This window comes from Camelus dromedarius, chromosome 31 (genome assembly GCF_036321535.1).
Source record: "Camelus dromedarius isolate mCamDro1 chromosome 31, mCamDro1.pat, whole genome shotgun sequence".
Classification (NCBI taxonomy): domain Eukaryota; kingdom Metazoa; phylum Chordata; class Mammalia; order Artiodactyla; family Camelidae; genus Camelus; species Camelus dromedarius.
In genome coordinates, this window is record NC_087466.1 from 8,538,977 (window position 1) to 8,824,706 (window position 285,730).

At 51.0% G+C, this 285,730-nt stretch overlaps 5 protein-coding genes and 1 non-coding gene across 9 annotated transcripts; 1 reads left to right on the top strand and 5 right to left on the bottom strand.

Annotated features, from left to right (window-relative positions):
• Window positions 1–2,573: 2,573 nt before the first annotated feature.
• CRYBB2 (crystallin beta B2) lies at window positions 2,574–15,850 on the bottom strand. The gene is made up of 7 exons (XM_010992331.3): window positions 15,731–15,850; window positions 11,809–12,171; window positions 10,259–10,338; window positions 7,331–7,449; window positions 5,873–6,005; window positions 4,616–4,758; window positions 2,574–2,838 (listed from the first exon to the last, which is right to left on the bottom strand). Exons 3-7 carry the CDS (start codon window positions 10,310–10,312, stop codon window positions 2,670–2,672), a joined length of 618 nt encoding a protein of 205 aa, XP_010990633.3. The 5' UTR covers window positions 10,313–10,338; window positions 11,809–12,171; window positions 15,731–15,850; the 3' UTR covers window positions 2,574–2,669.
• A 4,536-nt stretch (window positions 15,851–20,386) lies between these two features.
• On the bottom strand, window positions 20,387–26,330 carry CRYBB3 (crystallin beta B3). Its single transcript, XM_031442937.2, has 5 exons — window positions 25,358–26,330; window positions 23,873–23,991; window positions 22,771–22,903; window positions 21,849–21,991; window positions 20,387–20,697 (listed from the first exon to the last, which is right to left on the bottom strand). The coding sequence occupies exons 1-5, from the start codon at window positions 25,430–25,432 to the stop codon at window positions 20,532–20,534; spliced, it is 636 nt and encodes a 211-aa protein (XP_031298797.1). The 5' UTR covers window positions 25,433–26,330; the 3' UTR covers window positions 20,387–20,531.
• Window positions 26,331–27,949: 1,619 nt separating this feature from the next.
• Window positions 27,950–143,342, bottom strand: KIAA1671 (KIAA1671 ortholog). 3 transcript variants are annotated; one of them, XM_010992334.3, is made up of 12 exons: window positions 143,073–143,342; window positions 139,664–141,283; window positions 137,715–137,802; window positions 131,480–134,242; window positions 124,976–125,110; window positions 47,391–47,509; window positions 44,019–44,274; window positions 41,161–41,335; window positions 39,327–39,451; window positions 37,280–37,422; window positions 35,421–35,503; window positions 27,950–34,203 (listed from the first exon to the last, which is right to left on the bottom strand). In XM_010992334.3, the coding sequence occupies exons 2-11, from the start codon at window positions 141,226–141,228 to the stop codon at window positions 35,425–35,427; spliced, it is 5,448 nt and encodes a 1,815-aa protein (XP_010990636.3). In that variant the 5' UTR covers window positions 141,229–141,283; window positions 143,073–143,342; the 3' UTR covers window positions 27,950–34,203; window positions 35,421–35,424. The 3 variants fall into 3 exon arrangements, with proteins under 3 accessions (XP_010990636.3, XP_064337191.1, XP_064337190.1); XM_064481121.1 differs by lacking the exons at window positions 124,976–125,110; window positions 131,480–134,242; window positions 137,715–137,802; window positions 139,664–141,283; window positions 143,073–143,342 and adding an exon at window positions 120,766–121,350 and having other exon boundaries at window positions 29,104–34,203; XM_064481120.1 differs by lacking the exons at window positions 124,976–125,110; window positions 131,480–134,242; window positions 137,715–137,802; window positions 139,664–141,283; window positions 143,073–143,342 and adding an exon at window positions 90,005–91,431 and having other exon boundaries at window positions 29,104–34,203.
• Window positions 37,038–37,111, bottom strand: TRNAG-ACC (transfer RNA glycine (anticodon ACC)). Its single transcript has one exon. It is a non-coding gene; the product is annotated as a tRNA-Gly (tRNA).
• A 50,268-nt stretch (window positions 143,343–193,610) lies between the features above and the next one.
• Window positions 193,611–201,358, top strand: LHFPL7 (LHFPL tetraspan subfamily member 7). Its single transcript, XM_010992336.3, has 4 exons — window positions 193,611–193,690; window positions 197,196–197,413; window positions 198,196–198,334; window positions 200,798–201,358. The coding sequence occupies exons 2-4, from the start codon at window positions 197,213–197,215 to the stop codon at window positions 201,049–201,051; spliced, it is 594 nt and encodes a 197-aa protein (XP_010990638.2). The 5' UTR covers window positions 193,611–193,690; window positions 197,196–197,212; the 3' UTR covers window positions 201,052–201,358.
• A 4,990-nt stretch (window positions 201,359–206,348) lies between these two features.
• On the bottom strand, window positions 206,349–279,461 carry SGSM1 (small G protein signaling modulator 1). 2 transcript variants are annotated; one of them, XM_031442934.2, is made up of 26 exons: window positions 279,389–279,461; window positions 279,247–279,290; window positions 257,557–257,632; window positions 254,683–254,845; window positions 251,896–252,048; window positions 248,992–249,059; window positions 248,567–248,712; window positions 248,304–248,435; window positions 245,740–245,864; window positions 242,172–242,239; window positions 240,769–240,932; window positions 240,456–240,588; window positions 236,886–237,050; window positions 234,881–235,019; window positions 232,307–232,371; window positions 231,257–231,402; window positions 226,998–227,126; window positions 223,948–224,130; window positions 222,586–222,654; window positions 220,423–221,013; window positions 218,023–218,147; window positions 215,533–215,615; window positions 213,160–213,269; window positions 211,784–211,880; window positions 210,606–210,773; window positions 206,349–208,496 (listed from the first exon to the last, which is right to left on the bottom strand). In XM_031442934.2, the coding sequence occupies exons 1-26, from the start codon at window positions 279,405–279,407 to the stop codon at window positions 208,408–208,410; spliced, it is 3,450 nt and encodes a 1,149-aa protein (XP_031298794.2). In that variant the 5' UTR covers window positions 279,408–279,461; the 3' UTR covers window positions 206,349–208,407. The 2 variants fall into 2 exon arrangements, with proteins under 2 accessions (XP_031298794.2, XP_031298795.2); XM_031442935.2 differs by lacking the exon at window positions 236,886–237,050.
• Between the last annotated feature and the right edge of the window lie 6,269 nt (window positions 279,462–285,730).

A 285,730-nucleotide genomic window follows, 5' to 3' on the forward strand; every position in this document is an offset into this window, starting at 1 on the left:
GTGCCTGCAACACTGGACCATGCCATGCTCTTTCTTGCCTCTCTAACTTTGTAAACTCTGTTCCCTTTGCCAAGACTGTTCTCCCCAAGATTCATCTGGAAAATGCCAGCTCCTCTTTAAACACCTGCACTTTTGGGGTCTACCCTCATGCCCCAGGCAGTAACTCCTGCCTCCCCTTGGTATCTCCGGCCCCCTCCTCTCACCATCTCTGTATTAGTGTCCCAGGGCTGCGGGAACAAGTACCACAAACAGAATGGCGTAGACAGTGGACATTTATTCTCTCACGGTTCTGTACGCTAGCAGCCCGAGGTCAAGGTGTCAGGATTGGCTCCTCCTAGGGGCGTGGGGGGAGAATCTGTTCCATGACTGCTGGCTTCTGGTGGTTTCCCGACAATCTTTCGTGTTTCAGGACTTCTGCTGCATCTTACAGGGCGTTCTCCATGTGTCTGTCTGTCTGTCTCCAAATTTCCCTTTTTCATAAGGACACTGGTCATGGTGAATTAAGGGCCCACCCTACTCCAGTTTGACCTCAACTAAATTTAACTAATCGCATCAGCAACGACCTTAATTCCAAAGCAGTTCACATCCTGAGACATCGGGGGAGAGGACTTCACCGCATGAATTTTGAAGGGGATACAATTCAACTCATAATAATCACCATGGTTCTATTCTCAAGAGACTGGTACCACCTCCCGGAGTGAAAGCTACCTGGGTGCTTACTTCCCTAGCATCCCCCACTCTGCCCACTCCAGGAACAGAACAGGCACTCTGCAAACGCTGGCAGAAGGATGACCATTCAGAAGCTGGCTCTGCTGATTAAGCGCTGATTAAAATGATGACCATGGAGGTGGGGACTAATCCTTTTAGCTCATTCAACAAGGTTTCCCATTTTCTAGATCTGAGAAACTGATTTTACATGGAGGTATAAAGGGACTAGCCGATTTAAAATGTCCCTGAAAAACAGGAATGATTTAAGGCACTTTCAGATTTATTACACAGCAGTGGTTATTAACACAGAGTGGCAAGAGTAGAGACACACAAAGGAACAGGGAAAAAAAGCCCAGAAACGGACCCTACACGTGTCAATTTATATGCGACACAGAGAACACTGCACCACGGTGGGGGAAATGGGCTTCTCAGTAAATTATTCCAGGTCAATGGTGGTCCAAAGTATTAAAAGAGAGAGAGAGAGAGGAAGGGAGGAAGGAAGGAAGGGAGAAAGGAAGGAAGGAAGGAAGGGAGAAAGGGAGGAAGAAAGAAAGAGAGGAAGAGAGAGAGAAAGAAAGAGAGAGAGAGAGAAAGAAAGAAAGGAAAAGAAAAGAAAAAAGAAAAATCAAAAAAGGAATTAGGTCCCTGCTACACAATAGACACAAAAAAATCAACTCTAATAAAACATTATCACCCTTCAAAAATGAATTTGAACCATGGACTCAGAAAGGCTTTTTTGAGATCATCTATTCAATTTATAGATGAGAAACCACATTTTCCAGGGGAGACTTGGGTAGTGTTGTACTTTCTTGGTCTGGAAGCATGAAATAAATCTGTTGTGGCCAAGCACATTTCAAAAAAAACCCAAACAAAAAACCAACTCCGGGAGGACTGAGACCTTAAATGGGAGAAGCACAATTTCCGAACTTTTAAGGGAAAAAAAGGGGGGGGGGTTGTATTCGTGAGAAATGGAGTGAGAAAGAATTTCTTCAAGAAGACCTGATAGACAGAAATGTTAAAAAAAAAATGAAGACACGATAGACAGAAACCGTAAAGGAACAGATGGATGTTAGAGCACATCACAATTTAAAACTACTATATCAAAAGATACTAAAGACAAAGCAAAAAGAAGGCACTCTCTGGGAGTGGAGATCTGCACAGCAGAAACCCAACCAGCGATTAACACGTACATGGAGAACGCCGGGGTACCTCATCTCGCCCTTGCTGTAACCCTCTTAGGGAGGTATTATATTTTTCCCCTATTTTTCCAAATGGAAGCATTGAGGCTCTGAGTCTCCATCACTGGCCCGGGCTCTGGAACAACTATTTGAACCCAGCCCTCAGCTGCTACGCTAAGTGACCACCGCAACCAGCCACCAACCAAGGGACCAAGGGCCACACAAAGCCACTTGCAGTCCTAGTGACCTCCCTCCAGGGTGGGGTGCGAACTGCAGGGCTATTGGCTGCTCTGGGCAGGTCCAAGAAAACCCCCAGGTTCAAGGTGATAAGGCAGTCCTGTGGGGTTGGCAGGCAGGGGGTTCATTTTTAAGGGCTGGGGCATCCATCACCTGCCCTTGAATGACTGTGCTCAGCAACCACACAAAAGGGAGTTCTGCGGTCGGCCCAGGCAGCCACTCATGGGGCAAAGGGGGTTGTCAGTCAGGAGAAAAAGCAAAGGCTCAGAAAGGTTGGACGATGGGCCCAAGGTCACACAGCTACACAGCTGTGGAGCTGTAAGTCTCGGTGAGGACGTCCTGCCCCTCAACCGGACACCTGGTTCTCTGGTCCTTCTCCGTCTCTGACACGAGCACTCACACACGGCGGCACCCGGGCTCCCACTGGGGAGAAAAGACACTGCCACCACCAACTTGCAAGTCACACTTTATTCACTCGCCAGGATGTCTGGGGTGGGGGGTCCTGGGAAGCAGACCAGGCCCCTGGGAAGGAGGAGATGAGGAGCATTAGCTGGAGGGGTGGAAGGCGCCCCGCTGGTGCCACTGCATGTCACGGATGCGGCGCACAGACTGCACCTGGGGCTGGGGCGCCCCGAAGTCACCGCTGTCCTTGTAATCGCCCTTCTCCAGCAGGTACTGCAGCCCGCGGTAGCCAGGGTACTGGTAGCCGACCCACCTGTGGGGCCGCGGGGGACGGGAGCAGCAGATGGAGAGACAGAGAGGGAACCGTTCAGCCACTGAGAAGGGTGGAGTCCCCCAGACATTCCACACTTCCCAGGTCTTGAGCAGGAACACCACCACCCTTCCCGGGTCCAGCCTCTTCCTTCCTCCTTTTGATGGGGAACTCACTACCTCCAGAAGCAACTTTGGTTTTTATTTTTTTTGTTCTTTCCCCTGCCCTTAATGGAGGCCCTGGGAATTGAACCCAGGACCTTGTGCGTGCCCAGCATGTGCTCTGCCGCTGAGCTCTACCCCACCCCACCCCCAGAAGCAAATTTTAACTAAAGGCCTGACACTGGGTTCAGAGGAAAGGGTGATCTAAAGCTCACTTAAGCTTCGAATCAGACAGGCCTCTTAGCCCAACCGTCAGCCCCACTGCAAGGCCAGGGGCGGTGGCCGAGGCCCCAGGAGCCCTGTCATCCCTCTCCCCTCTGAAGCCAGCACCACTCAGTGGGTCACTCTGTGCTGAGTACCTGATGAACATCAGTCTTCTCCCCAGAACACGTCGCACAGCCCTGGCCCCCACGGACCTGCCCGACCAGCCCCTGTGGGCACCTCCAGCTCTGCTTCTCAGCCTCGTGCCCCTATACCTCTGCAGCCCAGCCACTCTGTCCTTCATAGAGTCCTTCAGACTCCCCAGGCTCTTCCCACCACAGGACCTTTGTACGTGCCGTTCTCAGCATCTGGGATGTCCTTCCTTCTCTTCCTTACCCCCTGCAATTCCTACTCAGCTCAAGAGTCCCTTCCCTCAGGGAATGAGGCTGGATGTGTGTGGATTCCTAAATTATTAGGAGTTGCCCTCAAGCAGACTGTAGTGACACAATGCAGAGACCAGGTCTCTTCAAGCTACCTAGGCTTACTGACCACCTAACACAGTGCCTGGCCCATGACGTCTCTCAACAAGTTGAATCAATTAATGATTAAGTCAGTACATTACAAAGAACGTGAGTACAGAAATTTGCATGCTATTTTAAGAGTCTGACAAGCTCCAGAAAGCCAGTATGTGCTGGTAAACTAGCTCCCTTAAGGGGAAAAAGTCTTGATTTTCCAATTTCTGTGGTGTAGATACTTCTGCGACTGATTATTTCAAGCTACGAACGATTAAGCCACCAGCTCACAAAAATTCTAAGACGTTTTAACAGTCAGCTTTTGCAAGCTGGTACAAGCCGGCCCAGCACACAGCTGCCCGAAGCCCGTCTTCAGACTCCCTGTGGAACCCGAACTTTTCACCATGAGAAATTCCCCGATGCTGACGGCTGAGGTGTACGTGCCAAAGTTTAATTCAGTGGAGGAGGACGCCTCCTATTGCCAATCTCAGGAACTCATGCAGTAAAAGGCGAGCACGGGCTGGACTTCCGGCCTCGCCCAGCTCTGTCAGGGCCACTCAGCTCATTCCCACCCCCACCCCCGGGCCTCTGCCTTACCCCCGCCCCACCATTTACTGTCCTCCCCCTCCTCCCCCCGCCGCCACCACACCATTTACTGTCCTGCTCTCTGGGGCTGAGGTTAGGGCAAGGGTCCAGGGTTTCTCTCCCCCAAAGGTCAGGTATTGCCCACAAGACAAGTCAGGGTGGAACTGCGGGACTGAAAGCCACAAGAAGGCTGAAGATTTGCACGCCCATTTTCCAACAAGAAGACTGAGGTCAGGAGCATCCAAGATGACCAGCAGAGTTCAGGGCAGAAGAGGACTTAGAAGCCCGGGCTCCGGGCTCCCGGGGCGGGGGTGCACTCACGTGCCGCTCTGCACCCGCACAGAGGACACCTTCTCCTGGTAGCCGTGCGCGTGGAAGCTGGGCACGTCATCGTCTATGACCTCCATCTTCTTCCCCGTGAAGTTGGGGTTCTCGTACAGGATGATCTTGTGCTCCTGGCTGTCCTGTGGACAGGAGGCGGGGGGAAGTGGGTGTGAGCGAGGGGACCCACCCTCGTGCCCCGCACGCTCCACCTGCAGCCATGAGCGTGTCTACGACAACTGCATCCAACAGTGGCCATCCGTGAAGACCCCCCTGGGCTATCTTCACGTGACAGACACTCCGGATTCTGCACTTTGAGGAATATCTGATTGTGAAATGTCATTTCCCCTCCCACAGCCTCAACTCTCCTTTTAAAAATAAATGGCAGCCGGATACACACATACACACACAGGCTTATTGTGCCTCTAAGTAGACACTTGAAATATTTTGGCTTTCCTTCATCTCTACGTATCTTCTTATCCTCCCGTTCTGTGACATTTTTGTTAATCATCTCCTTTAATCCTTTAAACTACTCTTATGCTACTTGGCAGATGAGAAAACTAAGGCTCAGAGAGGTAAGGTGACTTGGCCAAGGCCATCCAGCTGGGAGTGCCAGAGCCAGCAGAGGAATCCACATCTCAGGAATGCCAAGTCCAGTGTTCTCCAATCTTCCATCAAGCTCTGGAGAGAACTAGACTGGGCTGGGGGGGCGGGGCTTGGGGTGTACCTGAGCATCTCTGGGCCCTTTGCCCTCCCAGAACACTCACACGCTGGTAAGCATCAGGATCAGAGAAGCACTGAGAGGTCTTCCTGGTATGAATTATGAACAAGAGCTAAACTGCCTTCCCACCACCCCAAACCCAGAATCTCTTTGAGTATTTATGGGGGGAATCGTATACTGAGCACTTGCTCTGTGACTGGAGGCACAAAGCCCTGGAGAGCACTGTCCACACAGACTACAATGTGCACAGTGACCCCTGGAGGATTTTGAATGGATCCCTTGAAGTTGTGCGATCTGGTGCCTCTTGGGCCAAGCAGGCTGGAATCTCAGGACAGTAGGCACTAATATCCCCATTTTACAGATGAGGAAAACTGAGGCTCAGGGAGGTGAAGTGACTTAGGTGAGGTCACATGGCCAGGAAGTCCCCCACCAGTCAGAAGGGGCATGATGCCAGAGGTGAAGGCTCCTTCCTGGTCCCTAGACCTCTGGCTCCAAGGGGGCCGAGAAAGGAAGAAGAGGAGGATCGGGGGGCTCACCACTTTGATGGGCCTCAGGGAGCTGAGGGAGTCCGTCCTTCGACTGCTGGTCCATGAGTCCCAGCGGGGGTACTCGCCCTTCTCAAACACAAACTGCTCTCCTTTGCAGTTGGCTTGTTCGTAGCCCACCCAGCTGCAGTGGAGAGAAAGAGACAGAGAGCGAGCAAGTCAGGCCCACTCCAGGCTCCCTCTGGTGGGACCCTGGCCACGCGCTTGGGCCCCAGAGCTCACAGCTGCTCTGCTCATCAAAACGAGCAGCAGCCTCCCCTAACTCCAAGCACAGCGAAGCCAAGAGTGGTGAGATTAGAGTTGTCTGGTTTTTTTGCACCAAACCATTTCTTCTTCATTTTAAATAATAAACAATAATTAATAAAAACATCAAAGTTAGATTTTTTAAAAGCAAGCAGAGGAACATAAAGTCTGTTTGAGAAACTCTTCCATCTAAACACTAACAAAAGACAACTGAAAAGCAGATGTGGCACTTCAGCGGTCAGAACTTCAGTCGTCCGGGGTGGGTACTAGCTCAGCCACCGGCACGAGGTCCCGGGTTTAAGCCCCAGTCCCTCCATTAAAACAAAGGAAAAGGCAACAACATTTCAGCCGGCCAGGAAGGTGAGCTCTCAGGCACACTGACGCCCCACGTGCATCAGGCAAGCGGGCCGTAGCAGGACCGCCGCCTTGGCTGTATTCTCCAGGTCAGCGTCACCACAGACAATTCTGCAGAGTGCGATGGCCCTGCTTGAATAAGGGTCACTCAGGACCCACATGAGACTCACTGACCTGCTGGCTGGGGGTCACCGGGGGCCACCTCTGATTCTGGAGGCTCCTGCAAAGAGGGAACCACACGGAAAGGCCTACAGGCTGTGCTCATCTACGTGACATGGTCCCAGGAGAGCCAATCCAACCAGCCCCTCCCCTTCTCTCTTGGGTCAGGGTTACCAAGCCTGCTGGCCCCCAAATGTATCAGTGAATCTGCTAGATTAAGTATCACCAGGATCTGGGAAGGGAGGGATGGATGCAGAGCTGGGATGTCCAGCTTTAAACCTCCCGGGAGAGTGAGGACAATTCGCAGAGCCAGAGACTGGCAGCTCTAAAAAAGTCCCTGAGAGTCCCTGTGTCCGTCTCCCTGCCTCAGGGAAGCAGCTGCCCTCGGTGTCAGGCTTTTCACATGAACTCTCTCCCTTCATCCCCAAGAGAACATGGTTATCCTCATCCTACAGAGGAGGAAACCGAGGCTCAGAGAGGGCAGTTTCTGGTCCAGCATCACACAGCCCAGAAGTGGTGGAACCAGGATTTGAATCAGCTGTGATGTCATAGCACAAGCTCTGCCAAGACCCCAAATCCTGGTCCCCTGATCGCACAGCCTAGGAGCTCAGTGAGAGCGGATCCCTCCAGCTCCACAGCCTGACTGCCTCACCTTGGCAGCCCCCGACCAAGCAACACCCCCCAGGTACATACGGTCCAGCCTGAACCAGGACGGAGGCGGCCTTCTCCACGCCAGTCTCCTTCAGGTTGGGGCAGGGGCCGTTGAGCTCGTGCGAGTGGCCCTGGAAGTTCTCCTGCTCAAAGATGATGATCTGCAGGAGGAGAGAGTCGGAACCCATCATGATGGGGAGGAGGGTGAGTGGGGCAGTGGGTGTGGAGAGGGGACTCGGAGAGCCTCAAAGGATGCTGAAGGCTTCCACGCTTGGGAATCATGAACCAAACATAAAGTCAGACAGTCCTGGCTCCAGTTACCAGCTGTGAGAACTTGGGCCAGTATTTCACCTCTCTGAGCCTCAGTTTCCACAGCTGTAAAATGGAAATGAAGGCAGAACCTACTTCATGGTGTTGCTGGGAAGATTCAGAGGAGCATAACTGTTAACACACCATGTCTGCTCTGGTGTGGGGGGCATAATTCAAGGACATGCTACGGATCCCAAGGGGGTAAGTGGCAAAGCTGAAATTGGAGCCCAAGCTTGTCTGATGCTGTTTCCAGTAGAGCAGCAGCACTTTGCCAACTCTAACACGCACACAAGGTACCTGGCATCCTGATAAACATGGTTTCCAAGGCAGCAGGTCTGGGGTGCCTCCCCTGGTTCTGCATTTCTAATGCGCTCCCAGGTGAGGTTGGTACCACTGGCCTGTGGACCACGGCAGGAGTAGCAAGATGCCAGACCATGCTGCTTAAGCTTCTTCTGCCCCCATTAGAGCTGGACCAGTACCACTGTATCCACCCCACACCCACAAATCACCCATAAAACTACACATACCTGTGCCCTTTTCTTGAGCCCCATGGGTTTTGCAGGCTTTCCTCCCCCTCGGGATACTTAAGAGGACTTCATCCCCTTGCCTGACCTGGTCCTCTCATCAGCCCAGGGAGGGGTTGGCAGGGTTCCCATCCGGGTAACTGAAGCTCAGGAAAATGAAGGGGCTCATGGCCAAGTGCAAACAGGGGGCCAACTGCCTGCTTCCATGAGTCCAGAGAGAATCTGGAGGCAAGCGTTTTCCAGCCACACATGCCCCAGGGAGCTGCCCCTGGATGAAGAGGCTCTCAGGAGGGGCAGCTGCACAATTCACATGGTCAGCACTGGCTAGGTAAACATGCCCCTCTCTCCCAGGCTGGGGATTAGCCAGACAAAGCCAGGGGAGGGAGGCACAGCAGGGCTCAGAGTCACATTCCAGGGGCTCAATTCAGCCTTCATGGTCACTGACTCGACCACAAATGGGTCAGGAGACCTGGGCTTTAACATCACTTCTGCTGCATCCAGCTGTGCAACCCCAGGAAGCCACGTGATTGCTCTGAGCCTCAGCTGCCCCATCTGCAAAATGGAGGACCATGTCTATTTTGTAGGGTTACAAGACTCAACAGCATGGAAGTCAGGGGCTAGTATGTTATGACCCTGGCCTGGGAGACCAGGGCTTGTAGGGGTGAAGAGTGAGGAAAGTCAGCCTCTCCATGCATTTGAAAGGCCTCAGAGAGCCCAGGAGTTCAGTATTATTATTTATCAACAAGTGGATGGTAAAAATTTACACATCACCCAATCCTTTGACCTGCACAGTCCAATATGGCAACCAATAAGCTACACATGTCTACTGAACACATGCTACTAATCTGAACTAGGATGTGCTGTATCAAATACACATCAGATGCTGCAGATTCAGTCTGAAAAAGAGAAGGTAAAATAGTTCCCTAATAATTTCTTTAATGACTATACATTGGGATATACTGGATTTAATAATATGACAATTTCTGCTATTTCTTTTTACTTTGTCAAAGGGACTCTTAGGAAACATTAGACTCCACATGTGACTTGTTTGAAATCTATTGGAGGGCACTGCTCCAAACCACTTCAGACTGGCCGCCTTGCTGCTCAAACTCTCCCAGCTCATTCTGACCTCTGGGCCTTTGCACTTGCTGTGCCCTGTGCCTGGAATTCTCCCCTACCCCTACTCCCTGACTTCCACATGGCTACTTCCTCACTTGTCTCCAGACTCCACTCCAATGTCACCTCCTCCAAGAAGTCCACCCTGGCTACTTTAGCTTACCTGTTCCCCATCCACCCCAACTGTTGGGAAGCCTACTCGTTTAGTTTCTTCCTAGCACTTCTCACTCCTCGAAGTCACATTTATTAGTTTATTGTCTGTATTTCTAGAAAGCCCCTTAAGGGACAGAATGGGGTGACTGGGTAAGGGGCTGTATCAGCTCAAGATTTCCAAGCTAGGGGGCAATCAGACAAAAGGGCAGATCCAGGATGGAATTCATGTCCGGGGCCCCTGAAGCAGAGGGAAACAGGAAGGCAGCCTGGTGGACGGCTGCTGGTAGAAGTCTGGGGGCAGATTCGGTGTGACAAGCCCCTGACTTTGGGATAAGGTCGCATCACCTTAGGAGAGAAGACAAAGGCGGCACCATTAGCTGGCATTAGGTGGACAATCACTGGCTCAGCCTGATTTCTTTGCTTCTTCGCAATTACCTTTTGCTGTGAAACCAATTCTCCCCATTTTACGAAGGAAGGAACTGAGGCCCAGAGAGGTCAAGTGACTGGCCTAGGTCACACAGCAGGTATGGAGTCAGGAATCTCAGCCCACTTCCCATTCACAAGCCCCCTTTCAGACTGGACTGAGGGTCCGCCCCAGCTTTGGGCACCCCCCCAGGCAATGGGGTGCAGGGCAAAGAAACTTGAATATCTGAAGCCAGAAGCATGCCAGTAATGGGCTGGGGAGGGACATTCTGAATCAGTGCCCCCCGCAATCCCAGTGTTCAAGTAGGGAAGACTGAGGCCCAGAGAGGGGCAGAGAGGGGAACCCCGGGAAGGAAGATGTCAACCCCACTTTACAAAAGAGAAACCAAGTCTGGGAGAGGCATGGTGCCTGCCACCCATCTTCCCCACCCTGCATGGTACCCACCTTGGGGTTGAGGGGCTGTGGCTTGCCCGCTTGGGTCTGGAGGTCTGAGGCCATGGTGGGCTGTCTCGTGCAGGACTGACCTGGAAGACACGGGGAAGCAGCAGTGAGGTCTCTCTGGGCCCTCGTCCCTCTCACTGGGGGTCCTCGGGACCCCGAATCCCATTTTGTCTCCCTGGTTTCAGAAGATCCTGGAGCGGTGGGGTCTGCAAAGCAGCTGCCCGAACGTCCATCCTTAGCTTCCCTTCTTTGGGTCCAGGCCAGCTCCGAGGGGGTAGGGGAGAGGAGAGAGATGAGGTCTACTGAACAATAAAGTGGCAGACTAGTGCTTGAGTGGGGCCCCAGGTGGGTCCTCATCACCTAGAACCAGACAACTGATGCTACATAGAATGCAGCCCCGTTGATTTTATGCAGAAATTTCTTGATTAAAAGAAAACAGTGTGGCCTGACAAAATCCATGCTTGATCAGTCTGTAGCTCCCAATCTGCCATCTCATAAAGTCCCCTGTACCCCCTGCCCCTCGTCCCCGACTTCCTCCTTGACTCCCCACCCCACACCCAGTACCCAGAACGCTCCTCTCCACCACTCGTCTTATCCCCTCCCCCATCAGCGCACACATCTGTTATGGAACTCATTCCACACCAGAGCAAAGACCTGAGTCTAAGGTAGAAGTTCAGACACCATGACAGGCAGAAAGGGGGAGAAATTCTTAGCGTCTGAGAACATCAGGAAAGGTGGCAAAAGTGTCGGTTTCTTCTTCCTTCCTGCAGGAGCGGGAGAGAACCCAGTCTATGTTCCCAGGGAAGAGGGGAAGCCTGTCTCCTTCTCCAGAGATTAACATCCAGCTTCCAGAAGCTCCTTCTATTCCAGAGACCAGGCCAGGACGTTCCCCAGAAAGAGGACATTCAACTAAGCAGTCTGGGAGCCAGCCCTCTGGGCTGGTCACTGTGCCCGAGACCCCACCATTACCGTCCCCTATCGGCATCCTCAGATCAAAGATTAAGCTCAGTTGGTTCAACTCACGGGCTGCCTCCGCCGCTTACCAGCATCGAGGCTCTGGGAAGGGCATCGTCTTGGCGCCTCAATTTCCTGCTCTGTAAAATGGGGACAGTGTGGCGGGACAGAGTGGGCGCCCAGGAACGTTTCTAGATATGGAGAGTGGACTCACCGCCCTTGAACGAAGCTGAACCTTCAGTGCTTTTATTCTTTCCACTCGCAAACCCTCAGCTATATTCTCTTCCTCTGGCAAAATGAGGATGCTGATGGACTGTTCAGTATCAACACAAAGCATCTTCAAAGTACACATTCTGGGCCAGGCGCTGCGCTGGACCACTCACCTACGTCATCTCTGAGCCCCACAGCCAACGAGGTTTTATGACCCCCTCTCTCCATTTAACAGAAAAGAAAACCAAGGCTCAGAGCCTTGACATCTTCGCCCAAAGTCACCCTGTCAGAAAGTGGTAGCATCTGGATTCAAACCCAGGTCTCCTACGCTCTCCATCAGGGATGAGGATGAGAGAAAAAGGCAAGACAAGCGAGAGAGGCATTCTTACCAGTGACACCAGCCCCTGAGAGTGCCCGTGAAGCTGGCTGGCGGGAGGTGGCATTTATACCTTCCCCAGGAGTGCTGGTGCCAAGACGGGTGACCACTGCGTCCCTGCGGAAAGCAGGGTGAGAATGCTGAATTAAGCCCACACCAAAGCCCGGGTCAGCAAATGCCCACAGACATTGTGTCTCTGCACAATAATGTCATTAGCTTTCAGATTCGGCCGCGCCAGGGTGGTCAGGTGGCCAGGCAAGGAGATGCCCGCTTTGCATGCATCAGCCTTCCCGCTGCCAGGACTCGGGCACGCTGGGTTCACTGGTGTGGTCAGTTGAGCCCTGGGGGAGGCAGACAGAGGCAAATCTCAGTGGCCCTGGGGGAGAAAAAAAAAACAAGCACAGGAAGTTGGTTTGGCAGGGTCCAGAATCCATCCATCCATCCATCCAAGTATTTATCACTTATGTACCTGATGCCAAGCTTGGCTCTAGTGGGTATGTCAGGGAGGGGATGTACCCCAGCCTGGAGCACCCAGGAAAGCTCCTGGGGAGGGACAAAATCCTCAAGGATGTGGAGAAATTAGTCTGGGAAGCCAGGATGGGAGAAGAGTTCCAAGCAGAAGGGGATCAGATAGAACACGCTGCCAGGGTATTTCAAGAAGACTTACAAGCAGGTTAATGCAGCTACAGGGTGGCCCGTGGTGGGGCAGGACCTGATCGCGCAGGGCCGAGGAGAGGGATGGTCATCCTGAAGGGCCCTGACAGTCCCAGCACCTACTGTTCCCAAGTGGGGCGCCCTAAGGACCCTCGGGCCCCGTGATTTGGAGAAACCTCTCCGGTCCCTACTGCCGGCCCCATCGCTGCCCCTGGGCTCTTGGCCTTTCCTGGCGCTCCTCCGGTTTGCATGGCTTCCCTGCAGCCTGCAGTGTGTCTTGACCGAATCCAAGGTCAGGCAGGAGAGAGGGGACGGCACTGGGGTTTGGAAACTGGGTTCGAGTGAGGAGACTTGCTCGTCCCACCTTCTGTGCCCGTGATACACACACAGCCACGCTGCTTCTCTGTAGCACTTCTCACCACCTGACACTGTTAGTCATAATTTGCTGTCCTTCCAATGGGAAGAAACGCATCATGATTGGGCGGAGGGGAGATAGCTCAAGTGGTAAAGTGCATGCTTAGCATGTGCAAAGTCCTGAGTTCAATCCCTGGTACCTCTTCTAAAAAAAATAAATAAATAAATAAACCTAATTACACCCCACCCACCAGAAAAAAAGCGCCTCATGAGGGAAGCGCCGTCTGGTTTACCATCTGAGGGGCTGCACCCCTCAGTCCCGCAGTGGATCTTACACAAAGGTTCCTGGAGCAACATGCCACGGTGGGCAGGGATGTGGCAGGAATTTTCACTACCCAAGTGGCCATTGCCATTTACAGGGTTAATCAGGTGGGTTCATCAGTTACCAGGGACTAATGAAGCACGATAATCATGAGGATTGGGTGATCGTGGGGGTGAAGCAGGGACTGGTTGCGCGGGGAATGCAGGCAAGCAAGAGAACAGCCATCTGGCGTGGCCTGACCCTACACCCCACCCCTACACACCCTGCAGTACAGACACCAGCGGCTAAAGAGAATCATGAGTTCAGGAGGGGGGCAAACATTGGAGCCAGGCGCTTATTACGTCAACTTTCATGGAATTCCGAGAGGCGGATGACAACGGCCTCTCGCAGCCGACCCAGCAGTCAGAATCGTCTCGGAGGAAGGTCATGCTTGTCACTCAGTCTGCAGGTTCCCTCTGCTCAGACTCAGGAGGAAATGTAAGATGTTTAACAGGCACAAGGCAGAGAAGATCAAGGCCGTTAAGCACGAAACAAGCAGAAGCAGTGCTCGGAGCTCCCATCACCCCCGCCTGTGGCTCTGTCCTGGCCTGGAGAACCCACCGCCAGCCTGCCCCAGTCCGCACGGCCGGTGCCCAATACTGGAGAGGCGGTGTAACGACGGACCACAGGGTACTACAGTGGTGACTTTCTCCAGCAGGGGCCTGGCCTAACTACCGCAGCAGTCCTAGGTAGATGGAAGACAAGTGAGATCTGTAAATCCATTTCTGATTTTATTCCCCACAAGGCAGCAAACCCAAACAGCAGGGGACTTACCTGCCGGTCTCAGGGCCATTTTATAACGTGTTCCCCTGGGGGTAGATCCCGTGTCAAGGGCAAAAGCAAGTCAACAATCCTTTGATGGTCAACAGTTGAGCTCGGATGGTGTTGACTGGTTGCCTCTGGGCTAATGTGGCGGGGGCACTGGGGCCACTGCTCCTGGGATGGCCAGTTACAGTGCCGGGGGCTTGAGTTAGCCTCCCAGCCCACGTGCTGAGAGCCGGTTTCGTGTCAGTTGTGTTTAAGTCCCTTCCTAGCCCGGCAGCAGTGGGGTTGTAAGGAAAAGCCAGTGGACGCAGTGGACGGCATTACTGTCGGCCCATTCCTGGACTTCATGGCCACTGGTCACTATGGATGCCCACGGGGGTCCCGAAGGTCACGCACAGCTGTTCTAGACCCGATAGTGGTTTATGGCTGGATGACTTGTTGGCCCTTTGTGGGTCTCCCACCTGTTGCACCGCGTTGTAGGCGGCGTGTAGCTGCGGTCCCATCACTGTGTCGTTGCTCCGCCCTCCCATCGCTGGGACTCGGAGCCCAAGGGCGCTCTGGTTATCCCGCCGTCGCCGCAGGCCCCAACCAAACCCCTCCGGGTTAACAGGCCATGTCCAAGTCACAAGCCTGTCCCCGAGGTAACAGCCCTAAAGCCTGTGTCTGCAGCTGTTTAGGGGTGGTGGGCGGGGGGCAGGCTTGTCTCACCGACCAGGCAGCCGCCAAGCACGGAACAGACACGCCCGGCCCCTGCGCTCGGCCCGCGGCCACCAGCCAGGCCCGGGCGTCAGCGGGGCCACGAGCCCGGGCTGCTGCCTTTAACCTGGAAGCACACGCTGAGTTAACAGGACGCCCTCGACATCATGGAAGAGAACGACGCCTCTGGTGGCGCTCCGCTGCCTCAGGGCCCCACGCGCGGGTGGACGCCGCCTGGGGACCCCACACCCCCAACTTCCGTTCCCGCCCTGCCTCCCCGAAGTCTCGGCTCTCGCGGGAGTTTCCTCGCCTCCTGACTGGCTGCCGGATGGCTGGGCCGCGCCCGGCAGGACCGCGAGCCTTGAGCCCGGAGACAGTGACAGGGACATCAGCGGTTATCAGACAGGGGGCCTTACACGCCCCAAACAAGGGGTCCTGGAGCGACTCCCCACCGTGTACGGCCGCCAGCAGGCAGGACTCGACGGCACTCTGCCCCACTCGGGGAGGAGGCGGCCACAGAGGGGGGACGACGTCAGGTGGGCTCATCCGTTACCGGGGGAACCAGGGCTGGGCACGTCCCTCACAGCCCCTCAGGTCAACGAGCTTCCCGAGGGTAGATGCTTCCCTGTGATAAACTAGCAGGTGGGGACGTTCTGGCCTAGCGATTAGAAGCATCAATGGCAGTGGCAGGGGGCAGGCACGTCCGCCTGAGTAGGTTGTAGGTGGAGCAGGGGTCGAGCAAGGGATGGACAGAGAGCAAGACAGCGGCCATCTGGAATGGCCTGACTCTACACCATCATGTCCCCACAGCCCAGCGCCTGACACATGGTAGGTACTTGTTTTGTTTTCTAGGACTGCCGTAACAAAGGGCCCAAAACTAGTGGCTTAAAACAACAGAATCTGGGGATATAAAATGGTGCAGCTTCTGTAGAAAACAGGATGGTGGTTCCTCAAAAAATTAAGCATAGAATTCCCGTGTGATCCAGCCTTCTGGGCTTATACTCATGAGAATTAAAGCAGGGACTGCAGCAGATATGGGTACACCCGTGATCATAGCAGCATTATGCCCCAGTCGCCAAGAAGTGGAAACAACCCAAATACTCACTGAGAGACGAATGGATGAACAAAGTGTGGTCTGTCCTGACAATGGAATATCATTCAGCCTTAAAAAGGAAGGACATTCTGACACAGGCTACAACCTGAATGAACCTTGAGGACATTATGCTCAGTGACATAAGCCAGATCCAAGAGGACAAATACTGTGTGCCTCCACTTCTATGAGATTCTCAGTGCAGTTAAATTTAGAGACAGAAAGTAGAATAGTGGTTGGTAGGGTCTGGAGGGAGTGGGGAACTGGGAACTACTGTTTAATGAGTACAGAGTTTCAGTTTTGCAAGATGAATAACACTTCTGAAGACGGATGGCGGTGATGGCTGCACAATGGTGCGAATGTGTTTCATGCCACCAAACCGTCCACTTAAAAATGGTTAAAATGGCCAATTTTATGTTATGAATATTTTACTACAATAAAAATGTCAAAAAAACACGTCTGGAAATAACATTGTCTTATTGTGAAAGCCCAAAGTCTGAAATCACCTTCTTGATACTACAATGGGGACAGTCCTTTGTGTCCCCAAATACGAAGTTTTTTGATTCTTAGATACGTTGGAGCCAGAACTAAAAGGAGCCTTAGAGACCATCAAGCTGAGAATCTGTCCCTTTTATCAGCACCAACACTCCTGTCTCATGACAAGCATTTTGTGACAGCCCCTTCACTTTCTTGAAACAAAATTGAAACAGTAAATCACCTACATACATCCTTTCAGAATATATGAATAATAAAATGTCCTAACTATAATATAAAAGGATAACAAAATGCAATGTAGTGTAATATATTTCAATACCTAAAGGCTTGAACACAGCTATACCAGAATGATGCACACAAGGACCTGGATATTTGTGCTACTTACAATGGACAATTTTGGATAAGAAGGTAATATCGAAATGAACGTTTGACATTTTCATATGCCTGTGGAGAATCATGTTGAACATAATACAGCCAGACATGCAGGTTGACCCGGAGGTGATTTATTGGTGATGCAAACATGGCAGGCAACATTGTCACGAACTCCATGATTTTCCAAAATGGGGATGCATGGTTGGTCAAGTTCCCAGCTGAGGGTAGGGAGCTGAGGGTATTTATATGCTGATTCCCGGTAGCCATTGGAAAAAGGCTGCTCCTGGTAGGTGTTAATTTCCCAGAATTCCGGCTTCCCCCCGGGACATGCAGATGCTGGTTGCCAGAAGTGATGCTCACACACCACCGCTGTAAGTTCTAAGGGATATGGGGGAGCACCCCTACCATCCAGGGGCAGATAAAAGACGTACAGGATAACCACTGGAGAGAGGGGGCAGCTGGCAGCAGGGAGTGGCAAGAGGACCCTAAGAGAGCCAGGCATGGGGGATGCGCTCACTGAGACTTGCCAATGGTGGACCCCAAGGAGAATGCCCACAGAGCCTGCCGCCCAGCTCCCAAGAGTCTTTGAGCTGCAGTCCTGTCTCCATGAGTCCTCCTCACCCTCGGGCCCTAATCTCCCCACGAAGCCTCATCACAGCTTGGATTCCCCGAGCCTGCTGCGGAGCCTGGTCTCCATCTCTCCTTGCTTGCACTGGCGTCCTTAGGATGAAGCCACATTATTGAGTAGCTGGAAACTCTCTCTGCTCCACACAACCTTGGAGCTCATCTCTGGGGTCATCGCTTTTAATGATGATGATGAGCCCACACTTTTTCATCTGTTGTTCTCATCCCTTTCTGCGCAGTAAACTTAGGTTAATACTCAACCAAAGAGATAGGCAGTGTTATTAATTCACATTACAGACGAGGAGACTGAGGCACAGAGAGCTTAAGTGACTTCCCCAGAGACACACAGTAAGTGATGGAGCCAGGAAGGAACCCAGGTGATGTGGATCAAAGGCCCCTCTCAGTCACACTGCCTCTAATCCCGCTAATCAATTCACTTGGACTGCCTCTAACCATTAGTCTACACTGCCTCTCAATTAGGGAAAGTGATTTCCTGGCCCTGAACGTTGCCCTTTTGTCGCTGAGGGATGTTTTTGTTTCACTGTCCTGCTCAGGCTCTGCCCCTGCCTTAGCCGGAATTTGAGTCTAGGCTGGAGTTCAGAGCAGCCTTTTGGAATCAAGCAGGCCTGGGGTCAGATCCCCGCTCTGCCGCTCGCTGGCTGTGTGACTTCTGCAGTCGGCTCCCCCTCTCTGTGCTTCCATGGGCTTGAGGAGGACTGAATCGGTAACGCTTGGGAGTCCTTGCAGAGAGCAAGCGAACCTTGACACAGCCGGTTATTATGGGTTTGGGCTTTAGGCAGAGTCACTGGGACATCAGCGACCTCCTGGGTCTGCCCTGGATGTGGGGGCCCAGCTGAACCCCACCTTTAGAATCAGCCCAGCTCCAGAGCCTGAACGAGTCTGGCAATTTATTTCAGCACCCTGGGCCTCATTTTCCCTCTCTGCAAATGGGGGTCATTATCACCCCCCCCTTGATTAGAGAGAATACAGGAAAGCAGCCGTGGGCTCGGTGAAGTGGGGGGGGGGGTAGTGTGGCCACTGTTACTACTGCTCTGATAGTTGCTGCTGTTTCCTTTCCCGTGATGGCTCCCTGCCCCTGACAGATACGTCAGAGTGGGAGGGGAAAGGGGGCCGGGGCTCAGGAACGGATGGTCTAGCGCCTCGTGCAAACAGCTCTACCGCTCCCTGCCTGTGCCGCCCTGGGGAGGTGGTACGGCCTCTCTGAACCTCAGTTCCCTCATCTGTTAAACAGGCTTGATAACGTGCCCGCCTTCCAAGGGCGTCGTTACCATTCAACGCGGTGATGTAGAAAAGGCCCCCTCGCTGGGTCTGGCATTCAGTAAGCCCTGGTTTATGAAGTTTAATAAGGCCTCTCTGTGAGCGGGAGGAAGGAGTGGGTCGTGGGGGAGGAAGGGGCGAGGAGGGGTGGGTGTTGCCGTCCCCCCCCCCGCCCCCGTCGGGGGAGTCAGCTCCTGCCTTTCACCTGCCTCCTTGCTGGGCATCCCTCACCCACCCAAGCCTGAGGCCCCACCCCGGCGCTCCCCTACACACCAAAGTAAAAGTAATTCAAGGTGATTTCTTGGCTGGGCCTAGTTTTTTAAACACGTGGGCTGAAATGACTGTATTATTTTTTAACGGGGCCCCCACAGGCCTCCCACACACCAGCTGCGTCAGCGTGGGGAGGCTGTAGGTGGCTGGGACAGGCTCCGGGTACGACAGGGAAACAAAGTCAGGGTTCGCTCGTGGAGGTGGGAGGGGCGGGGGCTGGTCTCTGGGCCTGCGGGAAGCCAGCTGTCACCTGACTGCCAGAGGGGAGACTCCCCACCTCTTCCCACTGGGGGCACGGGGACTCACACGTATACCTGGCACTGCCGTGGTGCCCCCCCTTAGGCCAGATGAAGCCACTGAGGCTCAGGGCAGGGATGCTCGGAGGTGGGAGGGGATGGGGCTCAGCCCCGAAGCTGAGGCTGCAGAAGACCTCTGGGCAGGCAGACATTTACTGATGCAAGGAAGAGAAACAGTCCGGGGCACAACAGCACCCTGGCTCACCTGAATCTCTGCAGGTGCCCCCGGCAAGTCTCCCCACGTCCCCTTTGGCCCCGCGGTCACTGCTCTGAGCCACGGCCAGAGTCATCGTATTAAACCCAAAGGCGGATCATGTCTTATTTCGTTCAAACTCTCCATGGCTCCCACCTCCCAGAGAAGAGTCAGAGTTTCCCAGAATCTGTAGAGCCCTAAATACTGACCCCACACCTTCTCTGACCCCCCTCCCCATCTCTCACTTAGCTCTTTCCAGACCTGGGGCCTCCTTGCTTGTCTCCATCACTCAGCCATACTCCTGCCTACGATACTTCCCATCTGTTCTTCCTCTGCCTGGAACGTCCTCATGACTCCTTCATGCCTGAGCTCAAACGTCACCTCCTCAGAGCAGAGTTCTCAAACCATCACCCCTCATCCTTATACCCTGCTTTCTTGTCCTTAGCCCTCTCCATCTCCTGATGTCCTATTCAATATTTACTTGTTCATTTATGTTCTGTCCTTCTCATAGAACGTGGGCACCGTGAGGGCGGGACTTTGTTTTGTTCACTTGCGTGAACTTGAACAGGGCCTGTCATTTGCTGAGTAGGTTGATGAAAATCGAGGCTGGCAGAGAGACGGAGTGGGGAATGATGGATAGATGGATGGGAGAGAGGAAGGATGGATGGAAGGATGGGTGAATTAATAGGTGAAAGGAAGGGTATGGAGGGATGGAGGATGGATGGATGGACAGGGGGAGGAATGGATGGAGGGATGGAAGGAAGATATGGGGGGAGGGAGGGAGGGAAGGATGGTGGATGAACGGACCTGTACGGAGGGATGGAAGAATGAATAGAAAAATGTGCGGGTAGAAGGAGGGATGGATAAATCAATGAGAAAAAACAGAAATATGGAAGGAAGACTAGAAGGATGGACGGATGGACTGGCAGATGGAGACACACACAGGCCGACAAACACAAGATCAGGGCAGGATGTGCATGTGGACTGATAAGGACTGGAGGCTGGAGCAGGAGAGCGGCTCACAGCCCTCCCGTGGGGCTCTCAGAGCCCTCAAGCCCTGGCCCCCCCCCCCCCCGGTATTCTGCCCCTCCCGCGGGCTCTACCCGGGCCTGGCCCCGTCAAGAAGTGATGCGGAGGAACATGGCAGGTCGGGGACCGGCCCCAGGCTTTATTGAGCAGATTCTGGGGAAGGGTGGCCAGGCAGGCCCTCACCCCGGCCCTGGAGCCTCCTCTTCTTGCCCTCGCTGCCCCCCAGGGCGGGCCTGGGCCACTGGGGCCTGGGCGCCCTTCAGCTGCTGAGGAAGCAGCCCCGTTTGTGCCACTTCTGGTCGCGGATGCGGCGCACGGACTGCAGCTGCGGCTGGTTGGCGTCCCACTCGTTCCAGTGGCGGTACTCGCCCCGCTCAAACACGTACTGGCGCCCGCGGTAGCCGGGGAACTCGTAGCCAACCCACCTGCGGGGACACCGAGGCTGGGGTCAGCACGGCCAGCCACCAGTGTCTTGCCTCCAGCCAGACCGAGTCTTTTAAAGCCAGCACCTGACCATGCTCTCTCTCCACCTGCCTAAGTCCCTCCTTGGACCCCCAGTGCCCTTGGGATGAATTCAAACTCAGCCCTGCTCACAGGATCCCTCACTAAACGCCTCTAGCCTCACCTCTCATTCCTTCTTTACACCCCACACTCCAGCCTGCCTTATTCTTCTCTCCCTGAACCTGCATGTCTCTGAGCCTTTACACATGCTGTTCCTCCTGCCTGGAATGCTTTTCCTTGCCTCATCCTTATTTCATCCCCTCTTTCATTACCATCCTTTACATCTCAGTTAGGTTATCTCCTCCTCCAGAAAGCCCTCCCTGATTCCCCCAGGCTGAATCAAGTGCCTCATCAGGACTCCCAGAACATCCCCCTTTACAATCCTGATCACAGTGAATTGTGAATACATATTTCCCTCTCTCCCTATCAGACCGTGAAATCCCTGAGGGAGGAGTTGTGTGGTTCTTGTTGCCTCCGTGCCCTGCACATCACAGATGTTCAGGAAACAGTTGCTGAATAAATTATTATCAGGAAGAGGTGGCACATTTCAAGGCTCCACCCCTAGATCACAAGCCCCCAAGTGAGATGTAGTCACTGACAAAGGGAAGATGATCCTATGGTTGCATTAACAGAGATATCAAGCCTAGAAGGAGGGAGGTGATGAGCCTGCTCTCCTATGTACTACTCAGGGCACACCTACATATATGCTGGGCCCCCTGGTAAGAAGGACAAGGACTATGAAAAGGAAAGATAATAAGAGTTCAAAGGCCTAGGGATGTTCAGAAAAGGAGTGAAGGCTTTGATGGAGACAGGTAGGTGGAACATATTTCACTTAAGTCAAGGCTTCCTGGGAATCCAGTGGTTCAAAAGTGCAAGCAGTTGAACACCTGGGGCTCTTGAACGGGGCTTTGAGCAAGGATGATGCAGGAGCACTGACTTGAATGAAGGGCCTGCAGACCCAGAGGAGCAGAAATGTCAACTGTGTAGGAAACTGTGAACAGAGATTCCGTTTGGAGCCAGAGGCGAGACTAACTGGAGGACAGGGCAGGGGCAAGAGTGGGGCTGGGTCCCTTACGTCCCGTTGATGGCCCGGACGCTCGCCACACGGTCCTGGAAGCCATGAGCCCAGAGGCTGGGCACATCATCGTCCACGATCTCCATCTTGCGGCCACTGAAAGCTGGGTTCTCAAACAGATGCAGCTTGTGATCCGGGCCATCCTGGGGGCAAGACCATGGGGTGAACCGGTTGCTCCCATGCCCGGAACAGGGTCCAGGGAGGCTCCAGATGCAGGGGAGTCAAGTCACCACAAAATAACCCCCAGAGCTGGCCTCCTTAGGAATCTCAGAGCCAGAGAGCCACCAAAACAAGGAAGGGGGGTGGGTGCGGAAACTTTCAGGTCCTGTTAAACGCCATCATTTAGCAGATGGGGAAACTGAGGCACAGAGAGGGTGGCAGGAGACCAGAATTATTATTAATGTAGGAACATTCCCTCTTTATGAAACCAGATTCTGAGTTGGTGTGCCCAGCTGTCCGCCCCCGATCCCTCCCAAGGAGCATCTGCTCTGTGACAAGGAGGAAGGGCCGGAGCAGTGGCTGAGTGTGGGTGCAGTAGTGGGGACAGAAGAGCGACATTGTAAAGTGTCACCGTGGACCGAGCCTCTTTCAGGTGTTTGAGAAACACAAGTAAAGGACCGGAGCTGGTTTTGCAGTTATTTCTGAAGCTCTTTTCCAGGCCGTGTGTCTTTGACTGGACCACGTGGCTCATAACTTTACTAGGGTTACAGAGGGATGTGCCAGTGTCCTGCTGGCTAATTCAAGATGAAAATCCTGGTCTCCTGACCCCCCAGCCCAGTGCCCATTCAATAGCCAACTTCCTGTCCCACACCACCATTTAGGTCAGAAAGAATGAGGGCTTTTCCCAGGCCACGTCCACACCAGCTAAGCCCCTGGGCTGAGCTTGTGACAGGAGCATCTTGCTGCCAGGAGCTGTACTCACAATGTGCAGAGGCCGGAGGGACAGGAGGCTGTCACTATGGTGGCTGTTGGACCAGGCGTCCCAGCGAGGGTAATCCCCCTTCTCCAGGACGAACTGCTCCCCGCGGAAGGCCCTGCACTCAAACGCCAGCCACCTGCAGGAGGAGAGCGGCCTGGGTGACCTCTGCTGCCCTGAGGGAGGACCCAAGTCTAGTGAAGGGGGGGGTGGCGAAGAGCTGCCGACCTTTGACCCCACACACTCCCTCCAGACCTACTATGGACCCCTGGTCCTGATATCGAGGGAGCTACTAGGCCATACTGGGAGCTGAGACTCTGAGCCAGAAAATCATCCTGGGAAATAATATTGAAAATTTATTTCATGTGCAGCCTCTGTGTAGGCTGCTCAGAAACGTTTTGAATGCAATGCCTGGTACACGTAGGTATTACGCAGCCAACTCCTCCTCCTCCTCTTCTTCCTTCTCCTTCTTGTTATTATTATTACTATTATGTTGTTATTATTTATGTGCATCCTTCCATTCATTTTCACAGAAACTCTTTCTGAAGGTAACCCTTGTTGTCCCCAGTTGACAGACGAGAAAACAGAGGCCCAGAGGGTGAAGCACCCCACCAGGTTCACCCAGGTGGTTAGTGCCAGAGCCTGGACTTCCCACCTGAAGACGAGAATTCAGGGTCCAGCTGGGATTCCTGCTTGTCACGTGCACACGAACGGGACACTCAACTACTCCAGCCTCAGTTTCCTCATCTGTCAAGTGGGGCAGTTGTGGGGATTCAGTGACATAAGGCACGTTCCATTTGAGGTGGTATCATTACTATTAAAATTATAACCATTAAATGCCAGTAGTCTGGCACTGAGCTAGGTGCTGGGGTGTCTTCCTCTGTCCTCTCTCCCCGGCGCCCCTGCTACAGATCCCAGTGATGGAGAGATAGAAGAATTCTAAGAGAATCACAATTCAATGCTGTCATTTTACAGGTGGGAGAAGTGAGGCCAGAGATGGGGAGGGAGTTGCCTAAGGCCCCACAGCAGATCTAGAGCTGGGTCCTGGACCTCCTGACCCCCAGAGAGCTCAGGGCTGTGAGGAGGGGCCGGGGGCCCAGGTACTCACGGTCCCGACTCCACTTGGATGGAGCCCACTTTCTCCAGCAGGCTTTCCGTCAGGTTGGGGCACTCGGCCGAGAGCTCGCACCGCTTGCCCTGGAAGTTCTCCATTTCGTACACGATCACCTGGAAGGGCAGCCTCCTGAGTGTCCCACCTTGGCGGGGGGTCCCAGCCTCAGCCCCTGTTCTGCCCAGTCCTTAGGGTGTTCTAGGGAGGTACCACCATCCACTCCATCAGCTCTGCTCTTTACAGGCCTGAAGCCAGCACGGCTGCAGGCCTGCCCTGCCCTCTGGTGGCCACGGAGGGGAACACCTCCAGGAACCTCAATTAAACTAGGGATTGCAACTCGGCTATCTGGCTGGAGTCAGTGCAGAATCCAGTAAAGCGGAATGACCGAAATGACCATTGGGAAGACTGTAGGGAAATAAAGCCGCTGTGGTCAGGAGGGATTGTGGGCCCTGTTCTAAATTTTTTCAAGAGAAGCCAGAAATCTGTACTATTTCCTTAGGATGAAATTTCTCCCTTTAAAAAGCCCCTTGCAGGACAATTGAAACCCCAGTTTGCAACAGTTGACTTCTGCCTGTCCCTAAACCTCAGTGGAAGGAGTTGCAAAGGCTGAGGAAGGTTTTGCCTCCTTCACCTGCCTAGAAGCACAAGCTGTCTCTGTAGAAGGTCCCTGGGGAACATCGGCTCTGGTCATTTTATAAGAAGGGTCAAGGGAGGCTCAGAAAGGGTCCTGGGCTGCACAGCAAACTAAGTGGAGGCACCGGATTCAATAAGTCAGCCGGCTCTTTTCTCCCGAGCACATATGTCAAAAGGAGCCAGGAAGGTCCGGCAGTGATACCCAGTTCCCAGTGGGCAGCTGCCTCTGGGCATTTGCCAAGGCCCACCGGGGTCACTAGACCAACCCTGCGCTCTCCCAGGAGGGAAACAGAGGATCAGGCAGGAATCAAGCCCAGTGCCAGGCAGGCTCTTCCCTCTCGGTATCCCCCACTCTGGTTAAAGCCCCTAGTTTTACCTCCTTTGTCAACTCAGCCTCAGACCCCAGGATAGTTTGGAAAGGACAGCGCCAACAAACCCCAGCTCTCGGATTCTCCATTAGCTGGCCATGGTATTTAGCTCTCACACCAGCTCCGGGGACTAAGTCTGGATACTGTTCCCATTTTAAAGTCGGGGCTGTTGAGGCCCAGAGCGGGCCAGGAACTGAGGCAGGAAGGAGAGTCAGCGCTGGGTCTCCTGAAACCTCTGTGCCCCACTGGAACCGACAGGGTGTGGGTGATGGGTTCCATTTTGCAGACGAGGACACAGAAGAGGAAGGATGCAGCAGAGCCAGGACGTGAGTTTACAGCAGAAAGCTGAGGACTCCTCCTGGTCCCGGCTGGCTGGAAGGGCTGCTGCTCCTTTCTGGAGAGAGGTGGCCTGGCCAACTTGGCCCCGAGGACCAAGAGCAGCCCTGGGCCCAGAGCCGTCAGAACCCCTCCCTCCTGGTACCTTGTAGCTGCCTCCGAGGCCTCCATGACTCTTGCCAGCGGCAGCCTGCTCCGGGGCACTGTGCTGCTCCGCCATCCTGCCGGGAACACCTGTGGCTTCAATCAAAGGAGAACGGGCGAAACCAGGTGTCGATGTGATTGGCGTCGAGGCTGAGCTACAGAACCTGGCTGCCTCTGAGATGAGGTCATTACTCACAACCTACAGTCGGTCGTTCAGTCACTCAGCAAACATCCACGGAGCTCATACTAGGGACCCCAGGGACGGGGACAGGGGGATCAGGGCCCCCATTTTACAGAGGGGAATCCCAAGTCCCAGGGAGGTGAGGCTGGGATTGGGCCCTTCCTTGCACCCGGAGCTCTGTGCGGACACGGCACCTCCAGACCCCTCCACTGGGCTTCCTCCACTGGGACATCTCCCACTTCCGCACCCCAAGCAGTAGTCTTTTGTTCTCTGATTACTTCATTTGCCAAAGGTTTCGTGAGAACCTAGTTGGTGCCTGGCCCTGTGCTGGCTGACAGGGATGAACAGAACAGAGTGGTGGCAGATGGACAGACAGATGGACATCTAGAGAAGGCATGGGACACCCCCTCCAGCCCCGTTTCTCTGCATTCAGTTATTCACTCCCTATGTGTTTCTGGAGGACTGACTGTGTCCCAGTCACTTAAAGAGACACAGTCACAAACGGAGCCCGGCAGACAGACCCTCATCCCTAGGCGCTGTGCCACACAACACCCAGCCTGCAGCGGTCACGTGCAAGGATTCTCATGATGCTGCACACGCAGACACACGGGGCAGTTTTCCTGTTTGGCAGCATACACACGGGCACACACACACTCACACAGGCTCCCACGGTCATTGGACACGGTCACTTCCCACCTGCTGCACAAACACAGCCTACCCCTCCACTCCCCCGCACACATGCATGCCCACTGCAGACGTCCACAGTGTCCCTAGGGAACCACAGCTACACCCCACCCCTGCTGCCCAGCCACGCCTCCTGCACCCCCCACTCCTGGGAGTAGCTACTCTGGACACGGGCCCAGTGATGCACGGCCCACGGGTTGTCTGCCTGCCCGTGTCCAGCCTCAGCAGGAGGCCTCTCAGGAGATGTGGCAGCCCTCCAGTTTGCCCGCTCCCCTTCCCCAGCTCTGCTCAGTCTTTGCAGCCCTCCTGCTGGAGCTCCAGCCCAAGGGCTCGACCCTGGCCTTGGTGGCTGTCCTGGGCCCTCGCTCTCAGCTCCAGCCCTCAAGTTTGCGCAGGGGGCCAGCCGAGCATGCCCCTCTGGGGGCCACCTGCCCCTCAGTCCCCGAATCCCAGAGTGAACCTGTTGCAGTCGCCTTGGGAAGAACCGAGGGGTCGCGCCGTCTGCAGACTCAGCCTGCTGCCGCAAGGTGCGCCCTATTTAAGGGCGCTTTCTGACAGCCCAGCACATCCTGGCTTGCTGAGGCTGCGCCCTGTCTGCCCGATTCCGCTCGGGCCATTTCATCCCAATAGCAGGGCCAGGGAGGCCCCCGTGCCTGTGTGTCCTCAGCCGTGGCCTCTGGTTACTTCCTGGGGGGCAGACAGACCACATCAGCTCTGTGGGCAGCCCGACAGCACCGGGAGGGGGGCTTCAGGGCGGAAAGCTCCCCAGGGCCCCCCAACTCCCTTTCCTTGTCTTCCTGTTGGGTGCGTGGCATCCTTGCCATGGCGCCAGTGCCTGAAGCCAGGGGCCCTGGAATCTCTCCATCTTCCCATGTGCCATGTGGCCTAAATGTTAAGTCCAATGACCCCAAAATACCCTCCACATTGGGTGTTAGTCCTTCCAGCCATTCCCACGGGAAGTTGTAACAGACCCAGCAAAGACGCATCTTCTTAGACATACACACATACACACAGACAGTCAGACAAGGACGTTTTTCACAGAGCTGTTTCAAGTATGAAAGTATTGGAAATCAAGTAGAAATCCAACAATAAATGTTGGTAAAATAAATTATGTTGATAATAAAAAAAATAACAATTATCAAACATTTGCTATGCCAGGCACTATGAGACTCACTCGTCTGTTTTGCAATCTTCAAAAATGTCTAAAGCATGTGCTTAACATTACCCCTATATTGTGAATATTTCCAGCAGTCAACTGAGTTGCATTGGTGATTAAAAAAAAGATTCAGTTTCTTTATACAGAAAGCATATATGACAACAGTATAGCACAGGAAATTATATTTAGTAACTTGTAATAACCTATAATAGAAAAGAATATGAAAAAGAATGCATTGCTTTTTGCTATGAATCAACTATACTTCAATTAAAAAAGAAAAAATATATAAAAAGAAGGCATATACAAATAACAGTGACCATTTATTGAAGACCTACTATGTGCACTGCACTCTGCTAGCTTCACAAGCATTGTGTTCAGTCCTCATGCTGCCTTCTCTAGGGGAGGAATTCAGATCCCCACTTTATAGAGGGGGAAACTTGAGTTCAGAGAGGTGAAGTCACTTACCCAGGGTCACACAGGAGAGAGAAGGAGGGGCTGGCCTGCTCCAGGACCCAGGTCTTAGCCTCAACAGAAATAAAGATGATCATGACAGTCGTCTTATTTATGACAAAAAAAAAAAAAAAATCCAGGCATTGTGTGTGTGTGTGTGTGTGTCTAACAAAGTAAAACTTCACCCGTGATAGCTACAGAATTCTCCTGCTTTTAGGCCATTTTGCTTTTATGGAAGACCTATGTTAATTAGTACTTGTTTTCTCTAACCGAAAGGAATCTGGAGAGATTTTTTTTGCTTTTATGAAAAAAGGCAAAAGGTGAAAATCACGTTCAGCGTTCATTTTACAGCGAGCCCGGTCAGAGGCAGGACCCAAGACCCCTGTACCCCTGGACATGTGAGTGACAGCTGGACTCTGGAAACAGGTGGAGCTGGGTGACCTTGGATGACTTACTGAAAGTCAGAGCTACAGCCTCCTCACCTGTGAATGGAGATGCTTACTCCAACCATTGAGAGATGAGGAAAGCAAAGCACTCATTTTTGTTACTTTATTACTTCTACTCACTGAAGATCCCTCCTACTAATGACCATTTCAGACAAGGGGCTACTTCCTGCTGGTGCTCATGGAAAACACAGCTGGTTTCAACCCTTTAACCTGGGATTCAGTGGCCACTTGCGGGGACTCTAAGGGGAAAGTCAGTGGTGGGGACAGCCTATCAGGTGTGACTCCCCCCACTATCAGTTCCTTAGATCCTGAAGACCTACTATGTGCCCAGATTCTCAACTAGTCGGCACTATTGCCATTTGGGGCTGGATCATTCTTTGTGATGATGGATTGGGGAAGGCTGTCCTGTGCAGTGTGGGATTTTACCAGCATCCTTTGCCTCTTCCCACTAGTTGCCCTTGGCAATGCCCTACCCCACTGTGATAACCAAAAATGTCTCCTGTCATTGCCAGTTGATGTCCACAGGGGCAAAATCCACCCACCTGAGAACCGCTGCCTTAACCTTTTGTCCACTAATGTCGCCGTCACCACCCCTATTTTGGAGAATGGTGGGGGTTCAGAAACACCTCGGAGTCAGAATGAGGATTCAACCCCACGTTGTATGGACATCCTGCTTTGTGTCCACGGGGCCCCTCTCCCAGGACCCCCGCTACGCCCTCCCGCTGCCTGGCCCCCAGCTCAGCACAGAGGAGAGACTGACTCAGCTGGTGACAGGCATGCGTGCGTGGGGCCGCCCATTCATCCACACACCGACACGCCCACTTCTCCAGTGCAGCTCGCGTCAAAGCTTTATTTGCTGTTTTCGTAGTCTGAATGCAACATCTTTGTACATGCAGAGGTCAGTTTGTTTCAGGGCAGTCGACCAGACTCCCAACTGCTCTTCTGTGCGCAGGAAACCTCTTTGCAGTTACAAAATATAAAAGCACTTGTAGACATCCAGCACTCTGTGAGGTCCGGGAAGCCCCCGTTTGTTTTAATGTTAAAAATATAGGTTTCTCTAGATGAATTCTCAGTCACACGGTTAGAGACCCTTTCTGGGATTGGATAAAGTGCCTGCCCCTCGACTGCCTTCCGTTCAGAACTCTGAGAGCCTGTGAGTTCATAAGGCAACTACAAGGAGCCCAGCTGGCAGGAGGCACCAACTGTCCTGCACCCAGGACTCGCGTTCCCATCATGACTCAGATATCCGAGGAAGGGACCCCGAAGAAAGGTTAGGAAAACAGAGTGTCGTACGTATGTATATTTCCAGCTTCCCCATCTTACAAAGCATTTTGAGGACTGTAATTATCTGGGAAGTGCATGACTTGTGGGCTATGATTTAGGAAACACCATGGTACAAAATATCTTCCATACATGATGGATGACTTTTGCGAGCCCCCTATTTACAGGATCTATAAGGCTGCGTGGGAGATCATTAAAAAGCTCAAATTCTTCTGCAGACAATGGCATCACTTTTCTTTAAGCAGATGTGACGCCACTGGAGATTGTCATAAAAGCGCCAGGGCTGATGCCTTAGATGATGTGGCACCAGGTGTGAGGGTAACAATTTAAGGAGATTCTGGGAGGACAAGGGAGGGGACTGCGAGGTTCACCTTGCCAGAAATCTCAGGCTGACTTTCCAGAACTAACCTGGCTTTCTGGCCCCCTCCCTGCACGTATCAACACAGACAAAAGAAAGAAATCTCTGGAGAGGTGGTGGGGCCAAGGGAGACACAGATCGGCTAAGACCCGGCACATCCAAGCCCACTTGCTTTCTGTGTGGCTCTACATTTCCAGACCCTGGGCTTGCCCAGAAGTCCAGCAGGGTGACTCCTAGCAGCTTCTCAGCACAGGGCTCGGATCCACCCCTCTGTAAGGGGATGGAGTGCAAGGTGGATCTCCTATCAGACGTGGAGTGGGTCCTGCCTCCTTTAAGTGGCTCCCCCCACCTTAATACTGTCCCTTCTACCCCATGGAATCAGATGCCATGGGCTTTTTTTGGGGGGGTTCCTGTTTTAGCACTTTTTGGAGGAGGAAAGACCCAGAGGCTAAGAAGTCTTTGTTACTGTAGTGACTCTCAATGGCTTAAATTGGGGGGATGGGGTGCAATTCCCAGTGGATAATGCTTTTTCTCCCACCTCCCCGCAGACCTCGCCCTGAAATGCCACTTTACATCGAGGCAACAGTCATCTCACTTCTTATACGAAGGGACAGGGCTGTGTGGGAGGGGCCTCAGGGGTTGAGGAGGAGAAGCAGAAACTGCGGAGGGAGAGGTTGCCTTGAGAGCCCTCTCCATGGGGGGGGGGGGGCTCCGTCTTCCATGCAGGCCCGAGTCACCTGTAAGAGTTCTGGAGGTGCTCCGACCGCACGCCTGTGGGTGTCTCGCTTTGTAATTATGCCTAGCTCCTGGGGCAATCCGGGGGCATCGCGATGAAAAATTGCGTAAATGGACGAGGCAGCTGTCAGCACCAGGTGGGAGCAGCTGAGGTCTTCTTCCGGGAAGTCATGCCTAAAGTTTTTCCAAATCCCCTGGCAGCCTCTAAGGTATAGGACCTCAGGCTTAGGCTTATTTCTACTCTTGCTCCGTGGAGATACCTACACTTGGCCTCACTTCCAAAGGAAAACACATTTGCTTGAAAGTACATGACTCAGCTTGTCCCCTGCAAAACCTCCCCCATCTGATTGTCCTTTCCCCGAATCCTCGATGACACGAGGCTGTCAGGTCAGTGTCACTCAGAACCTCCAACGTTCTAAACACCGCGAGGCTTCTGTTCCACTGGAATTTCTCTGGTGGCACTGAGGGAGTCTCCACAACACTGATTTTGGAGGCCACGCCATGGAATTTTACAGGCCAAAGGCTTCTGTTACATTAGGCAAGGGACTATGAAGAAGGGGGTCTACTGGAGGGAAAAAGATACAGACTTATCAAAAGACCAGCCATCAAAATGCTGATGTGCAAAAGGGGTGTGGGGAGGCGGGGCAAGGAAAGGAGGGAGAGAGAGAGAGATTATACTTTAAAAAATCACCCATCTTAGTTTTGATGCATTCTGTATAAAACTCTCATTTAAAGAAAGCCAAAGGCCCAGGGGAGGAGGGCTGGATGAGGGCAGGTGACTTAATTGCATACAAATAATTAAGGCATAGTAAGTTACTTTGAAAGGAGACAGATTTCCAAAGGTGGCTCCAAGCAAACTCAAGAAACTAGCACGCAACCCCTTGCTTAGCCCCCCAAGAGCTCACCCAGTTTAGACAGAGGAGAAATAAATAACCCACTTGCCCAGCTATCTGCAGAGGCTCCGAGCATCAGCTGCAGCTAACTTCATTGCATGGGTCATCGTCACGGGAGGCAGAGGTCACAGGAGCCAGAGCTCACGGGAGCCTGCATTAAGTGGGCCACTCCTGACCCACTGTGATTGTCTGCAGTGGAGGGACGAGGCTACTGTGGTCAGTTCCGAGGGGGGTGGACTTTGTACGTCCTCATCACCAAGGAATTAAATGGATTTTGAGTTCCAAGCCAGGTGTGGGAGGTTAGGTAGAAGATCTGCAGTTCAATCTCGTTTTCAAGTGTTTTTCTTTCCTGTTGGGTGTATCTAGGCTGAAACATGACTCATTCAAAACTGAGCGTTTTGCACGGTGAGTGTCAACGTACTAACCAAACAGAGCAGGTCACTTCCTACTGCCTAAGGTGGTACCGAGGGGCCCTCTGCACCTTGAGAAAGACAAAGAAAGATGGCAGTCAAGAAAAGAAGTTGGGTCTTTTAAAGGGAACCTGCTGACCCAGAAAGCCACTACATCAAAACTGAAATAAAATGTGAACTGGATCTTTAAAAAATAAGAAAGAAAAATCAACTGATTAAATCCCTCAATGGCCAGAGAGAACGGACTGGCCACTAACTCAGGGAATGAAGAGAAGACAAACCATGATCAAGCAGGGCCAAACCTGCAGACACAGAAGCATGAGGCTTCCAGATGCACAAGGCTGGGCAGGTGAAAGGCTCCAAAAATTGCCCATCCAGTGGCCAAAGCTCAGTAGACAGGATTCGGGGAGGTGGGGGGTGGGGTGGGGGTCGGGGGGGGGGGGGGCTGCAGTCGCTGTCCGTGGTGCTGGACCACAACTCCCCACGGCCCAGGCGTTTGCCTTAACCTGGAGAGACAGGATTGGTCTCCATCCTGTCACCCCCAAGAGACAGAAGAGGTGGTGAGGGAGATAAGGGAGGAAGAGGAACTGGGGAGACAGATGGAGACTCTAGGAGAGGTGGCCAGGGAGAAGGGATGCAGGTTTTGACACCATTTGCAAAGAGCGGATTTATCAAAAGAGATTTTTCACCTCTGGGGAAGTCTAGTGCCGGGCACAGATCCATTAGGAAACTCAGCCCCAGCACCCCTCAGCAGTCAGAGGCTGCCCTGCGAACTGTCCAAGCATCTTTCTCACAGATGGGTGTCTCCTGGGCAAGGTTGGCACAAAGTTTATGGCAATTCCAGGCATGGCGGGTGGGCCAGCCATCTCTGAGATGTTTGCTGGAGCCTTGGGCTTAAGAGGTGGGGGAGGCTGGTGTGGAGGATTTCCAAAAAAAAAAGGGACAGAGTAGATAGTGGCTGGAGACCCCAGAGGTCTTGGAGATTCCTGGGAATGAGCTTAGAGTTGGCAAGAAAAGAAGAGGCGAGGCAAGCCTACACTTGGTCACCTGGCATCCAGCATGTCTGTCCAGAGTCCCTGGCCTGGGGACTAGGAGGCTCCCCTCCAGAAAAGGACTTTAAGCAAGACTCTCCTTTCCTGCATTTTGGACCTAGAAAAAGCACCTGGTCAGGTAGAACTCGGGGGAGGGTGGGTAGAAAGAAGAGGTGAGAAGAAACAAAAAGTACCCCTCATTCACATGTTTGCTCTGAGACCAACTGGGGGTAGTTCTTCCATACCAGCAGCTCAGGTCGCATTCAGAGAAGGACTTTGGAGAAAGTCTCGGGGTGTGTCTGATGTTTGAGAGAAAAAGGCACTGCCATCTGGGCTGCAGTTTTTGAACCCTTGAGGCCAAGGGACAAAGGTCACCCCATAGACATCAGAGCTCAAATGAAAAGGAACCAGAAAAATGTACACAAGGGTGACAATGAGAATTTTTTAAAAGCTTAGGTAGGGATAAGAGAACCTGAGATGATTGGATACTTCAAGCAAACTATTCACACACCTCTGCTCCTGCTCTTTAACAGAAAAACATGTATACATCTCCAATTTCAAAGAAAGTTGGCTAGATTATTGCTTTATCACCTTCTAAAGCAAACGAAACATGACGTACGATGGAACAGGCCAGCTACACACACAGCCCCACTGGAAGGAGGAATACACTTGAAAGACCGAGGGTGGGTGTGTTGAAAGAATCTTCGAGAGGGAGAAGGATCTTGCCAAAAAAGCAATCAAACCCCCTAGCCTGGTGGTACTGCCTTGGGCCATGGTCACAGCAGGAAATGAACGGTTGCGTTTTCCTTGGGAACATCCTTTCCAAAAAGAGCGGCCCTGGGGGCGGGGGGGAAGAGGCCCAGGGAGACGGTCCAGCCTTACATCTGTGTTCCTGGAGCTGCTGCAGGGGTCTAAAACGGGCAGAAGTGCACATTTTTACGTTAAAAAAAAAAAAAAAAACAACCCACAAAACCGCCAGCATGGACATTTGTGGGCCGCCTGGCTTCTTTCCCAGCCGGAAGCGCCGTCCGGGGAGACAGTGCAAGTGCTCGTGGAGGGAGAGCCTGCCTGCCCCGATCCATCCGGGAGAGCCTGCCGAGGGGCGGGGGCCCTGGGCCGCGTTCTCCACCAGGCGTGCACAGGCGGGGACCGCAGCAGCGTGACCTTGTCTTCGGGTTCTGACAGTTAAGGCTTGTTCATCAGACGTGGCAGCGTCCCCTGTCTGGAGAGGAAGGGACAGTCCTGGAGTCCTGGCCCTCCACCACTGAGCCTTTTCTGGTAATCCCCAATTCGCCCCCTCCTCCAAGCCACAGGCCAGGAAAGATGACTGTTTTTGCTTTTGAGGGGTGGGATGAGGAAGATGGTGGGCAGCTGGATACAGCAGAATGAAGGTAAGGTTTAGAATGAAGTCAGGGTTCCAGCCTCAGTGTCCTCAAATGGATTGCCGGAGGCTTAACTGAGATATCACGTGCACAGCACCGGATACCCACAGATGAACACCGGCTCTGATCCCTTCCCCAAAACGCTTGAGCAGAGATTTACTGGGGAATTTAGAAAATTTTTTGAATTTATTATATACATATATATAGAGAGATATATATGCTTACATACATATATGTAAATATTATGTAACATATAATAGATACATATATATTAGGCAACACTGCCATAATTAAGCATTTACAATAGGCCTGTAGCATAATGTATGGATATTCACATAAAGCCTAAATAGCATTGTAACAATGCAGGTCAGGTTTTGTCACTAAGTGAGGGATGGAAATGCTTTGTTTTCGAGCCTTCTGGATTTCAGGTTTGTGGACAAGGGGTGGCGGGTCTTCTGGGCTGCTCGGAGCAGAGCTGACTTTTGCGGCGCTCCTCCCCTGGGAACTTACAGGCATCACTCCCGGTGCGTTCTCAGGGAGCTCTGGGGACAACTCGGGGACATGGGTGCACTACCCCATTTTACAGATGGGAAAACTGAAGTTCAAGACACTCAGTTGTTTGGGATCTACACCAGGGCATGTGTAATTGTTTGATTTTTTTTTTTAATTTATTTTTTTCAGAGTAATTTTCAATGATACAAGTTGTAAAGGAATGTGGAAATCGGGGACCTTTCAGATTAAGCTGATCTTTGATGTTCTGCCTGTTCATTTTATGAAGGGGGACTGAGAAGCAGTGAGAAAGGGCGGGCCAAGGGCATGAGAGCAGAGCCCACGCCCTGTGCACCCACCCCGGGCCGTCCAGCTGTGTTTATTCCCCTGCAAGGAAGCAGATGATCACCACCCTCTTTACAGGAACCCAGAATCCCCTCACTCAAGTTTCCCCTTCTCTGTCGTAGGCTACAGCATCCTAAGGCTCTGAGCCTTTGCCTCCCGGCCCCAGTTCCCTGCTCCTCGGACTGCAGGCTCTGTCTGGGTCTCCCCTCAGAGCCCCTCATACCTGCTCAAGCCTGATTCTCATACAGGCTTTGCCTCTTCTTGGATTTCAGCTCCTTTAGCCACTGGGGAGAGGGCTCTTCTGATCTGAAACCACAAAGGCAATGGGAGTCACGTGTAAGCCTGACCACCTGTGCAGAAGTGGGGGCTGAGCTGCACCCCCCCTGGAGGGCTCAGGGACATTGCTGACTGGCTGAGGTTGGGGTGGGGGTCTGTGAAGAAGGAAAGGTCCTCTGGGCAGATAGGGGTCTGGCCACCCCAAGCAAGCCTTGCCTGACGGTGGAGGCTCAAGAGCAGACCTCCTGTTCTGGGGGGGGGGGGCTCCAGCCCTGGAGAAACGCTGGAGCCCTCCGTGGACTCCAGAGCAACTCCAGCATTCCCAGAGCAATAGAGGCACCATCTCAGCCACTGCCCTGTCTCTCTCTCTCAACTTCCTGCCCTTCTGCTTCCCACAGCCCACTCTGTGCTCCGATAATACGCCCTGACTGCAGTGCCGGGTTGCACCAGGCCTCCGGGCCTTTGCACGTGCTGTGACTGTGGCTACCTCTTTGTCTGTCATGACCCAGCTCGGGCATCCCCTTCTCTTCGAAGCCTTTTCCACACCTTTCCTCTTCAAATCTAGGTTATGAACCCTTCTTCTGAATTTCTCTATCACAGGGAGTCAGAGAGTCAGACAGTAAGCATTTTCAACTTTGAGGGTGTCTGTGTCAACTAGTCAAGCCCGTGTTTGTATCAGGGAAGCGGTGGCAGACAATCCTTAAATGATGGCTGTGTGCCAATAAAACTTTATTGACAAACACGGACAGTGGGCTGAATCTGGCTTGCGGGCTATGGTTGGCCAACCCCTGCTCTACCGCAGCACTTATATCACAATGGCGGTACCGTGAACGACCCCTAACTTCTACATGTTCACAGTACTCACAATACGAACTTCACTATCCTTGACTGAGCGCATCCACAAGCCAGCGCCAGTGCAGAGGGCTTTACACATGCTTCCTCGTTTCATCCTCATGACCACCCCGGAAGGCGAGGATTAGCCAACCCACTTTGCAGATGAGGAAACTGAGGCTCAGAGAATGGCTCTGAAAGCCGCACAGCTGGGATGAAGCCCTGGCTGTGTGATGTTAGAGCTGCGCTCTTTAACCTTCACCGCCAGCTGCTGCCCTGTTCTGGGCTGGGCTCATCTCTGCGGGGAGCAGACCTAGTCTGGGAACGGGGCAGCTGCTTCCCCAAGGGCGGCTGAATTAAGTTTATCCCGTTCACCCGGCTGTGCCCTTTGGTCCCTCTTCCCAGGTATCCTCACTCCTCCTGAGACAGAGGCCCTTCCCTGCGGGGTAAGAGTGGGAAGAATGCCTCAGTTTCCCCATCGGTCTGGAGAGGGCTGGACTGGAGCAGTAGTTTTCCAACAACGGAGCCCTGGACATCCGTGCAGGGTGTGAAGGAAAGGGGGAAGGACTGGGGCCCGCTGGCCTGGTTCCTGGCCCCCTGCCCCAGGCTTGTATGTGTGTGTATGTGTGTGTTTTAACATTCAATTTCTACATATTTAATTTTATTAAAAAAAATTTTTTTTGGCTTGTGTTTTTGGGGGGGTGGTAATTACGTTTATTTATTTAGTTTTTTTTGGAGGTGCTGGGGATTGGAACCCAGAGCCTCGTGCACGGTAAGCACACACTCTACCACTGAGCTACACCCTCCCGCCCCAGCTTTGTGTGTCTGTAAGATGTCAGAGGGCCCAGAACTTATGTGAACAAAGTTCTACAATGAGAGAAAACACAGAGGTGAAACTCGTTCCGCCCAGCGCCAGAACCCAGGCAAGCCCCTCCCCAGAAGTGCAGCCTGAGTCTCAGCCCCAGGACCCCTCACCTCTCATCCTTGTCCACGCTGGAGGGGAGCACACGACTGCCCAGCCCCCCGGGCTGGAAGGGGGACTTGGGGGTCTTGGGCTGGGGGGCCCAGCCAGGGGTCTCGCTGGGACTGTCCGCCTCTGGCTTCTTGTGCAGCTGGGCCTGGAGAGAGAAGACAGTGGAGTTTGTAAACCACCTTTGGTCTGGGGAAGGGTATCATCCTATGGTACTGTCACTGCATGGGGACGATGGGGCTCCTGGCATCTGAGTGGACCCAAGCAGCAGACACAGGGGCAGGGGGAGGACACTGCCTGACCTTGGACGCCATAAAAAAAACGGAGGTCAGGCTTGTGGTCCAAGTGACCATCTTTGACCACTGGGATCAACCATCAAAAATCTGCACAATCACAGTATCTTTGGCTGAAAAGCCACCATTAACCCGTCTGCTTTAGTTCCCTGAGCACCCAAAGTGGAGACAGCAGCCGCATCTTACAGGCAGGGCCCAGCTCTATTAAGCTCCTGGCTCCGTGAATACAAGTAAAGTGAGGTTTCTGACCATCAGATTCCCACGGGGAAAAGGCAGGGTGGATTCCACCATTTCTGGAGGGCACGTCGGGAATGGAATGACTCAGAATGGTGTGCATGGATTCCTTTGGGAGCCCAGGGGTGTGGCGGTGGCAGGTGGCACCTGTCTCCGTGGAAATGCTGGCCCAGCCCCCGGCAGTAGTGGCCATCGCCACCGTCCACCCGAATGCTTCTGTGCACTGGGCCCCTGTCGTCTGGACTCCACCAGGCGTGAGTTATAGGACACGTGGCTTTCTCCATTTTTTTTTGATAGAGGAGTAGCTGAAAGGTCAGAGGTCGAGCAGTTTGCCCAAAGTCACACTGTTTTCAAAAACTGGGATTCTGCCCAACTTCAACCCCAGGGCTCTTCCCAGGACGAGACCGGCAGCCTCCGCCCCGTCCCGTGAGCAGGGCCTTCCTCTGCCTGCCGTGTTAGGCTGCCCTGGAAGACAGCCTTTGTTCTGATGCTTAACAAAATAAGCCAGAAAACCTCTGGGCCGGGCCAGTGGCTGCAAGATGTCCACGTTTCAAAGGCCTGTAAAGCCAGTGACAGGGACAAGCGTGCATTCGCTGCTTACTGATGGTTCATTCTTGCTGGAAATGACCTGAAAAGCAAAGCCGTGGCAAGTTCGTGGCCCCCGACGGGAGGCTTCCTGATCAGCACAGTGTCAAGCTGAGAAATTCCACAAACAACCAGCTTCTTTGTCTCTTCTTCAATAAAATGGGAGTAAAGGGCTGCCTTTCTTCGGGCTGCTGGGGCCCAGAAGAGGGGGTAAAAGAGGCTCCCCCCAACTCAGTACCCCCTGCATCCCCAGGCTATGTGAGATGCTTGGGGGAGCTGAGGGTGGGGAGAGGGGAGACAGCCCAGCCCTGGCTCAGGAGCCCACAGTCCAGTCGGGACTGCGGTGTCATTCGAGAGAATGTGATGTGGTTCTAGTGCTGGACTCCCCCGTCCTTTGGAATCGAAATGATCATTTTCCCTGTCTACCCCCTACCCCCGCCCCCAGCACCCCGGATTCCTCAAGGACAGAAGGCTGGGTTGGTTCACTCCTGCTTCCCCAACATCCGGCACTGGGCGTGATGCCTCAGGCGGAGCTCAGCCCCCTGCACAGATGCGGACATCGAGGCTGACCTAGGAGACCGAACTGAGCCGCAGGTCTGGGGGCTGAAGGAAGGCAGAAGGTGGAGATTCAGAAACAGGGGGTCACTAGAGAAACGCACATAAAGTCAGTACTACTGTTCACAGCACCGGGCCAAGGTCAATGTCCTGGCCTGGTAACGTGCCATGGTCACGGGGGGCACTAGCACTGGGGGAAGCGGGCTGAGCAGGGCTACACAGGTACTCTCTCGCTCTATTTTTGCAATTCCTCGGGACTCTTTGACTATTTCAAAAATGAGGCAGGGAGGAAGGGAGGGAGGAAGGAGGGAGGAGGGTGAGAAATCCGGGGCCTGTGTGTTTTGCAGCCACCGATGAGCGCAGCTCTGGGCATGAGGTCTGGTACCTTCAGTGCTGCCGGGTCCACTCCTGGAAACACAGGCATCCTCTGGGGTCGGCTGACGGGTGTCCTCTCAGCCCGGGGTGGCTTCTCCTCCTCATCTGACTCTTCTTTCCTGGGGGATTTCTCTTCTGTTGCAAAGAAAAGGGCACTGAAGTCACTGGGAGCCACCATTCTGGGGCCTCTGTGCCAGATCCTTTGCACAGACAATCCCTCATGCAATCCACACAACGGGCATCATCGGCCCATTTTACAGATGAGGACAAACTCAGGTGCCTTATGGTTGACAGTAAGGCAGGATGGGTCTGCTCCTGGGAGAGGCCCAGACAGACCCAGCTCCTGGGCTCCTGGCTCATTCCAGGTCAGGGAAACAGAAGGAAATCTCTGACAGAAGTAGGGAAGGAGACGGAAACGCTTTCAGCCAACAACACATGGGGGTCATGGTCTTAGAAGAGGATGGGGAGGGCTTCGTGTGTCTTGCGGACCGGCTGCCCAGAGTTGGACCAGGAAAGCACTTTTCATCACTGGGACTTGACCCCATCACTGGGCTCCAGGTGAGACTTCTGGGCGATAGACTGCCTGGCCCCCCTCTTCCACGAGTAAAGGGAGAGGGGAGCCAACCTCCTGGAGACCCAGCTGAGGGCTTAGGCACAGTGAGAGGAGGGAGAAGGGGGCGGAGATGACCAAGGCTGGGTCCTCTGGAGCCCCCAGGCCAAGTAAGGACTTCGGCCATGTTCACAAGGTGTATCCCCCGGCTTTCCCCAGCCCTTGGCCAGTTACTCAAGGATGCTGGGAACCAGAAGGCTGCTGTTACACTCCAGTTGGGAGTAATTATGTGCTTTTGCCCTCACTCTGGTCTTTCCTTGCTCCAGGCAGCTCTGTGGAATTTGGCTCGGAAAACCAAGAACGTGTGCAGGGAGAAGTCTCAACCTAGATACTTAAACCTTTCCTTTAATAACAGACATGAGATGGGAGTGTTTTATCTGGTCAGAAGCTACACTCTTCACCCAGCCCAGAGCCTGGCCTGATGCCCTGCTATTTGCCACGAGCAAATCCCAAATGAACAAAAGCCCCTACAATGTAAACTAAAGACTGCTTATGCATAGAGCAGAGAGGTCACCGGCTATGGCTGCCATTCTTCTTAAACCCCTTCCCTGGCTCTCCACCTTCAGATCAAGTCTAACTCCTTAGCCAGGAATCACAACTCTCCATGAACTGGCCCAGCCTTTCTAGCATGACTCCTGCTATCCTTGGCTTAGGCAACCCTGCACTGCTTAGACAGACCCCCCTCCCTGCCACACCTGCAGAATGTTCTTTCCACACCTCTGCCCCTTTGATCCTGTTGATATTTCCATCTGGCTTACCCTCCTCTGGCTAATTCCTACCTAGTCTTTAAGATGTGGCTCAGGTTTTGACATGGGGTGCAGCCAAAGAAGTCCTTAGAGGAAAATGTATAGCCTGATATAATTTATTAGAAACCCCAAAAGACTGATAATAAATGAACTGATCTTCCAACTCAAGAATCCAGAGAAAGACTGGCAAACAAATCCAAAGAGAGGATAAGAGTGAATTTAACAAGGGTAAAAGCAAAAACAGTGAAATCCTGTGAAATTGTGTCTCAGTCACTTACAACCAACCTGCAGAGCCCCAGTGAATAGATCACCCTCAAAATTTTTCTTCCCTAGTTTCCAATAAGCTCCTGTGCGATGAGAAAGCACAGTTCCCTATGTTGTTGTGTTCTAATATCCTGCAGCCTTCAAAGTCAGGCAGCTCTCCCCAGGGTTTAGCCTAAAGCCCCCCTGCCACTCAGCGTGCTCTCTGTGGAGGAGACGGGGCATACCTGTGGAGTCCTTGAACATCCATGTGCTGTCGGCCTCCTCCTCCAGAGGAGACCTGCTCTCCGACTTGCTGACCCGGCTGCGCCGGAGGGAGTGGGAGATGGGAGCCCGGCGGCGGCTCCTCTTGCTGAGCTGCACCCGGGTCTTGAGGGCACTTGAGTCGAGGACTGAGGTTTGCTGTGGGAGCAGCAGGGAGGAGGAGGGGGAAAAGCACGGGAAACATTAAATGGAGGCAGCAGCCAAGGGAGGTGTGCGTAGCTGCGACACACAAGACGCTATTTAGGTGGTATGTGGGCTGGCATTTCTGCATTTTAACAGAAACCTAACGCCCCGCGCCTGAATTTCTCTGTGAAACATACCACGTGTGCTGATTCCAGGGAGCAAATGAACTTGAGGGCCCACCTGGTGCCTAAAGTATAGAGGGCACACAGTGGAGATGCTTTTCCCTTCCTGATGACACCATATGGGCATGTGAGCTATGTAACATCATGTGAGCATGTACGTAACAAACATTTGTTTGTTGAATGAATAACTGAACACGTCATCTGGCTAAATCCTTACAACAACCTATTCCACACAGGGTCCACGAGCTGAGCGCTTCTCAGTGTGCTCCTTCTTCTACCCACAATGCCTCAGGGTGCAGTTGGGGGGTGGGTAGAGCAACCTGCTAAGTACTAGGCATTGGTTTTTAAGCATCACACTCTGAACAGAAGCAGGTGGAGAGTCAGTGACGGTTTCCAAGGTCACCACCTTTCACACTGAAAGGGCTGGGGGCAGACCACCCAGGTGGGCCCAGCAAGGAGGTGGGGCAGCCACTGGCTCAGGGACCTCCCAGGAGATGGAGCTGAAGGGCTTAGAGCTCTGGGTTCAAACCCTGCTCCGTTCAAATCCTAGCTGTGTGCCCTCAAGCAGGGGACTTGCCCTCTCTGAACTTGGGTCTCCCCGTTTGTAAAAGTGGACAATAATAGTACACCCCTCCTGGGGTGGCTGAGAGAAACCAGTGAGCCCAGGGGTGGCAAGTCCTGGGTCCCAGCAGTGCCCGACCGAGGCTCACGGCGGGAGCTGTCCCCACAGGGCGCTTCTCTCTTCCTGGCCGGCTCAGGTCCTGGCAGGAAATGTCGGATTCTTCCTCTCACATCCACTTTGGAGAAATTCTGCCGCCTGGGGCTTTTTCAGTTTGCGATGATGAGCCAATTTCAGTGAATCATTTCGTGGAGTTGGTAAGTGACAGACACCCCACTGGGGGTGGGAGGAGGGAGCTGATATTTGTACAGCTGTTTCCCGAACTGGCCACGATGGTGTCCAGTGCGGGGACCTGTGTGGGGCTGGTGGGAGCGGGGGAGGGATGGAAGTCACAAAGGGTGCACCGCCCCCAAGAGGACAGCACACATCTCCAGTTGTCACCAAATAGAGCTGGTGACTCAGATGCGGAGTAAGTGAGAGGGAACCACAGCAATGCAGGGGCTGGCCTGCAGGGGCTTGGCTCTGTTTTCCCAGGGCCGCCCTTGCAGCTTCAGGCTGGATCCCTTAGTGCCTTGCCCCACCTTTCAGCCTCCAAACGGCGCCCACGGGAGACCTGGGTATCACACAATCAGCTGGACCTGTGCTTAGGGCCACTAGCATTTTGATCACTCAGTGGCCACATCTGTTCCCTGATCTGCAAGAATGGGACAGAGGGATTTTGCCTCTTGGGCTCAGCATCCTAGAAGGTAAGTCTAGAGAATTATGCTATGGCTCAGGATGACATCATACAAACATGTAAGCTAGAGCAATGCCTGGGACATAGCTGGAGTGCAATAAATGTTTGTTGAATGAATAACTGAACACATCACCTCAATAACTCCTTACACGCCACACTCTGCCCACATTTATATAGTGGGATGCCCCAAAGGAGACTGGACTTGTGTCTTTCCCCATCTCTGTCCTTGTCTAGAGAGGCCAGCAAGAGACCCTGAATGTATTTAGGAAGGGGAATCCCCTTTGAGGCCCTACAGGAAGCCCCTTGACCCAAAACAGTGGTGTCCCTTCTCTGGGGGGCATCTGTGTAGCCATTGCTAAGAGTGTGGACATGAGGCTTTACTTCGGAGAGAGGATCCGTTTTAGATTTTGCATCATTTAGATGCTGCACCCTCAAGAGGGTGGGCAGATAGCCCTACTGTCAGGGAAGAAGCAAAATGCCCCCCCCCAATGTCTCAAGGACTGGAAAGGAAAACCTGCCTGACTCCTGCAGGGCGCCGCTACTGGTCTGGAAAAGGCAGGGGCAGGAGGCGGCTGGACCTGGGGGGATGGCATCCTGGGGGGTGGCTTTGCATGGGAGACCTGGGAGAGCTGAATTCTGGGGGCTGCTCATGCCTGACGGGGCCCTTACAGAGACTTGGATCCCCTAGCTCCAGGGACATGGTCCCACTTGGCAAGACCTTGGCGAGAAGCCCCAGCGGAATTGGTGTGAGCCAAGTCCAGACTGCACGCCCAGCACTGCAGACCTCAGGCGGGCTCCCCGCCCCTAAGGGTGAGAAGCCACACTGCCTGCTTTCCTAACTGGTGAGGGCTCAGCTCAGTTTTAATCTGAACACATGTGACTGTACTCAAGGCCTTTGAGCCCACCATTCTTTTACGAGTAGACGAGGAAGCCGAGGCTCAGAGACGTGAAGACACTTGCCCCAAGACACACAGCTGGTATGTGGCAGGTCCAGGCCACATGCAGCCATCAGGCCCATGTCGGACTGTGCCGTCTGCTCCCACCAGAGGGGGCCCTGGCACAGATTCTACCCCTGAAAGGGGCGATTCACTGGGAGATGCTAGAATGTCTCTTTAAAAAGAAATGACTGTTCCCAGCATGTGGTCCCAGTTACCGACTTACATCGATAAAGGAGAAGTCATCCACTGTCTTCACAGGGCAGGTGTCCAGAGGGGGCAGCCCCTCCATCCCATCCGTGGACTCCAGGTCGGTGCTCGATCGGTCCACGCTGGTGCTCCGCTGGTCCCTGGAGCAGTCGTGCTGGTCCCCGGCTGAGGTGACCTCCGTTTGGGAGGACAGGGAGGACAAACGGCTGCTGGGCGGCTGCTTCCGAGCCGATGTGGCACTGCTGTCGGGGGACGGGGACTCGGGGGCCAAGCTGCGAGAAAGGAAGGAAGGGAGACACGGTCAGGCAGGTTGTTTCAGAGAGCTGAATTTCAAGGGAAGGAAGCAGCAGAAAGAAGGGTGTAGGGTGTGCTTTATACGCCAGGAAACGAGACAGACAGAACATCCTGGGAGGAGAACCACTCCGGACACAGGTGGGTGCTGTGCATGCAGAACACCTGGACAGGTGCAGAGTGGGAGGAGTCAGTCCCGTCCCACTCAAGACTCTCTAACCCAGCACTGTCCCGTACAGGAGCTGCTGGTCACATGTAGCCACTGGGCCCTTGCAATGTGGTGAGCGACAGCTGAGATGTGCCGTGGGTTCAAAATACACACGGGATTCCCAAAACCTTGAGTGAAAAAAAGAATAAAATATTTCATTCATAACCTGATATTGATTACATGTTAAAATGATAGTTTTTCAGGTCTATTAGGTTCAACAGAATATACTGTTTTTTTTTTTTAAACCGAAGTATAGTCAGTTACAATGTGTCAATTTCTGGGGTCCAGCCTAGTGCAGCATATACTGTGAAAATGAATTTCACTTGTTTCTTTTTATTGTTCTGATGTGGCTACTGGAACGTTAAAACTGCATGTATGTCTTGAGTTTGCAGCTTGCGTTGTATTTCTGTTGGACAGCGCTGATGTTGATCAAATAATTACTACCTGTCACCAGCAGAAGGGCAGGAGACGGGGAAGCTTCTGCCTTGCTTCCTTCCTTCCCTCATCCATTCACTCCCTCACTGAAGACTTACAGAGCACTTACTACGTGCCGGGCCCTCTCCTAAGAACTGTCTCCACAATCTGATCTCCACAACCCTACGAGGTAGGATTAACTTCATGAAATGAAATATTAACCTCGCTGAAGATGAGGAAACCGAGGCACAGAGATGTGAAGCGGCTTCCCCAGGGGGGCGGACCAGACTCCAGAACCCACGTCCATGACCCTCTCCTCCTTTCGGAATTTGTTCCCATGATAATGTATTCCCAGCGCCACTTGGATAATTGGAACCACACAAGATAGAAAATTTATAAACAAAGCAAGCCATTAAATTAAAAAGGCTCCCTGCTCCTCCCATTAAAAAGATTCCAAAGTCAAGAGTACAGGGAAGCCTTACCCTGAGGACGGGGAGACAGGCACACCTGACACCACCTCCCCGATCGGCCCGGAAAGATCCCTGAACTGCACCCTGGGGCAGAACCTTCAAGCCCAGTGTACCGATATTTCACTGCAGGAACACAGCTATGCTTTTTGTCAGCTCTGGGAGGATTTTACTACTTGGAATAGGCGAGATGTTGGGGTGTGGGATGGGATTGAGGCAAATCCACAAAAAATGGGGGAAATGCCACTGAGGAGGCAGCAGGTGGCGCTGCTGCACAGGGCTGGGAGCACAGTGGCTCCTGGGCCTTTCCCAGGAGGAGGAGCCGCAGTACCTCTGGGAGACAGGAGGGGGCGATGCCAGGACAGGGGGGGTGATGCCACATCCCAGTGGCCACCTAAGATCTCACCTAGCTCCCTATCAGAGCTGGGAGGATGCAGCCCCAGAGGGAGAAGGGGAGTCCCAGAATCACACAGGGACAGCAAACCCAGGGCCCAGGCTTCCAGACTCGCAGTCCAGAGCTCCCGCAGGAACAGTCTAGTGAGATTCAAGTAAGCTTATCAACTAAACACAAATCATGGAGCTGCAAAGAAAACAAAAAGCCTCCAAAACAAAAAGGTACTGTAAGAAACCTGTACTTCCCTTTCTCTTTTTCTTACCCATTTCCAATTCCATCAGCCTCCACCCAACTTTAGTATCAATGGCTGCTATGGGTCATAACCCAGCAGAGGGATGTGACTGCTTCTGACTAGGGCGGGTCGGGGGGGAGAGGGAAGAGGAGGGGAGACATGCGTTTGAGTCCAGCTCAGCCACGGACACACCGTATCCACGGGCATGACACCCACAGATGAGAAAACTGAGTAACACAGTGACACAACTGCTGATTGGCCATGCTGTGCCAACCCGGGAACTTCTGACTTCAAAAGACCGTGTGATCCTGCAGCCCGTGGCGGGGGAAGGCGTGAGCTGAGAACACGACAGGTCCACCCTGGGGGCCCACGACGCTGCTACTGTGTTCAATCCCACCCAAGGGCGAGAAGAAAATTGTATTAAAAAAATGAACAGGTACAATGTATCAGGCTCCCCCTGTGTGCCTGGAAATATGCCAATGGCTGCACAGGTTACCTTCCTGACAGCCCCATGAGTCTCAGTCTTTGCCTCTGCAAAATGGGGTGATGGGGTTAAATGTTATGTCTCAGTGCTTACAACAGTGCTTGGCCTGTCCACTCAATAAATCCTGGCTGTTTTTACAAGCATCATTCCCTGTCTATGGAGGAGGAGTGTGGAATCTGGAAAACATAACTAATTTACCCAGGACCCCATGGCCAGTTAGGGTGGGGCTGGAATTCAGACCTGCCTGTCTCCTGATCCAGGTGACTCTCAGTAATCTTCAGGTACCGAGTCATAATTTCCCTCCCAGTCAGGGGCTGGGACCTGAGGGGCCCCACAAGCTACTAATTGGGGTGATATTAAATCAGACATGGCTTATAAAGCAACATGTATCGTATGCTCCTGTATCTGTAAACACACACTATATACAGAAGTCAGTCTAGAAAAACTTACAACAAAAAACATTAATGAAAGTTGTATCTGTGTGCTGGGGTTAGAGGTGGTTTTTTTTTTCTTTATAATTTTGTTTCATGACAGTAAAGTACATGTAACGTGAATCTGACTGGCACCCTCCCAGAGCCGGGCAGCCATCACCACCCTGTGGTCTAGAACATCTCCATCACCCGAAAAGGAAACCTGGTACCTGTTGAGCAGTAAATCCCCATTCCTCCAGCCCCTGGCAACCATGAATATGCTTTCTCTCTGGATTTGCCTATTCTGGGCATTTCATATATCATTTTTTAAACATTTTTTGGTACTTTGTAAAAATTTCTGTTTTTAAAAAAAGAACGGTTTACTCTTCCAGGTACAGACAAAACAGGTTCACCTCAGTCACACAGAAATCAGGAGGGGGGTGGGCCACACTGACTCCCGCCCGGAGGCCCCGCCCCACACACCCTACCTCTCCCCGCTTTGGTGCTGGTCTGTCCACGTCCCATACTGGCTGTCGGCTTCCTGCACGAGCGTGTCAGTGTCCTTGGCCTCAGGGGTCCGCCTGGAGAAACACTGTTTCAGCTGGTCCTGCAAGGACAAACCAGAGGCTTCCATCAAGGGAAAATGCTCGGAACGTGGTCCCAGCTGACATAAATCACATTGCATCGCCCCCAGCTCAAGCCCACCCCAGCTCTCTACTGCTCTCAGAAGTGGCCCCAAATGTCTGGGCTGGGGGCCTGGGTGACCAGTAATCTGGATTTTCCCAAGACATGCAGGATGAAGGACTGTCAGTAACAAAGCTGGGAATGAATACTGGCATGAAGGGGTCACCCACCCAGCACGCAGCATCCTTCGTGGGTGCCACCCTACCCAGGTGCTGCCCCTGCCAGGCCAGACTTCTCTCTGTCTTCAGCGCTCCCAGGACTTATCAGTCTGGTTGGGGTACTCCCCAACCCGTCCCCTGTCCCCGGCTTCCCCCGTCAGCATCACCCAGCACAGTTTCCACGGGGCACTGAACTTGTGCCCGGGGTCGACCAAGCTGTTTGTGTATTGCCTCGCTGAGCTGCGGTGCCATGGCAATCCCATGAGGTGGGGCTCATTACAATCCCCATTTTACAGATGAGAACGTTGAGGCTTAGAGAGGTGAAGTGACATGCCCTAAATCAAACAGCCAGTAAATGGGGAGGTGGAACTTAAACCCGGGCAGGGGGCTTGGACTGCAAGCCTGGGTCCCTGGTTCTGTCACCACCTGTCAGTTACTGGTCTCTGGGCTCTAGGAGAGGGTCCTGGTATCCATGGCACTGGCCGCAGGGCCCATCCTGGTGCCTGGCAGCAGCAGATCTCCATCAAATGACCAAACCGCTGGCTTCCCCAATTTGTTCACTTGGAAACTAAAAGCCCGTTCCTGGTGACTGACTACTGAACCGGCCACTGCTTGGGCCCCTGCGTTATTGACTGGGGAGCAGCTGGAGTGCTCAAGGCAGAACCCAAACTCCCACCCTTTGGGTGGCCATTGGCACAAGAGCAATTAAATGGCTTTCACTTCTGAGCTTTGAAGGATGTTCCCAGCCACCATCTCTTGAAGACTTGGGGCCAGTGGATAAGGAATGTGGAGGGAATGGGGGGGATGGGGGCGGGGGTGAGAGCAACTTTGCCCCAATTCCAGAAAAACCAATAGGATTATCCACTTGAGTATCCGTTTGAGGTCAGGAGGATATTCTGCTGGAATATGCTTCAAGTGTGCATCTCCTGCTCAAAAACCTTCGATGGCTCCCTATGGTCCTCCTGCTAAGATCCAACACCCCTACAATTGAGCCCCAAATTTCCTGTCCAGTCCCATCTCCCACCCCTGCCCCCAATGGGTCCTCCATCCCACCCGCCCCAAACTACCAACCACATCCCAAGCAGTCCTCACAATTTCAGCCTCTGGCTTTGCTTGTGCTGTCCCCCCTTCCTCTCTATCCTTCCCCACCGAAGCCACAGCAACAGCCCACAGACAGTGGTCTCGCCTTCCCCTCGACTCCTCCTGCCCACTCTGGACTCGTTGTTCCAGGTAAAGTTGATGAATACGTTATTTACACAACAGACATTTACTGAGCACCGACTATGTGCCAGGCACTGGGGAACCGGGGGTGCAGGTCACAACAAAGACAAAGCCCCTGAGATTCTGTGACTCGGTGGAGGCACCCTTTAAGACCGGCCGCTCCATCATCTTTGCTCTTCAGCCAGAGCCTGCCTGGCACCCAGCAGGTGCTTAGTGGAGGCGGGCTGACTGTCCCTTCCTCCCAGGTAGTGGGGGCGCCCCCCTTCGCAGCTTCAATGGAATCATCCTTAATGGAGCAAGCGTATGTGGTCCCGTGGAATGCACGCACCTCGGGGAGAAAGCTTTGCTGTGTGACCTCAGGGCTTTTGTCTCCCTCTCTGAGGCACGTGGCAAGGATTCAGTGAGGAAATGATAGTACCCCAAGGGCATGTTTGCAGTGAGAGGACCCATGTGACAGCTCCCAGGGCCTGGCATTCAGAAAACACCCAATAAATGCTCACCCCCTTCCCCATTCTCTTTCTCTCATCTTTTGGGGACAGTTGCATACCCCATGAGGTCCAGGAGGATGCTGTGGGTGAGGTGTGTGCAAGGACCTCCAAGTATCAGAATAAACCCCTCAGTCACCTTGGGTAAACGGCCACACTCACACGCCCTAATTTCACTGTCTGTAGATTTCTTTTCTTGTTCTCGTTACCTTAATCACACATGCACATTGTAAAATGTTTAGAAATTACAGAAAAACACAAATAACATTTTCAAATCACCCATCATCCAGTGACCATATTCTGGCATAATCCTGCCCAGAATTTCCTCTGGGTCAAGTCATCCAGACCATCATTGTTAATGGTTGAAGACTATTCCACTGCCTGGACGCAGCACTGTTCGTTTAACCAGTCCCAAGTGTCGGGGCATTTAGGCTGCTGATGATTATTCACCGTTTAAAAAAAAATTTTTTTTCCTTTTATTTTGAAGGGGGGGAGGTATTAATTAATTAATTAATTCATTCATTTATTTAACGGAGGTACCGGGGATTGAACCCAGGACCTCATGCATGCTAAGCATGTGCTCTACCACTGAGCTATCCCCTCCCTCCTTTGCTCACTGCTACAATCAACAATATGATGAGCATCCTTGGGGCTAGAGTGACACATCTCTGCTTGTTCCCCACAAGAGAGCTCCCTTGGCAGAGAATCACATGGTTGAGGGGTAGCGTGTGTTAAAGGCTTTGGCTCCCGATGAGGGAGTGAGCCTTGGGACAGTCGCGTAAACTGCAAGCACACGGTAGTACGTGGGGCTGGCTGTTGGCATACTTTAGAGATGAAGTCAGTCCCCAGCTGGGGAACCTTGGATGTTCTCACCTTGAAAGGTCGCCTAACATGCTCAGATGCCCGCCACCCTTAAGAGAATCGCCCCCTGAGACCCAGGAATGGAAGTGGTCCTCTGAGCTTGCTCCCAGCTGCTTACTGTTTTCAAAGATGTCACAGAATCAGTCACTCCCTAACTCAGTCCCCCACTTGGGTCAGAGCTGAGGGCCAGAGGTCAGGGCCTGGGGGTTGCTTCCAGTGGCCTTGACGTCCTTGTCCCCAGCCGCGAGCTGGGTGCTGAGCCTGTGGCCTGGGTGCTGAGCTCAGCAGGAGGCAGAGGGGTGACTGCTCAGGGACAGCTTACAGCCCAGGGTGTGGAGGCGGAGGGTTGCTGTCTCTGCCCTGCCCCAGCTGGGTGGCCTGGCCAAGGGACCCCACCCACTCAGGTCTCAGTTTCCTCAATGGAAAAAACAAGGCTTGTTTTGAGGCTTCAAGGAGACAATCCCTCGAAAGCATTCAGCTTGGAGCCTCGCACGTCACAGGTGCTCAGGAGACAGGAGCCGATGTGATCAGAGCCACGTGCACGGCCCTCCCCAGAATCGGGCAGGAGAAGGACCCCAGGCAAAGTGTGATTCTTCTTGGGTACTCAGAACCCTCAAGAGACAGGGCTCTCTCAGGGCTGAGTGATGGAGGAAGGGATCTGCAGGTGGGGCCTCTGGAAATCAGAACGGCAAGTTCTGTAGGATGCTGAGTGCAGAATCAGGGCGGGAGGCGGGGGAAGGCTTCCTGACCTCCTTTGGACGGCTCTGGGTGGCAGGGGGTGGGTAGACAGACGGTGCTCGGCAAAAACACACTGGCTTCCATGCATTCCCAGTCGTGGGCCCTCCTGCAGAGGTTTAAAGATTCATGCTCAGGGATCTGGAATCCCTGGTGGCTTCTCCATCCACCGCCTACAGCCAGACTCGGGGTGTGGAGGGCAGCATTCTTCTAAAGACTTTCTGAAAGTCAGGTTTTTAAATTATCTATAAGGCAAGGTGTTCTTCCAATTTAGTGTCGCCTGGCAGGCTGCTATAAAAGCCCTCGCTGTCTGCAGGCCAGTAGGTGTCTGCAAGGTAGTCTGAAAACACACGAAGGACTAAAGAGAAGAGCTGTCTGAGGAACACTCGTCCAAGTTAGTCCCCCATCGGGTCACACGCTGGTTCTTGACATGCACCCTCGATGGAGATCAACCACCCACAGTCCAAATTTCAGTTGTCAGTTGTCTCATGAAGTCATCACATCTTAAACATGTAGCTCTCCAAGGACCCTTGAGTCCATTCAGTTGAACTTTTAAAGATGATAAACTTTTTCAGATGATAAGCTGTGGCTCAGGGACAGGGACTGCTCACAGTGAGTGAGAGGCAGAGCTGGGGGGGCTGGAGCCCAGCTTTCTGGGCCCCTACCTCAGGGCTCCTTCAGCTTCCCCCCACATTTTCCAGGATGCTTCAAGAGACTCAGATGAGGAGTGGGGAAGGTATAGTTCAAGTGGTAGAGCACATGCTTAGCACACACAAGGTCCTGGGTTCAATCCCCAGTACCTCTGTTAAAAAAATAATTAAATAAATAAACCTAATTGCACCCCCTCAAAAATTTTTTTTAAGAAATTAAAAAAAAGAGACTCAGATGACGAAATGCATATTAAAATGCTCTTTAAAAGCCTCGAGATCTTGGCAGGTTTAAAAACCGCTTGCTGGGACTAGCTCACCAAGCCCCAAGCTTGTGATGGGTGGAAATTCCAGGCTGTCGTCTTGCAGGTAAACACGACTGCCTCACGCCAGGACCTACGATGGACAGCTCTGTGACACCCAGGCTGGGGAGACCAGGCTAACAGATGCCTCCGAGGGATGTGCTTAAACAAGCTGCAACACATGGTCCTGAAATTTAAAATGTGCATAACCTTAACTCAGCAATTTCAGTTCCAGAAATTTATCTCAAGAAAATCCTTGGACACGCTCACCAAGATCTGCAAACATGCACACTTCCCCTCCAGGAGAGCAAATACTGCAAAATATTAGAAATATCATTGCAAAATAATAGAAATGACCAATAAGACAGGGACTGGTGAAACACAAGATGGTCTATCCACACGATGGAAAATAAACACAGCCCAGGAAAATGATGTTCGGAAGGATCATTCACTGTCGCAGAAAGATGTCTGCCCTATATGAGCAAACATTAAAAAAGAAAAAGAAAAAAAAAACAACGTAACAGCATGTGTGCTAACAATGCCAGCTTTGTAAAAGCAAATACGTAAGCGCACGTTGAGAATAAGCAAAGGAAATCTCCGGACGCTTCCACAGCAGAACGGTTACCAGCGGCAATGGCCTGTGATGAGCAAACAGGCTGTCTTTCTATTACTGATGACGATTTTTACTTAGTTTCCAACACTTGCGATTTTCTATCCCCATATCATCCGATGATACAATTAAATAAGAGTAATTAAATCATACCCCCAACACTGTCGTGCGGTCCACATCGTGAACTAAAGAACAGATCAGAAGGGGACCCTTTGTTTGCTTCGTGGGCCATGGGGTCTCTGTCCCAACTATCCAGCCTTTGCCACTGTCACCACGGGAGCAGCGCAGACAATGCTGTGTCCCAGTAAACGCATGACTGTGTTCCAATAAAACTTTATTGACAAAACAGGTGGCGGGCTGGACTTGGCCCATGAGGGGTTGGCGGATCCCTTTAGACGGTCAGCGGCATGAAAATGGGGACTATTTTACCCACGGCTGCCCCCCATGCCAGGCTTATAGTACTTGTTGAATACATATTTTTTTGGAGGAATATGTTTCTGAAAATAACTTTTTCTGCAGTCAGTAGGTGTGAGCTCCTTAACCAGAAAAGGCCATGTTGTCGGGGGGGGGGCGGGGAAAAGAGAAAAGCTTAACGCCTGCGAGTATTCTGGGGTGTCTGACACATCCGCCCAGGAAGGAGGCCTGAGTCAGGACGGCGCTGGGTGGCCCACAGCTGACGGGGCAATTCCGAGCAATCCAAGCCATGCGCCCCCTCCCCCCTGCAACTGGACACCCTCAGCTGTGCAGGGAGCTCCGTGGACACTTGCTGTGTCCCAGTGCCCCTGGGGCCTGGTGGCACCTCCCCGCCTGTGCCCGGGTCAGACTTACACCGCAGCTGAGCAACAACATCGGGGCTACCATGATTGTAAGCGCTGATGATCATTATGACCGTTCACTCTGCCATCTTAATGCTCTCAGTGACTTAGCGGTCAGGGATGGCAGGTCTCAGTGGCCCTCCGCTGCTTGACTGCTCACTCTGCCTGCTGGCTAGTGTCTGGAGTTCTCCACGCCGGCCAGTGTGAGCCGCCTGCTGTTTCCTGGGGAGGAGGGTTTGGTTCGTTCCCCGTTAAACGAGTGCCCATTTGGAGTGTTCACACCCCTGCTGGGTTCGCCCACCTGACAGATGATGAAATGAGGCTGTTCAAGTCTTGAATAAAATCCATTTTCATAAACACTCCATGGAGAAGCTAGCAGTGCCGAGGGATTCTCAACATAAAGCACAAGTTTTTAGGTTGCAGATGGGAAATTAATCTACCCCGAGGCTCTGACAAGTTGGAGGTGGGACTGGCTCTGAGATGGGGCAGACCAGCTCTGCCTTTTGCTAGCTGGGAGTGAATCTCTCCAAAACCTCACTTTTCCCATCTGTAAAATGGGGGTGAGGAGGGTGCTTGGGGCATTGGGGGGATTGATTCTGTAAGATGTCTGGTGAGAGCTGCACACACCTGGCACGTGGTAAGTGTGGAATAGATTCCATTTGACCTGATGGCAATGATGTCTGCTGGCTTAGTTCCCAGAACACATTATTTAAACAAACACTCTAACAATGTGCTACCGGGCCCTTAGGAGGCCTGACAGCCCTATCATTCAGCTGAGAGCAAAGGGGCTTCCTTAACCAGACCCCTTGGGACCTCCCTCAACCAGGACATGAGCTGGCTGCTCCCCCTCGACCACCGAGTGGCCTGCCTGGCAGACCTGCCACCCTCGAGGGCCAAACCAGGCATAATGATAGCTCTGGCTGAGACGTGCCATCCCCAAGGGGCAAGTGTGTCACCCAAAGTGACGGGAACACACGCGGGCAGCTGGTCCTCAGGAGGCCTGTCTGGTTCTGGGCGGGAGTGCCCCGCAGGGCTCCGGGAAGGGCCGCCGCCTCTGAGTCTATAAACAGAAAGGACAGCTGGGCAGGGGGCTCAGGCTCCAGAAGCCCAGCGGCCACCCTGGGGCCTGCGCTCTGGATGTCAGAGGTGGGCAAGGAGGCAGTAAGAATGGTGACAACTGGGAACATGTGAGGAGCACCAACCGTGCATCTGGCATCACATCAAACTCCTTACGTGCACTGTCAAGGTTAATTCCTAGAGGAGTTGCTTTTAATACGCCCATTTCACAGATGAATAGGAACAACAATAAGAGACACGGATGCGGCCCTACTGCTTGCCAAGCTGCCGCGATTAGCCCTATCCCACAGCCTAAGAGGCAGGTGCTGTTATTAGCCCCACTTTTCAGATGAGAAGACCAAAGCACAGAGAAGTGAAGCAAGCTGCCCGAGGCCTCAGGATTGACTGAAGGAGCCCAAGTCAAACGCAGGCAGCTCCGAGTCTACGGCCAGTTACGCCCCAGTCCACCAGCCCCTGCTGTCCTCCCAACCCAGGAGATGCCCCTCGGGGAGACCCTGGTACAGTTGGTCAGCCGCTGGCCAGTGCTGGCCCCAGGCCTGTTTGGAATGTGTCCTTAAAACGCAGCTCAGAAATGCAAATCCAGACTACAATGAGGTATCACCTCACACTGGTCGGAATGGCCATCATTGAAAAGCCATAATCGGTAAATGCTGGAGAGGGCATGGAGAAAAGGGAACCCTCCTGCCCTGTTGGTGGGAATGCAATTTGGTGCAGCGACTATGAAGAACAATATGGAGATTCCTCCAAAAACTAAAAATAGAGTTACCATGTGATCCAGCAATCCCACTCCAGGGCATCTACCCGGAGAAAACTCTAATTCGAAAAGACACATGCACCCCAATGTTCACAGTGGCACTATTTACAATAGCCAAGACATGGAAGCAACCTAAATGTTCATCAACAGATGACTGGATAAAGAAGTTGTGGTATATTTATACAACGGAATACTACTCAGACATAAAAAAGAACAAAACAATGCCATTTGCAGCCATGTGGATGGACCTGGAGATTGCCATACTAAGTGAAGTAAGTCAGACAAAGACAAATATCGTATGATATCAGTTATATATGGAATCTAAAAAAATGACAGAAATGAACCTATTTACAAACAGATTCATAGATACAGAAAACAAACTTATGGTTACCAAAGGGGGAGGGGGAGGAGGGATAAATTAGGCGTTTGGAATTAGCAAATACAAACTACTATATATAAAATAGAGGAACAACAAGGTTCTACTTTACAGCACAGGAAACTATATTCAATAGCTTGTAATAACCTATAATGAAAAAGAATATGTATATGTTTGTATAACTGAATCACTATGCTGTACATCAGAAACTAACACAACACTTTAAATCAATTATATTTCAATAAAACACACACACATACAGCTCAGGCATTGGTTCCTCCAAGAAGCCTCCCCAGGTGGCCTCCACCTGCAGCGGGCCTGGGTCTCTCCTTGGGGCCCCTGAGAGCCCCCTGTGCTCAGCCTACCCTACAACTTGTCCTGGGCTGTGCTGACTGTCTGCTGGACGGTCTCCTCCAGACTGTGAGCTCCCCGAGGGCAGGCCCGGGGGTCTGCTCACCCTCAAACCCCAGCGCCAAGGTAAGAGACGGCCACAGTGGTCAGGGGAGCCACTGCTCATGGACAGATATATGAATGAAGGAATCGGTGAATGAATGACCCGCAGAGGATCCCGGCCCCCTCTCTCGTGCTGATGAACCATATAACTCTCTACTCAAAGTCTCTCGATATATCCCAGGACTGTCTATGTTCCTATGTGCCCTTAAATTTTAATTTTCGTTACTTTTTAAAAACAGATCTTTTTTCTGCAACACCATGTTTGGAGTGCTGACAAACCAGGAAAGTGGACTGGTGACTGTGATTTTTTTTTTTTTTAAGGTGCAAGATAGGAGAGAGTACTCAAGGAAGGGAAGACAATCCCCTTAAATAACCAGGAAACTTTGTGTGTGTGTTGGGAGGAGGGGCATAGAACTTTCTAGAAGTCCTGAGGTCCTGTCACATGGGAACAGACAATTTCAATTTTCCTTTTCAGTCTGAAGTTCTATTGAGACAAGGCCTACAGTTCCAAAGGTGAGATGAGCCAAGGGGAAAGGGAATTTGGGGTTTTTAAATGTATTTTTATATTTTAAAATTAGGGAACAACTGTGACACGGAATACTGTTTAATTATTGAAAGGAAGGAGGCAATTGTACACGTACTGATACGCAATGACTTTTAAGACACATTGTCAAGTGAATAAGGAAAGGCTGAAAAAAAACAGGAGCGGGCTGCCATTGTGGGAGGAGAAAACGCACACGTAAATATTTGAAAATGCACAGAATGTGTGAGAAGGACACAGGAAAGCTGTAATAACACTTGTGTCTGGGAGGGGAACTGAGTGACAGGTAAGGGTGGGGAAAAGGGGGACATGTTTTTTCAATTCTACCTCTTTTTGTATTCTGTAACATTCGCGGTTAGTAATTTTTTAAAAATACACGTTGAAAATGTACAATCTATATAAATACACCCCTCTTTGATGTCTCCTAGCATCTCCTCTTCATAGACTCTGCTCCCACCCACCCTGACTTGGCTCCTCTTGGAGGGATTCTTAAAACATTCTCAGCCAAATTGGACTATTTAAAAAAAAATTTTTTTTTGAAACATCACACGTCAAAGCATCTCTCCCATGTTTATTTCAGGCGAGGGCTCAACTTGTCAGGCGGCAGAATTGCAGTCCTGACGAGTAAGTGTGAACCCAGTGAGAAGGCAGGGAACCGGTGTGTGTCTCCACGGTCTTCGGACCCCAGATCCTCCAGCATCCCTCCTGACACTTCCTCAGGACCCCAGAGGGGCCGGGATCTCCCCCTGGCAGGGTACAGCCACCGTTGCCACCATGGTCGGTGGCAGTGAGCCCACTGCTATGTCCTAACACTGCTCCACCCCACCTGCTTCGGGCGATTCACCCGGCAGAGACACGCACGCATGCGCGCACACACACACATGCGCGCACACATATGCAAATACATCCACAAGCAGATGTACACCCAAAACACACAAATACACACGCACATACACAGACAAATAAACACATACATGATATATACTCAAATACACAGCCACAAAAGACACATATACACTCAAATGCAAACAAAGACACAAATCACATACAGACACATATACGCAAATGCACACACACACACACATATACACAAAACACAGACAATACACATTATACAATAAATACTGATAACATAAAAACACACACAAATAACACACACACACACACCCCCAGGATGTTCACAGCAGTAGCACCAGTTTTGGTTGAGAGCGAACACAACCCAGCTGCCTTCCCATGAAGGCGTCTGTACACAGGTTTATCCCTGCAAGGGAATCTCGCATTGCCAGTAACAACCATGAAGTCGAGGGGTGGGTGGTACAGCTCAGGGGGAGAGCGGGTGCTCAGCATGCGCAAGGTCCTGGGTTCAATCCCCAATACCTCTATTAAAAAAAAAAAAATCTCCATTAAAAAAAGTAGAATTTTAAGTGTTGATATGGAAAGATGTCCAAGTGTTTTAGGTAAGTTTACTAAGAGCAAGGGGTGGACAACGCCTTGGTCCTTGCGGGCCCCTTGATTAACAGTTTCCTATCCCTGGTCTGGTACCCAAATCCCTCCGGGGCCCCAGACAGAGGGAGAGGAGAGTGGGCACAGAGGATCGGGGTGACAGAGGGCTTCGTGGAGGACATGTGACATGGCCCAGGCCTTGAAAAGTTTGTCAGATTGGACAGGTCGAGGGGAACAGAGAAGGCAATGCAGGTGTGGGGAAAGGTGGAGGCTGCTATGTGGTGGACCAGACGGCCCCCGTCCCATCCACCTGGGGAGCAGCCCTGCAAGGGAGGCAGAGGACCCACCATGAGGATGAGGGGCTGGTGTGCAGAGATGGCACCGGGCATGAATGGGGCGCCTCCTCCCCTGGAGTGGGGTCTGGGTGGGGGCGGGGCCGAGCCTGGGACCTCTCTGCCACCCATGGGCATGGAGGCTCCCTTGTTGATGGGCACACAGCCCCAGCACAGGAGGAAAACCAGTTGGACCGACATTCCATCGCCCGGGACAGAGTCCAGGGCTCTGTTCCCTCTGATGCCCAGCCCAGCCTGTGGTTTTGTTCAAAGACCCTGCCCAGGGTCCAGGGCGTGCCTGTTCTAACTCACAGCTACATCCACCCCGCCTCCCAGTCCAGCCCCCGCGAAGCCAGAGACCGTGGAAAATGCCCGGGGGGACGGTGTGTGTCTCTGTGGCCAACTCTTAGCAGCCCCTGAGTCGGGCGGGACTGCCTGAGGTAGTGTCCCGTCCGCGCATCACATGACTCACTGGGTCACAGGTTGAGGACGACCCTCGGAAGCCTGCGGAGTGAGCCAGGCCCCACGCCAGGCTCCAAGCCAGCTGACCGGCTGGCTGCAAAGAATGGTGCGCTGGCCGAGCCCAGAAGACGTGTTCAGACAGACACCGCACCTTGGTCAAAGCCCACGAACAAAATTACAGGCCCATTTGGAAGGAGCTGGCACCCATGTAAGCCTTCCAGCAAGCTTTCCTGGCCCTTGGCATCCTTGGGGCCAGGCCTCACTTAGTGGGACTTGGAAGGCAAACCTAGGGATTTTGAAAGACTCCCAAACGTGTATTTCTCAACGTGGAGACAGCATGGAGGAACGGGACCCGGGGTGCCTGGCACCTGGGCACTCTGGATCATCCTGGGTGAGTGAGGCCAGGGGCTGAGAAACACACTTTACTGTGTCACCCCCCCAGAGGGTCTTCCCACCGACCTGTGAAGTGGGCTTTCGTGTCACAGCTCCATTGGCCCTGACTTCTAACTCCGGGGCCGATGCATTCCAAACTCATGACAGTTCAGATTTTAGGAAGGCAACAAGTGGGCACACTGCATTTGGGAGGAACCCCCTGTGGGGTCAGAGCACACTAGCTTGACACGCTTCGGGGGGCAGGGCTGTCCTGCGCGCTGGAGGGACGTTTAGCAGCATTCCTATTCTGCACCCACCGATGTCAGCAGCAACCTCCTCCCCACAGCTGTGACAACCCAAACTATCTCCAGACACTGCCAAATGTCCCTGGTGGGGCAAAGTTACCCCGGGTTGAGAATTACTGGTCTAGGTCATACATTCTCTATAGGCGTGATTCTGTCCCCAAGGTAGTGAAAACTGGTTCTTGCAGGGGGAGGGAACTTATTTTTGATATAAAGCACAGGTGTGCATACAGTACACGTACAGAGACACAATACTATGATATTATTAAACTTTCATGGAAAGGCAATTAAGGAAAATATGTTTTAAAAAGCCCTTTGGGGAATGATAATGAAAAAAATACCCCAAAAGGTGAATACACACTGGCGTAGGGCAACACCCCACAAGCAAACGTATTAATATTTCTGCAGCAGAACGTGTGAGCAGTCCCACCATGCGTAAATACTATTAATAACCTGACGTCAGCCCATTGGTACAGACAGTTCTGCTGCAGATGACAGCTTTGCGGATTTCAGGACGGTGGATAAGGGACCGCAAACCTGGTGCTCCATTTTATACAGGAGAGAACGGGGACTCGGGAGAACGAAACAACTTGCATGTGCCTGTGTGTGTGCACGCGCTCAGGCCGAGGTCTAGATGACACCAGACGGATATGATCACTGGTCTGCACCAGCTCTGTGCATCTTCCAAAAGTGATTCTGATTATGCAGGTGTGTAAAGATGAGTGTCCAGCGATGTTTACTGCAGCATTATTTAAAAGACAATGCCAAGAGATGGGAAACAACCCAGGGGTCCAAAAATCAGGCTGGGCCTGACTAGATAAAGTGAGCGTGACCCGAGACATGGGATAGAGTGTAACTACTGAAAAGGAGGCTGCAGGTGCACATTCACGCCATGAGAAGTTAGTCGTAGAAGAGAAAAGTGAAAGAAAGGTGGGCACAGAAGCATTCCTGTAGCAGAATTCCATTTTATTGATCTATCTGCAAAAATAGGCGTGTATATGTATTGCACAGATTTTTTGCATGTATATATCAAATATATGCAAATATATGCAAAATAAATTATTTTATATATGCATATATTATTATACACATATATTTTGCTACACATGTCTATATATATTTTAGATATATGGCACATGAATATATTTATATATGCATGTGTGTGTACTATACATTCATACATATATATTTTGCATATATATGCAAAAAAACTTGTGGGATATAGACATGGAATAAGGAATATAACTAGGGGTGGTATGTTGAGTACTTTCTTTTCTCCTCTCTTGTCTATGACCTTATTTCTCTATAGTGAGCATGTTTTGTTTGTGTAGTTTTTTTTAAAATAGGAGAAGGACCCAGAACACACCCAGGCAGGCCAGCAGTGGGGGCGTCTGGCCCAGGGGTGGGGGGCAGGATGCTGTTCAGCCCCTTTTCACGTGCTCCCCTTGCAGTGAGAGCTGGGGCTGGGGCTCTCACGGACACAGACTTGCCCCAGCCCAGGTGTTTAACTGCAGCCGGGCAGGGTCTTGCTCCCCAGCCTTGGCGACACATACGAGGAAGCCGAGGACAGAGGAGCAGGCGGATTAGGCCCTAGAGAAGGGGGTGGGGGGACAGCCCAGGCCTCCCTGAGAACGTCCACCATCCAGTCCTGCTGGGCCTGCCCTGGATCCCTACCTGCCTCCTCCACTCAGTGCAGCGAAGGGACCAGCGCTCAGTCAGACCTCGGGTCCCTGGCCATGCCTCTTATGAGCTGTGTGACCTCATGAGTCACTTTCTTAGGGCCTCAGTTTCCCCCTCTGTCAAATAGGGGTCATCACTGGGGTTGCATCACTGCGTCAGGGGCTCTGCTGCTGGAACAGAGTAGCTCCCCTCTTGGGTCCGTTGGTGTTGCTCCCATCCGGCCCCTCCTCTACAACGCCACCACCCAGTGAGGGGGGAGGTGGAAGAAAAACCACGCCCATCACACGAGCCACTGGAAAGGGGGCTGGGGTTGCCTAGAGCTTGCCTAGGACAACAGCACTTACCCAGCACCTACTGTATGCCAGCTCTCTGCTAAGAATGCCTAGATGCCTCACACATCTGCCCAGGGGCAACTTAAAATCAAGTCAGGGAAGTGGATGTGTAAGTGGATCATTTCAACAGGGAGCAGGAAGGGCAATGGACTGGACTGGATGCAGCCAGAGGAAGGGCACAGGGAAGATCAGGAAGGCTTCCTGGAGGCAGTGACTCTTGTGTTGAATCTTTCATGAGGAGTTGGGAGTTAGCCAGGGGAAGGAGAGCAGCGGTTAAGGCAAAGGAATAGGGGTGTGAAGTGACAAGGAGACTTCAAGGAGCCCAGTATTTATTTCTCAGGTATTAAGTCAGAAGTGAGCGGTGCGAGGCAAGGGTGGGGCCAGGCAGGGCCTTGAGTATTTGACTAAGGAATTTTTATCCTGAGAGTGCCATGGAAAGTTGCTGGAGGGCTTTAATTTGGGGAGGGACAATTTACAATACCAAGGGGAAGAGGACACCCCGGCTGCTGTGTGCAGGATGGACTGGAGGGGGCAAGAGAGGAACCTGGGGGACCAATGGGGAAGATGCTGGTTACCACTGCCCAGGCGTTATAACTTGCTTCCTCCCTGATACCTCTCTGCACCTCCAGGGGATTCCAGAAGGAGTGAAGAAGTGAAGGGTTGGCGCCTCGCCCCTGAGGGGCTGGGGTGTTAGCTACAGACCATGCAGGTCACATGGATTCAGGGAAGAGAGATGTCAGGTAGACAGGTCCCTTGGGGCAGACGGACCGAGGCTCCAGTCCTGGTTCTCAGGCTCTTAGAAGCTGCGTGGCCCTGGGTAAGTTGCTTCGCCTCTCTGAGCTTCAGTGACAGCAAAGATGCCCTCCAATGTCCAGCAGTGATGCCAGCACTGCATAGGCTAATGTTCCACAGGAAGTGCTGAGCGCTGCGCCTGACATGTGGTAGGTACCCAGGAAATGACCGTAATTGCTATGACGCTTTAAGTCAGAATCACCTCTGGCTCTGAAACCAGCAGGAGACACAGAGCCAAAGACAATGACACAAGAAGCTTTTAGGAATTAGGTGTTATCGGAATTGTTGGTTTAGATCAGTGTGGGGCCACCACCCCATCAACACTCCCTTAGAGGAGCTGGCGGAATTTACAGGAAGTGTAAGAATTCTTGCAGCAACGACTATCCTCGGTTTCCGGGAAATACGGCCTTAGCTATAACTGTTATTCTCTGGAGGGTACAGCGGAGCAATTACGGGAGTGAAATGCAACTGAGATGCAGGACAATATAGAGAATCCCGGGCAGGGAAGAAACTTCAGCTATGCCCACCCACCATTCCTACCTTCTGGAAGCTCCTGGGCTGACATCCTTCCCGGCTGGATAAAATCCAAGCTCCTTGGCTGGGCACCTGCAGCCCCCAGGACACCTCCCAGGCGCGTCACTGGCCTCTCATCCTTGCCGGGATCCTGCTTCAGGGAGACTGGACTGTATGTGGTTCTGCCACAAGCAATGCTGTTCTGCCTGGAACTCCCGTCCCTGCCTGGTTTGCTGGAAAACTCCTACTCTACCATCAGAACCCAATTCGCCACAGCACAGGGGAGCAAGCAGTCCTAACTCATAAATCTAGAGCATTTAGGATGCTGGTTGGCAGGGGTCTGTGTCAGCTCTGACTATCCTACCACGAGACTAGTGCCTCTGAGGGCCAGGGCCATATTGGGTTTACCTCCCTCTTTCCAGGGCCAAACTCAGGGGACCCAGCCCAATACAGGTGCTCAGTGAATGTCTGAGGAAGTAGGGAGGGATGGAGGGAAGGAAGAAAGAGACAAGTGGGAGCGAGAGAAGGCGAGGAGGAGGGAAGGCCCAAGTCCCAGACTGTGGATAACATGAAGAAGGTAGCGAGGTACTAAATTACTAGAAACCAAGTTCCAATGTCCGCATCTATAAAAATGGGGACAATAGAACCCACCTCTCCTGGCAGTTAAAGATTACACACAGCAGTAAGTGCAGAGGCCGGGCACACGGGAAGCCCTTCCTCCCTCCGCTCATTCACACGAGCACCTACTATGCACAGACACCGAACAGCAGGTGAGCCCCCGCCCCGAGGAAGCCGACATTCTAGTGGGGGAAACAGACAGAACACAGAGCGGAGTGGATTACAGACTAGGCTGCGAAGTGATCAGTGTTGTGGAGGAAAAGAAAGCAGGGCAGGGGCTGAGGAGCACGGAAGGGACGTGGTGGGGGAGCTGCAGCATTAAACAGGCCATCAGGGGAGGTGTCTCTTTTGAGACGTTTGAGCAAAGACCTGGAGGAGGTGAGGGCGGCAGCCAGGTGGACATCCAGGAGGAGGCACGGTCCAGTGCAAAGGGCCGGAGGCAGGCTGTTGTTATAAACGCTGTTGTCACTGCAGACAGTGTTTTCTGGTACCTGGTGTGCTGATTCAGGAGTCTAGGCTGAAGCGCCCCCAACCCTCCCTCCCCGGTTTCCCCAGACCTTATTCTAAGTCCAGCATTCCCTGTGCCCACTCTTAACCCTGGAGCTTCCCAAATAAGAACACAAGTTAAGCACGACAAGCGTTAGGTGCTTCCCTCATCCCCGGGGGGCAGCAGAGTAGATGACAGTCCACTGCCAGGTCTGGCAGGGCTGCGGTCTGCCTGGCATATCCCAATCCTTGGTTCCCAAACAGACCCCACTGCATTTTATTCTCTTTTATTTTCAAACACTGAGTGGGCACCGACTGTCTACATGGAGACCCATGATTGGGTGCATTCATAAATGTGATCCAAATACAATTCCAATGAAAACCAAACTGGGGAGCTTCCAATATTCTGGGAAGCATGTTATCCATGGTCAGGATCCCATTTTTCAGATGAGGAACCAAGGTCAAAGGGAAGTGACCTTCCCTGGGGACCCACAGGAGTGAAACCTGGGCCGCCTAGCGTCTCCTCGTCCTCCGACATTACCTTCCTCGCTTCCACTTATTCTGAACAGCGTTACAGCCGCCAACGGCGCAAGCGTGGCCCTGGGAACTGCTATTGTTCCCAGATGTTTTCATTATAAGTAACATGTCAGCGATCTGCCGGTGAGCTGGGAGCAAGGCTGGGAAAGGCAGACTGATCCCTTCCCCCGCCCCCCGCCAGAAAGAAGTGCAGGCAAAGGATTTGTTTGAACAACACGTCTCGGAAAGGCTACGTGATGTGGGAGTCCAAGTGTCACAGTGGATCTGAGGTCAGAGGGATCTGGGCTCTGGTCCTGGCTGTGTCACCCACCAGCTGTGTGACCTTGGGCAGCTTGCTTCACCTCTCTGAGCCGATACTTCGTTATGACTACTAGAACTTTCTATCACTATTATCTATACTGTATACTGAATTAGGGTCTACCAAACACTGCTGAGATGGTCCTGCCCAGAAAGGACTTTCTGACCAGTGTAAGGTTGACTTTCGGCACGGATAACCTTCCCAGCGTGTCACTGTTTTTTTTTTGTTTTTTTTTTGTTTTTAAATACACAGTTTATCAAGAGAATCGCACACACACCCTCTCACGCACACCACTGGCAAAAGAGGACCCTGCTCTCCTGCCTGGCTTTTCCACTGAGTGCATCCGAGCTGGCGGGAACCTCATTTAGGGTCCAGGAACTCGAGGCCCGGAGAGGGGAGGTGGCCTGGGCAGGTGGCACGGCTAGTGGAGGCAGTGCTCAAAAGAGATGCTTGGAGGCTGTCTGGAGGAAGCACAGGTCAGGGGGTCGCCAGGACCAGTCCCTCCCAATCCTGCCGGAACAAGTCTGCGGGGTCACGGTCAGGCTGGGCCCCTCTGTGGCCTCGGGGAAATCACAGTCACTGTCACTGCCCCAGGGCAGGTCACTGGAGGACTCTCAACTTTAAAATCCAGTTCTGCAACCTGTGCTGCCAGAGGAAGTGAAAAGAGAGGAGGGTGTGGCCGGGCCCAGGGCCACCTCTAAGTTTCAGCCTCGGTGGCCGCCCTCCACCCCCTCAGGCTTTCAAACACTGCGATGCCCCCTGGCGATCTGATGGGTTTTTAACTCAACCCACCCACACTGGGGAAAAGAGCCAGTGGCATTTTTTCAATTCTTCCTCCAGCTCCCTATTTATAGCGTGTTGACAGGGGAGGGATGGTTTCCAGCAATAATTAGGGAACCCACACTGGGACCCTGGCCTCGGGTGGGCCCTGAGGCTGTCAGGTGGCTCTGGGGACCACTGGGATGCACTCACTGTCCCTAAAGGGGAGGGATTCCCAGCCTCACCTGGACCAAGGTGCTCATGGCCGAGGGAGATGAAAAGCAGGTTAGTTAAGCACTGTGAGAGCACCAGGGCCACAGACCTCCGTTCTCCCTTCTCGTGCAGAAACGTCATCACGTACTATTAGCCACGCAGGAACCCTGGCAAGGTCCGGGCTAACTAACAGTGAACACGGCTTGTACAAGGCTTCCAGGGAAAGGAGGAAGTTCACAGTGGGAACCCTGGGTGTAGACAGGCCTGGATTCCAAGCCCCGCTCTGCCCCTGCCTGGCGGTGGGGCCCTGGATGGGTAAGCCCCTTAGTCTCACTGGGCCTCAGTTTCCTCATCTGTACGATGGGGACAATTATCATACTGCACTCAGCTGCTGTTGACGACCGTACAAATATTTGTTTTCGGTTTGGCAAGAGAGAGCCTCCTCACACGGGTGGCCATGTGACTCAGAAAAGTGTCCCAGCCCAAAGCCCGCGCTCTGTTTTGCCAAACCCTAGAGCTGCTCTGAGTTTGTCCAGTGGCCTGCAGGGCTGTGTAGGGGGAATGTCGTTTGTTGAACTGGGCCCAGTGGAGAGCCGGGGGCCAGGAGTCAGTATCACATTTACCAGAGAGGACACAGCCAGATGTGTGTGCAGACCGCGAGAACGTAACTGGCCCGCTGTGAGTGGGGACTGATCGTCAGGTGGGAGTCAAAGCGGGGAAGGCCAGCTGGGGCAGCCTGGGCTTCGCCCGCCGGGCTTAGAGGGAGCCCAGGTGGACTGAGGGTGACAGACTACCCCGCTGGCCTTGCCCCCAGACACCAGTTCAAAGCCGGACCCACAGACCAAGATGGTAGCGGGGGCCAATTCAGGGGAACACAGCTGTGCATACACAGGGCTGACATGCTCCCCGCGGGGAAGGAACCAGTTTCGAGACTCCGAGCCTTGCTTTTGGCTTAAGAAGGCCCTGGGAAGGGGGTTGGATTCTGCAACTTGTGGACAGGTTTGCACACACAGCTGACTTTTTCCTTCTTGGGTAACTGGATACTGGCGCCATTGCTGCGTGTGAAATGTTCTGACAAATTAGAATATCGACCGAGATGGGTTTCCCGTCGCTAGGCAACCAGACTGTGGTTATGGTGCACATCCTGCCTCCCCCGGCCCCCCCGCCCCCCGGGACTTGAGTGTGGAATTACGGGGTACTGCGAATGTTAAAGGTCTGCCCGCAGAAATGCTTGATGGAGAAATTTGCAGCTCATTAATTCTTAATCTTGAAAAAATAACCACAGTTTTTGTGGTGTTTCCCAGCTTAGGTGGCACAGCCGTGTGACTCACTCCATTGCATTTTCCCCTTCATCTGCCCCTGAGGAGGCAAGGACTATCCATGGCCCCATTTAAAGCTGGGGTTGGGGGTGCTGAGGCTTGGAGAGAGAAAGGGGCTTGCCCAAGGTCACACAGCTAGTACATAATGGAGCCAGGGTTCAAATTCCCGTCTCCTGAACTCCAGACCTGGGACGTTGCCAGGCAGACCCATGAACTCATGGTCTAAATCAGAACTGGAACTCCGCTGCAGGAAGATGGAAAATGAAAATCCACTTTAGATAAAACAAATGTGGGCAGACATGCAGATTGGGCCCCTCCTCGCGGAGCAAGGCTGGCGGCTGCAGCCCGCCAGGTCCCCGTCCTCCTGCGGCCATCCCAGGTGAGCCACAGCAAGGGCGCCTCGGCTCCCACTTCTTACTATGTAACTGCCTCTCTGAGCACCGCAGGCGATGAGCATTCCTTTTATAAATATCTTTGGAGCAGCATCCCCAGAATTCCCAGCTGAGAAGAGAAGAATGCAAATGCTCAGGAGACCCCTTAAGACTGTGCCTAGACCCCAGATTAATCCTTCCTCCACTGCTGCTCAGCTTGGGGCTGGTGGGGGGATGGCGTGTAACTGGCTGGGGCTTCTTTCTGCTTAAGCACTGAAGCTGTCTGTCCCTTTCCCTCAAAATGAAGAATGGGCAGGGGTGGAACTCCCAAGCCCCCAGAGAAAGGCCATCTCCCTGAGCTCCCTGGAACCCTCCTGGGGCAGCCTGTAACCAGAGACCACTCTGATCCAGGCATGGAGGCGTCTGGTGCACAGCAGGCACTCGGTAAATGCTGCCCACATGGAGGAACCCAGAACTTAAAGTCCGCTTGGCAATACTTTCGTGGGCTGGAGGGACACAGGCCAGGATAAAGGATTCTGCATTCCCTTGAAGGACTATGGTATTTGAAGGTTATTTTCCACTATGCCAGTTGGCAGTCCACCTCCAGGGTGAACCAAACAGATGAATAAATAAACCGAAATGTCGGAATCAGAAATTGTGCGGTACCAGAGAATGGGTATGTGTTCGACTCGGGGCTCCTTGATAAATCCAAGAAACAAGGACAGAGTTAATCCAAAAGGGTGGCTCAGGTTATAGGGATGGGAAAAAATGAGCCTGTGTAAACTCATTTCTACACATGAACCCATGCAAGACATGGCAACAACCCAAATGTCCATCAGTAGATGACTGGATAAATAAGATGTGGTATGTACAATGCAATACTGCTCAGTCATAAAAAAAGAATGAAATAATTCCATTTGCAGCAACATGGATGGACCTAGAGATTATCTTACTAACTGAAGTCAGACAGAGAAAGACAAATATATAACATCACTTACATGAGGAATCTAAAACAATGAGACAAATGAACTTACTTACAAACAGAAACAGACTCACAGACACAGAAAAGAAACTTACAGTTATCAAAGGGGAAAGGTGGGTGGAGGGAGAGATGAATTACGAGTTTGCGGTTGGTAGATAAAACTATTATATATGAAACAGATAAACAACAAGGTCCTACTGTATAGCATAGGGAACTATATTGAATAACTTGTAATAACCTATAATGAAAAATAATATAAAAAGAATACACATATGTATAACTGAATCACTATGCTGTACACTGGAAATGAACACATTATAAATCAATAAAAAATAAAAATAAAGTGTAAGTTAAAAAAAGAAAGAAACCTATTTTCCTGTTTTGGGCCACCGAAGTGTTGGGGGTTATTTATTGCTGCAGCATAACCTAGCCTATCCTGACAGATACAGAGGCAAACCCCTTTTGAGAAGAGGACAGGAAAAATGACCCACTGTGTACTGAACGGCCACTGCAGGACTGCCATTCATCTGACATATGTAAAAGCAGGAGCTCTTGAGGCAGACAGGCCCGGCCCTGCTGCTTTTTTGGCTGTGTGGCCTTAGTCATTAGTGGCTTAACCTCTCTGGGTCTCCATCTCCTCCACTGTAAATTGTTTACTGGCAGGAAACCTCCCCAACTCTACGCAGATCCTGGCAGGAGGACAAACTCTCCCAGGAAGGGATGAGAAACTTTCATTTTGCTTTGGAAGGAAATCACTTGGTGAGGACACAATGGCTAATAACAGTAATTGAGCAGAAAGAGAAAAAGAGACTAAACAGGGAAAGAGACTATGGCCATCTTGATCCCCCAGCACCTGTCCAATTCACTGATTAATTGGTAATAAGCTTTGAAAATTAGGCAGGTACACAATGGTGCCCTCTCAAGTACCAGAAGAGACTGATCTCAAATGTTCTTGTTTAGCATCTGCTTCTATTAACCTCAATTACTGGCTATTGCCAAATTCCCCCAGACTGAGGGAAGCCAAGATGAACAGTGACCATTCCAGGATTCCACGACACTTTCCTAAAGCCTCTGACCCTTCCAGACAGACCCCACAGGCCTGCCAATGTAGGACACAGAACTCTGGATGCAGGGTGGACTGCTAACGACCATGCCCCCTGCCCCTAGATTAAAAAATTAAAAAAAGTAATAATTCCAAGTTGGAAATGCAAAGCATGACTATAGAAAGGGGCAGAGAGGAGAAAGTCCATAACAACACTCCCTTGCTTGCCCATGGCAGACATCAATAATCAATTACAGAACTGAGCCCCGTCGAGCCCTGAGAATCTCCAACACAGCACTCAGGCAACCACTGCCAATTGTTTAGAATTGGCAGGTAGGCATAGGCAGAGACCTATTCAGTACCCTGCTCTAGGCTCACCAGCTGGTTATCTTTTATCAGAGTTATGGGATTACAGAGCTGAAAGTTGTCTGAGAGATCATGCTAGCTCTGCCTCACGTCTAGGGCACCCAGCCTCTGCTTGCTTTCCTCCAGAGACAGGAGGCTCACTATTTCACATGCTCTAATGTCTGCAGTGGCTGGGTAACCCCGAATATCTATAGCTTTGGAAGTGCATCCCAGTGATGGGATCCGTCTACTCCAGTGCTGGGGGAATGTTTCTCTTTTGTTGTTAAGTAAACACCTTGAGGCCCGAGCAGAACAGAGGGCTTCCTCCATTCTCCCACCGCAGGGCACTCTTTCAAAGGTCTGCCCCAGGCTTTGTCTTGTCCAGGATACACATCCAGGTACCTTTTGCTATAAGCAGAATACGCATGGAATGCTGGCACGTGAAGGAGGCCCAGAAACCAGTGGGACCAACCCCTGGCGATATAAACAGGATAATGGGGGAAACAAGCAGAGGCAGGGGGCGGGCCACGGCAGGGTCCTGCCAGAACCAGGACTCGGCTCCTGGCTTCCTGACTCCTGGTCTTGGGCTGTTTGTACGATGCCAGGCTCCAGATTCACATTATCCCTGCTCTGCTTTGGGGACAGGATCAGAAACGTCACAATCTGACTCAGTGCGGACAAAGGTATGGGCTCAGAATCACCCAGACCTGGGTTTGAAGTTTGGTGTTTACTGGCTGTGAGATCTGGGTAAGTCCCATGAGGTCTCTGAGGCTTGACTTCATGGAAAAAGCAGGGACCATAATGTTAATTGTGTGTGTGTGTGTGTGTAAAAGAGAGACAGACAGACAGACAGACAGGGAAAAGAGAGAAGAGGGAGTATATTAAAAAAGAATGAAATGGCAGATCTATGTGCAAGGCTTGTACCAGCTGACACACGAAGTCCAGAGCAGCTACATATGGAATGTCAGCTCCCCCCGCCCCATCCTCTGAACAGGGCCAGGGCAGTTTTTAACCCAGAGTTCAAGTTGAACTGCAGACTTCATAGCTCTGGGTCAGCATCGTGGTTATGCTCGAGGGCTCAAGTCCGGTGTTGATTCTGTACCCTCCCTGCCATGTGACCCTGAGCAGGCCTTTTCACCTCCCTGGGCCTCAGTTCTCCAAACTGGAAGTGGGACACGGCCGCCCTCCTCGAGGATGTCTGTGAGGATTAAGAGCGTCAAGCACGCGAAGCGCCTGGACCAGTGCCCCGCACAAAGTCAGCACTTGGGGCATGTCACCTGCCCTCAGCGTGGCCGCCGTGCAGCCCTCCCAGTGAGCTGAGAGGCCGGCGCAGGGCCCACGGCGACGGCTGAGAAGCACTGTCACTGCCCGCTTCCGGACCTGCCACCCTCCAGACGGCCACGCGACGGCAGAATCACCTTCTCTGGGTGGCTGCCATTTTAATGACATCTGAAAGGTCACACTTCCCCACTAAGAGGCGTTCATTAGTCACACGTCTGGCTCGGAGTCTCTAGGATTCAAGAGTGGGAAGGAAATTTCAAAAGTGTGAAGGCAGAGGGAGAAACAGCACGCAGAGTCCACGCAACGCAAAACCAGCCCCGAGTGCCCAGGACCCCTCAGATCTTTGAGTCTAAGGGGCGGGGCGGGGCCCGCGGGGACTGTCACAAGCACATCTAATCCCGAGGTGAGGCAACCCTTTGGCAAGGCGATGGACCTCCCCAGGACTGGGCAGTCACGCTCTGAAATGGGATGGCTACGATGATACAACAATTGCTCACATTTACAGCGTTTGCCGTGAGACATTCCGCTAAGTGCTCTGCCTGCATTAGCTCATTTAATCTTCACATTAAATCTGTGTCTCTCTGTGCGTGTGATAAAAAGAATTATTATTATCCCCATCTTACCTAGGAAGATACTGGGATTCAGAGACATTGAAGAGTGTGCCCCAGGACACAGCTGGCAAGGGGCAGACCTGGGATGTAAACTCAGGGCTGTGGGACTCCGAGCGCTGTAACTGCTCTGCAGGAGGTCCTGGCTGGCAGGGCTGCGAAGCACTAGGTGTGGCTCTGCCGGGACCCCCAGCACCCATCCCTGTCTGCGCTCAGGACCCCAGGGTCAACCCGGCTTTACCGGTCACCACCAGACCCCGTCTGGTTTAACGTGCTGGACGGCAGAACCGACAGCATGGCTTCTACTTAGCTCACCTCCTTCCATTCCCAGGGTCTCTGAGGGACGGTTTCATTTCAATAGACTGATAAAGAGCACTAGAAACAAAATGCCAGTGCTTCTGGAAACAACAGAGAAAAGCTCCGGCTGTCAGAGGGCTGTAAAAGGGATCAGATTTCAGGTTCTCTCTCTCCCTCTCCATCAGGAGGGCAGGGGTGGGAGGGGAGACGGGTCCCACCCTCCTCCTTGCAGTAGGAGCTGTGTGCCAGCCAAGCCCGTGGTAAACACAAGAATCCAGCTGCCAAGCCCTCTGGCACATTCATTAATTAAACTCTATGGATTTGCTCTGTTCCCGGAAACCTCCACTCAATTCAATAATAATTGGAGACCAACCAGGCTCAGGCTGCAAAAACAGCATAGCATGCGGAGTACTCAGCTTCGGGGCGGAGCGAGGCACAGCAAGAAACCCAGGTCTCGGCGGCGGTGCTGGATTGACCTTGGCCGAGTCATTTCTGCCTCTGGGCCTCAGCCCCCTTCTCGGAACAAAGGGACCTGAGCAGACGGAGCTCCTCTTCTGGAATCTCGGGGCCGCCTAGGCCTGCCCCACGGATGCCCAGGCGGGAGTGAGCGACACATCCGTGCATGTACCTTCCTCTCTGCCCAATAAAAACAGGGGAGGGAATGGATCCATGTTGACTTTACAAAGGTAGTTTGGAGAGCAGAGTCTTTTCATGGAAGCCAATGTATGTAATTCTAGAGGGGAAGAAGAAGAAGAAAAAAAAAGACTGGGCGCGTTTCCCTAAGTGTGTTATGTAAGATACCAACCTAACGAAACGCTCTGTGTGTTCCGTTCTCAAGGCGTGCTATCAATTTCCTCCACTTGGAGGCACATTTTCCCACCCCAAGATGTAGCATTTCTGAGAGCGGACGTTGTATATTTGCATAATCAAAGGCTCTGAAAAGTCCTGCATCGGAAACATTCCTTAACCAAGTGATTCTTAAATGAATTGTCTCTAGTAATCTTTATGCATGGAACACGTATCAACAAGTCAAGCATAGCAAAAAAGAATTTTGGAAAACTCCCAGACCAGAAAAGTGAAGGAGGGAAACCAGCAACAGGGGTTCCCAGGGTTGACGAGGTAGGGGTGGCTAGCTGGAAAAGGGTCCCTGCCCCGCCCTGATACAGGGAACACAGCTGTGAAATGTCTGTCCTTTGACTTAACCTCGTAAGAGGTATCATTCGCATCCACTCCTGTCCTTCCCAGCAGCCTCTAGAAACATTTTACAAATAAGGAAACTGAGGCTCCGAGAGGTGCAGGAAGCCGCCCACGGTTCTAGCTAAGGGGCAGGTCTGGGGTTTGATCCTGGGCCTTTCTTACTGTGCCCCTTCTGTTACACTGCCCGACCCAATGGTTCTCAGCCCTGGCGGCACCTTGGAATCACCTGGGGCACTTTGAAAACTCCAGCGTCCTGGCCGGCGTCCCAGACCAATTATGTCAGACTCTTGAGAAGCGGGGCCTAGGCCTCTGCATTTGTTCCCTAACAATGGTTTGCAAATTGGGAGGCTGAGAGCTTTGTCAGGGTGAAGGAAGGTTTTGGAAACAGCCCAAGTCCTGCTTACAGACTGTTTGTGTCTTGTTAAATTGCATTGATTTAAAACAAGTGAGGGTTCAAGAGGGAGCAAGTGTATCTGGTCCTGTTTTGTTTTAGTTTTGTATTTTTTTTAAAGCTTGACTCAAATCATTTCTGGGAATAATGCAAACAACGTTGGTGACTGTGTCCCACACAATGGGAACAGCAGCCATCACCACCGCCACCGTAACAGTGGCTCACAGGCGGTCCTGGGGACAGACACTGCGCTGAGCAGACACACACATCACCTGGCCATCCTCAGAACAACCCCGGGAGGCGAGGCCCCATCACCCCCTTTCAGGGAGGAAGAAGAGGGCAAAGCAACCTGCCCATGGCCACCCAGCCAAGAAGTGGCAGAGTTGAGACTGGAACTCGAAACCAGTCCTTCCCACAACCTGGGGTGCCTCTAGGAGAAAACGGATGGCGTCATGGGCCCTCCCTGAGCCGGGCCACATAACAAACAAAACAGGACACAGGCGACAGGCGGGCGGGCGGCCAGGGCTGGAGGCGGCCCCCGGCGCTGAATGGCCTCCCGGGATGACGTCAGCTTGAGCAGGTGCCAATGGCCCCTTCACCTGACCAGCCACGCGGCCCAGGGCCCTGGAGGTGACTTCATCGCCACCTCTCCCTGGAGGGAGTGGCCAGCCCTGCGCCGCCTGCCTGGCCCTGGAGGGAGAAAAGCTGAACCAAAGGCCCGAACCGCAACAGACCCCCGCAGGAGCAGGCCTGGAGACCTGTCACCATGTGCGGGCTGACCAGGGACCAGGCACGTGCTGGGCATCAGTGCATCCAGGATCCCGAAAATGGGTGTCAAGGGGGCTGCAGGCAGGCCCCCTGGACCCAGCTCTCCAGGGCTGCACGACACCCGGCCGGGGCCACGGGAAAGACTCAGCACTCGGAGTCAGGAGCCAGACTCGGGACGGCTGGTGCCACTGCGTCGCTGTGCATCACTGGCTGGGCCCTAGTCCTGATCGAACGTCCCCTCCCCTCTGATCGAGGGCAGTGGGTGGCACCACAGCTCCGGTTTTCCACTTTCCTTTGTTAGCTTGAGAAAAATCTCTTTCAGCAAAATCACAGAAGCCCAGTATATTACAAAGATTGAGGCGCAACCACGTTTGGGGTGTGGTGGGTAACGGGTGGGGGCTGGGGGCCTGGAATCCACCTCTCTCCTTCTGGTCCCCCCATCCCCATGGAAACCACCAGCAGCATGTAATCCGGGAGCTCCTCCACCTCCCCTCGTCACAGGTCTGGGATGCTAAGCTTGTTTCCTCCGGAGGGGCAGGTTGGGAGAGCACTGGAGAGGAGGGGGCTCTTAGCCGGAGGGATGGGTCCCGGGTGCTGCAGGCGCCTGAGCTCGGAATGGAAACCCCGACCCTGGGGCATCCTGGGACGGAGAACCCACCTCGATCTGGATTTCTCGTCCCCAATCTGTCACAGGCTCCCCCGCCCCTACGGGACAGTCATTCTTTTTTAGCAGTTTGCCGTTATGCAATGTTTTCAATGTATCTAAGTTTTCATAGTATGACAACCCTCTTTCCTTCTGCACGCCTATTTCTACGTTTACGTAAGAGCTAACCAAGTTACGCAGCTATGGCTGCAAGCACCACTGGGAAAAAGGTTTGGGATCAAACCCAATGGATCTCCATTCATTCGTTCGTTCGTTCATTCATTCATTCAAGAAGTGTCTATTAAGTCCCGGGTAAGGAGGACAGATTGGAAGGGGCATGAGGGAATTTTGGGGGAGGATGGAAATGCTCTAGATCTTGATGGAGCTGTGGGTTACGTGGGTGTGGGTATTTGTCAGAACTCATCAAGCTGTATGCTTAAGATACATGCATTTTGCCATATGTAAATCATACCTGAAAAATATTTGTTTATGATATTCTTATAGTGGGGAATGTAACAATGTTAACACCCACACTAAGAACTTTGTAGAGCCAACTACGTGCCAGGCACTGTCCCAGGTGCTTTATGTATGTCATCTGATGCATTCTTCACAATAACCCTATGAAGTACTGTTATTAACCCATTTTAGAGATGATGAAACTGAGACCTGCACAAGTTAGTAGGTTGCAAGCATTGGACCCCAACAGACCTGTCTGGCTCCAGGGTCTGATTTTCGTCACCAGCTAGCTTTTTCTGACTCTGGACAAAACTGAGAGAGGTCCCTGTCCTCACGGCACTGCTGTTCTTGGGAAAGGGACATTATAAAGCACCTTTGCAACTCGGATCTCAGGAGTAAAAGTGCATGAAGGAACCGGGGAAGAAGCCCCAGCCTTGGCGTGCAAGAGCGCAGGCCACTCAGCGGGATCCTCCCTTCTGGCACAAACCCTTGGGTGATCACGAGGGTGCGGTCAAGTCAGGCACATGAATGCACCCAGCACCCGGCCTGGAGCACCGCGGGTCCTTAGTACAGGTGGCCTGAATGCATGAGCAGAGGATGGATCCCCGTTAGCTAATGAGAAGGCTCGCGGAGCCTCCCTCCCGACACATTGCACCAGATCAGAAAGGGTTCCAAACTAGCCCTCCGGAAGGCTGCCTGCCTCCAACAACGACCTGTGAGCGGAGCGCAGCTGTGAGAATGTGGGGTCCCGAGAGGCAGCGCGGAGATGGAGCAGGGACAGGGCACCCCCCAGGAAACCCAAGTGGCCTGGACGGTACACCAAGTAGGGGAGGGAGAACAAAGCTGGACTTTCTCTGGCTGGTCAAGACAAGGACTGACCCTCAGGTTCTTGAGACTTGACCGAAACAGCCTCTGGGTCTTCTGGGTCTTCCATGGCCCTCGGGGACACTTTAAACATGGAACTCCGATTTACAATCTAGAGCCTTGCCAAAGCATGTTCCGAACAAGAAAGCAAAGTTCACTGAGCCCTGGTCATCCACTTGACTAATCTGGCTGTGGCCACCCAGGAGCTTAGAGTCCATTCACGCATGAGTCTATGCATTCATTCATTCATTCATTCATCCATCCATCACATATTTATTGAGTGTCACGGATGTGCCAGGTGCATTGCTGACCTCTGAGGATGGGAAAGGGCAGAGGCTTCTCAGTGTCGCTTTGTGGTCTAGCAAGGATGGCTAGAAAGAATTTGGAAGATGCTGCAGAGACACACCTAGGATCAGAACAATACTAACAAGTCAGGCAGCCTTTCATTTGTTCATTCATTCATTCACTGTTCAGCCATTCATTCATTAATTCAACCAACCACAAGCTGTTCTTTGTGCAAATTCTCAGCATGCCCTTTGGGAAGGACGTACTGTCCTGGAGGTCTGGGACCATCTCTGTCTTGTTCCCTGATGGATTTCTAGGGCCTCCGACCGGATCTGGCACACACTAGGTGCTCGATAAATATTTGCAGACAGAAGGGACTGTTTTAAAGAACTGTTTCTCCAAGGGTGGTGCCCACGTGACCGTCCTCACCTGGGGCTCTTGAAACACAGGCAGATTCTGGGGCCCACCTCCGACCGAGAAGATCTCCACCCGAGACTACTTACTGAACCAGTATCCAAGGCGCTCGCCAAAGTCCGAGCTCAGTCCTCACGGTTTCAGCCCACTTTTGCACTCAAGGACACCACAGCTCGAAGAAGTCAAGACCCGTGGCCAAGGTCCCACATACAGGAAGTGGCCGCACCAGGATTCGGACCCAGACCCACCTGGGGTGACCACCCATGTTGCTTCCCCCACTCCCCTGCCGTGGGAGACAGAAGTCACCTAGGCAAAGCAGAAACCTGGAAGGAAGGATGACGTTTCCACCGAGACGGCACTGAGTTGTTGAATATTCACAGGGCTCCACATCACATGACAAGACTAGGAAACTTGTTAAGCAGAACTCTGATGGGCTCTGTCCATTTTTTCATCCCCGCAAAGGGCTTGTATTTATGCATCAGAAAAGGAAAAAAAAATCCAGCATGAGATATAAAACGGTCCAACTGTCCTGCCCCCAGCCATGTCACAGAGTGGCCCTTGTCTAACTCCGGGTGGTCGCTGCCTTCCTGGTTACTGTTAATGACCCCCCGACACGCCGTCATCACCAAGTAGCAACTCAGGCACGGAGGCAGGGAGGGCTCCGAGGGGTGTGTCCTGGGACAGGGGTGGGGATGCCAAGTGGAAGGAAAGGCGTCTGGGAGGGTGACGGGGGAGCCGCTGGCTCGGTCACTGCAGGCCGGACCCGAGTGCTCTACTTCGTCCCTCTCCTGACGACCAAGACACCTACATGGGGATGATCTTTCTGGAGAGGAAATAGCGCAGTTTTAAGGAAGGGCTTAACTTTCTCCAGCCTCCAACAGAAAGCAGGGCCCTGTTCCGCCCTTGCAGGCAGAGGGAGTGGCTGATGCACCGGCAGGGAGGAGGGTAGTTCCTCCCAGAGCTGGGAGCAGCCCCACGTGGTTGGAAAGGGAGGCCAGGCAGAGCAAAGCCATCACGATGGGGAAACGGAGGCCTCCTCAAAGTCTGGCTGAAAGTCACACTCTGGCAGACAGAGGAGCAGGGATTTGAATCCAGGCTGATTCTATGGAGAGGCCTGAGAAGATCACACCAGAGACCTTTTCCACGGACAGAGAGGGAAACTGAGGCCCACCACCAGGCCTGTAGAGGAGGGGCTGGTTCAAGGCTGGGTACCTGGGATCTGAATCTTCATCACTTTTCTGAAAACTTCTCTGAGGTGGGAACTGCATCTCATTATCTTCAGGGCCTCCCACAGCTAGCTGCAGAGTTTTGCAAACAGTAGGAGCTCAATACATGTCTGCTGCTCCACTCTGAAGGAGAGCAGGGTTGGGAACTGCACGACCTCTGAATGCCCCAACTTTGAATTCAGAAACCCAAGCTCCGGTCCTGGGTCTGTCCCTGACTTGCTGTGTGACCTTGTGATGGTCTCTTTCCATCTCTGGGCCTTGGCTTCCCCAGCTGTAACATGAAAGGGGTGGACTGGAATAACCTAGACGCGAGAGGTCCTCTGAGGAGGGACCTCCACATTCACGCCCTGCCCCTCAGTGGCCGGCTTACACTTGTTCCCAGGGCCTGTATAAAAACTTTTCTGGATAAGGAACCTGTTTCCCATCATCCACCAGGGTGGCTACCGTGGTACATTCTTCAAATCCAGCGCCAGAGGTTCCAGGACCTTCCTGCCAAGAAGTCTGCAGTGGGTGCGGGTGGCAGCTGCCTCAACACGACCCCCGCATCCACCCCTCACCCTTCCCACAGCAAAAGGCAACTGCTGAGGAAAAAGGAACGGACTTCTAATTACTAACTGAGGGATTACGGATGTTAAATTATAGGTGTGCCCAGGGAAGGGCTGTTTCTAGAAATCGTGCCGGTGAGTGACAGGAGTGTGGGCTGCTGGATAATTCCTGGCTTTGGCAGAAGGCAAATATTTGGATGTAGAGCCTGAAGACACAGGGCTGGGAATTCAACAGACCGTGAAAGGCATCCTGGATTGCTACGGAATATGCACCTGCCCCCGCCCCGCCCCGCCCACGTGACAGGTCATACTAGGAGCATAAAGCGCTGACTACGTGCTGAGTGCCCAGCAGGGGCACCTGATGAGCATCTCCTGTCACTCTCCTGACAACTCTATTCGCGGACGACACCATCTGCTCCATTTGGTGGCTGAAGAAAAATGCTTTACAGGTGTGGAAAGACTTGCCCAGAACGACCCCAGGAATCAAAGGTTACTTCGCCCGAAAGTGAGGAAATTCTGAAGCCCTACTACTACTGTTTTCCCTTCGCTCAGAGTCTGTTGGTTGAGGCCACGTGGTCACCCAGGGCCTGGCAGGGACCTCAACTCACATCTCGTGACTCTTACCATCCACGCCAGTGGTTCTCAATCGCGGACGACTTTGCCCCCAAGGGCCAAATGGCAAATTTGGAAATACTAGGTAGAGGCCACGATGCTGCCTGACAACCTACGAGGCACAGGACAGCCCCCCGCTCCACCCCCCCAGCAAAGAACAGCCCACCCCCAAAGGGTCAGGGTCACTGTGGTGTGAAGCCCTGGTCTTCACCATGGGGTCTCTCAGCAAAGCACACCGGTCCCAGGGTCCATTGATGGACAAGAAGAGAGGTGTCGGCAGACCTGGGCTGGAATCCAGGCTGCGAGCGAGGTGACTTGGAGCAAGTCACGTCCTCCCTGGGACCTTGGTTTTCTCCTTTGTGAATCAGGGATACCAAAAATAATACCGACCCCTTGGGGTTTCTGCAAGGATGTGATCCAACGGTCTGCTTTGCTCAGAGGCCGGCCCGTGGTGAGTACTGGTCACGTGTCACCCTTAACGCCTTCATCCTGCCCCCACCACCCCCACCCAGTGAAGTGGGACAACGTAGCCTCTGCCTTGGTGTGACTCTCAAGCTTTTTCCCTCTGACGCCGTTACGCAGAAGTCGCGTTTTCCCAGATTTAAACAGCCTGGAGACACAGCAGTTGTACAGAGTCGTTGGGCCCGCAGCTGACTTTTGTGTGAAGCAAGAAATAAACATTTTGGGGGTGGAAGTTCGGGGTCTGGGACGGATGGAGGGGGTGAAAAAGGTACCAACGTCCAGTTATAAGATAAATAAGTCCTGGGGCAGGGTGCAAGGTTCAGCACGGTGACTATGGTTAATGACACTGTGTTGTGTATTTGAAAGTTGCTCAGAGAGTAGATCTTAAAAGTTCTCATCACAAAGGAAAAAAAAAATGGGCAACTCTGTGCGGTGACGGATGTAAACTGAACTGATCGTGGTGATCATTTTGCAGTTTATATGGGTGTCAAATCACTACGTTGTACACTTGAAACTATTATAAATGTGATATATAATTACTTATCAGTAAAACTGGGGAAAAATACTTCCAAAAAGTCCAGATTAAAAAAAAAAAAAAAGAACACTTATATGATGCACTTTCTGGGTTCCGGGCACTGTGCTAAGTACTTCAGAGGGAAATTGACTCTAATGGGATGAAAATCTCCTGTCCAAGGTCCCATAGCTAGTTAGTGGCAAGGCTGGGATTCAAACTCAAATCTGCCTAAAGGGAGAAGCAAGCTCTTCACTGGTGTGACCTAACATACCTGCAGCCCTCCCAACCCCATTTTTCCCCCTCAATCAAGAAAGGACAGCCAAGGATGACACCAAGCCTATGTCGAAAAAAACAAAAGTGAAATTGCTCACAAACGTCGCAGTTTTTTAACTCTTGGTGATCATTCCTGTTTTAGGATCTGCCTTTCAATGGAGCAGGGCAGTGGGAGAGGGATCCTCTGGCCTTGAACTTGATGTAGGAGAAAGGCCGCTCTTGGATGCTGGGCTCTCAGATCCGTGTGGAGAGTTTGCTGCTGTTAATGGCCCAACATTTACAATGAATGTTTGATGAGGTAAACGGAGTGATGAGCATTTAGGATCCAGGAATTGGATTCCCTCCCACGGTGGGGGCTTCATGCCAACTCCTGAAAAGGGTGCGTTGCTCAAAAGCCCCCAGGACCCTGAACCCAGGCTGGCCGAGCAGCCTCCCTTACAAGCAGGAACCCCCAAGATGAGAAAAGCATCTGTGAGGAACACCAAGGGCTACCACGCCACGGATCTCGAGAGGGTCCCTTGAGTTCTTCCCACCTTGATTTACTCCCCTGTGAGATGAGGGATGAAGTAATACTCCCTGGCCACCCTCGGACTGTCTGTTTGAATGAGAAGAAATGTGTATTGGTTATCAGGGCTGTGTAATGAATAGGCCCAAACCCTAGTGTCCTGAAACAAAAAGCATCGGTCGTCACTCCTGGTTTCTGGGAGTCATGGAACCAGCAGGGGCTTTGCTGAGTGGTTCAGGCTCATTGTGTCTTGTGGGGTGGAAATCAAGCTCTCGGCTGGAGGTGACATCTCCTCTGCAGGTTGGAGGGCGCACTGCCAAGCTCACTTTCATGATTGGTGGTGGGTTTCAGCTCCTTGCCGTGTGGGCTTCTCTACAGGGCTGCTCGAGTGTCCTCAAGACCCTGTGGTGGCTTCCCCCAGAGTGAATGCTGGAGAGAGCGAATGGGTGACCAGGAGGGGGGCCAGGGTATCTTCTGTAACCTGATCTCAGCTGTGACACCATCACTCCGGCTGCATCCTACTGGTCCCAAAGCCCAGCCTGGTATGGGGTGGGAGGGGGCTGTGTGTGAACACTGAAGGGGGAGACTCACTGGGGGCCAAACTGGCTGTCTGAATGTGCCTTGCCAACTATTTAAACACTAAACAAATAACCATGATGATGATGAGGAGGAGGAGGACGGAAAACATTCACTGAGACCCCACCACGGGCACACGCTGTGCTAGGTGTTCCCTAGGCATGACCTCCAAATACTATCCTCCGGAGCTGGGGACTGAGCTAGCATTATGGGCCCCCCTTTACAGGGGGGGAAACAGAGGCACAAAGAGACCAAGCAGCCTACCCAGAGTCCTACGGCAAGGGAGAGGCAGAACCGGATTCCAACCCACAGCTCTGGGGCTCCACAACTCACTCCCTTCAACAACAGTGGCGTAGACACAACTGCGAAACTTTCAGGAGTCAGTTCTGAGCCGGTTGCTAAACACAGCCATTACTAAAAATTAAATGATACACACGATGAAATGGATTCTATTAAAAGCAAAGGTAGGGAAGGGCTGAACCTTACCACTTCCTAATGACTACATTTTACTAGTACCTATGGTCTTGAGGTCATTTATGTCTATTGAATCTCGCAGCGAAAACACTAAGCCCCAGTCTGCCCCCCTTATCTGCAGGTTCGCTTTCCCTGGTTTCAGTTACCCGCGGTCAACCTCGGTCCAAAAATATTAAATGGAAAGTTCCAGAAATAAACAGTCCGCCTTTCTGAGTGGCGTGATGAAATCTCACACCGTCCCTCCTGGATTCCCAACCGTTGACATCATCTGCCTTCGACATCCAACCATCGACCCGGTCACAGCTCCAGGGTCCAGGACCACCCAGAGCTCAAGTGGGCCTCCCCCTGGCCTGTCATCATCAGAAGGTCCCTGATAGCCTAACGCTGTGTCACGACGCCTACGCCACCCTCCTCGCTTCATCTCATCACGCGGGCATTTTGTCACCTTGCGTCATCCGAGGATGAGGAGGGGGGAGTGCTGTGTGACAATGACGTGCTGCACATCTTTCCCCGGCTCTGTGTGCACCAGCAGCTAGTTAGTAGCTTGCAGTCGGCCCTGGTGGGAGTATTTACGCCACAGGAATAGACAAATCTACATACAAATAGGGGTTTCTCTCCCAAAGCCTCGGTTAATGTTAAACATTTACCAGTGGGCCACTGTAACTAACCCCACACAGCGTTCCCTCTGGTAAGGTAATGACCTCGGTGACTCGTTGCCAGGGACCCCATTCTTTGCGAAATCCAAAAATACAACGTTCCCTGTGATATGCACCGATCCAGATTTCCTTCCTGAAATTTCTGACTTCCTGACAAGGAAAGCAAGAGGCATTTTGTCAGAGCGAAATAGCTGAGATTTGAAAACGATGAAAAGAGGGAGGGAAAGTGAGAGTCATTGGGGGGTCCTCGGGTCACAGAGACGAAAAGGAGCTTGTTTAAACCCCAGGGACCACTCAGGAATCCAGACAAGGAAGTGCACGCCCAGCGCCGCCCGGGCAGAGTCCTTCCCGATCACCCCAAATGGGGAGCACCCCGAAAGGCCAGGCAGAGGCGAGTAACGAGGGAGCACACGTGTGCACGACCGATGGTCACGTGGGCATTAACAATGGTCTTTACTAACGACAGACAAAACCCGCACGTCTTTTAAAGAACAGAAAAAGACGGAAGCTGAGAGATTTTGCTTTTGATGGAGGAAAAAAGACAGGAAGGAAATGTACTCAAATGCTAAGAGTGGTTTTCTTGGATGTTAGAATCACAGGTGGATTTTTTTGTTGCTGTTCAGGTTCTCTGCACTCCCCACACATGAAGCGAGGGCACCCCACTGTTTTAGTTGGAGGGCAGGGAGGGGTGGGAAGCTCAACATAATTTCACACCAGCGGAGCCCAGTGGAGCAGCCAAGCCTTTGTCCCGCCCTGCACGCCACTCCAGGTCCCTCCCAGAGGCACCAACTCTGGGCCTAGCCTTTGGTCCCGGCTGGACCCATGAATGAGCCATTGTTCTGTGCGTGACATCATTCTGCTGCCTGCAGGATGAAGGGGAGACCTGGAATGGGGTGTGGCCAGCCCAAAATAAGGTGGCCCATCCTGCCTGCCTGTCCCCACCGTAGCAGAGGTGCAGTCACTGCACACTGGACTCTGGGGCTGCAATGAAGACCAGCGCCCCAGCTCCACACCCAAGGGGCGGCCTGAGGCCAGGGTACCTGGCAGGGCTCTGGACGAGCAGTGGCGGGCAGCATCGGCACAGATGGCTGGGGTCACTGCAGCTGGACCCAATCCCCTGAAGCCTAGGTCTCCAGGGGAAACATGACAATCTGTGCCTGGCACATAGTGGGTGCTCAAGAACTGGTAGTGGTGGTTGTTATTCTGCTCTTGATATCCTTCCCCTGCTCAAAACCCTATGGTACTAAAATCTGACATCCTTACCAGAGCTCCCAGGCCCTACACAAGCTGGCCCCTGCCCACTCAACTTCTGTCCTCTCCCACCTACTAGCTTTGCAACAGCCACCCTGGTCTCCCTGCTGTTCCTCAAACACACCAGGCACAGTCCTGCCTCAGGGCCTTTGCACGTACTTTCTCCCACTGCCAAGATGGTCTTCCCTCAAACCTTCTTAAGGCCCATTCCTTTCATTCAGGTCTCTCCTAAAATGTCACCTCCTAAGAAGACTTCCCAGACCTCTCTTCCCACCAAGTCCCCATACCCTGTGACATATGTCTTCAGAGCCCTTACAAATATCTGTTCATTCATTAGTTGACTTATCTGTTTACTGTGTCTCCCTGTTCCTGTGAGCCCTGAGAGGGCGGAGACCCCATCTGTCTCATCCTCCACCTGGCACAGAAGAGGTGTTAGATAAAAAATTCCTAACAAATCAATCAATAGTTTTTTATCACCATTATATCTCAGATTTTTCCATCAGACTCGCTATAAGGAAAGAATTCCCCGACTGCCCTGGGCTAGAATCTTGGTGTCAAGTCCTAGAAGGTGTGTACCAGGACCAAATCACTGATGCTCTCTGGGCCTTGGTGGACCCGTCTATGATATGGAGATGGTGCCACAAGGTGGACACAGACAGAGGAGAGTGGGTTTCAGGAAGGTGGGCAGGATGGCACGAGCTGGCAGGTGTGGTGGACGCTCCTCGAGGTCCTGGCGATACTGAGGTGACCAGTCGACCAGAACCGTGGCCCTTGCAGACCTTACATTCTAGCAGAGGAGACAGAATAAACAAGTGAATTGAAGCCAAGTGCAGACTGGGATAAGTAGCAGGAGGACATTAACAGGGTGGAGAGAAACACGGCACGGCAGGGATTGGTCCCAGCCCTGGCTGTCGAGAACCCTCTCTGTGGACGTGAAGGGAGAGGGAACAGCATTCCAGGCAGAGGGAACTGTGAGGGCCAAGTCTCTGGGTCTGGAAGGAGCGTGTGGTGACTGAAGAAGAGCAGGAGGTCAGAGTGGCAGGAGTGAGATGAGCACGGAGGACGGCAGTAAGAGTCAGGGCAAGAGGGAGGCAGGGCGAGGTCCCACAGGGCCTTGCAGGCCACAGGAAGAAGCTGGGGCTTCCTAGGTCTGAGTGAGGCAGGGGGACAACTTCCCCCTAGGGGGCTGGGGGAAGGATGCCCTGGAGGGGAAGAGGCCAGAGTAGAAGCAGTGAGGAGGGCATAGTGCGCTGAATGGTGGCCTCCAAAGAGATACGTCCACAACCTAACCGCTGGCACCTGTGAATGTGACTTTACTTGGGAAGAAGGTCTTTGCAGACGTTAACTAATTCAGTTATGGTTCTCCAGATGAGACCATGCTGAATGATCTGGAGGGCCCTAAATCCAATGACAAGTGTCCTCATAAGAGACAGAGGAGAAGCCATGTGAGGCCAGTGGTAGGGACTGCACGTATGAGGCCACGAGCCCAGGAACGCAGGAGCCCTCGGCGGCTGGAAGAGGCAGGAAGGACCCGCCCTGAGAACCCCAGAAGGGGACGTGACCTGACAATACCTTAATTTGGGACGTTTGGTCTCCACACTTCGGTTGTCCTCAGCCACCATGCGTGTGGTCGTTTATTATGGCAGTCTAAAGAAACGGACACGGAGGAGCCATTGACTGAAATCGGGGCTTCTGAAAATGAGAGTCACAAATATCTCTTTCCCTTCAAATTCTCTCCCACTTGCTAAAAAAGGAGGGAGGGAGAGTGTGTACATTTGTGGAGGGGGGAGATGCTGAGCCCTCCTGAATATTTTAAGCATCCATTTCACTCCATAATTGACACAGAACCAAACACTCCCACTGAGGATCAAAGCATGGACTCCGATGCTTCGACAATGAGTCCCCAGCACCGGGTGCCGCCGTGGGCCCAGCAGGGCCGACACACTAGAGTGTTGGAGTCTCAGCCTCACCGATCCCAGCTGTGTGGCCCCAGGCCTGTGACTTGACCTCTCTGTGCTTCTGATTTCTCATCTATGAAATATGGGGGTCCACCCCACGTCTCTCACGGGCAGGCAAATGTGTGGATTTGATGAGACCAACTCCTGGTAAGCTTGAGGGATGTCGGGTCCCTGCCTGCCTCTCTTCCCCAACTCAGGTCCTTGGAAGAGTACCCTGGTTATGATTATAGACCCCAAACTGATTTACCTACAGCAGGGGTTCTCAGCTGGGGAGGGGGTGGATGTTCTGCCCTCTTCTCCCGGAGACACTTGGCAAATGTCTGGAGACATTTTTGGTTGTCATGACTTGAGGGTGCTACTGGCATCTAGTGGGGAAAGGCCAGGGATGGTCCTATGCAGGACTGCTCTCCAGCCCCTAAAGAACGACCAGGCCCAAGATTGCCATGGGGGTGTCCGATAAACTCTGACATATGGCACGAGTTTGGTGTTACAGACAAGCCCTTGATCTTTTAAGACAGCTCCCTCGTTTTCAGAACATACATGACATACTTATGTGCTGACGTGGGGTTTTATTATTTACTCTCTTAAAGGCAACTCTATAGAGGCTGGAGTTGTGTCTGGTTTACTCACAGCTCTTTCCCCAGCGCCAGCCCCTAGTGGGTGCTTGATAAATACTGGTGGAATGAAAATGTGGGTGGATGAATGAAGATACACAAAGAAGGGACACCTCACACCTAACGCTTAGGGCCTGGCACACAGTAAACGCCCACGAAAGGTCAGGTAGCTTCTTACCTCCTTTGCGAGTGGCACCAGTGTGGCCACCTGCAGGTGGGACTCATATCCACAGCACCTGCATCCAGTCCCCCCTTGAAAGTGGCAAGAAACGCACACTCTCTGAGCCCTTCCTGGATGCTGGGTGCGTAACAGGTGCCAGGGCCGGGCTGGTTTCTTACTCATTCTGTCCCACTGGACCCCCCACCAGACAAGTCCCAGAAGAACCCCCACTTCACAGATGAGGACACTGAGGCTGAGAGAGGTGATTTAACTTGCCCAAGGTCACCGGGCCAGCATACGGGGGAGCTGAGACTTGACCCCAAGTCTGTCCAGTTCCAAAGCCCTCTTTGTGGAACAGAACACTGTTGGCCCTGGAGGACACCCTCCCTTCCCACTTTTACTCCAGCCCTCGGCCTCTGTGGCACTGCCACCGTGCCTGGCTTCTGGAATTTTCTGCCTGGCCTCTGCTTGCAGCCCACCTCATCTGCTGGCTTCGTTCTCAGGCTCGCGCTGGGCTGTGGCACAGACGTGCTTCTTCCTGCCTTTGTCCTCAGAGACAATGCGATTGTTTCCCCTCTCCCCACCTCTATCCCGCAGACGCCGCCAAGGCAGGCCATTAGCAAATTAGTTCAAGGCTGGCTTTAGAAAAACGTTTCGGGGCACGCCTCTGAGGGTGACTTTCTGCCTGCCATAGATTCTTCCACTCTGCTCAGAGTAAATAGGAGCCTGAGGCAGGATTTGGAACAGAAGGCTTATTTAGATAAATCACGTACAAGTTTAAGTCCTAAAGACTGAAATCCTGTCCCCCTCCCAGCCCCACCCAGAGATCTCGCAGGTGTCCTGAACTCTAGTCTGTGGCTTTAAAAAACTTTCTCCCATAAAACAAATATTTAAGCAAAGTCCCCAAGTAAAAGGGGCGTGTGTGGACTTCCCAGTTCACTGGGAATCTTTGAAGGACTCGTTTGAAAGAAAAGGTTTGGTTGTCACAACAGCTAACTTTTAAGGCACACATACCATGGGCTAAGCACGGCCCCAGGCATCACATGTCTAAGGGCATGTCACTGCCCTTAAGTGAGATGGTAAACGTACATAGGGCATGAGGATAATCCCCATTTCGCAGATGAGGAAACTGAGGCACACAGAGGGGGAACAGTCCACCAAAGGTCACACATCTGAGAAGTAGCAGAACCAGGAGTCAAACCCAGGTCCTTTGCAACAGAGCAGGTGTCCCCATCCCAACTCTGCCCCCATTCTGCTCAGTCAAAACATCATGGTACCCAACAGACAGAAAGCATCTGTGAGCACACACCTACATTGTGCCAGGCATCGGGTGGGTGCCCGTTTCAGTCACCTGATGAGTTCTCCCCATTTGACAGAAGAGGAAACTGAGGCTTGAGAATGGGTCAAGGTCCCTCTGCCAGGGCATGGCCAAGTCTGATTCAAGCTTTCAACTCCAATGCCAACTGGTAGAGGACAAATACTAAATGGGAAGGGAACAGATTTATTTAGCCCAGATTTATCTAGCAAGTAGTAACATTGTTGGAGGCACTGCATGGCAACAGTGAACAGAGGAGACAAAGGCCCTGCGCCACCTAACTTCATCCATCCATCCATTCATTCATTCAGCAAGCAGGAGGGCAGGGCAATGAGGCCTGGGGACTCAGGCCAACGCCCAGGGTCACACGGCGGCAGAACTGAACATTACCAACCTCACACCCTTAACTGAACTGCCAGGGAGGGAACAAGAGTGAAGGAGGAGAGAGACAGATGGACACACCCATAGAGGGACAGAAAGAATGAATGAGAGGCTTTCCCCCCCTGGGCTAAGTCACCCCCCCAGAGGTTGGGCTGGGGAACTGTCTCATATATTCAGGCCCTGATGATTTGTCCAGAGCCACAAAGCAGCACAGACCCAGAAGGGAAAGAGATGTCACATTAATGAGACATGTGTGTGCACCTGAGTGCTCTGGTTGCTCTGTGACCCTGGGACCACCGCACCTCTCGGCTAGCTGGGGGGGGGGGGGGCCGGGTCTCTGCACCCTGAGGGCTGGTGTAGGCTTTCAGGGACCATGTGGGTGCAGGAGGCTGCCTCAGAGCCTGGTGCACCCCGCAGCTCCATCCCTAAATGCTGGGTCCTGTAATGACCATCGGGACTCATCACAAGGCTGAATCCAGGGAAGGAGATGGCTGAGCCCTTCACCCATCTTCAGTGTCCTACGAACTGGGTCACATAGTCAGCTGGCAGATGTCTCTTTCGTGATAATACCAGGCCCTGTCTGAGTTCATCCTGGTCAGTGGTGTGGGCTTCCCTGAAGTTATCAGGAAGGTCTGGAGCTTGGCCAGAAATAACCCTGAGTGGGGATCAGAGCTGGGGGTTCTGGCCCTGGCTTTGCCGCTTATTTGCTGTGCTTCCCTAGGCAGGTGTCTTTCCCTCTCTGGGCTCAGCGCCACTGCTCTAAATCATCAGTAAGGTCCTTGAGGAAAAAAACCTTTTTGCAGATTGGGTTTTTAATTATTAGATGTCTTTCCACCCTGGCCTCCCAAGCCCCATCAAGCTTGCCGGAGTGAGAGATGGTGGAGTCCCAGGACCCAGACTGGGCACCTCCATCCTGGCCCACTCACACCAAGCCCCAGGCTCATGGGTCAGCGGGCAAACCTGCCCACCACCTCGGGTGATCAGATGAGACCTCGCGATTTGGCTCAGCAACAGGCCATGAGAGCCACAACCACACGTGTACATGACGTGGACCCTGGGTCATCCCAGAGGGTTGTGAGGGATGAAGCAGGTGCCAGCTAAGCCTCCCTAAAAATAGGGCGGACAGGCATTTGTGTCGGGGCTGGAGTGCCGGCACTTACAGATAAACCCACGGGCAGAGCCAGCCCCGCTTGTGTGCCTGCCCCGTCTGGACAGACACTGAATCCGGTATAAATCTCCCGACCGCTTCGGGGGAGCGAGCAAGTCCACCGTCAGGGGAATCACCACCACACGCCTCTCCCAGGCACGGGAGCAGGAAGCGGCTGGGCTCGACTGACAATGATTCTGGAAGAGGCCACTTCCCCGGCTGGATCTATGGGACCCCCTCCTCCTCCTCCCTGGGGCGGGGAGGAGTTTTCACACTTGTTTTAATATTTTTAAAAAAACATAATAAGCTTACAAGATCCGGTGGCTCCGAGTCCGGCTGCCTTTTCCTCAGGGAAGAAAATCTCTGCTGGCTGCGGGCCGAGAAGCGGCGGAAAGATTCCCGGCTCCGGGAAGCGAGGTGTCGGAAGGATGAGGTGCGCTTGAAGGGGGTCCGGCTGGCGGGCTCTCCGCTCGCCCGCTCGTGGCCCACCGTGGTGGTCACTAAGTTGAGGGCCTCCTGGAAGGACCGCCGGACGGTCCCCATCCACTGGGTCATGTGGCTTTGGGCCACCGTGAGTTTGTCTCCCAGGTAATCCATGGGGCCGGGAGGAGAGGGAGGAAGGAGGTGAGATGTCAGGGCCCTCTCCCCTCTTCCTACTGTCCACTCATGGAAGTTCTGGGCTCACTGGAGAGAAAAGCCAGCAGCCCTCTTCAGCTGGACCGAGAGTAAATAGACATTGCTGAGCCAGCAGCTGGCGGCATCCTCGGGTCTCGCTTAGAACCGGAGGCGGTTCAGGGTCAGGCTGCGAGTCCACCCCCCGGAGCTGTGAGTAAACACGCTGGGAGCTCCAAGATCCAGTTCCCAGCACCCGCAGGCTGGCTGGCTGGCTGGCTCGGGTGACGAGGAGCTTTGAGGAACTGGGTTGCCTCGCTGGCTCCAGGGCGTGACGGTCCCCAGAGGTGGGGGAAGGAAGAGGCAGTGGCCCCCGGGCACCCTCGTCCTCACTTTCTCCCAGGTAGGCGGCCCCCCGCAGGCACCCGCTGGAAGGACTGGGTGTCCCCCACTGTCTCTGCCCCGTGCCTGGTTGCCCGTGGCGGCGGGGACCCCGCTCACCTGACCTGTGCAGGTTTCCAGTCCTCCGGCCGGGGGGTTCCAAACCTGTGGGCTGGCAGGCAGCTAGCTCATTTCCAGAGGCAGCCACCGGGGCCCCAGGTCCCCTGGCTCGGCAGCCCAGGATGACATCAGCCCCCGTTCTCAGCGAGGGGCTTCGCTGCCCAGGAATGCAGGAGGGGCCTCAGGGAGGTGGCCGCCCAGGGAGCTGACGTCCGCCTCTATTTGTTCTTCCCCCCAAGTCCCAACTCGCTCACCATCCCGCGGGGCTGATGGTGGCTGCACGTGCCCAACAGCCTACCCGCCCTGTGCCCTGACCGCGGGCGCACGGGGAGATGCGGCGGCACGTGTGTGCGTGTGGGCGCATGTGTGCATGTATGTCGGAGATCTGGCAGCCCGGGGAAGGCTGGAACAGTTGGGAAACTGCCTCTAGGGTGACAGGCAGCAAGCGTCTTGGGACCTCTGGCCGGTTGTCAGTCTGTCTCCCTCTGGCGGTCCGTTTCTCTGTCAGGTTCCCAGCCTCTCCTTCCTTCCCCTGTCTCCATTTCCACTTGTTCCTCCCTAAGCGTGCCTCCCTCTCTCTCCCTCCCTCTCTCCCTCTGTTCCAGCCTTCTCTCCCTCCCTCCCTGAAAGGCAACACCCAGCCAGGTGAAACAGCCCCCAAGGCCCCCAAGGAAGGAACGGGCCGGGCTGCATTTCAGTACAGGCGGGGTTGCCATGGCAACCCCGGGGCACAGCACCTGCCCCATCCTGGGCGCGCAGGCTCAGCACAGGGAGCAAGGGGAATGATTCATGGTTTACACTGGGTCACATGAGCGCCTGGGTTTTTAACTCTTGTGGAGCTGGAGTGGTTGGAATTTCCCGGGGTGGGGGCGACACAAGACAGCAGCATCTGAGACTGGAGGGGGTGCCTGTGGGGAGGGGTCAGCAGAGGCTGAATCCTGAAGGGAGGCACACTTGTTGAAGCAGCATTCTCCTTCTGGCAGGGATCCACCCTCTGCGTTACAGACGAGGAAATGCAGACTCAGAGACACAGATTCACTTGCCCAAGGTCACACAGCAAGGGTACCACCAGAGCATGGACGGAGGCTGTTTCCTCCCTTCCTGCCCCACTCCGGGTCTGACGTGGCGAATGGTCCAGAGCTGTGGCTCAGTAAATATTCATTGCTCAAACGCCGAGTCCGAGAGTGAAACTTTGATCAGTCTGATTGCATCCTGGGCACTTTTCCCCACCCACATCGCCCCAGTTTTGAACAAATATTTGCTCCCTAGACACCGATCAGAGGGCCTCACTTGAGAAAGTTTTTCATGGAGACGTCTCACAATGCAGCCAACGCGGGTCTCCTTCTCTGGATGCCTGGTCCTTGGGCTGTATGATCATTCATTCATTCTCCCGCTCATTCACATAAACAGAGACTGCGCACTCTGGGATGGGCCCCGGAGACAGAGACTGAGAACCATCCCTGTCTTCAAGGCTCACAGTCCGGCGGGACACTATCCTGGTGACTAACATTTACTGAGAGTGTAACTGAGACTCTGGTGCCATTCTAAGCGTTCATAGGCATTAACTCATGAATCCTCACACAAACCCATTTGACAGAGGAGGAGACTGAGGCCCAGAGAGGTGACGTCATCTGCGAAGGTCTTCCAAGGCGGTAGTCAGCCCCCTCAAACGGATCCCTGCCCCCTGTGGTTCACACCCTGGTGTGGTCCCCTCCCACAATGAGTCAGTGGTTTGTGTTCCCAAGAGATAAGGCAGAAGTAACTTCCAAAGTGAGACCATAAAAGGCATCACAGCTTCCACCTTGTGCTGGAGGAAGCCGACCGACTGCCAGGTTGTGAGGGCGCTCGGGCAGCCCTGCGGAGAGACCCACGTGGTGGAGTCTGAGGCCCCCAGCCCACAGCCAGCACTGACTCCCAGCCACGGGAGCGAGCCACTCTGGAAGCAGATCCCATGTCGCCCATCAAACCCTTGGAGGACCACTGCCCTGGGTGGCAATCCCACGAGAGGCCCCGAGCCAGAGCCACCCCGCCCCGAATTCCTGCTCCTCCCAACTTCCTGACCCAGAGAAATCACAGGAGATTCAAACGCCCAGCAGCAGGATGGCGCCTGACCCATCAGGAAACCAAGGGACAGCAGAGTGAGGGGAGAGAGAAGGGGGACAAGGGGCTCTTGCAGGACCTGTAGGAAGCATCACCCCATTATACAGGTAAGGGAGAGGGCACAGGGGCCCAGATCCTACCTCCACACATGTGTCTGGCCCAACCCACCACGCAGTACAGCCTCCAGGCTCCCAGAGCTTCTGGCCTCCGGGGTTTGTCCACTTTCCTCCCACGGAGCGTCTACAGCCAGCAGCCCTGCTCCCTCGCCCAGCGGACCGGGACTTCCAGTGGGCAGCCGCGACGAGAAAGAGCTGGGTGCTCCCCATCTAACCCCAGAAGAGCGTCACCAGAAATGCCCGAGGAGCTGGAAAGGGACGCAACTTTTTCACAGGCCACCTGGGCACAGACGCGAGGAAGATTTACTGAGAACCTTCAGGAGGAAAAAAGGTCAACCAAAGCAGCACCTAGGACACCTTTAAAATGATAACACCCAGTGTTGGCCAGGCTGCGGCAAGAGAGAGAACATTTATCCACAGATGGAAGTGGAAATTGGTATGTATTTCCTGAAGGGAATTTAGCATTTAAGATCCAAAGTCTTAAAAACGATGGTCTGCCAGTTAAGGACATACATGCTGAAGTGGACTGATGTCTATAACTTACTTTGAAATGCAGCAAAAAAAGTTACGTGTGTATACACACACACACACACACACACACACACACACACACACACACACAGAGGAATGGAAGGATGGCTACATCTTCATAAAGCAAATAAAGCAAACCCTGAGCAACTGCAGAATCCACCTGGTTAGACTACGGGTGTCCTCTGTACAATTCTTCCATATGTTTGAGATGTTTCATAATAAAAGGTTGGGGTGGGAGGGTGTGCCTGCCTTTTGACCCTGCGTTTCATGACCCAGTTCCACATCCAGCAACCTGTCTGGAAATGAGAAGGATCTATACAAACCTTTTGCTTCAGGGGTGTTTATCACAGTCATACACAATAGTCATCTTTGTGAAAAGTCAGTAAAATCCTTATCGTCCAACAAAGAGAGACTCGGCCAGGGCTGGGCCGAGCCATATTGACCTCAGAGGCAAAAGGAAAAAAATATCGGTAATACCGATCCTGCCTGTACGTATAATGTTGACAGTTTGCTCATCATGGATTTTTGAATTAATTTTGATTTAAAAAAAAATACTGCATTAAGATATTTATCTTGATGACACTTTTTTTTGGTGCTTCCTTCAGTTTTGTGCCCTGGGCGTGTGCTTTAGCTACCTCACCCTGGTCCCAGCCTTGGATATGCTAAACCCATAGAGTATCATAGTTAAGGGTTTGTAGACTTTAAGTGCCTCTAGCACTTGTTCACTGTGTGGCCCTGAGTAAGTTACTGAACCTCTCTGATTTTCAGAGATGAAATCATCAAAGTCATCACTGTCACTGACGCAGATGGTACTGTTTACTGTGTGCCCGGCATTGTATTACACTGTCTGCTCCTCCCACCAATGAAATGAGGTTTGTATTAGAGTTATTACCCCCACTTTACAGATGAAAAGTGAGGCAGGGGGATTCAGTGACCAGCCTAAGGCCACACAGCTATTAAGTGGTAGCGTGTGCGAGCCCCAGCTTTGCACCTTGGACAAGGCAGAGGAGGACTTGGTCCTTGCCACATCAGTCTGGGTGGAAGAGGAGTGTCAGGAAAGGCAGAGGAGACCAGGCAGCAGGCAGGACCGCACAGTCCCGCCTCCTTCCACAACGGGGGAGAGGGGTACAGAAGGGAACTGGGAAGCCAGATTGCGTGCCTGCTCCCCACTCCTGGCTCCCTTTAGGTACAATGTGGTCTGAAAGTGTAACTATAAAAAGCGTCACTCTCTGAAAACTGGGGCAGCCCGAGCACTATCCCCGCCAGAGGACTTTTTCTGCAAATTCTTCTGTTCTCTCCAGGAAACTCTTGGGATGTTGCTGGGCATCTAAAAGGAAAGAAAACCATCTCCTTACATAATTAATCCAAAAAGTGTTGGAGGAGCTACTGAGATCCAGGAAATAGATGGGGATTTTATCCACAGTGGGATGGAGAGCCTAGAGGTCACCATTTCTGGGTGAGCGTGTGCAGTTCCAGAAATCAGAATGTCATTCATTCATTCATTCATTCATTCAACAAGCGTTCCCTGTGCTGTTACTCTGTGTGAGCTCTGTGCTGGCCCTGAGGGGACCTATAGTCCCTGAAGAGCCCAGGGTAGCTTTCTGGTTTCTGCCATTAAGGGGGAAGGGAGTCCCAATGGACCACCTCAAACCTGAGGCTATATCATTTTCTCCCCTAAGTCTGATACAAACAAGCACATTCTAGAGAATCCCTTGGGTGGAAGAAAAAAACAGAAAAAAACCCGAACATTTGCAACACAAGTACCAAGGCTCAGAGGGACTAGTGAATAACATACTATAATGGAAACTTAAGAGGCATAGATGAAACCCAACCAAGAAAGTAGGAAGTTAAGGAATGAAGAGCAAAGGGAAGATGATCATTTACTGAGGATCTGCAATTGGAAGAATGAAATGTGGGTAGGGTTTTGAAGGGTGAATAGGAGTTCTCCAAGAAGGCTGAAAGAGAATGGCATATGCAAAGGCCAATGGGCATGGCCATATTCAGTCTTGCCTCTGGGCTTCTGCACAGGCTGTACCCCTGCCTGGAGCTGCCTTCTGCTATTCTCCATCTCTGTTAGACTTCTCCCTACCCCAAGACCACCTTCAGCAAATCTCCCCCAGGAGATCTCGATTAATTGCACGACCCTCTGCACATTCTGCTTCCCCAAATACTGGACACTCCAGGAGTATACATCCTGGGCCTGGAACTCTACTAATGTTATGTTGTGAGGAAGGTGATGCAATGGAAAAAATGATAACCATTAAGTGAGGATTTACCGTGTGCCGGGAGCTTGTTACCCCGTACACTTCACCTCACGTAACGCTTGCAACAACCCTATAGGGTGAGTCCTGTTTTTAATTATCCCCATTTTGCAGAGAAGGGCAGTGAGGTTTAAACAGCTGAAGGAATTTGCTCAAGGTCACTGAGCTGGAAAGTGGGGTTCTGGGACTTGAACCCAGATCTGTCTGATTCCAAAGCCCTCCCCCTTCTAGGGTCAAAGCCAGACTCTATCCACATGTCTAAAACCCCTTAAAATGGTCAGTTCTGCCCTAAGCCCCATGCATGAGGGCAGTGACTATTCCACACACTCCTCTGGCTTCCTCAGACTACCTTGGGTCAGGAAATGCCTGCAGAAGGACTTGTCTGCTTGTAAATCAAATAGTTTCCTTTCTTGACAGGTGGTCTGGATACTAATTCCTGGGACCATGTGTGAGAAGGGCTGACTTGTGAATCCAGCTTAAACCTGTTTTCTCTCCCCATGGGATGGAGCAAAGTTTTCGGAGGGCCAGTCAAAGGTCAAACTTCTCATTTCATTGAAGAATCAGGCCCAGGTAGGCAGCTGTCCCAGACCTCATAGTAAATCTGTGATAGGTGCCCTGATTTTCCATAGGAGTCGCTCACAATCTGGACTTTGACAGTCTCTGGGATGTGCCATGCTGTCTCTTGTTCAGTCCTTTGCACATGCTGTTCCCTCTGGCTAGGACACCATTCCACCTGTTCCTCGCCTAGTCAGAATCTCTTGTCCTTCAAACCTCAGTTTACTCCTTCCTCCAAGAAGCCTCCCTCAAAATCTTCATGCCCATGGAGGCCACCTCTCGGCTCCCACCTCGCCGTATTACCCCCACTGCATCATTAAAAGCTGGGCTGTGACTCAATTTACGCATCAGTCTCCCCACTGGACTCTGAGCCCACGGGCAGCAGGTGCGTGTCCCAGTCACCCTTGATTCTTAGCATCCAGCAATCAGCAGGGCCCTTGACATGCCTACCGTGTGGAATGAAGGACTCACTGAGGCTTGAACCCAAGTCCTACAACTCCCAGCATCCCTCTCCCTAGGCTGGTTTCCAAGGCAACAGGGAAAAGAATTCTGATATGGGAAACAACAACAACAACCACCCAGAAATGACTTGATCTGACAAGTCCACCCCAGATTATTTATAAACCAAGTCCAAGACTCTTTCCTTGTGTTCGTTTATTACATCCTTATTCAAATAGTCATTTTAATGACCTAAGATGCCTTTAATTAATCTTGGGAGGGGAGAAAAAAGTCATCTGGAAAGGAGATCTTTCTAGAAACAGCCAGGAACGCATCTCCCTGCTTTATCAGGCCCCACCCCGAGCTCAAGTAGAAAGTAGCGTTTTTCACACTGGGGAGAGCCCGCTGTGTGGCTCCGCCTGGCGTGGCGAGGCCAGTCTGTAATCACAGCCCCTCTTTGAAGAGCTGGGCGTCTAATAAAGCTGCACGCCCTGGCCTCCCCTAAAATGGAAACGGGGCGGCCCAGGACCCCGCCTAGTTCCTCCTGCTGGGCTGCCCAGTGGCCCTGGGGGCTGGGGGGCCACCCTCTCCTCAGGCCTCCTGGTAAGGCGAGGGGGACCCCCCTGGAGTCTTCATCTGGTTGCCTTGCCTGGGGTTAGAGGACACGTCTTTTTCCACCAGAGCAGCTGGAATTTCGCATTTTTGGATCAGTAAGCGAAAGAAAGCAAGATGTTCTTGGGGAACAACAGATCCAAACTGGGACGAGGGAGTCACAGCGTCCCCTAGGGAATTCATCCCTGAGCAGCGAGCCTGCTATCCTGCCCTAAGCACCCCGCAAGCAGCACCCCAAGATTTGAAGGCTCTCCCTGAGGATAACAAAAGGCTGGAAGAATGAGTAGACACCGTCCTTCCCTGCTCCCTCCCCCCTCCCTTCTGACTTCAATACACACCTGCATGAGGACCTACTATATATGCCAGGTGCTGGCGCCCCAATCCCTGGCCCCCGGAGCGGTTTTACTCTGGTTTTGAAGTAAAGATAATAACGAACTGCACTAGTTCTGAGCTGCCGAGGGCCTGCTGTGTGCCCGGTCACCTCTCCGACCTGCCCAAGCCAGGAGCATGCAATCCCCACTGCATAGACGCCAAATGAGGAAGACCCCGGCTCAAGTCACACAGCTGCCGCGCGCAGAGCCATGGCTGGAACCCAGGTCTGGCTGAGCGCACAGCCGGGGCCCTAACCACCAGGCTGCCCTGCCCCTGTGAGCGCCCCGGTTCATGCCAGAATGGGGCTGGATGGCGGCGTGCAGAAGAGGTGGTCATGGGAGCAGGGACCTTATCCCCATTCCTCTTTCTTCCTCTTCACTTCCCTTCCTCAGACTCAGGTCAGCCGTGAAGCCCAAGTGAAGCCTGACTGTGACGAGCATTGGGTTTCCCGAGATGGCCTCGGGGTCCCCCTCCCAGCCTCGGCCACCACAGCAGCTCCAGGGATCTGCAGGCCTGGGGGCCTCGGAGGGTCCCCTGTGCCCCACCTGTCCCAGCTGAACAGAGAGGAGAGGGCAAGCCAGGGCCCACTGACCAGGGTTTCAGGGCTGCCGGGCTCTGCCCCAACTACTGGGGGTCCCCAGGCAGTACCCCTCTCCTCTCCGGGCCTTGAACCCCCACAGAGGCTGCACCAGAAGTCCAGCTCAAAACCCCAGCTGCCTCCGCTCAAAGGCCACCCTGCCCAGCCTCGAGAGTGCAGCAGAGCTGGGTGCAAACACCACGTGGCCTCGTGCAAACACCCACGTGGTCTCTCCCTGCCTAGGGGGCCACAAATGGAGATTGTGACACCTGCCTCCTGGGTCAAGGGGCACAATGCAGGCCCTGGGCACAGGCAGGCGGGATGGAGTCAGATTCTGACGGGGATGTCTGCGGCTAGAGCACTCACATTGTGAGAACAGACTTAGAAGAAACGTGGCCTCCCAAATGCCTCGTCAACATCTATTCAAGTGCTTCAAGGATGCGGTTAATATTTACTAAGCACCAAAGATGTGCCAGGCCCTAAATCATCTCATGTCACCCCCTACACACACACACACACACACACACACACACACACACACACAGGGTTAATGGCAGAGCTCCCAAGACTGACTCTGTGCTGTGTCACCCTGGGCAAGTGGCTTGCCTTCTCTGAGCCCCTCTTTCCTTGTCTTTAAAACGGGATAAATTTCAGGTGGTGCTGAAGGTTACGTGATGTGTGTCCTGACCATCTCGTGAGAGCAGAACAACTATCCTCATTACACGGATGAGGACACTGAGGTGACGAGAGCTAAGAGGCGAAGTCTGGCTCAGAGGCCAGGGCGGCAAACCACGCTCGGCAGCTGTGGCTCAGAGGGCAAGGGGACAATGGGCACTGAGGAGCCGGCACCCCTGGCCCCCCACGTCCACCCCCACCATTCTCATCGCCCAGCTCGCCGGCCCTCGGCCGCCCTCCTCTCGTCTCAGAGCGGCTGTGAACAACAGTCCCCACTTGCCAATGCCTTCACACAGGCTCGGCTTTCTCCCGACCTGCTAGAGTTTTATTATCTTGGGCCTTGCTTCCTGGCACATGGGGAGCCCCTCCTCTGCGCCACCCACGCTGTTCCAGGAGCCATGCTGCGCCCAGCAGGCGGGGAGGGCGGGGAGCAGGGCGGCCAGGCAGCCTCAACACTCTGACAAAAGTGTGTCACCCTTTGGGTCCCCACAATAGCACACCTGTAGGCACGAGGTATATTCTGGCAGCCTTGGAGTCCTGGACTTTGGGCTACCCTGGACTCAGGGCTGTCCAGAGCCGTGTCCCCTCACAGGGCAGTGAAGGTGAGACCCCGGGCTCCCTCCACTCAGCTGCTTCCTGCCTGGGAAGTTACCTCCCGGCAGCCCCAACCTGACTGCTGCCCCCACACCGTGATGGTTCTTATTTCTGAATCTCACCTCCTCGGAGAATCTTCCCCTGACCACCTAGCACAAAGGAGCTGCCAGACCCCCTCTATCTTAGCATCCTTTCCTGTGCACGTTAATACCATTATCTGGTATTTTCCTGACTAGTTAGTATGATCTAACAAAGGCTCGTGAGAGCAGAAAGCTTGTGTCTCATTCTCTGTTACTGCCCCCATGCCTAGAACATTGGATGCTCTGAGTGTTGAATGAATGCATAAATGAAAGAATGAAGTGAAGAAAGGGGCGGGGAGGAGAAGCGAGGAATGGGGGATGAGTGGGAGGGGAGGGGAGGGAAGAAGCACTATGTCATTTGTACTGCAGTCCCCTCCCCTCCCCTCCCCTCCCCTCCCCTCCCCTCCTCTTTCCCTGGCCAGTTCCTGCGCACCCTTGAAGACTTCACAATAATGTCCTCACCTCCAGGAAGCCTTCCCTGCTTCCCTCCCCACTTTAGTGCCTCCTCTGCGCTTCCCCTCACAGCACTCCCCTCGCTGTCACGACAAGGGCCAACACCCTCACCCCTGCCTGCCGGCTGTGGACACCGTGAAGGTCAGGCCTGTTTCCATTCCCTCGTGTATTTCCGGGGCCCATTCTGAGGCCTGGCGCACAGCAAACGCTTGTTAAGGCCTAACCCCATACCAGGCCCAGGCTGAGTGCTCTGAATCAGGTAATTCACCTTGTAAGGAGGGGGACCACCTCAATCCCATTTTACAGGCAAGGAAAGCAAGGCAGAAAGAAGAAGAGCTACTTGGCTAGTGTCACACGGCAAGGACCCGGGGCGACCATTACACTGCACTGTCCTCCAGCGCTGACTGTGTGCAACCCATGAGGCACTTTACATAAACCTCATTCAGTTCTCATCAGCGCTTAAAGGAGACATCACGCTCCCTGAATCCCAAATAAAGGAACCAAGGCCAGGGACACACAGGGTCCTCATACCCAGTTCAAACTCACTCAAGACAATTGGGCACCTGGAAACTAATCAAAGAACTGGCCCAGAAAAATACAGCCATGAACAGCATTCTTCCTTCCTGGCCAAGCCTTGAAAATGCTGACTATTCACTCCCCACCCTCTCTTGCAGCAAGAGCACAGACATGGGATCAAATCCTGGCCAATGGGATCTGGGGGGGAAGTCTGCTGGGTGGGCTCAGGGAGAAGTCTTCCTCCCAATGCACCCCTTCTTCCTTGGCTAGATGTTGTCAGGTCTCCCAGGAATGGCTGGAACTGTGGCAGCCATTTTGGGACCATGAGGGGACAAGATGCTGAAAGGAGCGTAGGAAGATGGAAAGAACCGAGTTGATCCACTAATCCAGGATGTGGTATACTTTTTAAAGGGGCAGATAATAAATACTTCAGGTATGGTCAGCCACATGTGGTCCCTGTCACATATTTTTTTGGTTTTGGATTTTTTTTTTTTAATATTCTTTTTAAAATGTAAAACTCATTCTTAGCTCACCGGCCATAGTTTGATGAACCCTGCACCACGTTCCCTCCTACCACCAGGTGAAGTATCTGAAATAATACATGTTCTTACAGTTTGACCCAACTTTATGGGGTCTTTTGTTACTTTCAGCATCTTCAAAAGCATCTTCACTGACAGAACGACAGAAGTGTACCAAGTACTGGTAAGGATGTTGGGGCAACCGAAACTCTCAGGGGATGAGACGCAAAATGGTCCAACCACACTGGAAAACAGTTCGGCAGGTTTTTTAAAAAAAGCTTAACACACGCCTACCGTGTGATCCAGCCACTCCACTTCTAGGTGTTTACCGGAGAGAAATGAAAACCTGCAGAGACTTGAACAACAATGCTCATGGCCCCATTATTCACAGGAGCCAAAAAGTGGAATCAACCCAAACGTCTGTCAACAGGTGGATGGAGACACAAACTGGTACCTCCACGCAAAGGAACAGTCCTGAGCAACAAAAAGGAATGAGCCATTGATACCTAACCACGCCACGGGTGGATCTCAGATAATTAGGCGGAGTGAAAGGAGCCAGACGAAGAAAGCACATGGTGTCCAGTTCCATTTATATAAAAGTCTAGAAAATGCAAACAGATCTACTGTGACAGAGAGCAGATCCTGGTTGCTCGGGGGCAGGGATGGAGGGATGGCTTGCAGAGGGGCACAAGGAAACTCATGGGGGTGAAGGATGGGTTTATTATTTTAATCACAGTGGTGGTTCCTTGGGAATACACACATGTCAAAACTCATTAAATTGTACACTTTAGTTGTGTACGCTGATTGTATGTCAACTATATCTCAACAAAGCTGTCATACGCACAAAATAACAGTGGTGGCTCTTATAATCAGCAGAGCCCTTAGGTTCTGGGTAAGGGACGGGAGATGGGTAAGTCTTGGTCAAGTGGGTCCAGAAGAAAAGTTGGGGAAGAAGGAAGGTGGGAGCCTGAGAGTCCAGAGGCTGAGCTGAGGACAAGTGAAACCCAGTCCCTGAAATGTTCCTAATTTGACAAAGAAGGCCCCAGTGGGAGCTCTTGAGGACAGCTCGTAGACGAGTGGCTTTAACTTGTCCAGCCTCAAGGACCCACGTGGGCTGTGTTGAGCACCCCCAATTCTTCCTGGAATTCCCAGGGGCCAGAGCACACCCAGGGCACACACACCAGACAGAATTCTCCAGAAGCCCTAGACTTCAAAAAAAAAATTTTTTTTTCCACTCATCCCAGAAAGAACAGGAAGAACTCCCAGCTCAGTTCTCCAGCTACCATCTGCAACAGGCCGAGAACAAGTCTGGCTCCGCAGCTTCTCATCTGATCCCAGGGACAGTCTGCTTGCCAGCAGGCCCGGCAGAAAACCAGCCGCCCTCCCTCCGGCACTGCCCCCTCAGCGGGGACTTCTGTCCTAACCGGAGAACAACGGGCCCCGAGACAAGGCAGAGGAAGCCGCAGGCCAGCCCGGGAGGGCAGGTCAGGCTACACCATCAAGGGAGGAGACAGACCAGGTGTGCAGTGATGAATCTGGGCAGACTCACAGGTCACCGGTGTCCCTGTGGCTTTTTACTTTCAGAGACACAAATAAATATTACAATTTTAAATTAAAAAAAAATTTTTTGCCCCTGGATGTGATTCTGTGCAGAGATTGGACCACATGGAGTCCATCTTTTATAAGAACCACACGTACCTGTTCCCCTGGAATCCCCCAAAACCACACGATGAGGTGGGCAGTCCCTGTGCCCTTGTGCAGAGGGGGAAACTGAGGCTCACAGGCATTCAGTGTCTGGTCCAAGGTCACTGAGCTAGGAAGCCACAGTGCTAGGCCTGGAACCTGGCTTTGTCTGGCTTGTGGGCAGACATGCTTTCATCCACGTGTTCCGGAGGGAGCCCTGATCAAAGCCCCCAGCAACCCTACGCTCACAGCTGTCTGTCTTGTTTATCAAGGTGTCCCCAGTCCTGAGACCCTTCACAAGCAGCTGCTGAGTGAACGAGGGCCTCCAGCAGAGGGCCAGGCACAGAGCTGGTGCTCGGTGAGGACCTGAAGGAGGATGGAGGGAGAGACCAGAAGGAAGCGCTGGATCCCCAGACCCACCCAGGATGCAGACTCTGGTCATTAAAACACTAAGTCATAACTAGAACCAGGACACGTCACTGGTCAAGGCATCTTAAGCGTCTGTTTTCAGTCACCTTGCTCAAGACACATGACATAATTTCTGTCAACACTGTCCTGAGCTTCGAGCCTACATGCTTGTCCTTCCAAGAGAGGGAAGGAGGCGTGGAGAGGCCGCTGGGGGAAGGTCAAGGGGGTCATGTCGCATCAGCCATCACTGAGACGCACGACTACCGGGGAGGTGTGTTCTGGTCATTCTCAACTCTCACTCCCCGCCGCTAACCTGCTGTGAGGCCTTGGCTGTGTCCAGGTGCTGCCAGGCCTCCGTCCTCCTAGCAGACAAGGAGGGGACGCCACTGACCACCCGCGAAAGCCCTCCACGTCTAAACCACTCATTCGTTCCACAAAACCATCCTGAGTGCCTGCAGGTGCCAGGCCCCTCCCGAAAGCTCAGGGCTCGGGACCAGATCACCTGCCCTGATGTCTCAACAGTGGGCATTTCTGCTCCCGCCTGACGAACTCGGGAACAGCATTAAATGTCCTAGCTGTTTTGATGACACAAATCCTTTCTCAAGAAGGTCTGAGTTAACGGTTTGCTTTCCTCAAAAACAGCACCGAGGTTACAACAACATATGCTCGGATACAAAAGCCGCCCCCCCCACCCCGCCACGGGGGCCCGACGTGAGAACTGCTGGGGGAGAGGCAGGGGTGGACAAGGTGCCTGCAAGCCAGCGTCTCTGCCCAAAGAGGAAGACGTGGGGACAGTGAGAGGGTGTGTGTTGGGGGCGGACAGAGTGGAAGGAGGAGGGTCAGGCCAGATCCCAGCGCCTCCCCATTCCTCCCAAACAAGTTATTTCAGATTTTAATAATAACTGTGGTAACTAACTTCCCTTCCCCCTGCCGAGTGCTCTCATTTCAAAATGGGCTTAATGAGATCCCTTGGCGGGAGAAATTCTCGAAGCAATTGGAAAAGCCACGCAGGCATGACATGCCAGCCGCGGGTGATACGTCCTGGACACCGAGTGAACAGAAACAGGTCCGGGGAGGGAGGCCATCACTCACACACCTACCCTGGGCTGAGCACATGGTGGGGCCCCCATATCTTTTATTTCACTGATGCTCTACCAACAACCTCATGAGGTCTTGTCTCCCCTTAAAAGATGAGAAATCTGGGTCTCTGATGTGGTTACAGCCTAGACCGCGTGGGCTCAAAGCCTGGCCCGTCCACCAGGGAGATGTGTGACTCTGGGCGAGCCTCTGCACCTCCCTGAGCCTCAGTTTCCTCACCTATCTGTAAACGTGGATAACAACAGTGACCTCTTCAGGGGGATTTTGTGAGGACTGAGACACTGCCTGGTGGGGGGAGTCATTTAGCATGTAGTCAGTGCACAGTGAATGTGCTCATCAACTTAGAGGCAGTTGAATGGCTGGATTTGAACTCAGGAAACTGCTTGCTTACAAAGCTTCATCAACTCCCTCTCTCCACCAATCTGCAAGTCCCCTTCCTTTCTGCCTATCGATACCCTGTAGGAAATCAAAGCTAATAGAGGCGAGTGCGCCCACCCTCTCCGGCCCCCCGCAGCTAGGAGCCAACGTGGTGGTGCTGCTTCCCCAAAGCTGGCAGCCAGGGCCAGCCCCTCCTCCTAAGCTCCTCTTACCAGCTCCATGGTCTCACCCCCCGCAGCTGGCCGTCCCCCTGTCCCCTGCAGCACCGGTGCCTCCCCCTCCGCTGGGCCGGCCCCATCAGGAAAGCGTCAACATCACTCATCTTAAAAAGCCAAACGGAAAGTCCTTCAGTCCCACCCCCGTCTCTGCTTGGAAGTCTAGCGGCGCCTCAGATGTAACACCCCAGGACCGAGCTCTCGGTCCCCAGCCCCAGATCTTCTTCCTTCACACTCTTCTCTGTTACAGCAAAAACTACCACCGCCCACCCCACGGTCCTGGCCAGAAACCTGGAAACCATCCTCAGTGCCTCTTCTCACCATCCCCCAACCCCTCCAAAAATCGTCAGCCTGAACCAGATCATTTCTGGTTCAGAAGCCCTGCCATCCCGCCTCAGCGCCAGATCCCAGCCCCCATCACCTCCGGCCTCCCCACTTTACCTCCCGCCTCTCTCGTCCACCCCATCCTGCATCCCATCATGTTAGTCTCCACCGAGAGCACTCCGTCCATTCTCCACTACAATCAGAGTAAACTCCAAATGCTCTGCCTGGCCCTTGAGCCCCCTACCTGCCTCCCCACAACCCCTCTTACTCAATACCAGGCCGGCCGCTTTGACCTTACTGTTGGCTTCAATCCTTCCACGCTGGTTCCAGCCTCAGGGCCTTTGCATGTGCTGTTCCCACTGCCTGAAACACTCTTCCCCCGGGGCCCCACAGGTGGGCTCCTTCTTTCAGATCTCTGCTCATATGCCAGGTCCTTCTAGAGGCCTTTCCAGCCACACCTCCTCCCAGCCTCTCTCTGCCACATCTCCCTGTTTTACTGTCTTCATGAATTTATCAGTATTTTCTGTTTGTATATCTTATCTGTCTCTCCCACTGGAAAACACGCTCTGCTGGGGCAGGGGCCTTGCTTTTCTCATCCAGCAATGATGCTCGGTGCCTAGACCAGTGTCTGACACAGAGCAGAGGCTCAAAAAGTACCCGTTGAGCGGATACACTGTTGAATAAGTGAATAGGTAAAGAGCGGATGAACACGCAGATACACCACACAAACTCTGTGGGGCTCCGCGTGCTCATCCCTAAAGCGGAGGTGTCAGTCCCAGCACCCACAGGATGCTGTGACGATGAACCCTGGCGGACAGGTGCCTGGGAGACGCTCAGAAAAATACCTGCTGGTTAAAGCACTTCGGCCGGCCGAGACCCAGCGGCAGGAATCTCCTCTCAAAGCCTCACTGCATAAAACACACTTAAAAGCCGAAATTCTGTAGCTGAGTTACAGCGGCTGAAGGTCTAGCGAGGACCATATGTATGAACATGATTCGCTGTGTTACCCGGTAGCCATGGCAACTGAAATCTTCAAGTACAGTTCCGTCTCGCTTTAACTTTTCAACGCAGAAATTTCTAAAAGGAAATGTTCAGAATCTTTTCCCCGGTGACATTCTACAGAACAGACATCCTCGTTTGGCTCCCAGAGGGGGAAAACACAAAATGTCAGACTCCTAGGAGATAAACTGGTTTGCAAAGAAAGAGGTTTCAATTTTTTTTTTAATGTGAGTCTATTTCTGAGAGTAGGAACCAGATCACCACCATCATCATCACCATAAATACTATTGTAAGCAAACAGAAGTGTTGCTTGTAATGGAATGGACCAGGACTTTAACCTTCACTCACGCACTTGGTCATTCAACACTCACTGAATGTCCACTGTGTGCCAGGCCCTATGCTGGACTCCAGTGGATACAGCAGAGGATGAGGCAGGTGAAGATGCCTGCCCTTGTGGAGCCTGTGGTCCACAGGGAGAGAAGTCCGTGGAACAGAGATCAGCACTCCATGATGGAATTCTCAAGAAATAGCAAGGAGCAACATGGTTGGTGGAGGAGAAAGGACTCACCTGTGGGATCAAGTAGATCCATCACTCATTGGCTGTGTGATCTTGGGCAAGTCACTGCACCTCTCTGAGCCCATGATAAAGGGGTGATTAAAAAAATACTGCTTAATGGAGGTGCTATGTGAACCCAATGAGATGACAGAAAAAGTGCCCTGGGTGGTGCCTGGTACACAGCTAGCACTCAGCGACCAGCGCCTTTTCCCTTACAGAGGAAGGAGCCAGCCTGGCTGTTTCTCCCAAAGGGGCTTCAGAAAAGCTCTCTGGATATGTGGTTTTCCCAAAGAAATGCAGTATTCTAGAGGACCAAAGGAGTCTAGGCAACATCTGAGATTTCAAGTTTCAAAACAAATGTGGGAAAAGACTGGGAGAAGAGGAGACATTAACCAACTCAGCCTCACAGCCAGCTGAGAGCCCCACCGCGGCTGGAGTCCTGCGAAGTTTCAGGTTGGGAGCCGGGCTGAACTGGCCCAAGATTGACAGCCTGGGGGATGCTAAGAGAAGCCAACACTGTGGCTTCTCTCCAAACTAGCTGTGTGTTTGGGGAGGCTGGGGCCTTAGATGCTAAAAAAAAAATCAAGATCTCTCAATGGAGACAGCGTTGGAGCTGCAGGCTCCAGAGGTCACCAAGCCCCGGGGCCCGAGAGCGGCAAGAGGCCACTGGGCCAAACCCCTTATAAGGAGCTGCCCGCACCCCTGGATTCTCAGAGCAGGAGGGAAACCGTGACTTGCGATGTTGCATTTGAACATCAGGCTGGAACCCAGACCTCAGCTGTGTTTGAGGCAGGCCACCTGCTCTCGGTTTCCAGCTCCGTCCAGACACCTCCTCTCCCCTCTCTCCTACCCCTGCCAGCCCCAGCCTATCTGGAAAACCATATTCAACCTTCAAACGGCCCAGGAAGTCCACGCGAGGCACTTCCCCTGCAGACGCGGCACACGAGGGCACCAGGACGTCTGCACAAGAATATTCACCACAGCGTTGTTTATGGCACACGAAACTGGAGATGATCTACGTGTCCATCGAGAGGTGACTGGCTCCATAAACAGAGTGGGAGGGAAAACAAAAAGCCATCAGGAAGGAGCCAGACGCCTTGTGCTGATAGGGAAAGGTCTCACTGCTGTGAGACAAAGAAAAATCAGGGCATAGAACACTATGTATGGTCTGATGGGTGTTAAATAATGTGTGTGTGTGTGTGTGTGTATCCAGAAAATACAGATATATGCACAGATAGTCTTACATATGCAGAGAATACTTCTGAAAGGAGACGCATGAATCTGTCACCAATTTCTAGGGAGGGAGAAGACTGCAGGTTGGAGGTGGCAGAGAGACTAATTTTTCTTTAGCGTGCTATGTTGGTTGCATGGTTAGAAACATTTACTACGTCCATGTGTGACTTTTTCAATTAAAAAAAAACACTATTTATTTATGTTTGGACATCACCTATGTTGAATTTCTTCCCGCTAAAAACGGGCCTCACCTCCCTCCAGTGTGTGGAGACACTCCCGGTATAGCACCATCACCCACGTATCCATTTACATGGCGTCACCCCTCCTCGGAGGCACGGATGTGCCCGGCACAGGGCACTCACTCAGTCCTGCTAGAGGAGTCAGCGGCACCATACATAACCCGTTTATCTACTTCCATCTTCACAAGGGCGCTTCACTTTTTACCAAGTTACTATTTATTGAGCACTGATGTCTCCAAGCCAGCCGATTTACACCCAGCACTTCACTGCACTGAGTCAGTAACTCTCGAGGCCGGCTGCCCACAGCGGATGCTGTCGGTGCCCTGCCAGACCCCCGGGACTGGCTGGGGTACCCACCCCCCAGGTTCTGGGGTGCTAGCTGCCACAGCTCACAGCCGCCTCTTCCCCAACAGTGGGCCCTGGCCTGTGGCGGAAGAGCTGCCCAGCTTTTCCAAGGTGGGGCTGACTTTGTGGTGCTGTTGGTCCCCAGAACTCCGCCAGGGATCAGGAGGACTCAAGCTCTTGGTCACTAAATTGCGGACACATGAATCCTCGTCTCTATTTCTGTTTCTAGGGGACCCGGCCTGAAACGCTGCCCCTCAGAATCAACCGGGGCAGACAGCTCTTTAAACACGGTTGCTGGGAATCTACCGAAATTGTAACTCCAGGAGCGGGCAGCCTGAACACAGGGAGCAACAGACTTGTGGTCAAGATAGAAAACCAGGATCCTGGATGTGTGTGGGGGTGGGGTGGGGGAGGGAGGCTTATAACACCCATTTCACAGATGAGAAAACTGAGGCTCAACTTAAAGTCACAGAGGTAGATTTGAACCCAGCTCTCCCAGACCCCAAAGCCTTGACTCTGCTCTGTTCCCACTGCTCAGCTGTGAGGGGGTTACAGACCTTGCCCAGCATCAGGACAAGGTGATTTTACGGGCTGGCTTCCGAGTGGAACAGTGTCCCCGGCTTCACTTGCCTCATGCAATAACTGCCTGGAAGCCTCTAAAATAGAACCGCTAACGTGGTCAGGAAGCAGGGTCCCTGGGGGGTACTGTCCCTTGGCCAGCCGGCGCTGGGGCCTGGTGTGGCGCCCGGGTCCCACCAAGGCCAGCCCAGGCTGAAGGAAATACGGGAAGCGGCTCTCAGGCAGGCCTCCGGGATTTCCTGTCCACCTGTGCAGACGGGAACAAGAGGAAGTCTGCTGCGGGGATGGGTGAGGGATGGAGGACGCTCCCACAAAGGTCAGGGCAGCACAGGAAGTATGTGCTGAGCACCTGCTGTATGCCTGGCCCTGTATTAGGACCAAAGAAAGGAAACGAACAAGATCCCAAAGTCTCATTTACGTACTCCTTTGCTCATTCGTTCATGAATCCAGTTCAACAGACATTTATTGAGCACCTACTGTGTGCCAGGCCCTATTCTAGGAACTGGAGAAACAAGTAAGACACGTCCCTACCCTCAAGAAGCTTCACTTTTCATTTATTCATTCACATATTCATTCATTCAGTTCAACACTGAATGAGCATCCACTACAAGACTCTGGGCCGGGCACTGGAAAGACAGAGATGAACAAGGCAAGGTCCCTGATGACGAGCAGTTTCACTGGGTCATTCTTTTCATTCGCTTTGTCTTTCATTCAGCTCCAGAGACAATACTGAGCACCCACTGTGTGCCCGGCTGTGGGTACAGATGTGAAATAAGATACCTGCCCTCCTGGTGGAGAGTTCATTGATGGAACGAAAGGCCATGAAGCACTGTGTTTACGTGACATGGATACAAACCAAGGCCCAGTCTCACTCCCTTTTCCTTCCCTCTTTCATTCGGTGCAGTGAACATTTATTGAGTGCCTACTGTGTGCCAGGAACCCAGAGGTGCACAGGAGAGAATCTCCGTCCTTAGGGAGACAGCCTTTCCCCTCTCCTTCACCAATTATGGGTTCAGTTCACCAGACATTCATCGGGCATCTACTGTACGTCAGACCCTGGGGAGGCAGAGGAATGAGCCCCAGGCCTGGCCCCGGAGGGACAGAAAAGCCGGTGCGCACGCAGGGCTGAGCCATGGCTTGGTTCCTCCGTCAGGACCAAGAGTTCCTCAAAAGCCCAGGGAGAGGCGGGTGGTGGGGGGCTTTGGACGAACCCTTCCCGGGAGCTTCAGAGGGAGAACAGGTGATGGTTTTGGGGGAACTCGGCGCACCTTGGGGAGAGAGAGAGACCACTTGAAATCAGCGCCAAGGGGAAGAACTGGGAGTGAGGAGGAGATGAATCAGACAGCTAAGTGAGAATTTTCAAGAACTCAAGGATTCTAAGTTTAGAGGAGGAAGGGAGAAAAAAAACCAAGTCAGCCCACAGCTTCCGACTGTGGCATGTTCAACACCAAACTGCCGGCAGCCCCGTTGACTCCCCGGGGTCCCCCGCGCTCTCAGGCTGCAAGCTGGTCGGGGAAACATCGGGCTGCGAATCCACCACCCCCTGGGGCCGTGGGGAGGCAAACAGGGGTTCCTCCCGGGAAGCCGTTGGCCCAGTGCCCGGCACGTAGTAAGTGCTCAGTAAAGGTTACCTAGCAACGTCTTCCCTTCCTTCTGGCTGTCGGGGCTTTGGAACAGGGCTGCACATTCTTTGACAATCCTATTGAGAGGTGGGGTCCATGCGCTGTCCCCTTGAATCTCGGGGGGCTGGTGACTGCTTCCACCAACAGAGAACAGCAGACGGGAGGCCATGTGACTTCTGAGGCTGCTCCATCGTCAGGGGGGCCTTAGCTCTGGGAGCCCTGAGCCATCATGCTGTGAGGAGGCCTGGGCTACAGCAGGTGCCTGGACCACGGTCCCAGAGAGCCCGGTCATTGTAGGCACCAGACAGGTGGGTGAAGAAGCTCCTGGCTGGTTCCAGCCCCCAGCAGCTCGGGGCTCCCCACTGACACCCCAAATCTCACAGACCCACCGAATATCATGAGCACAAAAAACAGTGGTTGGCTTACACTGCTCTGTTTTGAAGGGAGTCCTCGTGGTGACTAAAAGCTGCCTGCCCCATCTGGGAGGCTCTGCCGACCTGGGAAGTATGGAATAACTTTATAAACTGTAAGGTCTGGTGCACATCCCTCGCTCAGGATGCAGGAGGGCTCTGCCGCCTTCTGGATCCCACTAACTCTGCAGCCCCATAGCCAAGGCTGCCCCTGCCCCGGCTCAGCCTGGGCTCCTGGGGCTGACCTGAGCTCACGTGGCAGGTCGCTGCTTTGTCCCCGAGCTGGGACACAGGTCATCTCTCTGGGAGGAAAGGACTGGAGGACAAAGGCTGCTTTCATGGGGCCCAGGCTGCTCTCAGCAAACACAGGCGGTTGGGGGCGGGAGGGGCAGGTACGCCCCTCCTGGGCAGGTGGCCAGCAGGCCGACTAGGGCCCAGGCAAGCCGGGGCAGCCGTGGGGTCTGGTTAAGTGCCTTCCCTCCCCCTCTGGGGCCTCTCCAATCACACCGTAAACAAGGACAGGGCAGAGTACAGAGAGGCAGAGAGAAAATACTGGGTACGTTCAATAGAATGTGAGAGGTTAAAAAAAAAAAAAGCATCCTTAAGGAATCAAACCACATGATAAACAGAAGCTAACATAGTGTAGCTCCAAGGCCAGACAGGCAGCACGGATCAGATCCCAGACCCTCTGCCGAGCCGCGGTGCAATCTTCCCCAAGGGACTTAACTTCTCCCCGAGCCTCGGTTTCGCCATCTATAAAATGGGGGCGACAATACCGCCTCCCTCCCAGGGCTGCTGCAAGGATACAATGAAGTAACATAAAGTGCTCTGACTGTGGCCCGGTGGCCATGGGCCGCTGGGTTTCTCCACAACATGTACGTTGAAGCTCTAACCCCAGATCGCAGAAGAGGATTGCATTTGAAGACGGGGCCTTTCAAAGTTGACTGAGTGAAAATGAGGCTGTGGGGATGGGCCCTAATCCCACCTGACGGGTGTCCTTACAAGAAGAGGAAATCGGGACACAGAGAGATGAGGCCACGTGGGGACAGGCCAGGGGGGGCCCTCTGCCGCCAAGGGGAGAGGCCTCGGGAGACACCGAACCTGCCGACACCTTGATCTTGGACTTCCAGCCTCCAGAGCCGTGGGAAAACAAATTCCTGTTGTTTGAGGCGCCCTGTCTGTGGTGTTCTCCAGCAGCTGCACAAACACACACGCTGACACGCAGGAAGAGGTACACGAGGACATCTGGTTACTGTATCATCACGTTCCTACTGGAACTATGACATCATATGATGTGAACAGGAATGTGCCTGTAGTTTATGAATCTGAGCAGGTTTGATACAAAATATCGACATGACATTAAGCAGAATACACCTGCAAATAGTTGTCCCTCCCCACCTCAGAGCTGCTACATAAAACATCAAGTTTTCTTAAAAAGAAAGCAAAGAGTTTTCTTAAGCTAGTAACTGGGGCCAGATTCTTTGGTGGCTTTCTCTCCCAGGAACTACCTCACCCTTGAGGAAGTATTTACAGTGTTCTTCTGCCTCCAAACAAAGACACTGCAAATCTCCAGGCCTCCACACATGCTGGTCCTGATGCCTGACTGTCCCTCTGCACCCCTCCCCCTGACCTGCTCCTGCTCAGGCTTTAAGACCCAGCTCGTGGCCCAGCCCCGAGAAGGCACTCACTATACGTGCACAGCAGGCAACTTTGAGACAAGCCAACGACTGCATCTCACGTGTGAAGGCGCCGGGTTCGGGAAGGGCAGTGACCCACACAAGGTCACTGTGCCAGGACCAGACCCCAGCATCCTGGCTCCCAGTTCAGCGGTGCCCTCCCGCGCGTCCCGGCTGCCTCCCCACTCATCCCTTCTGTCTCAGACATGGACATCACGTGTTCCCCCAGTTTCAAACTCGCAAAGCCAAGCGCCCTCTAAGCTCTCGAAAATCCCTTTGCCCACCAGTGACAAAAGCAGGTAGCGGAACGGGCCCTGGCCTACACCAAGCCATTCATCCCTCCATTGCTAGTGGACTGAAGCCTGATTTGCTCCCCCTCACCCCCCAAATAGGTGCAGATTCTCTCCAAGGACCGACATCCTAGGATTTAGCGAAATTTAGCAAAGTTCATTTACACTCCATACCACACCCTGCAGTCCTGACGGATTTTCCAGCTGAAATACAGCCCACTGAGACCAATCTCAGAGGCGACGCAGTTTTCATGACTCCTTAGCCTTCTCTGGCCTTGGAACTCAGGCGGCAGGAGACCTGAGGCGCAGAGAGACCCCGGGCTCCAGTGTGAAAGCAACTCGGCCCCAGAAACCCAGTTCTGAGGCCTCCCTTCTGTGTGATTTTGGACGAGCTGGGTATCCCTCAGTGTCCCCATCTGTAAAATGGGGACAATCAGAGCACCTGCCTCTCTGGAGAGGGTTCCACGTGCCCAGGTGTGGAAAGTGGGTGGGTAGCTCTGCGTCTGCTTTAAAAAGGCAGAGGCTCATCAAGGGATTTGTTAGAACAGGAGCGCCCTCTAGTGTCTTGATCTGGAAATCACTCTGCCTGTGAGGCCCCCAGCCCACATCTCGTATCCAGTCATTTTTGATAATACCTTTGAGAAGTGAAAAAAGATTACTGCTCCCATTTATTTCGCGCTTATTATGTACCAGCTCTCCACAATGAGATGCTGACATAATCAAATTATGTATCCCCAGATGAGAAAACTAAAGCTCAGAGACAGAAAGCCACTTGCTCAAGGTGACACAGCAGGGAAGGCTGGATTCAAATCCAGGTCTGTCTGATTCCAAAGCTCCATTCCTTACTGGATCCCTAGAAATGGGAGACTGTGCACAGTAAAAATCCTTAAGGAGAATTCAGCCCAATACTTCATTATATCAATAGAGAAACTGAGGCCCAGAGAAGACAGGCAATTGCCTCAGGGTCACACAGCAATTACACTCCAGACTCGTGGCTCCCTGAAATGTTCTGCCCACATGCCCACCCTCCAGAGCTTCTACCCTGCATTTATCATTCCTTTTGGCAGTCACAGTATTGGCATGTCCCTTCTAGCGGCTCTAAGCTCTGGAATGTCTGAAACCCAGCCACGGCTCCTTTGGGATGGCAAGGACTGCTAGCCTGAGAGGCCTCCATCTGAGAGCAGGGTTCATTTCAGCCTGTCAGCGTGCAGCTCCCAGTGGCACGGGAGTGTGGCCGAGGCCCACTGAGGACCAGGGAGGGGCCTTTCCAGGCCTGGGGAGCCATCAGCATCTGAGAACAGAGTTCTCTTTTCATTTTACATCAAGGATCCTGCAAACTAACTAAGGGGTAGGGGCTGGGGGGCAGTGGTCCTGCCAGGAGGGATCGTAACAGGTGGAAAGAGTCAGAAATTGTCACAATGAGGGAGGCAGCAAGGGGAGCTAGCCTGGGTCCAGATGAATTCCCATAAACCCCACAGTGGAAGTTAGCAGGGCCTTGTGCTTAAAAAGCTATGAGTGCCTCTCCCTGGGGGTTCAGAAATGCCGGGAAACATCCAAGGAGCTAAAGAATCTCCTGACGTGGGCTTGGCATTTTAATCCTTATGGGGGGGTTCTTTCAAATTCCCACAGAAGCATCTCAACAACCTTCAGACACGGGCAGGGCAGGGATTACCTTCCATTGTACAGATGGGGAAAGCGAGGCTGGGGAAGGTTGGGGAACGTGTGATGGCACAGGGTGTCTACCACACATTTCAGGCGCCACAAGTCCGAAGCCAATCCCGAACCCCGATCTGCCCCCCAAGACCCTCTCCCGCTGCAGCTTTCCTAACAGACGTCAGCGGCAGCTGCATCCTTCCGACGGTCAGGCCCCAAATCCTCAGTGTCTCCATGGTTCTCCTCTTTCTCTCCCATCCACATCTAATCCTGTGGCCTGCCCTCCAGGACAGATCCAGAATCTGCCCACTTCTCACCACCTCCTCTGCAGCCCTTGGTCTGAGCCACTGTCACCTCCCACCTGGACAACCACGAGGCTCCTTGCTGGTCTCCCCGATTCTACCTTTGTTCAAAACCCAAGTCAGACTGTGTCCCTCTCTTTCCAAGTGACCCCCCTCCCCAGCTCCATCCCCTTCAGAGCACAAAGGCAAAGTTTTTGGAGCGACTGCTGGGCTCTGCGTGACCTCAACAACTCCCCTCCCTGCACTCGCTCTGCTGCAGCCACCCTGGCCTCCTTCCGGTTCCACTAACCTGCCTGTACACAGTTGGACCCCAGGACATTTGCACTGGCTGCTGCCTCTTCCCCCAAGCTTCCCCGGCCTATTCCCTCCCTTCTTCCAAAGTCATGGCTCAAACATCACCTTCTCAGGGTGGCCCCCCTCCTCCCCCAGCCCCGTCCATCCAACCCTCCTGAGCTTTCTTTCTCACTTACTTCCTCCCCAGAGCACCCCACCCCCCGACATACTATACGACGTTCTTGTGTTATCAGGCCCGTTGTTCACGGCCTGAACCCCCCAAATAGAATGTTAGTCCCCAAGGCTAATATTCTTTGACCATCTGGTTCATTTACCCCAAACACTTAGAACAGGGCCCGCCAGAGGCATTTAGCTGAATTGAACTGAGGGCCCATTAGGTGTCTACACAGGTCTCAGCTGATAATGCTTGTTCAGGACCAACGAACCCTGGGCTTGCTGGCAGCACCTCAGGATGCAGGACCTCCCCTGAGGGAGATGCTATTGCTCCCACTGTACAGATGGCAAGACTGACTTTCTGAGAGGTTAAGAGATTTTCCTCAAAACCCCCCACTCTGTAAGTAAGCAGCTAGGTAGGGAGCCTGACACCAGGCCCCAGCTCTCTGCTCCGCAACTGGGTTTACAAAGGCACCCGGGGCTCGAGTTAGGAGCAGACCTCGCGTGATGCAAGTTGTCTGTGGTCCAAACCTCAGCCCCGACTCCAAGGGCACAAAAATAGTCAGTTCTTCTATTTCAGCCACAGGCGTTTTAAAGCCACACCAGACCCTTAGCACAGACTGAGGCCGCCAAGATCTGAGATTCTGGAGCCACGGTGACTACTGATGGGTGTGCACTGAGCACCTACTGTGTGCTGGGCACCATGCAAGGGGCTGGGTGAAGATGGGCATCCTTCTTGCCCAAAGGAAGCTGTGTGCTGAAACCAAGTCCATCAGCTTCGGTGCCAGACTTTCCAAGTTCAGATCCCAGCTCCGCCCCTTCCTGGCTGCTCCGTACCAGTCGGGCACTCACCGTCCTGCAGCTCCAGCTTTTCCGTCTGTAAAATAATAATACCCACCTCTCAGGGCTGCTGTGAGGATTAACCTCGAGGCCACGTGTGAGAGAGGGAGGGAGGGAGAGAGATGGATGCATGTAACAGTCTCGGGACTGCCTGTCCGTCACGCAGGCCGAGTGAGGGTCAAGGGCTAAGTAAAGAAGCAGCGAGGAAGCCGGGGCGGGGGGAGGAGAGGAGAACGCCAATCTAGCCACAATGAGATGTCTGGACATTTTTCCATCAAAAAAAAAAAAAAAAAATCTGGTCATGGAGTCGAACGTGGGGAGATGAAGCTTACCAGCCAACCACCAGGGAAAACAAAGTGGTTCCCCCAACACTCCATCGGAGATGGAGCCACTGAACCACAGACCCTGGCAAGGGGGCATGTGAAAGGGGCTGGAGAGGGACTCGCCATCCACAGCACAGGGGTCCGTCCTTGGGTTTGGTCTCTGCGTCATGTAGCATCTTCCTGAAGAAGCTGTCAGAAGTGACAACCCCTGGCAACTCCCTTGGCGGTGGGTGACACGCAGCAGGGGAAGGTGGGCAGCCGCTGGTCAGCTCCTGGGCTCTCTGCGAGGCTGCGGAAGCCCGGGGCGGGGTGTGTCTGCCATTATATCGGAGCCCTCCCCACTCCCCAAAAAGGACATCTGGACAGTGAGGGCCTCCTGCAAGTCCAGTCCTGTGCCAAGGACACTAATGTCCCTTATCTTAGCTAATCCTCAGCACAACCACGTGCAGATGGGGACACAGGCTCATAGAGGCGATGTGTGACTTGCCTTTGGTGGAGCTGGGGTGCTCAGCCAGGGCTCTCCCTTCTAGAGCCCAGGGCAACAGCCTTCTTTCACCCCCCCCCCACTATGCAAAAAAGACAGAAAGCTTTCCTGTAGGCTGGCAAGTCACCTCAGCCTGCGGGCCTCGGTTTCCCCATCTGAGAAACGGGAAGACCAGACTCCCGTAATGAAGTGGTTAACATGACGCATGTCTCTATGTGAAGTGGTTGAGCAGCAAGGACCTGCTGTAGGGCACAGGGAACTACATTCAGTTTCTTGTAATGAGCCATAATGGTAAAGAAACTGAAAAAACACATATATATATCTATGTATGTATATGCATAACTGAATAGCTTTGCTGTACCCCTGAAACCAACATTGTAAACCGATTACATGTAAATTAGAAAAAATTAAAAATTAAAAATTAAGAGATTTAAATAAATAAATAAATAAATAAATAAAATGACAAAGCTGGAGACCCGTCCTCAGACCCGTACAGGCCCTGACACTTCCTGGCTGGGCGACCTTAAATGAGCAGCTTAACCTCTCTGAGCCTCAGGTTCCCAATGGCAAAAATGGGGATGATAATGAGACCCCCCACATGAGGTTCCGGGTTCTTATGAGGCGACAGTGAGACCCCCGTGGAAGACACCTGGCCCGGGCCCTGATGCTGTGAGCGCTCAGCAGGAGCGGCGGTGGGGAGGGCGGCCGTCTGGTTGTGTTTGTTACCATTATTATTATTGTTGCCTTTGACAATTGCGAGCAACCAGCTTGGTGCCGAGGCCCCAACAAGGCCACTGGCTTTCGGACTGTCTGGCTTGGGGTTATCTCGGCAACAGAGGAGATTAAGTAACTCAAAAGAGCCACGGCAGGGTAGCCACCGGCTACGGTTACTAATGATTTGAAGCAGAAACTTAATCTCCCTCCCCCATTTCCCAGCTGATGCTGGGCGGCGATGGGGCTTGACGGTGGCGGTGGGGGGGTGCGGTTTCTGCCCCCAGAACAGAACTGCAGCTACGTGGGGACTCGGGCCGCCAACAGGAAGCCACCAACATCCCAATGACAAATGACAAACTTCGCAGAAAGCTGCTGCTGCAGCCCACACTTGGCCCCACTTCTAAGAAACTGACTTGGGAAATAACCTGAAAGGTGAACAAAGGTTTAAGGCTGAGAACGGTTATCACCAAGTTGCTCATGTAGTTGACACCTGGGAGCAACCTGAGTGTCCAACCGCGGGAGAACGGCTGATAAATCAAGGCTGGTGACACGCGCAGGTAATTAAGCAGCCATTAAACATCACATTTACAGAGGGTTTCTAGGTGATGCGGGCAAGCATTCGTGGTATCACTGGGCACACCAAGAGAGACCCTGCACTCGTGTTCACTGCAATGCGTGAAATTTAGAGGCAAAATACAACACAGGACCCTGGATTGGATCCTGGAACAGAAAAAGGACGTCAGTGGAAAAGCTTGTGAGACCTGAATCAAGCAGGGGTCCTTTCTCAGCCTCACTGGATTGACGTCTGGGGCTGGGTCATTCTTGGCGGCGGTGTCCGGGGCAGGGGGCCGTCCTGTGCGTTGTACGATCTTTAGTAGCATCCCTGACCTCCAGATGCCGGCAGCATGCCCCCGGCCTCAGTTATGATCGTCAAAGGTTAGAAGACGTTGCTAAGTGTCCCCTGAAGGTCGGCCCTGGATGAGAACCACTGGGATCAAGTCTGGAGTTTAGCTAACAGTCCTGCACTGTGGGTGCTAACATGGGGGGGACACTGGATGCAGACTACACAGGGACCCCCCCCCCTCTCTGCAACTTTTCTATAACCCTAAAAGTACTCCAAGGTAAAAAAAAGTTATGAAGAAATGACCGTGAGCAGAAACCTAAGAGCAGTTAGGGACCCGGGCTGAAGGAGTGACTGGCGAATGAATGCATGTTCTTTACCCCGTGAGTCCACAGCGGGGATAGGGAAGGCCACCCCCACGCATCAGGACCCACGCGGTAGTCCATAGTTAGCTGGTCACTCTCTCCTGGGAATGAGGAAGAGCTCACATGGTCGGTGTCCCTGGCAACCAGCCCCCAGCCTTAGGGGCAGGCCAAAAGTCATCCCAGTATCAGAGACGCAGGTGCGGTTGAAAGGGGTTTGCTGTGAATAACTAGACACCTTTTGTTACTCTTATCGCTTAGGAAATTCCAAGGGTTTCAGGAACTCTGTGCCAGAACCAGGAACAAAGGCCAAATACATATTTCTCACTATACATCACAACATCACAGCCTCCCTGACACACAGGCCAGCACATCGAAGTCATCAGGACCCTGACCCTGTGGGCGGCTGAATCCCCAAAATGCAAATCATCACAGGCTACTACTTTCCAAGTTTTCTACCAACTCCATGCATCATTTTTGTAATTAAAAATTTTTTAAAAATCAATTAATGTTGCCTTACATTTATAATGATATTCAAATGTCAAGGATCACAGGAAACAGACTGGGAGGGTCTCCAGTTTTTCAACTCAGCAGGGGACTTGGGAGGGAGAGCAAAACCGAAGGACAATGTTTCCGAAAATTATATTTTTAGGAGCTCCGGAAAATTCCCTGGGTGAGAAGGCATCTGAAGTATTTGCAAACATTCAGCAGGGGAAAAAATAATATTTGCCAAGTTTTTCTTATTTGGGCATTCTCACCCAGGTTCCAAATGTTCTGGAAAACTCTGGGACCCACCTGTGAGGATTCCTTGCTAAGCCCCTCTGTTCGAGGAGCCCTGGTGTATGTCACATAGACCACCATCACCTACTGCTCGCCCCTTTGTTTTACAGATGAGGAAACACAGGCCCAGAGAGGGGAAGCAACTTGCCCAGGGACACACAGCAGGTCAGTCTCAGAGTCAAAACAAAATTTGAAAAGCACTTTACATCCCACAAAGCACTTCTACGTGGGTTCCCTGCTTTTGGCATTCCACCAAAAAAGTTTTGTTTTGTTTTTTTCCCTCTGTTCCACAGAGGAGAGGGTTCCAACTTTTTACTTTTGCTTACTAAGTTCACGGAAAGGAAAACAAAATCTATTCTTTTCATCTCAGAAAAGACAAGACGTTTTTCCATGTACACAAAGGCAAGGATATAATTTCAGAATAAAGAAGAGTCCTGAAAATCAAAGGAATGTCGTTTTCTGGAAAACTCACTAACGCGCTCCATGTTTTTCTGGCTTTTCCGAGGACTGGAGAGGGGGCCGCTGTGCCCACTGGCCCAGGGCAGCCAGGATTTCCTGCTCTTCTAACCCCCTCTGCCTCCCAAACCAAACCCCCATCCCTCTCCCAACGCCCCCTCTTCCTTGAAACAACCACCGTTTCGCACAGGAAACAGAGACACCGCTGGCCAGATGAGCCAGAAAGCAAAGTTGGCAGGATGCGGGGGGGGGGGGGGGGGGGGGGGGGAGTCCCGGCCAGCCCGCCTGCCGGACAGCGCACTCACCCAGAGGCACCGCAGGAGCTTCAGCAAGCCGGGGCAGTAATAATACTCCATGTCTGGCGCCCGGGGTTATGCCGCCCGCATCGCGCTCGCTTCCAGTCTCCCGCCCGAGGGGGCGGCCCTTCCCGCCCCGCTTGTCACGCAGGAGTCAAGTTCAAGGCGACATGAATCATTCAGGGGCCGGCTCGCGGCCAGGGGACCAGCCCACGCCCCGCTAATGGCCAAGGCTGCCTTCGGGGAGGGGAAGCCTCCGCTCAGGTCCTGTGAGCACCCCCCTGGAGCATCTCTGGTGGCTCTTCCAGCGGGGGCCCACCCAGGGGCGGCCCCTCCCAAACCCAGCCGAGTGGTCCAGACCCTGGATGGAGGCGGTTTCAGCTGTGCGGCAGAAAAAGAGAGGATGAAGCCCCTGAACTGAGTGTGTGTGTGTGTGTGTGTGCGTGTGTGTCATGTGAGTTGTGAGCACAAGTTCCTCCCCCAAGCCACACACTGAGGGGGGTGCTCCCTGACTCCTTCCACATAAAGGAAATAAATCAACAGGTCCCCACAGCTCCTTCCAGCTTCAGTCAAGTTCCTCCTGCCTCAGCTAAGCTTCTGAGCAGCCCTGGAAGGAGGGCTTGGTTAGCCCCATTTTACAGAGGGGAACACGGAGGCCCAGAGAGGGCTAGGGACTTGGTCAGGGTCACACAGCGAGGTGGAACCTGAGCCAAGGCGGGAGGAACCGAAGCCTCCCACCCAGTCCTGGGTTCTGCCTGCTCCTATGGGCAGCCGCCCAGCACAGGGGAAGACGATGCTGAGGAAGGGGGAGACCGGCTCCCAGAGTCACCATCTGCCAGCAGAGGGGGTAGGGGGCAGGGGAAGCATCCATTTTCAGAAATTAGAAATGCCAATTAGAGCACACCTGAGGCTGACCCAAGGCAACCTTTTCTGGATGTTTCCTTCAAAAGAGTGTGATCTTAGCAAGCCACGCCACATTCCTGAGCCTCAGTTACCCCTTCTGTAAAATGGCATGGATTACCCCTGCGGCTCAGGATTTTGTGCACCGTTTGAGGTAGGATAATACCAAAACATCTTGTTTAGACCCCACAGTGCTTCCCTGGGGGAAACATCATCTCCACCGACCAGATGAGGAAACTGGAGCCCGAGAGCAAAGGGAGTTTGCCGGGTGAACGGTGGGGCAGCCCAGAGCCCCAGCTCAACACCACCTCCGTTGGGTCAGCCCAGGTCCCACGAGAGCCATGTCTGAGGGGAGGAGGGAAAAGCTGGGCGGGGAGGGGCGTCAGGCCCTTGGCAGAGGCGCCGGGCGGGGAGCCGGGCTCCTGCCCCCCAGGCCCTGCGGACCACATGCACCACACGCATCAGCCCCACACCCAACCTGGGGCAGAGCAGCTGACAGGAAACCCACAGGGACACCAGCAGGGAGAGCTGAGCTCAGCAGGGGAGGAAACCACGGGGCGAACTTCAAAGCTCTTCAAAAGCAGGCCTGTGGCTCCTCCGTCTCAGCGCCCGACATCTGGCAGGCGATGCGTCCCAGATAATGGCACAGCTGGGGCCCTGCTCACTGACTGACTGACTGACTGACAGCACTGCTCACTGAGGGGCTAAGAGAACAGCGGGAAGGTGGCCCTTGCCGACTCTGACTCACGTACGGAGGAGCTGTCCATCACCACCAGGGGCGTGGAGGCTGCTGACGGCCACTGCTCAGCCTCCCACTAGCCTGACCAAGATGGCCCAAGAGAAATGGACTGGGAGGGGCCGGGGCTTGAAATAGGACCGAACGTTCCTCTTCTCAAGCGACCCTATGTTCAAGCAGAGGATTCAGCATCTCTGAAAATATATCTGCTTAGGTCAGAAATGTCATTTCTCTATTCACAGGGCTGTCATTATGGGCTACCCATCCCGCAGACACACACATACCCCTACCAAACACGCCTCTTTTAGAAATAAAATAAAAACTTTTTTTCTAGCAAAAAAAATCATTTCTTCAGAAGAGAAACAGCATCAGAGAAAACAAACCAGGGCAGCCAGGGCTGTGAGGATGGCAGGTGAACATCCCAATTCAGCCCCGCAGCTCTGACGGGCTTGCAAAACTGACCTGATGGGACCTGATGGGGAACACAACACGTGCACCCAAATCAGTGACAAGTGTTAAATGAAAATCTAACTGGCTGCGGAAATTTTGGCTTTTTTTTTTTTTTTTTTTTTGGTTTAGAATGAAGGCTCTAATGCAAAACGGGTTAAAAACTAACAAGAAAGCAGTGTTCAAACTAGAGCACCCCCCTATCCTGCCCTCTGGTGGTCACTTGTGAACATTGCACCCGGAAGCTGATAACCTTTTAATCGGGTAGGAGGATTGGGGGGGGGGAAGACAGGGAAATTGCAGCAAGAATCCCCACTCAGGTCATTTCTGATGGAGGACACTCAGGTCATTTCTGACCCCCCCAGAAGGTGGAGGCTTCCAAAAGGGTCTGACATCCTTGGACGGAGTCCCGCCAGTGCCATGTGCGCACTGTATGAACCTAGACCAAGGCACTTACTTCCCAAGCCTCAGTGTCCCCGAGTTGTGGCAAGGATTCAGCGAGATAATAAGTGAGACAGGACTGCCCACACTGCATGTGTTCATTGAAGGTGGTGGGGTGTGGTTAAGTTAAAAAAAATTTTTTTTTCCCCAGTGTATAAAAATGGTGAGGTTTCACATTAAGATCAAATCAAGATCTTCAGGTTTGCTTGAAACATCAGATGGTCCAGCCACTCTGGGCAGGGATGGGCTGGAACGCAGCAGGGTCCCCTCCTTCCTGCCTGTCTGTCATTAAGCCCCCATGCCCACCTGGCCTGGCTTCTAGGGGTAGCTCCTGATGTGGAATCTCAAGGGACACCCCCTGCAAATCCAGATTCAAAAGCCCGGAGGCAACCCTGGTGCGTCTGTCTGAGGTTGGCATTTAGGAATCACCAGGTCAGGGGGTTTCTGAGGCAGGAGGAGTGGGGCCTGGTCCTCAGAATGCTGCCCCACCCTGTTTTACAGAGGAGACCGAGGTTCAGGGAGGTGAAGTTTCCTGTCTCGGGCCGTAAAGCTGGAAAGAATGGACCTAGGATTTCAAGGCTGCAGGATCCCACGTCGCGGAGACGTGAGAACAGGCACAGATACCACTGAGACGCACGGAGCCTCAAAATCAAAATGACCTCAGGAACAGAACTGGTGTTGCCTCATTAAAAAAGGCTTATCTCAGATGTCCCCACGTAGGGCCTGGGGCCCAGGAGGGACTTCACGAGCCAGTGCTGAACTCAGCAGATCTCTGAAGAACTGAAGTCCAAAAACCCGCACACATACACACACACACACAAAGAAAAATGAGAAAAGAAAATCACAGTAAGTCAGAAGTGGGAAAGCCCTGGGATCCAGCCGGGGCACCGAGGTTCCGGGGGAGGGGCCTCCCCAGGGTCCTGCTGCGTTATTCTACCCACCTTCTTCCACAAGTGAGGAAACAGGCTGCGAGGGAGGAAGTGCTGGCCAATGGAGGCTCAAAAACAATAATGATAATGGTAACCTAACACTTATTAAAGTGTTTGCTGTGCACCCAGGATGGTGTTAAACCCATCTCCAGTTATCTTATCTGAGTCCCACATCAGCCCTGTGAAGGAGATACTATTATTAGCCCCATTTTGCAGATGAGGAAACAGAGGCCGGACGCCAGGTTACACACAGAGCCAGGATCTGAAGCCAGGTGATCCAGCTCCGTTACCAGCCGGACACTGCCTTCCTCCTGTCACTACCACAACCACCGGTTACTGTCTGAATTCCTCTGTGCTGGTTCCTACATGCAGTCTGACTCCATTCTCCCAACAGTGCAGAAGAAATTGGAACCACAGTCCCATTTTCCAGGTGAAGAAACCGAGATGCAGAGAAATTAACTAAACCGCTCAAAGAGGCTGAGAGGCAGGGACGGTGCTGGAATTCAAACCCAGGCCCAGCGCGTGTTCTCTGAACCACTCCGTGCTAGGCAGCAGGGGTGACCCCTCTGCAGTGGGCTGGAAACCCAAGAAGGGGGAAGCCTGCCCTGGCAGAGCCACCAAACACCCTCCATGTCACGAACAGCAGCACAATCAGGCAACACCAGATTCCCGTCCTCGTCCCCCTCCGGCCCTTGGGCCAAGCCTGGATTCTCCCCACGGCCACACTCCCGGTGGCATCCACTCCAGCCATGCCGGTGCCACTCACCATGAAGGGACCGCTCCTCCTGTCCTTGCAGAAGCTGTGGCTTCTCCGGGGGCCGGCGGCTGTGGGGGTCACCTGCCGGAGCTGCAGCTCATGGTCCTGGAGGGCCTGCTCTCTCCCCAGGTCCTGTGGCGGCACCTGAGGCACAGAATACAAGAAGAGAACTTTACAGGGGCTTCCCCATTTACAGGCAGATTATGTTGCACCAAGAGTCCATTCTACCTAAAAGAGCAAAGAGGAAAATTAAAGTGCCAGCTGCATCCCTACCTTCCCCATCTCACGGCGGTCCACCTCTGTGATGGGGGGTGGGGGGGGCTGGGTTCAGCCCAGCCTCAGCCACTTAATAACTGTGTGACCTCGGGTGAGTGCCTTAACCTCTCTGATCCTTGACCATATGGGAAAAGACCCACAATAACAGTCCTTAGCTTCTAGGTTCCCGGATGAACCAAATGAGGAAGAGCACATGGAAAGTATGTGACTCAGTGCTGCCACCAGGGGGCGGATGTGCATAAGACCTGGGCGCCTGGCTTGCTTCATCCTGGTCTCAGAAATGTTAGCCAGCCTCATTACTGCCACTGGCAACTTTAGGCAACCTCATTTTAGACAGCTTTCCATGCATCCAAACACACATGCACATGATACACAGAGAAATGATACATGAATACGACGGTACTAGGTATGCTAGTGTGAAACCTTCCATTTCTATACACAGGGGAAACATTCACAAGCCAGTAAATATGACTCCAAAATGCAGACTGGACTTACCTCACACTGTCCCTGCACAGACAAGGAAAAGAAGGCCCAGAGAGGGAAGGCATCTGCTTAAGGACACACAGCATGAGTGAAGGGCAAGGCTGGATTCCTGATCCCTGGCCTCAAAGCCTCTTTTCTGATGCCTTATAAGACCCTCTGTTTCTCTTCTGACCTCCCTGGCTGTTCCCTCTCAGCCTCCCTGTGTCACAGAGGGACATCGAAAGGTGGGTCCCAGGCCAGCCACAGACCCTTCCAATCACTCCTCCCTGCCTTGCCCGTCACCAGCTAGGCAGGCCAAGGCCCATGGCTCACCCTCCATCCCTTCTTTCTGCCCCATCAACAAAGCTGAGACCCATTTAAAATTGCCTCAGAGTTCTACAACCATCATCACACTCATGTTTAAAGTATCTTCATCACCCCCTAGAGAGCCCTGCACCCATACTCCCCTGATGCCTTCCAGTCCTGGGCAACCATTCATCTACTTTCTGCCTCTATGGATTGGCCAGAACATAGGACATTTCACATACATGGAATCACACAAGTGGTCCTTTGTGCCTGGCCTCTTCCACACAGAATCATGTTTTCAGGGTTCATCCATACTGGGCATGTATCAGTGCTTCATTCCTTTTCATGGCCGAATAATATTCTGTTGTATGGATACACCCCCATTTTATTTATCCATTCATCAGTGATGGGCACTCGGGGTGTTCCCACTTGTTGGCTATTATGGAGATCGCTGCTGGGAATCTTTATGTACAGGTTTGTGTGTGGACATAAGCTTTCATTTCTTTGGATACACACCTGGGATACGGTAACTCCAGGTGTCAGTTTTGGGGACTGCCAGACTATTTTCCAAAGCAACTGTATCATTTTACATTCCCATCTGCAGAGTATGAGCGTTCTAATTTTTCTACATTCTAACCGACATTTGTTGTCACCTGTCTTTGGTTCTAGCCAACTAGTCCAGCGCCCACTGGGGTCCCTCCAGCATCCACCCCTCTCCGTGCTGGGGCCTCTTCACTTGCTGCCTCTGCCTCCTCCCCACAGATCTTGGCCTGCCTGGGTCTCTTCCATCGCTCGAATGGCATCTGTCAAGTCCCTTCCCAGGAGACCAGCCCCTTAGAAAAAGGGGGTGACAGGGAGGTTACTCTGTCTCCCCCGGACTTACTCTCTCTGACCATCCCACTCACTCGGCTTGCCCACCCAGACCAGTGCTGCCCACTAGAGCCCTCTGTGGCTGTGGCGATGTTCCCCATCTGGGCTGCCCACTGCCACGGCCGGGGGCCGCTGGTGGCTTTTGTGCGCTTGGATGTGTCCAGTGTGACTGAGGAACTGAATTCTGAATTTCAAGGACCACATGCGGCTAGTGACTGCCATACTGGACAGCACGGCCTGATGCAAAGGACCTGCAAACAGGGCCTGGCCCCGGGTTCGCACGTGTATTCAATGAGTGGAGGAGGGGAGGCTGACCCTAAGTGCATCCCTCTGATTTCCTCAAACCTTCTTCCCATCAGGCCCTGGACCAAGCACTTGACTGCACGTTATTTTGTGACAAATCTCCAGCTAGTCCGTGAGGCAGGCAGGATTCCCATTCCACAGATGAGGACACTGAGGCTCAGAGAGGTCTGGCAAGGTGCCTGGAGTCACACAGCTGGTAATTCACAAAGCTAGGTCTGCCGAATCCCAGGTCTGCCGCATTTGCAGTCCAGGGCTGTTTCCAGGAAGAAGCCAAATCATGAACGTATAGAGGGCTCATCTTCCTAATAAAGAACTCATTCTCTAAAAGAAAAGTGGCGGAACTTCCACAGGTGACGGGAAGGAATTGCAAATGGCCACACACACAGTGACGAGATGAGGGAGACTCATTTGGAGCAGGGGGTACGTGAGCTCCAGAAGCCTGATAACCCGGCCGGCTGGCAAGGCTGAGGGGAGACGGGGCCCCATCGTTGCTGGTGAGGATGACATGGCAGAGCTCCACTGCAGGGCGAGCCAGCACAGTCCTGCAGAATCCCAACTCCCGTCCCCCTTGGACGGGCAGCCACTTTTCTGGACCCAGGGATATTACCCACATGTGTGCGAAATGACATAAGGACCTGGATCGTCAATAGTAAGAGATGGGAAATAGCACCCAACTCCACCACACACAACCAAAAACAATGAGGACGCTCGCTCTCTGTGCGCTGAATCCACAAGCTCTTCAAGATGCGTTATATGAAAAAAAAAAAGGCAGGTGGCAGATCTGTGGGTTCAGCAGTGACCCCCCATCCAAGAATCCCCAGGGGTGCTTTTTTATTTTGGGGGGTTAGTGAGGTGCTGGGAATTGAACTATCTTTGGGGCTATCTTTGGGGCTGGGACAAAATTTTGATCAATGTTAAGTGAGAAAGAAAGAGAGAGAGCAGGAGGAAGGGAGGGAGGGAGGAATCACTAACTGCCATCACACCCTGTGTGGGGTACATGAGCCGAACTGGCTGTCAATCAAGACATCTTCACCCAAGGCAGCAAAGGTGTATCTCAAGATGCTCAATGAAGCTCTAGAACTCAAATCAACCCAAATGTCCATCAACAAGACTCTGGATAAAAAAAATGTTTGGGCTCAGTCCCATAATAAAAGACTTTGCAACCATGAAAAACAATGGGATTAGGTATGCACTGTTTTTTACTGCTACATTTAAGAAAGCAAGTTGTGAGATTTTCAGGAGAATGCAGCCATGTTTTCATAAAACAGTATGTGTTTATCTCTCTGTGTCAAGCCCTGGGTTCTCAGCGTTGGAACTACGCACATTTGGGGCAGGACCATTCTCTGCGATGGGGCTGTCCTGTGCATTGCAGAATACTGGCTAGCATCCTTGGTCTCCACTCACCACATGCCAGAAGTAAACTCTTCCCCGGTTGTGAAAACAAAAACTGTCTCAAACTTTGCCAAACGTGCCCAAGAAGTAAAGCTGCCCATGGTTGAGAACCATGAACAGGGCCTGGGTGTGCTGCAGACTCATTTTGGGGAGCATTTCCTTCTAAACCACGTGTTTCTATCACATTTTAAATTGTGCTCAAGCATTCATTACTTTTGCAATAAGAAAAATACAACAGTTATAAATAAATACATAGGGAGGAAAGGTATAGCTCAGTGGTAGAACACATGCTTAGCATGCACAAGGTCCTGGGTTCAAACCCCAGTACCTCCATTAAAAAAAAAAAAAGAATAAACGGTAATATTGCCTATAAAATTTAAATAACCAATAAAGGCTTTAAAATTTTCTAAATAAATACATATATGATGGTAAGCCACTCTGTAATACAGGAGAATCCCCAAGGATATAAAAAACCGTAACTGGATGCATCTGGGGACGGGAAAGGGAAGGGGGTCCAAGGGGACACTTTTCTATATACGTTATACACTCTTGTGAGGTTTGAATTTTCAGCAACCAACATTTTGTATTTCTGCATTGCTCTTTATTTTTCAAAGGTCAAGAACCAGAGATCCTGGAGCAGGACAGAAGAGGAACGGGGAGCTGGTCCAAGGATTCCCAGTCCCTTGGTGAGAAAACAGACCCCCTGGCAACCAGCACTTGTGGGGCCCTGGCACCCCGGGCAGGCATCCAAGGCACGCAAGGCCGGGGGCCCCCTCCGCAAGGCCCCAACTCTCCCGCTGCCAGCGCGCCCCGGAGCGAGGCACTGGCACCCAGATGAAGTGTCACATTTCCATGGCCTCTCCCCTGGCCCACGTTCCCACAACAACAGCCTGGAGTTGGGGGGGCACCCTTCTCGGAGCCCATCTGCTGGGCCCCCTGCGTATTCGGCCCGTGCCGGGCATTTAGGTCCTCTCAGCCTGATAGCAGTGCTTCGAGGAAGGAATCCTCGTTAACCCGGAGGTGGGAAACTGAGGCTCGGGGAGTGCCAAGCGCCTGCTTTCCACGCAGCTGAGCTGTTGAGATTCCAACGCAAGCCTGAACGCGGTCATTGGAAGAGACGTGGGTTCAAGGCCCGACTCCACCACTTACCCACTCTTAACCATAGATGAGTTCTCTTATTGTTTAATTTCCACAGCATCCCCTTCTAGGTTGGATGGCGGGGTGACGGGGAGGGACACTAAGTCAGATTCCACACTGCCCCCAGGGCATGCCATGTTTTTTCCCACCTCTGAGACTCTGCACAGGCTGTGCACCCACCAAGAATGCCCTCAGCTGCCCTCATCAGCTCATCCAAATTCACATCCATCCCTCAAGGTGGGCTCAAGCCAGCCCCTTCTCTGGGACGCCTTCCTGGGCTGCTTCTCTCCAGTGCCACACTCTGCACCATATCATTTCCGGGCTGGCTATTCATCACCATGTCCCATCTCTGCACAGGGATCTGAAGCACCCTGAGGACAAGGCTCCATGCCTCAGATTTCTTCCCTGTCTTCACGATCCCTCATTCCACCGAACACTCGGGTACCAGGCCAGAACTGGGTGCAAACACTAGTTTTGCCACTTGGTGCTGTGTGACCTGGGATAAGTTACTGAACCTCTCTGAGCCTCAGCTTTGTCCATCTGCACTAGATGATGGTACCTGCAGCAGATGTTGTGGGCGCTCTGCCCAACACTCAGGGACACACTGATGCTGTGGGACGATTTTTCTCTCCAGCACTGAGTGTGGCACCAGCCAGGTTAGAGGAGTCTGAACATTAACAGCCCCAGAGACAGCCTCAAGCAAGGACAGAAGGGGACTGGGAAATAAATACTCCAGGTTCCCTGCCCCTTGGGCAGGGCCACGCCGAGGTGACCTGCGCTGATTCCCAGCGGTCTCCAGTGCCCACAGTGGCACCTTTATCACCTGCCTTCCCTCACCTGCATGACTTCTCTGCTCCGCCCCCACCCAGCTCCCCTGGGAGTCATCTTCTAAAACAACTTGCAAGGGGCTGCTTTTGTGGAAACCCGAACCACGACACTCCCTCTTTTGTGGGACCATCGTGAGGGTCACGTAAGATCGCTCATTTGCTCATTCAACAAACACTTCTTGAATGGTTCACAAAACGTCAGGCAGGATGCTGAATTCTGGGGATACAATAATGAGCTTGCTGCAACCTACAGGAAGACAGCAGGTGCTCAATAAATGATACCGGGTGAGGGGAGGAGGGTATAGCTTGGAGGTAGAGTGTGTGCCTAATAGGCACAAGGTACTGGGTTCCATCCCCAGTACCTCCATTTAAAAAACACAAACTACCCCCCACCAAAAAAAGTATACAGTGCATGTCAATTATACCTCAATTTTTTAAAAAACTGGAAGAAAAAAAAAAGAACGATTTGAAAAAAAAATTTTTAATAAATAAATGATACCTGGCATCATTGTTCTAGGCCAGAAGTTTCAAATTGGTAGCCCACAGGCTGTAGAGAGCTGGGACACGAGCATTGTTTGGAATAAACAGCGTTTGTTTGGTTTTTTTTTTGGCTTTTTTTTTTTAGTAAGTTGTCCTCATTTCATGATGGGGGTGCAGATTACACACAAAAATCTGTTTTGTTTTGTCTTGTTTTCTGATTCTCTCGTTAAGTCTTTCTCACTGGTCAAGAACCAGCGGGGACTGAGCAGTGGTTGTTCCCTGTCACATTAAGGCATGAGCTCTCCATTTGCCACAATCCCTACCTTTCCCTAGCGTCTCACACCCAGCCAGACTCCACTCATTTCCATACCCACCTGGCCCAGGTAGGTTCTGATTCTGAGGCCCCTGGCCTGCACGTTTAACCAACGTTTGACAAAACTGAAACGGCCTTCGTACTCACCTTTTGACTGTCTCGGTTCCCCAACTCCTGCCGGCAGGGCTGCATCTTGGTCTCTTTGGCCTCCGGACTCTCCCTGGGGAGGCTGGGCCTCCCTTTGAGCTGCTCTCGCCTCCTCTCTCTGGCTTCCTGCATGACGGACAGGCCCTCTTGGATTCTGACCGGGGGGCCTTTCTCAGAACAGGCCCTCCTGACATCCAGCAGTGACCTTCCCCAGTCCTGTGGGTTGTCACCCCATTGGGCCACACTGCCCTCCTCTCCCCTCCCGAGGGATGTCCTCGGGGCCCCTGTCTTCTGGCCAGCGGGGGAGGACTTGGGCGGCACACAGTCCCCACTGCCTGGATCCCCCCAGCTGGTGGTGGGCTTGGACTCGGCCGGGTGATTCTGGCCCTTTGCACCATGATGTTTACTAGCAAAGGCCTTCTGTTCATCTTCAGCTACTCTCAGACCTTTTTTCCTGGGAACTGCGGGGCCAGAAGAGGCCCCTGGAGACCTCTCAGGGGCAGCTGGGTGCGGCAGAGCCCACAGGGGAGGGCTGAACTTGGTGTCTGTGGGTGTCCCCGGGGTCTCCGCCGGCTGCTTCCCCGAGCCAGGGGTGGAACTGGAGTTTATTTCGGCAAAACTGGCTTGTTTCCGGGGTCCCTCCGCTTCAGGGCCCCCCTTCAGGCTCCTCCGTCTCCAATCCACGGCGCCTTGCTGGCCAGGCCTCTCGGGGTTCGAGCCCATGGCCTCTGCGGGTGGACCCCCCACCCGCTCCTGAGCCTCCCCGGGGCCTCTGGCCGGCTGCCTCTGATACTCGGCCATCAGGGCGTCAATGTCGAGGACGCTGGACCTGTAGCCATCTTTGATTTTACCCGGAAATGTCTCGCTGACCACCTCCGTCTTCCTTCTGATGAGGACATCACTGGCTCTGGGGCGACTTTTAAAAGCTGGGGGCGTCTTGGGGGCACTGCTGGGGGGTGTCCTGTTCCCACTCTCCTTCCAATCGCTGTGGAAACCAGTGCCATCACCCAGTCCCCGGTGAACCCATAAAGCACTGGTATCGGTGATCCTTTCACTGGAAGGATCCAGAATCCTGTCCCCAAGAGGTACTGGGAGGTCTGCCGGCCTCTTTGGACTCTTTGGAAAGCTTGCATTGTCGTGCTCTCTGCCCTGGGCCCGGTTTTTACTGCCCACGGCCTCCAGTGGCTCTCCGTGGTTAAGAGAAACCAAAGTAGATGTTAAAGGATGAGGCAATGGAGGTGTGGCTATTTTTCTGGAATATTCCGCCGTGTTTTCAGGCCCGGGCTTAACAACGCTCTTTGCTTTTTGGGTGTCAGGAATCTGGTAAGTCACTGCAAAAAACGTCGCCTTGGGCTCCCCAGAGGACCCTTGCTTTGCCGCTGGAAAAGCCCAGTCCTGTGAAACACCAGGCTTCACCTGCTGGGTCTCCGCCCTAGTGTGGGGGGGTGGGGGGGTTCTTAAGGCACCTGCGGTGGGGCTCAAGTAATCTGTCCGTCTCTGCTCTGCCTTTGAAGAGTGCTCTGGGGCCAGGAAGCTGAATTCGTCAAACTTCACGTCGTGGGGTAAAGTCCGCCGCCTCCACCTCTCCAATCTCTGGTCCCCGGGACTCACCTTCCGCATCCTGGCTTCCGGCCTCGGTTCACCCTGGCCGGCGGCCACAGCGAGGGGCCCCTTCTGCACCAGTGCGTCCGGGTGTGGCCGGGCTCTGGAGTCAGAGGGCTCGCCCTTAGCCCTGGAGGGAGGCCCCAGAGGGCACTCGCAGGGGGCACCCCTCTCTCCCGGCTTGATTCCGGCCCCTTCGGTCCCCTGGTGCTGGGCCTCCCGGATGGCAGCCTGGATGGTCCTCACAGAGGTGGCCTCGGGGCTCGGTTCCGAGCCTCTCTCTTCACTGACCACCACGGTGGCTTTCTGCCAGCTCGAAGTCGCCCCACCTGTCCACCTGGGTGACAGGCAATTGCCTCCAAATGTGTCCTTTGGCTCTCGGGGGGATTCAGGCTTTGGCCCACTGACCTCACGCGTCCCTCGAGCTTCCCAAATCAAACTCGCCCTTTGGACGGAGCCCACCTGGCCTTCCAGCCTGCACTCGGGGTCAGCGGGGGTGACCTCGCGGGACAGCGAGAGCCGAGACCTGCTGCTCCGGAGCGTCACCGCCTTCTCCTCCGGCGCCCTGGGGACGGCCTCACTGTGCGCGCGCTCCCCCACCGCGTGCACGATGTCGTACTTGGGCTCGACCCTCTGCGACGCGGGAGGGCTTTCCGAGCTCTGGTGGAAGGGGCTGTTACTGCCCTTTTCGCCCAAAGGGCATTTTTCCAGGAGGGAGGACGTGCGATGCTGTTTGGGCTCACCATTGGAGAAGGTGGTTCGCCTCGATGTCTCGGGGTCGGGATTTTCAAACCACTCCCTCTTCAGGTATGTCGTCTGGGGCAAAGAGTTTCTCCCTTGGAGCCTGGATCTGAGCTCCAAGAGATCGGCCACGTCCCTGGGGGTCGTGGCCAAGGGACAGCATCCTGACTGGTCAGCCACGGTGTGTTTCTCCACACGATGCTCATACACCGTGGCCCACACGGTCTGGAAGCTTCGATCGTCTTCTGGAGTGCCGTCGGAAGGGCTCAGAGCCCCCACCACGCTTTCACCCCGACAGCCGTCGGGCACTTGGTTAGAACTGTCTTTCCGCTCCGTCTGCCTGGGCTTCTCCTGGGGCGTCTCAGGCTTCCAGGGGCTTCTTGGGACAGATGCTGCGTCCACATCATGCCCTTCCTTTTGCTGGGAAAGCAAAAAAGAAAGAAAGAGAAAGAAAGAAACAATCCAGTTGAAGTTAAAGGATTTGAAATGGAAAGGAAGCAGGGAGGAGATTGAAAGGTGGCTTTTCAAATCGCAGCAGTGAGATACTATAAAATTTTAGAGACTGAACACAGCCAGTGTGAGTGAGGATGTGGGGAAACGGACACTCTCAGACACAGCTGCAGAGAAGATAAGTGGGCATGACTCTTGGGCAATTCAGTGTGTCTGTCATGATTTTAAGATACTCATTGCCTTTTATCTGGCCAGTTTCCACCCAGGATTCCTTCTTTGCCCATGTGCACAAGTCTATGTGAACAAGAACGTTCATATAACACTGTTTGTGAAACAAAAGAACACAGGAACAACCTAAATGCCCATCTGAAGGGTACTGGCTAAGTAAATTCTGATGTATCCAAACAACTGAATACTACACAGGCACTTGGACCCATGGCAGGGGCGGGTCCTCATGTTGTGACATCTAAGCACAGATAAAATGTTGTTGTGTTGAGGTGGGAGAAAAGCAGACTGTATTTTTATAATAAAATACCATTTTAAAAAATGTACGTGTGTGTGCATGTGTATCTACAAATATACATGTAGATAAACAGTGGAAAAGACATAAATCAAACTATGAGCAAGGGAGTGAGGGTGGGAAGAAGGAATGAGGACGAAAACATCATCTTTTAAACTTACACTTCAGTTCTGTTTGATTTTTATAATATGCATGCATTTTCACTTAGTCCTTTTCTAATCTTTCTTTTTTTCTGTTAGAGATAAGTCTACTTCAGTAAGTTAAATAAAGACTTAACCAAATGACCCATCAATTCCATTGCTGAGTATACACCCAAAAGAACTGAAAACAGGTGTTCAGACAAAAACTTGTATACCAATGTCCACAGCAGCATTATTTGCAGTAGCCAGAGGCGGAAACTCAAGTGTCCATTGATGGATGAATGGATAAACAAAATGTGGTATACCTGTGCAGTGGAATATTATTCAGCCATAAAAAAGACTAAAACACTGATACATGCTCTAATATGGATGAAACTTGAAAACATTATGCAAAGTGAAAGAAGGTAGACACAAAAAGCCACATATTATATGATTCCACTTATATGGAATGTCCAGAACAGGCAAGTCTATAGAGACATAAAGTAGATGTGTGGTGGCCAGGGGTGGGGGGTGGGAAGTGACTGGGGAAGGGGTTACCATTTTGGGGTGATGAAAAATTCCGGAACTAAAGAGTGGTGGTGATGGTTGCACAACATTGAGAATCTCCTTAATGCCAAGGAATTGTTTGTTTTAAAATCGTTACAAAGCAGGCAGGGCCACAGTTCACTAATCTCTACTTTAGATGATGGAATGCCATTAAAGACTTTTAAAAACATATTGATTTAAATTTTTTGTTTACATTTTATTACATAAATTTTGAGTGATATATGAATCCATTCTCATTGTACAAGGACCTAAACAACACAGACAAAGCTCAAGTCCTTTTCTGCCCTCATTCAAATATCAAATACCAGTTCCCTTCCCAGATAACAACTGTTATCAATGGGGAATGGATCTGGGAAGAACTTTCCAGAACTATCTTCTTGCAAACGTGTGTGTGTATTTTTCTAAGTGTGTGTGTGCGTGTGTATACACACATAGCTTGTTTTTTAAATCAAAATATATATATTTATTGTTCTTAAAAAATAGTTTAAAAGGTATATTTTATGTTACGTGTATTTTACCACAATGGAAAAAAAAATCACCAAAAGAAAAGGCTATTTATAGAGATGAACTCTCATGATAATTAAAGCAAGGGTTTCTTTATTAACTCTTCATTTTTTGGAAAAATTTTCAACATATATGAAATTACAGATTAGAATAATAAATTTGCTAGAAAGAAAAAAATAAATATCATTAAAAGTAAAAAAAAAAAATGGGGGGGAGGGTGTAGCTCCGTGGTAGAGTGCGTGCTTAGCATGCACGAGGTCCTGAGCTCAATCCCCAGTACATCCATTAAAAAATAATAAATAAATAAATAAACCTAATTCCCTTCCCTCCCCCCCGGAAAAAAGAGTGAAAAAATAAATAAAAGAATAAAAGAATAAGATCGGCTCAACCCATCCCCTGGATTCAATGACAATCATTTTGCCCCGCTTGCTTCAGGAAGCCTTTTGTGTTCCTGCGGTTGTTGCCACCATGGTATCTTAAGGTGACTTTGAGGAGTTTTACTTTAACGGGCCCCTCTCCTGTCCATCTTTAAAGACATGCTTCAGAAGGTCCAAGGATAAATACAGGGCAAACTGCCCGGCCCAGGAGTGGTGGGCCCTGCTGTTCAGAGCCGGCTCACCTTGGTTGGGGATTTATGATGGAAGGGGTTCAGACGGGCTTGCAACCAAGCCCTCATGTCTAAAACTCTACCTAAGTTTCTTAAAAAGTGAAACCGTATGATCCAGCCATTCCACTCCTAAGTGTTTAGCCACGAGAAAAGAGAACAGATGGTCAAAGAAGCTTTATTTGCAATGGCCCCCAAACTGGAAACATCCCAAATGTCCATCAAAGGGTGAATGGATAAGCAAATGATCGGTAACCGTACAATGGGATACCACCCTGCAGTAAAAAGGGGTGGACTGTTGATCATGTGTGACCACACTCATGAAGCTCAAATTATTCCGAGTGAAAGAAGTCAGACCAAAAAAAACAGCAGTGGCTCCATTTACATAAAAATCTAGAAAATGCAAATGAATCTGTAGTAACTGAAAGCAGGTCAGTTGCTTGAGGGGAGGAGGGGGCAGGCAGGGGGATCGCCAAGAACAATTTGCCTGTGCTGGAAATGTTCGTTACCTTTATTGAGATGACAGTTTCAACAGGTGTACACACCTGTCAAAGCTCACCTGCTTAGACACTTTAAATAAGTCCAGTCAATTATACCTCAGTAAAGCCGTTTCAGAAGAATTAAAACTACAGAAACCATCAACCACAAACCAATTATATGTAGATGTTAGGAGCTTTTTTCTCTCTATTAAACAGACTAAATGAAAATACCTTTTAAGAAATTGAATTGCTGGGGATTTTCGTCCTTTTTCTGCTGCTAGGTGGACAAATCAGGGCGGAGAAAAAAGCAGGGACCATTATGGGAGAGACTGAGGGGGTTTCTATGAACATTTTTTAACTCTTAGTAATTTCTTAATAAAGCAAACAGTCTTACATAGGAAAGCCATGTCCCTCCTCCTATGAGCACAGAAAAAAATAAATTCCTAACTATTATATTTGCAAACCGTATTTAACCCCAGGGGACAGGAATCACAGCCCATTATGCTGGAAGGGACTTCACAAGTCCCAACATTAGAGGAAAAAAATGTTTATGGTTTATGAGACGATTCTGATTCTTTCCTAGGTCCTGTAGATCATGAAAGTATAACTTCCCACTGGAAAATAAAAGATGTACCCGGCAGCGCCTCACCTTGTCTCTAGGTTCCTTCGGAAGCTCACCGCTCAGCTCTGAGCTCTTCTCATATTTGACTTCATTGCTCGAAGCTGCACTTGAAAACCTGGCACAGAGATCCGAGTTACTTGCACAGGGCTGGAAGCTGCGACTCCCTCCAGCCCACACCCCGTAACTAGCTCAGGAACATCAAAGAAACACTGTCCAGTTTCCTTTGAGAAGGGGCATGTCTTTGCCAGTTGCCAAATCTCTCGGGCCCGGTGGAGACAGCTTACCTTAAACACAGCATCATCCAGGGAGCAGAAGCCCCAGGCTTGGGTGAAGAGACCTGGGTGCTAGTCCCCCAGCTCTGCTGCCTCCCCACTGAGGGAGCTTGGGTCAGGCTTGTGACATCACCTGAGCCTCTGTCTCCTCATCTATAAAACGGGGATAATTAACACCTCCCCATAGTCTGTTGTAGGGCGGATGAGAGGCTACCCAAAGCCCTAATAGCTACATGAGGGTGTTTGGAGAAGAGTGAAGATGACCCGGGATGGATAATTAATGGTTGCAACAGCCAGGCGCAACAGCCCGACTGCAGACCGACCATGGGACCATGGACTCAGGGGCAGTGGGGAGTCAGGGAATGTGTGGGGGCACGGGCGTGTCTCTGCCTCTCTGGATGACCTTGGCCCAGTCATTGTCCCTCTATGGGCCTGATTCCCCACTGTAAAGGGGATGAAGGAGAAAGGGGAGTTCTGGAGCTAGAATTTTTCCATCTCTAAAGAGTTCTCAAGGGTAGATGCCCAAAGATTAGCTCGGGGGAGGTGAGAGAAATCAAACCCCTTAAAGCTGACCCACATGTAGCAGTCCAAGGTCTGCCTTCTGGGAGGCGTGAGCATGAGCTGTTTCTAAACTCCAAGCCTCTGTTTTCCCATCTGTCTTATGGGAATAACCCAGGGCACTAGGGGTGGTGTAGGGTGTGGGGGAGGCCCCTTTCTTTGTTTTCTGAATTCAGGGGTTCTCAAGCCTGACTGCACATGAAAATCGCCTGGGAAGCTTTTAAAAAACTACCAAGATCTGAGCCCCTCCCCAGATCAAGTGAATCAGAATCTCTTGGGGTAGGTCATTTTTCCGGGTCATTCTAAATGCCGGGAACCACTGGTCTAACCCTGGCCGAGCTGGTTGCCCTGGTTCCCAGGGCCGGGAGGGCAGTCTGCCCAGAGGTCCCGCCCCCTGGAAGCTCCCTCCCAGCCAAAGTATGTCAGCGGCATGTACGCTATTAACGAGTTGGTGGGCACGCCTGGTGCCATCTCCCTGTCGTAGCTGGGAAGCCACTTGCGGAAAAACAAAGACAGGGATGTCAGAGGCCAGGCCAAGCTTAAAGAATCATCATTAACCAACAGGATTAATCGTATCATATTGAAGGCTTCCCTTGGGTCAAGTGATTTCCAGCACTACCTCTTTTGAGTCTTTGCCTTAATCCTTTAAGGCAGGTCTGAGCATCAGCTCCGTCTTGGAGATGAAGAAACTGAGGCTTCAGAGGGGAAGTGACATGCCCAGGTTATCACCACCCATCTGATCTTATTTTTTGGGTCATTCATGGAGGTTTCAGCCACATATTCAGTGTCCTCAGACTTTAGGAAAGGAAAGTTTAGCTACAGAGACAGGCTGAGCTGGAATTACACCGGGCTCCCTACTTCCTCGCGACCCTTCACCTTTCCTGTCCACATCTGTGAGATGGGCACGCTACCTTCCCCTGTAAAGCGCAAAGTGGGGAAGGGACGAATGGAGCTCCCGGCCTGGCTGTGGGCACATACCTCAGCTTCCCCATCTGACAAATGGGAGCAAATGTCACTTCCTCTTGGGGCTGTGGGTAAATCACCAGGTAAGCCTGGCACCCTGCAGTTTCCTTTCCCAAGGGGTCTCTAGTGGGCGGGCTGAGGCTCTCCAGGGCTAGGGGAAGCCTGTGGAATATTCCCACTTACAGTTTGGTCAAATCCGCTGACAGTGGCCGCGCCTGGACCGCCCTCCTCCTGATCTCCAGCTTCGCTTCTGAGCTCTCAACAGCCCAGCCTTTGATCCGTTCCTGGACGCTCACACCTGCTCTCTCTGACTGTGGTGCGGCCAGTGGGGACTCAGGGGTGGCTGGTGGGGGTTCGGACCCTGCTGCCAAGGCTGAGGCACTCTCCTCCCCCAACAGGCTGACGCGCTTCTTCAAGCCACCCCTGGGGGGCCTCTCTCCCCCTGCCCAGATGTCCCCATCAGCCCCTCTGCTCTTGATCTCAGCAATGTCTTGGCCTTTTCCAGGCTTGGGTGGAGGGGACTCGGGGACCCTGGGGGCCTCCTCCGGCTCCCCGTCCAGCTTGGCTTTCTCTTCCCCGAGATTCCGGTCATCTGTGGGGCTGACCTTGGCTGAGCCCCCGGCAGTTTGGAGGCTGCCTGTGTTCACCTGCTTAAGGAGCATCTTCTCCTTCCGTTCCTGGATCTTCCTGGCCACCTGCAGGAAGTCGGAATCTTGGTCGTGAAGAGGAGCCTCTGCTTTGACCAAACACTCGAAGTCCACTTTGGGCTCCGGGTCGGGCCTCTCCGGCCCCCATCGCTGGGCAGGGGTCCCTGTCGTGGCCTCATCCACCACCCTCCTTTGCAAGGCCTCTCTACTCTCAAACCGGGCCGTGAGGTCCACAGACAGAGGCCTGGGCCTCCTCCTCATCCATGTCTTCTCAGGCGGGGTGGGGGGCACCTTCCCCATCGCAGCTGCCCCGCCCGGGCCTGGCCTCTGAGGCTGAATAGACTCGATGAAAATGGCTGACACCGGCCTTCTCTTCAGGCGTGGCCTGGGCTCCACAGAGGGGCTGCCCGCGTCCTCCACGCTGCTGGCCTTTGACAGAGGCTCCTTTGGGCCTGTATCCTCTTGGGTGGCCACTGGCCTCCTGTCCTGAGACAGGGAGGCTGGTCGGGGAAGGGACCCTGCAGGCTTTCGGGCCGGCAGGGCAGGCTTGGTGGCCACCTCAGGCCGGGAGCCCGAAGGGGGCCCCTGGGACACACCTGCGTCGGCCTCCTGAGCCCCCTGGCTGACCCCTTTCCCCAGGGTGGGGCCGGCTTTGGTGGTTTCAAAGAGAATCACGGTGCTGGGGCTGGGGCTGGGCCGTGCAACCGCGGCCTTGTCAAACAGAGACGAGCCTCGCAGGCTGCCCCCGCTGCCCCCCTCCTGCCCCACCAAGCCAGGCATCTCGTCCAGATCCGGCCCCTCTGTGTCCTGGGAGAGCCCCCTGGTCAGAGAGGGTCTGGTCGGGCTGGGCCACGGGGGTATCACCACATCCGCGGCCTTCTCCCTGGAGAAGGGTTTGGGGGCAAGTCTCGGCAGGGGCAGTAAGCGGACGGGGCTCCTGAGGGGGCTTTTTCCTTCCAACAGCAGTGCCGAGGGGGCCCTGGCGGGGTCGCCAGCCTGGCGGAAGTAGGTCCGAGTCAGGGTCTCCTCCTTGGAGAGCTCACCCAGGCCGGGCACTCCTGTCAGAGGACTGAGGGAGCCAACCTCCACGCGAGTTGCCATGGTTACGGTTGTGGCTCCATGGGGAATAAGAATATCGGAGATGGAGAAGCAACCACTAAAAAAAAAAAAAAAAAAAGTAAATTTAAGATTTAAGATTCAGTTAGTGCCTGGGTTGAAAGCAGAGATTTGGGGAAATGGGATCAAGAGACCAGAGCCCTGGGTCTGGTCAGTAGCTCCCCACTGCCTTCACCGGGCAAGCCTGGGCCAGTCTCTCCGCCCCTCAGCTCTGGGCAAGGGCAGTGGACTAAATGGCCCGATTTTGAAGTTCACTCCAGCTCAAAGGATACGGAAAAGGTGCCAACATTCTCCAGGGCTCTCCTGGCTCCCCTAATCCCAAGGCCAGCCTTTAGTGTAAAAAGTGATGATGTCTGCTGTACAGGTACGGAAACCAGCTCAGAGAGGCCAAGTAACTGGCTCGAAGTCACTCAGGGAATAAGAGGCAAAGTTGGGATTCGAACCCAGGTCGGACTCCAAACTCACACGATGCAGTCCGGCATGAGCCCCAGCGAGAGTCCTGCCACCTGCAGTATTTCCCTGTTTCAGAGCCTGCCAGAGTCAGGCGTCCCAGCCTTGTCACCACCCACTGGTGAGTGCCAAGCACAGAGAGGTTATGTGACCAGCCCCAGCTCACACAGCCACTGGAAGCTGGTGTTCCCAAGGTCACAAAGTTGATCACCGTCCCTTATCTCTCCCCTCCCCAGTCCTTCCAGAAGCCTTAAAAAAAAAAAAAAAAAAAAAAAAAGCCCTCCCTCCTCATTTTTCACTCCACCTGCTGTTATTATGTGTTTGCTTTTGGGTTCTTTTCGGTTGAATGCCGAAAACATGCTGGCTGCCTTCGCAGTCTTAGTACGAAGAGGAACAGCTAACGGGGAGAGCTGACCATGGGCGAGGACTCCGGCAAGCCAAGCGCGTCCCACGTTTTACAAATCACATCCTCCTTACAACCTTGTGGGGGTGGGGCATGTGATTATCAGCCCCAGTTTTGCAGCAGCTCAGGCAGAAGCCCCTGGTTCATCCAGCCGTGAGCTCTGCTCTCTCAAAGCAGGAGAGCTCTCCTTTCTCATTCATCCTCCCACAACCCCAAGAGGCAGGGATTCTCGTGATCTCCGCTATGGAGATGAAGGGAAAGGGCCCAGAGAGGTCGCCTGACTTGCCAGCCATCACACAGCCTGAAACTCCATCTCAAGTCCTGGACCCATTCAACTCTGCCTTTTAAAAAATCGTGTCTTATTCCTTTCCGGTCTTCCAAAGTGCCAGACAAGTTGCTGTTCGTGATTCCTTCCCTGACCTTGGCTCCAAGCTCACATCAGTGTTCTCTTTCCCCACAGAACTGCCCCCAGCCTGCACCTGTCTAGATGCACTAAAAGTGGAAGGTACTTTAGTTCCACGCAAGCCTCCCGCTTCCCTTCCGGGGGCCCCACCCTGCTGCCCCCGGCTCTGACTCACTCAGCAGCCTGCAGGAAAGAAAGGCAGACAGATTTTTTGATATTTTCTCTTCCTTATACGCTCGATGGTGCTAAACAGATTCCTTCTCCTCAAAGCGGAGAACACTGTCTAGACAGGGTGACAGGCAGAAGAGAGGGAAAGAAATGGAGACTCGGAAAATCAGAGAATTGGGAGGAACTGCCTGCAATGATGGGGCGGAGTTCTAAGGGTCCTGCCCCAAATCACAATTGTTTACTGTTAGAGCCAGTCCCCATGACCTCTGGGAACCCTGCTCTGGGACATGGATGTAGCCTGAACATGAGACACAGGACAAGAACAGGATGCAAAAAACAGAGAGAAAATTCCCTGGCGGAACCCGCAGGAGCCCTGCACCCCCTGGACCTTCCAGCCCCACTTACCCGAGCTGGCAGGTCCTGGCTGGGAACGCGTGACCACCGGGGGAAAGCCAGGAGTACCACGTCCCATGGCAAACCGGGCTGTCTGCACACTCCCGCGGCAGAAGCCGGCGGGGGAGGGGAGGCTCGTCCTAGCAGGCTGAGTTTCGGCAGGTCTGGGGAGACACAGGGCGACAGCCTCGGTTCCGGAGTTCTGGCAGTATGTGCACAGACGGCGCAAAAGCTTTTGAGCTCCAACTGCATCTGCTGGCATCTCCTCCAGCTTGTAAAACTCACGCCTCTCTTGGCTTTTCAGTACTGCAGCCTTACAGAGACACGTGGGCATCCAGGGTGCTGAGCCACAGTAGGTGCTCAGTTAAAATCTCCCCTGTCTTTCTGATACATGTTTCTTGAGCACCTGCCAGGTGCACAAGGATGAGTAAGAAATATCCCCTGCATTCGGGGAATCCAGAATCTTGTGTGAGAAACACATGCACAGGTAATGACAACCCGGGGCAATAAACATCGTGGTTTATAAAGGGGGACACGGGAGCAGAGGAAAAGGAGGGTTAACTGCCTGGAATTGGGAGTGGTGGTCCCGGAAGGCTTCCTTGGCTTAGAGGGAGGTAACTCCTGAACACTCAAGGAGCTGGCTAACTTGAGAGCCGTTTCTCCAGCACTATTGGGACACTGCACCTCTTGGAGGTCCTCAAACACCACCACAGGGCCCTTTCACGTGCTGTTCCTGTTCCCTGGGATACCCCTGTCGCTACGCACAGACACAGGTTCACCCCTAAGATCACAGTTCAGACACAGCAGCCCCTCTCCAGCCCAGTACAACCTCCCTCTTAAACATCCACGGAGACACACAGACACTCTGCCAGACTCATCACAGCCATACAGTTACATTTCCTAGTGCACGACCCCTCATTTCTCATCAATGGTAAGCCCCCAGAGGGCACCCTGAATCGCCAGGAACCAGCACAGAGGCCTGGCAGCTGACAGCACCAAACACGTAATAATTGAGTGAATAAATAAACGAAGGAAGAAATATTCTCTTGGCCCCTCTAAGATTCTGAAAAAGCATAGGGGTCCCGAGTTCATGGGACCTAGGACGTAAGATGCGTCAGTTCCTCTGGCTCTGGCCGGTTCTGGCACGGCCGTAGGTCAACGGCTACTGAATGACAGAACCAAAGAGCTGTGAAGAGCTCAGCTGGACGCTGGACCTGCGGACCTCGCCTGACCACAGGGAGGCGTTCCACCGCCCGGGACACCCACTGTCAGACACCTGCTGGGACCACATGAACCCGACTTGGTCACACCAGCTCATCTGCCCAAAGGTGCCGGGAAGGAATGCTTCTCTGTACAGCCACGCCTGGGAGGAACCACCGAGAGCAATGTGGCTGAATCATGATCGACGGTTCACAAATATCGCCCCACTTCGAGATCCCTGAACCCATCTCAGCGGCTACACTGCAAAGGGAAAGGAAAAGGAGAAAGAAGGCTCTGGGTCCATACCCCTCTTAATCAGAACGGTGTCTCTGTTATCTGTAATCCCCTTTCTATCTTGGGCTCCCTCTTGAGTTTCCATTTAAAATGTCAGGCAGATGCCTGGTATAGAAACATGGTTGCGTGAGCGAATCAGTGAATGGATGAACGAGCCAATGAACAACGCGGGGGATAAAAAGGGTTAAACCACCATCGTGGACAGCTAAGTATTTTGCAGTCTTTCCCAAACCTAGAAACCCCTGATTCTCAGGTTTTCCTTTTAACCTGTTGTAAAATCCAAGGAAACCCGATGGAAACCTAAACCTCACTTTAAATGCATCACATACATTACGCTTAATTTGAGAAATGTTAGTCTCTTCCAAAACATTGCAGAAGCCCACTTACGCAGAGGACAGATGCTGTTTATTCTTTGGGTGGCCTCGCTCGTTCTTTTTAAATGTATTAGCACGGCGGCCAAAGGCAGGTAAACAAGAGCTCCCTGAAGAAAGCAGGCGTGTCAAGTGGGCGCCGTGTCTGGTTTTACCGACAAATCATCCAGGAGGTCGGCACGGGTGGGGCAGGGAAGGACAGGGAGCAAGGCTGATCTGGGGGAGAGGTCAGGAGGCTGCGGTGGACCAGGAGACAGAGGGTGTGCGGGTAGAGGTGGGGGGTGGCAACGGGTGTACCTCTGCTGTCGCTGAACCTGCCAAGTCTACAGGCTTGATCTCCCCGAATTGATGTGCAGAGTTTGAAATTCCCATTTCCTGCAATTTCCTGCAGAGGAAACCATGTTCCTGGGAACTGAGTCACCAAGACCGACAGTTGCTGAAATTAGACAGGATTTCGTTCAAGAGCCTTCATTCATCCGTCCTTCTGACCTTCCTTCTACGAGCCAGGCTCCGTGCTGGATGCTGGGGCGCAGCCGTGGAGGCTCGCGGGGAATCCGAGAGGACCTCACGGGGAGAAGGCAGGAGAGGCGCTTCCATTCAGAACCCGTTTGGCAGCCTCTCTCCCCGATTCAGAGGCGTTGATTCATTCTAACAGCTGCTGCCGATATTTCATAATTACACCCCCTAGATCCGATCAGGGGGCCCACCGCCATTCACTCGGCCATCTCTATGTGCCGCTGCCTGGGAATGCCACCATCTGGTGAGGGTGTGTGAGCCAGTCCTGACACCTTCCAGCGCCTTCCGGAACGTGACCTGCGCGCCCGAATCTGCAAATCCACCCCGTGTGGCGCTTGGTGGGAAGGGCCAAGTGTACGCCCAGGTCCCCCCCGGAGAGCAGGGCTGTGGTACACACGCGTGTGCTTCGTCCACCCACAGGTCCCGGATGGAAAGGGCCCAATGTCTAATGTCGCTGGAGTGTGGGCATCCTCCCCCTCCAGCCCCGGGGCTGCGGCCCTAGCTCATTCATTCGTTCACTCACTCATTCATTCATTCGTTCCAACACACAATTATTGAGCACCTACTATATACCAGGCTCAGGGGACATGGCAATGAACAGAACACAAAGAAAGCCCTGTTCCCACGGAGCTGACAATCATGAAGATGGAACAGATGACAAACAGCATAAACACGCAAGAGGCAGAGCACGTCAGGTAAGTGAGTTTCCTGCTGGAGACTCCTCCAATCTCTTCCAGCAGCAGCCGAGTGATTCTCCCATACACAGGTGCCACCATGTCACCCTCCCTGCTCAAAGCCCATGAGCATCTCCCCACTGCCCTCTGAATGAAGATCAAACTTCCTCTCCGAGGCCCGGCAAGATCAGCACCCTCTTTGTCTCTCCAGCTTCAGCCTCATGATTGACACCTCCCCCTCTTTCTGTCTGTCTCTCACATCAGCACGTGAACCCTAGACAGGTCACAAAACTCACTATGCTCTTCCTCACCTTCATGCCTCTACACTGTCATTTCCTACCTCCTGGCTAATCTCTCTGCATCGCTTGGTTCTCAGCTCCAAGTAGCCACCTCCTCCAGGAAGCCTTCCCTGATGCCCCAGGGTGGGTTCAGGAGCCTCTTCTCTGCTCTGGTACCTAACTCCTGGAGCTTTTCCCTAGCCCAGCGTTGATCCCACAGGTGGTGATTGCCTGTTTCCTGCACTAAACTGGGAGCTCCTTGCCCGGAGAGTCCTGGGTCTGGTTCACAGCTGTATCCCCCAGGTCTGATGCTGTACTGTGACATAAAGTCAGTGTGCAAAAAAACACCTCCAAGGAGAGGACCCCTGAGAGAAGAAAACAATAACATCCAATGCAGGCGTGGATGTGGAAAAACTGACACGCTCATCTCCTCCCAGGGACAATGCAAGTTATAAAAGCAATTTGCCAACATTCACTTCAACTGATACTTTGTGAGACCCATCAAGAGTCAGACACCATACTTACTGTGTGACCCTGCACCTTCTACCTTCTCTCATTTAATATTCTCAACAATCTTGTGCTTTTCAAATTATTCCCACCACCTTCTAGAGATGAGGAAGACAAAGCAGATCACACGCTGGTGAGGGGTAGTGAGGGGGCTGAAATCTCTTAACTACAAATCAGGTGTTTTTCCCACATATACCTCCCCCCAGAAACATTCATTTTGGACTCAGGAATCCACTTCTAAAAACGCATCCTATGGAAGGAATCTACGGGAAGAGAAAGCCAGGTACACAAAGATGTTCACTACAGCGTTATTCATCCATGGGCAGCAATAATGCACCCTGGATTTAGGGTGATAATCCTCATTTGAAAAAACACAGGACTCACAAGCCATTTGAAATGTCACAAAAGTTGCAAAAAAAAAATAATGTCAGCAGGTAGACCAGAGCTCTGGTTCCCAGCCTGTCCACAAATGGTACATTAAATGCCTGTGATCAGAAAAGATGGGTTGGTTGCCATGGCTACAACGGCAAAAACCTAGAAATAATCCATATTCTCCATAGAAGGGGAAAGCATCTCACCACATGTAAGGGACTATTCTGCATCTCTTGAAAGTGAGTGGTGGGGGGTCTACACAGGAAAGTGGAAAGAATTTATGAGAATCGTATTGGAGGGAGGGTGGCAGATGCGATATCTTTTTGTATTCAAGGCTGTGACAATGGCAAGGACTGTTTATACAACTGGTCAAGGTCTGGAAGAGAAAAGGGACAGAGTAGGGGGAAAAAAGTGTTAAGGGACAATGAGGGGGGAAAAAAAGTGCTGGGGACCTAGGGTGGAATTGTTAAATTTTAAGATTCCCTTTTATTTTGAGATTCCTTTTTAATGTCCTTTTTAATGTTGTTTGGGCAAACAGATTTCTTTTTATGTCTCAATCCTGAAGTATCCCTGTGAGCTAGGTTCGCCCCATCAGTTCAAAATGCAGAGGTACCAAGGCTCTCTCTGGCCCATTTTCTGAGCTTTCAAAAGCGGAGACTAAAGATAACTATGACTTATTAAGCACATGCTCTGTGCCACGGACTGTGTTACGCGCTTTACAAGGATGCTTTCAGGTAGTCCCCTTAACGATCTGAAGAAGCAGGTCTCATTGTGAAGCCCGTCTTACAGGGGAGAAAACTGAAACCGAAAGAGTGATGGGACCTGCCCGGGGGCGGTGGGAGTTATGCTGATCCACACCCCTGCCCTGGTAAGGTTTCTTCCAAAGTTCACAAGGGCTTCACTACAGCAACTGTTTTTTATGGTATTCAAATGTAAAGGACACTGCACACCCATGAGAGTAGCTATCATTAAAAAAAAAAAAAAAAAAAATCAGCGTTGTTGAGGATGTGGAAAACTGGAACCTCTGTGCACCCTTGGTGGGAATGTAAAATGGTGCAACTGCCCAGGAAAACTGTATGGTGGAGCCTTAAAAACTAAATACAGAATTGCCGTGTGACCCAGTGATCCCACTCAGAGTTACATACCCACAAGTACTGAGAGCAGGGGTCAGACAGATACTTGCCCACCAGTGTTCAAAGCAACATCATTCACAGCAGTCAAATGTCTCTTGATGGATGAACAGATAAACAAAATGCAGATAAACAATGGGATATTATTCAAGCCTTACAGAGGAAGGAAACTGACACATACAAAATGGATGAATCTTGAGGACCTGATGCTAAGTGAAACAGGACAGACACAGAAGGACAAACACCGTAGGATTCCACTTATATGAAGTGCCCAGAGTAGTCAAATTCACAGAGACAGAAGTAGAGTGGTGGTTGCCAAGGACTGGAGGGTGAAGAGAATGGGGCTTTATTGTTTAATGAGCATGGAGTTTCAGATGAGATGATTTAAAAAAAAAATTCTGGAGATGGATGGTGGTGATGGTTGAGTAACAGTGTGAATGGACTTCATGCTACTCTAGTGCACACTTAAAAATAGTAAGGTGATAAATTTTATGCTGTGTGTATTTTACCACAATAAAAAAAGAAGGCAAGAAACTAAAAACAAATATAAAGGAAACCTAATGCTTAAGCTCTAATTACCATGTGACTCAGCTCACTGGGACCTGTGTCCTTTAGGCAAACCTCCATTAAAAGCCCTCGTGGTCCACACTGGGCTATGCCCCAATCCGTACCAGAAATGCAATGGGAAGCAAAGGAGACCCTGTTCCTGATCACAACAGGTGACACAGTCTAGTGGAAGGGGAAGAAATGAAACACCATAAAATTTGGGGAGTGCCCTGATGGGGGCAGAAAGTGAGGCTGTAAAAGCCCAAAGCAGGAGTAGTCAGGGATGCCTTCCTGGAAGAGGTGACATTTCAACTGAGATTGGTAGGAGTCAGCCAAGCAGAGGAGGAGGCTGGAGCCAGCAGGGGGAACAGCATGTCTTATACTGTGAGCTTGTTCATCTACACTCCTTGGGGCAACATGAGGCTATGTTGGTGAAAAGTCTGAGAGGCAGAACTTCCTAAAAATCAGGCGCCTTTTTCAACTTGAGTCAGAGTCACGCTGGAGGGTACGAAACACTGCTCTGAGAATCAGAACTGGATGGTTTTAGTCAAGGTGACCACACATCCTGGTTTACCTGGGACAGAACACATTTGTTCCCAAAAGTACCCAAGTTTGGACAACAAATTATTCTGTCATCCTATTTTTTTTTTAATTGTGGTAGAAATCAATAGCACGAAATTCATCATTTCAACCATTTCAAAGCATGCAGCCAGTGGCATTTAGTAAATTCACAGTGTTGTGCAACCATGGTCACTATCCAGTTCCAAACCATTTTCATCACCCCGAAGGAAATCCTGTACCCATTCAGTCACTTCCCTCCCTGCCTCCCCCAGCCTCTGGCAACCAGTACTCTGCTTTCTGTCTCTATGGATTTGCCATTTCATAGACGTGGACTCACCCAGTATCTCTCACTCTAGTTTTGGTCTCAGTTCCTCCACCAGCTTGCAGTGAGAGCTTGGACAAGTCCCTGCTTTGCTCTGGACCTCAGTTTCACCACTCGTGAAAGAAGAGGTCGCTAAATCCCCGTGGTTTTAAAGATTCTGTGATTCTACTTGGCCCAACCCCAGGACGTATCAGGTCTGTATTACGCAACTCATCCCCGGAGAAGCCCAACTTTCTGGGCGCTGAGACGTATGTCCTATGTCCCCTGGTTTCCCCCCAATTCCTTCCAAACAACCGACCGTCAATAAAGGATTGTTGGGGAACTAAATAAAATTCTCATTCCCTGTGGACAGAAGCAGTGACAGCTAAGGTTCCCACCGAGTGTGCGTGATTTCTGTAAGAACCGCCTTACAGCGTAGCCTTGACTTCTGTGTCAGTTTCAAGTCGGAGTGAATTAAGAGTTCAGCGCATCTGACGTTCCAGACTCTGGAAAACCGAGGAACAGTCTGAGGGGGCTTTTCCCAAACTGGCTCCAGACCACCAGATGTGGGAGGGTCACATTCACGCCTGTGAAAAAGGTTTTGTAGTTTATAGAAAGGGTTTGGGAAATGCTGGGTTCAACAGTGTGTCAACTAAGCCTTCCGGCAAGGCTTTTCGGAGACTTGAGCGTGCTAATTCGCATTTTTGACACTCCAAAGCATAATCCAAACTGCTTCACCCCAGCACCCCTTGTCCAGGTGCAACTGCTGATCTGGAGAAAGAATGATCTTCTTGCCTTTATTTAAACATCCGCCTTTTCAACTTTCATTGGCCTGTTCCTTCCTACTATTTGTGCTATTTCTGGACTGGCTACAGCACTCACTGAAACCATTAATCAAGCAGCTTTTTTTGGTTTGTTTTTGTCTAGATCAAGGATGGGCAGACTGCAGTCTGCAGGCCACATCTGGCCCATTGCCTGCTCTTGTAAATAAAGATTTATTGGTACACAAACACGCCCACTCATTTACATGTTACCTATGGCTTCTTCCCAGGTATGAAGGCAAACCTGAGTGCTTGCCAGAAAGCCCAAAATATTTACTCTTGGGCTCTTTACAGAAAGAATTTGTGACACCCCTGTGCTAGATTGCAGAGACCTCAGTCCCCTGAGAGACTGGACTCCCCCAAGGATGTGACATTTCCCTCTCTACAATATCCAAAGCTCTCGCACTATTCCGGCGGAGACCCACCCCTTCACTAGATCTCTTCAGGCTCTCCACACAATCATTACAGGAAAATTCAAAAACACAGATGAGCAAAATGTTTTTAAATAATCCTAAATCCCACCACCCAGGGCCAACAGCCGTTATGAGCGTTCTGATGCCCATCAATCTGGCCATTGAATATAAATGGGAACTTTTTGTCAAAACTAAAATGGAATCAGGTCATGCACGCTATTTAGGAACTTGCTTTTTTGGTTTGCTTGTTTAATTTCAAAACATGTCATAAACAACTTTCCCATCAATAGCTGCGCAAGCTCTAAAGCTGTTTCTCAAGCTTCTGTAGTTTCATTATGTGGCTATTACATCATTAGGTAAGCCATTCCCGCACTATTGTATCCTTAGGTTGTTTCCAATCACTGACTATTAAAACCAACACTGCAATGAACGCCCACATGCAAATAATGTTCCCAAGATAAATTCTGCCTAAAAGTGGGCTTTTTTTTTTTTTAGAGCTGTTGAAACATGCATAATGGACCTTTATACCTAAGGGAAACACATCCCATGCTGACAACTCAAAGCTTAGAGTTCTTAACCTCTGCCCTGGGGCGCAAACCCAATAAAGATGTATAATGAGCAATAAACCAGGACACCCAGCTGGCTGTGTCCTCGCAGGCGCTTCACTGGTTCTCATTTATGGCTGGACCATCACAAACTTGACTGTGACGTCTGCAAGGGCAATTAGAACAGCTCATGGGGAGAGGTGAATCTGGGCCCAGCCCGGAGGCTGTGTCCAGCCTGGCGTTGGAAGAGTGAGCAGGAAGGAAGACACACTCCGGAAATGACATTCACAGCAGAGGAAAGGCAACCTCAGGACTCAGTTCCTCAAGACGCCCAGCACAATGCGGGGCTCAGAAAAATGTGAGCACAAGACTCTCTCCCCTAAGAAAGCCTGAGAGGTGCATACAGCATTTCAGAAAAATAAATAACTCTCCCCGAGCACAAGTAGATTTCTGGAGGAATTAGCTTATTTTGGCCCAAGAACTGCCTTATGCTCAAACTCAAACCCTGGGACGTTCTGATCATGTCACTCCCGGCTCCAAAATAAATGAATTCCCTGAGACTGTCTCTGCTTGGTGCCACCATGACTTTAACACCAACACTATCTGCTAATCTTCCAGTTTAAGAAAGAAGAAACAGCCCCAAGCTCAGACCATCAGCTGCAGCAGCAGATTTTAAAATATAATTTTATGTTCATTATATTTAATTTTACTGTTATTTTCAATTTAAGACAAGTGACACTGGTTTGCTGTTTACAACAGAGATTTTCATTAAGGTTTTTTAAAATCTTTATTTAACTTTCAGAAAAAGGAAGAATTTTTTAATAAAATAATGGTACAGGGGGTTATGTAGAAATGGCAAAAGCCCATGAGACTGGAATTCACCAGTAAAGTGGAAAGAATGTGGCACTGGAGTCAAAAACAGGCAGTTGCAGTTTGTGGTGCTTCCTCCCTATCTTCCTGCCTGGAACAAAGATGTGATGCCTGGAGCCAAGGCAATCATCGTGGGACCGTGGGATCACAAGCGATACTTAAAGGATAGTGGCGTGGAAAAGGCCTTGATGACACAGCTGAGCCACTGCACTAACTACACTGTTCTCTGGATTTTCATTGTTGTCATTGCTACATAAAAAATTATGATGTATTGTTTAAGCCATTGTTAGTTATGGTTTCTGTTACATGGAGACAAAAGTATGGACAGATGTCTTCTGAGGAAACAGTGAATGTCGTGGCTTTGACAAGCCACTTTACCCTTGAAAGCTCGGCTTCTTCATGGATAAATTAAGTTCCATGTTACCTACCTCAGTGGCTTCTGAGGATTAAATGAGATGGTGCATGTAAAACACCATCAGTATACTTGGCACACAATAGGTTCCTGCAAAGGCATGATGAATAAATGAGCAAATAAAGAGACCATGAAGCCTGGTGCAGGGACTTGTGCATTGGTGGGATTTTTTTTTTTAAGCTAAATTTAAAGGAATAGCTAGCTCTCTGATGAAGGAATTTGGGAGAGACAGTGATTCAGGGGACTCCAGCCTGCCCACTCTCAAACTGTACCCCGGTTGCATAGCTGGGAAGAGCGGAAGGAAGGTGATGGTTAAGTCGGTACAGCTCGCAAGGCTTGCCTAAGATCTAGTATCAGTTTGTTGTCTACACACGTTTCGATTAAAACCAGCGGGAGGTAGCAAAGAATGTAACATCTCCAAACCAGGTGCAGGAGAAAAGCCTCAAAGGGATGGTCAAGACTGAACCCGTGTCCCAGGGACGTAAATAGCATCAGGTCCATCCCTGACTGCTGCACCCACCCCACCCCACCCAGCTATTCCCGTCCGGGGTGCCACCCATGGCAATAAACCTGCCGTGACGGCCGACATGTCCGCTCTTGGTTTTCCCAGGAGGGTAACTGTGCCTCCCACACCCTCCAGGCAGCCAGCTCCTCCTGGACCCGCTTCCCGGCACCCCTGTAAACCTGTCAGGGCCTGGCACAGCCAGCCTCGGGGCACGACAGACCGGCCCCGCGCCTGGCACAGAACCCAGGCCTCCGTGGAGCTGGAGAAATATACCTGGCCCGATTGCCAAAGAGAGAACCCAATGAACCATCCCAGGTTTGTTCAGTTGCTTTGTCCTCCGACCTATTAAGTGCTGGACCCTGGGAAAGCTTGGTATTAATCATTACCGTCATCAGGTCACTAACACTAATTGAGTGCTGATTTTTGTGCCAGACGGCGCGTTAAATGAATTTCCCCACTTAATCCACCCTCAGGACAGGGGGGTCGGTTTGCACGATCACGCCCACTTGATGGATGAGGACAACAAGGCCAAAGGAGGTTTAGCAGTTTTCCCAGGGGATGGAGCCGGGCTTTGAACTCAGGCAGCCTCACTCCCAATGCCACCCTGCTAATCCTGGCGGCGTCAACAGCTGCTGGGTGAAGTGCCACCCCTGTGCTGGGCACAGTGCCAAGGGCTCTACGTGTGCAATTGCTGTGAACTTCCTCTACGACCTCCTGGGGCTGATGGTATTTATTGTCCCCAGTCTACAGACAGGTAAACTGAGGTTTCGAAAGGCCAAGTGATTTGCTGAGGTCAATGTCTTAGTAAGTTAGCAGATCTGGGATTGCACTCAGGCTCTCGGACTCCAGAGGGTATGCACGTTGCCATTTTATCGTTCACGGGAACTGTTCAGCTCAGAGTGGGTTTTCGGGCCAGTTTTGGGGGAGAACATCCTTGTCCTTGAAGCATAGTCTAGCAGGGGAGGCCGACAGGGCTGCAGACATGGCCCCAGACAGTGACCACAGCAGTGGGGTAGGACGGAGGCGCACGGGAGGAAGAGCTCACAGTAGGCAGAGTAACACTCCCCAGGATGTCCAGGTCCTAACCCCTAAAATCTGTGACTCTGTTCCCTTATCTTTGCCGATGTGACTGAGGGAAGGCTCTTCAGATGTGAAGATTCTCCTGGATTATCTGGATGGGCCAGATGTCATCACAAGGTTCATTATGAAAGGACTGGCAAGAGGGTCAGAATCAGAGAGAGAAAACGTGATGAAGGAAACAGAGATTAGGGTGATGCGGGGCCACAAGCCAAGGGTATGCAGCAGCCTCTGGAAGCTGAAAAAGGCAAGGAAATGGATTCTCCCCTAGAACCTCCAGGAAGAACACCCCCCAGCCGGCCTCTATTAGACTTCTGACCTCCAGAACTGTAAGGTAATGAACTCATATTGCTTAAGTCAATAAATTGCAGTGATTCATTACAGTGGCAAAAGGAAACTCACACAGAGCTTAAATTGGCTGGGGAGAAAGGAACGGAGGGCTGCCTGGAGGAGGCAGCATGGAGTTGAATCGCTGCCTGAATAACCCTAAAGCTCAGGCCTCTCTGAAGTTCTTTGGGTTAGTCCCCCCAGGGCCACCAAGGAACCCTTAGCAGCATTAAATCCTACTGGGTAGGTCCTGGCACTGCATTTTTCCAGGGAGCTACTAAAACTTAAATGTCAATTGACTAAAATTAAATACAACTTTAAATTCCATGCCTCAGTCACAGCAGCCCCACTTTAAGTGCTCAGGAGACAGGAGAGGCTGGATGGTGCAGACAGTTCTACCGGACAGCACTGTATAGTCCCAATACACAGATGTGCAAACTGAGGCTCAGAGAGAGGGAGTCATGGGGGCAGGAAGGGACAAGCTGGTGCCCAACCCTCGGATCTTCTAAATTCATCCTCAGCCTTCTCAACACCGAGAATACATGGGCCACAGGGCTGGTTGCCCCAGGTTCAACTTTATTTAACTGAGCCAAGAATCAGTCTCCCATTGTGACGAGTCATGACCTTTAGCACTGCGGAGGATAGTTTATTTTGACTTCTTTGTCCTGCTGCCTTAAATGCAGGGTAAGAGGTGAGGTCGGTAGAGAAGAGGCTTTAATGAAAGGTTCTGCTTAGCAGAGGCTCCAGCCATTGCACGGAGCATCTGTGGTTTAAACTCAGGAGCGCCACCTATCCAGGTGATCAACCGATGTCCCTCTGACGCCTAAATCCATCATCTTTATTAACTGGCATAAGAAAACCTCCATCCATGGGGCCAGAATCACACCCTAACTATATCAGGATATCACAGTTCAATTTCTAAGGCAACCTCTGCCACTTACAAGGATATACGGGACTCCCTGAGTGATACACGAGTGATCATAATCAAATCTTTCACACGTTTAGCTAGAGGCAGTGACAAAGAGTTTTGGGGGGAAAAATACAAATAGAAATAAGTTTCAAATTCATTACCTGGGGGTGGTGGCCAGGGAAATGGGTACACTGAGGGGCAGAGATGCAAAGGAGATCTCTCACTGTTTACAATTCAGTAACTTTGCTCTTTGAGACTTGCCAATGACCTGACCAAATAAATTAGTAAAAGTTAAATTTTAAAATGTTAGTGGGGAAGGGTACTAGCTCAGTGGTAGAGAGCGTGCTTAGCACACATGAGGTCCTAGGTTCAATCTCCCGTACCTCCAACAACAACAAAAAAAATCATGTAAAACGTTAGGTACGATATGGACCAGTAAGACCCCAGTTCTTGTTATAACAGAGACGCACGTGGATGGGTATATAAATATAAATGGGTGCTTAGAGAAAGCATTAGAAGAATATGTAAGAAATGTTCAGAAAGGCTAGTTCTCAGTGCAGGGAGATGAAACTGCAGGGGATTTGAATCTTCTTTTTGCTTACTTATAATCCCCAAATTTCATACAATATTAATAACAACAGGAACAGTTTCTACTTATTGAACATGTCGCTGGTTTCCACGTGAAACACGTCAGAGGCAAAGACTCATTTCTCCCGGCAACCTCCGAGGGAGGTAGTGTTTTACTCCCATTTTACAGACGAGAAAACTGAGGCTCAGAGACACGAAGCCCACCCTCTTGGTTCCTCTGCTGTGTTGACTTCTGATAAAATGAATATGCTCATAATAGAAAAAAAAATGTTTTAAAAATGCTAAGTAAGTGAAAGCACGAAGTGAAACAGACTAAATTTCTGAAAATACTACGAATTATTATTTTCAGTGCTGGCCACTGAAGACGCCTGCGATTCTCTGGCTGAGGGCTTGGTTTCTGGCCATGGGAGCATTTGGCCAGCATGTAGCACAGGCGGAAGTGCCAGGGGGTCAATGCTGTGTAGCTTGCCCTCCACTATAGACTGACGACAACTGGTGTATCAATACCTCAGCTCCCTCCCTCTCTGGGGGGAAACTCTGAGGCACACATTCTGCACTGTCTTGATAACACACCCTATTATTAGCTCCTGCTTCCCTGTCTCACCTCCACACTCGCCCGACAGAACTTCCTGTAAGTGCGTATAGTGAGGTAAAACCATAAAGCTTCCAGAGAAAAACGTGGGATAAACTGATCTTAAATAAAATGAAGTAAAACTTCTGTTCATCAGAAGACACGGCTAAGAGAATGAAAAGGCAAGACATGGACTGGGATAAAATACTGCACATACAAATGAGATAATATACAGTATTTCATCTATATATTATAATTATAAATATAATTTACATTATATGAAATATGTCATATATACATGTGCACATGTGCGCACACACACACATATATACTTCACAAAGGGTTCTATCTAAAATACATGAAGAACTCTAAACAAATACAAAAAAAGACAATCTGCTTTTTTGTCTGGTTTTTTTAAGGACAAAAGACTTAAACAGGCACTTCACACACACACATACAGAAAAAAAATCTCCAAATGATTAATAAGGACATGAAAGGATGCTCGACTTCACTGGTCATCCGGAAAACACAAATTAAAATCACAGTGAGATACTACCCCACGTCTCCAAGGGCCAAAACGATGGAGAAGGACGTCAGCAAAGGCTGACGAGGACGTGGGAGTGTGGCTGGGTTTACGCTGGCACAAACGCTTCGAATAACTGTTTGGCAGGACTCACTCAAGCTGACCTACATCTCACTCATGACCCAGCAATTCCACTCCTGAGTTTTTACCCAACAGAAATGAGCGCTCGGGTCCACAAAAGATGTGGACATCAGCATTCACAGTGGCTTCATCCGTTAACAGCCAGAACCTGGAAACCACTTAAGTGTCCACCCGCAGTAGCCTGGATAAACTGCAGCACATTCCCATGGTGGGGTATACAACACAGCCATAGCCCTGCCCACACCAAACTACGCGGAAAAGCTCATAGATGTTACGGTGAGCAAGACAAGCAGGACCCAAAATTACACATACTGTAAAAGTACACTAATACAAGGTTCACGAAATAGGCAGAACTACTGAATGGAAGAAGGTAGGTCGGTTTGGGGAGTGTTGACTAAAGCGGGCTATAATGAAGCTTTCTGGGGACCTCGAAATGTTCTGTATCGTGATATGAGTGGTGGTTACAAGCTGTGTCCATATGTAAACATGCCTCCAATGTACACTTTAGATTTGTGTACTTTACTGTATGTAAATTATGCCTAAGAAAACAAACCCTCAAACTTCCAGTGGCCTCCAGGTGCTTATGAGATGAAGCCACGCCCTTCACCATAGCCCTGCCCACCCCGGCGCCTCGTCTCTTACCAAGTCGTGCCCCTCACCCCCCACCCCGCCTTTTCTCCTGGCTCCACTCATCCTGGAGATCTCAGTTTGCTGTGACAGAGAGGCAGTCAGGAACTGTAAGAATTCCACCCTTGGATGGGAAAGAGACCTGCAGGGAGATGCCAGGCATTTCTGTTTTTCCTGAGTGATGTCAGTACCCACGTGCGCTCATGCAGCAACAGCTCCCTGATGAGATGCTTCTTCCTCCAGGAAGCCTTCCCAGACCCCTGCCCCCGACCCGAGGTAGGCTTTGGTTCCCACAACTCGCTGCTTCTTTGTGACACTGATCCTACTGTTTTAAGCCAGTTAACTTGACTGTCTTGCTCTCTGAGGGCTGGAGTGAAAAAACGTGGCAAAAGCTGAATCTGGACGGGGGGGCGGGGAGGAGCAATGAGCAGATCTGAGGCCACCCATGCATTTGGGGCTCTCCCAGAATCATCTTCCTCTCCCTGCCTCCCCTGCACTCTGATCCGATTTCCTGAGTGGGAGAGGGTGGAGTTACCACCTGCCGGCCAGGAGCCTTGCTGAGTCCCCCAGTCCTGGGGGGAGGGCGTCTCACATGTCAGCATCCTCCATCCTGTGCATCCAGGTGAGAACTGCTGGCTCCTAAGGCAGGGAGAGGGAGCGGCAGGGAGAGCTGCTTTGAGATCGGCACCTGGCAAGTGGGCACCTGAGTCAGAAGACAGCTTTGAGTAGCAGCTCACAGCATGCAGACTCGAACGCAAATCCTGCCTTTGTGAACTTGGGCACATGTTTCTTATCTCCCTTAGTCTCAGTTTCCTCACCTGTCAAGTGGGTTTATAATCCTATCTACTCTCAAAAGTAGCCGAGAGATTTGCTAAGGACATAGAAGCACTTGGCAATGGTTATTTGTTGGTTCTGTTTTTACTGGTCTCCTACTATGTGCCAGGCATTGTACGTAGGAGCCAGGATGCAGCTGTGAACAAGACAGGGCTTGCTTGTGGGTAGCAAGGGAGACATGACGCTTACACAAGACAGGATTCTACAAGCACACAGTAGGTGTGTTCCCTACATCTGAGAGTCTGTCCTCCACTAAAAGCCCAGAGCCTGCAGCCACAACGTGGACCCAGCAAGTTAAGACTCTTGCCTCCTGGCAGAGGCCCGGGCATGGGCATCCTTAAAGCATCCAGCTCTTTAGGGGCCAGTCTCAGCTCCAGCAGGGACCAAGCCCCAGCCCCTAGCCCCACCCACCGCTGGCAACATCTCTAAACCCCAGAGACAACCTCTCGCAAGCTTAGTTGCAGGCGTGGTCAGTTAATGTCAAGGGCGGTGGCCGCCAGTTCAGGCCTGAATCATGTCCTGCCTGCTCTGTAGAGGAGGGGGAGGGTTCCCCTGACCCACGTCCGCAAACGCTGATGTGGTGTGGCCCTGCTGAGGAGGGGACGCGAGGGGATGGGAGTGAACCAGCGGGGACAGGGCAAACCCAGTTCTTGACCTCCCCGCGCCGGAGGAAATAACCACTCTAACCAGAAAACAAGCATTCACACCATGCTTACTACGCACATCCCCAGCTCTAAAATAAACTCTGGACAGAGATCATCTCCTTGATTCCTCACAATTACCCCGTGACTACAGGTATTATTACCTTTCCCACTTGAGAAAGGAGGAAATTGAGGTTTAAGGAGACTAACGGCCCAGTCCAAGGTCACGCATCTTGTCAAACTCCGGAGTCCAAAAGCCTGAACCCTTCTGCTGGACTGGCAGGAATGAAGAGAGGGGACAATTTAAAAAATATGGAGGGGTGGGTCCCCAAAGCCGGCCTGAGTGACAGGCGCTGCCTGGGCCAGGCCCAAGCAGGACAGTGTGGTCCTGGCATGTGGCTCTGGCTGTGTGTCCTGAGCCTCAGTTTACCCGACTGGGCAAAGAGGCCTGGCACGCCCATCAAGACGTGGGCCCTTCCCACCGATGAGGCAGGAGGACCGAGCATCCGGGCTACAGAGGGAAGGCCAGCACTCTGGAAGCTGCCCACCCACAAGGCCAAGTCACCATGGGGCCACCCTGACTCCACCTCCCAAAGACGGGCAAGGCCAGGGCATGAGCCAGGGCCTGCTGCGCCAAGCCTGTTGACACTCAGAGGGGACCTGTTCACAGTGGGGCCAGGTTGGAGGCAGTGGTTCTGTGGCCTGAACCCAACAGCAGCAACCCAGGGCAGCTGCTGTATTCACATCCGGCACACATGTGCGTGTGTGCGTGTGGGGTGTGTGTGTGGGGTATGCCTGGGTCCGGGGAACAAGCTTCCAGGCAGTTGGGTGGGTACGAGATGTGTGTGCATTTTGGGGGTGCCTGGGGACAAACACGAATACGCGATGGACTGTATAAATATTTGCTGCTCAACTCTGTCTGTGAAGGTGGGGAGTGATGCTTGGGGGTGGCTGTGATGGGGGAGGAGATTAAAAAAAATAGATAAACCTAATTACCTCCCCACCACCACAAAAAAAAGCTTAAAATAAATAAATAAAAATTTAAAAAAAAATTTTTTAATGTTTAACAAAGAGTGAGAAGGAATCCCTACCCTCTTCTCCCCAGATCCCCAAACCTCAACGAGACTTCTGGAGCTGTGTTTTTAAGAGGAGAGCCTTCTTCTTCGTTCAAATCTCAAATAAACAAAAGCCTCTTTGGCAGAGGTCCCCACACACCCTCCCGGCACCAACACTGCAGCTAAGACAACAGCCAGTGTTTTCTCGGGGGGCGGGGGGGGGGGGGGTCCTGAACTCTAGTTAAACCTCGGGAACTCTTCCCAAATAGTTTCTTCCCCACCCAGGGACCCTCCCTTTCCTGAGGCTCAGGGTCAGCCCTCCTCCCACACTCTTCCCTTGGGCCAGCGCGTCCCCCCACCAAGAGCCCTACCAGCCCTGAATTCCTGGGGCCTGGGAGCCCAGAATCTTCCATCTTCGAGACCACGCAGCCCAAGTTCCCTGGTTACACTGACAAGGAGACCTCGAGGGGGACGAGAGTTGCCCGGGGATATCCAGGGAGCCGGACCCAGGTCCACACTTGAACCTGGACCTCCTCACCAGGACCATTCACTCAACAAAAATGCATTCATTAAGCACCAACTATGTGCACTGCTCTAAGCATCAGGGATACAGCCTCAAAGCAAACTGAGGATGTCTCGGCTTGGAAAGTGAACCAAAGGACGTGATCGTTCCTGAGCTGACCGGTGGCTGTGCAAGCAGTAGAGCAGGGTTATGTGATGAGAGTCAGGGGTTGCGGGGAGAAACCTGACACTGTGGAGGTGACATCTGAGCTGAGACCCAAGTGAAGAGAAGGAGCCTGCCAAGCAAACAGCTCAGAAAGATCCTTCCAAAGGGGAGACCCAGGAGGGAGGCAGGCTGTGGGGGGGATGCAGGGGCAAGACAAGGGGGGGGGCGTGTAAGGCAGAGCCTCTGCGGGAAGGAGCTGGGATCCACTCCTACATGGGACAGGAAGTCACTGGGGGGCTTTAGCAGGGCTGTGACCTGTCTGGAAGCTCACTCTGGGTGCCCAGGGGAGAAGAAACTGTGGAGGACAAGAGTGGAGGCCCCTGCTGCCTCCTGGGTAGGAGATGGGAGGGGCCTGGGCGAATTCAGGGACAGTGGGGATGGACAGAAGAGACAGTGTGGCTTTACATACAGATGACAGGACTGGCTGACAGACTGAATGTGAGGGTGAGGGGAAGAGCATGAATCCCACCCAACTCCCCGCCCTCCCACCCCCGACAGGAAGCAAGGAAATCAGAACCGAAGGGACCATAAAAAATCAATTCAAAACTCCCACTCTCCATGCCTGTTGATTTACCACTAGCGCAAAGTCAGAGGGACCTGGGTTCAATTCCCGGCTCCACCACTTTCTGGTTGCAAATCAATCCCATCCCCGAGCCTCAGTTTTCTCGCCTATGAAATGGGGATAGTGACACAAAGCCCAGATGGACATGGGAGGCCCCAGAGCAGCAGGGGCGGGGGTGTAGAGTAGCTCTTTTCCCCTACCCTTCCCTTCCCTGTCTTCGGGTCTGACGCCCTTCCCCACTCCCGCCTGCAATTCTCAGATAAGTCAGATCGCCCCCAAAGCCCATTTGTAAAGAACTAACATAAACAGTGACTTTCTTCCCATAGGGTCACATGAAGCAGAAATGAGAATCCTTCCCACTGAAGGGGGTCAGAACAGAGACACCCTAAAAATAACGAGTGGGCTCCCGGCTCCCGAGCTGGGGCCGCGCAGGAGCATCCACAGCCCGGCAGCGCGTGTGGAGTGAAGGTGAACTCGAGTCAGGGCTCACGGGCTGCGAGGTCAGGGTCAAATGCAGGCTCGCTTTCAGAAAATCACTCTCCCTCCCCATGCCTCAGCTTCCCCACCTGGAAAGCAGATGTAAGGAGCCCAGCCTTGCAGGAACCTATATGGCTGTTGTGGGTGGGCGGTCGGGGTGCCTGCCGGGGCTGGGGGCTCAGGAGACGCATTCTCAGGACCGATGGCGTCAGAAAATATCCAGGTCCTAAGCCCTGGAAGCAGGATCCCTGCTACCGTACGTGGAAAAAAAGTCTTTACAAATGTACTTAAGTTCAAGATCTTGAGATGGGAGGATCATCCTGGATTATCCGGGTGGGCCCTGAATGCAACCACATGTGTCCTTCTAAGAGGGAGGCAGAGGGAGGTTTCCCTACGGAAGACAGAAGGCCATGTGACAACCTCAGGGGAGAGACACTTGAAGATGCTAAGCTGTGGCTCTGAAGATGGAGAGAGAGAGCTGGGAACGTAGCAGCCTCTAGAAGCTGGAAAAGGGAGGGAAAAGGATTCTCCCCTAGAGGCCCTTGGAGGGAGCCGACACCTTGGTTCCTGCTCGGTGAAACTGATTCCAGACTGTCCTCCGAACCTCAAGAGAATAATTTCTGTTGTTTTCAGCCATTAAGGGTGGTAGTGATTTGTTACAGCAGCCACAGGAGACTAATACAGAGGCCGTCAACACTCCAAGCCAGAAGGATTCGATCAATATTTAGAGCCAGATGCAGTGCTAGACTCAATTAGCATTTCTGCAGGTGGAGCCCGAACATGGGTATCTTTATGGAATTCCAGGGGGAACGCCAGGGAACGTCCAGGGGTTAGAAGCCTGAGGTCTGGGAGCTGGAGAGGCTCCAAAAACCAGCCACTTTTCATATACAGCCTCCAGGGCACTCCTGCCCTGAACCACAGCCACCTGCCACTCGTCTGCCTCTCCCACCCCAGGGCTGTGAGTGTCCAAGGGCAGGGGTCCTGCCTTATTGCCGTGAACTCATCATCACCCGGTATTTGTCCCAGCACCTGCTACACACCAAACTTTCTATCTGTGAACAAGATGTGGCCCCAACCCAGACCCAGGAGGGATTACAGCATCAAGCCCTGAAGCCCTAGGATGGGGGCTGACCCAAGGGCTGCGGGGGGAGCAGAGCAAGGAGGACTAGAGGCTGCCACTGGGGAGTGGACAAGACTTCCTGCAGGGGAGACAACTGAGCTATGTCTTGAAAAAGGTGCAAAATCCCAGTGCAGTGGATGCTGTCAGTGTTCTGTCCACAACCCTGTATGACTCCCAAGCCCTGCAGTCTCTTCCTGAGGGCTTTTGCCCTGCCCTGGGAGCCTGGGTATAAGATGGGCCAGAAGTGGCTGGGAGTTAAGGCCCCAGGAGCAACCCTCAGCCAGTGATGGAGAGAAGCTGGAGTATAAATACCCCAGCTCTCCCATCCCTCGGGGAGATACATGAGGTGCGTGCCCTACATGATCCCCAGAGGCCTGCAGTGGGGCTGAACCCCCATCACCCACAAGGTAACCTGTGTATGAACATGCCCAGCAATGGCCTCTTCCTTCCACCGTCTCCCTTCCCCACTCTCTGAGCAGTCTTTCCTGGGACCACCTCCCACGCAAGCTTCTTGCACTTGAGTCACTGTCTCAGGGTCCGCTCTGGGGAGTGCACATCCAAGCAGGTGATGTATTCCTAACATAGAGGGCAGAAAATGAGGAGAGGCCTGTGACCCCAGAGAAAGACATTAACACGAGCAGCACCACCGCCGCCACCACCGTCATCCCAGCTGGAGTCAGGCGCTGCCTTACACACGTCGAGTGTATGAGCTCTGCCTCCCGTTAGCGGATGCAGGTGCTGCTATATGCTCTTTTACAGATGGGGGAACAAGACTCAGAAGGGATGTCCTCATCAGAATCTAAAACGGCTGTGCTCTCATTTCTGGGACCTCACCACCCATCTCTCCCCTTCACTCTTTTGGCATCGATTCCATTCCTTGCACCGTATTAACGCAAGGCCCCCTCCCCAGCAGGGGGTAGCGCATCACCTAGGTCTGCAATGAGGGGATGGACGGATGAAGGAAGGAACGAAATACACACACCGCAGAGGGAAGCTACAAGCTTCATCCCTTGGGGTGGCCCAAAGTCCCTCCACGGAGTCCCAGACTGGAGTCCGACATGCCCTGGGTGGGCACCCCTCCAACGACACCAGGCTGGCCTCCATATTCTGTGGCCCAGAATTCTAAAGAGAGGATGTGATTCATTCGACAGGGCCTTTCAATCAAGAGAGGAAGGAAACCAGCCCTCAGATCCAGAACCAAATTTAACTTCTCTCCGCCACACATCACCCCCACCCCTACACACACATAAAACACGGACACACACACACACAGAGCATCTCTCGGCCTTGCCGGGTACCGAGTCCATCCCAGCAGCCAGGCTGGGGGAGGGCATCACCAGTCACCAGATCTGCTTCTCTCCCCAAAGAGCACCCCACAGCGCTCTCCAAACACAGTTGGAGAAAAATCTTCATCAGAAAGGCAGTATTCTGGAGCAATTCCTCCCTCTCCCTCACCATCTCTCTCTCAGCGTTGAGACAAAGAGGGAACTAAAGAAACAAGAGACAAGGCAGGAAATAATGACCTTGCACTCCACTGGGAATTTCAGATCCAGCAAATAAGCCCGTCTCTGAGGAGGATATTAGCATCCTCAGTACCCGGGGGAGGGTGCTGAAGTTATGTTTTCAATCCCACTGTGGGTTAAGTGAATATATTCGCCCTTTGGGATGTTTCATCTGAATAGATAGATATTTTTACTTCTCAAGACGAAGAAAGTTCCTTTATGCATGAATATACACCCAAAATGTCAGTGAAACATCAGCTCAAAGGTTCTGTTAGTCTTAACTATCCTGCTATTGCCTTTGGGCCTTGGGCCAAAGTTTTAATCACAACCCTGCAAAGTGCCCTTCGGTGAACAGGTCGATGTTGACTGCCCTTGGCCTGCTTTTTTCTCCTCTGGAGCTCTGCTCTGAAGAGGAGGATCACAGCGGCTCACAAATATAAGGGAATTAATTCCACACTCACTAAGTTGGTGAAGCTACCTTATCCCCAACACGTAGCTAAACCTCCCCTTGGCCAAGCAAACGACACAGCCCAGGCAGGAACAGGTGTGAAATCAGTGCATTCTCCCTGCCCCGGAATCTCAGCTGCCTTTTAAAGGTCCAAGGACTGTCACCTCCAGGTGCACTGAGCATTCACCAGACAGAAGACAGTGGTGAGGGTCCTGAGCGCGCTTCATCCTAGCTGTGTGAGCCTGGGGAAACGGCTTACCCTCTCTGGGCCTTCATTTCCTCAAGGGATATTAGCGCTGCCCTACCTCCCTGCCCCGTGGGACGTAGATGTACTTGGGGGTAAACCTTAAAGCATCTACACTGTCAGTCACTGCCATGCCCCTTCCCTGCCTCTAGTTAGAATGACCTTCCTCCAAAAGGGAACCCAATTACATTATGTCCCCCAGGGGCACTCAGGATTAAATCCATCCCCTTTCCATGGCTCTGTGCCCCAGGCCCCCAGTCTCTCCATCCTCAGCCCCCATCACTCCCCTTGCTCCAGTCACCCTGGCTGCAGCCACACTTCCACTGGAAAGCCTTTGCACATGCTGTTCCCTCTGCCTGAATGAACCCCTCCCCTCACCTCCTAACCCTCTGTGACCACTCCACATTTTTAGGTCTCAGCTTTAATGGCCCTTTCTTAGCAAACTGGGTTGAATACCAACCCCCTAAAATTCGCATCCACTTGGAATCTTGGAATGTGACCTTATTCGGTCTTTGCAGACATAATTATTAGCGCAGTGAAGTCACACCAGATTAGGGTGGGCCCGGATCCAATGACTGGTGTCCTTATAAGAAGAGAAAATACAGACATACAGATACAAGCCAAGAAACCCTAAGGATTGTTGGAAGCCACCAGAAGCTGGAAGAAGAAAGGGTCCCCCTTAGAGCTTTTGAGGAGGGAGGGGCCTTGCCTACACCTTGATATTGGCCTTCCAGCCTCCAGATTGTTGAGAGAATGTATTTCCATGGTTCTAAGCAACACAGGTAGGGGCTACTTGTCACACTACACTCAGAACAGCCTGAGCAGCCCGGCAGCTGAAGGATATTCCCCGGCCTCCTTCTCCTCTTCCCCTCCTGCAATGTCCACCTTCCCACCAGCCCGTAAACTCCCAGGGAGAAGGCGTCTGGGCTGCCGGGCTCCCTGCGGCAACCAGCTCAGAGCCTGGCCCCCGCAGGCCTCCAATTGTAGTTTCCAAATGAACTGATCTGACACATGTGCCAAGAGAAGCTCAGAGAAGTCAAGGGGCTCATCCAAGGTCACAATCCAGGAAAAGTCAGACCCCGGCCTCCACACCAGAGGCAGCGGGACGCCGACGCCCATCCCACACGGGACTCCGGCCCAAGAGGACAGGGTTCTTCTCCCTCCTGACTCGCAGCTGCCAGGCCCGTGCCCTCTGGGCTCTGCGCCTCACCCAGGGCCTGACCTCCCTGACCTCAGTGAACCTGTAGATAAAAGCCTCTTCAGTCCTCGGAGGTCCTGGGGCCTCTATGGGGCAAGGGATGCCCTGGGCACGGGTTCCGGGGACACCCACAGGGCAGTTCCAGCGACGCCAGGGCAAAAAGGTCGGCCTCGCCCACTGGGACCCACCCACTGTCCCTGTCACCGGCGCTCCTCCCTCACACCCTCACTGCCTGATTCTGCATCTGTGAGGCATGGGAGACACCCAGGCCAAGGGCTAAGCCGTAAAGAGCACTGACTCGTGGAGGAAAAGTAGTTCGGGGCAGAGGACCGTCTCCATTGGGTGTCAGCCTGTCCTTAACGCTTATGTAATGCTTGCTAACCACCCTTTTTTAAATGAAGAGGGCAGAGCCTCCGGCTCAAAACCCTTAGCGGATGCAGCATTTACCTTCTGTGTCTGCACCCTCGGAGTCCACAGCCGCGGGTTCGACATCCGGGGGGGTTCCGCATCCACGGATCCCACCAATCGCGGAGTGTGGGCCATGCTGACTGTGCGCGGTTGGTTGCATCTGAGAGCGCGGAAGCCCCGGATGTGGAGGGTCGCCTGTCCTAAGTGAGAAGGGAGCATCCGCAGGTTTTGGTATCCCTGGCGGGTGCTGGAGCCAATGCCCCTAGCAGATAGCATGGGAGGGCTGTGTTTAGTCGAAACCTACCGGCGCAGTTTGGTTTCCTCTGTATCTTAAACGTAAACATCTATTTGTGGCCAGAGATACTGGCTTTTTCAATTTACAATAATGATACATGTATTTGTTGGGAGTACAGCTAGGGGGGTGACTTTAAAATAGTACGTGAATAGTAACAAAGTATACAGGCAGACCTCGTTTTATTGCGCTTTGCAGATACTGCGTTTTTCACAGCTTGAAGGTTTTATGGCGACCCTGCGTCCAGCCAATCTTTCGGTGCCATTTTCCAACAGCATTTGCTCATTCCCTGTCTCGGTGTCACATTTTGGAAACTCTCCTGGTATTTCAAACCTTTCACCGCCAAAAGGGTTATGGATTAGCTGAAGGCTTGAATGATGACCAGCATTTTTTAGCAATAAAGTGTTTTTTAATTAAGGAATGCACATTATTTTTTTTAGACATAACGCTATTGCACAATTGATAGATGACAGTATGGTGTAAACATAACTTCAGTGTGCACTGCGAATCCAAAAATTCGTGTGACTCGCTTTATTGCTGTATTTGCTTTACTGTGGTTGGTGTGGAACGAAACCTGCAGTATCTCCGGGGTCTGCCTGTATAGACACGGCAGAAATCACGAAAATAGTGTGTAGGTGACAGAGCTTGGGGGACTTTGCACTCGTTCATTCCCTTATTGTTTATCCATTCACTCAAGCAAAGATGCAGATACACACACATATCCCTCGGGTAGTTCTGTGATAAATTCCTCAACTTTGGCCAAAGTTGAGTGATATTTTATATGGCCGTGCTTCTTGGGCCAGGTGCCCGCAAGACTCACCTGGGGAGATGTCTCTTTTGAGGGGGAGCGGGGTAATTATGTTTGTTTATTTGTTTATTCAAATAGAGGTACTGGGAATTGAACCCAGCACCTCGTGCATGCGGCATGCACTACACCACTGAGCTATACCCTCCCCGCAAAGATTTCTTTTTTAATACAGGTGCTCAGGCCCCGCCCCACAGCCACGAAGCCTGAGCCTCCAGGTGGAGGTCCCAGTACCCCTGTTTTCTTAAAGCTGCCAGGGGTGGGGGTGGGGAGTTTCTTCTTATTTATTTATTTATTTTAATGGAGATGCTAGGGATTGAACCCAGGACCTCGTGCATGTTAAGCATGCGCTTTACCACTGAGCTATATCCACCCACCTGGGGCTTTCTTCTGAACAGCCCAGTCTCAGGTGTTCAGCTGCTGCTGGCTCCCCACTGACCCAGGAGCTGGGACCATGGTCTCCAGAGAGTATCCTGGAAGAATTAGATCCCAGGCCTTAAGCGTTTCTCCCAAAAAAAGACACATGACCCCAGATGTGCCTTGGGCCAGTGAGAAGCAGGGTCTTTATTATTTCCTCAGCATCTAACCCAAGCCTTCCCCTCTGGGGCACTGGGGCACCTACTGGGAAAGTTCACAGTCAGGAGGGAGAGGCCACAGTATATCCAGGACACACATCATGATGAAACAGACATTCTAACTGGAACTGAGGCCCCACAACTACAGATCCTAAGAATCTCCCACAAAAATCAGGTACCAGCCACATCTTTTAGGGTGGTTGGTAACAAAAAGAAAAAAAAAAACCACCCAGAAAATAACAGGTGTTGGCGGGATGTGGAGAAACGGGAGCCCTTGTACGTTGCTGGGGGGAATGTAAACCGGTGCAGCTGCCGTGGAAGACAGTACAGCGGTTCAGCAAATAATTAAAAATAGAATTATCAGATCATCCAGCAATTCCGGTTCTGGGTATCTACCCAAAATAACTGAAAGCAGGATCTCAAAAGAGATATTTCTACACCCATGAACATAGCAGCATTGTTCACAATAGCTAAAATGTGGAGGTAACCCGTGTCCAGGGACAGATGAACGGACACAAGTTGGACACAAGTACCATGGAATATTATTCAGCCTTAAAAAGGAAGGAAATTCTGACACATGTTACAACGTGGATGAACCTTCAGGACATTATGCTCAGTAAAATAAGCCAGACATAAAAGAACAAAAATTGCATGAACCCACTTATACAAGATTATCTAGAGTTAGTCCAATTCGTAGAGGCAGAAAGCACAGTGGTTATCAGGGCCTGCAAGGAGCTGGGGATGGGGAGCTAGTGTTTAATGGGCACAGAGTTTCAGTTTCGTAAGATGAAAATAATCCTACGGATGGATGGTGGTGACAGTAACACAATGACATGAACGTACTTAATGCCTGTCCGCTTAACAACGGTCGAGAGGGTAAATTTATGTTCTTTGTACTTCCCCACAATTTTAAAATCACTTTTATTTTTTTCATCTGGTGCCAGGTTTTGCTGCCGGGGTTCAAATCCCAGTTCTACCATGTGCTAGCTGGGTGGACTCAGGCAAGTTACTTTGCCTCTCTGTACCTCAGTTGCCTCATCTGGAAAATGGGCATAAAAATGACAATACCTGCATCATGGGACTGTGGGGAGGATGAAATGAGTTCCTTGGGATAAAGTGCTGAGCAGAGTGTCCGGTTCGCCACACATGGTCAATGTGTTAACAGCGACATGATGATGGCTGTTCTCATTACCATCCCTCTTCTCCACACTGGAGGCAGGGAGCTCTGAGGTTTTGGAGGACACTCACATGAAACATATGTAGGCCCAAGGGGGTATATTACTGGCCTTGTGGTTTGGTTAATACCAAGGGCCACTTATGAGTAAGGAAAAAAAGACTACGTGCGGCACGGAAGAAAGTGGAGAAATTAAAACTCAGCAAGAACAGAGGCCAATTGAGCAATAAAAAAAAGTGTCCCTGCCCAGAGCCCAGGGTTGAGAGCCCTCTGCCCTTGGCTTGCTGGGTGACACAGGCCAGCAAAAGAAGGCCCTGCCCTGTCTGGGCTTCAGCAAGCCCAGCCCCCCCCACCCCACCCCCCAGGAAATCTAAGGGTGAGAAACCAGTCCATGAACCAGCCCGTGGCACATCAGTCCCCGCCGGGCCCCCAGGGGCTGGGGGGCGGGAGGGAAGGCAGGTGCCCCCGGCTGACCACAGGGCTAGAGGGTTCAGACACCCTCAGGTCGTTCTGCTTCTGCCTCACACCCCAGGAGGAAGCTGGGCCTTGAACCCCTCTACCATCCACCCAACAGCCTCACCCCAGCCGCCAGCCCCGTTGGTCAGGGGCCCAGACAGGCAGAACAGAGTCCCTGGCCTTGGACTAACATTTCACCCAGAATCCCAGGACAGGAAGGGCCCCTGAGGGGTCCCATCACCCATCCCCCTGCCTCCGTGGCCTTTGGGTATCCCCCTTTTCAAAGAAACACATTCCTAATGTTGGAAGATCATCCAGTAAACACACTCAGATGTGTTTGATGCTGCTACTGTGGAAACATTATTATTATATTATTATTACATTAATCATAATAATCATAATAACAGCTGCCAAAGACATGCCCAGCTAGTAAGAACTCCACAGGCAGCATCTCAATCAATCCTCATAACAGTGCATTAGAAGGTGGTTCTGCTGTCATCCCCATTGTACAGACAGGAAAACTGAGGCTGAGAACGAACTTGCCCGGAGTGACACAAGCAGCAAGTGGTGAAGCCAAACACTCGGGCTCAGGCTTCCTGGACACAAGGGCCTGCCGGCTGTGTTCTCTCCCCTCTCCCCCATTACACGGCCATTTACTGAGCTTCGACTACACGCCTGACCCTTTGAAGTCTTTTGCAGCAGGCCCCACTGTCATACATGCTGCAGGTAAAGAAACTGAAGCAGAAGGCGGTGATACGATTTGCCCAGGGGCGAGAGCAGAACTGGGGTCTGTGTCTGCCTGGCCATCCTCACTAGGCTGCAATTCTAGGGGTCTAAGTTATTCGGCCCCTGTCTCCCCCTTCCCCTCCCCACTGGCAGGGTCCCAAGAGGCTCTGTCCCTCTGGGGCAGGAAGGACCAAAGCAGCATTTCCCCCCCCCCCCCCCCCGCAAAGCCTGGCACACTCAGGCCCAGACAGCGGCTGAGCCCTGGCGTGTGGGGGATGGTTGGGGAAAGAGGCCAAACCCGTTCCTCCACCTGCTGGGGTGCTGGGTGCTGGAGCATCTTCAAGTCATGACCTGCCCGCCCACCTGGTGGGCTCCCCAAGTCACCTAGGGGAGTGCAGGAGCCTGGTGGGTGGCCAGTAGCTACTGGAGCTCCATTCCGACACCCTGAGCCAGCCCACACCTGCTGTGGGGGGGACAGCATGGACGGATGCCTCCAACAACAACGGGGGGAGTGGTGGTGAGAGGGGTAGGGATGGTGTCAGGTGGAGAGAAACAGGAATTAGGTGGCAGGAATCCTGACAACTTGTTCCCCTCAAACTACCGCACTTCTCCCCACTGGCTGTGTGACCTTGAGAGAAGCACGCGTCCCTTTGTTCCCTCCCCTAGAAAGGAAAGCTTCCAAAGGCAAGGCACAAAAATCCAGACAGCCTTGTTAGGGCCCCAATCCAATGCCCGCCCCTGGGGATTCTGCCATCCTGCTCCGTAGACAGGGAATTGTCAAATGTGGAGCAATCCTCCCGGGAAGGGGGTGGCGAGATGCGCTGGGCTCAGCGTTCCCGGCTGCAGGACCAGGCTGGCGGAGGTTCTGGAGACCAGAGGTGGGTGAACTTGCTCAGTTCCCTGCCAGTGGCCTCACCTATGATCACCACTTCCCACAGGGCATGCAGCAGCCACATGGCCAGCCCACGCCACCAGGAGGGGAGTGCGGATGGTGCAGAGAAGCCCATCCATGCTGCCGAAAAAAATACCCCAAAGCCCCCATTCTGCCAGTGAGTCAGCAGTCTAAGAGCCAACGGAGGCCAGAGAGGCCAAATGAAATGAGTAGGGACTTTGGATCCCAGTTCTGCCCATCCCGGCTGTGTTTGCTCAGTCACCTCCCTATCTGAGGCTCAGTTTTCTCATCTGGAAAATGGGACCAATATGGCTAACCTCGTGGGGCGAGCCTCAGGTTGTACCATATGAAATCACAATATCCCAGCATTGTGGGCCTACAAAAGGTGGCACTTTCATATGTTCCAACCTGACATGCAGGGGGGGGGGGCAGCGTACAGCAAGAGAGCCATCAACGCTGAGATGTAAATCTCTCCTCGTTCATGGGACAAAATGGAAAATATCTCATCACACACACACACCCCAGAAATGACAACTACATGACAGAACAGCTCACCTAGGGGTGGCCCATTAGAGAGTTTCCAAGGTCAGGTCCCAAGTACATCAGAGCATGGGGTGTGTACGGACTATGGTGATAACACTGATAAATGTGCTTTAAGTGATGTATTTCCCTGTGCTTTAGATGAAACAGAACTAGCATGTTGAATACCTTTTTAAAGGTTTTTAAAAAATGAGTTAAAATGTGGGCCGGCCATACGAAGGAATATTATTCAGCCATAAAAAAGGAACAGATTCCTGAAATACGTGGCAACGTGGGTGAACCCTGAAAGCACTATGCTACGTCAAAGAGGTCAGCACAAAAACCACACGGTATGATTCTATCTATACGAAATGTCCAAAATAGACAAATCCATAGAGACAGAAAGTAATGGTTACCAGAGGCTGGGGTAACTGGAAGGAAATGGAGAATCACTGCTAATGGGTACAAAATTTATTTTTATGGTCATAAAAATGTTCTAATTTTGATTGTGGTGAAGGTGGCAGAACTCTGTGAATATACTAAAAACCATGAAACTGGGTATTCCAAGAATTTCTTTTAATTTAAAAAATCTGTATTAAGGTATAATTGACATACTTGTTAGTTTCAGGTGTACAACAGAGTAAGTCCATTTTTGTACACCTTGCAAAATGATCACTACAATGAGACTAGTTAACATCCATCACCATACATGATTACAAGCAAAGGTTTTTCTTGTGATGAGAACTGTTAAAATTGACTTTCTTAGCAACTTTCAAATATACAATTAACTATAGTCACCATGCTGTACATTACATCCCCGGGACTTATTTATTTTATAACTGGAAGTCTGTACCCTTCGATCACCTTCATCTGTTTCAACCTCCGGGCCCACTCCCCTCCCTTTGGCAAGCATCAATCTGTTCTTTGTATTTATGAGCTGGAGCAGGGGAGTTGTGTTTGATTTGGGTGGGGTTTGGGGGAGGGGGACGGTTTGTTTGGGTTTTTTTAGATTACACATATAAATGGGCTCATCCAGTATTTGTCTTTCTCTATCTGACTTATTTCACTTAGCATAATGATCTCAAGGTCCATCCATGTTGTCACAAATGGCAAGATTTCACTCTGATGGCTGAATAACACTCCGTCATGTGTATATACCACATCTTCGTTATCCATTCATCCACTGGTGGACATTTAGGTTGCTTCCACATCTTGGCTATTGTGAATATTGCTTCAGTGAATGTAGGGGCACAGATATCTTTTCAAAGTTAGTGTTTTCATTTTCTTTGGATAAATACCCAGAAATGGGACTGCTGGATCATATGGTAGTTCTATTTTTAATTGTCATTTGAATTGTACGCTTGGAATGGATGAATCGTACGGTATGTGAATTATATCTCATCAGAGCTGTTATTTTAAAAAGTGAATCCAGTTCAAGCAAAATGTTAACTGAGTAACAGTCCGGGTGGTACACAGAATATGAAAAAATTTCAAGGTGATACAAGAAATGACTAGAGTTTGGAAACACAGAATTGCTGCTTTAGATCCTCAAAACCTAGGCTCTGTGTGGGTTCAAATCCCACCTCCTGAGTGACCATGCGCTTGTGACTTCACCTCTCTGGACCTCAGTTCTCCCATCTGGAAAATGGAAATAAGAAAATTCCCTACCTCTCAGAGTCAACATGAGAATTAAATGGGTTAGTACAGTGTCCAGCACATCCCATGGGGTCGATGGAAGAATCAATCTGGGGGAACCAGATTTTTTGGATGGTTCTGACTGTGTGTTTGTGAGCACAGGGTCCTGAGTTCAAATCTCTCATAAGCACTGTTTTCTGAAGAGGTGAAATGAGATAAAGCATGTAAGGCATTTAGCAAGTGCTCAATAAGCATTAACTGATCGTTTTTCTTATCACTGCAGTATCTGCCTGAGGGTAACATTTTAGATGACTTTCATTTTTTATTTTTTTTATTTTTTGCTTCTGTTCTACAATGCTTCTGTCTTGTTTTTGTAATGAGAACCACCCAAAGAATTATATTTAATACTTAGCATCTTTCTCTAGTACGATCTTGGATTTCAGATAACAAGGAAACCCAGCTGGGGTCCTGGCCTGATATAGCTGCCTACCCTACCCCCCGCCCCCTCACACTAGACACACGCCAGAACCTGAGATTCCCCAGGATTGTTCTGCCTTTGGAAGCACTGTTAAAGAACTCTACCCGCCAACCGCACTCCACTCTGAAACCAGTCATATATGAAGATGCCAGCCTGCTCGAGGGGGTACTCCAGCCACAGCGCGAGCCAGCAGCACATAAAACCAGTTAGCTCCCAACACTCTGCATCCAAGCCAAACTCCTTCCTCCATGATCCACCCCCTCTCCTGAACATACCGTTTCTGGGTGCAAATTTAGTACCACACCCCACAACAGCAGCCAGATTAATCATCCCCAAACTGGGGAGAGACATTTGGGATGTACCATGTTGTGGGTACAACATTCGATCTGGAGGATTGCAGAGGTACCCCCAAGATGTGGTGGCCATCCTTCAGAGCAGTTGGAGTGAATGAACAGAGCCAGGAGGACCGCTGATGGGGAGGTGAGGGGCAACCTGGCATGGCACCAAGGCGTCATGGTCAATGAAAACATGGTTTTCAAGGTCAGCCCCAGCAGAAGACGCACAGGTGGCAGGCGCTCCAAATCACAGACGCTGGGTTGGCGAGGAAGCTGCGTCTTGTACAACAGCTCCGTACAGCACCAGCAAAGCTAATAATAATGACCGCTGTGAGGGGAGGGCATGGCTCAGTGGTAGAGTGTGTGCTTAGCATGCGCAAGGTCCTGGGTTCAATCCCCAGTACCTTCGTCAAAAAATAAATACATAAATAAAAACCGAATTACCTTCCACCCTACCCACCCCCCCCCAGAAAAAGAATTAAGAAAAAATAAGCACTGCCGGCTGCCTTTGGTTGAGCACCTACTGTGTGCTGGGTGTTTTATCACACACTCAAAGGCATGAAGCCATGGTGAAGCAGGCTCCCAAGCTGGGTGGAATCAGACAGCAAGACACAGTAGTAATAGTAACAACGACAATTCGTGACTATGAAACAGTGCGTAGCGCCCGGCTCACTCCATGAGGAGGCACTGACTCCGTGCCTGGCTGCGCTAGGAGCCTTTACATATTAAGGCATGACAGCTGGATAAGGTGAGACCTACTAATAGCCCCATTTTACAGAGGAGACTGAGGGCAGATGAGGCGGTTTGACTTACTCACGGTCACAGAGCTGGTGACACACTGCTTGCCCCCTGTGGATATCACCAACCCCTAACTCACTTCTGAAAAGCAGGATCCATTAACTGCCTTGCCCGATGGCTCCCCAAACGCCCTCCTCTCTCTGGCTCTCCGGGTCCCCAACGGTGTCACGTGACTTCCTAGTTTCAGACCTTCTTAGAGGCGCCGGCTGACCCTGTCCCTCTCCCAGGGGTGACTGAGCCCCTTCTTCTGAAGCCAACGGAGGAGGAAGAAGGGTTCTCGGTGAGCTCATTCACAGGGGCCACCTCCAGCCCGCTGGGAACGGCCAGCGGCTTTAATTTGGACAAACGCCCAGTCCTCAGTGGGGACAGGAAGCATCCCTGAGCGATAAAGATCAGGACTGGCCTGTGAGAGTGCCCGGAGCGCTCAGTGTCAGCCAAACCAGCTGGCCCCGCCCCCACCTGCAGCAGCCCTGCCTGGAGGAGGTGGTCGGGGTGTCCCCCAAAGCCTAATGTCCAAACCCACCAGTTGTAAGTTGCAGCATTCCTGCATGCCCATAGCGTGGTGAGGCAGGGGCTCAGCACCAAAAACAAGAAAAAAAACCAAAAAACAAAAACCCATGCATCTGTATAAAACAATAGCTCTTAAAAATGAAGCATTTGCTGTATCCCCTAAGTACTTCACAGACATTAGCTCATTTAATCCTCACAGCCACCTTATTTCACAGAGGAGAAACTGAGGCTCAGAGAGGGAAAGTGACATCCCCAAGGTCACACAGCTAGGAGGTTCCAGCGCCAAGATTTGAATCCAAGCGACTGGAGAAGAAAGCCCACATTCTAAACCCCAGGATGCAGTGCTGACATCTCTCAGATGCACCCGTCTAAAACTCGCACCCCAAAACATTAGCCCAGGTTATCTTTAGGATGTGGGGTTATATGAGTTTTACCTCTTCCATTTCGTTCATCTGTATTTCTAAATGTCTGATGACGAAAATGTACTGTAGCATGATGCAAATAGATTGTCGGAAGCATAAAAAGAGAATAAAGATGATTAATTGAGAAAATGAACTGAGAGTCATCCATTAGTGCAGTGAAGTTATCCCTGGCCACCACCTTACTGGCCAAGCATAGTACAGTGCATGTGCACAGTGGGGGCTTTACCCAACATCGCTGCCCACCCCAACAAATGAGCAAGGACATCCCCTAGCCAGTCACCTCCAACGTTCACCCACGTGACCCCGCTGGGAGCTCCCAGCAAGGCTGAAAGGCGGGCATCAGCACCCCCATCTCACGGGCGCAGACACTGAGGCAGAGAGGGGAAGCCACACCCACGGTTAGGGACAAAACGGAAGCAGGTGGTGACCCCAGGGCTGCACGGCTCCAAACCTGGGCAGTGTCTTCGATGGTGGCCTGCGGTCCATGGAAGAGCCACCTTCCCAGGGGGATGACCTGGGCCTCGGAGCAGGAACTGGGCGACACCCAGAAAGAACTGCAGTGAGCAGTTAGCTGATCCAACTAAAGCCAAGGCAGATGGGTCACCCTTGCTCTGCTGGGTCAGCCAGCATTCTGGGCATTCCAAAAATTCCTCCAGGGCTTTTTGCTGTCCCCTTCCACCCCACCCTCCTTTTCATGAAGAGAAGGAAAGCCGAGGGGCTTTGATGAAGGCCTCGCCAAGGAGGTGGGCTGCGGGTTGCCAAGGCTTCCTGTCTCATCCAAGTCCTGAGCGTGTCAAGAGAACCGGTTTGGCTTCACAGCAGCCAGAAGGTCCCCACCTGGTGGCCCCACAGGTCCCATGCCCCCCATCCCAGCCCTGAGCACACTGCCCTCCAACCCCTCCTCTCTCTTCTCGGCGGGCAGCTCTGAGACCCCGGGCTCCACACAGGCCCTGGTATGTTACACAGTAGACACTTAGTAAATAACAAAAATGAAAATGACCCACTGTCCCAGGAGAGGACAGGAAACACTGCCCTGGAAGTTCTGAGAGGAGAGATGGTATTTCCAACAGGGTCGGGGAGGTGGAAGGAGGGAGCCCACCACGTTGAGTTACCGCCGGAGGGAGGTGGCGGCTTTCAAGGGAGGCGACCTGAGTTGAAATCCAGGCCTCGCCACTTCTTACCTCAAGCTGAGCAACCTTGAGGAGGGCTTTACGTCTCTGAGCCTCAGTTTCCTCATCTGTAAGAGGGGTTCGTAACACCACCCGCCCATGTCATTCTGAGGACTGACAGGAAGATGCATACATAATACCTCCCAGCAAGGGAGCTGGCACCCAGTAGGTCCTCCACAAATGGTGGTTTTTCCCGGCCCTACCTTTTAAAGGGCTGGTTCTGATCCTTCCCGGAAGGTGCAGCAGGAATAAGAGGCTCTGGGATCTACTCATCCAGCTCCCCCTCCCCTTGTGAAAAGGCCCAGAGAGGGGAAGGGGCTTACCCAAGGACACACAGCAGAGAAGTGGGTACTAGCACTCGGGAGTCCTGACTAGTGGCCCAGAACTCACTCTAACACTCTGTAATCTTTCCCATGGCCTAGGACCCCTTTCTCGTGCTAAGCACAGTCCCTGGCATGCAGGTAATCTGTTCTCAAAACAAAGACACGAGCTTTCCAGGGCTGAGCCCTACAATGAAAAGGAGAGACAAACTTGGGCTGCTTCCCAGGCCAAAGCGCCCTGGGAGTTCCCCACCCGAGTCACTCCCCGGCCCAGCCCAGGGCACTGGGCAGGGCTCAGCAGGCAGCGTGCCCACCGAGGCCCAGGAGCCGTGTCCCAGCAGGCGGGATGGCGTGAGTTCACCACGACCTCGGCGGGTGGCCTCCCCTCTGCTGGGCCCCCCACCCCAGCCCCGCATACCCCGCGCTTCCTTCCCCCGCTGCGGTGCCTCACCACCTCACCACGCTGCGCTGCGGGTAAACAGGACGGCCCCCAGAAAGGGCTTTCGTCACTGAGGAAGCAAAACAAAAAGAAAAGAAAAATCAACACAGAGATGGCTCTGCAGCCCTGACCTGGAGACTCTGAAAGTGCCACTGTGTCTCCGCCAAGGAGATTCACACGCCAGAAGGGCTCCCGGTTTGCTCGTGGGGACTCAGTTTCCTCATCTGTAAAACGGGAAGAGCACTAGCCCCTTTCTTCACTGATTGAAGGAATGAGTCGAGAAAGGACTGGATAAAACCCATGTGTCAGAGCAACCGCGGCATAAGAAGCAGTCTGTCAATGCTGATTACCATTTTGAATGACTGCTACCATTACTATTTCTGCTACTCCAGACAAGGAAGATTTACATTGTGATCTATAAAGCCATCCCTGGGCATAACCTACACACATTAAAAAAAAAAAAAACTCTAACCTTATCTGTATATGGGGAAGGGCTCCTATTTTTAAAGTGCCTACTATGTGCGGGAGGCTTTGTATACAGTTACCTCACTTGACCCCACAAGGGGTCATACAAGGAAAATCTTAGCATCTTCTCTCTGCAGATGGGAACTGAGGCTCAGAAAAGCAAAGTCATTTGCCCAGAGTCATGCACCAAAGACATGGTGGAAATGGGACCGAACACTGGGATTGCCCAGCTCGGCCCTGCCTTACCCCGGGGGAGGCAGGAGGGGAGGGATTCAGGGCATGGGGCTGGGTCCAGCCACAAGGATCAGCATCCCCCTTCCCAGTAGTGGCCCTGGGTGTGGGACTCCCTCTCTGAGCCTCAGTTTTCTCCTCTGTAAAATGGGGGTGTGAGAATCAAATACAACAATGATGAACGCAGTGCCTGGGACAGAATGGATACTCTCTACTTGTTATTTTTATTTTACTCTAGATAACATTTATTGTTCTCAAAAGCCACGTCTCAACAAGTGAAGGAAAGGCAGCCTCAGACATCTGAAGGCACATGGGCCAGGGCAGAAACCATCAGATCCACACAGGTCAAAGGCTATGCTCTCTCGCCTCCAGTGACACTTTGCTCCATCCATGACTCACTTCACAGACAGGAAAACGCTCAGAGAGGTGAAGCGACCTACCTAGGGTCACACAGGAATCCTATGCCGGTGCCCACCCCAGACTCTCCACCTTCCCATCTAGCTTCCTCTGGAAATCCACCCCTGACGTCCAGCAGATCCCATTTTCCCCATGACCAGCACAGGATTTGCCACGTGATTGCTACAGGAAAAAAATGTTCATTAAAGGAAGGAGTAAGCATGACTTCTAACCCTACACCCTGCTAGGTGGCCCCCAGTGATATTCCCACGTAACCATGGGCTCCCTGAAACCTGCTTGCTTCCGCCGTGGGGGTGGTGTGGATATTCCTTATACACAGAGCATCCATGACCCCTCCCTGGCCGGACTGGGGCCGAGTGGTGAATCAAGGCTTGCCCTGGGGACAGAAAGTCCTGTAAACAGTGATCCATTAACAGACAGCCCTCCAGCCACAGCGGAAGGAGAAAACCACTTGCTGGGAAGCAGGAGTCCTAAGTCACTCTTTTCTCCAAGACCCTGGTGCTCCAAGGACCAGAAGCAACACCCCACAGATAATAATACTAATATTAATAATAATGACAGCAGTAGCCAACACAAGTACATTCATTAGCAGGCACTATGTATTAACTCATTTAATGCCCATTCATCTCAGGAGGCAGGCAATGTTATTACGCCCATTTTACAGATGAGGAAACGAAGGCACAGAAAGGTTAACTGCCTTGCCCAAGGTTGCACAGCTGGAAAGTGGTGGAGCTGGGGTTTGAACTCAGGCAGTCTAGATCCAGATTCTCCGCAAAATACCAAAGGGATGTTGGGAATACTGAATTCTGCAACCAATTCTGCCAAACCGATGACCCAATTTTGCAGAATTCCTCACTCCACCCTAATCAGCAGCCCTCACCCCAGCTGCGCAGTCACAGAACCATTTACTCATCTACTTCATGCCAAGTGTTTCACAGTCCCTCTTGCTAATGGTCACAGGCACCCAGTGTCCATTTTACAAACAGGAAAACTGAGGCTCAGAGAGGTGATGAGACTGATCGAGAGTCACGTGGCCCACAAGGGGCACAGCTGGGATTTGAACCCAGATCAGTCCCTTGCACAGCCACCCCTTGGCCTCCCTGTGATCTCCCAGTCCACTTGCCCGCGTACCAGGAACTGTAAACCAAGTCTAAAATCATCATCAAGTTGATGGCCTCTCACCTTTGAACCTCCTGTCACAGGTACAAAGCACCACCTTATCCAATACTCTGTTCAAGCTTCACAGCCGCTCTGCCAGAGAGGTCGCATTATTCCCATTTTCCAGCTGAGGAAACTGAGGCTCAGAGAGGTGAACTGCTTGTTCTGGGTCATAAACTTAAACTGGGTCTCCTCATCCAGAGCCCTGCTGCGACGTGTCCCCCACAAATCATGAGCCATGATGCTCACTGCCACCTCCAGGCAGACCCTCCACCTTGGCAAGGACCTTCCTGCCCCGTCAGAAACACAATGTGGCAGGCTGTATTCCTGCTCAGAAAATAGATACTCGCTCCCTCTCAGCCTCGATGAGATTATTGGTGCTGTTCTTGGCCATATGACTTGCTTTGGCCAATAGAGTGAGCGCAGAAGTGACACTTTCCCAGTTCCAAGTGGAGGCTTTCGGAGGCTCTGTGGGTTCCCAGTGAGCTCCTGAGCATCTGCTGTCTACCACCCAAGAGCACGTCCTGGCTGGCTGCTGCCTGTCAGCCTGGGTACCAAGATGAAGATGCATGGGGCAGACAGGACCCCAACCCAAAGCCTGCAATCCAGCCTGCCTGCCAAGCCCAGACAAAGTCAGCCCAGCTATTGGATAAGCCACAAGCATGAAACAAATGTTTGCTGTTAAAGGTCACTGTGATTTGGGAGATGTCTGTTACACAGTATTATCATAGAGCAACCTGACTAATACAAAGGACCATGTGTTTCTGGACTTGTATGTATATGCATAAATATTTTCCAAGACACAGTCCCCAGCAGGTTGGATTAAAAACCCAGGGCCACAAAATGTGCTCCCTGCAGGAACTATCACCTTCCCTACTGTCACGCCAGAGGTCATATCCCATGGCCACTGATAAGCCAAAGCCACCTACCCTTTCCCCTCCCTCTGAAATATACAAACAGCCCCCCTCTCTCAGAGCCTTGGAAGGAGTAGGTGTTATGTGCTATACAGCCACTCTGGAGAGAAACTGGGCAAGCGAGATCAACATTCTAAACACCATTTTCCCCAGCAGTTCCCCATCCTGGAATCTGTCCTCCAATCGACTGCAACAAGTATGCAAAGACCAGGGATGTTTACTGCAACATTGTGCGTCATAGCTGAAAAAACAAACCACTCAATGCCCATCAACAGAGCATCTGTTCAATAACTAGTAACATTCTAAAAGGGGAAGGGTCCAAATCTGTTTTCATTTCCATTGTCAATCACTTAAAACTTTTTTTTAATTTTTAACTTTTTTTAAATTGAAGTACAGTTGATTTATAATGTATTAGTTTCTGGTGTACAGCATAGTGATTCAGTTATACATATAAACATCCTTTTTCATAACCTTTTTCATTATAGGTTATTACAAGCTATTGAGGAGAGTTCCCTGTGCTGTACAGTAGGACCTTGTTATTTATCTACAGGAGTTTGTATCAAATCTATTTTTAACTTCTTCGTGAAATTCTTTGTTTTATGATTACTGTTGTTAAAAGAGTACATCCATATACACTGACTCATTTCTTCCTCAACTATTTACTAAGGAAACAGTAGTGAAGACAAAGAAAATTTCTGCTTTCTTAATTAACCACCCCGACCATCAAAGTAACAAGAATAATAACAATCAACACAGACTGAGCACCGACTGTGTGCCAGGCCCTTCTCATTTACTCCTCACAGCAACCCTCAAGGTAAGGCCCGTTATTACCTCCATTTACCAATGAAGAAACTGGAGCTCAGAGAGGTTAAGTCACCTGCCCAAGGTCACACAGCTGATAAGTAACAAAACCAAGATGCAACTCTTGCCATCTGGCTCCAGAGTGGTCATAAAAACAACTTAAGATAGCAGAGTGTGATGAGCGCTTGGAAAGAAGTAAACAGAGCCCATGTGGAAAGTTTCTGGAGGGTCAAGGGAAACTGCCGACTGCATTTTCTTTAGAGAATGGGATTCGGGGTCTGGGGTGGGACTGGGAGTCTTGGGTGGGGCTTCACTTTTCACTTAATACAAAATCATTTTGCCATCTTCGAAGTGGTTGGTTTGTTACATGTTATTTTCACAACACTATATAGTACACACACATAGGCACACAGTATGTGAGTGTATGTGTGTGTGAGTGTGCATGTGTATGTGTGTATATCACTTCTGACTCAATGACATAGACATCCAAAGATCAGGCTTTAGGGAAGTAGTTTATATTCTCAGTGGAGACAAAGCTACAGACCATTTCAAAGGTCACTTAACTGAGCAATTAACAAATGCAGCAGCAGTAACTACTTCCCAGAGGTCAAGCCATAATTTGTCTCACTTTACCTTCCCCCGCACTTCCTCCTACCCAACTGACCAGATTCCTGTGGAGTGGATTCCTGAGGACAGGGGCTCTTTGGAATTGCCCACAGAAGATGCTCAATAAAATATTAATTACACTGAAGGGGGAAAAAACGTGTGCGAGCATGTGTGTGTATCCCTGGATTCAAATTTCATTAGCTTCCTTGTAAATGATCAGAGTTTGAGTAGTGGATCTGGGCAGAAGGACCCTTCAAAGCGTCAGTTTCCTAAACTGCAGAATCAAGGATCCCAAAAGGAGGCACCTCCGGGCTTTTTGTGAATAAAAAAAAAAAAAAAAAAAGAAAGAACAAAAGAGCATTGTCCAGAGCCTGGCACCTAAGAAAGGGTTCAGTGAAAAGCAGTTGTTCTGATGTGTTATGTGCTTTACCTGCATTCTCTCGAATCCTCCCATTTTACAGAAGAAGAAACTGAGGTTCCAAGAGGGAAGTGGCTTGTCTGGGGGGTCACCCTCCTATAATCTGGATGGGTAAGTAGAGGAAGGAATGTATCCCCTCCTGGGCAGGAACTCCCCTGCTCTCTCTATCCCAGACCTGCCAGAGCCTTCCTGTTTGGGTATCTAGGGAGTAGCAGGGGGTGTAAAGAGAATTTCTGTTGCCAGTGGTCTAATTTTTATTCCTTCAACACACCCTGCATTCTGGGTGCATGCAATGAGCACACAATTCTCCTAATGAGCTCTGCCTTTGCCTGTGACGCTCCTGCCTGGAAGATCCTCCCCGCCTTTGAGACTCAGCTCAAGTGTCCACACACCACACACACATCCCCTCCCCAGCCTTAAACACACAAGGTTGGGAGAGGCAGGCATTACCTGCCTGAAACACATCCTGATGACAGACTACGGTGATGACAATCACACCCACCACTTGGTGGGCAGGGACCAGTGCAGACACTGTGCCTGGAATGGTCCATGCACTGCTTCACTGAACCCACAGAACAACCCTTTTAGGGAGGGGGAGTATCCTATCATGAGCCCATTTTACAGATGAGGAAGCCGAGTCTCAAAACAAATATCATGGCCTTAGCCCACAGCCAGGATGGGGCACCACCAGGGTTTGCCCCCAAGTCTCCCTGGGTCGCTCCCCGCTTTCCATCCCTGCCTCCTCCTGGAAGCCCCCTGGGTTTGCCCCTACTACACCCCAACTCAACCTCACCACCCTTTGTGACTTTTCTGTTCAACCTCACTGACTCCAAACATCTGCCCGTTCCAAGTTAGAAGCGAGTTCAGATTCCTGCTCTGCCACTGGTGGCTGACAAAGACCTCGCCACCACACTACTAAATCCTGAATCTGTAAAATGGGAATGATGAGCCCCACCCCCTCACACAGGGAAGTGGTGAGGGTTCAAGTGCAAAGTCCTTGAGAACCTGGATATTTATGACCATCCCTAGGCAGGGAGACAACTAATGCTCAGGAAGGTTCACCGAATTGAATGAAATACTGACACTTAAGGGTCAAGGGTTTCCTTCTCCAGTGGACGGCCACGCCTCCAGGAAGGGGTCTTCAACTGAGTCACTTTCAAAACACAACACTGACCATGTCTCTATCAAGTCCAGGTCCACCATCACCTCTCACCTGGATTTTTCGAGCAATCTCTTCACTGGCCTCTCAGCTGCCTGGCACACCCCCTCCCATCCAGCCTCCCCAAGAGAGGGGCAAGCTTCTCAGAACACACATCAGACTCCCTCCGTCTCCCCTAGAGAAACGTCCACGGTGCCCCACCGCCCTAGAAGAAAGCCCAAACCCCTGGGAGTGGTTGACCTGGCCCCCACCAGCATCTCCTCCTCCAGTAGTCTATCCAGGACTTTCTCTTCCCTCTTTCCAGCGCAGAATACATCCTCTTCCCACTGGCAAGCTCTCCACGAAACTCAACCTCCTGCCCCCTATCCCTCCCTAGGCCAGAAGGCATCCGCCCCTCCTCCCAGCTCTCTCTTTCCAGACAATTGCCTCTTTTCACCAAGGCTTTACCCCTTAAGGGCGTGACCACTAGCCTTCTCTTTGACACAGTCTTGAAATATTTGATGAATGAATGAATGAAAGCACATTTAAAACCCTCCTCTGGGGCTGTTTTTCGAAGTTGGTCAGAGATGTCTTCTGGAGATGCTGAGAGGGGAGTAATGCTCAGGCCAGGGTGTGGACTGTTCCATTCTCCTGTCAAGGTCAGCTCTGAATAAAAGCCAGCCCCCAGGACCTCCAAGAGGGACAGGATGCCTCCAGCCTCAGAATCTGGGGTGACAGCTGCACCCCCAACATCACTGGACTGCCAGGCAAGTGAATTGCTCAAAGCTAGAACATCACGCCAGAAGGACAGATTCTATATATACCACCCTGGGTCACACCCCTCTGCGCTGTCTGCCACATAGTAGGTGCTCAGCCCACGCTGGCTGACCTAATGAGCGGGCGCCCGTGCCCAGACACTGTACGAAATGAAACCCTGTACTTCTCTAGGGTAATTGCACCCTTGCCAACCATGCAAATCCTTTAAAAAGGATTCCCCTAAAACCACCAAGACCGTGGCTACTGTCTGCACAGCTCCCTCCGGAACTGTCCCAGGGATGAGACGCCGGCGTCTGGAGGTGAATGCATGTTTGTCCGGGATCTTTGATGGATTAGCTGAGGGAAAGCTGGGCCGAGAAGCCTTGTCCAAATGCCCTGGTTACTGATTAGCCAAACCCTAGCGCGTCTCTCTGCAAGGGGGAATCAGAGGGGCAATTAAACCACTCTGGAAGACCGAGTTAAATACCTCTCCAATCCCGCTGTTAAAAAGACAGCAAGTTGAGTTTCTGGAGCCTTCAGTCAGATACTGCCCCTGAAGCGGAGGGGATGAGACAGGGGAGAGGAGAGGCCGCAGAATGAGGGTCCACTAATATTGACAGCGCTCCTACCTGTTTCATCCCTATTACACCTATTAATCCTGCCAGTCACCCAGAAGAGGAAGGACTGTGACCCCCCCCCGCCTCCATTTTGCCCAGAGGGGAGGTTTTGGGCTCAGGGAGGTTTAAGTGTTTTGTCCAAGGTCACAAAGAAGCTGCAAAGAAAAAGCGCTTCCTTTGTGCAACAGGTCCAGCCCTTCCCCTCCCGAAAGGTAATGGCTGTTCCCGGCTTAAGAAAGTTCAGTCCGGCGGGCAGGAAGCCCTGGCCACCTAGGCAGCGCGCGGAGGTCACACGCCCTCCTCACTACGCACGGACAGCGTGCAGGGTTTCAGGGCGCGGCGCCCCGGCTCCGTGCCGAGTGTGCGCTAGGCGGGTGTGGAAAGGTCGGGCTCAGGTCGGGGGTCAGTGGGCCGCTTGCTTCCCTTCTCCAGGGCCCCGCCTGTAGCCCCAGGCGGAGCCGCCAGCGGGGTGGGGGCCCTCAGAGCCTGCCGGGGAGCGGGGTAGGGGGGGTGGATTGAGCCTTAATCCCATCTGGGCGCCTCTACTCTGGGAAGACGCGCGGAGGGGAGCGCAGGCCCGGCGGGGAGGGTGCGGCCGGAGCCCCGGAGCCCCGGAGCCCGCCGGGCCCAGCGAGCTGCTCTCTCCACCGCCCCCGTAGCCCTCAGGATCCCTTTGACCCGGCTCCGCCTCGCTCCGCACCCTTGCTTCCCAGTGTCCACCTCCCAGGCCTCCAACCCGTACGGACGTCCAGATCCTAGCAGTTTCAGGCTGGGTACCCCGGATCTCCAGGGATCCCCCAGGTCCTGGCCACCAGATCTCTCGGAATCACCCCCAAGGCTCGGACAAGCGTGGGGCGGGAGAGAGGGGTCAACTAGCTCCCAGTTTCTAATCACTGTCCACCGTCACCCCCAGGCTGGGGATCGAGTGGGACCCCAGGCCGCCGGCTCCCGATCCACTCCTGGGATCGACTGCCAAGTCTTCGGCCGGGTGGCGCGGGATCCATTGGCTGCCCAGTGTGGGAATCTTCCCGCGGGATCCACTCCCAAGTCTCGAGGGACAGATCTCCCGGCTCCGAAATCGAGATTCCCCATTCCTGCAGACTCAGAGCCAGAGGAGATCCACTGGGTCCCCACCTCTTCCCCGGCCAACTTTGCCAACTTTTCTCCCGGGGCCTCAGCCAGGAAGAAACTTGGCGGCCATCGCCGGCTGCCGCCTCCCCAGCCCCCTCGCAAGCCGGGGACGGGGGCTGATAGCTGGCCCCCATGCACCGCGGCCGCCGCGCAACCTACCCTGGAGCCGCCGCCGCCGGCCCGCGCCGCGCCACCACCTGCCCGCAGCCCGCGGCACCTGCCCGCGCCGCCCGCGGCCCAGCGCAGCCTAGCCTGCTGGGGGCGGGGCCTCGGGCGGGGACGCGCCCCCGTCGCCATGGGAACCGTGCCCGGCGGCGCCTGCGCGGAGAGGCCCAGGGCGGAGTGCAGCCGGCCCGACCCGTGCTCTCGCGCTGGCGCCGGGCCTGGGTAGGGTCGGGCAGGTCAGAGGTCGCGAGTTTGTCCCGATGCTCCTCCCGGAAGCACCCCCGGTCCCCCTGCCTCGACCCCGCCGCGCCTGACTCAGAATGTTGTTCATGATCCCCACCCGCGTTCCTGGGGTCAGTCCCCGTCTCCAGCCGGGGTCCCCCGCAACCGACACCGACCAGCCGCGCGGCCTGCGCCCCCCAGAGCCTAACGCAGCCCGGGAACTCAAGGGGCGCTGGGTAAAGCCTCGCCCATTGAATCGCTAGGGCTGCAGGCGCCGGCCCGGGAGCGAGCGGGGTCTGCACGAAGCACTCGCGCCGTCCTGCGGCGAGCCGGGGGAATTGCACCCGGGGCCGCAGGGCTGGGGCCCTAGCAGGAGGCTGTTCACTCCGCCGCGGCGCCAGCTGTATGCCACGCCTGCTGCCATTGTGTTGAGGTGGGGATTGCGGGGTGAGGCGTATAGAGACTTTTTGGACAAGCTGAAGAATCGTTGAAAGTCACTTCTGAATGAGAAAATGCCTGTTTTCCCATCCTTTACTCATTTCATGCCATAGACCTTTATTAAGCGCCTACTGTATGCTGGATGCCGAGGACCCAGCAGTGAAGCAGCTGGCAAGATCCAGGCTCTTGTGGAGTTTACAGACATTGCAAACAATATTTGCACAAATAAATTGAATTGCATTTGTGACTTGCTCCCAAGGAAATGTATATAGATTGAATAACCGAAGGGCCTAAAATCATACATGCATTTATTGTAAGTCAATTAGACCTTAATAAATTTAGAGAGAGGAAAAAACACCACACTGTGTGGCTTCAGGAGAATTGGCAGGGAGCTCTCTTACCTCCTCTTTCTCTCAATTTGTGTGTGTGTAAGATGAAGGCACTCCAGTTACAGGAGATTTACACACCATATCCATTGTTTCTTTTAGTCCGCACTTCTGAAGTAAGGATCACCACCCCCTTATTTTACCAAGGAGCAGCCTGAGGCTCCCTAAGAGACTTGCCCACAGTGACAGAACCCAGAAATGGTGAGGTGGTGGCCCCATGAGGTCTTAATTTTTGAATAATCTCCTGCATCATTTGGTGCCCTGAGAACAGCGAACAATGGGACCCAACTCAGTGGCTTTTAAATATGACTGCCACTCCCAGGGTGGGGACTTCGTGGTAGGGGACTAAGAACGGCTAGACTGAAAGTTAAAATCCCTCAAAATCCACCTTTAAGCAGGGCCTTTACGTGATGTGTATGTCATACGAGCAAAGGCAAATTCATTGTTATTGTCTGCTGCCCTTTCTAGAATTTCTGGAGGCAGGGCTTTTGTCTCTTCCTGATTCTCAATGCTTAGAGCAGGGCTTGGCACAGAGTAAGTGCTCAATAAATATTAAGCTCAATAAATATTGGGTTAAATGCAAGAATGATCAACTGCTGATAGGATACCCTCTGCTACTTCTCCTCCCTAACCTTATCGGAACTTTCTGTCTCTCCCCGGCAAATCTCAATTAACCAGAACGCGTGGGCTGAGGATTCTGCTGAACTGGATGTCTCTCAGCTCCCCAACCTGCTTAGTCCTCTATCTTGGCACCTCCTCTCCACCCCAGCACTTAAACAGGGGAAGGGAGAAGACGGTCCTTCTTCTGCCACCCCTCACAGAAACCCCAAACCTAGATGTGTCCCCAGCCCTAACCAGCCTACCCCCCAATTCTAGGCCACAAAAGATGCCCTACCCCAATTCCAGGATCAATTCTTCTACCCAAGCTTTGAAGGGGACTCCCAAAAGTGCCAAACTACAACTCCCAAGGGCCTCCTGGCCCCAGAAGGGGCGGGACTTCCTGGTTCAGCCCCACCTTGGCTGATTCTCTCCCTGCATTCCAGTGTCATCCCTCCCAGGTGAGAGCCTGCCAGCCGGCACACACCCAGAGATTACACCCTGACCAAAGAGGTGTCAGGTTGTATGTTGTTTTCAGAGCCAACACCTCAACCCCGACTCCCAGCCCTGGCTTTTCTCTTACTGTGGGTAGAGGACAGTGCCACCTGGAGACTTTCCCAGAATCCCTTCTCAGCCGTCATCTGCCCCCTCCTCCGGGAAGTTTGTCCTGATTTGCCAGCTCTGCTCTTAGACTCTGGCAACACTGTCCAACTTTCTGCAATGATGGAGATGTTTTATATATATGCCCTGGCTAACATTAGCCACAGATGACTGTTGAGCTCTTGAAATTCAACCGGTGTGACTGAGGCACTGCATTTTCATTTCATTTCATTTTAATCAATTTAAATCTAAATAGCCGTGTGTGGTACAGCTACTGAATTGAACAGGATAGCGCTAGAACTCACATACTCCTTGGCAAAGACCGTATTCATGCGTTTTTACTGGTGTATATTTCTCCATTTTGTTTCTCCTGTAATTTACCTATTTCTTGAGGGTGAGCGCTAGTACGTTCTTTGAAATATTTTCTCTCAACCCCAGGCCTTTGCCCGTGCTGTGCTGTCTGTCTGGAACACTTTGCCCTCTGCCTGCCCATCATCTGTAACAACTACATGTCCTTCAGGTCTTAGCTTTAATGTTAACTCCTCCAAGAAGCCACCCCTGACTACCACTGCTGACCACCATGCCTCACCCTCTGAATCTTCTGCCCTCCCCTAGACTCTGATGACATGATGACACTTCTCTGTCTCACTTTCTAAACTGTGAGCTCCTTAGGAGCAGAGATTAGTATAATATCTGAAACAGAGTTGACCTTCGTATGGTCAGGCCACTCAGGATGGCTGTTCTTTTGCTCCCTGTCCATCTCCTGCTCGACCAGTGCCTGCTTCACTTACACCTACTCACATGACTGACCGTCCTTCATTCTTGCCCCCCACCCCCACCCCAGCCAGTGATTGTTCTTATCAAAGGGGCGTGCCCTTCTGCTGGTTTCCCTGGTAACCAATGAGCCAACCTGATGTCAATCCCCACTGTAAATGCTAACCAATCCCTCCACCGGGAGCGAAGGCTGCTGCCAGTCCTGCCTGCTGACAGCGCAGACAGTGGGGTGTCCCTCCAGGACCTTGCTTTAGACGTGTAAGATCCCCCTGTCCCTCAAACCACTGATGTCTCAGGCTCTTTCTTTGGTCTTGAAGCTGGGGGTGCAGCCCAGTAACCCTCAGTAAATATTCCTGGAGTTTAACATTGAACAAATGTTTCCACGTGATACAGTCCAGTGCCTGGTTCATGGCAATGATACTAATGAAAGCTGTTATTTTTTGTTTTGTTTTGGTGGGGGGAGGTATTTAGGTTTATTCATTGATTTTATTCTTAGAGGAGGTACTGGGGATTGAACCCAGGACCTCATGCATGCTAAGCATGCGCTCTACCACTTGAGATATACCCTCCCCCACAAAGCTGTTATTTATTGAACCAAGACTTTGCCTGTGCTGTCTCATTCAGCACAACAACAATCCTACGCTCTATTTTATCTCTCTTTTGAAGATAAGGCATCTGAAACTCAGAGAGTTTAAGTAAGTCATTCAAAGTCACACAGCTAGGATCACGGTCTGGGTTGCCTAGAAAACAGAGCCTAAGGCAAAATTTACATGCTAATGCTTTATTCAGGATGTGATCCCATCTTAACAAGAGCGAAGGAAAAGGGACTGCCAGACTGGGAAGGAAGGAGAGCAAATATAAGACGTGCCTTATGATGGAGGTAGAGCGCATGCACGTGGTCCTGGGTTCAATCCCCAATACCTTCATTTAAAAAATAAATAAATAAACCTAACTGCTACCCTCCAGCGACACAACCCCCCAACAACAACAAAAAAAAAGACATGACTTACTGGGTTGGCCAGAGCTTTTCAAGAAAATACAGCCAGGAGTTCCGTCACTTAGGGTGTCTCCGGAGAAGCCACATGAAATGTTGCAGACATCCCATCTCCTGTCTCCTTAGTGACTGTTGGCTCAACTGCACATTTCTGGGCTGTGTGACCTGCACCCTCAGGCAGCCATGAGGGAAGCCAGTTCCACATCCGGAGCTTCACCTGAGTGGCTTCACCTGAGTGTGGAAGAGGAGGTGTCGCCCCACCTCCCAACCCCGCTGGGCAAGGGTCCAATCAGGTTGGCTGGACAACAGCTGGGGGTGCTGGGAGACCGAGCCAGGACTCCGGCCTCATCACCGCGGGCTGAGCTGGCCAAGAGGCTGCGGCGACTGACCTGGGCCGCCTGCAGCGGGAGGCGAGCGGGGGCTGGATGGTGTCCAGTGCGGCTGGGTGGCCGGGAAGGACGCGGCTAAGCACACCTGAGAAGCAGCACCCATCAAGCCGGATGGAGCTGGTAAACGTCAGAACTGGGACTCAGAACCAGTTCAGACTAACTCCAAAGCCCTTCTACAAACACTGATTGAAAGAGAAAAATGAATAAATATGTGGTTGAATGAATGGAAAAAAAGCGCTGGCAATCATCTCTTCAAAACCCTTGTGTATTCCAGACGCTCTCATTTTACAGCAGGGAGACTGAGGTCCAGTAAGGGCAAGATGCCTTGACCAAGGCCACACTGAGTGTAGGTGCCAGAGCTGGGACTGAACCTCTGTCTCAGGCTTCACTGGACCCGCCTGCTTCTGACAGCACCAACTGGTGTGTCTTATTTATCACGTCAGCATTTATAGCATCATAGTGATGCCTGTTGTTCTCACCTGCCCAGCATCCATCCTCCGCTCACAGCACCTCGGTTTTCCTCCTAGAAACCACCCCACTCCCCACCTTTATTCCATGTCTCTCCAGTGCATTGAACCCCATAGCATGCCTACTCCAATCCACAGTCCCCAAATCCTAGTCCTAAGGCTCAGGACCTAGGTCTGGCCAATCAGAGCATCCTATTTCCCTGGCCACAATAACTGGTTCATGGAAGGGCATGTAACACAAGTTTGTCCACTGAGAGTTAGTCACAGCAATTGCGGCAACTATGTGCAAAGAGGAGCTTCTTTTCTCCATGGTTGCTAAGCCTGGAGGCACCAGAAGCCATCACTGTGAGAGAGAATCTGCCTGAGAGTGAACCCAATGCGGCAGAAAACAGAGCTGAGAGAAAGAGACATTACTTGTTCACCTGGATCCAGCTGTGCCTGAAGCTGTCCACGGAATTTACAGTTATGTAAGCCAACACATTTCCCGTTTCTAGTTGAGCCAGTTGGAGTTGCACTTCCACCACTTACAGCAAAAGACAAGACAAGCACCTACACTGAGCCAAGTTTTATGCTGAATGCTGGGGATAAAGACTTTTCAGATCCAGTGCCTGCTCTCTGGAAGTTCACAGGCTGCAAGGTAGATATTCAAATCCCAGAGAAATATCCCTCAACTAGAATTACCGAGGCAGAAAGGTTGAGAGCACAGTGGCAAGAATTTCAACACCTGGTGTTTAATGTAGATCGGTTAATCCCTATTCGCACCTTCTCCTACCCAGGAAACACCGTAACCTCACCCCATCCTGATCTGGGGCTGGCTTTTCCCTCTTTGTCCAGCCCACCCAGCAGCCCCAGTGAAAGGCTGTCTAGATTTAAGGAACTAGGAAGGAAAACACACACACACACACACACACACACACACACACACACACACACACACACACACACACACCCCTCTCAGACCAGCTTATCACATGCCTGGGTTTTGTTCACCAGCCTGAGAGTTTCCTTCAAAAGGAAGGACACCTTTTACAAGGTCACAGACTTACGTTCAAAGCTGGAGCCTGAGAAGAAGTGACCAGGTTGGAGGGTCTTGACCAGAAGTGTGGTGAGTCTGGAGGGAGGAGTGATGTGGAGTCAGGAGTGGGGAGAGAGGAAAGTATTGTCCAGGGGCCATAATGAGCATTAAGGATCCACGAGCCCCTGAAATTACAAACAATATTGTGTGTGTGTGTGTGTGTGTGTGTGTGTGTATTTAAGCCTGCACGGGGAATGTTTCCATGATTTTAAATCACATTTTCAAAGGAGTCTATCACTTTCAAAAGGTTAAAGTCTAGGACGTGGCCATCCTTTTGCCAGTGGGTGACATAGTCTATTCAGGCTGCTGTAACAAAGTGCCGTGGATTAAATGGCTTATAACCAACAGAAATTTGTTTCTCACAGTTCTGGAGGCTAGGTATTCCAAGATCAAGATGCAGGTAGATTAGGTGTCTGGCGAGAGCCCACTTCCTGGTATGTAAAAGGCCAGGAAGTGTGTCTTCACCCAGCAGAAGGGGCAAGGGCACTCTCTGGGGTCTCTTTTATAAGGGCATTAATCCCATTCACGAGGGCTCCACCTTCACGGCCTCATCACCTCCCAAAGGCCCACCTCTTAATACCATCACCATGGGGGTTCGAATTTCAATGTATGAATTTTGGGGCTTACAAACATTCAGTCCATTGCAATGGGGGAACTGAGACTCAGAGCTGTTACATGACATAATTCGAACCAGTGCACACAGCCTACTCATAATGGAGCTGGAATAGAACCAGAAATCCGGCTTACCTGGCCGTGCAGCTGGGAGAATGAAACAAAGGATTGGAGTCAAAGTCATCATCCACTCTGACTTGTCCATCTTCAGACCTCACCCTGGATGTCACCCTGTCTGCCCCCAACATCTCCCTGAGCTTTCTCTTGGTGTGCAACTGTGTCTGTTTGCATCTGTAGATCGATGGGTGGGCAAAATACACATCAGACTTCACTTAGGCTAGCAAACCGGCCCCTCCTGCAGCTTCGCCATCTCAGTAATGGCAGCTCCCCCCGTCCCAGCTGCCAAGGTCAAAAGCCCTGGAGGCATGCTTGCCTCCTCATGGTCCTTCACACTCCAAGTCCAATCCATAAGTAAATCTGGTCGGCTTGTCCTACCTTCGACCTTCAATATAGATCCAGAATCCAAACATTCCTTGTCCCAGGACATCCCAAGGCATTAGCAGCCACCTCTAAAGTCCCCGATCCCAGTTCTCCTGCCGTGGCTGCCTATGGCTCTCCTGGGACCATCTGTGCTCCCCTGGCTGGAGCAGGGGGGAGGATTGACCAAACTCCAACCCTGGGTAGCCCCAGAAAACCGCTGGGGTATTTATTTGCCTTTTAAACTAATTCCTTGATATCACTTTGGGTTTAGGACCCAGAATCAGGAGCCCGATTCCTTGAGTTTGAGTCCTGGGTCCATCACTTGCTTCCTGAGGCTTCTCTTTGTCATCTGTAAAATGGGTACTACTCACCCTACCATGGAGCGGCTACAGGGCTTAAACTGAGTGAGGCTCTGAAAGAGTTTAGAATGGAGCCTGATGGGTGCTCAAAAATCGTCAACTGCCATTAACAGTTAAATGCCACGCCGGAGGAGAAAGTACTCAATCCCTTTCAAGCTTCCCCTAGGTGGATTCCAGCTGATTGGAGACCAGCCGGATGTGGTTTCGGGTTATAATGCCTCATTTAAGTTTCTGGGCACCTGGATGATCAGTGTGCTTTTCCCAGGTGACATTGAGCACATTATCTGGAGAACAAAACTCCTTTCAAGGTCAGAAACGCCCGGAGAGGCACTGGGGCAGCCAGAGAGAGGCCGAATCATGGGCCTCAGTCAGCTCAGGGCTCCCCAGCTTCCTGGCTGGAATTACAGCCCTCAGGATCCTGCCAGCTCCAAAGGAGAGGCTGATTTTGTTGTAGAGGGAAAATATTTCTCCTCCCTCACGGAGCTGCTTCTCACTTGCCGGCTAGCTGCCGTGAGGTTTTTCTAATCCTGGGAATAAACTGTGTCTCCTAACCCTCCCCTACCTGCGTGGGCTTAGCTCAGCCCCGCCCCCTGCAACACACCTGCATCTGACCCCCTAGAACCTGCACAGCAACCCCAGCCCCGTTTTCCAGAGAGACGAGTTGCCCTCCCCGAGGTCATGGCGCTGGGAAGACTGGGATGTGGTTTATCTGCGTCTTTCTACCACATCACCCTGCTCAGCGATGGAACCTAACACTACCTGCCCCCCCGGGACTTCTAATCTGCTTGTACAGATGGAGAAACCGAGGCCCAGAGCAATGGGGCAACTTGTCCCAGGTCACACAGCTGGGAAGCGGTGGAGGGACTGGCCGGCCTCCAAGCCCAGGATTCTGGCCACGTTTGAAGTGCTGGCTGGGCTTAGAGTTCCCAAAGGGAAAGCCAAGGTTGAAAAGCACTGGTCCTGAAAGGTCTGTGTAGATGCCCTTGACTGTCTCAGCTGCTTCTGACACTGGGTAGTGCCCTTGGGCTGGCTCCGTCCTTCTGGGCCACACTTCTGACCATCAATGACAACACTGGCAATGAACAAGCCACTTTCCTGCCTCAGCCTCCCCATCCAACCTCTATGATTATTTAGGGAAGACCAGACTTGAAATCAACTCTCTTTCTCATTAACATACATTTTAAGTTTAAATGGATCACCAGTATGCTGCTAAAAACTAGAACAAAACCACTGCCACAAATAAAAGAAAATCCAGCCAAATTCCCCAAATCTCACTAGTCTCCGTCGCCTGCTCAAGGCTCCCCGTCTTCTTAAAAGGGAAGATTGACAGATGGTTGGGAAGTGTTTAAGATCTAGCAGCTCCAACAGAGACTTTCTCCTTTATGTAAAGAGGATTCAAGGCGAATGAAAACTAAGTAACTTCTGGCATTCTATAATTTAGAGACGTTTAAGCCTGGGTCCGAGTACCACGTGGACATCCCCCAAGGATCATTTCCAGCCCCACGAAAAATGACAAGATAGAAAACAGTGTCATTTACATACGCGAAAAATACACACATACTAAACAATATCTATTTTGTAAAAATACCTCCAAACAAAAACATACACGGTCAATAATTAAAACAGTCAGGGATTGGGAGGAGTTAGCTGATGGATAGTGGGTTGTTCAAAACACAGCATCCGTGTGATTTTGAAAAAGGTGCCCCCTCTGGATACAAGCAGACCTTTGGACAGTGCAAAGCTTGATGGGCAGAGCAAATGTATGAAGGAACAAATGAATGAGTGAATGCACCATGAGAGAGGGGGCTTGCCTGGACCCGTGATGATTATTTCCTATGAGGACTGTTTGTGTTTAAATGTCTGTTTAAGCAGTAACATTTTTTTAAGATTTGGGGTCTCTGCTTGCAGGACTTGTTAGGGCAGCGCCCCCACCCCCACCCCAGTTAACACCTCCCGTTGCATCCCAGGTCGAAGCCGGGATTGATGAGCTGAAGGCAGGACCAGATCCCTGGCTGGTGGGGGAGGGGGACCTTTGCCAGCCCCTGTTTCTCTCCTTCCACTAATCTTGCCCGTTGACCCCCTAGGTCACTGACAGTCCCTGATGGTGGGCAGCGTGTGGGCAGCTCTGGGACTTTCCCTCACCTGCGTCTCAGCCTTCAGCCTTACCTCCCCTGCCTGGTTCCAGGCCCCCACCTTCTCCTTTGGTGTGCTCACCTACTGCTCCTGGCCCCATGGTGACAGCAGGAACCAGAGCTGTGGGACCTTCAGGTCCCTGGATGACATTCCTGACTTTGCCTGGAAGGTGAGACTTGGGCTCACTGTTTCACTGGGACCTCGGAGGGCACTCTTAAACCCATCAGAGCCACCCCACTCCCCCCCAAAAAAGCCAAGTTCTGCCCACCTCCCTTCCAGGCTCTAACTCTGTAGGTGTGGGGTGGGGTCTGGCTATCTGCATTTTAGCAAACACCCCAGATGATTCTGAAGGCAGCTACCAGCCAGTCCAGCGCCTTTGTACAAATTAGGAAAAGGGTGTCCTTTCTTCGGGACACTGTACTGCCATCTGCTGGAAGATTGCTGTAATTAATATGCAAACCTGTGATGACTCCCAAATGCGGCTCCTCCAGTTGTGCAGTGCACAACCTACACACACCTACCTGGTCATCCTTTAAGCACTGCTAGGTCTGAAACTCCAGCTAAGATGTTGAAGGTCTCTGTTGTGCTGCAAATCGCCAGATTCAACAATGGGGACAATGGGTGGGGACTCCCAGATTACACAGCCTTCAAAACGGATGATTTCAAAGGTGCCTCCCTTGGCGCACCTGCCATACAGCAGGTCCTCAATAAAGGGAGGGTGTGGTGGTAATAGACCGAGACCTTCATTCTGTCTCTACCGCTTAATTAGCTGTGTGCCCTGAGGCAAATGACCCAACTCCTTGTACCTCCATTTGTTTATATGTAAAACAGGGGTGATGATGGCAGAGACCTCGTGGGGTTTTGAGGACTCAGGGGCTGATCTGTAAGCAGAGAGAGCATAGGACTGCACCCACCCCAGACAACACCCTCCCTCCTTTCTTTTCCTGGCAGGTCTCAGCCACGATGCTCCTCGGAGGCTGGCTCCTGTTGGCCTTCAATGCAATTCTCCTCCTGTCCTGGGGCCTGGCCCCTAAAGGGCTCTGTCCAAGGAGGGGCAGTGGCCCAATGCCCGGGGTGCAGGCAGCAGCAGGTAAATCCACTGTCACATAGGAAGTGTTCCAGACCTGTTTGTGGAATGAATGAGTGGATGGATGAATGAGTCTGTAAACAGAATCTTGACTGCTGGTGGAAACTCAGAGATAAACCCTAGGATTGCAGACTATTCCTGGTCCTTTAACAAGCCAGAAATTGGGGGTAGAGAATGGCATTGTTAACATTACCCTCTCCTGCCCTCAGCCAAACCCAGTCCTAACAGTCTATCCCCTTTGTTTCTCTCCTATCCATCCACTTTGCATCATTTTTACTGGAAACACCATATACAGTAGGGTAGGTTGTGTACTGCACAAGGGAGTCCAGCTGAGGGCTGAGAGCTGCTGAAATCTAGCCTATGCTCCACTTGCTAAGCTGTGAAACTGCAGCGCTACATCTGCCCAGAAGGGTTGCTTTTCTCCAATTCACACATGGGCTTTGGAGGATCTAGCTCAGGTCTTGATTGTAACCCTCATCCAATTAATTCTCCACCATCTCTCACCTGGGTCAGAGGTGACCGCCTCACGGGTCTTCCTGCTGCCACACTTGCCTGCTACAGTCTGCCACACCCTGGCCAAGTGGGTCCTGTTAAAGCTGAAATCAGATCACGCCACACACATTGGCTTATCCACATTCCTATGACTTCCTGTTACCAACGAGGCTCTGCTGATTAAACCCGCATTCCCTCACCGACGTCATCTCTCGCCTTCTCTGCCAGGCTCAGTGTGCTCCAGCCACACTGGCTTGCATTCTGTTGCTCATACACGCCAAGCTTGTTCCCTCTGCCTGGAATTCTCCCTCTACAGATCTTCACATCTTGCCCCTCCCACTTCATATTCTGCTCAAATATCACAGTCATTGTGAGGTCTTCCATGACCTCGAGGTAAGGGAGCTTCCTTCCCCTTAAGGTCTCTTTCTTCTTAACTTTGCTTTGTATTTTTCATGGCACTTACCTGAAATATCTTATCTGCCGCCTTGATTATCACACCTCTCTTTCCACTAGAACGTCAGCTCCATGAGGGCAAGGACACATCTGCCTTGCTAGCATCCAGCACCTAACACAGTGCTTTATACATAATAGATGCTCCCTCAATATTTGTTGTATCAATGGATGGGGATACAGTCTTTGTTCTAAGCTACCACAGTGTCCAGTAGGAGTGGGTGCATCAGGCAGTTACAACTTGACGGATATTTGACATGGCAGGGATGAGCACAGGATGCGAGGAAAAACTCCTAGAGGTAGACCCAATGTGTGGGGGGTGTTAAGGAGGGCTTCCTGGAGGAGGCACCACTGAGCTGAGTCTGGAAGACTCAGTGGGGATTAGCCAAATGCAAAGGGCATTTCCGGTAATGGGAAGATCAGGGGCAAAGGCGTGGAGACAAGAGAGCAAGGCTTGTGCAGGGAACTTCAAGTGGACTGGTGTGGCTGAAGGGAGGCTGGGGGGGTCACATGATTCTCCTGCACTGGGAGTGCCTTGAAGATGAGGAAGTGTCTCAGTATCATTAGTGCCTTCCACTGCGCCTCAGATTTTGATGAATGAATGCAGGATGGATGGGATGGGTGGGTTGGCGAATGAATGAAGCAGTGGGATGGGTAAGTAGGTGAATGAACTGATATATTAGTAGAGGATGGAAGAATGGATAGATAGATGGAGGGATGGGGAAAATGGGTAGACTGGAATATGGATGGATGGATAGATGATGGATGGATGGATGGATGGATGGAAGGACTGGAGGTGGGGCAGGTGGCTAAGTGGGTGGTTGGATAGATGAACGGGTGAGTGAATGGCTAGGTAGACAGAAAAATGAAGACAATGAGTGGCTTAGAATATGGTTGAATGGATGGGTGAGTAGATGAACAGATGGGTGGAAGGCTAGTTGAGTGATAGGTGGATAAAAGGATAGACAAGACAATAAATAAGTGAGTGGATGGGTAGATGTGTTGCCGGAGAAGGAAATATCACCACCACATGAGGGTGCAAGCAAGTTTATTTGGCGAGATACACGCTCCAGAGGCAGAGTGCCGGCCTTCTCAGAGAGCGAGAGTGGCCTCAGGGCACGGGGTGGTCGGTTGCCACGGGCCGAGCAATTCCACGTGCTAATGAGAGGGGGAAATACTCTTGCTCTTTCGGGGAAGGGTGGGGATTTCCAGGGACTGGGCCACTGCCCAGTTTTTGGCGTTTTATGGTCTGCCTCGGCACTGGCGTGGCATAAGGGGGAGTGATTTTCAGCATTATAATGAAGGCGTAATGAACTAAAGGTCAGTGACTGGACTCTTCTCAATGCCACCTTGGTTCCAGCCGGTTCCAGCCTGTTCTTATTGCCCCTTAACAGCTGCGCCTCTTGTCCATTTCTCTGCCTCTTTCCCTCCCGTCTCAGCTGGGTGGGTGGGTGGGTCCCGGGATGGACGGCCAGCCCAGAGCCCCCTGACCGACACACTGGTTTTCCTTCCTGCTGTCTCTAGCCACCGCCACCATCGTGGGCCTGCTGGTTTTCCCCATCAGCTTGGCTTCCCCATTCGCCAAGGAAGTCTGCTTAGCCTCCTCCGTGTACCACAGTGGTCAGTGCCAGCTGGGCTGGGGCTATGTGACCGCCATCCTCAACGCAGTCCTGGCCAGCCTCCTGCCCATGATCAGGTGGCCCCACACAACTGAGGTCCAGAGGAGGACCATCCTCTTCTCCCGAGACGCTGACAGCATCATCTCGCACCAGAAATGAGCAAATAAAAATATCCCAGGAGGAGCAAAAAAGAGCCCACGCTAGAATTGTATGAAATCACTATGCACCCAGGTTCAAATCCCACCTCTGCTGTTTCCTGGCCGTGTGACCTCAGGCCAGACACTTCACCTCTCTGGACCTCAGGGGATGCTTCTGTGAAGTGGAGGGTGAAATACCTTGTAGGGTTGTTAGGAAAATTAGCTTGAGATGCTGTATATATTGTATGTATGTATTGTAGCACAATGCTAAGCATAGCATTCAATAAACTTTAGTTACTATTATTGTAATCCCTACCTCACAGGACTGTGGTGAGAATAAAATCTATTAATGAAAAGTGCCTAGAGGCAATTCTGAGTCCATGGTCTTCACTCAAATACTACCTCTTTTAATGGGTATGTGCACATTCTCTCTCTTCCCTCCCTTTTAAAAACTCCTCTCCTCTTGAAGAATTTGAAAATTACTCATTTTCCCATCAAACATTTTGTGGGTACCCATTATAGATAAAAGTTGGTCCTGCGTTGGGGTGGGGAGGGGAGGACAGGCGTTAAGGACTTGTCTCAACCCTCCATGCATATAGTCCCACTGTTGTGGAAAGTTCACTGTTAACTTGGGGTGCATGAGGTGCCCCACGATCCAGTCCCAACCTCTCCCTCTCAGCTTCTTTCTTGTCACCCACTGAGCCCTGCACCTCTCCCTCCAGCCATACCGCATCCTGAGCCCACAGTGGGTCTCTTCACAGCTCTACCCCTTTTGCACACATTGCTTTCTCTGCCAGGGATGCTGGATTCAGTCTGTGGCTTTTGCCTATCACGGCCCATTCTTTGGGGGCAGCACCCTGATCTCCCCTTGGGAAATAACCCTCAGCAACTCTCGGACCGCTTCAGACATTACGATGGACAAATGAATCCTTCTAGCCAACCAAGCCTGGTCAGACAGGCTGGGTCAGAGATAGGCATGGGACCTATATGAGCCGGCATAGATGAGTGGAGCCATGAGATGGAAAGAGATGGAGGTCTATGGGCTTCATTTGAATACCTGGATCCAGCCATGCCTGCTTCCCCACCTGTAGGAGGCACGGGCACAGGCAGCTCCAGGCCAGCATCCCTCTAGCTTGACTGTTCCAGAAGAATGAGTGAACTGCTCTCTTCCCAAGGAAGGAATCTGATTGGCCAGGATGGGGTCATGTGACAACTCCTGGAGGGGAGGGGCGTTTCAGTAATCTCACTAGGCCACATGGTTAAGTTATAATGTAGGAGATACAGTTCCCCAGAAGATGGGAGAAGTTGCTGGTCCTAGAATGGGGCAAGGATGCTGGGCAAGCAAAAACATTCAATGTCCAACTCTCCCTTTAAGGGAAGCTTTATCATCCCCATTTCACAAAAGTACAAACTCAGAGAGGTAAAGTCACTTGCCCAAGGCTGCACAGCTGATCAGTGACAGAGCTGGGATTTGAATACAAGTCTGTCAGACTCTGTGATGGAGGCAAAATAACACCTGGATTTATCATCTCTGCCCCGACCCAGCTCATCAAACTCTTTTGGCTTTAAATGTTCAACCAAGAATATCCATAAACAACACTATGTGATTAGGGCAATTCTATTCTTTGGAAAACACACAGACCACAGAGAATGCAGGTTGCATTCATCTCTCAGAAAAAAAAACCAGGACAACTTGACAGCTTTTTGAAAAAATTAATAGAATAACAGAAAACCCAGGAAGCCATCACATGATGTTTAAATCGATTTGAAGACCAGCGGTGGATTTCGAGTGTCATCAGGAACACTTTGATGTGAATCAGGCTTGTGTGGGAAGATTCCTGGAGCCCCAAGCAGCGTCACAGTGCCAAAGGCAGCAAGTAGGTGCCACGAAGGAGAAGCCCAAACTCAGCTTCAGATCACCCACCTGTGCTCGGGATGAGCCGTCTCCTCTCTGTGATAACCTTACGATGGCCCCAAGTCCCCTAATTTTCTCTTTGAGCAGTTTCAGCAATGCCAAAGGGGGCAATTCTGCAGCGTGTAAAGCAGGAGCATTTACAGAGATGCTGTCTTTATTTGCCAAGAGACAGAGGAATCCGTCTGCCTGATTTTCTCTTCATCACAAGAGGCGTTTGTTTTTCACAAGGAGCCCTGCGCCTACCAAGGCTGGAAACCACTGTGCCCGTGAGTCTGAATCAGGAAAGCTCGGAAGATGCTGGAAGATTCCTGCATAACACCCCGATGTAATGGAAAGTCCCCAGGGAACTGCATGGTTCTGTGCGTCATTCGCATTCTCCTAAGGTTGACTTAGCAAAGGACTGGCAAGGTGGCACTTCAAAAAGGATCAAACTGTGCTCCTCTAGGCTCAAGCTCTCAATGTGCCCCGTGCCTTGAAAGCCAGCAGCACAGAGACCCGAGAGCCCTTTCCTGGCTCAGTAGAATCTGACGCAAACCGCGGAGTCAGTGTGGGATTTGCTCCTGCCAGGAAGTGATGATCCCGCTACCCCAATCTCCAGGTGCTCCATCACAGCCCAAGAGGGCTCAGAGCTCATCCCTTCCCCAGTTCTCCTCCAGCAGCCACAGTCTCTCAGGTTTCAGAGACTGCCCTGAGAACCTGAGCCAGGCAGATGACGGGAACTCGGGGAAACTGAGGTCCCAACCAGGAAACCATCCTCGGGGATGTTAGGGACAGAGAGTCCCAGTGAAAGAGAGGAGCCAGGACTGAATCCAGACCCAAGGGAGGCATTATTATTCCCAGTTCACAGAAATGAAGACTAAGGCTCAGAGAGGTAAAGTTACTTGCCTAAGGCCACACAGCCAAGAAGTGACAGATTTGGGATCCCAAGTCATTGCTCCCCAAACAAGTGGACAAGAGACAGAGGTGATGATTTTAGTTGGCGCAGCGAGCAGATCATTCCCATTTCAGTTCTCCTTTAAGTCCTCCAAGAAGAGAGGCTTATCTGGGGCTAGCATGTCTTTAGTGCCTCTCCAGCCCTCATGACTTCTTAACAGCGAGCGAGAGAGCAGGCTTCAGAAAGCCTTTGGTGGGAAATAGTATTTTGGCAAGATAATAATATTGATTTTTATAACTATCTTCTGTTCATGCAAATGATCCTGACTTTCCATCAGTTTGAAGTTTAAAAGGTGAGCTGATTTAAGGAAAACTAGTAAAGATATAATACTTTACTAGTGGTACACAGATACGGTCCAAATCATAAAGGTGGACAGCAGGTGACTGGAGCTTCGGGGATGCTGTCATAAAACTTGGGGAGAAGACTCATTGAGTGATGGGTCTACCATCTCTCAAACTCGAGCCATCTTTGATAAGGAAAGCTCTTCCCTCCCACAAGCCAAATGGAAAGCTCCAAGTGAAAAGAAAATGGAGCGTGGTTTAGAAGAGAGATGGTCAAGCAGCCAGAGGACCTTCACACCCCAGTGTCATTCTAAACGGGAACAGCATCATTCAAGGAGAACACGGGTACACAGACAAATACTCATGGCTACAAGGAAAGGAGGCAGAAGGGGGAGAGAGAGAGGAAGGAGAGGAGAGGCGTAGGAGGGGCGGGGGAAGGAGGAGATAAAGAAGTGGAGGGAAAGAGGGAGGAGGAAGAAGAAAAAGATGGGAGGAGGAGTCTACCGTGACAGTTTTGCATCACACACACACACACACACACACACACACACACACACACACACACACACGGCAACAGAGACCCCTTCTCCAGCCTTGCGCTGAGTCCTGAAAATGTGTCCAGTGGCCCGAGACTCATTTTCTCACAACTATGCAAAGTGCGAAAGCACATATTTAGGAAAGTTTTTACAAACGCAAAAATATTCTCTTAGGATTTTTTTCCCCCATAAACTCTATCGTCCATCACCATAAGTCAATAGTGCATCTAAGCACCTGTTTGTACACTCGGTACCCAGGTCTGGCAAGGCCAGGCAGCTGCAAACAGAGTGGTGCCCTCCCGGAGGAGAGCCAGTGTACCAGGTTGTGGGTGGAGCTGGGGAAACGAGACCAGTGGCTTCAAAGGATGGTCAGGATATCGGGACCACACTTTGCTCTCAGAAGTTTCCCCCAGAAAGAAGCAGCCCCACCTGCCCACTGCTGTGTGGCTTCAGACTTACCTCCGCTAGGAATCTTCCAAAAAAGTGGTGACTGGGCTCCCCCCAGCTGCCCATGCCACCTGAAACTCCTCCTCTACTTTGCTGGCTTACTTGGAAACTAACTTTTTCTATGTAAAACCTGAAATCCTGATGGGTGCACATTAGATTAAATCAAGCATTGCTTCTGCAGCAGAAAACCGTAAGTTTCCCTTGACCCACGGTCAGAGGCTGCTGGGGTGGAGATCCACGCAAGGTCTCCATTGCCCGAGGACTATGGTTCAGAACAGCGGCCATGAGTGGGCATTGTGGGTGCTGTCAAGATAAGCTGATGGTCCATGGGAACATTAGGGGTGACAAAGGAGCTACCCCAGCAGTGGGGACACAGTTGAGGCATCAACTTAGAAGGATGCTCTTTGAGTCCAGTGGCTGGCCATCTAGGGACCCCTCTTGTGCACGGACCTTGGGGTACACGGTAGACTGTTTGCGTTAATGGCCTCAACTGTTTCCCTGCCTATATTGACAACCCTTTTCAATGTCACTTTTCAAAGCCTCCCATCAACTGGTGGAGTCTATTTCTCCACCCTTTGAACCCGAGCTCAGCCATATGATGTACTGTGTCCAACAGAATATGGTAGAAATGACTTTATGCCAATTCCAAGCCCAGCTCTCAAGAGGCATGGGACACTTCTGCTTGCTTTCTTAGAAACTGCCATCTTGGCCTTGTAAACAAGCCTGACCTAGCCTACTGGAAGATGAGACATACACTGCCCAGTTTCTCCCACTGTCCTAGCCAACAGCCAGCCAACTGTCAAAAGCAAGAGTTTTTTCTGGCTGGCCATCAGCTGACCACAGACACACGAAGAAGTCCAGCCATGACCAGAAGAACCTCCCAGCTGAACCAAGCCCATACTGTTGACCCACAGAATCACAAGCTAAGTAAATGGCTGTTTTAAGCCACTAAGGCTTGGGAGGAGTTTGTTACGCAGCATGACTTACGTACCAACTAACTGATACAGAGGATGACATGTGATTGGCCAGCCTTGAACTTCCTGGGGAAAAGCCAGTCAGCTATCAAGAATCTGTCCATCTCTGGGTCTGGGTCACAGGGGTGGAGGCGTGGCATGGGGTGCGAGGACACAATCTTCAGAAGTGAACATTTCTTTCTTTCAAATTAAAAAAAAAATCCCCAAATACAGAAACAAAAAATAACCCAGGTTTACACATTTCTGTTTATATATATATATTGTCTCTCTATATAGACACGACTTTTCAGTAAACAGTTACAAGATATGTTGGCAACACTGAGAAAAAGAAGGCGCTCCATAGATGGAACGACTCTCACGCGTTCGATGCTGGGACACAAGGACACACACGACACACAGAGACCCGAATAAACACACCAAGCAGAATAAATATGAGTTATTCCAAGTCACAACCACGATGCTCTCTGGAACACCACGAGACAAGGCAGAGAAAAGATCTTGTGCTGTACTTTTCAGACTGGTCTGTTAAAAAATAAATTAAGAATCGGAAGGTCCTGGGTCTTGCTAAAATAACGTCCTCTGTAGTGAACAGCTGAGTGGCAAAATAAACTTTTATCTGGACAGGACTTTCATACATTTTTCTCCCATCTTGGGAAGCTGGGGGACTACGGCGAGGAGATGCAACTCTCAAGGAACGTCTAGTCTCTTCCATTCTGTCCAAGAGACCCCACTTGGACGGAAGTTGGGGGTTTGGATGCAGCGGAAGGTGCTGGGTCGGAGGGAAGAGCCTTCACAAGCATGCCGGGCAGGGATCGCTCCCCTTCCAGGTTTGCTCAGGGCTGGAGGACAAACGCACCCCTTCTGCGCGTGCTTCAATACGCTTTCCCAGTCTCCTCCCCTCTCCAGAATCCTACCTGGCGCCCTTCGGATGAGCATCCATCCCTGACTCTCCTGTTTCTCCTGATTCTAGTGCAGCCTCAGAACAGAAGGGCTGGCAGCCCTGCTCTCCTGTGAGGGCAGGTCGGCAGGGTAGATTAGCTCACTTACGGTCTGTTTGGGGATGGGTGACCCTTTGTGTGAAGACGTGGAGGTGACCATTTCCAGGCTTAGCCGTGACTCTGGTACCAGTTCATCAGCCGAAGCTTCTTTCCCAAGGAAGACCCCCACCACCACGCCCACCCTGGCCAAACTCTGTCCTTTGTCCTGAGTGAGCAAGGGCACTTGGGGGAAAGTCAGCCTCCCTGAACAAGTGGTTTGCACCAACACACACCTTCCAAGCTTCTGGAACACCAGACCCAATGTGTGGACGGAGAGGCGAGGTCCTCCCTAGGAAGACAGGAAGGGGGTGTGGACTCTGCCCTGCCTGGGGCGGGGGCGGAGTTGGGACAGGACTCCAAAGAAGCCAATCTCACGCCTACAGACACTTCTCACAGGCAGACATCCTTCTTGAAAAGAAGAAGTCTCTTCCGGGGCCAAGTGGAGGAGAGAAAATGAGAGAATACAATAATTGGAATTCCAGACCCCAGGCGAGATGAGTGAAGGGCCCCCACGTGCCTTTGCTAAATGGGAGGAATCTCAGGATACAGGCAGCTCAGGTATAAAGCAAGTGGGGAGGGAGATTCACCGGGAACCTCGAGGCCAGCTGTTCTCAAATGGGGCTGGCACCGTCTGGAGGTGTTCTGGCTTGTCACAAAGGGCTGGGGAGGAGTGTGCTACTGGCATCCAGCAGGTAGAGGCCAGGGATGCTGCTAAAAATCCAACGGTGCCCAAGGGCTGCATTCCCCCCCCCCAAAAAAGAATTACCCAGCCCAAATGTCAACAGTGCTCTGCTCCAATCCAACCTGCCAGCCATGTTCTGGAACATCTCCAAAGACGCCCTTCAGACTACAGAGGTAGCCCCGCAGACCTCTCCTACCCCCGTTTCCAAAAAAAATTCCCTCCCTAAGTCTCATCCGACAGGACAATGTGGAGGGATGGGAGAGAGAAGAGAGACCATTCTGGGGACCACGAACGAAGATGTTCCCTTGGTCCACTGACAACCCCCAACTCCCACAGAAGAGAAATCCCAGGCTTGGGCGATCTTTGGTCAAACAGGAAAACGTAAGGCTGAACTGAAGGGGCAACCCCTCGACCCCACCTGTCCGGTGGCTAAAGCTGGGGTACTCTCTCTTTGCCCAGAAGTCCATGCTCATGAACAGACACCAGGACCTCCGCTCCCCGGTGGCCGGGAGGAGAAGCGGGCGGGACAGGCGGGCGGCGGCTTGGCTGATGATGCCTGGGTGACGCGGCCCTCACTTGTTCTCAATCAGGGTCTGCACCTTGTGCACGAGGTCCCGGGCCAGCTTCAGGACCTGTGTGGTGTTGTGTCGCTCGGCCATTTCTGAAAGAGCAGAAGGCAAAAATCTCATGAGCCTCCTTCTGTGTCCATCTTGAGGCCATACTTCCAGCGCCCAGAGGGGTCTCTGGGGCATCCCCCTCATCATCGTCTGGCATCCATCCCCAGAGCAACTCTTGGGGAAGGCCTGCATCTCCAGACCTCAGTTTCCTCATCTGTGAAATGGGAATCATTAACCGGACCTACTTTTACAAGGTCACTGAGAGATGAAATGAGATGAAGTTGGCTCACAGTGTGTGTTTAAAACAATGTTAGGACCTCCCACCCCGACTCCTACAAACACAATGACTGGGAACCTGTTAAAAAAGCAAGGCCAGGCACATGGTAGATGCTTAAAAGTATAGAAGGATGGACTCAACAGAAGGAGAGGGGAGGGAAGGGGAGAAAACAAAAATAATCACTTTGTCCAGAGGGACACAAATCGATCAGAATAATCCTAAACTTTTAAAGCAGAATAATCCTAAACTTAGACGTTGATCATAAATCATTTAGGAAAAAAAGCATTTAGGAAAAAAAAAAAAAAAAGGCATTTAGACTGTGGTTCCTGAACTTGGGTGCCGAGGAACCCCAGAGGGTTCCACTGTGAACTCGTGGAAATTTTGAGGTAAATACAGTGATACTCTGACTCCATCAAACACCACATAAACCGCTAGTACGAGTGAACTCGCAAATCGCACCACCTTCCCATCCATGGCTTTAGAGCTTTTCAAAGCTAGGTTTTCAGCAAGTGATTGCTCTGATGAAAGCAGGTTACCACAGATGAAAACCACTGCGGAACAGGAAACGAAGGTGGTGGCATCCAAGCCGATTCCAAGCTTTGAGAAGTTGTGCAAAGCCCAACAGGTGCATACACCCATTAGCAACTGTGCTTATTTAAGTGAAAAATAAAAATACTATTTTCTTTAGATTTATCTGTATTGTTTTTTTTCAAATGGCTACTAAGTATGATAGATATACTTATTAAGTAGTTTGGATCTAACTCGTTACCGAATGGAACTTTTGGTCTGGGAAGCTGCAAACATTTTACAGAGACACTAGGTGTGCCGTAAACTGAGAAAGTTTGAGAATCTCTCTGTTAAGCTAGGAATTGCTTCGGGCTCTCAAACCACATCCTCAAACTGAAAGCATCCCAGATGCCCAACCATAAGGGATGGTTCATAAGTTACAGAGAGCCACTTCAGGTTTATTCTGCCATCTTTAACAATGATTATGTGGAAGATGCTTTTAAAAATATTAAGTGGGGAAAAAAAAATGAGATACAACTGGATTCTGTGATGGTAACAACATAAAAATCTACATGACCATGGGAAAGACTGGAAGGAAAAAAAAAATTTTTTTTTTTTTAATGAAACCACATGGTTTCCTGAATTGGATCCTGGAGCAGAAATAGGACACTTAGTTAAAAAGCAGATGAAATCAAAAAAGTCTGTAGTTTAGTTAAAAGTAATGTATCAATGTTAATTTCTTTGTTGTCACAAATGACTAGGATCAGGTAACGAATTAACCTTCAGGGCAGCTGGCTGAAGGGTCCTGGGAACTCTGTGTACTATGTGCAATTTTTCTGTAAATCTAAAATTATTCCAAAATAAAAAGCTTATTTAAAAAAAAAAACTAACAATGTTTCCAGGGTAAGGTCACAGGTGGCTTTTTTTTCTTTTGCTTTTTCCAAAACCTCTTTTAGTTAAAGAATTTTTTAAAAACAGTGGTAAAAGTAGCAACAGCTTCTGGCGGTGGGGTCCCTCATATGAGCCAGGTACCACCTGCTGGACTTTATCCACGTGGTCTCATTTAATCCCCCCGACATTGCTGTGCGAGGGAAGGGTTGGTACCACTTTATCGCCAAGGAATCTGAAGCCCAGAGACATGAAGTTACTTGCCCAAGGTCACACAGCCCTTGCTTGAGTGGCAAGGTTGGCTCCAGAATCTACACCTGTTTGAATCCAAAGGCTGTGCACCTTTTTCATGCCATTTCAACTGCCCTCCTGTATCTGCTTTTCCTACACATCAACCCTCTGAAGTAGACACTCTTACCCCCTTTCACAGATGAGGAAGCAGATACTTAGAGAGAAGGGAAGTGATGTGTCATGTGGGTACCATTAAAAAATTTGATGATGTCTGTGAAATCCATGTTGTTCTCCAAGATGATGTCACGGTAGACCTCCACCAGCGCCAGCGCGATGAACAGCACGTAGTGGGCGGATGAGACGTGTCTGGCCGCCCAGATGGTCTCCCAGACGGAGAAGACATCATCGTAGAGGAGCTCTGCCAAGACACCAACACGCACACGCGCGGGGGGAGAGTCGCCCGTGGGGCTCACCGTGCTGCCCTCCCTCTGGAAAAAGCCCAGGCCAGCCGCGCCCCGTGCTTCCGTCCTTGGGCAGCAGACAGCTCGGCCAGGAGGCAGGAGACCTGGACGCTGTCATTTGACATAAGCCTCAGTTTCCCCCTTCTGTAGAACAGGCTACGCAGATCAGGGAGGTTGAATGTTTCCAGCTCTGACATCCTATAAGTGGAAGCCCCTCTCTCCCTGCACCCTCCATCTCCTTTAGCACCCATGAGGGGTCTCCCCTTTCTCCCACCCACAGGCAGAGCTCACTTCTGCATCTATCTAGTAAAGAGAACAGAGCACTGGTGAAGAGCAAAGCTCCCTATGCTCGATAAACTCAGTCTGCATCCTGGCTCCATCACTCACTAGCACGGTGACCCCGGGCTAGTCCCCTCCCCTCCATGAGCCTCTCTTTCCTCATGGCAATGGGAATAAAGAACTGAAGACATGGTACGTACAAATGGCTCAGTACAGTGCCTGGCACTTAATGAACACCTCCACACAGGTTAGATATTATTAGTAGCATCACCCCAAATTCACGTGATAGTAATGCAGTGTTTAGATATCGTTTCCAAGTCATGTGTGAAAGATGGTCTGTGGATTTCAGAGTTCCTGGTCCCCAGTGCTCAGCTTAATAGAGTGAAAGGGAACTGGGTTTAGGCAGGCAGCAGGGGGCTCAGATCCTGGCTCTACTATGCCTAGCTCTGAATTTAATTCTTCTCAGCCTTCGTTTCACTCCCTGTAGAATAGGGATTGGAACACCATCTACCACAGGGCATCTCTGCATGATAAGGTAGGTGAACCGATAGGCAGAACTCAACAAATGGGTGTTACTCTCTTCCTCGGGCTTTGTTCCAACACCCCCCGCCTCACGTCCGTGGTATCTTTTCCCCTGAGGTTCTGCTACCAAGAGTCTGGGAACAAGGTCCCAGTTTGAAGTCTGTACCTCGCTTGAAATCCAGCAGGAACCAGCGGTAGCAGAAGTAGAAGTGAGTGTAGTCCCCATTCTGATGCATCAGCTCAAAGAGCTCTGAGTCCAGGATCTGTCAGAGGAAGGCAAGAGAGGCATCCGCCTTCTGGGAAAAGGCTGGACCAGAGGGAACAGCTGGATAAATGGTGCTGTATCCCCATACCGGATAACACCCAGCCCTTAACAACCAGGTGGGGTTTAAAAGTGGGCAAAAGGATTTGAAGTGCAAATCAACCGAGCTCAACCTGACCCAGACATTTCTCTAAAGATAAGCAAATAGCCAATGAGCATATGAGAGAGGCTGACCGTCGTTAGTGATGAGGCAAATGCAAACCAAAACCATGGTGAGGTACCACTCCACATCCAGTCAGATGGCTATGATAAACATGGCAAAGTGCTGGTGGGGAAGTAGAGAGACTGGAACACCTGTACATGGCGGGTGGGAAGGTAAAATGGTGCAGCTGCAATTCCACCCCTCGGTGTAGCCCTAAGGGAAGTGAAAACCTACGTTCACGTAAAAACTTGCACGTGAATGTGCACAACAGCATTACTCAGAGCAAAGTGGAAACAACCCAAATGTCCATCTACAGATGAACGGATAAACAAAATGGGGTCTATCCAGGCAACGGAGTATTTGGCAATAAAAATGAATGACGTGCTGATACGAGCTACAACGCGGATGGACCTGGAAAACATGATGCTACATGAAAGACTCAAGCGGCCACATGTGGTGTGACTCCATCTATACGACATGTCCAGAACAGGGAAATCTACAGAGCAGAAAGTAGATTAGTGGTTTCCAGGGCTCACGAGAGGAAATGAGTGTGGGGTTTCTTTTTGGAGTGATGAAAATGTTCTGAAATTAGTGATAATGATTTCACAACTGTGAATATTCCAAAAGCCAGTGAATTGACCATTATGAAGGGGTGAATTTTATGGTATGTGAATTTGCCTCCATAAAGCTCTGTGTGTGTGTGTGTGTGTGTGTGTGTGTGTGTGTGAGACAGAGAGAGAGAAATATACTCAAACATTTCTTTGCAGAAAAGGACCAATACAATCAAACATCCTGTTAAGGGTGAGGGTCATGTCTTGTTCATCATGGTAGCCACACTGTCTGGACCAAGTAAACACTCACTGAGAATGAATCTAGTGGAGTGGACTTGAGTTGCTGAGTGAAGCTTGAGATGAATTGAGTTTTTTAGTTTCACTCAACTGGGCTGAATTGGGTTGCACTGAGTTAAGTAGGATTGAGTTACTGAGTCCAGGTAAACTAGGTATGGCCATTAGGCTGACTTGAGGTCCATTGGGCAGACCTGGAGTAAGTTACATTATTGAATCGGACAAGGTCATACCTGGATTAGCGACCTCATGTTGGCAAAGTGTGTGTCCATGGCGCCTCCGTGGGGGAAGTTCTGGTTCATCCTCTTCATGAGCTCCGTGAAGCAGCTGAAGGCGAGGGCCTCTGGGGAAAGAGCACAGGAGAAACAGTCAACTCTGCCACTGCCCAAGGGACCGGAGGTCCCAAAGTGATGGGCGGAGGCCCCGGGCTGGTTCACGAAGTCCACGGCCAAATGAGAAACATACGGACGATGGCGTTCCTGTGTATACCATTTCAGGGAATGCACTCCAGTCTTAAATTAATCACAGAGGGATGGGATATAGCTCAGTAGTAAAGGGCGTGCTTAGCATGCACAAGGTCCTGGGTTCAATCTCCAGCTTCTCTGTTAAAAATAAATAAATATAAATAAATAAACCTAATTCTCTCCTCCCTAAAAAAAGTAATAAAGTCAACAAAAATTAAAAAAAAACCTGCTCTTGGGAACGCACCCTTGAAGAAAAAAATAATTAATTACAGACTTCCCACCTTAGACATATTGAAATATCTTTTCTTTTAGGAAACAATGGTGACAGCAAATGCTCGGTTTTAAAGATCCCTGTTTGCTATAATAAAAATTTGACAGTGTTTGGTCCTAAACTTAAAAAAAAATATTCTACAGAGTTCATGAAATTCTCAAGTCTGAGAACCACTGTATTTAAATAGCAGTTGTGAATATTGGAAGGGTGTTTGCAAGCATTATGCCAAGAAAGGGTCAAATAACACTGGGAAATGCTGCGAAGGGAGCCACTGCATATATTCATTTAAAATAGGCTCTGAGAAGTCCTGTAATTAAAAAAAATCTGTTCTATATTGTTCAACTCTGTTTAAAGAATTTATTTAAAAACAGTACCTTTTTTTTTTTTTTTCTGTTAGCACCTACCAACTTTGAGGAAGGTCATGGAAAGGTTTCCCAAGGCACAGTAGAATCTCATTTATTTATTTTTTAAAATTTTATTTTTCAGAACAGGTTAGATACACAGAAAAATTGAGATGAGAACAGAGAGGGTTTCCATATGCCCCCCACCCAGTTTCCCCCATTACTAACATCGTCCAATAGTACATGCATGTGTTACAATTAATGACACATGATGATGCGTTATTAACTCAAGTCCGTGGGTTTTTTTTTTTAACCTAATGTCCTTTTTCTGTTCCAAGCACCCATCCAAGGACTACATGACATACAGTGGCCTTGTCTCCACAGGCCCCTCTTGGCCATGGCGGTGTCTCACACTTCCTTTTTCTGATGACCTTGACAGTTGTGAAGCGTACTCGTCAGGTATTCTACGGGGACTCCCTACTGGAATGCGTCTGACGCTTTTCTCACAGTAAGATTGGAATTATGGGTTATTATGAGAAAGACCGCATAAGGAATGTGCCATGTTAACCACATCGTATTAAGGGAAAACGGGATCAGCATGAACGGCGGTCTTGGTCACCCAGGTGAAGGCAAAGTTTTCAGGGTTTTCTCCACTGTATAGTTTCTCTCTCATCTTCCACCTCTTTCTACACAGAACTTTTTGGAAGGAAGTCACTATGCTCAGTCCTAAAGAGGAGCGAGTTACACTCTCCATTTTTAAACAGCCTTACTGAGGTTTACGTACCATAAAATTCACCCTTTCAAGAGTGTAATTCAGTGGCTTCAGTATATTCACAACTGTCAACCCTCATCCCTAATTTCAGAACATTTCCATCACCCCCCAAAGACACCCTATATACATCGACAGTCATCACCCATTTCCCTCTCCTGCTCCGTTCCTGTCAACCACTAATCTATTTTCTGTCTCTATTGATTTGCCTCTTCTGGACATTTCATACAAATGAAATACAATACGGGGTCTTTGGTCAACAACTGTTGAAGGTTTTTGCCTTTTATTTCATGAAGTATATTGGCCTGTCGTTTTCTTGTGATGTTTTTGTCTGGTATTGGTATCAGGGTAGCAGTGGGGCCTCAGGTAAGAACTGGCCTCATAAAATGAGTTGGGAAGTGTTCCCTCCTGTTCTGTTTTTGGGAAGAGTTTGTGAAGTATTGGTATTCACTCTTCTTTAAGCATTTGGTAGAATTCACCAGTGAAGCCATCTGGGTCTGGGTTTCCCTTTGTTCTCATTCACGTTTATACAGTCAGTGACCAGCAAAAGCCTGGCTGGGTGTTGGGCACCTGCAAGTAAGTGGCCAACATGGAACAAGAGGACTTTTTACTTCGCTAGAACCTTGGTATGTTTACTTGACAGGTCTCCTGAGCACCTGCGCTGACCCATTCCATGGAATCACAAAGCAGGGTTAACCCTTCTTCTCTGTAGTGAGAAGGAAGCTGCATCCTGAGTCCTGGGGTGGGGAGGATACACTCACCGTCATCCAGAATGACCAGCAGTGGAGCCAGGAGGTCACACATACCCTGGACATAGCCGATCTCTATGTGCTGCCAGATGTAGCTACAAGAGAGACACACAATGCCCGTGATGGCACCCACAATCTGCCTCTCTGACCCACTCCTATACCTCCACCCTGGTTTGGTTCCCCCATCTCTTACCTGGACCACTCCCTCAACCTCTTGCCTGCATCCCCAACCCCAGTCTCGCTCTCTTCAAGCATCCTGTGCTCAGTCACCAGGATGACCTTCCTAAAGCTCAGCTCAAGGAGCCCACTGCATGCTCAAAAACCTTCACAGGCTCCCCACTGTGTCACAGGATAATGTCTTAACTCCTTTGCTGGGGGTGCAAAGTGTTCATAGTTTCCTCCCAATCCATCTTCACAGTCTCACCCGTCACTTCCCAGGACTTCCTCCCTTCCAGCCACACTGAGGGATTTACCTTTGTACAAATAAAGCACACATTCATGCCTCTGTGCTTTTGTCCCAGCAGTTCCCTCTGTCTGGAATTCCCATCTGCCTGTTAATAATAACAACTAATATTTACTGAGCATTTACTGTATGCTCAGTCCACTATACATGTATTGCATCATTCAATTCTCAAAATAATAATATGAAAAAGTTACCATTGTCATCCCATTTCACAGAGAAGGAGAATGAGGCACAGAGAGTTAACCAAGTCGTTAACCTAATAATAAATGGTTGAGACAGGATTTGAACCCTGGTGGCCTCACTCCAGTGTATGTGCTCTTAACTTCGATGCTAAATGATTTCTTCAGTGTCTCCTCATTCCCCCGAAATCCATTTTGACTCACCACCTCTATGAGGCCTTCCACGATTTCTCCTGGGGCCACAATGAGGTAAAAGTCAGCCTATCCTTCCTTCTCCTTCAGCACTTTTTAATGTTAAGGTAGCATACTATATTAAAGTTAATTACATTTGTTATTTCCTCAACTAAATTTTAAGTGGCAGTAACTGCTTGGGAGACTATAGAGCAGAATAGTTAAGAGGTGGTGTTTATTGGGGGAGGTATAGCTCAAGTAGTAGAGCGCATGCTTAGCAAGCATGAGGTCCCAGGTTCAATCCCCAGCACCTCCTCTAAAAATAGTAAATAAATAAATAAACCTAATTACCTCCCCCACCAAAAAAAAATAAAGAAATAAAAAAAAAGAGGTGGTGTTTATTAACAAAAATGAGTTGGAGCAAGGCTTGTCAAACCTTTTCTAAGAGGTCCAGATAACAATTATTTTTCAGCTTTGTAGGCCATAGGTTCTCAGTCATTTAACTCTGCAGAAGCTATCACAGATAATATGTAAATATGGCAAGGGCTGAGTTCTAAACAGACTTTATTTACAAAAGCAAGTGGTGGGCCGCATTTGGCCCATGGGCTGTTGTAGCAGTTTGCATCCAGGACGTAGTATAGTCGAGTGTAAAAAGCAAGTTGTACAAAAATAGTTTATAGTATAATCCCATATAGGTAAAAATTTTTTAAAAATTAAAACACATGTGCATTCATATTATCCTATGCTATGTATTACACAGTATTAACTATATATTATGTAGTATAATTATATGCTATATATTTATAATTATATACTATATATAAAGTAAATTTTATACTATATATTATATGGCATAATATAGTACATTAAGTATTAATATTTAAAGAAATATTAATACATTAACATGTGTCTATTCATATTATACTACATATTCTGTAGAATTATATATTATATATTTATCTAATGATATAATATATAAAGCATAGTTATATACTATATATTATATAGTATAATACATATTATTTAATATAGTATTTACTGTATATGTATATATAGCATATATACGGCTCGGGAGGATATCACTAAATTGTGAGCAGCAATTCTAGGTGAGTGGCACTGATGGCTGGATATGGACGGAGAAGTTTCCCTTTACACCTTATGAACGTCTGATTTCCTTAGTTGATTCAGGTTTTTACTAAGCATGGGTTCCTTCCATATTTTAAGAAATAAAATAGTTAATATTTAATGAAAAGTAATAAGTAGCCCCAGATCTTTGCTTAAGAGAAATACAGCACAGATTCTAGAGCCCCAGAGAGAGAGAGAGGGGGGTCCTTGTTCAGCCACTGTCCCCCCGGGGGATGTGGAGCAAGGCGGTACCCCCCTGAGCCTCCATTTCCTCACCTGTAAAAGGGGATAACACTTACTTCATAGGCTTGTTCTGGGGATCGACTGAAACGATGTTAGCGAAGGGCTCAAGATAGTGCCTGGTATACAGCAGGCGCTTAATAAGTGTTCTCTCTGATTATCATGACCATGATTGTTACACTGTTGTCGGGGTAGGCTGGAATAAGATTTGAGCTGGGCGTGGTGCCAGCCGCAGAGAGTGCGGTTCTAACTGGGCTCCCTGTAGCCCGCCCCTCTGCCACCCCTTCCGGACCCCCTATGGCTCCATCCCCGCACCCCAGCCACCTGCACATGACGTTCCGTAGCTTCTCCAGGTTGGCGGGCGTGAAGTACCAGTAGTTGCGGTCACACCTCTGCACGTCCTTCTCGATGCGGTGCAGGTTCACCGTGTACAGGTCCAGCAGCTCCGGCTGCACACCCGCAGGGGAAGAGGAAAAGAACATGGCACCCCAGCGATGTAATCCTCCAGACAGTCTCTCTCTTCCTCCTAACCCTCTCCTGCTGTCAATGAAAAAAACCTTCCTCTACCTCGAGCGGTCAGGTGTTTGACTTTGTTGTTGTTTCCCAAGAAAGCCTCTTTCACTTTGTATGAGAAAAATTTTTTCTTTTTTTCCTTTATAAAACAAAACAGTCCTATGAGGTGTATGGAATTATTACCCCCATTTTACAGATGAAGAAACAAGAAGAGAGTTACAGCTGTAGCTGGAGGCGCAACCCTCCCCACTGAAAACTGAGTAAGAAGAGTGGGAAGCTTGAACAGAAGCCCTGCTCTGGCAATTGCTGGGCCTGATGCCCTGACCCAACAATCCTGATGAAATGGTTCAACGAATGCTATTGCAAGGAAAAAAAAAAAAACACTTAAAAGGTCAAAAGTTAACCCAGCAAGGCAAGAAAATTCCAAAGCTGGCTTTTGCCTTGAGGGACGCTGCCAATTAGGGAAAATTTAAGCTGGGGCTTTGCAGTGTTGTGGCTTCTCCTGGGTAAGAAATCTAAGAGACCTCCCCACTTTAAGGAAGGACCTCCACAAAGCCACACCCCAGTAAGAGAAAAGCAGAAAAAAACCTACCAGCATCGTGGGGTCTCAAGGACAACTGTCTATCTTAAACATAGGTGCTAAATTAAGTGTATAAGATACCTCTCTGAATAATTAACAGCCTCAAATCAGGCTTATAACTTATGTATAACTCAAATTCTCACCACATGGGTGATCTGGAAGAGCAGAGAATTTAGATGAAAGTGTCTTCAGGTTGGTATTCCCCTGAGTACAAGGAAGAAGAAAAAGCAAATCGTCTCTTGAGGAATCCACCTTCCACCCAGGCCTCGAATAATGCAACAGAAGAAGTTCTAAGCAATCTGAGCTCATGTTCAAAAATCATAAAACACCCAGAGAAAAAAAAGGCACCATGAGTGACAGCCAGCATATACACCAGACAATCGAATCAGACCCAGGAGGGCTTCAGGTATTAGAATGATCAGGAACAGAATATAAAATAAGTATGTCTAACATTTTAAAAGAAATTTTAAAAAGAGATGAAAAATAATAATAGAGTGCAAGAGACTAAAATAATCAAGCATATTTTATAGCAGATGTGCAAATAAGCCAAATAAAACTTAAAAAAAGCAGATCAAAATGTCACTAGAGGGAGAAGGTGTAGCTCAAGTGGTAGAGAGTATGTTTAGCATGCACGAGGTCCTGGGTTCAGTCCCCAGAACCTCCTCTAAAAATAAATAAACCTAATTACCTCCCCCCCACCAAAATAAAATAAATAATACAATACAATATTTTTAAAAAATAAAAATTTTTAAAAAGTCACTAGAGCCAGAAAAGTAGACACAGACACTACGGAAAAAAGAATTAGTGAACTAAAAAGGGATCTAAAGAAACCATCCAGGATTTAGTCACAGAAGGACGAAGAGATGATAAAATGAAAGAGAAGTAATATACACGGAAAATAGCGTGAGAACGCTTAGCAAGCATTTAATCAGAGCCACAGAAGGAGATGAAATATTTGGGAAGTAGCAACAGTTGAATGTACAACAGAAGAGAATTTTGCAGAACAAAATAGATCCACATGCACATTGTAAAGTCCAACAAACCACGAGCCTCAAAACAGAAAAAGAAGTGTTTGGATCCAGCCTTGCCTGAGTGTTTGACTCTTGAAACTGGGATAGAAATAGTAAATTCTTTAAAAGAAAATGGATCTACAACGCCTGGCTCGGAAAACCTCCCTTTCGGCTGATGTCCTTTGCTTTGGGCTTTTTGGCAAAAAAAAGCAAACTCCAATTTTAAAAGAGACTGGACCTGAGTGTCAATCAAGATGCTCATGGTCAAGACTGCTACTGATTAACGAATCACCATGGGCCAAGCACAGAGGATCTGACTCACTAATTCTGAAGACAACTCAGGAAGGAAGGTACTAGACAGATAGGGAAAATGAGGCTCAGAAAGATAAAGTGATGTGCCTAAGCTGGGATTTGAACTTAGTACTGTTTGACTGCAAAGCCTGCGTTCTTCAAGTATTACATCATCTTCTCTCCCAAATCATGGAGGACTCTACAGTGACTCCTCCATCATGGGGAAAATGCAATGAACCAGAGGTCGTTCTGGATAACTGAGGCTTGTGGGACACTCCCACCCTCCCTCGGCTGCAGAGAACTGAGTGGAGAAAAATCCTGGTGACTTACGGAGTAGGTGACACCACTGGAAGACACGGGGGATGCCTCGTTGTTAGCAGATGTGGTCACAGCCAGAGAAGCCAGGGCAGGGAAGAGACTTTCCATCTCGGGCTCCTCTGAGAGGTTGTCCTCACTGTCCACCTGGCTGTGCTTCTCCGCCTCGCTGCCCCTCCAGCCCTCCATCCCGGTGCCCTCCTTTTCGGGCAGAGGCATGTCCATGCTGCCAGGGATGGACATGAACTCGTCCATGCTCTCGTTGGCGAGGAGGTCGCTCTCCAGGCTGTCCTGCACGGCCAGCTCCTCACGGGGGACCTCGTCCCTGGAAGTGGTGGCCTCGCTGCTCTGCCCGTCATCCACGCTGCTGCCCCTGGGTCGCAGCACCAGGGGGGCATGCCTCTGGGCATCCATGACGCTGTCTTCTGTGCTCAGGCTGGGTTCCGAGTGCTCCGAGAGGCCCGAGGAGAAGTTGTGGGAGGAAGGATGGCCGGAGTCTGGGGAACACGTCCCATTTACCAGGTTCCCATTGGGGATCTTGGGCTGTTTCTCCTCCAATCTGCCTTCTGCCTCCACTTGCTCCAACTCGTCCACAGACTCAAAGACCTGCAGACCAGGTGCACAGAGACAGATGGACTAGGATGTCCACTGAGGTGCTGCTGCCAACAGCAACCTAACTATCCATCAACAGGGGATTGGTTCAAACACGGAACAAGCGGGCAGTGGAACCCTACGCAGTCAGTAAAAAGGGTGGCAGAACACGGTATGATATATGCTCCCATTTGTGAAAAATAAGTGTTCTCTATGCACGCACAGGCAGAGAATAATCCGGAAAGAAACAAAGGAGCACCGTAGTTGACTTTGAGGAAGGGGCATTAGGGAACTGAAGAGGGGAAAGAAAACCTTTCATCTTACCAAATCATGTGCACGTGGGTTTTTTTTTGGCTGGGGGAGGTAATTAAATTAATTTATTTTTAGCGGTACTGGGGACTGAACCCAGGACCTCATGCATGCTAAGCATGTGCTCTGCTGCTTGACCTACACCCTCCCTGCTGCACGTGATTTTTCAAACCATTAGTTAACGACACAAGGAACAGGCTAAAAAAGCATCCACGGGGTTGACGACGATGGATCTGTTTTCAAAACCAGTTAGATGCAAATGAAGTATCGTGGAAAAGTCTCCATCCAGGATACATATTCAAGATTTATTTGTGGTTTTTTTTTTTGTGTGTGTGTCTCTAGGCTGTATTCCATCAAGGACAAACTGAACAAGGTCACGTCCCAAGATCACTTGAAATATTTCTTCTGTGTGGTCACGTCAGCAAGTTGATTTACGGTTAATTTCCTGTGTTTCTGGTTTTAAAAAAATACTTTTCAATGAAACTGCTTTAAATCATGTAAAAAAACCTTACCTAGCTCCAAAGTCAAAACTAGAAAACAAAGTCTATTCAGGGAAATGGAGCCTCTTTCCTTGTGCCCCGTCCCCTCTTAGGTAACCATTTCAATCAGTTTCTGGTTTATCCCTCCATTGTTTTAGAAAATAGATGTAAATATATATGTATATTAATATTTCCTTTGTTTATACAATGCACTTTTTTCACTTTGCTTTTTTCTTTAATATTGAGTGAAAATGAGTTAATTTTTTTGAATGAAATGCAAGGTTATTGAACACATCTGATGGCATTTATTTAGAAATTCTAAAAAACTACTAAACATGGCAACTATCATTTGCATACTGCCTACGTATTTCTGTGTATGTGAAGGCAGACAGAAGGGTCTGGAAGGACACACAGAAAATTGATGATAGTAATGTTATTTCTAAAGAGGGCATGTGGGGATTGTAGATGGTCAAAGCCAAATTTAGTTTTCTCTGTAATATTTTAATTTTGTCCTTTTTTTTTTTTTTAATGGAGGCACTGGGGATTGAACCCAGGACCTTGTGCATGCTAAGCGTGCGCTCTACCACTGAGCTATCCCCACCTGCCTTTTAAATTTTTTTAATAGACAGAATAGATTCATGCATTACTTGTGTTGTTTCTAAAACTTCAATTTTGAATGCTAGCATAAAAAGCTAAAACAAATAAACCATAAGTGACCTGCAGAGGAGGGTCATCCAATCCCATTATTCCAGGTTGGAGGGAGGGGATGGGGGAGGGGGAGGGGCCTCCGGAAGGTCACCTGTGTGCTGCTGCTGGAGTCACTCTGCAGGCGGATGTTCTGACGGCCTGAGCTGCAGCTCTGGGAGGACTGAAAGCAAAAGGGGCAGGAGGGAGTGCAGGTGAGGCTGCATCCAGGCTCAGGGGGCCCTCCCCGGCACTGAGCTCAGGAAGGACTGCTGGGCTGGGAGCCAGCAAATGCGGTCTTATCTCTATTTCTGACTCGGGCAAGTCCCCTCTCAGGGCCTCAGCTTCCCATCTGTCAAATAAAAGTGGGTGGGGGGGACTCGCTCCCTGCTCCCTGGGGCCACAGCAGCCACTGGACCTCCATCCCACCCCCAACCTCTGCAACCAGAGAACCCCACTTTTAACTGCTCTGCACTTGAGACTTCTAGCCAGTACCTTCGTTCAACTCCAAGTACTGGTTGTATGAATGCCCACGTTTTACTTCCTCTCTGTAGACTTGCTTTTTGCCCTTTAACGTCTAGTCTCTGTTGACTCTGAGGCTAGGCTTGGTCATGTGACTTGCTTTGGCCAATGGGATGTTGGGAAACTCGACCAGGCAGACACTTAAAACATGCTTGTGCATTTCTGCTTTCTCTTTCTGGGGGCTGCTTTCACTGCAAAAACATGGCCAGGCAAGCCTGCTGGACAATAAGACATGAGGAGCCAGGCTGAGTCACCCCAGACATGTGAGAGTCCAATGAAGATCAACAAATCTTTTAGCTGACCAGCCCTGTTTGGAGCAGAACTGCCTCACTGACTCACAGACTCATAAGGAAAACTAGATGTTTATTGTCGGATGTCACTAGCTTTTGGGGGTTGTTTGTTATGCAGCATTAGTGTGGCAATTGATGACTGAGACATCACTGGTAAAGGGAATTGACTTCCTTTTCAACTCCTACTTTGGGCTGTTAAAGTGGAGATTCTATCAGGACAGATATCTCTGACCTGGTCACTGAATATTCCCCACACTCCAGGACATTGTTGACAGTACCTGGCACACAGTAGGTACTCAACAGCATTTGTTGAATAAATGAAAGTCTCACACTGTGCTGGGCGCTTTATACATATTATCTCATTTGAGTTGCACACAAATCTTCCCTCTACAAACGATCATTCCCATTTCACAGATAAGGAAACTGAGGCCCAGAAGTAAAGGTGTTTGCCTGAGCCCCAGAGCTAAGAAATGAAGGGGCTGGAGTTTGAACTCAGGTCTGTCTGACTCCGAAGTGATCTTCCACTCAAAACCCAGGGGGGAGACTCTGTCCCAAGGCCCTAGACACCCAGCCCTCTCCATTCCTACAACAGCCCGACGGAGCAGACGCAGTCCTTCCCCGCCCCCTGCCCCACCCCCGGCTCCCTGATGTTAGCTGCCCATCACCTCGTTGCTGATGGTGGAGTCCCGGTGCATCAGCCGGTGCAGGTGGCTGTCCAGACTGGCCCCTGACGAGCACTTGGCCAGGGCAGCCGCGTGGGACTCCCGCTCCCTCTGCCGCACAATTGCCTCGCAGCCCAGCCACTCGGACATGGTCTGTGCATAGCAGGCATGAATCTGCTCGTCCACCTGTCAGGGCAGATACAAAGGTCACTGGAAACACTGGGACCCCAGGGCAGAACCAACCCAACTCAGAAGAGGGTGGCTCTGACTCAGGCCCCTGGGCCCTGGAAACACCCAACATTCATGGAGTAGTTAACGTCCATGGGTCCCTGAGCACCTACTATGTGCCAGGATACACAAACGTGAGCAAGGCAAATTCTTTCAATTTTCCCCTCCTTCCTATCTTCCTTCTTTTATTCATTCATTCATTCATTCATTTATTCAAGTATGTACTGAAAGCCTGCTCTGTGCCAGGCAGGGTACAAAGCCTTGAGGATAGAGTGACAAGACTGTTTTTCTCCTTCTGTATTCCCTTCTTTTCCTCTTTCCTCATTCATTCATTCACTTGGTCATTTAATTTGGTAAGTACCTACTATGTGCTGGCACCAATCTAGGTGTATGAAATACAAGGGGAGCGAGATGCCCCACCTGTCCATCCCTCCAGTCACTCAACACCCTTACCAAGGGCCCCCCACATGCCCAGCAAGGGGGCAGGTGCCGAGAACACAAAGATAATAAAAATGACCCCGTCTTTTAATTACAGCAATGGCTTTAGGGAAAGGCCACAGATTTCGAGGGTTTTCCTTGTGGGATTTCAGCAAACAAGAGGGGAGCTTGCTTCGTTTCTGTGTTGCACAGCCCAGGGAACTGAGGTTATGAATCTGCCAGACCTCTGGGCATGAGATGAAAGGGTGTGGAGGCGCAGGAAGTGGGAAGGCAGGGAGCCTGCGCCGTGTCAGGGTTGGGATGGGAGAGGAACCATTTAGCTATTCAGGGCTTCCAGAGAGAGGCTCCGGGAGCACCCTGCCCAAGCCCGTCACGGGGAGCTCCTTCCCAACAGACTTCTAAAGAGTCATCCAAGGCCACTTCTCCATTCCCACCACCTCCCTAGGCCGGGCTTCCAGGACCCCTCACCCAGATGGCCTTTCTGTGCCTGCTTGTCCCAGCCTGGCCCCTCCTGCCCGTCTCCCACTCAGCAGTTTCCTCTCCAGCCCCACCTCTCACCACCGCCCCCACCCACCTCGTCCCGTCTGTCCCAGCTGTCCACGTCCGCACCGTCTGCCCCTCCACCGCTCCGCACACAGACACACACGTCGCATCATGCAGGTTTCTCCTCTCCCTAGAGACCCTTCCTCACCCCTCTTGCCTGCAAAGCAATCCCTTTAAAGAGTTCGGGGCGCCTTCTGCCTGGTGGAGGTGCTCTGTGCTCTTACAGCCCCCGAGTTTGCCTCCATCTGATTTTGCACAAAGCCCCCCCAAACTGGCAGAGACCTCATCGAATGCACCTCTGGGTCCCCAGTCCCAAGCACGGGGCCTGCCACACTGGATTCTCACGCTGGTACTGCGATATTTTGGACAGTTCACAGCACAGCCTCATCAGCACGAGAAAGTCTCCATTTTCAACCCTCCTTCAACTTTTCTGACGACGAGGAAGGCCAGTCTGGTGCGACTGTGTCTTTAAAACATCCTTAATACTTTATAATCTCCCTTCTTAACAGAGAGCGAGGCTTCAGGCAGGTTCTGACATCTAGGCAGAACTGAATTACCTCATTTTGTTGTTTATCAACGTTTATGATAAATGATCATTTATCATTCTTTTTATTTTTATCGTTTCCTTCGATGATGGCAAGTCATCTTGGTTTTCCACTGATGGCAGAGATATAAAACACCTTTTAAATTAAGTTACATAGATTTTCAGGTGAGTCGATTTAAAGACATACATTTAGTAAATAATAGCACAGACTCTCTGAGTGTAAAATGTCCCCAGGTTTTGAAAACTTAGTATAAATAAAAGAATGTAAGATATCTCAGTCATAATTTTTATTTTGATTACAAGCAGAAGTGGTCATATATTGAATATACTGGGTTAAGTAAAATATGTTATTAAAATTAATTTCACCCTGATGAAATAACATAGAAACACACACAGACACACAAGAGGTTGCAAAAAATAATGAAACCCTGGTAAGGTCTGTAGTCTAACTAGTTGTGCTGTACCAAGGTTAACGTGCTGGTTTTGATAACACACTAAATGGTTCTACAAGATGTTTCAATTTGGGGAAACCGGGTGAAACGAATATAGTATTTATAATTATATATAATATAACACATAATTGTAAATATAATATTGCAAATCAACCATATCTCAATTAAAAATATAGACACATTTATTATGAACAACAAAAAAGAAATGCAATAAAATATGCTTTAATTTAGAATTTTATTATTTATTTTATTATTACTAGTATTAATTAATTATATTATTTATTTTAAATTTTTAATTTAAAACTTTAATTTAAAAATAATGAAGACAGCTATATTGCCAATATGTTAATGTCAGTATCCTAACTGTGATATTACGTTAAGGTTTTGTAAGAAGTTACCATTGAGGGAAACTGAATAAAGGACACATGAGATGTCTCTGCATTATTTCTTACAACTGCAGGTGAATCTATCACTATCTCAAAATAAAATTTATTAAAAAATGACATTTTTTTGTGGGGGGAGGGTATAGCTCAGTGGTAGAGCACGTGCTTAGCATGCGTGACGTCCTGGGTTCAACCCCTAGTACCTCCATCAAAATAAATAAGTAAACCTAATTACCTCTCCTCATCAGAAAAAAACAAAAACAAAAACAAAAAAAAGAAAAAAAAAAAGATGACATCTGGGGCTTGTGTTGTATTTCTACTGCACAGCACTGCTCTCAAGCTTCCTGGCTCCCCGACATCTCCCCACCCCACCCTGGTCCACCAGGGGACCAGAGCTCCCTTAGCCCCACAGCATCTGCTCCTTTTTGTTGCCAAACACCCCACTGCCCATCACGGGTAACCAACCTCCTTCCTCTCTGTTTCTGTCATCCCGAACTTGTAGTGGCCCAGGAGGAAGGGCCACACGGCTTTGCGGATCTCCGGCTGGATGCCCCCGTAGTAGATGAGACGCAGCAGCTCCTGCTCCTCGTAACTCTACAGTGAGGGGAGGAAGCAAAAGATCTGGTCAACAGAAAACCAGGGGATGGACTCTGTGACCCAGAGGCTCGGCTTCTCAGATCTAGCCCTCAGTGATCATGCTGTGAACCAGCAAAGCCACAAGTCCCCGGATATGCCTCCTGGCATCATACGAAAAAGGCAAGACGCTGGGAACCCCTCAACTGCCCGCCAACGGGGGAACACTGCATCTCTCCATGGAGATACCACATGGAGAGTAAAAAGGGCGGGAGGTGCATTTATGATAACCTACATAAAAAGATGTTCAATGTGTATTGTTAAGTGGAAAAAAAAAAACCAAGATGCAGAATAGGTCTAGGGTGACCCCATTTTTGTAAAAAAACAGAAACAAAACCACAAGGACAGAATATAATAAATGAACATTTCTACTTAATGTTTAGCCAATTTTCTGTACTGTGCTTATTTGGGAATATTGTTTTGGAGTTATTAATATTGTCTTGGAGTTATTAATCTTGACTTGGCACTAAGAAAATTGTTTTAAAGCTAAACAATTAAATTAAACCAAATGAAAATTAAACCAAAAAGGAATCATTTCCAGCTGGCTCTTCATAGCACTAATAACTTCTGTTTACACTAAGATGATTTAGCAACTGTTTGCTGTATTGTGGAATAGATTTGTCCTCTTTCTTTTTTAAAATTCATTTTCAGGCAAAGGCTTTGAAATTACAGTTAGTTGAGCAGTTGAGCCAAGGAACCAGCAGGTCCTATCTGTGTGTGTGTGTGTGTGTGTGTGTGTGTGTGTGTGTGTGTGTGTGTGTGTGTGTGTGTGTGTGTGTAGTGCCAATGACTGCTCAAAGGCTACTCCAAAGGGCACTGGGGTCCTGTGTCCTCCCACCTCTTTAATTCACATTCGAAAATTTAAAGCATATTTTACATCTTAACACTAGTCTTAAATGTACCCAACCACAGTTGCAAAACCAGCCATTTTGTTCCTGTTGGGGATTTTGATTCATATTGTGTAGACAGCCTTGTCAACACTGTTTAAAAGCCAGAGAACTATTTGGGGCTGAGGCTGTTAATGCCTCATCAGAAATCCATGTCCTCTTCTCCCGGAATCCACAGTGGGACTCCATCTCCCAGCCTCCCTTGCAGGTAGGTGTGGCCATGTGATTGGGTTCTGGCCAATGGGATGTGAGAGGAAGCGATGTAAGCCATTTCCAGGCCAGGTCTTAGAGGAAGCTGGTGTACTCCCTTCACACCCTGCACTTCCCGTCTGCTGGCTGGAAGTAGACGACCACAAGGTCTCAGAGGATGGTGGGGCCACAAGACAAAGACCCGTGAACCTCCAGAGGGAGGAGAGGTGCCCACTCACCAGGAATGCCCACCCAGGACCGTTAAGTGAGCAAGAAATATCCCCTCTATGGTGTCGAGCAACTAGAGTAGTGGGGACCATGCGTTACTGCAGCTCAGTTCACCCTGACACGACAACGCAACCAAGCAGATTGTGAAAGCGTTGCTGGAACGTGAGATACTAATTATTCATTTTTGACTAATTTATTGTTTTAACCGATTTTCCCTTACAATAGCGCCTCCCAAATTGGGGAGATCACAAAGAGCATTTGGGGAACTTTCAAAAAATATACATTCTCAGGCTCCACTCTTAGAGATGCTCGATCAGTAGAGCCGGAGGGAAGCCCAGAAGACTATAAATCTTTTGAATTCCTCAGGAAATGTGCACTCTCACAGACTACCTGGGATTCTGAACACTGTGACCTTTCGAGAAAGTAAGCTGCTGTATCTATTTAAATTTAAAGTGGACACCAATTTTATTTCTAGGAATCTATCCCCAAAATAAGAGAACTAGTACAGAGAGGTATACGCTTATAAAGATGTTGACTGCAGCATTGTTTGAAATAAAAAAAAGAAAAAGAGCCCAGGTGTCCATCATTAGAGGAAGACTGGAACAAATTATGGTCCACCCATATATGAGGTGCTAAGGTTCTAACAGGCCCAATTCACATAGAGATTTGAATGACATCCTTGATATAAAAGTAAGCTAGTTACTTAAAATACAAATATAATGTCACTTTATTTTTTTTTTAAATAAGAGTTTCAGCTATATATAGAGAGATTTGTGGATGTATCAGCTCAGGAAATGTATAGCAGGGTCTACACCAAACTGATAGTATTCATTAATTCAGGGGATCAGAACCAGGGGGCTGTAGCAGAGAGATGATAGTAAAAACTTAAAAAAAATATTCTGAATATCACTAATTATCAGAGAAATGCAAATCAACACTACAATGAGGTATCACCTCACACCAGTCAGAATGGCCATCATTCAAAAGTCCACAAATGACAAATACTGGCGAGGCTGTGGAGAAAAGGGAACCCCTCCTTCACTGCTGGTGGGAATGCAGTTTGGTGCAGCCACTGTGGAAAACAGTATGGAGATTCCTCAAAAGACTAGGAATAGACTTACCATATGACACAGGAATCCCGCTCCTGGGCATATATATCCAGAAGGAACCCTACTTCAAAAAGACACCTGCACCCCAATGTTCATAGCAGCACTATTTACAATAGCCAAGACATGGAAACAGCCTAAATATCAACAGATGACTGGATAAAGAAGAGGTGATATATTTATACAATGGAATACTATTCAGCCATAAAAACCGACAACATAACGCCATTTGCAGCAACATGGATGTTCCTGGAGAATGTCATTCTAAGTGAAGTAAGCCCGAAAGAGAAAGAAAAATACCATATGAGATCGCTCATATGTGCACTCTAAAAAAAAATAAATAAATACAAAACAGAAACAGACTCATAGACATAGAATACAAACTTGTGGTTGCCAGGGCGGCGGGGTGTGGGAAGGGACAGACTGGGATTTCAAAATGTAGAATAAATAAACAAGATTATACTGTGTAGCACAGGGAAATATATACAGGATCTTGTGGTGGCTCACAGTGAAAGAGAATGTGACAATGAATGTATGTATGTTCATGTATAACTGAAAAATTGTGCTCTATACTGGAATTTGACACAACATTGTAAAATGACTATAACTCAATAAAAAAAATGTTATATTCTGGATCCCTGCGTTCTTCATTCTTTGAATTGTTACAGGAAGTAGGCATTCCTCCCATAACTGTGAAAAACAACTCTTTTTGGCAAAAAAGTAAAAGCATCCATCTGACTCAGGTGCTCGCTGGCCTGGCCCTCCCCAGAGCACAGGCGGAAAGGCACTGAGCTGACTCAGTCACTAGGTTCGCCCCACGTGGAAGACACAGGTATCTCCTCCAAATGCCTGCTCTTGGCAGTAGATAAACCAGGATTTCTCAAAGTGGATTTTGCCTTCCACCAGCCACTGCAGGTACTTTTTCAACAAAGGTCCCTGTGGCCACACACATCTGAAGGAATGTTCCATGTGCTCTCCCACACTCCCCCCAGTTTCCTGAGTGGGACAAGTGTATCGGCACAGCCAAGGCTCTGACAAGTCCTGCAGGGTACAGAAAGCTGTTTAATCTTCTTTCCCAATCATTTCACTGTGAAACTTTTTTTCACCCGTAAACATTTTCCCTCCAGGGATGTTTTTATTCTAATAAGAAAATCTTATAAATCTCTCTCCAGATGAAATATCTGATGGAAGAATTCTCAAGCCTTAAGGCAGAGGTGAGAGAAGAGTTTTGAACAGTGGTGGGGTTTTCTTGGTCCAGCCACCTCCCTTTAACTCGGTGACTCTCATCATTCTAAGTAGGCAACTGGACTGTTAAGTTCCTTCTGGCTGGGGATTTGACAGCACTTCATGCAGGACTGAGCATACAGCTGATGCTCAATAAATGATTACGGACTGATTCATTCTTTACTCCTTCCAGGGAACATATGTTATTTTCTACCCTCCTTGATCTTCACCCCCATGGGCAGAATGGGTCTCCTCCCAAGAAGAGGAAGGGGCCTTCGGTTTGGATACATAGAACACAAGGATGTCACACCATCTGTGAGTTCCCACAAGTAGGTGAGTCTCTTCCTCATATGACAAGACAGCCCCCAGAAGTCTGTCCCCTCCCCCAGCAGTCCCTGCCTGCCCCCTCCCCCAGCAGTCCCTGCCGCATCACAGGCCGAGCCAGGCCAAGCCTTACTGTGCTGTCCTGAAGGTACTGCTCCCAGATCCCGGCCGTCAGCCCGTGTCCAGCATCACAGGGCAAGTTTGGAGACACGATCATGTGATTGACCAGGGCTGACAGGTGGGTCCTCACAGTGGACAGGTGTCTGCAGTAGGCAAGCCCTGCCAGAGGAAGGAGTGAAAGTGTCACCGTCCACCATCTGACACCCCTTGCCTGGTCTCGTGGAGTCTCCAAAGGGCCGTCCTACTCACAATATGTAGTAACAGAACAGGCAAAAGCCTGGACTTCAGGGAGCTCACACTTGCCCTGTCTATCCAGCTAGCTACGACCTGCACTGGTATTTCACAGGCCCATGCAGGATGTAGTAACACATTTCTAGAATCCCTGAAAATAGACACATATTTTATCTTCCCCCTCTAGGCTGTGAGGCGAAGGAAATAAAACCTGTCAATCAATACGGTAGAATGGGAAAAAAACAGAGCATCTGCTGTCAGGCAAGCCTGGGTTTGAGTCCCAGCTCTGTCACTTATTAGCTGTGTGACCTTGGGCAAGTCACTTCCCCTCTCTGTGCTTCAGTTGCCTCATCTGTTACTTGGAAATCATCAGAGTACCTGTATTATGATTTTAGTTTTTAAGTTCTTGGGAAGGAATCGGGCCACCTTACTCTTCTGCTTCTGCCCACAGGAGAAGGGAAGTGACCTTTATTGAGCACAGATGGCATGCAATGCTGGGAGCTAGGGGCCTTTTACATGCTTCCCATTCAATTCTGAAAACAAACCCTCTAGAGTGGGCATGTAGGATGCAACAGTGATTAAACCAAAGTCTTTCTAGCATGGAGCCCCATTGTTCACTGCCTCCTCTTAGGACCAAGAGAGAACATTTATCCTCTATCTTTAAATGAGGCAATTGAGGCTCAGAAAGGTAAACATAACTTCACCAAAACGAAACATCTAGGAAACAGAGGCACAGAGCCAGGCTCCTTGCCCTGGTATTGCTGGCATGCATGCAGTAGACACTGAATAAATGCTCCCTGGAAAGCACATGGCAAATAAGGCCAATACGCACATCCATAGAAGGCTCTGGAAAGGATCTGGTACTTCATATTGTCACAGAGAAGCTTCAAGGGAGCCCTGGAGGTGGAGGAAGAGGAAGACATTTAGTATAGAGAAACACATAGCCCACATTTGCTGGAGAGCAGCGTAACTCCTTATCTCTAGGGAACAGATTAAAATCAGTCAAGTATCACTGCCCCTTCTTTTGCTATCAGCTTGGGAGTTAACTCCTCCCCAACTCTGTCCCTGTGGTTTGGGTGCAGCTGATTCTACCCAGGGCATGACTCAGCTTGGACTCACAGCGATTGGGTCAGAGGGGGCTCACATGATCCAACCTGGGCCAATGAGAATCAGCCCTGGGACTTTTGTTGGAACTACCAGAAAACAGACACCCTTTTCTCTGCTTAAGATCCTAAGCCAGTGGGATATAGGGCAGCAGCTTTTGAGATCCCTTTTTGTCACTGCATAGGAAGGGCCTGCCTGAGAATGAAATCATCATAGAGACGGAGCACAGTCGAGAACTTAAGAAACAGGGATTCCTATTTGGGGCATCTGGATCCAGCCATGCCTGAAGCCACTGTGCCTCTGGATGTGTCAGTTCTGTCAACAGATTTTCTTTTACACTTGAACTAGTTTGAAGGGGGTTTCTGTCATCAGAAGAAAAGTGTTCTGAGTTCTAAAGTGACCCAACTGAACCAAAGTGGAGCCAGACTGGGAATCAGAGTCTGGTTGACTGCAGAGTAGATGGTGTCTCAGAGCCTCTCCTTGCATGGGAATTGGGGAGGGGGGCTGTTTTGGCTGAAAGAGGAGAGAGGAGTAAGCCCTCAGAATTACTGGGCAAAAGAGGATTGCTGAAGGGAGTGTTGTGCATTCTTGGAGAGAACAGAGTAGAGGAATATCTACATATTTATTCTCAGAACATTCCAGGAGACACCCACAGGGAGATCCAGGGAGAATCGGAACGAGGCACAAATGGCTTAAGTCCTCCAGTTACGCACAGGGAGGCATTCAACATGAAAGTCACCCTCGTTGTGCCCCAGGCTTGCTCAGGTTACATAAGGACAGCATCACACTGACAGCTGTCCCACGGTGGCCTTGGCTGCCTGCGAGGTGGCAGGTTTCCCATCACTACAAGTGTGTAAGCAGATGCCATGAGAGGGGGTAGTAGGTCAGAACAGCATTTGTTAATGGTCCCTGGACCATCAGCCACAGAACCACTTGGGGTTTCTCCAGCAATTGGGTTCCTAGGTCCTGCACAGACCCACTCAATCAGCATCTCTAGGAAGCAGTCCAGGAGGCCGTATGTGTTGCTACCTCCCCCACATGATTCTGCTGCACATTAAAATATGAGACTCTCTGGTCATATCAGTGTGTCTCAAGCTTCAAAGTCCACACGTGATCTTGGGTCTTATTAAATGCAGATTCTGCTTCAGTAGATCTGGGATGAAAAACAGAGATCTGCTCAAGTGATGATGCTTTTGGTCCTTATACCGCACACTGAAAGCCAGGAATTATAAATCTTCACAGTTTACTCTCCTGTGGCCGAAGACTGGCCCACCCACTGGGACAGAGGCCCAGCAAGGAATAAAGGATTCCATCCCCCCAGGGCAGGCCAGGCTGGGTCAATGGAAAACACAACTAGTCTCATAAAGCAGCTGAGTAGTTCCAGACACCAAAGCTCTACAGGCAAGGAGAGAGATGACCTGGGGATTTAACTTTCTGCAATAAAATAAGATGTGTCAGGGGAGGGTAGAGCTCAGTGGTAGAGTGCATGCCTAGCATGCACAAGGTCCTGGGGTCCATCCCCAGTACCTCCATTGAAATAAGTAAATAAACCTAATTACCTCCCCCAAAAACAAATAAACAAATTTTAAAAAAAACCCAATAAATAAAATTAAAAAAAAAGAAGTGTCATTTAGTGAAAAGCACCATGTGCAGGTACCACGTGGTGGCCACTTGAAACCATTATTTGACTTGTCCTTACAACAGCTACATAAGGCAGCATCAGTATCCCCACTTGTTGGAGGAGCAAACTGAGGCATGTGTGGTTGTCACTAAGTAATATTTCTGGTTTCTGTCTTCTAGGAGCACGGTAAGACTGTACTTCCTGGCCCCCTGTTGGTGGGGCCAACGAGATGTGAGTTAAAATGACGTGCCGCATTCGGGCTGGAGCATTTAATTGTTGATTCAACTCCATCCAGAGCTACCTTTCCTTCAGTCACTGTGATGCGCCATATTCAAGACGGTGGTGGCTCCATCTTCCAGGCCCTTTAATGTGAAGAAAGCAGAGCCCCCTGCTGACCCATGGTAGACACACAGCATGCATGATAAATAATCCTTCATGGTAGTAAGCCGCTGACATTTTAGGATTGTTTGTTACAACAACAAAACCTTCTTTATCCTGACTGATAATATGTAAGGAAGCTCCAACAGCTGGGACTTCACAAGGCTGGGATTTAACCTAGACTTGGATGAGTCTACAGCTGATGTTCACACCTCTGAATTCAGTGCAGGGTATGGAGTGCATGTCTACAGATTTTTGGTAAATCCTTCCATTCCCTCCATCCACGGTCCAAGCCCCTCATACCTCTCATGGTTGCAGCCATTGGCTGAGCCACCATCAGCCGAGCCACTCTGTGAGCAGGATGAGCAGGAGGATTTCCGGGGGCTGGGTTGCCATAGGGATGGCAGGTTGCTTACGGAGACATCCATCAGGTCCTGGGGGACTGTGGTGGGTAGAAGGGGCAGAGGAACAGCTCTGGTCAAGCCTATGTGGGTCCCAGAAACCTCACCCCAAAGCAAGCAGCCCACCCCCAGGCCAGCACAGGGAGAGGGAAAGACCCCGAAGGTCACAGTAGGAAACAGCGACCCCAATCATTGTCTGATCCAGGTCCTTGAGCCCATCTGAGCCAACGAAAGCCACCACCAAGATTTCAGACCCCCAGCACACGGGCAGAGCTGATGATAGCTGATGAGACAGAAACAGAACAGAGGGAGACCAGAGCCAAGAAAACAGGCCCAATCTCAGAGCAGGAGGCCAAGCCTCACCATGTTGTCATTCAGTTGTCCTCATAGGAGGCTGGCAGGAGGGAAGGGGAGCCTGCTGGGGACTTCTGGGGAAGGCTGATAGCCTCGAGCCCCCAGAGGTAGGTCTCAGGGGGAGCTCCTGGTGGTGAGATGGAAGGGAGCCTGGCTGAACAAATGAAGCAGGGCACCCAAAGGCAGGGGACCCAGTAGAGTCCCCATGGACGAGGGCCTTACGCTGTCCATGGTCCTGAACCTATAGCTGCTCCACCGGGAGAGTCTCAAACAGGTTGGGGACCCCCCAAAATCATTTGGGGAGCTTGTTTGAAAGCCATATGCCTGTATCTCATGCCTGAACTAATGAATGAAAGCTTCCTGGAGATACAGCCCTTGAATCTGTGTTTCAAAAACAGTTTTGATATAGCGGCCACATTCGAGAACCAAGAGGGCACAAATGATCTCCTAACTCCTGGACACTGGTGATTTCCTGATCAATTGCTCCCAAAGATACCACACTGTCTTCCTTCTCAGCTCTATGATAACCACAGCATCGGCAACGCTGCAGAACAAACATACTGGAGACACAGGCATTACAATTTCTATAGTTAATTTCCTGGCCTCTTGGTGCAAAAAATTAATAGTCTCTGGGCCAGGGCTCAGCAAATATTTTCTGTACAGAGCCAGGTAGAAAATATTTTAGAGTTTGGAAGCCCCTTGGTTGCTTTCATAATCACTCAGCTCTGCTGTGGTTGTGCAAAAGTAGCCATAGACAAAATGCAAGCAAATGAGCGTGAGTATGTTCTAATAAAACTTCATTTGTGGACGCTGTAATGTGAATTTCATATCATTTTCACATGTCACAAAATATTATTCTTTTGAGTTTTAGAAATTATTTTAAAATGTAAACACCATGCTTAGCTCATGGGCTATAAAGAACGAGGCTAGATTTGGCTTGTGGGCCACCGTTTGCCAAGCCCTGCTGTAGGAAATTAAGAGGGGGACAGATCTGCCCCATGAGCCATGCCTCCTCAAGGATGACTGGTAATACCCGGCCACTCCCCTCAGGCTCTAAGGGGAGGGGAAGCTGTGGGCCCAGCCCCACTTGTCATCACAGTTCCATAGCTGACAGCACCTGTCCCCACCCACTTGACTGAACAGAAAGCTGCCTACAGGATGAGGTTCTTGGGGCCACCAAAAGTGGCTTGTTGCACTACTCCTGTTCATGCAGACTCACCAATGAGCCAAGAAAGACCAGTGAGCCCCCATAAAATGTTCTAGAGAATCATCCCAGTTCTCAGCCAGTCTCAACGAAGCACTGATCAGTTTCTCCCAGGTGTGGCAAACATGCCTCCACCCCCAGCCTCACACCCTCTACAGACATCACTAAAGGGTACCTTTGCTACAGAATCCATGACACCCTAAGCTGTGTCCTGCCGAGTGGAGGCAGGACTATGTGAGGGCATCAATTTTTCTCCAGCCTCCATCTCTCATGGGATCAAGACTCAAATGACAACATGGCAGAGGTGGCCAGCACCCAGCCCCAGGGGTGGGGGGAGCCCAGACATTACTGGGGGATTGAGGCTTCAGGCAGGATGTGGGGAGGGTGGTGTCCCATTTGGTCTGAGCCCACCGACTGTCCCTGGCCACCACTAACACGGACCGGCCTGCAGGAACCACCATCCAGGCAGGGCCCACGGAGACGGGGGAAGTGCTGCCCAAGGAGTCAGAAGCCACTTAAGAGACAAAATTAAAATACACTGGTGAAATGGAAGGTCTGAGGTGGGTGAAACACTGAAAAGGCAGGAAGAACCAATTCTCTGGGGCTTGAACCTTTCCCCCGCCCTACTCTACACAGTTCTCAGGGATGGTGTTTGATTAGAGGAAGAAAGAATGCCGATAAAGTGCCTACTATGTGCTGAGTGCCATGCTACACAGGAAATTGCCTTATCCTTATTGACATTGTAAGGAATGCATTTCGTTTTCCTATTTTTATGGAGGAGAAAACTGAGGCACAGAATGATGATACAACTTAATCACCCAAAGCCTCACCAGGTAGTCACCAGTATAGCTAGTCTTTTGACTAAAGTCCCCGTCTCTTCTCTTCCCGCTAACACTTACTGAGCTCACGTGCTATCATTATCCCCTTTTACAGATTAGAAAACTGAGGCACAGAGAGTTTAAGCAGCATGCCCAAGACCACCAGCTAATAAGTGATGAAGCAGGGGAGTGACCCAGGTGGTGGTGAAGACTCAAGAAAGGAGTTTAGAATCATCTGTGGCCACATCTTGCCTCCCACAGGGTAAAACTCTTTTCTCTTATTATTTAAGGCAGGTGTTGGCAAACTTTTTCTGCAAAAGGCCAGATAGTAATGTATTTTGGCTTTGTGGGCCATGCAGTCTCTGTTACAACTCTTCAAGTCTGCAGCTATGGCTGAAAAGCGACCACAGACAACATGCAAATGGATGGGTGTGGCAGTGTTCCAATAAAACTTTATTTACAAATATGAGCAGTGGGCCAAATTTGGCCCCCAGGAAGGAGTCTGCCGGTTCCTGATTTAGGCACTTCTTCAGAGAAGACTTTATAGCTCTAGCAGATGAAAACCATAACATGAATGTTCTGAGGCTCAGGGTCCCGAGAAAATCGGCCAAGGATGAGGTCACCATTTCTATGTGGGCTAAACCTGACCTTGAGGGTAAAGAAAGGGAAACCACAATGCTCTCTTCCACCCCACCCCCCATCAAAACAATCTGCATGGAGTGCTTGTGAGAGGACCAAGCTCTGGAGCCAGACCACCTGGGTTCAAATTCCAGCCATGTCAAAGATGAGCTGTGCAGCCCTGGACCAGTTTCTTAACCTTTCTGTGCCTCAGTTTCCTCCTCTGAAAAATGGGGATGGTGTTGACAATGGTACCTGCCTGGGAGGGCTGTGGTGAGGATTAAGTGAATCAAGACACCGAGAGAGCACATAAGTGGGCTTAGCACACAGTGGCACGTAACACACAAGGGCATCACTGGGCATCTGTCATATTAGGTGTTTGATGTGTTATTGCTCTGACCGCTAAGAATATGATCCTGGGTGGGGGTGCTGTTATCCCCATTCATCGGGCCTGGAGAGGGCAAGTCACTTGGCCACACTGCAGTGGCAGACTTGAAAGAAGTGATGTGTTCTTTCCCTAAGCCAGCATTTCTCATCCGGGAACAATTTTGCCCCCAGAGGCCACTTGGCAATATCTGGAGACGTTTCCAGTTGTCACAACTCAGTGTTGGTGATGGGGGTGGATTTGCTACTTGGCCACTCATGAGTGGAGACCAGGGACGCTGCTAAGCATCCCACAATGCACAGGACACCTCCCGCTGCAAAGAATGATGCCATCTGAAATGTCAGAAGTACGAAGATTGAGAAGCCTTGTTCTAAATGAACTGACTTGGTTGGGGTTTCCTTGAAGGCAGACAAGGATTCAGGTGCAAGTCTTGGGAGATGTTCCCAAGAAGCATGGGTAGGGGGGAGGTGAGGCGACAGGGAAGGGAAGGGCAAAGAGAGTAATGAGGTAGTTACCATGTAAGTTACCACTGTGGGCAACTGGTGCCTGATCTCCTGGGGGACCTCTAGGAGATGGTACAGAACACATGACACGGTGTTCTCACCCAATGGGTGAGGGAGCTGGGGCACCAGCTCCCGCCAGTCACGGGCTGAGGGCTGCTCCAGGGAGACGCTGATTCTAATCCACCCCACCCATGGGCAGAGGGGACCCTGGTGGCTGGAGAAACCCTCAGGCAAAGAGACACTGAGGCTGGCAGCTGGAATGCACAGAGGGGTGTGGGTGGGCATAGCCAGCACCTGTTCTGCTGGTCCACAGGGACAGGCGAAGGTGGATATTCCCCAAAGACGTCCGACCTTCAGCACCCAGCCTGGCTCCCAGCAAGACCCTACAAATTATTTATTGGAAGAGGCTCTGTGGAGAGAGTGGCCTGGGAAGGCAGCCACAGGGCATCTGGCTGGGGCTGTGTGATGTGGTACCACAGAGAGGCTGGGAGGGCTTCAGACCCTGATCCTGGGGGAACAGGTGTGGAGAGACATTTCAGGACGCTCCATGGCTCTTAATGACACAGGAACATGAGGCTTTGTTCCTAACTGGCCACGAAAAATACACGGGTGAAAACACAAGGTAACCCAAGCAACATCAGCTCATCCCACCAAGCCTGCCTCACATCCCGGATCCAACAGCAAGGGGTGTGAGCTGGGGCAGTAAGCGGCCTGGTAGGATTATTCCAACCTCGCCAGGGAGGAGGTCTGCTTTCAAAAGACCCTCTCGGTGCCCAGCTGTGGTTGGTTCAATGAAAGGCAGCTCAGAGCCATTCAGGAACAACAGGGCCACAATGGGGGTTAAAATGAAGTTTATAGAAAGAACCTATAACTTCCTATTAATTTGCTTCCCAGACATCCATATGGTGCTTAAAAAGTGCCAGGCCTCCTTCTGAGACCTTTTTAAATATTAGTTCATTTAATCCTCACCGCAGCCCTCTGGTCATGAGCAGCTTACTAGTAAGTTTCCATTCACTAAGCATCAATTTCACAGTGATCACCATGGCAACTGTTGGATGTACATTATGATATCGGGTGCCAGTGCCTCCCTGTCCCCTCTGCTGTCCTGACAAACCATTGATTGAGGGCCTACTGTGTGCAAGGCCTCATTCTGTGGGCTTAGCACTGCTCACCGTTATCATCTCATTGAATCCTCACAACAATATACTGAAGTAAAATAATACCAACACAACAGCCGCTAACATTTGAGTGTTCTCTCTGTGCCAAGCCCTTTATCTCATTTGATCCCCGCAAGAGTCCTATGAAAAGGGGCGCTGTGAACATCCCCATTTTGCAGATGAGGAGACTGAGGCACAGAGGGGTGAGGTGGCTTGCCCAGGCTTAACAAGGGCTTGAGAGCCTGTGTCACTGCTGCTACCCTTTGCCACTTCGCACCCAGGGATGTCTTTAGGGAGGACTGAGGTCTTCAAGATCCCGACTTCCTGATTCCAGGTCCCCCTGCTGGCCCCAGAATCCACATCTCTTGTCCTCTAGTTCCACATGCCTGGAGCCATTTCCAGAATTAACTAACAGGGCCCAGTGCCAGAGCAGCTTACCGAATTCGGACTGCATGTCGGGGTAGATGATTCTGAACACATAATCCGTGGCCTCGTCATCTTCCTTGTCTGAGGACGTGGACTCGGATGAACCCTGAGGGCTCCGCTTGCGCAGTTTGGGAAATACTTTGCCCTGAAAGAACACCCAGTGCGTGGTCCCTTGGACACACCTGTCCCCGCCACCTGCAGAGCATGAGGGTCCCCGCTGGATGTGCACGAGCCCACACAGCCACAAAAGGGTCCACGGGCAAGAACGACCACTCCCCACGGCTGACCCGCACCCCAGCCTCCCTGGGCCCCCACCATCGCTCACCTTCCCCCGCTGAGACCAGAGGGGTGGGTCCAGCTGCCCGTGAGGGAGCAGCCCGTTCTCCAGGCAGGAGAGGAACTGCAGGAGGTGCCCTCCCTTGGGGAAGCGGAAGGGCGGTCTCTGGATCCCATCCTGGCTGACCAACACCACTGTCCCGCCGCTGTCCACTGCCACGGCGACCCAGCCAGAGGAGACCCAGCAGGAAGTCACTATGAGGCATGGTGCTGGGGCCCTCCCAGAAAATATACACCCCCTAGGCACGCCCAGCCAGACCCAGGGGTCCTGCTCTGAGGCTCTGGGAAACGCCTGGGCAGAAGGTCACGGGGCAGTTTTCACCTCCTCGGACTCCCCATCATCCCACCCACCAGAGTTTTTTGGGGAACAATAGGCCAAGGTCAAGATGAGTGTGGCTGGTCTCCCTGCAGCCAGCCACCAAAGGAAAAAAATGCCCCCAAACACCCTACACCCCTCAGGCACCCTCTACAAATTGAACTGACCTGTTTTTTGTGGGGGGAGGTTAGGGGAGGTAATTAGTTTATTTATTTAATGTATTTTTTAAATGGAGGAACTGGGCATTGAACCAGGACCTCATGCATGCTAAGCACACACTCTACCACTGATCTATACCCTCCTCCATCTCTGACCTATTTTTGTATGTACGACTCTCGCTAGCATGTATTGAGCACTTACTACATACAAGCACAGCACGTTAAAGGCACTGTCCTATTGTAATCCCCAAAATGAGCCCCGTGAGACATATCTATGATTGCCTATCTTACAAATGATGAAACCGAGGCTCAGAGACGTTATGTAACTTGCCCAAGGTCACACAGCTGGTGAGTGGCAGGGCCTGGATCTGAACCCAGGCCTATCTCATTAAATAAGCTTAAGCCACTGTGTTTTGTGCCTTGGCGAGGAGGCACAGATCCCTTGCTTTCTCAAGCAGGATGGCCCTCTGCTTGTTCAGGGTATACCTTCTTTGAGCTACAAAGGAGAACTCTAGCTGTTTGTCCTTGGTTCTCAGAGCACTGATTCTGGAAGGACAAAGGCTGGGGTTTACAACTAGAGTGTGGAGCTCAGGAAGTGTGTCTTTGTGCCATGTCACCTCTAAAATGGGAATGACAGGGCCCCTGTCACTGAGTTGTTGCGGTGATGAAATAACAGGCATGTGACTCGTGAGAACCGTGCTTCACACACGGGTTTGATGCCGAGCCCTTAACAAATGCCATCTGATCCTCACAACAGCCCCATGAGTAGGCTCTGTTATGATTCCCATTTTACAGATGGGGCAAGTGGGGCTCAGAGAGGTTAGGTTACTTGTCAGGTTGCACAGGGAATAAGGGGGTGGGGCAGGCACGCAATCCAGGAGGCACACCCCAGCCACATGTTCGACCCGCCGCCTCTACCTTGCTGGTGGCAGTGCAGGTAGACGATCTCCTCCAGGCGGATGGTCATGGCATAGTCCCAGTAGACACTGGAAGGGGAGGAAAGGTTAGGCCTGCAGGATGTCTGCCCAGCTCATCATGGGGAAGGGCACACCCATGGGCTCCTCCACCGTCCTCACCAGGACCACCTATCCCCAACATCCATGTCTCGGTCTTCCCAGACTCCATCTCCCCTTCTTCTGGCCCCAGTATCCCAATTTTCCAAGGAACCCCTCTTCTCCACCTCCAGCCCATACGGCTAAGGCTGACCCCACCCATCCTCCACCCAGGACTCCAGGAATAGGCACCTGACCCAAATGTGGCCAATCAGCATATTACACTGTTATGGCCACTGTAACTTGTTCAGGGACAGCCCCATGACCCAAACAGAACCAACGAGATCCAATTATTGGATTTATGTTAGAATTACTGGGAAAGAGATGCTCCTTTCTGTTAGGAGTAGAGGTAAGGATGATAGAAGTCTGGAGATGTAGGGGGTCCTGGCAAGAAAAAGCCTGCCTGTGAATGCAGGCAATAGTCAGGAAAGTAGGGTCAAGAGACAGAAAGAGTTCAGGTCCTCATCATTTGAGTCCCTGGATCCAGCCATGCCTGAAGCCACCACCCCTAGATTTTTCAGCTCACATGAGCCAGTGCTTAAGTCAGCTTGAGTATGGTTTTCTGTCACCAGCATTTAAGAGTCTTAAAAAAAAAAAGTCTTGGCCAGGCCACCATGTGTCCATGTGGTCAGAGCAGCCACTCAACAGCTTTGACTTCACAGGTCCCAACAATGTGACTTCAAGGCTTCCATGAACCTCAGTTTCCTCCTCTATAAAACAGAGATGATGCCAATACTCACCACATAGGGTTGCTGTAAGGATTAAGTAGAATCACATATTTGATGGGCTCAACACAGTGCTGATACATGGAAAAGTACTTGGTTAATGGTTTCTAAGATCATTTACTTAAAGTTTTCCTTTTTCAGCTCAAACCCTACTGCTGTCTTAAAACAGATTGCTTTTCCCCTCAGAACAAGAGGCAGGGGGACCACAGGAACTCGGGCTTTGTGGTAGCCATAGGAGTGCACTGCTCAGCTTTCCTTCAGAGCTCACCAACAGCTTCAGAGGTCACCCCTCTGGATCCACCATCATGTCTGTGCCAAAACCATGCTACCGTGGGCTGCTCTCAGGCAGGATGGAGCACACGGGGGTGCCAGTGCAGGTTTATTCCTGTGGGACAGGGGACTCCTCTAATTGTCAGTTTTAGCCTGGGGACTCCCAACTGATCTGGCCAAATGTTCTTAGAACTGCACTGTGTCTGAGAATCTTCTTGAACAATCTCCAAGAGGTGCTGACCTCCTGGAGGGGGACTGGGTTTTGTTCACTTCTGCAAGATGCTCAGAGAACGTTCTGAGAGAATTTTGAATGCTGGATCTTGGGATCCCCAGGGAACAGAGCAACTCTCCAACTACCCTCAGACACCAGCAGGGAGGGGAGGAGCCCTGTGGCCTCAGCCCTTTTGGATCTCTGTAAATTAACACCTTGACTGGGAGGCCTTTCCAGGTGCCAGGCTTCCTGCTAAGCACTTTACATGCATTTTCTTATTGACTCTTCCCTCCATGGCTATTTGGAGGGTTCATGACTACATCCCCATTTTACAGATGAACAAACTGAGGCTTGGGGAGATAACGCTGATTGTTCAAGGTCACTCAACTGGGAAGGAGCAAGAGCTGAATTTCTGGTTTTGTTTTACATGTTCTAACAGCTTCTAGAGTGGAATTGCTGGGTCATATGGCAAAGGCACATATTATAAGAGACTTCCAAACTGGTTTATAAAGTGGTTGGACCATCAGCAGTGTCCATATGACAGGGCTGAGATTTGAGCCAAGTCTGGCCTGACTCCAGAGACCAAATATCCACCTTTCTGGTGATATTTCCGCTTGGACGTCAGGAAACCCAGCTGGGGAGTTATGATCCTGGTTGTGCAAGAGGGAAGGCTGGCTGGGAAAAAAGAAAAGAGGCCCTGACCCTCCTTACACAGGGAGCATCCCCCACTTATCTTCATTGTTCCTTGGTCCCCAAAGGCATGCTGCAACCCCTGGGTACCCCCTTTCTCATGCTATCATCCACATTTCTGAGCCCTGGCTGTTTCTATTCCACTGAGCTTCAGTTCCAGGCAAAGGCAACACGGGGGTTCAGACTCCAGGACTGAGGAAGTCCCCAGCCCCACGGGCAGTGACCTTGGAAGCGCACATTCAGCTGGAACTAAGTACCGAAGCACTTATGGTGTGCCTGTTCACACACAGAGGAAAAGATGATGCAGAAACAGAGTCTCCGATGATCTGAGCTGGAGGGAGAATGCTTGGCAATCATTTGGGCCAATGCCTTTCCCAAGATATTAGCATCCAAAGTCCCCTGCCCACACAGTCCCAGGCTTAGGCCTAACCAACAAACAGGGTGTGTGTGTGCTTAAAGCTTTGATGTTTGGCGGAAGACACTTTGATGTTTGAGGATCCCCCACAGACCCTATGGGAGCCCTTTGCATTCTGGGGACATTATCCTGTCCAACCCCATCGTTTGATAGAAGGGGGAAACTGAGGCCCAGAGACAGGGAGTGATGTACCCCACGCCACCCAGCAAGGTGAGGGCTGAGCAAGGACTGGGTCCCATCACGCACATTTATTCATTTACTTGCTTATTCATGGTCTCCTAAGTATAATGTGCATACAGCATAAGCCCTGAGAGAGAGAGATTTTCCTTTCCTTTTCAGCATCTGCTCTCTCTCATACCCAGCAGTGTCTAGCACATACCAGGTGCTCAGTTAATACCTGATGAATGAGTCTAGGTCCCTTGACTTCCCTACTTTGTTTCACAAAGATTATCTGAGCACCTACTATGTGCTACGGTCTGTGGCAGGTGCTGGGGCGAAGACGTGCACAAGACAGACTCCTTGCCTTCGTGGAACTCAGGTCTAAAAGGCGGGACAGTCGGAGCCCGAGTCGGTGCAGATTTAGCATGCTTTTGTAAATGCTGCGAAGGAGATTCAGGGCTCTGTGTGATCCGAACTCAGCTGGGAGGTTAGGGAAGGCCCGATATCAAGGTTTCAGATGAATGTACTGAGAGAAGGTTTTCAAGGCCAAGAGTACTTCCTCGGCCCCCACAATGTTCCTCCCTGAGGGTTTCTCCATCAGAAACTCAGGAGTCTGGCTGGAGCTGAATGATCTGGCTCCGCCAGGACTGACTGCACCGCCCAGTGACCCTCTCTGAGGACAGATGGTAACCTCTGCCCAGGAAGCAATCAGCTTAGAGAATGATATTAATCACATCAAAGCCTGGTGTTAATCGTGCTGAGGCTTAACGTGAACAGAACACAGTAACAGTGTCCTGGTTATGTCCCTTGGAAAGAGTCTACACACACACACACACACACACACACACACACACACAAACATATACACTTATTTAACCAGACGGAGCAGGGGCAGGAGCACGGGACAGGGGACGGGGCACAAACTTCCCTGTACCAAGAGGAGGGGAGGGACCCGGCACCCTACCTCTTCTCATAGTCCAGGTCCCCCATAGACCCATTCATCAGCTGGTTGGGAGTCCACTTCAAGGTCATGACGTCAGCCGTCTGGTGCAGGGACAGGTATCCTGGCACAGCCTCCATGTCATCCCTCTGCAGAGACAGGAGGACGCAGGTCTGGTCACGGTGCTGGCGTCACAGTGGACATGGACCCTGGCCGATTAGGCTCAAGGACACGCAACCAGAACCAAGAGATTGGTTCATCCTCTCCAAGGCCACGTCCACTTGGAAGACCCTGAACCTCCATCCAGGTGGCAGTGCTACTCAGCCCCATCCTCTGCCTTCTCAATTTTCCTGCAGGGTGCTTCTCACCTGCTCTGTTTTATCCCAAGCGGGGTGTGGTGGTGGGGGGGTTGTCTCCAAGCCTCACACACAGGAGGTCGCCCACTCCCCTACAAACTCCCCTCTGCCACACGTGCTCCACACACGGCAACCCCCGGAGGAAGCAACCTTGCCGTATTTCATCGATCCTAAGACGCACGTTTGTTTCTCATGTGTTAATGCGCCTGAAATGCGGATGCATCTTATAATCAGTGGCGTCTCACAACTGTGACAGAGCTGTCTTTCGCCTGAACTTGTGCAAACTTGGTTACAGATGTTTACGCCGTGGTCACTTCAATTAAGTGCTGTGCAGGGTTGCTGCTCCACACGCAGAGTACAGGGGCTTTTTAAAACATCTTCGGAAAGATTAGGCTGTAAGTCAGCTCTGAACGGAAGAGGACAGGTGGCGTATGTAAGAAGACTGGGCACAGAGCAACGGGACGCTAATGTGGTATCGGTGAAACAGACCCATTATTCACCACCGCGGGGATGCCCACAACCCCAGATTTTCCTGCACAGCACCACCGAGTGCACACGTTTGCACGAGAGGCTGTACCTCCCGTCCTCTTGATCAGAGGTCAGCAAGCTTTTTCTGTAAAGGGTCAGATAGGGAAGCCATACAGGTCCTGCTGCAATCATTCAACTCTGCCCTGATAGTGGGAGAGCAACCACACACAATGCACAAAGTACCAGGCGTGGCCGCGTTCTGGTACAGCTTTACTCAGATAACAGGCGGAGGGCTGCATTCGGCCCACAGGCAGGATCTGGTGACCCTTTCTCTTGATGGAACAGAAAGTTACATCAGGAAAATAATTATATAGTAAGTATTATACTATAATAATAATTGTATTATATTATATAACTATAATATAATATTATTACAATCATATTATAATTATATAATTATATAAGCATTATATTATTATACATTATATATAAAATACATAATATAATAATCATATTAAAAAATAAGGATAATGACTCTAATAAAAACTGAAAAGAAAACTGACACAAAAAAATTGTATCTTTTACAAAAAGATTGTATCGTTATCTAATACAAACTGATATAAAACTGATACAGAAGGTTGGGATCCTGAAACGTGAAGAAGTTTTAGGACTAGCTTAACGAACGTATTTCAATTACATTTTCCCTTGTGGGTACATGCTGAAAAAAAAAAAAAAAACAACTATTTCCAAACAAGCCTCAAAGAGCTTTTCGAAAAAGTAGCAAATGAAATTTCCAAGGGGTGAGAACACACTGTATATAATTTAATAGCACTTTAAATTTTCTGATGGTTATGTTAAGAGACTGTGCATCTTAAATTCATGGATTCTTGGGTCTGAGGAAATAGGGTCTTATACTCATGGAGATGCGAATACCGAGGCTCAGAAGAAGTGACTTGCTCAGGGTCACCGGGTGATGGCAATTGTGACCACAGAGGTGAAGTGGCTGACAGCTCTCCCTCCGCTTCCTCCCAGCTGAGCCCAAACACCATGCTGATCCCAACCATCCAGGAAGGGGACAGCGAAGGAGATATTACATGGGGGTAGGGGCCTTCGTGCATCTCTTGCAATAGCAAGAGAGAACGACAGATAGACGGCTGAGTGGTCAGGTGGAGGGATAGATGGGCTGGAAAATAAATGGACAAATGGATGGACAGATGTAAAGATGGATGGACGGATAGATGGATGTAAAGATGGGTAGATGGTTGGATGTAATAATGGATGCATGGATTGATGGATGGATGGATGGATGGACGGACAGATGGATGGATGGATGGATAGAGGCAGCAATGAGTAGGTGGATGGATAGATGAATGTAATGATTGGTAGATGAATGGCTGAATAGATGGGTGGTTGGCTGGATATAAATACAGGCAGATGGATAAAGGAATGGTAGGTGAATGCATGGATAGAAGGATGGATGAATATACAGACTGTAAGAGAGCTGATTGGCTGGCTGGCTGGAAATATTGACCGATGGATAGATGGACGGATGGATAAATGGATAGAAGGAAATGTCCCATGGATGAACAGGAGGAGAGAGATGGAGATACTGGCAGAAGAATGAAAAGATGGGTGAGTGGGTGGATGGGTGGATGGGTAGATGGACAGATAAATGGACAAGCAACCTGGAGTCGAGGGAACTCCTCCTCTGTCACCTGGAGCCAGACCCCCAGTGGAAGAACTGGGCCCAACATGAACTCTCACCGGCTGAACCAGAACGTTGTTCTTGCCATAGAGCAGGGTGGCCCGGGAGTTCTGGTGCAGGGACTCCACATAGTCGCGGGCAGAGAGGGATGGCCGGTCGTCCATGCTGCCACTCGAATGCCTCTTCTGGATCTGGCCATGTGAAGGGAGGTGGAGCATGATGACTGGAGGGACCACCAAGGTGCCATTTCTGCTCCCACCTCCATGCCAAGTCCAGAACTCAGCCAGACTCCCTCATGGGGCCCCCTGTCCACCCCACTCACGCAGAGGGCAGGACGCTTGGTGGGCGAGTCCTGCCGCAGGTGTGAGCTGTGGATGCGGTGCCTCTGGACCAGCTCATCGGCCGAGGGGTCCGTCCAGAAGTGATCTGAAGTCTTCATCTTGGTGTACTCCAGGGCGCAGGGCCCCACTGCAGAGCATATGGGGACTAGGAACTCATCGCCCCAGAAATCCCACCCTCCCTTCCACCATCAGATGGACCACCTATTTTACTACCCCTCCCCCGCTCCAAGCAGCCACGATGCCCCAGGGTCCTGCTAAAGAGAGACCAGCATGAGATCCTGAAAGCAAGAGGCAGCGAGCCGTTCTGAAGGGAGAGGCTGGAGGGACATGGGAGAGACCCTTAGGAGATGCCCTCACCAGCCAAGACCAGAGATGCAGATGAACCTCAGAGCGCTGGACCACTTACCCAACAAAGACGCAAGGATGGGGCCGTCCACGGGGTCCATCAGGAGAGCCTCCTTCTCATAATACTTACTAGCAAGAGAGGAAAGGACATGCAGGTTTGGATGGTGACCAGCAGAGGGTGCACAATTGACTACAGCCTGGTGGTTAAGAGCAGACAGACTGGGTTCCATGCCCCTCTGGTCACCCAGTTCCCTCTGTAAGCCTCGACTTCCCCATCTGTAAAATGGGGATAATAATAATATATCTCATAGGACTGTTGAAGGATGTTAGAAAGAGACAACAGAGGTAAGGCACTTAGCATGGGTGCTTGGCTTGTAACTGCTTAATACATGGCTGTGATAAAGCCTTAATGAGAAAAACAGGAATAATCATTTGAAAGCTGCCAGGCCCCACCTGGTTCTGTCTGCTTCCACTGCATCTTCCATTCAGACCAGAAGTCACTTAGAGGCTCAGATGATGTCTGCCCTTCTAATATTATTGAGGCATGAAAATGCTTTTCAGCTGTGATGTGTCCCCAAAAGCTGTATTAACAGGGCTTCCTGTTCAGATAAATAATGCAGATGATGCTGGCCTGATATGTACAAAACAGCCCCCAGACGCTGACTCTTCAAAATAACATGCGACGCTATCAATTAGTACTCAGTGGTTTTGGTTTTCTGTTTGTTTTGAGTTGTTGTGTACTGGTTTCTGATTCTTTGCAAACTCATACAGTCTAGAAACCAACAGAATTTCAGAGCCAGAAAAGGACCTTGTTCTGACCCCCTGAGGGATCTCAGGCCCAGAGAGGGTAAGTGACTTGTTGGAGGCCACACAGCAGATGAATGCAGGCTGCACCCAACCAGCTTGGCTCTTCCCATCCTAGAACAGGAGGTAAAGAATGCAGGGTCTGGAGTCAAAAGCCTGAGCAGGAGCCCAGCTCACTTGCACCCTCCCTTGCTGTGTGTCCTTGGGCAGGTAACCACCCTCTCTGATCTTCAGTGTTCTCAGCTGTAAAATGGGAAGAATGACAAAACTCACCTGCTCGGGTTTTCGGGAGGACTAAACATCCACCAGCACATATTAAGTTCTGACACCAAGAAGTTCTCACTAAATGGCAGCAACATCATTGTAATTTTGCCCCAAAGAAATCTTTGATCAACCAGAATATTGGCTAAGGCAGAAATGACACCCCCTGTACATGCTCAACATCAAGTTTATACATTTTTGCTGTCAGATCTGAAGGTAAGAATCTGAGATATTTTCCAGTCCACCACTTAGTTTCTGTTCCAAAAATCAATGCAGTTACTGATCATAAGCCTTGGAAATGATGCCTTAAAAACAGCAAGTAGGGTTGGGAGCAAGATGTGACTAGAAAGGGTAGCCTGAGGGAGCTTTTTTGGGGTGGTGGGTTTCTTTGGAACAGTTCTGAATCCGGAGTGTGGTGCTGGTTATATGAAACTCTGCACGTGTTAAAATTTCACAGTGGCGGGGAGGGTATAGCTCAGTGGTAGAGCATTTGCCTAACACGCATGAGGTCCTAGGTTCAATCCCCAGTACCTCCTCTAAAAATAAATAAATAAATACACCTAATTACCCCCAAAATTTTTTTTAAAAAATTCACAGAACTATATTGCAAAAAAAAAGGTAGTTTGATTAACAGTGCTGTACCAATGGCAATTTCCTGGTTTGGAGACTTGTACTAAGGTTACATAGGGCTGTAATCATTGAGGGCAGGCAAGAACTCTCTGTACCGCTGTGGCAAGTATTGTATGAATCTAAAACCCAAAATACAATGCTTAATGAAGAAACAGTAGGTTGGTATTGCTGCTCAAATAAATCACTAAATAAATAGGACCATTTTTTTTTTTCAGCAGGAAAACACAAGGTCATATGCCAAAGGCAGTAACTACAGAAACCCTGAACCCATAACAAGGCAGGGGGCACAGATGTGTTATGACTTACTAGAAGGTGAAGGGGTTAAGTGAAGTTCCAGAGCCCAGATTTCTGTCCAGGCTGGGGACTGAGCCTGGGGTGTGGACATCAGGGCAGTGGACTTCCCTGAGCAGTCTCTGCATGCTTGGCCTGGTGAGGAAACTCACTCAAGGGCTTTGCTCAGCATTTTTATACACATGTTCGTAGCAAACACATGTTCCAGGCAAAAAATAAAAGACAATAATGATACCCACTGAGTGTGAGGATGTGGTTAAACAGGCACTTTCACAGACTTAAAGATGGCAAGATTCTCAGATGTATTTCTCTCTCTTGCTGGAAATGAGTGCTGACCATGAGGACTCTCAGACAATAGATTCTTCAGTAGCTCCCCAGTGCTCCTTTTATAATATCTGAGCTCTTTAACATGACAGGCAAGACCAACATATCCCCAACATCTAGATGAGGGCCCGGCACACAGTAGATGCTCATGAAATAGTTATTGGATGAATGAATGGATGCATGAATAAATGCTTACAACAGGATTCACAGTATAAAGCCTTTATACCAGGTCAATCTGAGCTAGGAGGGAAAATGTAAAAAGCATCACTATGCATTTCCAAAGTGCTGTGTACTCGCTAACTCCTTTTCTTGCCCCGTCCCATTCACCAGGAGAGATAACAGGGGCACAGAGAAGCTAAGTGACTCCGCTCAGGTCACCTAGTTAGTGAATAGAACATGGGCTTAATTCATGCGAGAAGAAACATCTCTAAGATCGCAAGATCCTTATACCCTCCCCAAATCTGAAGACTCTGCATTGCAATTAAACATGTGAATTTTCCCAAGGTTCTAGGCTAGGCTAGTTCAAACATCCAGAAAGCCCTTATTTAATCACTTTCAAATCAAGTGTATATCAAGGGGGAAAGAGGGTGCCATTCCCAAGATGGCCAGCAGGTGGAGGCAGAGAGCACCCAGGTGTCTGGTCCTTCCCACTCACCTGCTGTTTTCCACAAGGTAATGCACAATTTTGTCCAGGACCTTCTCGAACAAGGCTGTGCGGATCCACAGGTGCTTGATGGCGAGTGGGGACAGATTGGGCAGTTTCGGCAGCTTCCGCACGTTCTCTTGGAGGCCCTGGATCTGATTTCGGCTTCAAGACCAGAAAAGGAAGAGAATGGATATTCACAAAGGAGGAAATCCTACAGGATCAATGTGCAAATAGGAAAGTGACCAACCTCTCTAAGAAATGAAGGAATGGCAACTAGAACAACAAGAGCCTACACTGCTCCTGGAAAATGAGATACGGACTGAGAAAATAATAATACCAAGTGAGTGTGGAGATGTGGTAAAATGGACACTTTCATACACTATTGATGGGTGAACTAGATTCTCATACTGAAATTTCTGTCTGTCTGTCTGTCTCCCTCCTTTCTCTCTTTCTGCTGGAAAGGAGTGCTGGCTAAGAAGAATCTTGGATTATAAATCCCTTGGTGGCTCCCTACTTCTCTTGAGAAGTAAGCTGTTTTTCATAACAAACAGGGTGCTACATGACGTTGCCCCAGTTCACCTCTCCAGTCATCTCTTTACCTCTCCCCACCTCTGTCTACGTGGTGCAGCCAGACAGAGATCTCTGCAGGTCTCTGAGGCTGCCAAGCTCTCACCTGAGGACTTTCCACGACCTGCTGCTTCTTCCTGGTTTTCCTCTCCACCCCGTCCCCTGGCTGACCCTTGCTCACCCTTGAGGTCCCAATGAGGGTACTCCCTCCTACAGGAAGCCCTCTCGCACCAGCCAAAGCTGGAGAGGGGCCCCTCCTCTGTGCTCCCTCAGCCTCTGCTGCTTACCTTCCCACTCACTTTTCTGTCTTCCCCTCCACACTGTGACCTTGAGGGCATGAACTAAGCAATTCAGTCACTTCTTAAATAAAATCCTTACTGAGAGTCTACCACGTGGCAAGCCTTGGGCCTCTTCATGCCTGTATCTCCAGGGCCCAGCACAGGGCCTGGCATACAGCGGGTGCTCAGTAATGTGTTCATGAAGGAGTGACTGCATGAATGAATGAATGAGCACCTGGAATGAACATCTCTAATTCCTCTTTCAGAAAGTCACTCCCAGTATTATGGAAGGTCCACAGAAATCCACCCTTTTAAGAAGTTATCAGTCAAGACATGGAAGCAACTTAAATGTCCATCAAGAGATGACTGGATAAAGAAGTCGTGTGTGTGTGTATATATATAGTGGAATACTACTCAGCCATAAAAAAGAATGAAATAATGCCATTTGAAGCAACATGGATGGACCTAGAGATTATCATACTAAGTGAAGTAAGCCAGAAAGGGAAAGGCAAATATCATATGGTATCACTTATATGTGGGATCTTTAAAAAATGATACAAATGAAGGTATTCTACAAAACAGAAACAGACTCACAGACATAGAAAACAAACTTATGGTTACCAAGGGGGTAAGGGAGTGGGGAGGGGTAAAACAGGAGTTTGGGATTTGCAGAAACTAACTACTATATAAGAAATAGATAAACAACAGGGTTCTACTGTATAGCACAGAGAACTATATTCAACATCTTGTAACCTATAATGAAAAAGAATACAGATATGTGTATATAACTAAATCACTGTGCTGTACACCAGAGACTAACACAACACTGTAAACTGACTATACTTCAACAAAAATTTTTTTAAAAAATTAAAAAAAGAAATTATCAGCAAACACCTGGGAAATCAATAGATGGACTGGAAGGCACCTAAAGACCAGGTAGTGAGGAGTCAGATTCCAAATGGCAGCTGGCAATACCCAATCCAGAGCCTGGCCCATCATGCAGATCTGGCCAAGACCCCTGGGCTGGCAGGGCCTGAGGGGCAAAGAAAGGGCCATTTCTCAGCCAGTGAAGTGGACTCATCACCCATGGCAGGGACGGCAAACACATGACATGCACGCTTCTCTCTCCTGCCTCTTGCCCATGACAGACATGGCTAATCAATCCACGCACTCTCTCCTGAAAAGCCCAATCACAGCTCCAGAATCATTCACAACACAGTTCTCTGGGCAGCCACTCGTACCAACTGGGGTTGAAACCTATTTGCTACCCACGACCAGGCTCCAGGATGGGGGTTTGGCTGTGCAGTCGGGACTCTGGAGGTGGCTCTGGTGGGGGGCACTCATGTAAACACATTTGGGCCATGAGTCTCCCCCCAGTACACACGGTCAGCCACACAGTCAGCTTCACTGTGAGCATCCGGTCCATGCAGACAGAGATCATATTGATTTCATTAAACTTTGAATTTCCTGCATTTGGAACAGGCTTGGCTCCCACTGGGCATTTATTCATTTGACAGTTGTTTCCTGGGCATTTCTCAGGTGCTGAGCACCATCCCAGACCCTGGGGACCTCATGGGGAGTAATACCGATGCATCTGTTAAGTTCAGAGTCAAGTCAAGGGGAAGACAGACAACAATCAAGCACACAGTAAACAAAGGAGTGAATAACTACAGACGGTGATAACAATTGGGAAGACAACAAACAGCAGGATATAAAAGAGAAATGGGGTGAGGGTTGGAATTTACTCTTCGCTTGGGGAAGGCCCGAGTGATGACAAGGAACCAGCCGTGGAAGATGAGGGGTGTGAACAAGGTGGAGGATACAGCATGTGCAAAGGTCCTGGGGTGTGAAAGAGTCTGGCAGGTTTGAGGAGCAGAGAGGAGAGTTGCGGGGGGATCGTAGACTGTCCCATGGGGGGTGCCCTGGCCCGTACCCCAACCTTGGCACTCACGCGCTCTCGATCAGCTGCTCCAGGTCCTGGACCTTGCGGCTCAGCTCCTCGGCCGGTGGGAAGCTCTTGCCCACCTTCATGAAGAGAGCTGCGATCTTGTTGCTGCGCAGGAAGCCAGCCGCCCGCCTCCGCAGTCCATGAAGGACGCAGGCCTCCACCGCAGCTACGGGGACACGAGGGTCAGCGGATCCTGCCCTGCTCAGGCTCCCCAGCACCCAGCTTGGCTCAGAGCTGCAGCCACACATGGGTGCCTTGAAGAGCTGGGACCCCCAGAATCACAAATTTCGTAACAGCATCATAGGAAAAATGTATGCCTCTCCACCTTCCGGCCCCTCAAAAGGGAGCAAGAAAGCTTAGTGGTTAACCCATGCTGGCTGCCCAAGGTCGGAGCATCCCCGTTCACATCCTCTCCCAGCCACTAATCAGCTGTGTGACTACGTGCAATTACTTCCCTTCTCTGTGCCTTAGTCTCCTCATCTGTAAAATGGGGCCGGTATGAACATCAACCCCCTAAGGCTGCTGTTAGAATGAGGTGGAAAAAACACATGGGAAGCACTTTGCACAGAGCCTGCCAACTAATGAGTGCCTTACAAACATCAGCTATTACTCTTGTTCGTGAGGGAGAGCACACTGGACCGCGGGACTGCCGAGCTTTATCTGGGTTAAAAGTCACTTCATCGTCCTTACTATCATGATCCCAGGAACAGCTAACATCACGGGTCTCATTCACTCTCCACCACAGCCAGGCAGAAAGGAAAACCATCCCCAATTTTCATATGCGGAAGCTGAGGCTTCCAGAGGGAAATAGAATTGGCCACAGCCACCCAGCAAGTATGTGATGGAGCTGGCACTCACACCCAGGTCAGAGCCCCAGGTATGCTCACCCCGCCTGTGTCCCCACAAAGGACCTTTGAAGACGGGATTCAGTCATATCTTCCCATTTCTGCGTTTCCCCTGGAGGCCCTGCCCAGTCCTCCCCAAACAGGAGACCTCATTGTAGCCTGGGCTCTGTCACTAAATTGCTGTGTGACCTCAGGCAAATCACTTTTCCTCTCTGGGCCTCAGCGGTCCCTTCTGGGAAACAGACCCTGTGTAGGCCATTCTGATCGTCTATCTGGTACTTCCAGCAGCCTGCAATTAAGTACCTTCTCACGTTCTGTCTTACATGGCAGACTAGGAGCTCACTCTGGTGTACACTGAGAGCATCATCAATGTTTACGGGAAAATGCTGAGTTTATAATAAGAGCTACTCCTTATGGGGAATCTGCTGGGTGTCAGGTCAGCGCTAAGATTTACTCTACCTGATCCCTGTGGCAAAACCTAGGAAGCGAGTCACTCATTTCACAGATGAGGACACCAGCACTCCCAGAGTTGAGAGCCTGGCCAAGGGCAGGCCACGTGCAAGGAGAAATATCAAGACATTTTCGTCTAATTGCTTGTCTTTTCTTGTCGTCGTTGTTGTTATTATTGCAATGACTTGGCTCTGAATGACTGTCCTCATTTATCCCATCTGCCCATGGATTTAAAACATTCTGGATGAGGATCTCTGAAATATCTTCATTTTTGCTTACACGCCCAGGACTTGTCATTTGTTTATATTGAACAAGTTCATGATCCATTCCGGCTTGGTTCAAAAGGACCGATAGGTAAGAGAAACCTCAGGGACGCCCTGCAGACTTCGTCTAGGGCCGGTAGATTTCTCTCACCCCCCAACTTTGATCGGAGTTAGAGAATGATCATGATTTTTATCACTCTCTAGTCTTCTAAGTCTTTAATTGGTCAACAGGCTAGCAAGTATTGAAAGAGACATGCATATTATTAATTTGCAAATAAAAATGCCCAGGAGAAAAAAGAAGGCTGGAGATATATACCTAGTTTACATAAATACATATAGATATAGATTCCCATATACATATGTATGTGTGCTTGTGGGCATATATATTTAAATATATATGTAAATATACTTATTTATATTTAAATAAATGTATCTCACTTTAAAAAAGTACAATCTTGCCCAAGGTCACTCAACAAAGAAGTGGCAGAGGTGGGGTGTGAACAGATCAGGGCTGCCACGGGGCTGAGCGGACGTCATTGGTTTCCCAGGTCACGGCGAGCACTCGGTCCCCAGCCATCTGGACGGAAGCTGATGGGCCCCTCCACTGGGCCAAGACCATGAGAGGGGCAACACAGCATGTCCTTCGTTATGAGCCACTCCAATCATGAAATTAAAAAGGTTTTCCGGGAGAAAGGAAGAAACCTTCCCATGTATGCGTACACACTGCTTAAGCGCTGAATCCTGACTTCAGGGGCACGCGAGACACGTGTCTCTGGCCATTGTGAAAGTACAGGAGGAACCTGGCAGCGCGGTTATTTCTGGGACCTTGTGAGCCTTGCTGGTTCAGGGAGCGAAGCTGAGTCACGCTCTCAACTGCTGGCCTGACGCCTTTGCTGAACCAGCTGCACGCGATCCCTTGGGCTGCGACCATGGCTCTTGATTTTTGTATTATTTTTTAAAGTCCTCATCCATCCTCTCCCTTTACCTGGGCAAGGAAAGGATGTGGAACCCATCCCTCAAATGCAAGACCCCGGTCGCTTGGGGTGGGGCTGGCATGAACAAAGCCCCCGGGAGGGAAGGCATGCCTCCGTGTTAACCGTGATCACCTCTCCACGGGGCGCCAACGTCATCCTTAATTTCGTCTCTCAGCCTTTCTCTATTTCCAATTTCCCTCACGGGATCCCTCTGGAATCCGAAAATAACTTCGCAGTTATAAAGCAAAAGAATGACGGTGAGAGCCTTTGCCTAAAGACGCCACATCCCTGAGGTGGCCCACAGAGGAAGGAGCCGCTGTTCACATCCGCGGGCCCCTGACTCACCACAGAAGGAGATGATGTGGCTGCTGTCTTCGTGGACAAACTTGCGTGTGACGGCCTCCTCCATGATCTGCTTCACCTGGAAGACAGGGCAGCCACACGGGGAGACCCTGATCCACCCGGGGTGCAGACACCCCGAAGGGCTGGGCTGCATCACCCACCCCTGTCTCTGATAGCCCCACACTTCACAGTGAACTGAATTAATTTTCCAGGCTCTTTGCCCAGTGTCACACCGAAAATGTCATCCCCTTCCCTGATCATATAAGCTAAGGCATCCACCTCCAACTCCATCCACTCCTATTACGGTTCCTTCAGAGTATTTCCTGTCCTATTTGTTTATTTGTTTACCGTCTGTCTCTATCTTCCAGAATATAATTTCCCCAAGGGGAGGGTCTTGTCTGCCTTGTTCACTGCTGTACCTATGGAGCTTGGAATAGTGCCTGGTGCATAGTAGGTCTCCAGAAGCATCTTCTAAGTGGATGGATGAATGAATGAAATGGGTACATTAAAAAAATCAGGAAGGCAGAGTATGAAAAATCAGCCCTGGAATCTGGGAGACTCTGGTTCAAATCCCTGCTCAGGTACCTGCCAGCTGGATTTGTGATCTTACTTTGGGAAACAGAGGCTCAGCAATGTGTAGAAACTCCCCCAGAAAGGTAGAGTGGCCGAGTAGAGCCAGAACCCAAGCTGGGTCTGACTCCCCAGGCTGTGTGCTTTTCCTACCACGCTCACTCAGTCAACAAGTATTTCCTGAGTACCCACGATGTGCCAGGCGCAGGGGACATGATGCTGAAAGGGCAGCCAAGCCTCTGCTCGTGGACATGACCCTCTGGTGGCTTGAACGGCCTTCTGCTTTGCTGGACTCCAGGCCTCCCCAGTGCCTGGGGTCACCGTGGTACTTTAGCAAAGCGTTTCTCCTCTCTAGGGCCTCAGTTTGCCCACTTTGAGGGTAAGGAGGTCAGAAGAGATGATCTCAAAGACTGGCTCCAGCTTTCCATCACTAGGGCTGTGACAGGGGGGTCTTCAATCTACCCCATCGATGGGCCCGTATGCCACTTCTGGCTGCTCTGCGGCCCACGCAGACTCAGCCAGGCCAGCACATCCATGCGTCCGTCTGAGCACAGTCTCAGGCTCTCAGTGCCCCTCTCCCTCTTCCTTCTGATCCAAGTGACATCTCTCCTGGAGGGTAAGACAGAACCCAGAGCATCCCTGGCTACGCTCTCCGGACAAACACATGGCAGTGGAGACAGTGGACTATCAGGGAAGCAGGGGGGTGGGTGTCAAGGAGGCTTGCTCAGGGTTACTTTCAGAGAAGCACAGTGGTGAATCAAGAGCTAAGACAGCATGGGCAGACAGATCTGGGTTCAAATCCCGGCTCAGTCACTAGTTGCAGGACCCTGGGCAAATTCCTTTCCCTGGCAACTTCTAAAAGTCACTTAACTGACTCCTTTGGCTTTGTTGTCAAAATATACCTAGAGTCCAACCATTTCTCATCCCCTCCACCAGCACCGGGGATGCTGGTGACCCTGATCCAAGTCACATCTCTCCTGGATTAACACTAATCTCTCACTGAGATCCCTGCATCTACCTCCTCAAGGCTGTCTTAACACATCCAGAAGGATCTTGTTAGAAGGTAAGTCAATAGAACAACCAGAAAGAAAAGGAAACAGAGGACTTGAACAACATTATAGACCAACTGGACCCAACAGACATACAGAACTATCCATCCAGCAACAGCAGAATACATACTTTCTCAAGTGTATATGGAACAGTCTTCAGATTAGATTATGTATTGGACACAAAGCAAGTCTGAAAACATTTTAAAAGACTGAAATCAAAGTATCTTTTCCAATCACAATGGAGTGAAGCTAGAAATCAACAGCAGAAGGGAAACTGGGAAATCCAGAAATAAATGGAAATTCAAAACACATTCTTAAACAACCAATGAGTCAAAGAAGAAACTACAAGGAAAAAATAGCAAATATCTTGAGACAGGAGGAAATGAAAACACAACATGCAAACATTTATGGGATGCAATGGAAGCAGCGCTAAGAGGGAAATTTGTAATTGAAGATGCTCAAGTTAAGAGAAGAAAGATCCCAAATCAACAATCTCACTTTACATCTTATGGAGCTGTGAAAGAACAACAAACTAAATCCAAAGGGAGCAGAGAGAAATCAAGGTTAGAGAGAAACAAGAGAACAGAAAAACAATAGAAAAAATTAACAAAAGGAAGAGTCAGTTCAAACAACCAACATAATTGAAAAGCCTTTAAGCTGGATGGACTAAGAAAAAAGGAGAGAAGACGCAAAAAACTGAAATCAGAATTGAAAGAAGGGACATTAAAACTGATGCCACAGAAATAAAGAGGATTATAAAAGAATCTTATGAACAACTGTATACCAATAGGGTGGATAACCTAAAGTAAATGGATAAATCCCTAAAACACACATTTATCAAAATCTGAGTAGACTTGTTAAGTGTAACAAGGAGATTGAATTGTAATCTAAAACCTCCCAACAAAGAAAAGTCAGAGCTAGATGGCGTCAATGGTGAGTTTTACAAAACGCTTAACAGAGAATTAGACTAATTCTCCTCAAACTCTTCCCAAAAAAATCAAAGAGGAGAGAGCACTTTCAAACTCATTGTATGAAGCAAGCATTACTTTGAAACCAAAGCCAGACAAAAGCACCACACAAAAACCACACATCAACATCTCCAACAAATACAGACAGTAACATCCTCGTCAAAACACTAGCAGACAGGACTCAGCAGCATTTCAAAAGGATTATACACCTTGCCGAAGTGGAGTCTAACACTGGAGTGCAAGGTTGGTTCAACATACACACACAAAAAAATCAATCAATGTAACACTACATTGACATAACAAAGAAAAACCACCACATGATCATCTCAGTTGATGCAGAAAAAAGCATTTGACAAAATTCAACATTGTTTCATGATTAAAAAGAAAACTGAACAAACTAGAAACAGAAGGAAACTACTTTAGCATAATAAAGGTCACACAGATATAACTTGTTTTATTGCACTTTCCAATTATTGTGCTTCTCACAAATTGAAGGTTGGTGGTAACCCTGAGTTGCCATATGATGATTGGCATTTTTGAGCAATAAAGAGTTTTTAAATTAAGGTATACACATTGTTTGTTTGTTTGTTTGTTTAGATATAATGCTATTGCACAGTTAATAGACTACAGTATAGTGTCAACATAACTTTTATGCACTGGGAAACAAAAAAAAAAATTCACGTGACTGATTTTATTGTGATATTTGCTTTACTGAGGTGGTCTAGAAGCAAACCTGCATCAGCTCCAAGGTATGCTTGAATACGAAAAGCCCAGAGCTACCATCATACTCAACGGTGAAAGATTAAAAATCTTTTCCTCTAAGTTCAGAAACAAGATAAAGATGCCCACTTTTACCTCTTCTATTTAACACAGCACTGGAAGTCTTAGCGAGATAAATCAGGCAAGAAAAGAAGAAGGATGCAAATTGGAAAGGAAGAATAAAATTATCTCCTTTCCCAGATGACATGATCTTATATTTAGATATTACACATACAGAGGTTTCCATGTTCATAGCAGCGTTATTCGTAACAGCCAAAAGGTGGAAACAACCCAAGGGTCCACTGGTGGATGAGTGGATAAATACATCATAGTATATACATACAATGGAATATTATTCAGCCTTGAAAAGGAAGGAAATTCTGACACATGTCACAACATGGATGAACCTTTGAGCACATCACAGTAAGTGAAATAAGCCAGTAACAAAGAGACAGATCCGTAGGATTCCACTTTTACGAGGTATCTAGAGTAGTCAAATGCACAGAGAAAGTGGAACGGGATTGCCAGAGGCTGTGGAGGGGAAGGCACCGTGGGGAGTTAGTGCTTAATTGGTACAGAGGTTCAGTTTTGCAAGATAAAACGAGTTCTGGATATTGGCTACAGGACAAGGTGAACATACTTCACACCACTGAACTTAAAAATAGTTAAGGATGGAAATATTCTGTTCTGTGTATTTTACCACCATTGTAAGACACCTGAAGTTGGTGCCAATTGCAAATCTCAGGTTATCACCTGCGCTTCTGACAGACTGGCTTTAAATCAGGGTTCCCACCTCGTGAGAGCATCCCATTGCAAGTCAGGCTTTCAATAGATGAATTTGGGAGGTTGACACAAACAGGCTTGCAGAAGGCTGTCTGCTTACAGCAGTGGCTCCTGAGACTCAGAGAGGGTAAGCCCGCTCTTGAGGTCACACAGCCGGGAAGCTGGCTGTAGAGGGAGTCCGTGGCTGTCTGGCTCCAGGCCTCATCATGGGGATGGACCTGGGGCAGGATGGGTGGTGGAGGAGGAGGCAAATGCAGCACTGAGGACGGTCTCAGCCTGATGGAGAGGTTCTGTGACATGAGGACTCCTCCTCACTTCCGCTGGCGCCCAGCTGTGAGCTGGAACGTCTCCCCAGAAGTTAATAACAGGCTGACAGCCTGAAGCCAGGAGAGGAAATTAAAGGGCAATGCCGTGCCAGCCTCCCCTGGAGGATCACTGCGCGTCCTGCAGAAGAGGGCACACGGTCTCGCCACAGGAAGAAAGAGGCTGCTGCCCACTCCTGCGAGGGGGGAGGCCATCCCCGGGGACAGCTCAGCACTGTGGGCGGGGGAAGAGGGCCAGGCAGCCTCAGAAGGCCTCCGAAATTCAGCTCAACCACCATCCCCCCTCTCAGGCTGCCATACACGGGCTTGAACTTGGTCCTGCCTTGGAGGCAGACAGATCTGAATGACCACGGGATGGTTTGGAGACAGTGGGAGTCATCAGTGTGCATCCTGGGCTCCTTGTGGCCTCTGTGAGCTTCTAAGCTCTCGCCCAGGAATCATGCCCCATTTAAGAAGCACAGAGACAGTGACTGTGGTTGGTGCCACTCTGAGGACACAGACCTACCTGCCTTCCCGTCCCAGCTTGGCCACTCATGTCCTGTGTGAGCTCGGCCAAGCCTCACCCCTGCTGGCACCTCAGTTTCGCCATCTGTAAAGTGGAACTGATTCCCCTGCAGGGCTATGCGGAGGATTACATGTGATGTTATCGGCAAATGGGCAGGCAGGGCTAGCGCAGGGCAGGAGCTTTGCGATGCTGAAGCGCACTGCTCATTTCGTTTGAGTAATCACTAGGTTCTGGGGACCATTTGTAAGAACAACAACCTTAATGAGGCAAATGCCCAAACTATTCCCATTTTACAGAAGGAGAAACTGATGCACACACAGATTAGACCACCTGCCCCAGGTCATGCAGAGGCGGCAGGATTCAGACTCACGCCCTTTGTTCTAAGAAACTGTTATTCTGCAAAAGCCAGAGGCCATTGTGAACAAACGCTTCTGTTACTCTCCTTGGTTCTGTTGTTCTGCTTTTGTTATTAAAGAGAATAACTACTGAGTGCCAGGGACTTTGCATAGAATGCCTTATTTAGTTCTCACAAGAACATTATTATTCCCATTTTAAAGATGGACACAAGAGGGTTTATACCATTTGCCTAAAGGTCACACAGCCAGGACTTGAGCCCAGATTTGTCTGACAGCCTGACCTGGAGCCCTGCCTCCAGCCCTGCCCAGTCCTGGCTCAGCCCTCTGCAATCCCAATGTGGTGAGAAACCTGTGAGGAGGGAGTCCTCAGTCTCCCAACTTAGGGATGGAAAGAGGCACTGTACTAGGAGGCAGAAGACCTGGGTCACCTGGATGTGTCTCTGCCAACCACATCCCACTGTGGGGACCTTTCAGGGGCAGGGGGACCTCAAAGGTCACCATGGACAAGAAGCTTTGATCCCTCTCCAGCATCCGTTCTAAGGAGTCCTCCAACATCTGCTTGCATTCCTCCAACGATGGGGAACTCACTCCTTTTGGAACCAGCTTATCAGCTCTAAGGACAGGATGTCAGGAGGCCACTGAGAGAGGCTAAGAGCCTGGGAGGTGGAGACACTGCCCTGGGGTCAGATCCTTCGCCACTCACTACACGCATGACGCTGGATGTGTCTCCCCATCTGTAAAATGGGGGCAACATGAGGCTTGAATGAGATCGTGGAGATGGTGCCTGGCACACGGTAGGGATTCTACAAATGACAGTGATTCTTGAGATGACAGTGACTGTCAGTCACTGCCTGGCTATTTGTGACGGTTGGTTGAACGGGCGATTGCTAGGTGGCCCTTCAGCTCTGGTCACCAACCCCAGCCTCTTCCAGCTGCGACCCAGCCCCAACCCTCCCCGCCCTCCACCTCAGGCCTCTGAGTGCCTGCCCCACCCCACCTCCGGCCCCACCCTGCAACCACGCAGAAACATGCCCCGCCCTCCTGCCATCCCACCCTCCCTCCACCTGCAAATATTGAAACAGCATAAAAGGAGGATTAAGCCCTGGAGGGAGGCAGGGAAATCCGGCCGACCTGCAAAGCTGGAAGGGGGAGCTCCTTCTCGCTCCTCCTAGCACCCGCCACCTGCTCACGCCCGGGTCCCCTCCTTGAAACCTGCCAGGTTCCAAACGAATTCCCTACTCCTCCCTGCCCGTCCACGAAGAGCCCCGGATGGGATGGGAATCACATGGCCCGGAATGCAGGGCTGTTGTAAGGACTATGGAAAATACAGGCCAGTGTGTGTGTGTGTTAGGGGGCAGGGTCTCAAACAGGGCCCAGCACACACAGGGCACCAGATGAAGGAACACACTTCTGTGATGTAAGAACATGAGCTTGGGAGCCACTAGGCCTGGGTCAAAGTTAGCTGGGGGACCCTGGGCCTCAGTTTCCTCATCTGTGAAATGGGGATGGTACCCGTACCACCTCCCAGGGCTGCTATGTGAGGATTCCAAGGACAAAACATGCGCGGTGCTCAGATCCACCCTGTCGAAAATCGAGCCTCGTTCATGCCACCTTAGAACTCACCACGACCAGACTGTCACTACACACCTGTGGGTTTATCCCTTTACCGTCCGTCTCTCCCAAGTAAACCGTGAGCCCCCAGGACAGTGCCTGGAAAACCAGTCGGTGCTTAGTACATATGTGGTGATCACTCTGATTGGATTAGTTACCCAAATGCCAGCAGCCGATGCTGCTAAGCTGGGTTCCAGGCAGTGCCCTAAGCCCCTCTGACGCCTGGTCTCATTCACCATGTGTGTAAGGCTGGGGTTGGCAAACTGCTTCTGCAGAGTCAGACAGCACACATTTCAGGCTTTGGAATAGGGCTGCCAGATGGATGCCCAGGAAATACAGGATGCCCAGGAAAATCTAAATTTCAGATAAATAAGAAACATATATATGTGCGTATATGTGTGTGTGTGTGTGTACGTGTGTGTATATATATTTTGGTATAAGTACGTCCCAAATAGTGCACAGTGCATACTTTTACTAAAAGACTACTTGTTTCCCTAAAATTCAAACTTAATTGGGCATTCTGAATTTTTATTTGCTAAACCTGGCATACCTATTTTCAGGCCACAGCCTAAGTCACAGTCTCTTGTTTTTACAACCCTTTGGAATGCAAAAAGCACTCTCAGCTAAAGGGAAGTACATAAACAGGCTACATTTGGCCCACAGGGACCCCCGGGTTACAGCAGCCAGCGCGGTGCCCATGGCACACAGGAGGCCTAAATAAACATCACCCACATCACCTGAGCGGCCACCTGCCAGCACCCCCGCCCCACGTAGGGGCAGGTGCCTGGGAGTGCAGGTGAGTGAGTAACGCTGAGGCAGCATCCACTTATGAGCCAGAGGCCCCCAGGCAGCCCGCCTCTTACGTCTGCAAGAAACTCACAGTGGAGAGGGCAGTTAAGTTAGGATGCCTGGAGGGCCCTTGAGGTGGCTTTAAAAATAACTCTTAGCATGTGGAGATAGTGGGGAGCAAAGGGGGGTGACTCAAAGGCCCCGTCGACAACCACTGGGGTGAGGCAGGTAAGCGGAGGATGGGCTGGCACCCGGGATGCTGAGAACAAGATACAGATGCCTTTGAAGGCCAGTATCTCCAGGCTTGCCTTCTGGAACCTTTGGATACAGGTCACCAAAGGCGGCACAAAGAGCTCACCTCTGTGCCTTTGCCTACGTAGTGCCTTCTGTCAGGTGCCCCTCCATGCATGCTCCAGCTGGCTAACTGCAACTCAGGCTTCAGCCCAGGTGTCGCCTCCTCCTGGGAGCCTTCCTGGACTCTCCAGACCTCAAGCAGGGATAAGTGTGCCTCTTCCATGTTCTGCTAACACCTGCCTTCCCAGCACGTATGACATGAACTGAAACTATCACTCATCCACTCAACATTCAGGAAGCACCTCTTATGTGTCCAGCACCAGGAGGCAAGCAGATAAAGCCCCCGTCCTCATGGAGGTCACAGTCTAGTGAAGTGGAAAGACATTAACTAAATCACAACAATGGGTAAATAACGACAAAGCGAGACCATTCTCTGCAGTGAACTTGGTTCTATGAGAACAGATAACAAGGAAACTGGGTGGGTGGGGAGGTCAAGGAGGGCTTCCAGGAGGAGGTGATGCTCAAGATTTGAAGTATAGAAATGAACTCTCTGGGCTTCAGATTCTCCAACTCCAAAGCAGAGGGAAAAAATTTTCTCCTGCAACCACCCCTCCCACCACCCTCCCAGAGGCACCTTGGAGCTTAAAAGAAGGAACAGATGTACAGACAGTGTGGCAGGGGAAAGCACAAACACGGAAATAGCTAGCCGCTTTGTATTTTTTAATTTGTTATGGGCGAGGCACGCGGGAGGTGACAGCTGGGAGAGATTGGAACAGGGCTGATGGGTGGTGGACGAGGAGGGGACAGGAATATTTTGGGAATCTCCAAAGCACAGACACAGACAGACATGGGGGCTGCAAGCTGCTCCCATGATGTGGCCCCACCTTCCTTTCCTGCTGAGTCCTGCCCCTTCCTTTCCTGCAGTCTGGAGCTCCAGCCACATGAGCGTTCCTTCTGTGTGGCCCATGTGATCCCCACCACCTGACCTTTGCCTCTGCAGTCCCCGCCACCCGACAGCCCCACCCACTCCTACGTCCACCTCCAGCTCTGGAAAAACCACCCAATGTTCCAGACCCAGGTAATGCGACCTTCTCCTCACTCCCTCTTGAGACCCCCTCCAGTTGATGTGCTGCCCCTTTCCCAGCTCCTAGAGAAACTGCACAGCCATGAGCACTGGGTTCTGGAATCAGACTTCCAGGATTCAGATCCCAGCTCTTGCATGCATGATCTCGGGCAAATCATGTCCTTTCTCTGAGCCTCAGCATTCCTATCCATAAAATGGGTGATGTTAGTATTAGTATTTGATTTAGATATAATATTGCCTCACAGGCATAAGACAGTATATTTCTTAGCAATATTTTTTGGATCTGTCTCTAAGGCAAAAGAAATAAAAGGAAAAATAAACAAATGGGACCCAATTCTCTTGCTTTTGCACAGCAAGAGAAACTGTCAACAAAACCAGAAGACAACCAACGGAACGAGAGAAAATATTCGCAAATGATATGGTCGATAAGGGGTTAATAGCCAAACTACATATAAAAAGCTCCGACAACTCAATATAAAGTGTTAAATACAAGAGCAGCCACGTGGTGCATGCTTTATGCATCTGTTTCACATAAGAGCAAGCAGCATTTATTTATAAAGCGCTCACTGTGTGCCTGGCACCGTGCTTAGGGGGTTTATCTCATCAAATCGTCATGTTAAGTTGGAGAAATGGGTACAATTACTGTCCCCATTTTGTGGACAAGGAAACTGCGTCTCGGTGAGATTAAATGACTTCCCAAGGGCACAAGGTTTTTCAAACGGTGGGGCAGGGATTCAAACCCATGACTATCTGCCCTGCACCGAGCCTGGCACACAGTAGTTTCATTCTTTCATTCAACTGACGCCTACAGACGCTTCCCACAAGCTGGGTGGGTGCTTTACTTACACGAGCCCAAAGACTGACAATAACAGAGGTATCATTGCTACTATTTCCATTTTTCCAACATCCCAGCACTCCTGGCACCTCTTAGTTCCCTCTCTCTGCCACACATCGGTTCCCAAAGAAGAATCATAGTCACAAAAAGAAACGTCCAAGCTGAAATACGACTCCAACAGTGTGACATTCTAGAAAAGGTAAAACTATGGAGACAATAAAAAGACTGGTGGTTGTCAGGGGTCGGGGGCAGGGAGGGATGAACAGGCAGCGCACAGAAGACGGTTAGGGCAGTGAAAGTGTTCCCTGTGCTACTATAATGATCGATCCATATGCATCTGTCAACACCCGGGATGCACAACATCAAGAATGAACCGTAATGTGAACTACGGACTTAGGAAGATAACGATGTGTCAAGGTTGGCTCATCCAATGTCACAAATGTCCCACTCTGGTGGGGGGCCCAGAGCGGGGGAGGCTGTGCATGCATGTGGGTTGGCGTGTATAGGAAATCTCTATACTTCCCCCTTCATTTTTACTGTGAACCTAAAACTGATCTAAAAAAGCCATCTTTAAAAAAAAAATCCTTTTCTCACTCTGCCGCTCATTGGAGGATACTGGCAGGGGTCCAAGCTTTGGAGCTAAGGGTTTCCTCTCAAAGGGACTCACTGGTGCCCTCAGCCTGGGTGGCCTGCAGGGGGCTTTGGGGCTGCGGAGAGCAGGGGTCTGAAGGGGTCCGGCACTAGGACCGCAGCGACCACTGGGGCTGGATCAAAGCCGCACTTGCTGGGCTCCCTCTGACTCCCAGTTCCAGGACTGACCTGTCCCACCCTCCGGCCCACATCCTTCCACCCAGCCCTCCACATCCTCTCAGGTGAGGCAGCCAAAGCCGCGGGAGTGTCCTTCCACAGTCGCACCCAGTGACGGGAGTGAGCAGATAAAGAAATACATGATAAAGCGGTAGCCTGTGGATCTTTAGAGGGTTAGAAAACTCTCTCTCCAGTCCTGCCCTCTGAATCCCCTAAACGCAGCTGTGACACTTGCAGGAGAAGCAAATGCCTTTGGCCGGTGGTGGCAGCTGCCAGTCCAGCCCCAGTTAATCGTTTACTGATGTGCTATAAATAGGCACCAGGCATTGTTTCCTAAGAGCAGGAGGACCAGACCGGTCAGCCTGCCAATGCCTGGAAGCAGGGGTGTCCCTGGGCAGAGAGTGGGGTTCCCACCAACGGGCCCGTCATCGCTGCCAGGTACAGTTGCCCCTTAATAATGAGTCTCCCCAGTGATTCTGAGAGTGTTGACCTAAGGGTTTCTTGGCCACAAGGTCCCTCAGGTCAATACTCCCAGGCACAGCCGCTGATGGAGACGGAGGACTGCTCCCAGGGAAATTGGTCCGCGCGTCTCACATCCCCTGCCCACACCCTGGACCCCAGCCAGCTTTCTCCTGGGTGCTCTGCCCACTGCATGTGGCGGCTCCCCTGGCAACACGCCCCGTTTCTGCAGACCCACGGGCCTCAGGGACTACGGGAGGTGCCTAGATTCTCTGGAAGGGTGCCCCAACTTTGGGCGCCTGAGCCGCTACAGGCAAGTAAGAAACGGAATTCCCAGATGGTTGCTCAAAACACCCACAGAGGCAGCCAGAAAATGGACTGACCACCTCCAGCCAACCTTGGGAGGAGAGCGGTAGGATACTGTCTAAGGACTGGGTTAGCATCCTGGTTCTTAGCAGCTCTGTGACCTCGGCAAGTCACTTCACTTCCTCTGTGCTTCAATGCACTCATCTGTAAAATGGGATAATAAATAGGACCTACCCCTCTGAGGTCTCTTTTTTAAGCTTAAATATGTTAATGGATATAAAACACTTAGCACAACATGTAGAGCACAACAGGGCTTTCTGGAAACGCTCTGTCCCCGCATTGTGGTATCACTAGCCCATGGGGGGTGGCTGAGTGCTTGCAACGTGGCTAGTGAGGTTGACAAACTAGATCTTTAAATTTAATTTAATTTTACTCCATTTAAATGTAAACAGGCACAGGTCACTAGTGGCCCACATTGGACAGTGCAGGTCTGGAATACAGTAGGTGCCCAATAAATGCTAACTATGATTAATTATTATTAGGGGTTATTATTGTTATTAGAAGGCTCAGTGGGTTAGAAAATCGGAGACACTGTTTCATTTCGGAGCACGCGGAGGTCAGGAAACTAGCTGTGTTCATCTTTGCACCTAGCACCTTGCAGGGCGGTTCTCTACCGTATTTGGGTACTTGGCTTGTGGATCCTTTGCAGGTACTGAGGATAACGGAGGATACTCTGTCTATACTGCAAGTACAAAGCGTTTGTACAATTTCAGGGTTTTGCATGCCCCTGAGTAGAGATCCCTGATCCGGCAGACACGTGGCACACAGTAGGTCCCCAGGCAGCACTTGGGATCACAGCCCAGCGTGGAACACCAGAGTGGCCACTTCCCTGTTAGGGGCTGAGCTCCAAACGCAGCGCCCTCAGGCTGTCGAGGTGCACGTCTGTGCCTTGCAGGCCTGGTTTCCATCTCCCCGTCTGGTCATTTCACCTTGACTCTCCTCTGGGTCCTCTCCCTTACTCTCCCAGCAAAGTGTGGAATCTCAGGGCTGATTCCACACTTCGCTGCCCGTCCAGGATTGACCAATCAGAGAAATCCATCCCACAGCGATGGGCGCAAAAGGAGCATGTGACCCACGCTGGTCTGATGAGATCTAATCCTAAGACTTCTGCTAAGAACCATGGGGAAGCAGAAGCTCTGCTTCTGTGGATGCCAAGCTGGCAGATTGTGCCCCAAGAGCAGCTGGGCAACATTCTACCTTCCCATAGAGAGAGACAGAGCATACAGCTAACACGGAGAAAAGCAGCACAGAGAGATGGAGAGAGACAGGGTCCTGACAACATCATTGGAACCCCTGGATACAGCTGTACCTGAATCTGCATCACTCCAAGATTCTCACATCCTTGAACCACTAAATCCATTTCTTAGCTTCTCTTTCCCTTTTAGCTTTATATTGATATATTTATTTACTGTTTTAACTATTTTTGTTAGCAAGTTATTATCCAACTCGAAATGGATGGAGCTGGCAAAAATACTCTGCTCCGCTGCTTCTCAGCTGTGTGACCTTGGTCCAGTGTCTTAACTTCTCTGAGCTTCAAAATCCTCATCAGTAAAGACAAACGGCTATCTGTACCTACTCTATAGATAGACTACTTTGTGGATTAAATGAGACAGAGGAAAGCATTTAGAGCAGTATTTAATAAATGGCAGTGGTAAATGGCATTATGTTGTCAGTTTTTATGGCTGAACAGTATTCCATTGTATAAATATACCACATCTTCTTTATCCAGTCATCTGTTGATGGACATTTAGGCTGTTTCCATGTCTTGGCTATTGTAAATAGTGGTAAAGATGTTTTTATTTCTCAAAAAAAGAATAAAAAAAGAAAAATGATAGCTGTTCTAATTCTAACTTTCCATTTTGACATAATTCACTAAACAACAATTAGAGAAGAATTCATTGAAGGCCCAAAGTATCACCAAGTCTCTTGATCGCTTAGGGCTTCCATTATCTGACTTTTGTATGGAGGCTACTGCAAAAGGACCCGTTACTGCCCTTTACAAACACCCAGAACGTGAGTTCCTTAAAGATTCTGCAAAAGAAAAGCACAAAAATCTATTCCACACCTATCTTCTTGTACCACTAAGAGAAAGAAGGCTACACCACCTCCCACGGGAGCTCAGCCTCACCCAGGGGCGCACAGCGGGTAAGCCGCAGGGCCGGCAGGCCCACAAGGGTTATGACCTCCTGAGGCTGAGGGATGACTTCCACGGGGCCAAAGAGCATCCAGACCCAGAGGGAAGCTCCAGCCGCCCACCCTGGGATGGATGCCGTCCGTCGAGACTCGGCCTTCCTGACTCCCACTCAAGGGCTCCATCCCTCTGGATCCCCCAAATACACCCCTTCCTGGTCTGGAGCACTGCTCCGGTGGCCACAGCAGCCCCCACCCCCTGGCCCCGGGCTTATCCAGGGAGAGCAAGATCCTACTCGGAGGGCGTCTGCAAGTTCACATGTGACCAGAAAGGATGGCAAAAATGTTCTCCTGTGAATGAGTTCTATCTCACTCTTCTCTGGGTGGGGCGAGCCCTGGGCCTGGTCCCTCCGTGAACGCTGTGATGGGGTAACAGCGCTGCTCTGCAGTGGGCGATACCTGTGCCGTCTGAAACACGAGGAGGCTCAGGCCAGAGAAGCACCCCCAGCCGCACCACTGACCATCGCTGTGACCTTAGGGGAGTTACCTGTCATCTCTGTGCTTTGATCTCCTTCTCTTTAAGGGAGAATATTTTATCCACTTCATAGGGACATCGAGATAATTCTATGAGGTCATCCATATAAAATGCTCAGTACGTGTTGTCTAAAAACTACTTTATCCCATGAGAACGGCTTTAGTTGAGCCCTTGTTTTCCTTGAGTGAAGGCTCCCCAAAGTCTTACCAGCTACTGAGTTTTATTAAGTCTTAAATACACACTTGGCAAATTCCGAGTAGAGGAAACATGGGGAAGGCTTGGCTATTGTTAAGTGATGCTGGCCACATTAGATGGCTCGAGGTTCTTAGGATTCCAGAGCTGCCCAACCTGGCCCACTTAGAAACCAGGAGAATGAGACAGGGAGAAGGGACCAGTAGGAGGCCGCGACTGTTAGGGGCAGAGTTGGGATGAGGAGTTGGCTGTCCCTCACCTCCCATGCTGGGCTCTGCAACCAACAACTGCCCTCGGGCAGAAATGCCCTTTCCTACCTGCCAACCAGCAGCAAATGCCACCACCCTCTCCCGGAGCCCCTCAGGAGGCTACCGCAGGGGGACCCAGCCAGACTGTGCGGGAGACATCGCTAAGCAGGAAAGCCAGGGCCCCTGCTGTCACCCTCCTCACATCAAACCCACGCCCATCAGTCTCCAAGGCTCCTGAAGCAGCGCTGCCAGACATCTGTAACCAGCATCAGAATGGACCGTGTGCAGTGACAGCTGCATTATTCATGAGGATTTCTGCCGTCATAAGCCCGAAAACACGACACAGACGAACTGATGTAAGCCAACCCTGCAAGCATCAGAGAACCCCAAAATATCCCCCCCAGGACTTCTCCTTTCGTTCATTCGCTCGGCACTCATTTTCAGAACCTCCACTTGGCCCAGCAGGGTTTCCAGCCCAGGAACGGAACGCTCAGAAAGAGCAAGATAGGAGTTCCCTCTCTTGCTTAAAGACTGTGTATTCTCATTCGTCCCCTCCAGGTATTGCCCGTCCTGCAGCCACAACATAGGTGAGTTCATGCTCTGCCCTTTCCCATGCTCAAAATAGTCCCCCAAGGCTCCCAGCTCACTCAGAGTAAAAGCCAAAGCTTCCCACTGAGGGCCACAAGCTGTGCACGATCGGCTTCCTGTTCCTCCTCTGACCCCACCTCCTCCTCCTCCATTCTTCACTCTGCTCCAGCCTCACTGGCCTCCTCGCTGTTACCCACCCAAGGCCTTTGCATACGCTGTTCCCTCTGCCAGGAACACCCTTCCCGCAGGTGTCTGCCAGGCCGGTCTCTGCTCAGTGTCACTTGACTCAGTGTCAGAGAGGCCATCCCCGAATCTCCCGTGCGGAGGGCCCTTCCCACCACCCTCCACCACCTTTCCAGCTTCCTTTTCCTTATAGCACTGGTCACTTTTAATACACATTTACTGTTTCTCTGTCTGTCCCCCAGCTAGACCGTATGCTTCATGAGAGCCTGGGATGTGAGCAGGGAAACGTTGCTTTGGTCACTTTTCAATCCGCAGTTCCTGCAACCGTGCCTAGCACATGGCAGATACTCAATAAATACTTGTGGAAGGAAGTGTGAATGAAAAATATTGCCTGCCATCTTGGTAAACAAAGGATGCTGCGACCATCAAGTCATCAGCCACCACCACTGCCACCCCGGACAGTGAGCAGGGGGAACTCAGGATGGAGACAGGCAGGCAGCCGGGCCTCTGCTGCCACCCCCAATGGTGTCCCCTGAGGGAACTCAGGATGTGGAAGGACAGGACACTGGCCCTAGAGAGCTGGGTGCACATCAAAGGAATGATTTCAATGAGCCCAGACTTGTGCACCTTCTCACACGTAGAAAAGTGCTAAATTCCCTAACTTGACATATCTGATTTTATTTTGTTTTTTAAAAATAATTTTATTATTTTTAAAAACTTTAAAAATTTTTAATGCAGGCACTGGGGACTGAACCTGGGACCTCCTGCACACTAAGCATGTGCTCCACTGCTGAGCTATACCCTCCCCCCGGTTTTCTTTAATTAACAGTAATAGTTTCATGTTCTGACTACCTGGCCTTTGTTGCAAAAGCTCCTATATATCCTGGCCCCTCCCCTACCTCTTTGGCGCAGTCTCCTAGAGCGATCTGAGAGGCCATTTCTTGTGCTTGAGTCCTCAGAAAATCCAACGAATAAAACATAAAACTCTCAACTTACAGGTTGTGCATTTTTTTTCAGTCGAGAGAAGGAAAGAAGGCAAGGCAAGAGGAAGTTTTCTTCCAAGAACTGGCAGAGAGCCCACTCTGGCACCTGCTGTCAGCTGGAACTTCCTGAAGTCCAGCTCCAAGAGCCTCCGCTGCTCATGCATTTTCTAGAACTCCCCACCTTCTGATGGGAGCCTGGAACTCACAGCCCTGCACTAGCCAGGACTAAAGGACCTTTCCAGCCTCAGCTCCTTCCCCTGCACAGTCTGACCCCAAGCTGCGCTTCCAGGGATCCTGCTAAGCTTGGAGCTCCCTATGCTCTGCCCTCTGTGACTTGGGGAACGTGCAGCCACCCTTTAGATCCTGACAAAGTGGGATGTGAATCCTGGCTTCCCCACAGACTCACTGTGTGACCTGAAAGCCGGCTGCTTAATATCTCTGTGCCTCCTGTTCCTCTTCTATGAAGTGATGGAGGTGATTATTCTCTGTGTTAAGGCTGTCGTGAAGCGTGAAGGAGGTGGCATTTGGGGAGCACTGAGCAAAGCAGGGCCACCTGGGCTGGATACCTCTCTGTGGCAGGGACCATCCCACGCTCTGCAGGAAGCTGAACAGCACCTGGTCTCCCACTAGGTGCCAGCAGCGCCCCCAGCTGTGACAACCAAACATGTCTCCAGACGTAGCCACATGTCCCCAGGGTTAGGGCTGCCAGATTTAGCAATATACACTTATTCTAAAAAAAAAAAAAAAATTATTCGCTGTTTATCTAAAATTTGGATTTAATTGTGGGACCTGTATGTTATCTAGCAATCCTACCTGGGAGGCAAAATTGCCCCCCCTCGGTGAAAGAAAAATATTGCCTGCTGTATCAGTGAACAAAGGATGCTGTGGCCATCAAGTCACCAGCTCCTTCCTGGGAGGCAAAATTGTCCCCCCTCCTTCATTAAGGGCCACTGGGACGGAGTGACGCCACCACAGGGTCCCAGTAGTAACAGACTCCCTCCAACCTTCTTAGCATGCCCACCCCCTCCCCTAACACGGACCCCCTACTCAGGGGCTGGGAAGCTCAGCCGTTGTGGCGGCGGCTCTCCAGGACAGTTCTTACACCACCAGCTCCTGGGTGCAGAGAGGAGCACAGCTTCCTGTCCAGCACCCCCCTCACCCCACCTGCCTCCTTCCCAGGCCTCTCCTCCCGCCCACAAGCCTCTGCCTTCTCCCCTCCAATTAAGAGGCCTCCCAGGCCCAGCCTCCCAGGGGCAGGAAAACTAGGCAGTTAGTCACTTTGCTTCCCTTATCAACTCGTGTCACGTGGCCCGCTCCTTTAATGGCAGTCGTCATGGCAACAGGAAGCCAGTCCCTGCTGCTCTGGGAACCAAAACAAAATTAAGGGGTGGAGGTGGGGAGGGGAAAGGAGGGGAGGGCAAAGCAAGCCAGGAAGGGGCCAAAATAGAGTCGGTGGATTTAACTGGAGGGAGTTATGCCGAGGCCACCCCGTTTACAGCTTTCCCTCGGATGGCGCTGGGGAGACAGAAAAACAAGACCCCTGCCTGCCCCGGAGAAGCTCGGGCTGACGCGATGGGTGCTTTCACATGGTTTATCCTGACAGGTGAGTAATTTTCACCCTTAATATGAATAAACTGAACCCCAGACACTTGTGAATGTAAAACAGATGCTGGTCCAAGATTGTGCCACTGACGAGCAATCAATTTCACCCTCTTTTCCCATTTTCCTCATGTCCTCCCCATTCCTTTCCTCTTACTTTTAGGATAGGACCACATGCTCTGCCCCTCTCTGCAGGCCGCACTGCTCTCCTTTCTTGCTGAACTCCAGCCACTTCTGAGTCCTCCCATTCCTCAAGTGCATGGTGCTCCCTCCAGCCACCGTCTTTACATGTGCAGTTCCTTCTGCCAGAACAGCTTTACTCTGTCTCTTGCTACCTCCTATCTTCACCTAAAAAGCCTCCTCATCCTTCACTCGTCTTACATGTCACCTCCTCCGGGAAGTCTTCCTGAGCCACCTGCGTGCGGTTACATCTCTCCGTTAGGTGTTCTTGTGGTGCCAAGGGCCTCTCCTTCAGACCTCGGAAGACAGCCTGCAATTATCCTTTTAATTACACTTGGGATGTCTGTCAAGGTCTGTCCACTGTCCTGGAAGGTCAGCCCCCAGAGGGCAGGGCCCATCCTGTTCACCGCTGTATCCACAGATCCCAGCTAAGTGTCTGGGCCACAGATAATCCTCAGTAAATAAATGCACTGGGGTCTGAACCCAGCTCTGGCTGAGCCCAAAGCTCTTTCTTAACCCGCTACATAGTGCTGGCTCTTCCTGGCTCCCCAAGTCAGCACCAGAGCTTCCAGCCCCAAAGCTTCTGCTGGCCTTTGTGGCTTCAGTGGCTCAGGCAAAGCTTGCAGACGTGCCTGGCTTATCTACAAAAGCCACTCCTTCCAGAAAGAAGGATGGGAGGTGCCTCTGGGCGAGGCCGCGACAGGCAGGGATGTGGCTCTGACCCCAGAGGGTGGAGAGAAGGAAGACCTGAGCTCACTCCCAGATTTCTAGGTAAAGAGCTCCCCTTCACCATTCCACTGGAGGTGCTCCCCCAGAGAGGTGGGCAGGGGGCGGAAAGAAGAGAAGAGGTCTGCTTTGTGGGGGGGCATGGATTTGTCCCCATGCCCTTGGGGGACACCCATGCTGAACACGGAGCTCACGGACAGAAGACTGTTCCCCTTCACTGGTTCTGTGCCCTTGAAACATCACTCACTCTCTCAGGCCAGTTTTCTCATCTGTATGATGGAAATTATACTGCTCACAGCTGCCAAGACTGAGGCGCTGTGTCGATGTGGATGGGTATGTGTGTGACGTAGGGGGTAAGAGCCTGGCTCCAACGTCAGACAGGGCTGGGGGTCACAAGGGGCTGGGGGTAAGTTCCTTCTGGGCTGTGTGCTCTCGAGGAACTCCTTCCTCTTCTCTAAGCCTGTTTCCTTGTCAGTACAATGGGGACAACCTCACTCACCTCATAAAATTACTGTGCACACAGGACACGGCACACAGCAGGCTCTGGGAAGTGGAAGCACCCGCCCCAAGAAATGCAATGTTTACTAACAGCCACCAACTCGCTACTGCTCGTCTGTCCTGCCTTCTGATTGTAGATGGGGGGCAATGGGCACTTGAGATCCTTTGCCCAAACTTGCAAGGTTCTGCCCCTGCCCACCGCCCCCTGCCCTGACCCCCGCAGGTACCAAGCAGGATGCCAAGAGGTCCCTCTGACCAGGACATGGCCTTGGCCTCGAGCCAGGCAGAAAGCTCATCCCAAGCCCCAAACTCAGCTGCTCCCAGGAGAGAGGATGCAGCCCCAGACCACTGGCCGCCCAGGGGAAAGTGTCCCCCACGGCCCGGCCAATACCCCAAGCTAGACTGGCATGGATGGGACCTCCAAGGACACTGGACCAATGTTTCCCTCTCCGGAAACTGAGTCTCTGAAAGGGGAAGGAAGTTTCCAGGGCACTGAGGGAGCTGGTGGCAGCACTGGGACCAAGGGCCCAGCCGGAGACCTGCCTGCCCAGAGGCAGGAAGCACGCACTCGAAGATGCCCGGCTCATATGCTCTTCTGCCTGTACCCCACCCGCCCCAGCTGAACCAGCCGACCACTTCCTTCAAAACGCAGCCACGCCAGGTAAAACCATCTGGGAAGCACATATTACAGCTAGGTTTGATTAAACAAATGAATAAAAAGACTGTAGGTTTTTAACCTGAAGGCTTTTGGTGGGGGTGGGGGTGTCTAGACACACTCTCCCCTCGTCATCAGAATGTGTAGGTTTTGGTGGAAAGAGAGTCTAGAAAGAGCTTTCTTTGGGTCCCCAGAGGGGTCTCTACAAGAGGCCTGAGCTGAAAAGTTCTGGGCCTCTCCGAGGAATTCCATGTATCCTGTCTCTTTATTCAGAAATGCTAGAATGTGCAACCCACCTGGAGCTGCTTTCTTAAAACAACAATAGAATATGTCACACACAGAGACACACACACACAGACACTCGCCCACGCTGCCTGACGGGGGAGGGGCAGCAACAGGTCTCAGCCTCCAGGCTGCCCTTGGTGGCTATCTGCCACCATGCGGGGAGGGGCTTCTTGGTGGTCAGCGCTGTCACCAGATACTGACACCCCCAACCGACACAGGATCAAGCCCGCCCCCGAGGTCTGTGGCCACTCCTGGTCTGAGCACTCAAGATGCAGAGGTGATGCAAGCTTGGCAGCGATGGGGTCCCAGGTGGGGGGGGGGGTGATAGGAGGTGGGCGATACACACAGTGACACACACACTCACACACCCCACGTCACACACACAGTTGCAGCCTCACTCATTCACACAGATTCCTGCTTCACACACATCACGATCAGAAACACGAGAAACACAGACAAGACACACAGAGACATGGACACAGAGAGACACTTAGATATCTCCAGGCAGAGACACAGACATTCTCAGAAACGCACTCACATGTCATCACCCACACAGGCATGTGCCTGCGCGTACACACGCAGCACACACGCACACACAGTCCTGGCATCCAAATGCTACCCCAGGCACCCGCTGCCTTGGCGTCTCCCGCTCTGCAAGAAGCCATGAGCTATGAACTCTAAAGACTAGACTGGTCTCATGTCTCACCCCAGGGAGAGTGAAGGGTCAGAAGGGCAGCTGAACCCCGTCTGATTCTCACCCTCCTGCCAAGGTGGGGCGGGACTGGGGGTCAGAGGGCCCTGCCTGCCAGGGGCACTCGGGCACACGCCCACAAATGGAGTAACCCGCCGACCTGGGAGTCTCAGGGAGGGAGTCCCCTGGCTCCTGGGGGGTGGCTCCAAGGACTGAGAATTTAGGGGAGGGGGTGGGCGGGAGGCTTTATTTTCCTAAAGTGAATCTAATCTCCCTCCTCTTCTTTAAGTCTGGTCCTCCTGCTGCAGCCCCGTCCAGGACCCCAGGTGTTTGTCTCACCTTGGTGAGACCCACCCACCGGCTCCTCCACAAGAGGGGGTCCTACCTGGGCCTATCCAGGTGTGCCCCCCATCTGGAGGGCCCTCACGCTGCGGTCTCCCCTGCACACAGCAAAAAAACCATCCAGAGTCCCCCCCATACCTGAGGCTCCCCCACCCCCAAACTCACCTGCCTCCAGCCCCGAGGGAGCCCCACCCCCGAGGTGGCCGCCCCTCCTTTGGAGATGCTTTCCCGCGGTGGCTGCGGCGGCCCCCCGCCCCCGGGGGTCGCCCCGCCGCCCCCCCGCCCCCGCCCGGCACCCACCTCCTTCTTGACGGTGCGCAGCAGCCTCTGTCGGGTCTCTGCCTCTGTGGGGCGAGACGAGAGCGCGGCTGGTCAGCCGAGGGCCAGGGGCCGAGGGGCTGGGGACGCCCTCCCGCCGCCCCCGCGCCCCGCGCCCCCTTACCCGCCGGCCCCGAAGCCATGGCTGCGCGCGCTGCGATCCGAGTCCCCGGGCGGCGGCGGCGGCGGCGGCGGCGGCGGCGGCGGCGGCGGCGGCGGCGGCGGCGGCGGCGGCGGCGGCGGCGGCGGCGGCGGCGGCGGCGGCGGCGGCGGCGGCTCCCGAGCGCTGGGCTCCGCGGCTGCGGCCGCGGCGGGCGGGGGCGGGGCGAGCGCCGAGTGACGGCCCCGGCGCCCGACGTCAGCCCCGCACGGCCGCCCCGCCCCGCCGGGTCCCCGGCGGAGGCCCCTCCCTGCCGACGCACAGCGTCGCCGCCCCCCGCCCCCTGGCCCCAGTATCCAGCCCGCGGATCTCCCTCCCAAGGGACCTCCCTCCCTCCATGCCCCGTACCACCTGTCCCACCTCCCCTTACAGGGACCGGAAGGACAGCGTCATTTATTCAACGTCTGCTGCGTGCCAGGCTCGCAAGTGGCCGGAGACGGTGTGGCTACTCATGACACGCTAGTAGCCTCAGTTTTCTCATCTTTAAAATGGGTGTAATATGATCACCTCATAGGAACAATATGAGACTTAAATGAGATAGTGAATGTAAAGCACTTTACACACACCCAGGGAAAAAGGCCAGCAACCATGAAAAACAGCTGTGCTACTGCTATTACCATTATGACCATTATTATTATTATCTTTATTACGGGCATACCTCGTTTAATTGGGTTCATTTTCTTGAACTTTGCAGATTAAAAAAAAAAATTGAAGGTTTGTAGCAACCTTGCATTAAGCAAGTCTATTGGTGTCATTTTCCCAGCAGCGTTTGCTCACTCTGTGTCTCTGTGTCACCTTTTGGTAATTCTCGCACCATTTCAAACCCTCCACCAGCAGAAAGATCGAAACCTCCCTGAAGGCTTAGAGGGTGGTCAGCATTTTTAGCAGTAAAGTGTCCTTAAACGAAGGCATGTACCTTGTTTTTAGACATAGTGCTCTTTCACACTTAATGGACTACAGTATGGCGTAAACATAACTTTTACATGCACTGTGAAGCCAAAAAACCTGTGACTTGCTTTATTGCTGTGGTCTGGAACTGAACCTGTAATATTTCTGAGGTCTGCCTGTATTGTTAAGAGTGTTCGGAGATACACTGGTTCTCCATCCGGGAGAGGCTAGGCCTTAAGTGGTACCCTCCCCCCATATGAAGGTCATTGGGAGAGTGGGGTACTGCCAGGACCCCAGTAGGGGCCCCTGTCAACCAGGACCTCCAAGGCTAAGCAGGCAATGCGTTCTTTGGGACCAAGGCTTGTTCTACTAAGATCCTGACTGTATCCACCCAGAAAGCACCTCAGATCTACAAATATTTATTGAGAACCTACTATGGGCCAGGTGACTGTACTGGGGATACTGATGCGAGCAAGACAGCCAAAACACCTGCCCTGGTGGGCTTGGGAGATAGACAAATGAATAAGCAGATGATATAGTATGGTGGAAGTTTCTGGAGAAGAATAAAGCTGACAGAGGAGACAGGGAGGGATTTGTATTTGAAGTAGGATAGCTGAGAAAGGCTGATACTGAGGAGGTGACATGTGAGCAAAGAGGAAAAGGAATAGGTTGCAGGGATTTCTGGAGGAAGAGCATTCCAGGGAATACAAGGAAACAGCATGTGCAAAGGCCCTGAGGTAGGAGTGTGCCCACTGAGTGCGATAAATATCCTGGAGACCAGTGCCACTGGAATGGCATGAGACAGGAGGATGGTAGTGAGCCAAGGTCCTGTAAGATCCTTGTAAGGTCTTTTAAGGATTTGCCTCCTTCCCCCAAGGGCCTCCCTGTATTGACACCTCAGAGTATGCCCTCCCTCTGCAGCTGTGGATCCAGAGTCCCCTCATTTCCACTTGTCAGTGTCACCATAAGCCACAGAAGCTGCATTTGTCTAACTTGGGCAGAAAGGAAAAAACCGGAAGGATAATGGGAATTCCCAGAGTCCAAGAGCGGCTGGAGGACTCAGAAGTGGGACAAAACTGAGGCAGCTCTGGAAGGCCAGAGAGCCCCTTGGGAACGGTCAGCCGACAAAGACATTGTGGTTAGGGCTCTAGCACTCAGGTGATGAGAGCTCCATCTATTTAAGGCCCCGTCCCAGGGAAGGAGCATCTGATTGGCCTGGTGTGGGACACACAGCCTGCTCCTTGCTGGGGGAGGGGAGTCTCAATCACAGTCCTGCCACCCACCAGACTATCTCCAGTGCAGGTGTCTGGAATCCCCCAGGAGCTCAGAGAATGAGAAACAGTTGCTTGTTAGCCCCACCCCACCCCACCAATATATATATATTGTGTATATATTGAGACCTACTGAGCTAAGGACTTTCAGCTTCGCTTGAGGGACCTTACTAACATCCCCCCAACCCCCACCCCATTTTCATGTCATAGCGGAGAAGGCCAAGCCTAGAGAGGGCTTGTCTAAGCTCACACAGCCAGCGAACAGCAGTCACAGTTCTGCCCTCTGGGCCCAAGAGATAGATCCAGTGGTTCTCACCCTTGACTGCACCCCTACGTTAACTGGGGCACTTTAGAAAAGGAGGGTGCCCAAGCCTCACTCTGGGGAGACATTTCTCAAAACCAAAGTTTTCCCCTTCCCTGCCAAACCCTAAGCGTGGGAAAGTGACCTGTGTGGTCCTTCCTTGAAAACCTGGAGTTTTTCTTCCAAGATGAAGGACTTAGCGATGTTTGGTTTAATAGCAACAGGAAGACAAGCATGGATGGGAGCAGGACTTGCTGAGGTCTGTCTTGACTCTCTCCGTTGCAGTTGGACCACTCACCACTAGGGGCGCCATCACCTAAGATCGGCTGGGGAAGAGTTGAACTCTCCCTGAGGCCAGAGCAAGAAAACTTTCTTGGGTCCCAAAGCCTTCCCCAGGGTGTCAGAATTCCATCATGTGATCCATGCTCCCCAGGCTCTGCCTCATACCTGTGCTGCTGACCATTGGTGCAGCGGCCAGAACCGGTGAGAAAAGCTTGCTTCTCCGGCAGTGGCCCTTTAGCGCCCTCTATTGAGAAAGCTCCGCATCTTGCTCGGTACAAGTGGTAACAGGCTTGGGCAGTCCTGCCTAAGATGGAGGAGCCGCATTGCAGAATGAATTTGGAGCTGAGAGACAACACATTAAATACTGGTACAAAGCATGACCTCACAATTCATAATATAATCAAAATGATGATAATTGCTATATCTTATTGAGCACTTAAACGTGTCTGGCACTGTGCAATAAACTTACATTTCTCACTGAATTCACCGAACTTCACGATGTAGGTTCCTCTCATTACCTGCATTTTATAGTAAAGGCTCAGGGAAGTTAGATAGCTTAATCAAAGACCTGTAGCTAGATCATAAGAGAGGCTGGATTCAAACCAAAGCACTCTTAATCAACCAATACAGAGAAATCCTTCTTAGTATTGTGTTGGGTGCTGGGCAAAGGATGCTCCTAAGTGCTCTGATGGTTAACTTTATGGGTCAACTTGAGTGGACCACAGAGCGCCCAGATACTTGGTGAGATATTATTCTGGGTGTGTCTGTGAGGCTGCTTCCAGGTCAGATTAATATCTGAGTAAAGCAGGTTGTGGCCGGGCTTCATCTAATTAATGGGGACCTGAATAGAACAAAGGAGGCTGAGTAGAGGGAACCCTTCCGGGCTGACTACCTGAGCTGGGACATCTGTCTTTTGTCGACTTCAGACTCAAACTGAAATCTTAGCCCCTCTTGGGTCTCAGGCCTTCAGACTTGGACTGGAGTTAACCACTAGCCCTCTGGGGTCTCCAGCTTGCGGACTACAGATCTGGGGATTTCTCAGCCTCCATTGTCCCCTAAGTCAATTCCTTATAAGAAAGAAAGACAGACAGACAGAAAGAAGGAAAGCCTGTTGGTTCTGTTTCTCTACAGAACCCCTACTATTAGTTGCCACCTCACTATCCATCCATTCCCCTCTCCCTCTTCCTAATGAAACTGAATTCGTCCAGGCATCCACCCTCCTCCCTTTGGCCACATACCTTGGAGGAGGTGCCCCCTTTCCATCCTGGGTAGGTTCTGATTGGTCTAAGCCAATCATGGTGCGCCTATTCCCTTTGCAAGTGATTGGTTTAGATGTGAGCATGTGACCCAGTTCTGACCAATAAGACACGAGGGAAGTCCACTAGGTACTTTCTGGGAAAGGTATTATTCTTGGAGAGAAACCCAGGGAACTACATAACCCACTTCTCCTGGGAATTGGCACTTTGTGTGCTCCTGTCATTCATCTAACAACCTGAAGGCATGGTCAACGCAATAAGGTGAGCAGAGCCAGGAGAATCAGATAGAAATGGGGCCAGAGTGAGCCATCTCTGGAGCTCATGTTATTTTGGAAAACACATTTCCTCATTGTGAAATCACTGACATAGAGTTTTCTCTTACTTGCAGTTGAAAACATCTTGGTGATACAATTATTCTATGTAATACATTCATCTGTTTCCATGAACATGAATAGAAAAGGAACTGACCCACTTTTTCACTTGAAAACGGAACATCTCTCTATGTGAATAAATATAGATCTAGATCATTCCAGGCACATGGAAGAGCAGGTGGAAAGCCCTGGGGTGGGAATGAGCATGCTTAGGCAAAGAAGACAAAGGATGCAGTGGAGACTGGAACACAGTGAGTGTTTAAGGCTCCTCCTGTCCATAACTTCCTAGAAACCCAGGAGAGTTTTGATTTGTCTCTTACCTTCTATTCCCACCTTCTATCCATCAGCAAGTATTTTTAATTTACTGTGGTAATAGCCACATAACACTCGCCATTCTAACCATTTTAAAGTGGACAATTCAGTGGCATTTAGTAAGTTCACAATGTCTTGAAACCCTCACCACTGTTTGGTTTCAGAACACTTCTCCTCAAAAGGAAACCTTGTATCCATTAAGCACTCACTCCCCATTTCCCACTTTCGTCACCTTTTGGCAATCACTAATCTGCTTTCTGTCCCTGTGAGTTTGCCTGTTCTGGAGATTTCATGTAAATGGACTGATACAACATGTTGCCTTTGTGTCCAGCTTCTGTGACATACCATTATATTTTGAGATTCATACATGCTGTAGCATGTATCAGTACTTCATTCCTTTTTATGGCTTAATAATATTTCATTGTATGGACATACCACTTTTGTTTATCCATTTATTAGCTGATGGATGTTTGGATTGTTCCCACCTTTTGGCTGTTGTGAATGGTGCCGCTATAAATAGTGCTGTACACTTTGGTGTACAAGTTTTTGTGTGGACAGATATCTTTATTTAACTTGGGTATCCACCCAGGAGAGTAATTGCTGGGTGCTATAGACTGAGTGTTTATGTTTCCCCAGACTTATATGTTGACACGTGATCCACAATGTGACAGTATTTGGAGATGAAGCTTTTGGGAAGTGATTAAGTCAGGAGGATGGCATCCTCATGAATGGGATTAGTGCTCTTTTAAAGAAACCCTGGAGAACTCTCTTGCCCCTTCCACCATATGAAGACACAGCCAGAAGGTAGCCATCTATGAATCATGATGTGGGCTCTCACCAGACACTGAATCTGCCATCGCCTTGATCTTGGACTTTCTAGCCTTCTGAACCGTGAGAAACAAATTTCTGTTGCTGACACAACAGTATAAACTAAGTATACTTCAATTTAAAAAGATTTAAAAAAAAATAAATAAAAATAAATAAATTTTTGTTGTTTATAAGCCACTCAGGCGATGGTATTTCATTCTAACAGTCGAAACTAAGACATGGTCATATGGTCATATGGTCATTCTCTGTTTAACATTTTGAGGAACCTCCCCTATTCTTTTCCATAGTGTCTGCAACATTTTGCATTCCTGCCACTGACATAAGAGGCTATCAATTTTCCCACATCCTTGCCAAAACCTATTTTCCTTTCTTAAGATTACAGTCATCCTAGTGGATGTGAAGTGGTATCTCACTGTGATTTTGAATTGCATTTCCCTGATGACTAATGATGTTGAACAGCTTTTCGTACGCTTGTGAGCCACTTGTGTAACTTCTTTGGAGAAGTTCTATTCCAGGCTTTTGCTCATTTTAAACCTGAATTATTTGTCTTCTTATTGGTGAGTTATACAAATGATGTATTTTGGATAGCAGACTCTGATTACATATACAGTTTGCAAATGTCTTCTTCCATTCTGCGTCTTTTCTCTTCTTGATAGTGGCCTATTGAGATAGCGCAAAAAAGTTTTACAGAGTCCAGTTTATGTGTTTTTTCTTTTGTTGCTTGTGCTTTTGTTGTCATATCTAAGCTATCATGTCCGAAACCAATGTTATGACTATTTGCCCCTATATTTTCTTCT

Bases quoted from the DNA above. Each gene is read 5' to 3' on its own strand.
- CRYBB2 (XM_010992331.3), bottom strand. From the start codon at position 10,312: ATGGCCTCAGACCTCCAGACCCAAGCGGGCAAGCCACAGCCCCTCAAC. The intron at 7,450-10,258 runs GTGGGTACCATG...CTCCTCCTGCAG, and splicing joins CACAGCCCCTCAACCCCAAG to ATCATCATCTTTGAGCAGGA. The intron at 2,839-4,615 runs GTGAGTGCACCC...GCGGCCCCACAG, and splicing joins GTGCGGGTGCAGAGCGGCAC to GTGGGTCGGCTACCAGTACC.
- CRYBB3 (XM_031442937.2), bottom strand. From the start codon at position 25,432: ATGGCGGAGCAGCACAGTGCCCCGGAGCAGGCTGCCGCTGGCAAGAGT. The intron at 23,992-25,357 runs GTACCAGGAGGG...CTGCCCTTCCAG, and splicing joins GCCTCGGAGGCAGCTACAAG to GTGATCGTGTACGAAATGGA. The intron at 20,698-21,848 runs GTAAGGGACCCA...GTGTCCCCGCAG, and splicing joins GTCCGGGCCATCAACGGGAC to GTGGGTTGGCTACGAGTTCC.
- KIAA1671 (XM_010992334.3), bottom strand. From the start codon at position 141,228: ATGGCAACTCGCGTGGAGGTTGGCTCCCTCAGTCCTCTGACAGGAGTG. The intron at 125,111-131,479 runs GTGAGTACGAAG...TCTGTGCCTCAG, and splicing joins GGAACCGAGACAGTCAAAAG to GTGCCGCCACAGGACCTGGG. The intron at 39,452-41,160 runs GTATGCCCCGTC...TCTTTGCAACAG, and splicing joins GATGTTCAAGGACTCCACAG to AAGAGAAATCCCCCAGGAAA.
- LHFPL7 (XM_010992336.3), top strand. From the start codon at position 197,213: ATGGTGGGCAGCGTGTGGGCAGCTCTGGGACTTTCCCTCACCTGCGTC. The intron at 197,414-198,195 runs GTGAGACTTGGG...TTTTCCTGGCAG, and splicing joins TTCCTGACTTTGCCTGGAAG to GTCTCAGCCACGATGCTCCT. The intron at 198,335-200,797 runs GTAAATCCACTG...TGCTGTCTCTAG, and splicing joins CGGGGTGCAGGCAGCAGCAG to CCACCGCCACCATCGTGGGC.
- SGSM1 (XM_031442934.2), bottom strand. The intron at 249,060-251,895 runs GTGAGTGGGAAG...CTCTCTTGCTAG, and splicing joins TACCTTGTGGAAAACAGCAG to TAAGTATTATGAGAAGGAGG. The intron at 210,774-211,783 runs GTACAGACTTCA...GTGTCTTGGCAG, and splicing joins CCTGCTGGATTTCAAGCGAG to AGCTCCTCTACGATGATGTC.